This window comes from Myxocyprinus asiaticus, chromosome 3 (genome assembly GCF_019703515.2).
Source record: "Myxocyprinus asiaticus isolate MX2 ecotype Aquarium Trade chromosome 3, UBuf_Myxa_2, whole genome shotgun sequence".
NCBI lineage: Eukaryota > Metazoa > Chordata > Actinopteri > Cypriniformes > Catostomidae > Myxocyprinus > Myxocyprinus asiaticus.
This window is the reverse complement of record NC_059346.1, coordinates 32,984,437-33,272,794: the sequence shown is the minus strand read 5'-3', so window position 1 is coordinate 33,272,794 and position 288,358 is coordinate 32,984,437. Positions and strand designations below refer to the sequence as shown.

Sequence of the window (288,358 nt, the reverse complement as noted above, 5' to 3'; positions counted from 1 at the left end):
TGCTCTAGAGTCCAGTGGCGGCGTGCGTTACACCACTGCATCCTACGCTTTGCATTGCACTTGGTGATGTATGGCTTGGATGCAGTTGCTCGGCCATGGAAACCCATTCCATGAAGCGCTCTACGCACTGTTCTTGAGCTAATCTGAAGGCCACATGAACTTTGGAGGTCTGTAGCGATTGACTCTGCAGAAAGTTGGTGACCTCTGCGCATTATGCGCCTCAGCATCCGCTGACCTCGCTCTGTCATTTTACGTAGCCTACCACTTCGTGGCTGAATTGCTGTCATTCCCAATTGCTTCCACTTTGTTATAATACCACTGACAGTTGACTGTGGAATATTTAGTAGCGAGGAAATTTCACGACTGGACTTGTTGCACAGGTGGCATCCTATCACAGTACCACGCTGGAATTCACTGAGCCCCTGAGAGCGGCCCATTCTTTCACAAATGTTTGTAGAAGCAGTCTGCATGCCTAGGTGCTTCATTTTATACACCTGTGGCCATGGAAGTGACTGGAACACTTGAATTAAATTATTTGGATGGGTGAGCGAATACTTTTGGCAATATAGTGTATATATATATATATATATATATATATATATATATATATTACATGTATATATGTATATATGATAAGAAAGAAAGAAAGAAAGAAAAAAAGAAATGCCCAAAAATAATTTTGCCCAAAATTATACTTTAAGAGAAAAATAAAAATAAATAATCACAGTAGACAGAAAGTATTTAGATTAAATTATACAGGAGGCTAAAAATTCCTTAACGTTTTCTGATTGCTTTTTTCTTTCTTTCCAGGGGTGAAACAATGAATTTGGAAAAAGGAAATAAAAATAAAAAATAAAATAAAAATGAGTAATGTAATGTAATAAGTAGTGAAAATATGAATGAATGAATGTAAGATTTTGCTCAGAGACAGATGAGCTGGTTTGGTTAAACCTGACAGTAAAAAGACGTTACATGCAGCATTCACAGTTTGGCATGTGCTTTACACTACTCTCATTATTACGGTCAGTGACACTGACCCTGCCACTCCAATAACATATTGCATGTGTGCATAATTCAGTACAGACAAACAGAGGAATTTTGGGGTTGTCAATAACCAAGACACACAGGTTTCCCCATTTTGGTTACCTGGTTGGAGTGAGATTCTGATGACATGGGGTGAATTAATCATGCACACACACATATATACACTACCGGTCAAAAGTTTTGAAACACTTGACTGAAATGTTTCTCATGATCTTAAAAATCTTTTGATCTGAAGGCGTATGCTTAAATGTTTGAAATTAGTTTTGTAGACAAAAATATAATTGTTGCACCATATTAATTTATTTCATTATAAAAAATAAATGTAATAAAAATAAAAAATAAAAGTTTTTGAAATTGATGACTTGGACCAAATAATAATGAAAAGCAGCCACTAAGTGTCCAACATAGATGGGAACTCCTTCAATACTGTTTAAAAATCATCCCAGGGTGATACCTCAAGAAGTTGGTTGAGAAAATGTCAAGAGTACATGTCTGCAAATTCTAGGCACAGGGTGACTACTTTGAAGATGCTAAAATATAACACAGTTTTGATTTATTTTGGATTTTGTTTAGTCACAACATAATTCCCATAGTTCCATTTATGTTATTCCATAGTTTTGATGACTTTACTATTATTCTAAAATGTGAAGAAAAAAACGTATAATAAAGAATGAGTAAGTGTTTCAAAACTTTTGACCGGTAGTGTATATAGTGTTTAGTATGTTTTTAAACCTGTTTGAATTACAGGGACACTAGGGGTGTCCTCATAAACCACATTTATAGCATAATACCCTCATAATTACTACTGTGTAACCTAAAACCACAAAAACCAACACACGCACACACACACACACATACACACATGCACACACATGTATTTGATACTAGTACTATCTTCAATGTGTAACACAAATTAAACATGACCTAATCAACCCCTTCATTGCAAACAATCAGTTTTTTTGTACTCGTACGTGGCACTTACAATTTCAAAACAGACACAACCAGGATTTTTCCTGGGTCATTATTTTTAAATTAACATAACCACGGCACATTATTTGCATTTCATGTTTACACTGGGTACATTGTTGTAATTTTTGATCACTTAAGCATCTGGAACCTTTTGAATTTGACAGTTATTTACTTCAAGGCATACTATGGGAAATCAAACTTAAAGGAATGTTCTGTGTTCAATACAAGTTAAGGTAAATCAACAACATTTGTTGCATAATATTGAGTACCACAAAAATTCATTTCGACTAATTCTTCCTTTTCTTAAAAAAAAATAAAATAAATCGAGGTTACAGTGAGTGGGGACAATGAAAGTGAACGTGGACAATTTTTGGAAGGTTAATAAGAGCACTTGCACTAATTCTTCTGTTAAAACTTGTGTACTATTTGAGCTGTAAAGTTGTTTAAATTGTCATTTTTATAGTTCATCAATCATCTCCACCATTTTGATTGTTTTCAGCGGCAGGTTGTTTTGACTACACCAGTGAGCCAGCCGTTCAACCTCCCTTGTGTATACAGACTCATCGCCATCTTGGATGAGGTCAATGACAGTGGTGTCATCTGCAAACTTCAGGAGCTTGACAGAGGGGTCCTTAGCAGTGCAGTCATTTGTATACAGGGAGAAGAGTAGTGGGGAGAGCACACATCCCTGGGGGGCACCAGTGCTGACTGTACAGGTGCTGGAAGTGATCCTGTCTCACTAGCTGCTGCATGTCCATCAGAAAGCTGGTAATCCACTAACAGATAGACATGGGAACAGAGAGTTGGTGTAATTTATTCTGGAGTATAGCTGGGATGATGGTGTTGAAAGCTGAACTGAAGTCCACAAAGAGGATCCTTGCATATGTCCCTGGTCTGTCCAGATGTTGCAGTGTACCACACAGTGAGGTATTATTATTGTAATACAAAGTCAGTCAAGTGTCATTTCTATATATCTATAATTTAATATTGTTTAATCTCGTGGTCCATCTTGGTGACATTTTTAACCGTCATTTTAGCCTTGTCTTAAGAAACTGCATTGTCCTTTTGTTCTTTGGATCATTTTTTACCTTTACTGAAAACCATTAAAAAAGCATGATTTCTTGATTAGTATACAATAGCACTAAAGGCCCCCCTCAATGAAAATCGGTTTTCTTGTGGTAACAAAGTGTATAATGACAGAGAAAAAAATTATATATACTGAACATTAATGGAGTAATATCATTTTTTAAAAAGTAATAAAAAAAAAGTTCAAAAACTTGGCAAACATTGGCCACGGATGTCTCAGTTTACATTATTTCAATCACTTTTGGCATTTTATAACGTATCCACTATATTACAACAATTTCTGATTTATTTAGAGTTACAATTTTAGTACATACCTATTTCACAAATGAATCTCTATCACCTTTTCCAGCAATCAAAATTGTCCCACTTTCCACGTCCATTGCAACAAATCCATTCCCACTAGACATGTTATAAAATATCAATATATCGATTATTTTATCGATATGTTTTTGAGGCATAGATATATTAACATTAGCCTTATTTAAATAAGAAGCCTAATTTGTCTGCTTTCTAATTCACTGTTGGCTGGCATTCCGTTTAATGTAGTCTGGTGTAATAGCATTGGGAGACCAAAAGAGGGTGATATAACATTTACTGAAACCAATCGCACACTGGAAGAGAAGTGGACAAGGCACAGGTATCACAACACAGGACAGGTTGATGTGGTGCAGATGGCAGTTCAAACTAAGTTGTGGATCTAGTCACCATACACACAAAAGTTACGAAGGTTTATTTACTTCTTCCAGAATGAACAGTGACATTGATGAGTTTGCAGGTTAGAGTATGAAACTGTGTAACAGTGCTGACTGATTAATTAGAAATGGCTGTTTATTATTCAGTTTCTCTGTATGTAGCCTTGAATAGGTTTCATTCAATCTGTTAAACCACAAAAAGACATATTTGTAATTGAAAATACATTGTGGATGCTATATGAAAGATAAACAATATGTAATCCAATGGTGACTAGAGTAAAATATCTTTGTCCTTTGATAATGATTTGGGTCAAATTAAATTGAAAACTATGTGAATTGTGCTTCACTGCATAATTTTGAGCAGCCTCCGGAGTCGTAGCAGGGATGTGTGTACCTACACCAGGGACTAAAAATGAAATGTTTTTCATTTAGGTTCATTCTGAGCAAAAACAGTATCTGTTTTGTTCCGGTTCGGAAGATCCGCACCCTCCTTTCCAAATGGTAACCGGTTAGAACAAAATAAAAGAACGGTTAATAACGTTCTTTTTAAAATGACAGTACTTTAAGCTAAGGGTGGGTGAAATACCAGTTGCGGGGTTGCCAGATCAAGCAAGAGAAACAAGCAACCTGGTAAATCAAGCCCAAAATAAGCCTCTTGCCACACCAAAATAAGTGAAAATAAGCCATTAAATGTTTCTGGTGTGGTGAATTTATCAGAATAGAAATCATAACAAGCATACAGTAATTTCAAATATAATTTTTATTACAGATCTGCTTCTCAGTCAAAACCCGGCAGCATCAAATCTGTATAAATGCATCACATCTAACATTAATTTAGTGAACTGCACAACCACTGAACTGCACAACCAAAGTTGTGTTGAGAAATATTTTTGAAGAAACAAAGACTATTGTGCAACGAGCAGCCATATTTATATCTGAAAAAATGCTGATATATCTTGATAATAAGGCATCGATCCCAAACCTACTTCCCACTAATGTTAAACAATTTGTTGCAGTGTTACGGGGTTTAGAAAGGTGCCATAATAGTTCCCTTTCAAGATGGTCATTTCGACGCTGTGTCAGCTGACGCTATATGGTTATCTCCACAGGTGTAACCGATCTCTGAAACTCTTTAAAATCACGGTAAATTTAATCGGCAGATAGCGATTTGTGTTTCACCTCCTTCGCGCACTTCATCTGGCGTATATACGGCAGCATGCAGCGTTGTCTGGTTAGAATTTTCTCCTTTGGGGTAGCAATATCTCTCTTTGTACTCTGCACGCCTTTGGATTTTCAAGCTTGGATTCACCATCAAGGTTTGCACATCTTCACAGCAGGTGGATTGTTTAGTCTACTCCCTGTGGTGCTCCGGTGAAGACCGCTTATTGACGCTTCGCCGTTGTGCCTGCGCATCAACAGCTCATGGATTGATTTCTCCTCCTGTGTGTTTTAGGAGACGGATTTTTGTCTACTGCATGTTGCTCATCAACGGTAGTGTATCCTTTGAGTTAATGAAGAGTATTCATAAACGCTACTGCATTTACTGTGTTTGTGTGTGTGTAACTACTGTACACAGGCTGGGGAGACCTGTGCGATGGACATCCAGCCTTTGGCACCTGGACAGATGAGCAAACGACCTAGCACATAAATTGTCTGGAACTATTTGCTGTATTTCTAGCACTGATGGCTTTCCGGCCAGTCGTCAAGTGTTTTCATGTCCTGATCTGAACCGACAACACAGCGGTTGTGGCATACATAAATTGTCAAGGGGAAGTTCAATAGCAGCCAATGATGAACTTGGCAATTTAGCTGCACCACCGGTGCGAGAAATATCTCCTACTGATATGTGCAACCCATGTTCCGGGCTACCTGAACCACGGCACAGATTTGCTCTCACGACAAGGCGTTATACAAAGAGAATGGAGACTTTGCCCACAGACAGTTCTGTGGATATGGGATCGGTTCGGGAAAGCCGAAATAGAAGACAATGCATTGTCGCCTATGGTACGAGGAAACTGTACTGCTAGTTGCACCGGAATGGCCCAACCACTTTTGGTTTCCAGAGTTAACAGAGCTCATGGATACCATCAGCCTATACTTCACTTTCTGCAAGAGCGCTTGGACTCTGGTCTTACCCCCTCTCAGCTTAAAGTGAGAGCATTGGGCGGTTATCAGTAGGCAGACATCCTTTGATTGTGAAATTCTTAAGTGGTACAAGGCGGTTGAGACCATCTCGCCCCAATACTGTTCCGATTTGGGACTTAGCGCTTATATTAAAAGCACTTACAGGCCCGCATCGAGCCATTAGATACAGTGAGTTTATGCATACTCTCATTAAAGACTGCGCTGCTTCTCGCTTTGGCTTCAATGAAACGTGCCAGGGACCTTCAAGTGCTGATTGCCGATGACTCTTGCTTCAATTTTGGACTGGGCTTGTCAAAAGCCGTACTCAAACCCAAAAAGGGCTACATGCCAAAAAAATTTACCACTCCTTTCAGGTTGCAGGTTATTACACTTCAGACTTTCTCCCCTCCTCCGTTTGCTTCAGACGAGCTTATTTACACATGGTCATCCCATAAGCCATAATCAGCAGCCTCTTTATCTCAAGTTTTACTACCCATCAGGCTAATGGCCTTATATCCATATTCACACACGTTAGTGATTTAAAGCATCCTGCGATGTTGCGCTACCCAAACCGGTTAGCGCCATCGCTATATATATGGATAGTTGACAAATATACAGTAAAAAAAAAAACTATTTTTTTGTAAAGCACAATTTTTGAAAAAAATAAATTAATAAATACATCTATTTATGTAAAGTCTGATATTTAAGAAAATATAAGGGGTCACTAACTTTGTCAATTCTTTCACTGTTTTTTGAACATTTTCACTGAACTGCACTGTAAATGTGTCCTATTGTGTGACATAACAAAAATGAAGAAAAAGTTAAGTAATATACAAAGAGCATGAGAGAGATTTATTTTCATTGTTAGACACTTATTTTCATATGGAGTTTTTATTTATTATGAAATTATGAATAACACCCCCCACCCCCATTACCTGTTGAACTTGTTGGACTTTTTCATTAAATGCTAGTCAAACTTTGCTGTCATCCTTTCAAAAATGTTGAAAATTATACCAGTTTATGATGAGTGATGATTATATCTACCCTAATGCAATATTCAACAGTTTTTTTAAACATATTTTGAGTTAAAAAATACATTTCTGGTTCTTTTATGTGTCACACCAGAGGACATTGTCACACTAAAGGACAGAAATGGTAGTTGTGGGATTAAAAAGAAAGTAAGAGGTATTGCATTCAAGCAATTTCATTTAACTGAATGAAAGATGAATGAAATTTTTTAATATAATTGTTGCATTTTTCAAAGCAACATTTAAACTATTTACTTTTTTCGTCGTTCTCTTAGGATCTCCTTCCTTCTGTGTGGATCCCTGTTAATTTTCTCTCTATACTTTCGTGTTCTCTCTCTCCCAGTCATTTTTCTCCCTCAATTCTTTCTGTCCAAAAATGAAAGAATCCAAAGAATGAAGGACCACATTTTATACTTAAGTAGTTTGCATGTAAATGTAATCTTCAATAGAGTAAAGTTTATTTGGCCTGCTGTCCGATATTGGAGGGATCAGAGCTCGAGACTCAACTTGAGTCCTGATTCCACCAATCCCCCCTGAAAACGCAAACTTTTGAAAACGGGTTTCAAAGTGCAAGTTTTTGAAAACGATGCTGTTATCGTCTCCGTGTAAACATACAAAAGCGCGAATTTGTGAAAACAAGGACGTCATGCGCACGCGTATTATGTGTTCAGTCTATAGGCATGGGTGCGAGTACTTCAAAACAATGCGCGAGACATTCAAAACTACAATGGCGGACTACAGGACTCTGTGTTTGTGCTGCTCAAGATTTTGAGTTTATTGACACTTCTCCAGCAAAGTGTAGATTTACTGCATCACTACTATGACCAGCGATCACCATCTTCATTGTTTGTATTCACGCTCTGTGGAAGAGTGCTCATGTGCGCAGGTGCGTAGTGTTTCTTTACAAAGTGACATCGCCAACAACTGGCCTGTCATGCATAATACAGCAGTCGTTTTCACGGATCCATGTGAACGGAGATCGTTTTGACAACGTTGTCGTCTGTATGCAAAACTTTTCAAAAATGCAAAGGAAAAACGTTTCCGTTTTTAGTATATCGTTGTCGTGTAAACGTACCCTTAGATGAATAGTGAATATTTGAAAATAGATGGAGATGGGGAGGAGGCGGGATGCCAAGAAAATCTGTCATGGGAAGCAGGTAAACTGCGGCTTATATACTCCTGCTCGTGGGCTGTGATTTGTCAGATTAAAATTGGCATGCTCCTCCCAAACCTCTGTTAATTAACTTTTATAACTATTTATTTTCATGACACTGAATAGCAGTATCATCATACATCATATCATCACTATAACAGTACAAATGTTCAACAAAAACAGCAGAAAGTAGTTTAATTATTGCAATTAAAACACTGAAAATGGTCAAAAAAAAATAAAAAAAAAATAATAAAAATTAAACAAATTTTATTTAATTAATTAATGATAATGATAAATGATTCTTTAATAGACGTTGTCCTCTTGTGTGACATGTTTGTCCTCTGGTGTGACAGATGAGGTGGTGTCACACCAGAGGACATTTTCATCTAAAGGATGTTTCAGCCTTTTGTGTGAGTTAATGACCTTGCTATTCTTAGCTAACATGTCATTAGCAGTTAGCAAGACACATTTGCACAATTTTCCATAATTATGCAGTTTAACATAGTTTTTAGTAAAAAAATATATATATATAATTTAGGGGTGTCACACCAAAGGACAATAAAACGTAAACACTTTTAGAGCTTTGAAACAAGTTAAATATTTGAACAATTTAGAGACAAAAACTTACCATGTGCACATGTCCTGGCCTTCACAGGGGGCTTCAGAAACATGACCTTGAATGGGGTTATAGAAACTAAATAAAGTCATACGTGGAATTGCCCGATTTAAAATGAGGATATGGTGTCACAACAGAGGACGTGGTTTTCAGTGACAAAATGTATCAACTTCCTACGCTTTTAGAATATATGGATGAAAAAAACTAATTGCCATTTACTAAAATAGACAAAAATATGCCAGTGGTATTTATCAACATTTTTATGCTTTTCTTTTTAATTTATAAATGTTAGAATTTATTGAACCTTGCTTGAGACAGTCACACCATAGGACAATTTTGAGATTTGGCTCAAAAAATTAAAAGAAACTAATGACAATGCAGTTTGTATAATAACAGGTCGATGTAAAGCAAAGAAATGTTTAATCATTTAATGCATTTTTAAATGATGACAATACTATTTATTAATTTTTATCTTGTGTGACAGCGAAAATGCCATGTCATGTCAACAACCCATATATCTATCCATTCATTATTTTGCTCCACACTTCTTATTCTGTTACGAATAGGACACTCTTTCGGTGTCTTTAACTACCCTATTGGCTAGTAGGCATCATTGCACATGCAAATCAGTAGCACGGCGTGATGTTATACATTCCCTATAGCATCAGCTATGACGCAGTGTCGAAATGACTGACTTGAAAGGGAACGATAAGGTTCCCTTTCAAGGAGGCGCCAGTATGAGAAAGAGAGAGACACACGGCCACTTTGCATGTGTGTCTGTGTTCATTTATGTTTATGTTGTTTTAAGTTAATTTATACCATTAAACTTTACGTTGACTGTTCAGCCGGTTCCCACCTCCTCCTTGCCCATCCTGAACCCGTTACATTCTCTTATCTTTCTATGGGTAATTTAAAGGACTGTATCCCTGGTTTCCTGAAAGGAGGGGATGAGAAATGGTAACCAGTCGTAACCTTATAGATTTTCTGCCTTCTAATTAAATGCAATAGGTCTTTTACCACTGGGGAGCCTTTAGCCCCTGTGTACCCTATCGTATACTGTAAAATCAGAGTGTTTGTGTGTGTGGATATGTGCATCTGTGCACAAACCCCATTTGAGAGGATAGTATGCAATTTGTGGAAAAGATGCTGTACCTAGTGAAGCAGGTGGGGAAGCTAGAGAACAGTATAGGGCTAGAGGAAAGTTTAACATTATTTTCTAGTAAATTGACTCCATTTTTAGATGTTTGTCAAAAAATCTCAGTACCAGTCAGAATCTGAGCACAGTCTAAATCTCAGGAGAATTCATATGGTACTGAACTAATTTGATTTGTTCCTGTTTATCTTATGGTTCTTAACATGTCAAATAATTTGTCCATTGTTTTCCCACTTAAATGGCTACAATTTTTATATTGCTTATTTTCATTCACTTTCCATGCTGCAATAATGAATAAAGATATTAGACAGATACCTAAAACATGTTCTGTGTTCATTTGATAACATTTTATTTTCTCAGAAAAGCACAAATCAAGAGCGTTAAAGCTGATACCAATCTGTAAACAGGCGGTGTCTTTGGCAGTTGTCATTAGAAATGTGCAGGTTCTTTAGCAGTAATTCTTCAGTTCAGTGTATGTGCATGTGTTGAAGCAACACTGCTCCACAATGCCTCTCTTCCTTATCAGCTCAGCATGATCTTTAAATGCAAAGTCAGACACCTCATTTTCCTGGCCAGATTGAGGAGGAATGAAACCTGGAAAAGAATACAACAATACTTTGATATTAGTCTAGTAGTTTAATATAAGTGTGAAACTGAACCAAAACTAGTTGTGGCATTTCTTTGTAACTGCCCCTATTCAGTAAAGAAAAACTGCAGATGATCAGGTCATTGCCACAACTTGGGTAAAAACAAAATCTGATTTTCCTCAAAATGAAAGGAGGTTTAGCCTTGTTGACATACTGTAAACCCTGTTTTACTATTTTACCTTATATTTGTTTTTGGGAGTCTTTTGCATTATTTGTCTTCCTGACTTTCACTACTATGCACAATTATTCTCTTACCTTTCTGTGGGTAAATTAAATATCTAAAACTTGAATAATGAAAACCTGCTTTTACCAATATTTTTGTTTTTCTATCCTCTTTATGCTCTGTTTGTATTTCAAGAACGTATAAATTAGAAACGTTACTATTTATCAAATACATTATTTAAAGTATAGGGCCAGTATCTGACCAGTACACCACAGTTCCTCTACTTGAAATATATTCGTTTATACCCAGGAGGAGGTCAACATCTCTCTTGGAGCTGCCACAGACCCGCATAAATGCTCCAACAAGGTCAGATCCACACAGACGATGCTGGGTTTCTCCATTTGTGTTGACAATAGAGACAGCCAAGAGGAACAGCAAAGCACCAGCCTGGAGCCACACTGCCATAATCACACTGAAAGAGACACAAAGTTGCATCGTTTATAAAATTGTGTGTATACATCCAAGTGCACAAAGTGTCATGAACAGTGATCACCTCATCTCTTTAGAAATGAAAAACAATTGTAAGCATTTATTGTTTGTTTACCATTCTGTCAGTCTCTTACCTGTTCTTGAAACAGAGGACAACAAATACACAGGATATAGCAGAGGAGCTGAGAGAGGTGAGATGGTTTGGGTCAAACAACGTGCCCTTCTCACTTTTATATTTAAACTGGTGATGCTGTTTTCAACCAGGTTTTGCTGTATTTGTCTGAATCATTGGAAAATGAGTCTTGTTTGCGCAAACACACTCCTTTTAAGCGACTGTCCAATCAGACATGCTACATTAGCTGCCTTTACCCAGCCAATTCAAATTAATGACTGAGCAGTATTACACTCAAAATATACAAACACATTCTGGTGCTTATTTGTGTAATTAGTCAGTGAAACACGTCAGGGACCTTCAAGTGCTGATGGTCGATGACTCTTGCTTCGATTTTGGACCGGGCTTGTCAAAAGCCGTACTCAAACCCAAAAAGGGCTACATGCCAAAAAAATTTACTACTCCCCTCCGGGCGCAGGTTATTACACTTCATGCTTTCTCCCCTCCACCGTTTGCTTCAGACCAGGTGGAGAGACTGCACACACTTTGGGCCGTAAGGGCGCTACATGCATATGATGATTGTGCAAGGAAAATGAAGCTGTAAAATCAGCTCTTTGTCTGCGTTGCAAGTCATTTAATGGTTTAGCCATTTCCAAACAAAGGCTTTCACATTGGATCGTAGATGCCATTGTGCTCGCATATGACTCGCAAGGCATACAGTGCCCTATTAGCGATAAATCTCACTCCACTAGAGGCATGGCCTCTTCCTGAGCATGGTCTAATGGTGTTTCCCTAGAGGACATCTGCTAGCAGGAGGGTTGGGCTTCCCATAGTACTTTTACTAGGTTTTTCAACCTGGATGTCAACTCTCTCTCTTCCCAAGTGCTTACTGTGAAGGAGAGTTAATCTATGTATTTCATTGCTTACTACCAGCTTATTTACACATGGTCATCCCGTAAGCCACAATCAGCAACCTCTTTATCTCAAGTTTTACTACTCATCAGGCTAATGGCCTTAAATCCATATTTACACACGTTAGTGATTTAAAGCATCCTGCGATGTTGCGCTACCCAAACCAGTTAGTGTCATCGCTATATATATATATATATATATATATATATATATATATATATATTTATATATATATATATATATATATATATATATATATATATATATATCCATTCATTATTTTGCTCCACCCTTCTTATTCTGTTAGGAAGAGGAGACTCTGTTGGTGTCTTTAACTACCCTATTGGCTAGTAGGCATTGTTGCATATGCAAATCAGTAGCACGGCGTGATGCTATACATTTCCCATAGCGTCAGCTATGGCGCAGTGTCGAATTGACTGACTTGAAAGGGAGCGATAAGGTTACGACTGTATCCCTGGTTTTCTGAAAGGAGGGAATGAGAAATGGTAACCAGTCATAACCGTATAGTTTTATCTGCCATCTAATTATATGCAATAGGCCTTTTACTATTTGGGAGCTTTTAGCCCCCATGTACCCTATCGTATACTGTAAAATCAGAGTGTTTGTGTGTGTGGATATGTGCATCTGTGCACAAACCCCATTTGAGAGGATAGTATGCAATTTGTGGAAAAGATGCTGTACCTAGTGAAGTAGGTGGGGAAGCTAGAGAACAGTATAGGGCTAGAGGAAAGTTTAACATTATTTTCTAGTAAATTGACTCCATTTTTAGATGTTTGTCAAAAAATCTCAGTACCAGTCAGAATCTGAGCACAGTCTAAATCTCAGGAGAATTCATATGGTACTGAACTAATTTGATTTGTTCCTGTTTATCTTATGGTTCTTAACATGTCAAATAATTTGTCCATTGTTTTCCCACTTAAATGGCTACAATTTTTATATTGCTTATTTTCATTCACTTTCCATGCTGCAATAATGAATAAAGATATTAGACAGATACCTAAAACATGTTCTGTGTTCATTTGATAACATTTTATTTTCTCAGAAAAGCACAAATCAAGAGCGTTAAAGCTGATACCAATCTGTAAACAGGCGGTGTCTTTGGCAGTTGTCATTAGAAATGTGCAGGTTCTTTAGCAGTAATTCTTCAGTTCAGTGTATGTGCATGTGTTGAAGCAACACTGCTCCACAATGCCTCTCTTCCTTATCAGCTCAGCATGATCTTTAAATGCAAAGTCAGACACCTCATTTTCCTGGCCAGATTGAGGAGGAATGAAACCTGGAAAAGAATACAACAATACTTTGATACTAGTCTAGTAGTTTAATATAAGTGTGAAATTGAACCAAAACTAGTTGTGGCATTTCTTTGTAACTGCCCCTATTCAGTAAAGAAAAACTGCAGATGATCAGGTCATTGCCACAACTTGAGTAAAAACAAAATCTGATTTTCCTCAAAATGAAAGGAAAACCCTGTTTTACTATTTTACCTTATATTTGTTTTTGGGAGTCTTTTGCATTATTTGTCTTCCTGCCTTTCACTATTATGCACAATTATTCTCTGTGACAAGGAGGAGGGCTGAATCAGATGATCAGCAGGAGAGCGAGATAAAGGGGAGCCGGAGGCACCAGTTCGAGATAGAGATGCACGTGGCAGTGTTGGATGTGTGTCTGTGTTCGTTTATTTTTTATGTTGTTTTAAGTTCATTTATACCATTAAACTTTACGTTGACTATTCAGCCGGTTCCCGCCTCCTCTTTGCCCATTCTGAACCCGTTACAGTGGTGCCGAAACCCGGGAGGGAGGAGGGAGGAGGGATGCGCTGTCGCAGAGTCCTGAGGGCCAGGGGAGCAGCCGCAGCCATCCGCTAGGGGCCAGAGGACTCTCTGCTGTCCGCCGGGGGAGAAGCGAGCTGTCGTCCGCCAGAGGGCGGAGGAGTGGTTGAGGACCGAGCGACAGCCTGTCCGGGAGCTGGCAAGAAAGTTCTTCTCTCTCTCCCCACGCCTCCCCTCGTCTCTCCCCCATGTTCACAGGAGGCGGGGTGGACCACCGGCTGACGGAATGGCCGGAAGGGCAGTGTCTCCCCTCCAGAGGTGGGAGGGTTGTAAATCAGTCCGGTGGCGCCTTGGCCTGAATCGGGCAGGGGAGGAGTGTGAAGAGGAGGAGGGCGTGGCTGGGCCGTGCAAGGCCGGCGCTGAATCAGATGATCGGGGGAGAGCGAGATAAAGGGGAGCCGGAGGCGCCAGTATGAGAGAGAGAGAGAGAGACACACGGCCTTGTTGCATGTGTGTCTGTGTTCATTTATGTTTATGATGTTTTAAGTTAATTTATACCATTAAACTTTACGTTGACTGTTCAGCCGGTTCCCACCTCCTCCTTGCCCATCCTGAACCCGTTACATTCTCTTATCTTTCTGTGGGTAATTTCAATATCTAAAACTTGAATAATCAACACCTGCTTTAACCAATATTTTTGTTTTTCTTTATGCTCTATTTCAGAACATATAAATTAGAAACGTTACTATTTATCAAATACATTATTTAAAGTATAGGGCCAGTATCTGACCAGTACACCACAGTTCTTCTACTTGAAATATATTCGTTTATACCCAGGAGGAGGTCAGCATCTCTCTTGGAGCTGCCACAGACCCGCATAAATGCTCCAACAAGGTCAGATCCACACAGACGATGCTGGGTTTCTCCATTTGTGTTGACAATAGAGACAGCCAAGAGGAACAGCAAACCACCAGCCTGGAGCCACACTGCCATAATCACACTGAAAGAGACACAAAGTTGCATCGTTTATAAAATTGTGTGTATACATCCAAGTGCACAAAGTGTCATGAACAGTGATCACCTCATCTCTTTAGAAATGAAAAACAATTGTAAGCATTTATTGTTTGTTTACCATTCTGTCAGTCTCTTACCTGTTCTTGAAACAGAGGACAACAAATACACAGGATATAGCAGAGGAGCTGAGAGAGGTGAGATGGTTTGGGTCAAACAACGTGCCCTTCTCACTTTTATATTTAAACTGGTGATGTTGTTTTCAGCCAGGTTTTGCTGTATTTGTCTGAATCATTGGAAAATGAGTTTTGTTTGCGCAAACACACTCCTTTTTAGCTCCTTTAAGTGACTGTCCAATCAGACATGCTACATTAGCTGCCTTTACCCAGCCAATTCAAATTAATGACTGAGCAGTATTACGCTCAAAAAAGACAAACACATTCTGGTGCTTATTTGTGTGACTGGTCGTAATTTAATTTCCCACGTTTTTAAAGATTTAATAGCAAACTACAGTACTACATACTGTACTTTAACAATTTTCTACAACGTTCCAGGATATTCATGTTAGAAGATATAGATAATGCGTTTAGGTCCAAAGCACAAAAAAGGAAAAAAAATAAAAATCTGATATTATTCATATTTTGTGAAAATACCTCCTTGTAAACTTTGTAGCCCCTCAGCCCTTTATGAGAATCTACAATCAATGTAATGTATGCCTGCTTGTTAGTTAAATGTGCAAGTAAGTTTCTCATAAAACTATATATAAAAAAATGATATTAAATATTTTTCTCTCTCAATTAGAGATACATATTTAGCTGAGAGGCAGAGCAAAGCTCATTTAGTGCTAATATATCTGAATATTTGATATGTTAAATATATAATTAATTGAACCTTATGATTTAAAGAAATCTGGTAACAGAGAAAAAAAATATATTTTTTTATGGAGAGAATGGAGAACAGTGAAGCCTTTTTTTTAAATTTTTTTATTACATTCTGTTTCATGACTGCAGTCCATTTTAAATCATTTTAAGAGTTACAGCTATAAACAAACACCACACTTTTCATGTACAGAGATTTATTCATTTCAATTTGTCTAGCAGTGTTCTAGAAGTGTTCATTTCCATAAGACATGCAACTAATTTTAATATCTCTGATGGATTCCAGGTAAGAATGTAAGGAAGTATGAAACTACATTAAAAAAAATAAAACAAAATAAATAAATTAATATAAAAAAAATAGCTACATAATTGAAAAGCATTTCTTAAACAATATAAAACAATAGGTCTATTTAGAATAAATGTATACAAATTTAATTAGCAAAATATTTAACTTATTACAAAAACTGTAGCTCCCCTAAACACAAGAGTCAGTGACATATAATTTACAATATATTACATCTATTGTACATTACAACCTGTATATTTGATTATTGCTTTTAGGCAGTGCATTGTTACATTATAAAGCAATATAATCCTTCTTCCTATGTTAACATTTCATTTGATCTTATGCATCAATAATAATCATTCACCCCATTCTTATTGATGTAAGGTATACACAAACATGCAGCTCAGTTATGCAGGTACATGTCTTTAGTTGCATTTGGCCACCTACCAGATAACTTTTTATTTATCAAGATAACTTTACCGGAAAACTAAGATTTGTAGTGTAAATTTAAACATTAAATATCTCACTGTTAGTTTCAGGCATTGCATAATGTTAGATTTTATTCATGTTCCCTTTACAATTTAAGGGAATCTTCAAAAATTAAACAACTCACATGTTACCAGTTTTTTTTTTAAATCAGTACAGCTAAAGTATATTGAACTTCAACATTTTAGTGATTTGATTGACTGGCTTTCACAGTTTGTGTAAACATTAGAGCTTTTGAATATATACAGTCTATATATATATATATATATTATATCTGAATATATTTCAGACCACCCTGTGTCTTACATCTTTCACACAGCTGCAGCTTTTTGCTGTCAGTACTCCATTATCCAGCAGAACAGAAACATCTAGAGAGAAAACAAATATTCATATGAGCTGCTATACCAACAGTTCCTGTAACAAGACTGACATGTTTTATTATTGTGCTTTGTTGCTTTTTTGTACTTGTATTCTGACATATCAAATGATGTGTTCATTCCCTTCATATCAAAGAATGCAAAAAACATAAATAAAAATAATTTTTAAAAAAAATAATAAAATATATAAATATATATTTATTTTAGTAAACCAACATCATACTGTCAAAAAATTCGACTTCACGTGGTGTTCTAATCTTCACATACTGATGTCACACTTACCCTTTAGTTCAGAAGATACTTCTGTCTTAGTTGACTGAGTCTTCCCATCGACAGTTTGGTATTGTTTCCTGTCCACCATGTCAGTTCTCACTTGTCCCAGAGTCCTGAGGAGACACATGGTGTCAAAAGCTGCATCCCCACACTCTGACAGCAGCTCTAATACCTGCATACACACACCACAAATATTTCGCTTTCCCTCACTGATAACAGTATCCAGATCTGGGAATTAATGCACTTTCAAACACCATGTATAAAAAACTGTCGAAGAGATAAAACAGTTGCATAAAATGACATATACAGATGTACAGTATACACACACCTGCAAACATTTGTAGCCCTTGAACTCACTTAAGTTCTCCTCCAAGAACAGCAGGTAGATACCGAGGTCATCATAGTGCCGCACAGTCGGCTGCAAATCCAGGGAGTGACCGAAAGCAGGCAGTAGGCGATACAGATGGAGGAACTGAGCACGCTGGTGCTGGTGGGCAGGTTGGAGGGCAGCGTAAAGTACAGCAGGTACTAACAGTACATACACTGCCAGATTAATGCAACTTAGAATGTGAAACACACCCACTGTTACTAGCTTACATTGCACTGCATCTGATACCCCACTCTCATTTACTAATATACCTGGAGACAACACAAAAAACACAATTCAGTACACAAACAATAGCAAATCATTAGTACACCAGCACAGATTAAGAGACACACACTGGTGCATCAGATGCATGCAAACACACACAGAGACAGACACAGTGGTGCTATCTATGTAACACACCTGTGCGCAGGTTACAGTAGAACTGGTCACTGGGTGACACCCAAAAGATGTAGTAGGTCAGATAAAAGCAAGCCAGCAGTAAAGTGAGGGGTGTTAAAACCTGACAAAGGAGATATTTTTGCAGCCAAAGCCCATGAAGCATGTTTTGTCTTTAGGAACTGCTCTACCAGAGGGTACTTAAAACAACCACTGAGAGACAGAGATAGAGACAGGGGAGATAGATTAGAGATTAAATTAATAAGGATATTTTGGGTTAGGACAGAGCTTCAAGATATAAAGGAGATACAAAGATAGTTTAGAATAGCAAAGTAGTCAATTTATCCCAAGCATTCAGGCAAGAAACAACTTGCAAGGAAGAGTGACACTCTTTTGTTGACAAAACAAACTTAATATTGTTTAACCCTTTAAGCTTTAAGATAATGATGAATTCTGAGACTCTCAGCCTAAGAAAAAAACTTGAGCCAATTTTTTTTTTTTTTTTTTTTTTTGGCATTATATATCTCAGATTGTACATAAGGTAGCTCTGAAAATAATTTGCTTTGTCCCCAATTATGTCTCATGTAAATGAGTAATTTTTGTGTCGATACAGCAAAGCAATCAAAAACTATAGCATTACAAAAATAATTTATCCTAGTGTCCAAAAATGTCTCCAAGTGTCCAAAAGCCTCTCCCAAAAATAAAACATAATAATTGTACATAATAACTTACATACAAACACAATAAAGACTAAAGGTTTGCATAGCATGCAGACATGATTTTAGTAATGAGTTTCATTCTATGCCATTTACCATATGCCACCGTTAGTTCCGGTGGGCAGGGTTTTGTGTTCGGTTAACCAACCAGAGGAACAACATCAGAACTCAGTCGTCTTAATAAATGTGTGAAATCTTCTGTCATCTGTAAAAAGCAAGAAAATCTAATGGAAGATGCAAGGAATATCTCATCACACATTGTGACTTTATTTTAACTACTGCTATTGTAACTGACTTGATGAGACAAAGAATATGATATTAAATTGAGACAGCAGTAAAGCTGGAAAAATATTTGATCAAGCTAAGTATAAACATTGTTTTAATTTTTCCAAATAAAATAAGTCAAATCAGGGGCGTAGATTCCAGGGGGATGGGGGTAAGGTAACCTCCCCAGTAATAAAAACAAGCAAGTACAAAAAAATCAAACAATGCTTTCAGATCATACACACAGTGTTGTGTATTGATGTGATGCCTGACGTAGGGTAGAAGAATAAAGATGGATGACGAGTTCAATCTGGTGTCTGTGTGGTTCGACCTGAGATAAAGAGTGAGGTTACAACAATGGCGACGAGGATATAACAAAGACTCATTCGTTAGTTAAATCTGACAGTGAGTTAGGCGTGCGTCACTCTGACGTGTTTATTTCAGCTAATTGAAAAGTTTAGCCTTGAGATAGACAGCGCGCGTTAAAGATGGACAGAGCCGTTCCCAAGTTTGACTGCTACAACGATCCAGTCACGTTAGGTCCGCGATAGACAAGATGGCTAAATGCTTTTGAACTGTTTGCCGATGGGAAAGGTTTGATCCTGACTGACAATGCATCCATCGCTACAAAACAAAGACGGAGAGCCTTGCTTTTACATCATGCAGGGACAGACATGCAGGATATTTTCTCCACACTCACTGACACAGGAGGGCCAGCGGATTATGCGCAGGCAGTAACAGTACTGAACGCATACTTTGTGCCTCAGGTAAACACGACATTTGCAAGACAGACATTTTATCAGCTAAAGCAGAAAACGTGACAGACTGTGCAACAGTTTGTCATGTTTAAGGCAAGTGGCCAAGGATTGTGATTTTAGAGCTGATAAAGACAACCAAATAAGAGATACTGTTTTGAGTCGATCCAACTCTGAATATGTGCGCAGAAAATTGCTGGAGGAAGGCACATATTTGATACTTGCTCGCACTTTAGAAATTGCAGCGCAGTGCGAACGTGTTGAACTGCAGTGGCGCCGTTGCACATCTCTCCAGAAACTGAGGTAAAAAAGACGGCGAGTCTTGTGTCCAAAAAAAGGAGTGAGAGATCAGAAAAATGAATGCAATATAGCAAAGGAAGAGCAGATTCGGATAAAACTTGTTACAGATGCGGACAGACAGGTCATCTTGCAAAAGATTATAAACGCCCCGCACGTGGAAAATCATGCAGAAAGTGCAATGGAAGAGATAATTTCGCAAAAATGTGTAAAATAAAAGAAAGCTCAAAACAGACAATAAAAAGAGCTGAATCAGATGAGAAGAATCAGGAGTTTGCATTTGTTGTAAGAGAAGAGAGCAACATGGACAAAATAACATTCTCAGTAGGGGGCGTCAGACTACCAATGTTAGTTGACTCAGGAACAACAAGCAACATAGTGGATGAAAGAACATGGGAAATACTGAAAGAAAAGAAGATCAAATGTGTTTCAGCCAAATCAGATAAAAAAACTGTACGCATACTCATTGAGTGAACCCTTGCCAGTGAAAGGAATTTTCTGTTGCAAGGTAGGAATTGGAAAATGCAGCACAAAAGCTGATTTTACAGTTATTCGTGGGCGTGGGGAGCAAAGACACAGCAGTTAAATTAGGAGTGCTGAGGATTGGAGTTAATGTTGCGGTGGTGAGTGATGTGAAGTCAATGATACGACAGCAATACCCCAAATTGTTCTACGGAGTAGGCAAATTAAACACAAAACAAATCAGCCTGCATATAGACAGCATGGTGACGCCAGTTGCACAGCCCCTTAGGCGTGTTCCGTTCCACCTCAGAAAGGCTGTTGAAAAAAACTGACCACCAAGGAAGACGAGCAGATCTCGGCAAATTATGTGGAATTACAGAGACTGAGAACTGCCATTCAAACAGGTTGTTTTGATGATTGCCCTGCATACAGACATATTGCGGGTGAGTTAAGTGTCATTGGCCAAATAATACTCAGAGGAACAAGAATTGTGGTGCCACAGTTGCTGCGAGGAAGTGCGTTACAGTTGGCTCATGAGGGTCATCTTGGTGTAGTAGGAACAAAACAACACCTGAGAACAAAGGTTTGGTGGCTTAGAATGGACAGAGCCGCAGAAAGGTTTGTGAGGACATGTCACGGTTGTCAGCTGGTAGCGAAACCAGATGTTCCCGAACCACTGTCACCCACAGTGATGCCTGAAAGGCCATGGCAAAACGTAGCCACAGACCTACTTGGTCCATTACCTGATGGATATTCGATTCTGGTTGTTGTTGACTATTACAGTAGGTACTATGAATATGCAATCCTCAGATCCACAATTGCAGAAAAATGTTTGACAGTTTGGAGGACATTTTCAGTCGGCACGGACTTCCCTTAACAATCAGGTCAGATTGTGGACTGCAATTCAAGTCTAGTCAGTTTCAGACGTTTTGTCAGGAGAATGGAATCCACCACATCAAAACAACTCCAAAGTGGGCACAAGCAAATGGAGAAGTGGAAAGACAAAACGCATCATTGATGAAACGAGTACGGATTGCCCAAGCTGAAGGCCAGGAGTGGAAAAGAGAGCTACGCAAGTATGTGACTGTCTACAGGTCCATACAACACGCCACAATGGGCAAAAGCCCAGCGGAACTTCTTTTTCAGAGGAAGATAAGAGGAAAGTTACCAGACATCACAACTCCACACAGTGATCTTAAAGCTCGAGACAGAGATGCAGAGCAGAAAGGAAAACCCAAGATATACACAGACCCTAGACGAGGCACTAAGACATTAGACATAGAGGTTGGAGATCAAGTGCATGTGAAGCAGGATAAAACAGACAAATTCACAACAACATTTCACAGTATGCCTCACAAAGTCATACACAGAGAAGGTAAAAGTGTTATCGTTCAGTCACCCACCGGAGCAAAATATGCCTGGAACACAACATTTGTCAAGAAGTTTCATGGAGTGGAAACACCGACAGTGAATGGTGATATGAAATGCGCTCAAGAGCTAAGTTGTGATGAAGAACAAAAAGGAATTGCAGAGGAATGCAAAATGAACTGTGAAACAATTCAGAGAGAGGAACAAACTCCTAAGACATACAGGCCTCAATGACATGAGTGACTAATGAAATTAAAAAGGATTGACGGGGGAGAAATGAGATGGAGCTGAGAAAAAAAAGAGGAAATTTTAGGTTCAATGAGTTCCATAGACATGAAAGGTTATATGAGTAAAAAAAAAAAAAAAAAAAAAAAAATGTATTATGCCATGGTTCATTACATCTGTGTTGAAAGCACTGGTGATGTTCTATGAAGGTGTATGAGCTGATAAGAAAAAAAAAAACAGAGGTTGTTACATGTGTCCTGGGTGTTCTGAACTGTGTAAGTTGTAAGAAAATGTGAATGAGAACTTGTTAGATGGGGTGAGTTCATATTCAAGTAGAGGGGGGATGTTGTGTATTGATGTGACATCATGACGTAGGGGTAGAAGAATAAAGATGGATGACAAGTTCAATCTGGTGTCTGTGTGGTTCAACCTTAGATAAAGAGTGAGGTTACAATACATAGCAAGTCAATATATAAACACTACAGAGCATTCATTAGACACTACATCGGAAAATGGAGAATATAGCATCCAGGGCATGTAGTTACAGACAAAAATAGTTATTGTATATAGTAAGCGCATATTGTGATTTCTGTCAAAAAAATGAATGTTGAATGTATATAGTGCTTTTCAGACACTACACTCAAAGCACTTTACACAGTGAACAGGGGACTCTCCTCAACCACCACCAGTGTGCAGCATCCACCTGGATGATGCAACAGCAGCTATAGTGCACCAGTACACTCACCACACACTAGCTAATAGTGGTGAGGAGAGAGTAGAGTTATAGAGCCAATTTACAGATGGGGATTATTAGGAGGCCATGACTGAGAAGGGCCAATGGGCAGAATTTGGCCAGGACACCAGGGTTACTACTCTTTTATAAGAAGTGTCCTGGGATTTTTAATGACCACAGAGAGTCAGGACCTCATTTTAACATCTCATCCAAAGGACAGTGCATTTTTGCAGTATAGTGTACCCATTACTATACTGGTGCATTAGGACCCACACAGACTGCAGGGTGAGCACACCCTGCTGGCTTCCCTTACACCTCGTCCAACAGCAACCTTAAGTTTCCCCAGGAGGTCTCCCATCCAGGTACTGGCCAGGCTCAACCCTGCTTAGCTTCAGTGGGAAATCAGTCTTGAGCTACAGGGTGATATGGCTGCTGGTAAGTATAGTAATCACAATTTACAGTAGAACAGTGAATATATTGTATACTGTAAGTCCTGCAAGTAATACAGTATTGAATATCTGTATATTCAGCACTTGCATACTGTAAAAATACAGTAGTCCAACTGCAAAAGCCCAAAGAACAAAGAAAACTCTAAATGAAAAGCACATTACAGTACATTCAAAAATGTTTTGCACCTGCAAAATCAAAGTTAATGAAAGATTCATTCTGCCTCAGCATCACGTCTTCCTGCTTTGTGTATTTTGTACAATTGGTTTGATCACATCATTAGAAAAAAGTGTGAAAATGTTGAGTCATTGTGCACAAGTTTTGCAAAAAGAGTGGATGAGATTTGCAAATGGTGTCTAACTACCTGAACTTGTTTAAGGTTTTGCCAAAAGAGTAATTGATTCGACAAATGGGTTTAGGCCACTGAGCATTTGGTTCAGAGAATGGGGTTTAGTGTTTTAGCAATTCAGAAAAACTAAAAGAAAAATAAGCACAAATAATTACACAACCACAGGAAGAGTATTTAGAGGAAAGCTAGACTATAAATTCCTTTACAATTTTTATCTCTCTGTCCAGGAGTGCGTATGAAACTACATATGTGAAATGGGGAAAAAATTAGGAATGTAATGTAAACGTCACAAAATAAGAAGTGAAAATATGAACGAATTAAAGAGGCTCTAACAATTGAAGTTGGGAAATTTCCTTCATTTTGCACAGAGAGACGGATGTGCTGGTTAGGTATCCCTCTGTAAAAATACGTAAGCAGTTTTGGAATGTGCTTCCCACAACTCTCATTATTGCTGTCAGTGACATTGACCTTGCAACCTCAAATACATATTGCATGCACATAATTCAATACAGATAAACAAAGGAACTTTTGAGTATTCAATATTTCTGATTAAAAAACAAACAAAAGCCATTGTAGCACAAAATAAGCTTAAAGAAACGGTTAATTTGCCATTCATCCTGCTAAAATCAATGTCATCACAACATGTGTGCAGCATTTAACGTATTCATTCCTCTTATAATTTTAATAGCATGAAACAGCTGTTCATAAACACGGCAAGAACCAATGACGTTTTGCTTTACTGCAGACTGTGTTTTACAATTCTCGAAAATTCAGAGCTAAAAATTAAGGGTGGGCAAAAGTAAGGTGTGGGACACAAAATCTACACAAATGATAAAACAAAATACAGTACAAAGCCAAGTTTGAGAGCCACACAGCGTGTTTCATCTGTATAAAACACAGATGGTATATAATATATGAATGACCTTTTATGAAACTCGTGTCACTGCATTGTGCATATTTTCAAACACTTAAAACTTTTAGATTTTAATTATAGTTCACTTTTATCTGGCTAATTTTAACTTGTTTTTTAAATTTAGTGTTAGTAGCTTTTGCCATCTTTGTGTAAGGATCAATTCTAGATTACTGCAGAATTACTGCACTTACTACTTTTCTTAGTACCTCTATTACCTCTACTAGGTGGTTTTGGCCATATGCAGTAGTGAGACGGACACTTATTGTGTTGATATTTTTTGTGTTCACTTATTTTTATCATATTTATACTGTACTGTAAGTGACAACTTTAAAAAAGTATTATTTCTGCATTAATTGCTCTATGATTATTTTCTCCATCCTACAATATTTTATAAAAATAGACATTGAAATGGATTTCAGTGAAAGCTTAGCTTTATTGACTTCATTAGAGTGAAGAAACAAAGTTGCAAAAGACATAAAATTAGTGTCGTAGAAGCTACAGATTTGAAGAAAGACAGATGGATGCAGGACATATTTTTATTTAAATGCTCTTTTTATTATTGTATATAGCCATCTTTGGCAGTTTGTGTGTCATCTTCTGTTTTTCAGTCATGGAACAGGTCGAAGAAGCTGTGGTCGTCTGGAGACTCTTCGAATGCCACACCATCACAGTAGGGCGGGGGCACAAAGACTTGTTGGTCATCAACTTCCGTTTCAACACCATAGAAACTAAGGTATGATTGATATGTTCAACAAAATGACAGGATCCATTAAAACATAGACATCCATAGACAAAAAAAAAAAAAAAACTAAAATCTTACGATAGGCTATTTAATAACACTCTTTTTAGTGTTTTTTAGACATTCAGTCTGTGCTACAGATTTTTTTCTTCATTTACCTGAAAAGAAGGTCCTTCTTATCACCAAAGTAGGAGCTGCAAACCGGCAAACAGCCGCATGAAGTGGTTGACAGGGAGTAGTGAGCTGAAAAGAATCCCAAAAATAATAATAATGCTTGTTTTAATTGTTGAAAAAATAGTTATTACCCTTATTATTTAGGCAAACAAATGTGAGGTTAACTTCCTTTTCAGATTTGATCTTAATTACATTTAAAGTAAAGAGCCTCAAAACAAAAAGAGACCAAGCACGAAAGTAAAAAGGTAATGACCATGAAGTTCAGGCAACTTTCCGGTCCACACCCGGACTCTAAGTCCCTGTTCTGTGATGGAGGGGCTGCCCATGTAGATCTCAGATTCATGAGTGGCATCAGTTGGAATCTCCATGATATGCTTACGGAACTGCAGAGTCTCCTTCTTGCAACTCTCGTTTTTGCTGTCTATCTCATAAAGTACACCCTGTGTGTTTGTATGAGTAAGAGTGAGAAAGAAAGAAAAAGTGTTTTATTATATATATTAAAAAAAAGTTAACAAGAATTAGTGAAAGCAATCACGAACTGAAAGAGGAAGAGAAATAGAGAGAGAGAAAATTGGTAATCAGGCCTACCTCTTCAAAATGTAAGAGCACATCCAGATAAGACGTTTTGTTTGCGTGAGTAGTGTCCTCCACAAAGCGAAATTTATTTGTTTTGGAGTCATAACTGAATTCTCCAGATGCAAGATCATGACCCCCCGTTGACACCTGAATGTGTGTTTTGAGACAAAAGAAAAAAAATAGTAAAAATAGCTTTTAAAGAGTACAAATTATTTGTTTTTAGCTTTCATTAGATCAACCAGATTTTTATATTAGTTGGGTACAACAGGGCTAAAGGCACCACAGGGTAAAATTCACTTTTGATTTTATTTTCTCCCAAAACACTAAACTACCCCAGTACTTTCCTTTACACCTGTTTGTCACTATGCACTGCAAAATATTCCTGATCCATGAGATCATTGTGTGCAGTGTCTAAAGTTTGATTGTGAGGTCATTTTATCTAATATTTAATCATTTATAAAATGTTGCAAATTTATGTAGCTAATGAGAATCCCTGAAATTATCCCATTTATTTTTTTTGACAAAATGCTTATTTATCATTTTCAGTTTTGTTCAAGGTGATTAAATAAAAAGTTTTTTTTTTTTTTTAATAACTGTCCAATAAGTAAAAGGATAGTATTTGGGATTAAAAAAAAAGACCCCCTGTTGTAGGGGCTTAAGGCCCCCATAAAACAAATAGTATTTTTTAAATTGGGCGATAGTTTTGTTATGAAAAATGCTGAAAAAGGGTTCACATCGATTGATACAATCACAATGCAGATATAATATTTGAGATGTTATGAAATGTGACTGAAATTAACAGAGAATGTTTAACCCTTTTCTGAAGTGGTTATTTTGAATAAGTATCTAAATTTGTTACTCAAAAAGCATCTTGCCATCTCATTTGTTAAGACCCCAGCTCACACACAGAGAATTCGTAATGGAATTATCTCACTCAATTCACCACCTCGCATGTTGCTTCCGATTTCTGCTCCTGGTTAAAACAGCCCATAACTGCTGGTCTAGGATCATTTTCCCAAAGCCAAATCCAAACCTTAACTGTTGGTGGAACATGAAAACTGACTCTAGATTAGTGGTTGTGGATAACATCTTCTGACATCACTTGCTACATTCATGCGCAGAGAAAACTAAAGCTATAATTGATTGCATATTGATAAGGCAGTTATTATATAAAAATAAGGCAGTGTAATTTGTGGATTAAATATTAAGTTGTTTTGGTTGCATTAAACATGATTTCATCTATCAAAAAACATTTAAATACATTCGGTCTCCACTTTATACTGAGCACCCCCACTATTTTTAAAAGCACCCTCAGTGATTTTTATCTGGCCTGTGAGTGCCAAAGGGACCATTTCTAATAATTGTAGGCCTGTACACATTACTGCATTAGATTATTTCATAAAAGGTGCAAATAAGATCTCTATCTAACATTTAGAAAAGGCAATGTCTCACATTACTGAAATTCTATGTTTGACTCTTGAGCAATGCTACACTTAAAAAGTGGCTACATGCAGTTATTATTTGTACTTGATCTAACTCTTAAAAATTAATTTTGTTGGTGTAATCTAATACATTCAGGTTGGTTTGGTCTGACTTCATAACATTTTTTACTTAAATAAAACCAGTTAATTTAGATGTTAGCACATGAAAAAATTTCATACACTCACCACTTTCATTGTTCCACTTGTCAATGGTGGTGCATCTGAGAAAGAAATAGAAAAAGTAACATTTACAGTACAACATAATCTGAAGCTTGGGAGAAGATTATCAAAATGCTAGTGCCTCCACAACTTCTCATATTAATTTTAGAAAGTTTAAGGGGGGAGTGGGAGAACATTACAGATACGTATTACTCTTTTACAAAAAAGAGAAAGAATGTATAAAGCTCTTACGACATGGCTGGCGATTAGACGAAGCCCAGGCAATAGCACAGAGGCACGAAAACACCACACAGAGCAGCTTGACTGGATGCATCATTGCTTTCTCACTTTCCTCAGGTCCAGACACATACACCCTCATTCAGACTGTGCTTTATATATATATATCCCCTGCACCCAAAAAAAAAATCCCCCCTCCCTTCTGTCTCAGGACATCCAGCAATAGAATAAACAAAAGATGTTTCGAAATCACCTTCTGCTGTAAGTGCAAATGATGAAGCTGGACATCAGAACTTCAAAATTGGCACAAATAACCATTTACAAGGAGACAAATTTAATTTAAACAAACAATCCACTGTCTGACGTCTGATCAGCACTCAGGGGTGCTGGCTCCATTCTGGTGGACCACAAGTCCAGAGACAGTTGGTGTCGCTTCACATAAGGACATTGGTTCATGTAAGGTGATGATTACACTATGGAAGCCCTGAGTAAACTTCTTAATCAAGAGATAGACAGAGAGAGAGAAAAAACATAACAAAAACAAAACTTGGTTACACAGGTGTTAAAACAAAAGCCCATCTGGCACTTTTCCTGGTCATGGAAAAGTACTAGAGGACTCCATTTACAATTCTTAGATGTGTCTGCTTATAATGATACAATGGATATCTTCAGTATGTCAATCACATTGTAATGCAGTACAACTGGGAATAAAGTTATTTTTGTCTTTGTTAATTAATGTATTAATTAATGTGGAGGACTCTTTATTAGTGGTGTTTGCAAATTGTCGATTTGAATAAACTCCTAAACAAAAGTATTAAAAATCAAAGCATAACTCGTTTTGCACCATTTGTGCTATAAAGAGATGATGCCTCAAATTATGTGGCTTGTTGAGGAGAGGCTATTACTTTTCTAAGCTGACTTTTTTAGACAAATTTTGCCTGGCAGACAATATAATGGGCAAAAAGTCACATACTGTACATTTACATCCATGGAGGGACCTGAGCCATACACTATTTGGCCACACCCCCTTTTAATTAACATGTTTGGCAAATCTTAAAGTTACACCACACAGTGGCATTCTAAAGAATTGTGTGCTTCCAACTTTGTGGAAAAAGTTTGGGAAGGGCCTCTTTCTGTTCCAGCATGACAGTGCCCTTGTGCGAGGTCCATAAAGAAATAATGTACTGTCTGTATGGAAGAATTTGACTGACCTGCACAAAGCCCAGACCTGAACCGCACTGAACATCACTGGCGTGAATTGGAAGCCGACTGCGTGCCAAGGTCCATCACCCAGCGTCAGTGTCTGACCTCACCGATGTCTGAATGGGAGCAAATTCCCAATGCAACTATATTCCAACATCAAGTAGAAAGCCTTTCCAGAAGAGTGGAAGATATTATAGTAGCAAAGAGTGGGACTGATTGCTAACACACTATAAATGATTCTGTTGGCCCTATTATCCTAACCATTACTTCAACTCTGTCAGACAGAGCAGAAGAGGAATGGGCAGAAGAACAGTTGTCCCTAATGATATTTGCTCAACAGTATTCTGGTTGACTGTATTTGTGCATGGTACAACAATACTGGGCAACAAGTCCAGCTAAATCTGAGTGGTTTTATGGTTACATCTATCATTTACGTAAACCTTCAGACAAGAAAACAGGTATTAATATTAGACAAGTAGTTGACCTACATGGCTTCTATACTACATACTGCAGTTTAGAGGCCATGTACTGTACTGTGTAGTCCATGTACTGTATCACATGTTCATGACATTTGCTTTGCTAATTTGTCAAAGTGAATTTCTACTTTGTCTAATCCGCAAAATTCTAATGTAATGTATCATATTCCTGCAGAACTGAGGAGCATCTTACAATGTAGAGTTGTACGATATTTTTGTGCCAACTCTTACTTACATTTTTACAGTATTCTTAAGTTAGGCCGATTTCTTTGTACTTTGAGACAATTTGTTACAATAGAGTCAGTGAATTTTCTTTTTGACAGTGATTTTCACCCAGCATAAATTTACAGTACTGTAATGTAGGCTTAGTCTCAAATAAACCCTTTGAACACTTCCATATTTTCTATAATATTATGTGCTTTAACTGCAAAATATATAGAGATTGACCTGCAAAATTCTCTCTGGTTGATAGAAGTTTTTGTATCAGTGATCCCAATGTGTTGTGAGCAGTGGAATAGTTTGATAGGTTTGTGTGTCATATGAAGTCAATGTTTAATTTTGACAGAAGATAATAGGTTTGTGAGGGAAATATTTGATGTTGACAGGGAAGTTTGAGGTTTGTTAAAATTTGAGTGTAGTTTTGATATTGTGTTATAGTTTCGAGGAAATGGTGAATTGTTCAATGAAATGTGTCTTAGCAATCAGGAAAACTGTAAATGTTCAACAAGCACAAATTAAAGTAGGTGTTCAGGTGTCCACAAATTTTTGGCCATATGGTGTATCTAGGGACCAGAATACCATAGAGACTAAGGCTGTTATTACTTGGTCCATTAAGCAGAAATGTTAAAAATCAAGTTTCTTTTTTTTTTTTTTTTTTCTTCTTCTTCTTCTTCTTTTTTAAATAATACCAATCACAGCTATTACTGAGGCTTGGGAGTATAGTTTTAATATGGTTTGCAGGGGCCAATCCATTTGGCTACATCATAATCCAGAAAGAATTCTCTGAATTATATTTTGACAGCCAACTGCAGCCAATGTAGAGACCTTAGCCAAGGCATTATATGACAGAATTTCCAGAGGTTAAATTTGAGTAGTGCCACAATAATGTATTGCAGACCTAGATCAAGATCCAGACTGATCAGGGGACATCTTGGCCAAGACCAAGGGGAACTTAATATTTTCAAGTTTGAGCTTTTTGTTGATTAATATTCATCAAGATGCAATTTTTAAGAGTAGATGTGTTTTTGTAAAGTTTTAGCACTTTAACAGGATTGCCACAGTGATCTTTTGAAATAAGAGAATAGCACTTATGCACATTCCATCAAAACATGCACAGTAATCTATATGTAATTATTGCAAAATCACTGAAGAATCGTTAGGATATTTTGAAGTGAAGAACTTTAGAAGTGAAGAAATGAAGATATTTACTGAAGTACTGTAGTTATTGTCACCAACGTTGGATGACTATGACATATATGACTACTTAAGTGTACCCAGAATTCCACACAGCTGCACTGTCAGTGGTGATTCTTCATTGAAAATTCCTTTTAGTCTAGGTCTAGGGTTTCTATTTTTAATTAAATGGTTCGGTCAGTTGATTTTCACCCATCCAAGTTGATTTAGTTATCATCTGCTGTCAGTCACACAAGAGGCAATCAGGTGTAGATAAGCAAGCTCGAAAAGCTGAATTCCACTGTTGTGTTTGTGGTGTCTTGTGTATCCTTGGAATTGTAAATAATAATAGCTGTTTTTTATTCTCAAAGACATGCACAAGTTCAACTGAATAGCAAGAAACTTTAAAGAGATTTGAATGCAGTAATTCACTGATTATATTTCTGGGAAAGAGGACACAAGAAAACCACCTAAATGTTTGTTTAGTAACTTTCATTATTGCTGTTTCACAAAATGTGCTTTTAGATGTTACAGTAAATATCTGGGTGTAGAAAACTGACAGATCAGTTTTACAGAAAAGCATCTAATTGATGCACATTACAAAATTAGGAGAAACAGTATGCTTTCTCACTCATATGGTATACTATATTGCGGGTGTCAGAAAAAAAAAATTCCACTTCTTGTGATGTGGAAAGGTTTGGTACTGTACAGAGATTCACTGTCTGTGTAACTGATTAGTGATTATACATACTGTATGCTCAGCAAACATATTGTTTTCTTAAGCTGACTTGCTGACAAGGGGTATAGAGCAAAATAAGCCTTTCATTGTTGATGTGCACAGGTAACATCAGTTAAACTAAAAGGTTGGGGTAAAATACAGTACATACACAGAGAGAAGGCAACCATCCTTGTGTGGTTGATGCAGAGGAGTACATTGACTATATCAGAGCGCAGATGTTGAACTGAAGTCAACTTTGGGGTTTTTGTTGGAGACAATGCGGGATGCTTGTGACTGGTGATCCTTAGTTTATTTGCTTTCCCTGCTTGATGTCTGTCTTGTTTTCTAGGCAAAAGGGAACATCAAACCAGAGGGAAAAGAGAAAATCACAATCACATTTTTAAAAACAAATCTAAATTACTGTTAATTAGGTAGGGCTACAGAATTAAACATTGCGTTTGCCCAGGTAGCTGATATCAGCAGTCAGAAAATTATTCTACAATATTTATCTTGCATCATGTAGAAGAATATTGGGAAGAATTTGAGATACTCAGAGTGCTAGATCTAAGTATTAGAAATTATTGGTCGGGGTCGGTGATCAACTAACTTCTAGAGCAGAGAAAGAATGAAGTCTTGGTATTGTAATCTTCAAACCAATTATTTTCCTTTAATTTGGTGATGTCTCTATTTTAGAACTCTATATGAAATAAAAATGCAAGCAGCATTTATGGGGCCAAATGCAGCCTACATTTCACAATGTAAAGAGTCAAAGGTCGACAAAGGTACAACTTAAGATGATGAAACATAACCTTTATGGTACTAACCCAGAGTTTTACGCACTGTACCACACAACCTACAGCCATGTGTGTTGCCAAAGAGACACACCAAGTTGAGAGTCAGCCCACAAAGGCATTGCTGAGAAAATTCTGATACTCCTACAACCATACAGTTTTGAATACAAACAGATCCATGCCGAGTCAGCCTAAAAATATATTCACAATCACTAATGCTTCTACATCTTGCTAGAAAAGACCTTGTCATATTATTAGTGACCGCTCTGGATTATCATTGCCATCTTGGCTGCTGGCGCTTAGCTCGAGCCTGTGTTTGTAGCCTGCTAGCTTTTTTAGCATCGCTTATCTATATTTTCAGCTTTTAATCTTTAATCTCGGCCATTTTTCAGCATGCATCTGTTTTCTTCCCCCTGCATTATTCTCTTATCGCGATTCAACTGCATGCATTTTTCCGCTTGTATCCACGTTCTATTTTTATTGTGATTAAGCTGTGTGCATTTTACCGTGCACCCATTTTCTCCTCTGTGTTACATGGATTATTGCATCGATCTCAAAGCACCACTTATCAAGAACAACCATAACAACAAACAATTGCATGAGGGATTCACATCGATCTCAAACCCTCGCTGCTTGGGAACAACCAGCAACAATAAAGAGTAGAGGTAAGTCATGGCATCCGCTCATGTTACTGCTTCCTGCATTACATGCCACATGTTTACCATAGCTTCTTCCATCAGCAGTGAGGGATTTACATGTGCTAAATGTAAGGAATTAGTCAGACTGACGGAGAAGATTAATGAGTTAGAGACATACATCCAAACGCTAATGGAGATCAGCGAGAAAGAGAAGCCGGTAGATACTGTTTCGGATGCAGGTAGTACAGTGAGCAACACACACTTTGGTTCCAGCTGTAGAGCCCCTGCAGCAGGGCTTTTGGGTGATGTCTCAGCGGCATACTCGTAGGGCAAAGCAACACCACTCTCCCATTCCTGTTAAGGTTTCCAATCGATTCTCTCGATTCAGTGATACACCCACTGAGAATCATGTTGAAAGAGCCTTAGTAATAGGTGATTCTATTGTAAGGAATGTGGAAATAGAGACTCAAGTCACTATTGTTAAATGCATTTCAGGAGCTCAGGCATCTGACATCAGATAAAATTTACAAGAGCTGGCTAATATTAAATGTAGATTTTCTAAAATTGTTATTCATGTTGGCACTAACGATGTCTGGCTTCGCCAGTCAGAGATCACTAGAGATAATGTTAAAGAAGTGTGTGAACTTGCAAAAACTATGTCAAACACTGTAATATTCTCTGGCCCTCTCACTGCTTGTCGTGGTGACAAGGTTTATAGTAGATTAGTGTCACCGAATAGCTGGATGTCTGAGTGGTGTTCGGAGAATAGCATAGGATTTATAGACAATAGGAAGAGTTTTTGGGGTAGACCTGATTTGCTAAAGAGAGACGGACTTCATCCCTCCAGGGAAGGTGCCGCTCTCCTCTCTAGTAATTTGGCTCATAGACTTAATAGTGATAGTATCTGACTAACTGGGGCCCAGGTCAGGAAGCAGACAAACTGGCTAATCCGAACGTCTGGTAGCTGCCTTGAGACATTACACAGGTCACATAAACTACAACACATAGAAACTGTATCAACTAGATATCATATAGAGACTGTGTCTGTTTCCCGGACTACCAAACACAAAACTCTCTCTAAATTATTTAGAAAAAAATTTGATTAAGGTAAAACTTGAAAATATAAACAATTTGAAGATAAACATCATATAAAGGTAGGGTTACTAAGCATTAGATCTCTTTCTACCAAAGTTCTAATTGTAAATTAAATTATTACAGTTCATAGTTTGGATGTGCTCTGACTGAAACCGGATGAATATATTAGTTTAAATTAATCTACTCCCCCATGTTATTGTTATAAACATGAGCCTCGTCATAAGGGTCGAGGAGGAGGTGTTGCTACAATTTACAGTTACAATTTTGGTGTTACTCAGAGAACAGGATATAAAAATCTCTGTCATCTTTTGCCCTTGCTACAGTATATACAGTAATGTGCAAAAGTTTTAGGCACTTGTGAAAAACTTTCAAAGTGAGGATTTCTTAAAAAAAAGAATGACATAAATAGTTTTCATTAATCAATTAACATCATACAAAGCCCAGTAAACAGAAAAAGAGCTAAATCAATATTTGGTGTGAACACTTTTGCCTTCAAAACAGCACCAATTCTCCTACTTACACCTGGACACAGTTTTTCTTGGTTGTTGGCAGACAGGATGTTCCGAGCTTCTTGGAGATTTTGCCACAGTTCTTTTATTTATTTAGGCTGTCTCAATTACTTCTGTCTCTTCATGTAATCCCAGACTGACCCGATGTTCAGTGGGTGGCTCTGTGATGACCATGCCATCTGTTGCAGGGCTCCCTGTTCTTCTATTCTATTCTATTTGCAAAAGGAATGTTTGGGAGTATAAAATGTATATTTCTTATTGACACACTAAAGTAGCAGATATAAATAACCATCTTAAGACAAATGTTTTTGTGAAACATCTTATGTGCCTAAGACTTTTGCACAGTACTGTAGATCACCCGGGCCATATTCTAATTTCCTTGGTGAATTTGCACATTTTCTATCAGATCTAGTAGTTACTGTGGATAGAGATTTAATTGTAGGTGACTTCAACATTCACATAGATAATGAAAATGACACATTGGGATTAGCATTTATCAATATTCTCAACTCTCTTGGAGTCAGACAAAATGTGACAGGACAAACTCATCGCCATAATCTTACCTAGATTTTATTCTGTCATATGGATTTGATGTTGATACTATAGAAATTCTACCACAGAGCGATGACATCTCAGATCATTACCTCATCTCTTGTATGCTGCGATCAGCTAATGTTCTACACCATGCTATCGTTCAGGTAGAACTATTCTTTTGACCACTAAAGATAGCTTCACTAATAATCATCCAGTCTAGAAGAACTTGATGTAATAACAGAAAATTTTAAAACAGTCTTCTCTAGCACTCTTGATAGTGTCGCCCCCCCTTCGTTTAAAAAAGCCCCGCACCATGGTACAATGATCACACTCATGCTCTCAAGAGAGCAGCTCAGAAATTGGAGCACAAGTCGAAGAATACAAAATTAGAGGTGCATGGAAGGATAGTGTCTGTAGCTATAGACAGGCACTAAAAGCTGCTAGGTCAGCATATTTTAGCAAACTCATAGAAAATAACTACAACAGTCCTAGGTGTGTATTCAGTACTGTTGCTAAAATAGTTAGGAATAAAGCCTCAACTGAACGCAGCACAATAGTAATGACTTCATGAATTTCTTTACCGATAAAATTGAAATAATCATAAATAAAATTGGAATTATGGAATCATCTGTCACAGTACCTCAGAAAATATTGTCTCATAATTTTCTTCACGTGCAACTTCAATCCTTCACTGTCATAGGTCATGAAGAGCTAACAAAACTTATGGAAACATCAAAAACCACAACATGTATGTTAGATCCAATACCAACTAAGCTCTTAAAAGAGGTATTCCCTGTAATCTCAGAACCTCTTCTTATGTCCTTAGAAGCTTTAAAATGGCAGTTATCAAACCGGCCTGGGTAGCTCAATGGTAAAATACACTGGCTACCACCCCTGGAGTTCGCTAGCTCGCTAGTTCGAATCCCAGGGCGTGCTGAGTGACTCCAGCCAGGTCTCCTAAGCAACCAAATTGGCCTGGTTGCTAGGGAGGGTAGAGTCACATGGGGTAAACTCCTCGTGGTTGCTATAATGTGGTTTGTTCTTGGTGGGGTGCATGGTGAGTTGAGCTTGGGTGCAGTGGGTGGTGTGAAGCCTCCTCACGTGCTATGTCTCCATGGCAATGCGCTCAACAAGCCATGTGATAAGATGCGCGGGTTGATGGTCTCAGACGCCGAGGCAACTGGGATTCGTCTTCCTCCACCCGGACTGAGGCGAATCACTATGCAACCATGAGGACTTAAAAGCACATTGGGAATTGGGCATTCCAAATTGGGAGAAAAAGCGGAAAAAAAAGAAAGAAAGAAAAAAAAAGAAGCTACAGCTTGATCCTGGAGAATTGGCTAATTATAGACCGATTTCAAATCTCTCATTTATGTCAAAAATACTATAAAAGGTAGTGTCCTATGTTCATTTCTACAGAGAAATAGCCTATATGAAAATTTCAGTCAGGATTTAGGCCTCACCACAGTACAGAGACTGCACTTATCAAAGTTACAAATGACTTGCTCCTATCATCTGATCGCTGCTGCATTTCTCTTCTAGTGCTTCTAGATCTTAATGCTGCCTTCAACACCATAGATCATGACATTATCTTGAATAGGCTTGAGAATTATGTTGGCATTTGTAGAATGGTTTAGGTCCTATTTAGCAGACCGCTACCACTTTGTCTATGTACACAAGGAATTTTGTTAACTACGTATAAAGCTTTGAATGGTCTAGCTCCACAGTACTTAAGTGACCTTCTATCACGCTATATTCCATCACGTTCATGACGATTGCAAAATTCTGGCCTGTTAATTGTTACTAGAATATCAAAATCCACAAAAGGAGGTAGAACCTTTTCCTATTTGGCTCCTAAACTTTGGAATAGTCTCCCTAACACTGTTTAGGACGCAGACACACTCACTGAGTTTAAGTCTAGACTAAAGACTCGTCTATTTAGCCAGGCATACACCTAATTTATCCATCAACTCACAATTAGGCTGCTTTAGTTAGGTCTGCCGGAACCAGAAACATTTATCATGATCTATAACTCTGCAAAAAATTGAATGACATCTACGCTAATATTATTCTATTTATATCCCTGTCTCAACATCGGGATTCCTATCCCGAGGTCACCAGAACCAGCCAGATCCAGCTCCGTTCCTGCTTGGTGTCGGACTCCACTGCTATGTGTCTCTGAGTGATGATGACTAAATGCAGCTGGTGCCAGCCAGAAATCACTTCAGTTTATTACGATGGACTTCAGGGGATGAACTGATGCCAACTCCAACCATAAAACTTGGGATACTTAATATGCCACTGCCTGAACCTTGGACTTAGGATAGACCTCACTGAAATGACCGGCCGGTTGAACTGCGATGCACCTCACTCATCTCTGCCTGCATCACCTTGGTCTAATGATGGACTACACTCCTGAAATGGAATACATAGACTATCAATTAACTGCCAACAAAAGCCTTCATCAGCCAACTAACAAAGGACAATGCATCTATTGGCACTTTTCCACTGCACGTTACGGTTCGACTCGACTCTGCTTGCTTTACTTTTCTGAGCTTGCTTTTCCACTGCAGTTTAGTGCCGCCTCAGTATGGGTGAGATTATAGGCTGATCGTCATAGTTGCGCCGCCTCTACTGCCGTGATATCATCTTAAACGCGACACAAACATTACTGACCATAAACAATAACAAGACCGCTAGCTGTTAGCTACTAGCTCATTGTGCTGCATAAAGCAGTTGTTGCATGGTGATTTTACACAAGTGTAAGAGTTAAATTGGCCTGGTTGTTTTAGAAGCAAGCTTTCCAGTAGCTGGTCAAATAAATAAAGTGAAGCTTTCAAGCAGAATATAGAGTTAACGTAACAAAACGTACCACCCTCCATCGTGGACAGTCCAGGGCACTCTCCCTCCCATTGCTCGCCGGTATATTGCCATAGATTGCGTCAATTTGGTTGAACCACTTCCACTTTCTTCTGTTTGAACCACTCCAGCTGTTGTGGTCCTTGATGGTTCTGTAGTCACTTTTAAGTTTTTTTTAACTTTTCCCTACACTGTTGGTAGGTCCGGTGGTAGCCATGTGCAGCCAACAGCTGAGACACTTCCTGAAAGACTTTTTCGTTTCACGTCATTTCATTCGTCACTAACGAGAGGAACGTCTGCACCTCGTTTATTGACCACGGCGTGGTTTTACGCACAGCCATTTCTTTTTACAATTCGAAAGTCACGTGAACAAATGATACTGCTATCACTGTTGCTAACCTTAAAACTAGCGGGTTGATGTCCTGTGTCGCAAATCTAGTGACGCTGGTAGTGACGATTCTCTCTGACCAATCAGTGATCTGCAGGGTTTTGACGTCACATTTAGTATCGGCTCGGCTTGCTTGGAACCTCGACCAAGGTGGTACTAAAAAAAGTACCAGGTACCAGGTACTATCCACAGTGGAAAACCCCCAAAAAGCGAGCAGAGTCGAGTCGAGTCGAGCTGTACCATGCAGTGGAAAAGCCCCATATGTACACTTCTGCAGTTAATCCAGAATGGACTTCAAAGACATTAGTCATTAATCTTCCAGTTCATACAAAATCTTTGTTTAAACACTGGCCCTTTACACTTACTTAGTTTTCTCATTTTAAACCACGACTTGCACTGCACACAGATAATTAATACTGGCATTATACTCATGCTGTTAGCCAGAGGGGAACTGGCCTCCACAGTGAGCCTGGTTTCTCCCAAGGTTATTTTTCTCCATTAACCAACATCTTATGGAGTTTTGTGTCCCTTGCCACAGTCGCCTTCGGCATGCTTACTGGGGTTCTAAATACAATTATTATTTATTTATTTACACAATTTACAATTACACAATGATGATTCTAAGACTTTATAGATATTACAGTTTCATTTTCTGTTAATGCATGATTTTCTGTAAAGCTGCTTTGAAACGATGTGTTGTGAAAAGCGAAATACAAATAAAAATTATGACTTGACTTGTGGATAATTTGAAGGCAACAGCCCTTTTCCCCAGATCGCCTTCTGAACTAAATATGCACATATTGGAGTAAGGAGCACGGCTTAGAGCCCCTTGAGTTAGGGCCTCGTCAGCCTGTCAGGAATCAAGTGGTGTAATTTTTTTTCCCAGTGGGCCTGAAGGTGCTCACCAATATCCCATCATAGATGTTAAGGTTAATTATCTGTGTGTAGACATTCACTTATATCCTTCTAAGCTGCTTCTTTAATCTTTAGGATTCCAGTATGGGATCAAGAATCATCCAGGATCAAGTATTGTTCTGTGCTTTCTCTCTCTCTCTCTCTCCCTCTCTCTCTCTCTATCTCAGTTCAATTTCAATTTAAAGTACTTTATTGGCATGACTGTGTTTACATACAATATTGCCAAAGCATTAATACACAAAACAGATAATGACAAAACAAATAATTATAATAAAACAGTAACAAATAACAATAAAAACAGAATTCAAATAAGGTGCCAAGTAATGAATAAAATAAAATAACAACTATAATAACAATATACACTATACAATATAAAATAAAATAAGCATTTAACAAGACATTATGAACATAATTTAAAAAAAAAAAAAATTTCTTTTTAATACTGTGACTGAAGTAAATTAAGGCAGTGATTGGTTTCTGAGGGTGTGCAGCTCAAAAATGAATTTGGCTGCAACTGATGCATGATTGTCCTCTCCCAGTAACACTTGCATTTGATCTGTTTCTGCTGAACTGGAAAACTGTGGCATGAGGTTTGAGAGTTTGTCAAAGTATTTCTCTCTCACCTCTGTAAATTTCTCACAGTGAAGGAGAAACTGTGTCTCTGTCTCGACCTCACCAGTGTCACAGTGAGCACAGACTCGTTCTTCCTTTGGAAGCCGTGTTTGTCTGTGTCTGCCTTTTTCTATGGCCAGACTGTGATCACTGTGCCTGTATTTGGTTTTGGATCTCTTACAGTGTGGAGATATTCTGCTAGATTATACGTTTTGTTTAGGGCCCAATAACATTCCAATTTGCTTTGGTTTTTACTTTCATTTTCCCAATGGTCCAAATATGAATTTTTGCTTTCTTTTATGATTTGGTTTATTCTGATTTGGTTTTGTTCAGCAGTGCTGGTCTGAAACTAGTGTTTGTTAGTTGTTAGTAGGTTTGTGAGTTTCAGAGCCAGCTGACAAAGGGGACTGGTTTTAGGCTTCAACTCTTGGGTTTTAAGGGCTTCATGTTGCAGTGTGTTGGGGGAACTTGAATTTAGGTGTTTCCAAAATTTGAGGGATCATTTTTCAATATGTATAATTAGGGGGTACCTGCCTAGTTTGGCCCGGCATGCATTAGTAGGTGTTCTTCTCTGAACTCTTAGAATGTTTCTACAGAATTCTGCATGCAGGGATTCTATGGGGTGTTTGTCCCATCTAGAGTAATCTGCCAGACAGAGTGGACCCCAAACCTCACATCTGTACAGAGCAATAGGCATAATAATACTATCAAAGATTTTACACCAAATTGTTACAGGAATGTCTATTTGGGTAAATTTGCCCTTAATAGCATAGAATGCTCTTCTAGCTTTCTCATTTAGTGCATTCACTGCCAGACCAAAACCCCCTGAAGCACTGATTTTTAGACCGAGGTAGTCGTAGTGTAGGGTGTGTTCTATTGCAGTGTTTCCCAGAGTGAATGTGTATCTGGTTTCCTGTAATCTGGCTTTTTTCTGGAAGATCATAATTTTATTATTTTATTTATTTTTTTTTCAAATTGACTGTCAGGTCCCAGTTCTGACAGTAGTTCTCCAGCAGGTCCAGGTGCTGCTGTAGCCCTAGTGCAGTAGCTGACAGAAGCACCAGATCATCTGCATCTTTCTCTCTGTAGCTGTGGAGTTGTGTACGTTTTCTTAATAAACCCCGCCAAGCATTGATTTGATGTTATGGTAAATATAAATTCAGACAAATTATTCAGATTGAGAATTTAAGTTAATACACTGATTCAGTGGTGTAACTACAGGCAAGGATGTAATCACATATACAGGATTGGGGGGACCAAATGTAATAATGGGACAACCCCATATCAGTTGACAACTTCTATGAATATTAGGAGGTGCATGTCCCCCTCAATGTCTATGTTACGGCCCTGACTACAGGCAGTGCAGGGTGTGCAGCTGCACAGGGCACCCTTTTTTGGGGAAAAATATGTTTTTGGGAAAAATACCCTCATAAATGTAAAAGATTCCCCTGAAAATCAGGGGCAATTATTGCCCATTTATTGAAAGGTTTATTTCTGACATTGGTTTTCACAGTGCTGCAAAGTGCTGAATCATAAATCCTCTCTATAAGGAAAGTTAGAGAGCACGAGAGAGAAAGAGACAGAGAGGAAGTGTACCCAAAACTACTGGGTAGAAGAAAAAAAAGAAGTGACACATTCATGTGGTGCAACCGTGGTTTTGCATCACTAAATATACCCGAGCATTTCCATTCACACAATTACTAATCTACCAGTGTCATCTAAAATAACAGATGTGCTATACATGTGTGCCATCCTTTTTACATTATGGTCATATGATTACCTCAACAGGTATTATTGTTTCATATATTTAAGTGTTTGCACAAACCAAAGAATTCTGTGTAAAGTGAGGATTTGATTGTACTTAATGTCCTTAATCGTCCTGCTTTTTGTGAACTCTGCTCAGCACAGACATGCAGATCAGAAATTTTTTTGGAATAGCTGCAAGTATTAAGTATACTTACAGTATATTATCAGACCTCTTTTAACATCCACAGTACTTCAAACATCTCTCATACGCCACTTTTCAGGAGCAGCAACACCATAAAATGCATATGAAACCAAGGGTGTGTTTCAGACTTATCCAATATACTGTACAGAAGAAAAATAATTGTCTGTGCATAACATTCTGATATCTGACAGATAAATGACAACAACAGACTATTTTATTTAATTAATGCACTAAAATGCAAAAAGGAAACATATAGCAATCCTCCTTCATTGAGATGTGCAACTCCAGTTGTAATAATTCACCAAATTCTAAATTTTGCTAAAATACTTGCAAACATAGATCTTGAGTTGCTACTGATGATGTAGTGCAATGATGCATTAAAAGTTGGAAGCCAATTGTGTGTGTGTGTGTGTGTGTGTGTGTGTGTGTGTGTGTGTGTGTGTGTGTGTGTGTGTGCATGTGCGTGTCAGACATTAGTCTCATTATTTGAGGAGGTACTTTTTATGAAAGTATGCCCCGTCTTGTCATGCATTTCATGGGACAATACAGAAATTACATTTTCTTGTAGAAAACAGCTGTTGAGAAAGACAGAGAATACACCACATAAGGAAGCGTAGGAGGTCTTCCCCAAAAGGAACTGTCGTATGAGAGTTTCCATCTAACGGTCTTCATGGGGCTGAGTTAGAGCAAGGCAGACCCAGTAACATCTAAAACTACAATTGATACCTAAATATTAAACTATTTCATGCAAAGTTTATGATTGTTAAATAAGTGAAAAATATTCATTGTCATGCCTACATTTTTAGATGTTTAAAAACATGTATCTGCCTCTTGTGTATTGAGGTTTTTATTTTTCAGCTGTTCATTTACAACATAAGAAATGCCTAGGCCATAGAGTGAGCAAACTATATTTTTGAGAATGAAAATAAATACACTGGTGGCCAAATGTTTGGTATAATGTACATATTTTGCTCTTATGGAATACTTATGGTATCTTATGGTACTTTTATTCACCAAAGTGGCATTCAACTGATCACACTGTATAGTCAGGACATTAATAATGTGAAAAATTACAATTTGAATTTTTTTCTACTTCAACTTAAACTACTTTAAAGAGTTTTCATCCAAAAATCCTCCATGTGCAGCAATGACAGCTTTGCAGATCCTTGGCATTCTAGCTGTCAGTTTGTCCAGATACTCAGGTGACATTTCACCCCACGCTTCCTGTAGCACTTGCCATAGATGTGGCTGTCTTGTCGGGCACTTCTCACGCACCTTACAGTCTAGTTGAAGCCAATATTTGAGAGTTAGAGAGTGCTGGTGTTATCACCTTTGAAATTATTATTATTATTATTGTAGAGTTACTTTCTAATCTTTCTAAGTTTTTTTTTTTTTCTTTTTCTTTTTCTTTTTCTGGCCAAGGACTGAAATGCATTTGGTCTATTATTTTCTCATTTCAATTCTATTATCCCTCAGAGACCCACCATAGCAGAATTGCAATGTTTGTTTACAGCAATTAAACAATACCTCTCTCTCTCTCTCTCTCTCAATATATATATATATATATATATATATATATATATATATATATATATATATATATATATATATATATTTTTTTTTTTTTTTTTTTTTTTTTAATTACAAACTGTAAAAAGTGGAAAAAAGAGAAAATAAACAAATAAAATACACATACCAGTAGGTGACACTCTGAACTGTATCACAACATACTTCTATATTTAGATGTTCTCTTTTTTCCCTTTATAGTAAAAGTTAGATATTTTCCTGATATTTAATTCCTCATACCACTGATTTTCCAATATCTTCCAAAAATTTGGAATAATGTACAGATTTTGCTGTTTTGGAAGGAAATTGGTACTTTAATCACCAAAGTGGCATTCAACTGATCACAAAGTATAGTCAGGACATTACTGATGTAAAAAACAGCACCATCACATAAAAAAGTCATTTTTGATCAAATCTAGACAGGCCCCATTTCCAGCAGCCATCACTCCAACATATTATCTTTGAGTAATCATGCTAAATTGATCATTTGGTACTAGAAAATCACTTGCCATTATATCAAACACAGTTGAAAGCTATTTGGTTCGTTAAATGAAGCTTAACATTGTCTTTGTGTTTGTTTTTGAGTTGCCACAGTATGCAATAGACTGGAATGTCTTAAGGTCAATATTAGATCAAAAATGGCAAAAAAAGAAACAGCTTTCTCTAGAAACTCATCAGTCAATCATTGTTTTGAGGAATGAAGGCTATACAATGCTTGAAATTGCCATAAAACTGAAGATTTCTTACAAAGGTGTTCACTACAGTCTTCAAAGACAAAGGACAACTGGCTCTAACAAGGACAGAAAGAGATGTGGAAGGCCAGATGTACAACTAAACAAGAGGATAAGTACATCAGAGTCTCTAGTTTGAGAAATAGACACCTCACATGTCCTCAGCTGACAGATTCATTGAATGTTACTCGCTGAACATGTACAACAGTAAAGAGAAGACTCAGGGATGCAGGACTTATGGGAAGAATTGCAAAGAAAAAGCCACTTTTGAAACTGAAAAACAAAAAGAAAAGGTTAGAGTGGACAAAGAAACAGACACTGGACAACAGATAATTGGAAAAGAGTGTTATGGATCTTAACCCCATTGAGCTTTTGTGGGATCAGCTAGACTGTAAGGTGAGTGAGAAGTGCCCGACAAGACAGCCACATCTATGGCAAGTGCTACAGGAAGCGTGGGGTGAAATGTCACCTGAGTATCTGGACACTGACAGCTAGAATGCCAAGGATTTGCAAAGCTGTCATTGCTGCACGTGGAGAATTTTTTGATGAGAACGCTTTGAAGTAGTTTAAGTTCAAATTTTAATAGTAGTTTTTCACGTTATTAATGTCCTGACTGTACAGTGTGATCAGCTGAATGCCACTTTGGTGAATAAAAGTATCAATTTCTTTCCATAAGAGCAAAATCTGTACATTATTCCAACTTTTGGCCACCAGTGTATATTAATTAAAAACACGAATGAAACCAAATTTATTTATGCTGCCTAATATGCTATAACCTATTATGAAAATCCCTTTAAAAAAATGTATGGCCTATGTGTAGTTCTAAACTGTCATGTGTTTTTATAACCATTCATATAAAATTCCATTTAAAAATCAGACTGTCTGTCATTGTGGACATTACAGTATAGGTACAAATCTAAAAGATTACTGTACTTATTGAAACATCATGAAACAAAAAAGGAGAACAAAACAAACAAAAAAATCGGTATTCCCTTGCAGAACGAAACTGAAACGATGTGTCAGAGAAAGAAACCTAGACCTATATAAAGATGTTATCTCATGCACCATCACCTCAAATCACTGCTGACGACTGAAAGATCAAGTGCTGATATTTTGAGATTTCTTATCCATCAACCTAAACAGAAACCACAAGACAGGAGATTTGATCACTGTTCAATAAAATCGTTATTGTAAGTAGCCAATTTAATGTTAAATATGGGTTCATTCAAATAAGTGTTATAATGTATTCGACTAATTGACATTAGTATAATATTACAGGAATCAATACTTTGAATGATCTGACCTTTAATATACAGTACATCTTTCTCCCAGATGTCTTGTCTGTATCGGACTGTTGTATGCATCCTCCTGATGTGTATGGTGTGTAAGAGCTGCTCTTCTTCTCTTGGCCACAGAGGGCCCTTCTCCAATTCACTGCGACTAACCCGCACTATTCGCGCCCGTGTGCAACAACTGCTGTCTCGATACGTAAGATACAAATACACATTCTTTAGACGTACAAACCAAAACAAATGATTGGTCATTATGGTTAAACGCCCTAATGATGATTTGTATTTTTACATTATATTGGGATATTCTTCGTTTTGATTGAAAACTATAAGATACTTTTTATTTATTTATAAACAGAAACAGCAGCTTTTTGGTGACGAGCTCTTTGAAAACAGAGAACTGATGGTGCGCACAATACCTGCTGTCACTGTCAATTATCAGACCTGGATACACATGAAGGTTTGTCTGCAATCACCTTTTTGTTTTTGTTGTTGCTTGCTTGATTGTTGTAGAAATAAATATGCTAAATAAATTCTACATTAAAGGAATATTCCGGGTTCAATACAAGTTAAGATCAATCAACAACATATGTGGCATAATGCTGATTACCACAAAAATGTATTTAGACTTTTTTAGAAACAAAAAGTTCAAATCAATGTTGCAGTGAGGCACTTACAATGGAAGTGAATGGGGCCAATTTTTGGAGGGTTTAAAAGCAGAAATGTGAAGCTTATAATTTTAGGAAAGCACTTACATTAATTCTTCTGTTAAACTCATGTATTATTTGAGCTGTAAAGCTGTTTTAGGATTTGTTGACATTACAACGTCATGGCAACGAAGTTGTAAAATTGGATATAACTTTACACAGAAAAGGTTACCAAGTGATTTTATAACACTAAACTCATGTTAACATGCTTATTGTTTATGTCTTGTGGCAATACTTTTGAAATAGTGAGTATTTTAATGTTTATAGATTGGCCCCATTCACTTTCATTGTAAGTGCCTCACTGGAACCCCGATTTTTTTAATGTATTTATTTATTTTTAATTAATTAATATTATACCACAAATGCTGTCGATTTAGCTAAACTTGTATTGAACCCAGAATATTCCTTTGGTTTTTTTTTTTTTTTTTTTTTTTGCATTGTGCATTATTTTCATAACACTTAAGCACATTTTATTTGTACGATTCCTATTGTTTTCAAGTATGATTCTCATTATCCTAACAGACATTTTTAAACTATTAAATTAATAAAAATACTAGCTACTATGATGTATAAATAGGCCTACTTTACAATTTAAATAATAGGTTATGTCATTTTTTCCCCACGTTATTGTGGAGTAAAACGTGCGTAACTGTCATGTAAATAATGCACAAGGGTAGGTTTTAACAGTATGTGTTTGGGTTAGGACATTGAGCGTTTGCGTTTGGCCTCTTGCCATCTCCAAACCTTCTGGACTCATCTGGAATATCAGCGGCAGCAACTTGAGAGAGAGAGGGACGAGATGAAAGACAGAAGAGAGCAGAAAAGAGGCAAGCGAGGAAGGCCCCAGCCCACCTTATGTCAAAGTTTTATGGGTCTACAAATAGATCTGCGGGATCTAATGAGACAAGTCAACTCTCAGGTAAAAGTACACGCTTTACTCGACAAATATGTCATTTATAACGTACATGACGTAGCCTATGCACTGTATAAGCCAATATACAGTAGTAGCGCCAAGCACAGTGTTTTCGCACAGAGAAACATTATATATGCTGTTACAAATATTATTCACAGTATTGCACAACTCTGATGACCAAATCATCATTCATAGTTTGAGTTGCCATTTCAAAACCAAGGGGCTCTCGCCAGAATATCTACAAAAATCCCAAGGGGGGTTTTAGGGCATATAGAAACTGATTATTTATTAATTTAAATGTAAGAATAGTAACATTAATGGTAAAGACATAAACATGTAATGTTTTTTAGTGTGAACTGAAGTGATCATAATCTCTGTGCATGATTGTAACTGGTAGACTATACAGAGACCACTTATTTAAATCTACATGACTTTGATACTTGATTATAATGTAATATTCTACAGTAGGTCCCCCTTTTTCAAATATAAAGGCAGCCATATATATATGGTTCCCAGACCCCAGTGTGAAAATCCCTGTTCCTAAGCAATAGAACAAAGCAACCGAGACAAAAGTAACTGAAAGACTAAAACTCATGCTTCTCTTTCTTTATCTGCAGTTGATCAGTCTAAGTATTACACAGGACCCTGAGTCTACATCCACAAAATCCCCAATTCTACGTCTCCTGCACTCCACTCCAACTCCGAATGCCAGCATCCGTCATCCCACAGTACGCTCCACTCCAACCAGCAGCAGGAAGCTCCAGACTTCATTTCACACTGATACTCCCTGCAGTTCCACACACTTCACCACAGAATCAACCTCAACATCCTCCAACATGAAGCTTCCATACAGCGGACTGTCAACAAAGCCTGAAAAGACCTCTGTGGGTGTCACAGTGACCCCTAGACCCCCAAAACCCACCCAGACATCAACAGTCTCTGATTCCAGAGGAAGCCTGTTGTCTGTGGACAACCAGCAGACAACAGCTCTATCTTCAGGGTTATCCCGTTGGGTTCAGCATCTGAGAGGGTATGTTATACTGAGAGATCTAGAACAGTACTTGAGCAGATTGGCACGAGATTACACAGTGCTCCAAGCTAAATACTGACAAACACACATAAGTTGTTTAACAATTAATGAAACAACAACAAAAAATCAAAAGACCTTGGAGGAAAATGAAAAACAAGTATTACACTGAAACATTAATTTATAAAACAAAACAAAGAAAATATCCAAGTATATAACAAACATGATTAGTGTATGTGTGTGTATAAACATGAAGTATATATTCAACATAATTGAATACACGAACATTCATATCCATAAACAACTTCACAGTGTCACAGTTGTTTACCTTGTTTCTTAACTGTTTTATTTATTAGAATGATATTTTATTACCTTTTTGTTTACTTAATCAAGGCCAGTGACAATACAAATACATACCTTGAGAAGAGTTAGAATATTTTACCTGTAGATGTGTGAGATTGTATTTTGTATTTTATATTTTATAGGTATATTGATGGATTGCATATGTCTCAGTGTTTGAGAGTATGAACAGGCAGCTAGAGTTTTTGTTTCAGATACCAGGAACAAATTAATAGAATTTCTAGAATTTGTATTCAGTATTTTTCTATAGAAACAATCAACTGAAATGTGAAGGACTGATTCTTGGAATTGTTTTTTTTTTTTTTTTTTATTAACTGCAAGTTATCTTTATTGCCAAAGCACTATTACTTGACCAATAATTTATTATATGTCATAATATTATTATATATTTTTTTTCATTAATGGGACTGTATTTGAAAATTATGAGCACTTTAAACAGTAGTCATTATTATTATTATTTTTTTACAAAAATAACAACAAAAGAAGTTAGTCAGCCATTCTCGAATATTAAAATTCCCCAAACACCCCACTTCCCTCCGCCACTGATAGCCAATCAGATGACAGAATTTTTTGTTGTCTTTCCCCTGTACTTTCCACCTCTTATTATTTATTAAAATATTTATTTTATTTATGTGATATGTGTGCCAAGTTGTTTCATGCAATATTTATTTTTCATAAAGAATTAAAGGCAGTGCAAATGTGAAATATTATGTTTTGTATAATCTGAATCATGAGCAATGAATAAAAGTATTGAGAAGCAATTGCAGTGTGTGTGGGTGTGTGTGCATAAAGTTATTTAAGACAACAGACAAAATGAAATCATGAACGCACTTAATGCAACCTGGATTAAGACATGTTGTAATCGATCTCTGTTTCAAAACACTTCTTGAAACAGTAGTTTTTTGGCGTATGTCCAACATTTTAGAGAGAATATGAAGCAAATCACTATCCTCTCTGCATAACAGGCTTTCATACTGCTTATTGGCCATTGGATTCAATACTAAAAATCAAAATCCTTTTTTCAAATTACTCAAAAATACTTTGAAAATTTGAGTGTTTCAATTTTTTTAATACAGTAGAATGTAGAGCACTGTGTCAGCTATTGTTATTGTAAATCTTGCAAGATTAACTAAATAATTCATTAATAAAAAACAATTATGACATAAAATAAAACAAATTAATTTGATTATTAATTTGAATTAATTGCTCACAAAGTCATTAAAATGTTACCAAAATCTTATTAAAAGTTCAGTATTAAAATTTAGTGTTTTAAAATGCATTTTAATACACTGCCTGGCCAAAAAAAAAAAAAAAAAATCGCCATTTGGATTTAAATAAGCAGATACTTAAGAGCCTATGACTGGATCATTATTGCAGTGACTCATATGTTTCAGCTGGCAACAATTCTATTAACCCTAACTGATGCAGTGTGTAGCTTCTCATTTCTTAAACAACCATGTCGGAAGACGTATCCTGTGATTGTGGAAAAGATGTTACTGTATTTCAGAAGGGACAAAATATTGGCCTGCATCAAGCAAAGAAAACAACTAAGGAGACTGCTGAAATCAATGGAATTGGGTTAAGAACTGTCCAACGCATTATTAAAACCTGGAAGGATAGTGGTGAACCATCAGCTTCGCGGAAGAAATGTGGTCGGGAAAAAATCTTGAATGATCGTGATTGGAGATCACTAAAACGCAAAACAAATCGACAGTAAATCACAGCTATGTTTAATAGTGGAAGTAAGAGCATTTCCACACGCACAATGCGACAAGAAATTACAGGATTGGGACTAAACAGCTGTGTAACCACACAATAGCCACTTTTTAGTGAGGCTAATTGGAAAAAACTACTTCAATTTGCTAGAGAGCATAAAGATTGGACTGTGGAGCAATGGAAAAAGGTCTGATGAGTCCAGATTTATCGTCTTCCAAAGCAATGGGCAAGAAGGGAGAGAAGGGAAGGGTAAGAAGGGAAGCGCATGAAGCGATGCACCCATCATGCATAGTGCCCACTGTATAAGCCTCTGGAGGCAGTGTTATGATCTGGGGTTGCTTCAATTGGTCAGGTCTAGGCTCAACAAAGTTATGTGGCAATAAAATGAATTCAGCTGAGTACCTGAATGTACTAAATGACCAGGTTATCCCATCAATGGATTTTTTCCTCCCTTATGACACAGGCATATTTCAGGATGACAATGCCAAGATTCATCGGGCACAAATTGTGAAAGAGTGGTTCAGGGAGCATGAGGAATCATTTTCACACATGAATTGGCCACCACAGATTCCTGACCTTAACTCCATTGAAAGTCTTTGAGATGGTCTGGAGAAGACTTTACAGAGTGGTTTGACTCTCCCATCATCATTACAAGATTTCAGCCAAAAATAAATGCAACTCTGGACAGAAATAAATGTTGTGACCTCGAATAAGGTCATCGAAACAATGCCACGACGAATGTGCACCGTAATCAAAGCTAAAGGCAGTCCAACAAAATATAAGAGCATGCAACTTTTTGGCCAGGCAGTGTATCTACTTACTGATATGTGGCTTTGGATTTAACCTATGCATAAAAAGTGTAATCTGGCTGTGTAGTGTGTGGCTCTGTGTAGTGATTGGCTAAAGCACTCCTGTGAAATTATAGTCCACTGCTACAGACCCCTCCTGCAGGTGAGCTCTCATTGACTGATCATGAGATTCGTGGGCTAGTCTGGAAAAGAGGGACCACAGTTTTAATGTTTATATGCATCCTGTTAAACTAGTCAACCAGTTAAACTAGTCAAATTATAAATGTTCACCTCTCTGAACCCTCTTCCTCCTCCTGAAACCACCCTTTTTCTTTTTTCTCTGCTCCCTAACTCTTTACTTTCCTAACCAAACCTATACACTTCTTCAGCCTTCTTCATTATTTCCTCAACAATGTGAGTGTGTGTGCAGGTCTCACCACAGACAGGTGTCCATTCTTGGTCTTGATCACACGCAGATCTGAACCACTGGTGAAATCTATCACTCCCTCCTTTCCCCTGGCGATGGCAAACCTGATACTGGAAAGCATTAAGTGTATTGAGTTTGAAATGTATAAAAATTAAACAAGCAACCCTTTGGTTGCAGTACTAACTATACTGTTCATATATCTGAAAAAAATAAATAAAATAATAATCAATTGAAAAATACAGTAAGAGTCAAAGTCACAGAAATAGCACCCATAAATTAAACAACAAATAATAAAATCATCATAGTTGCCACAAGGTTTCTTGGTCCAGAGGTATAATACTTGATTTGAGAGTGAGGAATCCTGGGTTTAAAACTCAGTGAGTATGCATTATTTTAAATAAACCAAGCAAATCTGCAAGCGTAGGTCAGTAGATGTACAATATATTATAATTGGGAGAGCATTTGGCTACATTTTATTTGGTGATTTCACTGCAATGGAGAGCCTGGATGAGTGATAGAAAAGTGGAGTGCAAGTCTGAAAGCTGTGTGCGGAAACAACACCCGTATCCTATACATGGCTGCCACTGGCGCATGCATTTGTTGTCTATGCCAGAATCTGCCACTGCACAAACTGCGCAAACACACACCTGTCCTGACTGATGTTGACTATGTGTATCTTGTCCGTCATGATAGCCAGCTTAGTGACGGTCTCAATCACATGATCACATTGTAGCACCAGGTCACCCTGGAGGTCAGAAGGCCAATGGTCAAAGTTAAACAACAGAGACCTACACAACAAAGACAATCACAAGACAGGACTCAGACAGGACAATACTTCTCTCTCTCACCTTCTGTTTACTGTCAGCTGTGGGAATATGCAAAACAAAGAACCCGTCGCTGAGGGAACTAACAGAGATACCTACAAAAAGAAAGAAAATAAGAATTAAACTCCCTCAAAATGTTTATGTATTGTAGAGTATTTCCCAATAGGATGTTAATGGTGCACTGGTAGTCTGATACTGATGAGAATTAGGAAATATGATTACCGAACAATTAGATGTGGTGTAGCACAGGTGTATTTAATATTTATAAGCTTCGTTGTAGTATTTTTCAACAATGGGTAGAGCTGTACTACAGCAGTGGCATGCAGTCAGCCCCTTCAAACCCTTCAGAGAAGGGGTGACATAAACGGAGATGGAAAATGTATTTAAATTATGAAAAATTCTTTCCCCCATTAAAAAATGTATATGCATTTAAGAAATAAATGCATTAAAATATAATAATATACAACTTTCAAAACAACTTAAAATAACTAAACTACCACAAATATCTTCACATTGTTTCTCCTGTTTGACGGAGTAAGCGGTGCATGTCAGCCAACCAAAACTACTTATTATCGCGCTGTAGCTCTACGTTACTGCGTCCCCCTTCACAGGAGATTTTGAAGGGTTCTGTAATTAATTTGTATTAGCATAGTGACAGAAAATCTTACCAAACAAATGTGTTATTTTCACCTTGTGGGTTGGCCGTTAGCAGTCTGCACCTTCACAACTCCAAGGGGAAGGGCTTACGCACTGAACGTAAATGGGGAAAGTTTTCCTTCCTGCAGCTGCGTTTGCATCTCTATGAGGCTAAAGGCAGAGCAAGCGGTCTTAAAATCCATTATTATCTTCGAACTATGGACTAGTTGACAGCTTTCCTGCACTATGTGTAATCGTAATATTGGCCAGTCAACGAGGCTCGGTTCTTACGATCGCCGTAAGTGTCGTTTCCAAATAAAAAGTTATGCAAGAAACACAACAGTATAACTGAGACTGAAAATAGGCCTAAAAGGAATGTGAGGTCATTTTACTATCATGTGTGTCCGGAGGGGGTGATGGGGTTGAAAGGGTAACGGGTTCATACTCTGCACGCCACTGTATTACAGTAACATTACCCAGCAATGCACTGTAGTCGATGCGTTGTTTGATTTTTGCATCCTGGACCAGCACAGCAGCTGAGGTGGTCAACAGCAGCTGACGCACACGTGCCCGGAAACCATGACGATCATACTTAGTGACTGCTACACCATACTGACAAAAAGAGAAAGGGAATCTGAATCAAAGCAATCAATACAATTAAATACATATCAAATACAATTATATGAAATACATACAGAAATAGAAATGTTTCCAAGCTTAAGCTTAAACAGACATCTACCTTCACCTTGTCATTCCCAAGAGTTTGCAGTACTTTGAGGTTTATCTCTTCAGTCTCTGCAGTAGTAAAGGTTGTCAGTGAATCTCGTATTTGTGCATTTCAATGTAAAGGACTTTTTATTTGTGTGTGAATATTACCTAGCCTAGTGGCTACGAAAAGTTTGGGAACACTTTGAGGGTAGCAGTCTTTCTGACCCCTAAAGATCGCACTGGAAACAACCTTCTGTTCCAACTGCAGATAGAAAGATGACAGGTAAGTATTTATCTGTATATGTGTAAGTTTGTTCTCTTATATCAATGTGGTACCTGATTCTTCCACTCTGGCTGGATTTTCCTGCAGTAGTCCTTGACTAGATTGTGCATGCAGATTCTGTGAAGGTGCTCAGACGCCTGCAGGGAGAAACAGAGAGACATGCATGGTTCTCAAAACATCTATTTTGTTCAATCACCACTCAGTCTGAACAACTGGAGCTTGGTGGTTAAAAAGATTATGTGGAAATCAACTTTTGAATACATTAGATCAGTGAGAACATCCTAAAATCTTAAAATTAAACTTGAATGTGCTTACTACACTGCAAACCTCAGATTAACAAATACACCTCACCCTAAGCAGATCAACAATTACAGGGCGTGTAACTGTTCAGCAGTTAAATCAGAAATTGAACTGCATGCTGTTAAAGATGTGGCCTAGCGTTTATCTCTCCATTTTGATATCAATAAAAAAGACAAGTCCAAAAAATGGAATGGAATGGAATAAAAGACATGAACTGCATGCTCATTGTTCCTTCCCCCTCAAACTCAGTACTCACTATCCTAGCACATTCCAAAAACATTTAAACACATCCTTTCTCAAGACAGCATCACCTACCAAGACATAAATTATGCAACTGACTGACTGAACCAACAATTAATCATTGCGTGATTTCCCACGGAATTCAGAATTTGAGTAATCATGTGTCTGCAAAGAACCAGTTACAGAATATTTAAATCCATTAGCACATTGCATCTGTACTGAGGGCTCGATTGTGTCATCCATCTTCATCCACAAGTAAGTGAGAGTGGAAGCTACACTAAATGTTCCACATGACACTTTAAGGAAAACGTTTGTACACCTCAGTGATTGAAGGAGGTGGTCTTGGCCAGCTCTTGTCGAGCACACTCTTTGGCAGATTCCGTTTCACTTTCATCAAGAAAGAGAAGCGCACGTGGTCCAGGAAGTACTCGTTGTCAGGGCAACGCGGTTCATTACGCAGGATGAAGCCTTTGATGAACCTTTGAAAGGGAGAAAGAAAAAAACAAAAATATTATGATGAATTAAAGAGTGCACCAAATCAATTACATCGTGCAACTCATTCACCTACTGTGCATACTCAAACACACTCGTACTTGCGAATAGTGTCGGCTGCTTGTCTACGACGCTGGGCTTTCCTGCGTCCTTTGACCCCTCTCCACCATGACTGGATAACAATTACTGCAAGTTAAATAAGACAAACACATAGGCTGCAACACACGTAAACCATAAGGACTGCATACCTACTTATAACCGATTGTCTTTCTGTCTCTGCATTCTGTCTTATTGTAAAGGTTACCTGCTTGTCGAATGAGGTGGTACTTGGCTCGCTCCCTGTAGCCCCGCCAAGAAGTTTGCAGAGTTACGGCTAAAAAACAACCCATTCCCAAAGATTTAATAATATCTTTCATAAAGGCAAATATTATCACTTAGACCACATGTAAAAGGTCAAAATGTGAGCCAATTAAGTTTAAAAAACAAGTAAATTGCCAAAAAACTTGTTTATGCATTGCCAACAATTGGTTGTAGTGAAGGAACAGTATTTATCCTCCTACTCTTCACCATCATCAACGCTGTCCACCTCTGTCTTACCGATTGTTTGTTTCTGGGCCTCAAGTGCATCCTCAGTCACAAACAGAGTCCGTGGGAAGCGGATAAAGATTTTGGACCTGAGCAGAAAGACAAATTAAGATTAATTAAAAAAATCGAATCATCAACATCGGTCCATCTGAAGTTAATAGTGTCTGTTCACCACTAGCTCTCCTCGGGTTTCTCCCCTTATCATGCACTGTTGTTGAGGTCCAGGACTGCTTGCCTGCGCCACTATAACTCCTGCCTCCCTGCACATCCCTTTCACTTTAATAACATGATAATAACATGAAAGGTTTCACCTTTCCTTATTTACACAAATCGTCTTTCTTATTTTGTACATTACATTTAAAATAAAAGCCTCTCCCAAGCATCATGACCAATTCCTCTCTTTTTTCACCTTCACATACTCTACTCCCTACCATCCATCTATCCGTATGTTCTTTCTTTTCTTTGCCCTCTCACCTGCCCAGTTTGAATTCCTCAGGTTTGTAGTTGAGGTGTTTTACCAGAGTGGTGACTCCCTCTGACAGTTTTCCATGCCAGTTTGGCCAAGTGTCTGGACACAGAGACTTATACCTGCACAAGTATAAGTACATGCCAAAACTAACTGAAACAGTGTGTTGCAAAGGACAGTTACAGAACATGGCCATCTGTTATTGAAAAGACTGTCAGCATGAGAATCTCTGAGTGAGATACTAACCTCTCTAAGAATGCCTCATAGTTTCTCCTGTATGCAAATCCAGCTCTCCTCACTCTCAGATTCTCCATCAAACCCAAATACTTCACCTGATGCCTGACCAAAACCTCATCAAACCTACCTGGAGAGACAGAGAGGGACAGATGGAGGGTAGAGAACAGAATGCACAAGAAAATTTACTAAAAACACATACGAAAGAGACAATTTCTTCCTTTTTTTCCTCAATGTTTTTTCTTTATTTAATATAAAAAAGGAGAAGGAGAAGGAGACAGGACAGGAAAGAAAAGAGGAGGAGAAGAATATTTATTGGATTTGGTATTGGACAGGAAAACCACCACTAAGTCTAATTTCTCTCACTCTGGCCAGAGTGAGTGAGTACGGGCTAGCTCTCCTATTCATAGCCCCCCATTGGCCGGGGAGGTTATGGTTAGTGGAGATTGTTCAACTCCTGCAAGAGGATCCCTGTCACCTTCATTAAGCAGGGATCTCCCATTATAAGCAAATGGGCAAATATTTCATCCTCACCCAGAACGAGTATCTCTTTAGGTTTGACCCATGAGAGGTACCATTTAAATGCAATCAGGTTCCAGATGGAGGTGACTGCTACTATTCAGAGCAAAAGGGCACCATCTACTTGCTCCTTATATGATAGTAAGTGGCGTGCATTTGAGAACTGGTGTGCACGAAAGGAAGTTGTTCCTTTTCGGTGCTCGGTGGCTGATTTATGAAGGGTGTGTGTGTTTGCGGCTGACTATTAAGCCTTTGATCCCATCATGGCACCTGCTTATGGTGCTTAATGCACTTTCACAAACACCATTTGAGCCCCTGGAGAGTGTTCATGTTAAGCTCCTAATTCTGAAGACAGTTTTGCTTCTCGCTTTGGTATCCACAAAGCGAGTAAGTGATCTTCATTGTTCGTGCTTATATTTTAGCCTTTGTGGCAGTAAGGTTACGCTGTTGCCTAACCCTGCTTTTGTTCCTAAGGTCTATGACTTGTCTTACAACTCTACTGCGTTGGAGCTTTGTGCATTCCATCCCCCTCCCTTTTCATCAGAAGATGAAAGGAGGCTGCATTGCCTCCGTAAGGTTCGTGCTTTGCACTTTTATACGGCCAGGACAGCATCGTTTAGAATTAGTGATCAGCTCTTTGCATCTTGGGCTACTCCACATAGAGGGAAGCCCATCTCTTCTCAACCCTTGTCTCATTGGATGGTGGAAGCGATTGAGTTGGCTTATGAAGCTAAGCGGTTGACACCCCTTAGAGGACTAAGAACTCATTCCACTATGGGCATGGCCACTTTGTGGGCTTTATTTAAGAGCGGGTCTCTAAGGGATATTTGAGCTGTGGCCAGCTGGGCTTCCCCGCAAACATTTATTAGGTTTTATTGGCTGGATGTTACTGTGGCATAACATGCAGCTACTTCTTTAGAGAATTAAGTGGTTATATTTCACTTCTCTCTATCACAGTTCGGAAGGGGTGGCTTCGGAATGCATGTAATACAGGAGTTGGCCACATCTTTCCAATCGTGAGATACCAAATGAATGTTTGAAAGAAAACGTTGTTACTTGCGTAACCCAGGTTCTCTGGTAACAGAGTAAGGTATCTCACCAGACTTCCCTGCTTGCTTACGCACGGGTAGAGTGTGCTTAGAATGTAATTTCATAGAATTACAGTGGTTAATGTAGGGAGAAGGCAGGCTCCTTTAACAAGCTGTGATTGGTCTGGCTTCAGACAGACATGGTGTCATTGGTGCTTCTATTGTCTGTCACACCTGAAGCGTTTCCCATAGTGAGATACTTCACGAAGAGAACCGGGGCTACACACGTAATCTCAAGATTTTAGCAGTAGAGAGATAATTCTTCCTGTAGCCCAACTGGTAAGGCATGGAGTTAGCCATGCCAAAATCAAGAGTTTGGTTCCCAGGGAACGCACATACAGGTACAAATGTATACCTTGAATGCACTGTATCTTTTGTAGCTGCCAAATGCATACATTTTAAATGTAACACATCTGTTACAACAATAATTAGCAAAGAAAGCACACTTATCTGCCAATACCAATAATATTAAGATAATCCAAATATTGGCAGATTGATTAGCCTGTTTGATTTATAAGTCTGTCAATACAACATATATATGCGCCTACCTGGCTGTTTGGCATCATTGGGCTTTATACAGCGGACATATGCTGGTTCCTTAGACATCAGAATCTCCATCAGTTTAGCCAAACTGAGCTTAAACTGTGTGGCAGCCTGAGCAGAAAAACAGGCTTAATAAGTGAGTGTTAATAAATGTGTTAAGAACCAGTGTGTTACTACTTGTATATGTGTTTCTGTGTGTACGTGTGTACGTGTGTGTGTGTGTGAGTATCTCACCGTCTCTGGTCTTCTCTGATCTATCAATTCATTCACATGGAAACACTGACTCATGATGTGATTTCCCGACCGACACATGACCTGCAATCAGACATGCAGGTTTACTGTCAAACATAAATTTTTCAAAGTCATAACATCACACCTACACACCACCATTTACTGTAAAAGCACTGTACCTCCTTCAGGTGTCTGTACAGCAGGTCACTATTTTTGTCGAGAAACCCTGAAAAATATATTTTTTTTTAAATCTGTTATAACTGCAGCAATTAGCACAATGAAGTATGGATGGATAAAAAGACAGAATGATGGCTGGATAAATGGATGCATGGATGATCTCTCCTCACCACTAACATTGTAGTTGACCTCTCCAGCATAGTGAACCAGCCTAAATTCCTCACGCCCAATTGCCTTGCGAATCTTCCCATTGGCCACTTTATGACTGGAACATGAAAATTTACCAATCAGATACCAAAAACATCCCCATTACATTTTATTCAGAGCCTTGCTGCCCCAGCAATGGAAACACAGATTTCTGTGGGAGCTTCTCAATACTCAAACCGATGCTTTTTTGCATCCAGTCCGTGACCCAAAAATTCAGTTAAGTCCGGCATCATGAAGGACATATTAATTGCCTTAATGCACTGTGAAGAATATTTTATTAAATCAGATCAAGGAAAAAGGAGAGAGGAAGCTAGGATTAAAGGCATCACTTGCTTGAGCAAGCAAGGATATCCTATTTTACAAACACATCTTGCTGTGACGTGAGAAAAGGAAACGCAGATGCACAATTAAAGAAATGAGAAGCACCCTGTGTGTTTGTGTGTGTGTGTGTGAGTTGGTTTTTGTGGTTTATGAGGACTTTTTTTAGGTTACGCACCAGTAATTACGAGGGTATTATGCTATAAATGTGGTTTATGAGGACACCCCTAGTGTCCCTGTAATTCAAATGGCTTAAAAAGCGTATTAAACAATGTTTGTTTTTTGAAAATATAAAAATCCCAAAAGGTTACTGTGATGGTAAGGATTAGGGGTAGGTGTAGGGTTAGGTCAGTGTTTCCCAACCTTTTTTCTGCCATCACACACTTTTTACCAGTGGCGATTTCTCAGGGCCAGCAAAACCTTCTCTGCTGGCGTAACATGCCTATTAAATAAATATTTTTTCATCTATTCATTCTCATTGACCTTTTTGCCTGTGTATTTTCAATCGCTTTCCACTCCTAATTAATCTACAAATGCATAGCAAAAAAACTAAAAATGTATCCAATCAGAATTTATTCCTCAATGCTTACAAGCAAAGTGTGACAACTGTTTCACAATTCGCATGCCCGAAGCATGCTCCTTAGCCGAAGCGGCGCACGAGTCTGAGCTCCACCCCGTCAGGCCTTCAGAATTTCCACAGAATCCCTCAACAGTGCAGTGAATAGGCATCTAAAGACAGATTGTCAGATTCATCAGCCAATCAGATTGATTTATTTGTTCTTGGTGGGTGTGGTCTTTAGGATATGTCCCAGTCCAGGCCTTCTAAGCTGGCCTTGAGTGATGCAATCACGCTTTAAGTGATGTACGTAATTTGAAAGCGAACAGCGCAAGATCTTGCTGACGAGTCGGCTGTCATCACTGCTGGTATTGCCGTTGAGAAAGATCCTTATAGATTTAAAAACCTAAAATGTTCTGCATGATCGTGCGATTGATTAATTAAACAGGAAAGGAGGACTAATTTTCACTTTAAGCAAATTGGTAAGTGCTTTTTGCATTTTTATAGCAACATCAGGAGTTTTCGAAGTGTAAATTTGGCTGCTTGAGCATTCAGTGTCGGATCAAGTTTTGAAAAGTAACCGTGTACCCTAATGAAACAATTTATTGCAAGCAAAATTTTAATCGCAAATATTATTAGAGAGCTTTTTCTTGGTATTAGACCTCCTTGGTTCTGGATTTCGTGAGTGGTCGTGTTTTTAAAATGTCAATTGGTATTATTAGTTGACTGCCACGTAATGTGTCTTATTCATTGTGAAACTGTGTTTTCTGAATGGCATGAATTGCACTGAAGGCCAAGACTTAGAATGTACGGGCTGCGGCTGCTTTTTAAGAATAAAAAATACCAATAATAGTTTTCCTTTTGAAGAACTTACCCATGTTTTTTGTCTGACTTAGTAGTGTGTTTACTTGTAATGTTTGAAATTCAAAAGTAGGTACAGTATGCTGTCACGTAGGTATGCTATATAATGAGGTCACAGGTGGCAAGAGTGCTAACTGGGTGATGAAACAAATTTGCTTCTTTTCTAATTTGTAGACTTGTTCTTGCAAATTAATTTTTGCAATGCCACAGCAAATTACAGGGATGCAAACTCATGAGGGTCGAAAAAGGCGAGACAATCACTGGTCCACGAAATCTCTTCAGGGGATATTCGTTTTTCAAATAAGCTAAAAGCACCAATTCTAGCGATTTTTGTGATTCAAGGATAGCAAATTAACTGCACAATTGTGCAGAATTAGCTGCAAAAATACATTTTTATCAGAAAAGACAACAATAATAGCCTAATAATAATCATTTTGAGTTTCACTAATGTTCTTTCATCATTGTAAAGTGCATTTCACATGACTTGAGTCAAGGCGTCAACGCTCCTTTCAACGCCAGCGTCAGGCGCTGCATTGCCCTCCACATGACAAACATTGTAGAAAGCATCACGGAGGGGTGATTTTACGAGTTGGCCATGCAAAAAAGTGGGAGATGTACACAATAAACATTGAAAACATGTATTTGAAAGAGAGAGAAACAAACTGGCAGCTGCTTTGATAGCAGAAAGTAATAAAAGGACTTTTCTTGGTGAATTTACATGAGTTCAATAACTGGGGTCTCTGACTCTCTGATACTCGGAAATTATGAGACATTCAAAATCTCTTCACAAATTTGGACAGTTTCTTTTTACACTCAAAGACATCATTTGTGAAGCAAAAATGTGTGTGAGAAACACTGGTGTAAAGTGGCACCACTTCATAGACTTCAGTGTATTCTGCAGCGTTGACACGAGTCATGTGAAAGACCCTTAATGTGTACAAATATCAGTTACAAAAGTGACCGATTATGGTTTCAATACAGCGAATTTTGCTGAAAGGCGAAGAGCATCCCTGAAATTATTATTTTTTTATGGCTTTATTTATTTTGTGAAATTTTAATAATTTTCCATGGCACACCTGACAATCTTTCACACAGTGGTGGGGAAACACTGGGTTAGGGGATAGAATAAATAGTTTGTACAATATAAAACTCATTATGTCTGTGGAGAGTCCTCGTAATGATTGGAGTACCAACGTGTGTGTGGGTGTATGTGGGCGGGTTTGGGTGGTTTATGAGGTAAATAACTGGTAATTAACTGGTAATTACAAGGGTATTATGCTATAAATGCGGTTTGAGGACATTTCTAGCGTCCCCATAATTCAAATCGCTTAAAAAAAAAACATACTAAACGATGTTTTATTGAAAATGTAAAATGCAGGAAGTTTTCTGTGAGGGTTAGGTTTAGGGGTAGGGTTAGGGGATAGAATCTATAGTTTGTACAGTATAAAAATCATTATGTCTATGGAAAGTCCTCATAAGGATAGCCACACCAACGTGTGTGTGTGTGTGTGTGTGTGTGTGTGTGTGTGTGTAAGCTCCTACGTGACAAAATGGGCATGGGCCCCCAGTGTGTCCTCCAGCTTCTCCAGAAAGGTGATGTCACTGGCATCTCCTGGTCTTAAGCACTCCTCATCCTTATTAAAATTAATGATTTACTTAATTTACTTCAGCTTAGTTTGAGTTCAACTTTGATGAACAGAAAAACTGAATATTCATGATGAAAACACACAGACCAGAATGGCAATGATGCCTTTATGTTTCTCCTCCACCAGGTCACAGATGATTTTGTTGTTGAAATATTCCACTTTCTCCCACTGGACAGAAAACAAATACTGGTTTTACACAAACGTAACAGTTGTTTTATTTATTTGTTTATATATTATGTAAATGTTTAATTGATTTCATTGATCTATTATTTTTTATTAGGTTTACAGAAATATAATATATGATTGAGTCTTTAAGAGGAATAGGATATTGTAATTTTTGAATTCTTCACTGGTGCCTGAGTTTGCAGCTCCCCCTCCAGTTGCCCAGAGCCCTCACCACTACTTAAAAATGAATTATTACAAGAAATGTTAGAAATATTGTAAAACAAGTTGGAGTTGGGGTGGCGGAGGGATTCCAGAAGTGTCACAGGTGAGGTACAGTAAGCAGCTGCTTATATATTTTGGGTTGTAGCTATCCACATTTTTATTTGAACTCCATATAATGTTGTTAGCAATGTGATCACAATATAGATGTGAAAACATTTTCATTTACAAAAACTCTCTCACACATATACAACATATAAACAATTTTGCATTATTTTCCTCCCACAAACTCACCACAATGCCTTCAGCCTCGTACTCCTCCTGTTCACTTTTCAGTGTGAGCTCAATAAACAGTTGCTGCAGTTTCTCATTGCAGTAATTAATACAAAACTGCTCAAAACTACAGACACAAAGAGAAAGAGATGAATGTCCTCAGTACCTTTTCCTTTCTTCCATGTCTTAATGTAATTTTCATTAATATGGTATATTTTTATGGTCTATATAACTAATTAAAACCCATGAAAACATAGAATAGTTTCTATGTTGTATTATTCCTGTGGCAAAGTTGAATATACTTTATCAAAGAAAGAGAGAGTGTGCCAGACACACCTGTTGTGTTGAAAGACCTCAAATCCATATATGTCCAACAAACCAATAACAGAAGAACATTTGCTGGAGTAGTAGACCTCATCCTGTTAAAAACACACAACAATAACAACAACTTCTACAATCACTCCACTAGAGGGCACAGGAAAATCAGAAAAAAAACACAAGATCTTGTTTATAGATGATGATATTCATAACAACAAGTCCATTTAAGTAAAGCAAGGGCATGATTCTCACCAAAGGAAAGCAGGAACAAACCTTAAAGGCCAATGATTGGTTTAACTTCTGGACAAGCCAGGTAAAGGCACGACCATATATGGCTTTGGCCAATGAGTCCCGGGCAGAGAGAGCCTGTTCCAAAGTAAAGGGACTGATCATCTGAAATAAACACACATATACAGAAAGAATGAAGTGCATAAATCTTTCTTTTCTGCCATTTGTGAACCATCAATATATCTGCTAATGGTCTGAATGCATGCAGAATGAGTAAGCCATGAGATTACCAAACAAAGTATGCTTAAGTTGAAATTGAGAGAGATGTTGTGATCTTACCTCCTCCCCTTTGGCAACTATTTTCTTGTGTGTAAGAGCTTCTTTCAGAATTGACCCATCCACACCCAGCAGCTGTTGATTAAAAAAAAAAAAACACACACATTCCATGTGTCTATGTATCTGTGTGCGCGGGGGGGGGGGGGGGGGGGTAAGCAGATACAACAAGGATACAACAAATCTGAACTGAATATTTTACCTGACATAGGTACCTGAGATGGAGGACTAACACAATAACATGTTACCCACCTGAGATCATATTTAACCAAGCTATGAAAATTATACATACTACTAAATCAGAGAACAGTATCAGAACGGCTTGTTACTCATACAAGAATAGTTTAGAACAAACCTGACATGCAACTAATGACCCTGGTATCTAATTCCCAAACAGTATAAAGCTCAGACAGATATTGACTTGAGACAGGACATTAGTAATATACATTAAAAATTTTACCCAATCAGATGAGACTCCAGTCATATCATAAAAGCTGCTTGCTTTTACATGGAGCCAGAGATGTTCATGAGTCTTTCATCTGATGTCCGAGTCAAGTCTGAAGTCTTTAAGCTGGAGTCCGAGTAAAGTCTAGATTCTTTAACACTGGAGTCCGAGTCAAGTCTCGAGTCTTTCGTCACGAGTCTGAGTCGAGTCTCAAGTCACTAAATGTTACAAAAAGTTACATCTTTTATAGGGGATATATATACACTCACCGGCCACTTTATTAGGTACACCTGTACACCTACTTATTCATGCGATTATCTAATCAGCCAATTGTGTAGTAGCAGTGTAATGTATAAAATCAGCAGATATGGGTCAGGAGCTTCAGTTAATGTTCACATCAACCATCAGAATGGGGAAAAAATTTTAACTCAGTGATTTAGACCATGGCATGTTTGTTGGTGCCAGACAGGCTGGTTTGAGTATTTCTGTAACTGCTGATCTCCTGGGATTTTCACACACAACAATCTCTAGAGTGTAAAGAAAATGGTGCCAAAAACAAAAAAACATCCAGCGAGTGGCAGTTCTGTGGTGAAAACAGCTTGTTAATGACAGAGGTCAGAGGAGAATGGCCAGACTGGTCCAAGCTGACAGGAAGGTGACAGTAACCCAAATAATCAAATGTTACAACAGTGCTATGCAGAAAAGCATTTCTGAACATACAACATGTCGAAGGCGAATGGGCTACAGCAGCAGAAGACCCCTCTGTGTACCACTACTGTCAGCTTAGTACAGGAAACTGAGGCTGCAGTGGGGCACAGGCTCACCAAAACTTGGCAGTAGATGATTGGAAAAACATCGCCTGGTCTGACAAATCTGGATTTTTGCTGAGGTACACAAATGGTAAGCCCACTGCTGCCTCAGTTTTCTGTTCTTGGCTGACAGTAGTATGACACCTCTGAAGCCAACATGGTCTCCTGCTGTTGTAGCCCATCTGCCTCAAGGTTCGACATGTTGTGCTATTCTGCTCACTACAATTGTACAGAGGGGTTATCTGAGTTACTGTAGCCTTTCTGTCAGCTTGAACCAGTCTGGCCATTCTCCTCTGACCTCTAATAAGGCATTTCCGTCCACAGAACTGTCGCTCACTGTATGTTTTTTGTTTTTCACACCAGTCTCTTTACACTCTAGAGACTGTTGCATGTGAAAATACCTGGTGATCAGCAGTTACAGAAATAGTCAAACCAGCCATTCTGGAACCAACAATCATGCCACAGTCTAAATCACTGAGATTAAATTTTCTCCCCCATTCTGATGGTTGATGTGAACATTAACTGAAGCTCCTGACCCATATCTGCAAGACACTGCTCGCTGTGGCAAACGATTGGCTGATTAGATAATCGCATGAATAAGCAGATGTACAGGTGTACCTAATAAAGTGGCCGGTGAGTGTGTATATATATATATATATATATATATATATATATATATATATATAGATATATTTTTATTCTCTATTTAAAAATTATAAATGTATGATCTTTGAAAAATCTGGGATACTAATAGGATTCTACCTAAACTTGTAAAAAATTATTTTATTTTATTTTATTTCATTTTATTTTTATTTCGCAGACTTAACTTATCCTGTACTGTTTTTTTTTAATAAAGATGCCACAGTTTCTCTCACAGTCAGTTCAACAAGGCTCAGAACATTCACACAAGCAATACAATATGACATATGCCATGCAATGTAATGCGATATAATTAGGTATAATTTTGACAAAAACTTGCCAGCTGTTTTAAGTCCACAAAAAAACTGTATGCATGCTGATTGCAAGATGCCAAAATACGGGACAAATCTCTCTCTCTTTCTCTCTCTCTCTCTCTCACACACACACACACACACACACACACAGGCAGAGAATTCAATTGTTTGACTATTCTAAACTTTTTCTATATTGTTTTAATGCTTTGGCAATACAAAATGTACTTTTGTCATGTCAATAAAGCAACTTGAATTTAATTTAATTTAATTGAGAGAGAGAGAGAGAGAAAGAGAGCGATAGAGAGAGAGAGAGAGAGAGAGAGAGAGAGAGAGAGAGAGAGAGAGAGGCATATATACTATGAAAACATTGAAAATGAAGCATTGGGTTTAAATTTACGCAACCTCTGGTTGGCGATCATAATGAGCCATGTACATTTTTTCACAATTCCTGACATTTAATCGTAGAAAACATTTCCTGTCTTTGGTCAGTTAGGATCTCTACTTTATTTTAAGAATGTGAAATGTCAGAATAATAGTAGAGAGAATTATTTATTTCAGCGTTTATTTCTTTCATCACTTTCCCAGTGGGTCAGCAATGTACATACACTTTGTTAGTATTTGGTAGCATTGTCTTTAAATTGTATAACTTGGGTCAAACATTTTGGGTAACGTTCCACAAGCTTCTCACAATAAGTTGCTGGAATTTTGGCCCATTCCTCCAGACAGAATTGGTGTAACTGAGTCAGGTTTGTAGGCCTCCTTGATCGCACACGCTTTTCCAGTTCTTCCCACAAATTTTCTATCAGATTGAGGTCAGGGCTTTGTGAAAGCCACTCCAGTACCTTGACTTTGTTGTCCTTAAGCCATTTTGCCACAACTTTGGAGGTATGCTAGTGGTCATTGTCCATTTGGAAGACCCATTTGTGACCAAGCTTTAACTTCTTGGCTGATGTCTTGAGATGTTGCTTCAATATATCCACATAATTTTCCTTCCTCATGATGCTACCTATTTTGTGAAGTGCACCAGTCCCTCCTGCAGCAAAGCACCCCCACATCATGATGCTGCCACCCCCATACTTCACGGTTGGAATGGTGTTCTTCGGCTTGTAAGCCTCACCCTTTTTCCTCCAAATATAATGATGGTCATTATGGTCAAATAGACCAGAGGACATTTCTCCAAAAAGTAAGACTTTTGTCCCAATGTGCACTTGCAAACTGTAGTCTGGCTTTTTTATGGTGGTTTTGGAGCAGTGGCTTCTTCCTTGCTGAGCAGCCTTACAGGTTACAGTATGTCGATATAGGACTAGTTTTAATGTGGATATAGATACTTGTCTACCTGTTTCCTCCAGCATCTTCACAAGGTTCTTTGTTGTTATTCTGGGATTGATTTGCACTTTTCGCACCAAACTACGTTCATCTCTAGGAGACAGAATGCGTCTCCTGCGTGGTCCCATGGTGTTTATACTTCTGTACTATTGTTTGTACAGATGAACATGGTACTTTCAGGCATTTGGAAATTGCTCCCAAGGATGAACCAGACTTGTGGATGTCCACAATTTTTTTCTGAGGTCTTGGCTAATTTCTTTAGGTTATGATGTCAAGCAAAGAGGCACTGAGTTTGAAGGTAGGCCTTAAAATACATCCACAGGCACACCTCTAACTGACTCCAATTAGCCAATTATCCTATCAGAAGCTAATTGGCTAATTGCCTAAAGGCCTGACATCATTTTCCTGAATTTTCCAAGCTGCTTAAAGTCACAGTTAACTTAATGTGTGTAAACTTCTGACGCACTGGAATTGTGATGTGGTCAATTAAAAGTGAAACAATCTGTCTGTAAACAATTATTAGAAAAATTACTCTTGTCATGCACAAAGTAGATGTCCTAAACGACTTGCCAAAACTATAGTTTGCTAAAATGAAATCTGTGAAGTGGTTAAAAAAATGAGTTTTAATGACTTCAACGCAAGTGTACAGTATGTAAACTTCTGACTTCAACTGTAGCTACAATGGCCAATGTTTGCGACAGTACAATATTAGCTAGCTTTGTGTGTTAGTTAATGTGATTAACCTTTGAGAATGTGTTCTTCCTGAAGTTTCTGCTACTGAGGGCACAGCCAAATGTGAGTGTGCACAAATGGCATAGCAGGTGACATCATGTTTCATAGGACACTTATCACATTTCGGGGGTGTACGTGGAAATACATAATCGAATTCTATGATAAGGGTCCAATCGATCACGACACATGGGGAAATGTGAAGCAACACGAGTCCCCATCTCTGCATAGAGCAGTTCGCCTCATGCAGGTCACCACATCAAGACTGCATGCCCAGCCAAATGCTACTCATTTTATCTTGGTAAGACCCCTTTTATCAGACATTTTTGCTAGTGGAATAAATTAATCACAGCTGAGTGTGAATAGTGGATTTCTACAATGGCACTACTGAATAAAATCTACTCCTGTCACATGATGCTGGATGCATGCCGCTAGGTGACAGTCTAAGTCAATTCCCATATTGGTCAGTGCAACATAAACTAAATATTAGAGAACTGAGTTAAGCATGAGTGCTTTACACACCTGGGACAGATATTTAAGTTGAGGCTCAGTGGTGACATGTGTCTCTCCCACCTCATCCTCACCAAATTGTGTGTTACCCAGATGTAGAACACTGGCCACAATCTCCATCAGTTCCTACAGAACAAAGGGATTTTGTGAGTGTGTACTGATTTTAATATAAGATCTATAGCCATGAATGTCCAAGGTGTGTTTTTACATGCATCACCTGTATCTCATCCTCATAAAAGCCAATGATGGTAAGAGCATTTCTAACAACTTTCCAACCATTCTTGTCATTGATAGCACTCACCCGTGGACAGTTACCCTGAAAAAGAGAGAAAATATATGTTACAAAAACATACACACACTGACATACAATGTCTTCACAAACTGCAAACACCTGAACAATAGTAGACAATTATACTGTATGTATAGAACAGTATCAGGATGATGGGAAATAGTGATGGAGAAGAAGGGGGTAATGGGAAATAACGTGAGCTGGATTTGAACTCTTACTCCTTGCATGAGCAATTAATAGGATGGAGCATACCAACAAGCCATGGCCCTGGTAATGATAGACAAATCTGCTCTCTTTCATGGACACACATTTCACATAAACACATACCTTAACTAGGTAATGATAGTGTTGTGGGTTAGTTTCCTCCAAACCAAGTCTCTTTAAAAGAGGGTCCTCTCCACCCTCCAGTAGCTGATAGAAGATGTGGAAGTTTCTCTCGCCGTGGTTCTGATGGGCCACTCGGGATTTCTCTAGCAGGTAGCTAAGAATGTGACCTCCAATTGGAGCACCCTGAACAAGTAAGATCATTTTATTTGGAGGGCTACGAGCACGAACACTAAGATCTGAGGGACCTGTCAACAGTTAGTGCCATGGGCTACATTCACACAGCAGCAGAATATGGTTGTCAGTCCTGTTTGTAATAATTAATACAGTTAAGTTTATATACAGTTCAGTAATGAAACACATTATGTAATACAGCTGTCAGTCCCAAACAGACTGTGTGAATGTAGCCAAACTGTTGACGTCATTTTCAATTAGAATGTCAAAAATCTAAATGTCAGATATTAATTTCAGCAAAGGGGTGTAGTCCTCACAGAAGTGGGTTTCATTTACCTTATAGTCAAACTGAATGTCCATGTATTTCCCAAAACGACTAGAGTTGTCATTCCGAAGAGTTTTGGCATTCCCAAAAGCCTGGTGTAACAAAGTGATAGTGATTAGTATGCTTAGCACCCTTGCTGTGTTTTTTTGAGAGGGTGCTCGTGTGTGCATACCTCCAGTACTGGGTTGGACTGCAAAAGTCTCTCTCTAATAGTGTTTGAGTTGTTGCGGGTGGGACAGATGTGTGTGAAGTACTGCAGAATTTTTTTGGAGGCCTCAGTTTTTCCAGCACCACTCTCTCCTGAAATCAGAATACACTGATCTCTTCTCTCAGTCCGCAGCGCACGGTATGAATTATCCGCCAGGGCAAAACTGAATTCACACAGACACAAAAACAAACGTGTAGACTGCGCAATAACAGATGGCCCAATAAAACTAGAGTAGCACTGTTACAATGGCAGAACACTCAACAGATAAAACTGTAAACACTAAGGGACGAATTCACCACTTTTTCATGCCACTTTTGGGTGTGATGTTACAGTGCAAATGCCTGTGTCTTATTCACTAACCAATCACTTTCCATTTTTATTTATTTAAATACAAGTCATTGACATTCTTTTCAGTGCAATCACACCTACATTCACAAAGATCAGTGGTATTTGCCTGGTGTAATTAACATTGCTCAATTATCGGCCATGGAAAGCAGGTGGTAAACAATTTTATTAGAAAAAGATCTGTGTACATTTTATAGTAGTAATTAATCAAATGATAATCCAATGATAAAAAAACAGCATTATAAACAGGCATATTTTCAGACACAGTGTAGTCGAGGGCACATTCGGCATTTTAAAAAGCTGGTTCAGGTGTCTGGATCGCCGTGGTGGAGCGATGCTGTACAGTCCCAGTAAAATAAAATCACAGTCTGCTACATCCTCCAAAATCAAGCACTTAACCTGCGTGATCAGGAATTGCACCAACATTGCATGCACATAAATGCTGCTATTAGTGGACTTGATTCTTAGTGAATTCACCCCTAAAGGTTTCAGTGCCATCATGAACTACTCTTTATGTGTAAAAACCTCGTGTAGAGGTGTAATATCTGTAGAGGTTTGAATAAAATTCTTAAATCACTTCATGAGGACACCTCAAATAGTGATATCAAACTGTCAGCCATGTATGGCTCCAGTAACTAGTAAACTCTAAATTTACCAAAAAGCTTAGAATAGCCTGGGTGTGAGGAAGGATTTCACATTTTAAATGAATGTGTAAGTGTGTGTGAATATCTGTAAGTGGAAAATTGTGTGCATGTTCCAACTCCGGAATCTCCAGGAAAGTGAGTCATACCAAGAGAATTGGAGGAATGTTTACAGGGTTTCTCACGGCTCGACACACAAACACACACTTAACACTCACATATGAGGTGAGATCTCATAGAAATTGACTCCTCTGTGGCGCTCCATGTTCTGTTTGGAGTAAATCTTCAATTCTCTGTAAGGATTCACGGACACCAACACTGATCCAATATACGTCTTATTAAGAGAGAGAGAAAGAAAAGGGACAGAAAGAAAGACAGAGAGAGAGAGAGGTGAACACAAGGACTGCTGTGTGATAGCAGCACAATAACCGCATTTCTAATTTCGGGCCAAATGAGGGTGTGCTAACGCGTGCCAGGGCCAGTTGAGTTCACACGGTCATATCCGGGGCTTCATCGTGCCTCCTCGGGGCTTCCTCGGGGCCAACTGCCAATGGATTTTTGCCCGCCAATTACCCTTAGGCCAAAGAATGCCAACTAGGGATTGAGGCGGGGTCATGTCAAAGGCAGAGTTTAGCTGAGTCAGGTCAGATGGTCAGCACCAAGATACTAATTTCACAATTTTTCATATCTAGCTACCAGCTTACCTCAACAGATCAACAGAGAATGGAGAATCGTCAGTACTAGTCAGCAGATTAAATCAGAGCAGTTCTGCCGAAATGAAGATGATATGGTCTGTGAATTTGCCAAGTTGTATATCCAGCACACAACGGTACAGGTTTGGGAAAAAAAAAATTTTAAATTGCGGGCACAGTACAAATCTGTGTTCATTTCAAGAGCTAACTAGTCTCCAGAGTCAGCTACCTCAGTTGAGCTTCCCTCTTCCTTGTGAAATATGTGGGGTGTATGATGTTGGCACCAGGGCGGCATATTAAGGGTGGGTTTTAGGTCAACGCTGCGGGGCTATTGACCCGATGGTGGGAATGTAGATCGATTTTTGAATCCAAAATGGATTCATTTTCCTCAAAATTCTACAAACAATACCCCATAATGACAACGTGAAAGAAGCTTGTTTGAAATCTTTGCAAATTTATTAAAAATAAAAACCGAAAAAACATGTACATAAGTATTCACAGCCTTTGCCATGACACTCAAAATTGAGCTCAGGTGCATCCTGTTTCCACTGATCATCCTTGAGATGTTTCTACAACTTGATTGGAGTCCACCTGTGGTAAATTCAGTTGATTGGACATGATTTGGAAAGGCACACACCTGTCTATATAAGGTCCCACAGTTAACAGTGCATGTCAGAGCACAAACCAAGCCATGAAGTCCAAGGAATTGTCTGTAGACCTCCGAGACAGGATTGTATCGAGGCACAGATCTGGGGAAGGGTACAGAAATATGTCTGCAGCATTGAAGGTCCCAGTGAGCACAGTGGCCTCCATCATCCGTAAATGGAAGAAGTTTGGAACCACCAGGACTCTTCCTAGAGCTGGCCGCCTGGCCAAACTGAGCGATCGGGAGAAGGGCCTTAGTCAGGGAGGTGACCAAGAACCCGATGGTCACTCTGACAGAGCTCCAGCGTTTCTCTGTGGAGAGGGGAGAAACTTCCAGAAGAACAATCATCTCTGCAGCACTCCACCAATCAGGCCTGTATGATAGAGTGGCCAGACGGAAGCCACTCCTCAGTAAAAGGCACACGACAGCATGCCTGGAGTTTGCCAAAAGGCACCTGAAGGACTCTCAGACCATGAGAAACAAAATTCTCTGGTCTCTTTGGCCTGAATGGCAAGCGTCATGTCTGGAGGAAACCAGGCACCACTCATCACCTGGCCAATACCATCCCTACAGTGAAGCATGGTGGTGGCAGCATCATGCTGTGGGGATGTTTTTCAGCGGCAGGAATTGGGAGACTAGTCAGGATCGAGGGAAAGATGAATGCAGCAATGTACAGAGACATCCTTGATGAAAACCTGCTCCAGAGCGCTCTGGACCTCAGACTGGGGCGAAGGTTCACCTTCCAACAGGACAACAACCCTAAGCACTCAGCCAAGATAACAAAGGAGTGGCTCCGGGACAACTCTGTGAATGTCCTTGAGTGGCCCAGCCAGAGCCCAGACTTGAACCCGATTGAACATCTCTGGAGAGATCTGAAAATGGCTGTGCACCGATGCTCCCCATGCAACCTGATGGAGCTTGAGAGGTCCTGCAAAGAAGAATGGGAGAAACTACCCAAAAATAGGTGTGCCAAGCTTGTAGCATCATACTCAAAAAGACTTGAGGCTGTAATTGGTGCCAAAGGTGCTTCAACAAAGTACTGAGCAAAGGCTGTGAATACTTATGTACATGTGACTATTTTTCGTTTTTTATTTTTAATAAATTTGCAAAGATTTCAAACAAACTTCTTTCACATTGTCATTATGGGGTATTGTTTGTAGAATTTTGAGGAAATGAATGAATTTAATCCATTTTGGAATATGGCTGTAACATAACAAAATGTGGAAAAAGTGAAGCGCTGTGAATACTTTCCAGATGCACTATAATTATAATTTATAATTATAATTATATTTATTTATCACACATTATACATTTTGCACATATACAGTGAAATTCTTTTTTTTTTCACATATCCCAGCTAAGCTGGGGTCAGCCATGATACGGCACCCCTGGAGCAGATAGGGTCAAGGGCCTTGCTCAAGGGCCCAACAGTGGCAACTTGGCAGTGCTGGGGCTTGAACCCCCGACCTTCTGATCAGTAACCCAGAGCCTTAGCCACTGAGCCACCCTGCCCACTGTATTATAGGGGAACTGCATGCATCCCTCTGGAAAGATGTGTGTGTATGTGTCTTACATATATGAGGCCCTCTCTGTACCGTCTCCGCAGGTTTTCAATGAAGGCTGCTTCGCTGTTGTAATTCTCCAAGAACAAGAAGTCTTGTACACCGACCCGATCTCTTGCAGAGAGAGTGCTCTCCATGACTAACCTTACACCACCTTCTCCAAAGTCCTACAGAGAGAGAGAGAGAGAGAGAGAGAGAGAGAGACAGAGAGAGAGAGAAAGATAGAGAAAAGATAGATCACGACAAAGAAAACACTAGTGCAAAAACTTACATAGCAGGGTCATAGTACAGGGACTAAGGGTGTGTACTGTATTTGTAGACAAACAACATGCATGCATGTACACATTCACTAAGAAAGGAAGCTTTGGGACAACTTGGGATAGGTTTCCTGTCACACACACAAACACAGTTGTCTGTTTTTCAGTGTGAATGTTGGTATGGTCAGCAACTGACCTCTGCATATAAATCCAGTGGAAAATCTGACAAGACGCTAAGTGTTGGAGGAAGTGTGTCTTTGTGGGTTCAGTGAGAGAGAGTTTGTGTGTGTGTGTGTGTGTGTGTGTGTACATGTTTATACTACATTGTGGGGACCAAATGTCCCCACAAGGATAGTGAAACCTGAGATCACATACCTTGTGGGGCCCAGCCAGCGGTCCCCATGAGGGAAATGGTCTATTAAACATACTAAACTATGTTTGTTTTTTTTAAATGTAAAAATGCAAAAAGGTTTCTGTGAGGGTTAGGGTGAGGTGATAGAAATTATCGTTAGATCTGTACAAAATTCATAAAATGCACTGAAGTCTATGGAGAGTCTCCACAATGATATAAAAATAAGTTTGTGTGTGTGTGTGTGTTTTAAGGCAGAGAGACAGGAAGGTCACCTGTAGAAGCTAATGCTAGAAGTTAGAACAATAATCTGGTGGGAGTAATACAGTGTGTGCATATATGTGTGTGAGTGGATGTTCACTTTTCTTGGCTTTGCTCCACTGTTGTTTTAAAGATTCTTTTCCAATGAGTTAGCGATAACGCTTGCCTAAAATGCCTAACAAGATTTTAACAACTCACCAGCCCATTCCCCGGACACCTGCATTTTCAGATCTTTCCTTTTCCCATTCTTAATCCATTGTTCTCTCAGCCCTTTGTGTGTAAATGCAGGTTTTGTGTTTTTATGTGGTCTACACACAAGGATGCAGACAAAATGAGCTCCAGCAACAGATATTATTTGTCCCTAAAATGAATTCCCTTCTCATTGTACATCTTTTCTGCACTCATTTAGAAGTGTTACAAATGGCCAAACTTCTTTATGCAAAACAAACCTTCAAGACCTTAAAATTTTAAAAACATCACCTTATTACCTCAAAAGCAACTGCTGTTCACTCAAGATTTGTGAAATTATTTGTGATTACCTAATACATGAATTTGTTATACTGTATTCAAAATATGGCAATACATTTATGTTACTGTATTTATGATGCTGTAATGACCTTGGAAGCTTAATCATGGTCATTGTGTTGTTTATTTTAATGGCTTTGGCAGGTTACTTCAGTTTTTGATCTTGACTGTTGTTAACAATACTTGTTTGAATGAATTTGACAAAATGAATTATTAGCTTAACTACAGCAAAGTTTGGCATAGTCTTCTGTAAGATTTGGGAGCCTAAAAGACCCATGTGCAGAGTTTTTCTTTTATATATATATATATATATATATATATACAGGTGCATCTCAATAAATTAGAATATCGTGGAAAAGTTCATTTATTTCAGTAATTCAACTCAAATTGTGAAACTCGTGTATTAAATAAATTCAATGCACACAGACTGAAGTAGTTTAAGTCTTTGGTTCTTTTAATTGTGATGATTTTGTCTCACATTTAACAAAAACCCACCAATTCACTATCTCAAAAAATTAGAATACATCATAAGACCAATAAAAAAAACATTTTTAGTGAATTGTTGGCCTTCTGGAAAGTATGTTCATTTACTGTATATGTACTCAATACTTGGTAGGGGCTCCTTTTGCTTTAATTACTGCCTCAATTCAGCGTGGCATGGAGGTGATCAGTTTGTGGCACTGCTGAGGTGGTATGGAAGCCCAGGTTTCTTTGACAGTGGCCTTCAGCTCATCTGCATTTTTTGGTCTCTTGTTTCTCATTTTCCTCTTGACAATACCCCATAGATTCTCTATGGGGTTCAGGTCTGGTGAGTTTACTGGCCAGTCAAGCACACCAACACCATGGTCATTTAACCAACTTTTGGTGCTTTTGGCAGTGTGGGCAGGTGCCAAATCCTGCTGGAAAATGAAATCAGCATCTTTAAAAAGCTGGTCAGCAGAAGGAAGCATGAAGTGCTCCAAAATTTCTTGGTAAACGGGTGCAGTGACTTTGGTTTTCAAAAAACACAATGGACCAACACCAGCAGATGACATTGCACCCCAAATCATCACAGACTGTGGAAACTTAACACTGGACTTCAAGCAACTTGGGCTATGAGCTTCTCCACCCTTCCTCCAGACTCTAGGACCTTGGTTTCCAAATGAAATACAAAACTTGCTCTCATCTGAAAAGAGGACTTTGGAACACTGGGAAACAGTCCAGTTCTTCTTCTCCTTAGCCCAGGTAAGACGCCTTTGACGTTGTCTGTGGTTCAGGAGTGGCTTAACAAGAGGAATACGACAACTGTAGCCAAATTCCTTGACACGTCTGTGTGTGGTGGCTCTTGATGCCTTGACCCCAGCCTCAGTCCATTCCTTGTGAAGTTCACCCAAATTCTTGAATCGATTTTGCTTGACAATCATAAGGCTGCGGTTCTCTCAGTTGGTTGTGCATCTTTTTCTTCCACACTTTTTCCTTCCACTCAACTTTCTGTTAACATGCTTGGATACAGCACTCTGTGAACAGCCAGCTTCTTTGGCAATGAATGTTTGTGGCTTACCCTCCTTGTGAAGGGTGTCAATGATTGTCTTCTGGATAACTGTCAGATCAGCAGTCTTCCCCATGATTGTGTAGCCTAGTGAACCAAACTGAGAGACCATTTTGAAGGCTCAGGAAACCTTTGCAGGTGTTTTGAGTTGATTAGCTGATTGGCATGTCACCATATTCTAATTTTTTGAGATAGTGAATTGGTGGGTTTTTGTTAAATGTGAGCTAAAATCATCACAATTAAAAGAACCAAAGACTTAAACTACTTCAGTCTGTGTGCATTGAATTTATTTAATACACGAGTTTCACAATTTGAGTTGAATTACTGAAATAAATGAACTTTTCCACGACATTCTAATTTATTGAGATGCACCTGTATATATATATATATATATATATATATATATATATATATATATTATTTTATTTATTTTTTAAAATCAAATAAGCAATCCATATTTCAGAAATCCATAGCACAGTAGCACTAAACAAGCACTAAATAGCTTAGAACAGCATGGGAATCGCATGCTGGTTAAACTGGTCTTTTTAGCAGGGATGTTTAGCACAAAAAGTCCTTTTCAAAGAGATGTCTTCAGCTTCACTGCTGACTCGATTAAATTAGATAATAATAATCTATTTCAGGCAGAGAAAGTCTTGAGTTTTGGTTTACTAGTTCAGCATAGTTATACTGTATGATACTTGTGTGGGGTTACCTTACTTACTATGGTCAAATAGCTCAAAGCAAAATGATTATGTTCTTCAAAAGTTTTAAGATTCATGTGTAGACATGAATTATAACAACACACAGGCACACTCACACACAAGTTTACATCAACAGATCACCCTCACCTTGACAACAACCTAAACAGGATCTACTGTAGGCTTGAACATTAGAATAACCTGGGTACCTTTCTAAAACCCCACATCACTCAACTCCCATCAACTGAACCCAACAATCAACTAGCTGCCTTTCCCTTCCATCACTGAAGATTAACAAATGGGACATTAACTGACAGAAAACAGTAAGAATACGACAGTAACCCTGGTTCCCTGAAGGAGGGAATGAGATGGTGCGTCAGTAGATGACGCTATGGGGAACTCTATCTCTGAAATTCTTCAAAATTATACCAATCTTATTGGCAGATAGCGCTTTGTGCTCCGCCTCCTTGTGCGTATAAATGCCGGAGCAGAGTGCTATCTGGTTAGAATGTTCGACTGAAAGGTATAGTGCAATACTCAGCCCTAACAGCAAGAATTCCGTAGGTCGGCCAGCGTACACAGTGTCTCGTTCCCTCCTTTCAGGGAATCAGGGCTATAGTCGTTACCTTTTAAGTCGGTCACTCGATGCTGTGTCAGAAGCTAACATTATGGGAAAATGTACACCATCACGTTGTGCTAGTGATTCGCACGTGCAAAACAATGCTTACTAGCCAATAGGGTAGTTAAAAGCACCGACAAAATCTCTACTTCATATCACAATAGGAAGGGAGGGATAAGAGACTGAAAGGATGGATACACATTGTCAGTCCGGGTAGTGAGACACTGTCACTTCTGACAATTTATCGTGGTAGGGCTACATAAGCATTGCACGGTTGCCAATAAGTATGAACATAAGTTCAATAGCTGGGTGGGTAGTGAAAATACACAACGTAACTGCTGCTTGCGGCTCATAAAAACAGTTCTGCTAGTTAGTACAGCAGTTAACCCAGGGTTAACCCTCCTTTACAGGAAGCACTTGGGAAGAGAGGGAAGTGACACCCAGATTATAAAATCTAGCAAAGGTACTAAGGGAAGCCCAGCCAGACTGATGTCCTCTATGGAAAAACCATTATTTTTATTTGGTTTTTTATTTAGTAGTTTACATAACAGTGACAATGGACAGTCGATGACTGCCCCAGAATTAGCTACAGAGCTAATTTTCATCTGTAGTCCCTGGGCAGAAAAAATTTATTACAAAAGCATCATTAAAACATTAGTCAACAGACAGTAGACAAAAACATAACACCCAAAGTAAAAAATACAGTACTAATAACAATAATAAATAACATTACATGATTAAATACATGAGCTACTAAATTAAAAACTGTTCAAAATTATGATTACAAATTACCGGATTACAAATTATTCAATGTTCACAAATTTGGCTTGTCTTTAACCATATTTTCAGATGTAACTTAAATTGTGCAAGAGAAGGACATTGTCTTATGTTAGTTGGTAATGTATTCCAAATATTGACAGCTCTTACAGAGAAAGCTGAACGACCAAAGTCTGAGGCTCTGTATTGCACTTCAGAGTCTCCCCTTAAAGAGCCTCTAGTTTGTCTTGTGTTTTCCAAGCGCAATGACACAAATTATTTCAAAGGTGGTGGAGCAAGGTTGTCAATAATTTTGTACATTAAGCAACAAATTATCAAAATTACAAAAATTATACTTCGCAATTACAGTTGTGCTCAAAAGTTTGCAAACCATGGCAGAAATTGTGAAATTTTGGCATTGATTTTGAAAATATGACTGATCATGCAAAAAAACTGTCTTTTATTTAAGGATAGTGATCATATGAAGCCATTTGTTATCACATAGTTGTTTGACTCCTTTTTAAATCATAATGACAACAGAAGTCACCCAAATGGCCCTGATCAAAAGTTTATATACCCTTGAATGTTTGGCCTTGTTACAGACACACAAGGTGACACACACAGGTTTAAATGGCAATTAAAGTTTAATTTCCCACACCTGTGGCTTTTCAAATTGCAATTAGTGCCTGTGTATAAATAGTCAATGAGTTTGTTAGCTCTCACGTGGATGCACTGAGCAGGCTAGATACTGAGCCATGGGGAGCAGAAAAGAAATGTCAAAAGACCTGCATATCAAGGTAATGGAACTTTATAAAGATGGAAAAGGATATAAAAAGATATCCTAAGACGGTGTGGATGTTTCAAGGAGCACAATACTTGTTGACCACTCTCCAAACATAGCGCTTATGGTTGTGACCATAAAGCTCTATTTTGGTCTCGTCACTCCAAATTACAGCGTGCCAGAATCTGTGAGGCGTGTCAAGGTGTTGTCGGGCATATTGTTACCGGGCTTTTTTGTGGCATTGGCTTCTTTCTGGCAACTTGACCATGCAGCTCATTTTTGTTCAAGTATCGTCGTATTGTGCTCCTTGAAACAACCACACCGTCTTTTTCCAGAGCAGCCTGTATTTCTCCTGAGGTTACCTGTGGGTTTTTCTTTGTATCCCGAACAATTCTTCTGGCAGTTGTGGCTGAAATCTTTCTTGGTCTACCTGACCTTGGCTTGGTATCAAGAGATCCCCAAATTTTCTACTTCTTAATAAGTGATTGAACAGTACTGACTGGCATTTTCAAGGCTTTGGATATCTTTTTATATCCTTTTCCATCTTTATAAAGTTCCATTACCTTGTTATGCAGGTCTTTTGACAGTTCTTTTCTGCTCCCCATGGCTCAGTATCTAGCCTGCTCAGTGCATCCACGTGAGAGCTAACAAACTCATTGACTATTTATACACAGGCACTAATTGCAATTTAAAAAGCCACAGGTGTGGGAAATTAACCTTTAATTGCCATTTAAACCGTGTGTGTCACCTTGTGTGTCTGTAACAAGACCAAACATTCAAAGGTATGTAAACTTTTGATCAGGGCCATTTGGGTGATTTCTGTTACCATTATGATTTAAAAAGGAGCCAAACAACTATGTGATAATAAATGGCTTCATATGATCACTATCCTTAAATAAAAGACAGTTTCTATTGTTTCTATTGTTTTGTTGTTTTTGTTTGTTTGTCCTGTGTTTAGTAATATTTTTTCAGTCAGTTTTACCAGAGACGAACTGCTGAACATTCGACAGCATACACCAGTCAATCTTGGATTTTGAGTATTCTGACGTTTTGTTTGACATTTTAGTTGGAGGCGCGGCTATGTTATTTAAACGCGCTATGAGACGCAGGCGAGGAAGACGAGCCGGTGCACTGGTCAAGCTCCGTCGGCAGGGCTTTCGAACAACGCTGCCGAGCATTCATCTAGCGAATCTCCGCTCTCTCCCTAACAAAACGGACGAACTACATCTCCTCACCTGCACAAACAAGGACTTTTCAACCTCTGCTGCCTTGTGCTTCACAGAAACCTGGCTGAGTGAAGCCAATCCGGACAGCACGTTACATCTGCCGGGCTTTCAGCTGTTCAGAGCGGATTGCATCACGGAGTTAACGGGGAAAACGAGAGGCGGCGGAACATGCTTTTACATCAATGAAAGTTGGTGTTCAGATGTAACAACGTTAAAGAAGATGTGCTGTCCTAATTTGGAAGCGCTCTTTATTAACTGTAAGCCTTTCTACTTGTTGTAGGAGTTTTACTGTTTTACAACAGCTGGCTGATCAAATCACAGACACTGCACAAAAATACCCAGACTCTTTTAGAGTTATTATTATTCTTGGGGATTTTAACAAAGCAAACCTCACACATGAACTGCCCAAATACAAACAGCACATCACATGCCCCACAAGAGACAGGAACATACTGGACCACTGCTACACAACAATAAAGGATGCATATCACTCTGTCCCTATAGCAGCTTTGGGACTATCTGATCACTGTCTGGTTCATCTTCTTCCAACCTACAGACAGAAATTAAAATCTGCTAAGCCTGTATTAAGGACTGTAAAGAGATGGACCAACGAAGCAGAGCTGGAACTACAAGCCTGCTTTGACAGCACTGATTGGAGTGTTTTTGAGACTGCAGACACCAATCTGGATGAGCTCACAGATACTGTTACATCATATATCAGTTTTAGTGAGGATATGTGCATTCCTACTAGGACTTATTTAACATTTAACAATGACAAACCATGGTTTGCAGCAGAACTCAGGCAGCTTCGTCAGGCCAAAGCGGATGCTTACAGAGTTGGGGATAAAGTCTTGAACAATCAGGTCAGGAACACACTGAACAGGGAAATCAGAGTGGCTAAAAGGAGATACTCTGAGAAGCTGAAAAACATGTTTTCAGCTAACGACCCTGCATCAGTGTGGAGTGGCATGAAACAACTCACAAATTACAGGACTCCTACCCCCAACCCTGTGGTGGACCAACAACTGGCTGATGACCTGAATGTGTTCTACTGTAGATTTAAAAGGCCCAATCTCACACCCCACACCCACTCTGACCTTCACTTCACACAAACACCGACACCTCCTGCATCCCCCCTCCTCCCCCCTCCTGCTACTCGACCTGCACTTAAGATCTGTGAAGATGATGTGAGCCACATCTTTTGACAACAAAGGATAAGGAAAGCACGGGGCCCAGATGGCGTTTCACCTACATGTCTTAGATCCTGTGCTAACCAGCTGGCCCCCATCTTCACACAGATCTTCAATAGATCACTGGAGCAGTGTGAAATCCCATGCTGCTTCAAACGTTCCACTATCATCCCCATCCCAAAGAAACCAAAAATCACATGACTTAATGACTACAGACCTGTCGCCCTGACATCTGTGGTCATGAAGTCATTTGAGAGACTGGTGTTGGCCCACCTGAAGAACATCACTGGACCCTTTCTAGATCCCCTTCAATTTGCTTATCGAGCAAACAGGTCTGTGGATGATGCAATCAACATGGGATTGCATCATATCCTGCAACATCTGGACAGACCAGGGACATATACAAGGATCCTTTTTGTGGACTTCAGTTCGGCTTTCAACACCATCATCCCAGCTATACTCCAGAATAAATTACACCAACTCTCTGTTCCCATGTCTATCTGTCGGTGGATTACCAGCTTTCTGACGGACAGGCAGTAGCTTGTGAGACAGGGGAATTAACTTCCAGCACCTGTACAATCAGCACTGGTGCCCCCCAGGGATGTGTGCTCTCCCCATTACTCTTCTCCCTCTACACCAATGACTGCATCGCCAAGGACCCCTCTGTCAAGCTCCTGAAGTTTGCAGATGACATCACTGTCATCGGCCTCATCCGAGATGACAATGAGTCTGCATACAGAAGGGAGGTTGAACAGCTGGCTGTCTGGTGCAGTCAAAACAACCTTGAGCTGAACACGCTCAAAATGGTGGAGATGATTGTGGACTTTAGGAGGAACACCCCAACACTGTCCCCCTTCACCATTCTAAACAGCACTGTGGCAGCAGTGGAGTCATTCAGGTTCCTGGGCACTACCATCTCACAGGACCTGAAGTGGGAGACCCACATTGACTCCATTGTGAAAAAGGCCCAGCAGAGGTTGTACTTCCTTTGCCAGCTGAGGAAATTCAACCTGCCACAGGCGCTGCTGATACAGTTCTACTCTGCAGTCATTGAGTCTGTCCTCTGCACTTCAATAACTGTCTGGTTTGGTTCAGCTAAGAAATCAGACATCAGAAGATTACAAAGGGCAGTTCGGACTGCTGAGAGGATTATTGGTTGCCCCCTGCCCCCCCTTCAAGAACTATACACTTCCAGAGTGAGGAAAAAGGCTGGAAAAATCACTCTGGACCCCACTCACCCTGCCCACTACCTTTTTGAACTGTTGCCTTCTGGCCGATGCTTCAGAGCTCTGAGCACCAGAACTGTCAGACACAGGAACAGTTTCTTCCCTCAGGCTATCCATCTCATGAACAGTTAAATTGCCCCATTGAGCAATAACTATGTGCATTACACAGTTTAGTCTTTCTTATATTTATCCAACACATCCAACCTCTTCTGTCATTTCATTCCTCTGAAAAAAAAAAAACAAAAAAAAATTTGCACTGTACATAACATATTTGTATTTACACTGTACATAACAGATTGTATTAGATTTGCACTACCCATGTGTGTGTATATATGTATGTGTGTGTCTGTACGTATGTGTATAATTATTTTTTATTTTTTTATTATTATCTATGTCTTGCTGCTGTTTTTGTATTGTTTTTGTATTGTTGAACACTGGAAGCTCCTGTCACCAAGACAAATTCCTTGTATGTGTATGCATACTTGGCAATAAAGCTCATTCTGATTCTGATTTTCAAAATCAATGCCAAAATTTCACAATTTCTGCCAGGGTATGCAAACTTTTGAGCACAACTGTATATATAACTTTACCCTTTGGGCATCACAGGAACTGCACTCCAATGATTTTAAGTCCTACCTCGCAGTAGATCATTATTGCTTTTATTTGAATGAGTTGTCACAATAACAACATTGGCCTGTTGTTATATCAGGGTTTTCTTTAATATGCCCATAAACGTCACATAAAAACGTAATGTGTTGTTTAATATGTTGGTCAAATGGCACCTACCTGTCTAACTGGATGATTCTTTGTTAGAAGAAGCTGCAATATGGACCAGACTTCATGCCAAAAGTCAAAAGACTAATTCTGCGATACAAGGTCTTTGGTTGCTTACAGAGTGACTCTGAAGAGTTAATTGACAAATGACTACTAGACTGCTAAAGTTCAAACATGGAACTACAAATTACACTAAAGAAGATTACTTTTCTAGATGCAGTTGTATGATATGTTGAATCCCAGCCAGGAAACTGGGCTTACATTGCCCATATTTACCCACAATCACATTAAGAGCTTAATGAGGGGTTGTGGCATGAAATGCAGGCCAATGTTCATTTTGCTATCCACTGCCCTATGAGGCAAATTGTACAGCAGCAAGTCCAGTAGGTGTTCTCTGATAGTTCTGAAGTGGGTTTGCATGAATCAAATCGAATATCTTCAGAATATATTCATTAACACAGCTCAGAGTCATGGTGGAGACGCTATTAATGGCTGAGATTCTGAAGCAGACTGTAACCTGTTCAATGACTCATTGACAATGTGGGCTGGTTAGTCTGCACAATGCTTCAGGGACCATCAGGAGACAGATTTTGGGCTAGGTGACTCCCTTTCAAGTCAGTCAATGACACTATGGTGAACTCCACAGAATAACCAATAACTGAAATTATTTAAAGTCATGGCAGTTTTATTGGGAGATAGCACTTTGTGCTCTGCCTCCTTGTGCGTCATTGCACATATAAATGGCAGAGCATAGTGCTATCTGGTCAGAATTTCTCCTTCATGGTAGTGATATCTCTCTGCATACTCTGTACACCATCTCTCTGATTTCAGTAGGATTCGTCATCAGACTGCACCGTCAGAGTGAATGGATCGTTTTCGTCTGTTTCCCGTGGTGCTCCAACGAACACCACCATCGACAGCGAAGTGAATTGATCTTTCCTCCAGTGTGTCAGCGGACGGACGAGTCCTGTTTTGCCATTTTTACTGCTTCACCAGCAAACAGATTATTATATGGCCTGTTGTCCTCTGATGGAAGTGTATCCTTTCAATTATTGACTGTACAAAAGCATAAAAGAGCCATTTGCTTAACAACGTCTTTTTCATTATGGCGTTTCACAAATGTTTTCCCCCTGTGTCTGATGGGCACGAGTGCTGTGTTTTCTGCCTGGACCAAGCAGAAGCTGCACTCGGTGGGTCAGATTCACTGTGAACACGAGACTCAGGACACTTGGCTCTCGGGTCACTCTCTTTCTGAGTGACGATGCCGGTCCCCTCCCCACCCACGATGTTTCTTCTGTGGCTCCCGATGGACCACACAAGGAAGACATGCGTGGGTGGGATGATGAACTTGGACAGTTTTAGGAGGAAATTTCACCAATGCAAGCCTCGCAAGCATCCTCACAATTTACTGTTGGTTACGCCAGAATAGACCAACCGCCTCTGGTTTCTGCAGTGAGCTTAAGAGTACTCTCATTAATGACTGTGCTGCTTCATGCCTTGGCTTCAGTAAAACGTGTCAGGGACCTTCAGGCGTTGGTGGGCATGGTCTAATGTATATTTCCATATTGCTGGAAAACAGTGTTCACCCCAGTTTTCAAGGACGGTAAACCAATCAATGTTTTCAACTATATTCCTATTTCAATCCTATCAGCAGTTTCCAAGATAGCAACTCACACATTTTCATAATATACAAACCAATTAATTGTTTCCCATGCAATTCGGGTTTCGCAAACAACATTCAACGGAATCTGCTGTTTGTTATTTTATTGAGCAAGTGAGGTTAAAATTAGACAGGTGGAGATGTAGGTGCCGTGTTCCTTGATCTACGTAAGGCATTTGACACGCTGAACCATAATATATTTTATCTAAACTATCACTCTTTAAACAGTGCACTCGGGTTGAAACATATATATATCCTCCTTAAGAGATTGTTCAACTGGGGTCCCTCAGGGGTCTACACTTGGGCCCCTACTCTTCAGTTTGTACTTAAACGATCTTCCACATGCCTGTCCGGATGTACATACTCAAATGTATGCGGACCATACTGTGATTTATGTACATGCCAAAACTAGTGAAAACAAGTTATCATATGCAATGACTAAATGTTTTGATTGGCTTACACAGTGCTGTCTTACTTTAAACATTCAGAAAACAGCATGTATGTTTTTTACTAACAAAAAAAAGGTAGAATTCCAACCCGATATTTTAGTTAACAGTGAAAAATTACAAATTGTGCCAGATTTTAAATACCTTGGAATTATTTTAGACTCACATTTGACATTTGAAAAGCATATTAAAAAGTAGTTTGTGCAGTTACATTTAACATAAGACATTTTAAATTTATATGGAATCAACTTTCAATAGATGCTGGTACAGTATTTTTACATTCAATTATTTTTTCTAATTTCTCTTACTGTATCACATCGTGGTCACAAGCAGGAAAAACTAACCTTAGACCTTTACACAGTTTATACAAAGGGCATTACAAATATTTGATAAAAACCAAATGCATATCATCGTCATATAATTGCGAAGTATATATTTTTTATTTTTATAATTTGTTGCTTAATGTACAAAATTATTAACAACTTTGCTCCACCACCTTTGATGGCTCTTTTAACTGTAAGGCTTTTACCTTTTCTACACCTGCCATATTTGGCAGTCTAATTTCTCCCTTTAATTTTCTCTGGTGTAAGACCTGTTGGGCAATTTGGCTTCAGTAGCAATATGTAAGTTGATTTTATTGTCCCAGTTTGTCTTGGTTAGTGAGCACTGCTGACATTGTTTATACTACATGCAGTTGATTCTGTGTTTATTTTGTTGACAGCGAGTTCCACCAGTTCTATCTATCTCAGCTTCTCCGCTCTTCTATACTGTATATCTCAGGTTCTTTGAGTTGCTTGCATTGTAGAATTTAAATCATGTGTTATGTTTGTCTTGCACTTTATGACAAAGTATAACTGCACAGTCTACTTAAAAGTCAGTTATTATTAAGCTGGTGTATTCTATATTGCTTTTCTAAATCAGAATCCTGTGTACACTATTCTTAAAGTGGGTACTGTAGCCCCTAAGAGAGTTCTGGCACTGAGCCATTTCTCTAGACTTTTGACTTTATAAGTCTACTGCTCTTCCATATAAGGGCTGTTTCTCTGCTCTGCAGCCCATTTGAGTGCTCTCTGGATAGGACACTCAGATAGGCAGACTGGCCTCCTCAGGAAAGATATATTGTGCAGTGTGTCACCATAGCTATGCCGTGGCTACTGTGGCTTGTCTGACCAAAATAAATAAATGAGTAACAAATCATCAACAGTTATTAAGAATGAACAAAATGTGGAAAAAACCTCTGTACCCACTCACACAACTAGAAAAATATGCCTGCAAACACACACGCATACATACATACAAACACACACAAACACACACACACACACACACACAGAGACACAGACCTAGAATATTAAGAAGGACATTAGATCTCTACCTTAATAACAAAAACTTTACTATTTTAATGCAAGCATACAGACATCCACATACTCACACTCACATAGACAGACGTGACTCAAACAAAAAGTCTTACCCTGCGGCGGTACCTCATCCTTCTCTCTTTCTTTTGTCTCTCTCTCTCTCTCTCTCGCGCTCTCTCTCTTTCACTTTAAGGGAATCCCTTGCTCCTGGTGTTCTTCACTAATAATCTTCAGGGTGTGTCTGACAAATCAGGGAGTGCATGTCTTTGTGTGCATCCAACTCTTCATTCATCTACCCTTTCATACATTGAAACACGCACATCCACATTCATGCACGCTCACTTTTACAATAAGCTTGTCCACAAATACAACTCTCCCTTCTCTCTCTCTCTTACTAACACATACATAATCAGTCTATACTTCTTTCTTGCTCCAGAAGTCTGAGGGGAAAACTTTGATGACAATATCCAACACCAAAAGCCACACCCACAGCTGATCAGTCAAAAGACCTCTTTAAAAACATCACAAATAAAACACTTCTCTCCCTCCCCCTATCTTTCCTGTTATCAAACACTTTGTTTGTTTGTTTTTGTTTTTTACTCTGTATGTCAATCTCTGTCTGACTTTAACTCCCTTTTTCTATCTTCAGTCGATCTTTTAGTATCTATGTCCACAATCTCTCTTTCTTTCTCCCTTTCTTTCCCTCCACAGAGCACACAGAAAAAAAAGCAGGGCTAACTCACCCCTCTAAAATGGAGAAAACAGAAAAAGGTTTGCAGGTTTAACTTTGGCAGAATCTTAATTGTGCAAGCAACAGGCAAATAAAAAGTGTGAGACGAAAAACAGTCAGAAAAAAAAAAGTGCTAACATCTTCTAATCACTCATACAACACAGCAACATGACTTTAGACTATTAAAATGCCCAAACAAAAGTCACGAGTCAACCTCAGAAATTGTTTTCTTTTCCCTCCCTTTTGCTCTCCCTCCCTCTTCAGTCCCTCCCTCTTTTCCTCACTCGCTCATGCACATATGCAACGAACGATCACTGAATAACTGTCAGATGGACAAATATCATATGTCATATGTCAGCAACAGTCAAACTATTACTCTCTCTTTCTTCCCTCGTTATACAGTATATCTGAGAAAAGCTAGGCTAAGCAAAACCAGGTTCTGGAAATTCTCAGTCTTTTTTCCTCTTGACTGTATTTTGAAAATTTATTTTGGGCAAGATTTTGCAGTCTGGCTGCATTACACAAATTATTGTACAATTGAAAACACTTGGCAGGCTTGTGTACAGGGGGCCTGACGTATGACACAATCATTATTCATATTTATAGAGCCCTGTGCAGGCAGGAAGGAGACAAAGATAATTAATCCAGTGTGCCACTCATAATAAGAATACAGAGAGTTATGCACTTTCATAATATCCTTTTCAAATTTAAACAAACACAAAACTACACATGGATACCAATGTGCTGTACATGCATATTGCAAAGTGAGGGGAAGAATTAATTATTTACAGCATCAGACATTACAAACACGGAGCAGTGATGGACGTGGTAACCATGGAGGCAGACAACAAACACGTATAAACACAACCACACATATCTAGTGCATAATTAATCAGGCGATGAACACCTGATAAAGACAACCAACTCATGCAAACCCCCTTAAGGTTCATGAAATGTCCTTTCACACTCAGTCTGTGTGTGTGTGCTTTGAGTTCACCTCAGAGCTGCGGTTTCATTTTTGTTTCAGCATGGTTTCCCCTCTCTAAATGAACAATCAAGTCTTTCACTTACAAGCAAACATGCACACAAACAAGAATACGTGCACACATGGACATGCACAAACATCCTGTACAGACTAGCCTTGTTGCTCTCTTCATCACATCAATGTCTATGTCCATGTCTTGTATCTAGTTGATACCAACATCCGGCTGAAGCCCAACAAAAATTCCCATACTGGTTCAGACTGTTTTATTTTGGACTGGTGCTGGTCTAGCTGGTGGACCAGCATAGGCAAGATGTTGACCTGCAAATAGCTGGTGAAGGTTGACCAACATGGTCTTTCTGATGAAGCTGGCTGTCCATGCTGGTCAAACTAGTTAAGAAGCCTGGTGTGGACACCTGCACACCAGCATCTGAATAACAACTTGCTGAATATGCTTGTCTTTCCAGCAGAGCACACTAACACATGCATGCACAAAGTCACACAAACACACAACACACAAATAACTGTCTAAGCAGTAATACGAACTTAAGTGACACACACAAGTATTCATCATAACTGTAAGCATCTTTGAGCAGAACTGGCAGAATCTTTATATGTTTGGTATGTGTGTCAGTTTAAGAGTAAATGCACAGATGAGTGAAATACAAAGAAAAACAGATGCTAAATTTCAGAACTTTCTTAATTTTTGCAAACTACATGACCACACAGCAGCATGGCTGTAAAGGACTGCAAGTATTCTGCATTTGTAATTGAGTAGTTTTTTTAAAAGAAACATACATTTATTTGAAAAATAGTTTCATCAACAATTGTCCAATATTTCCCAATGCTTTTCAAAGATCTGTTTGCTAAACTCTAATTTTGTTGGATAAAGTCTTTGCGGAGTTTTGAACAGCTTAAAAAGAAGCAGCTTGACAAATTTCTTTCCTCCAAAATTTAATAGGAATTTCATGAGGGTCCTTTTAACTAACTGTCACGTACTAAACCGCTACCTGACTCTGCATGAATGGATAAGGCATTGTATCATTATAATCAAGAATTAGACCATCGCTTTGAGAGTTTCATGGAGCCAATTGTGAAATGTCAATCATTGCATTCCACTCTGTCCCAAAGTGAGACTGCTAAAGATTATTGGACAGAGATATTTTACTGATTTTACTTGACTTTGAATAGGCTAACTTGTGACTGAAAACATGAATGTGGTAATTTCATAGGCCTTGAGTGCAACAGAGCAATGCAGTGATATTCTGTTCCAACACTTGCAAAACCGCTGCATTCCTTAAAATAGCATGCGCATGTTGATGGCAAAACATGCTCTCTTAATATAAAAAAAGAGATTTATAATAATACTTCTGAGGTACTTTCAAATGAAATATTCATATTACAATTTAAAGTGCACATAGGTGTTTTTATTTTACTTAAGTGCTATGCTTCACCTTGATGAACTTCACATTGCTCTGCTTCTGTTAGGCAAATAGCTGCCTGCAGGTGTTACAAAAATGGCAATGAAGAAAACAGACTTGCTCAACAACTATGCAGTTCATTGCATCACAGCACTATTTGAAACAGTTGGAATTAGTCCTAATGTAAGTATTGCTTGGGGTGACATACATTTTGAAATCCCATTCAAAGATGCTTTCAGCAAGTACCAGGATAAGGGTCATACCATACCTACCGTCTCCATTGTCACAATCGTCAGCGCAATCTGAATATTTTGGAAATAATCAAAACTTATGTTATTTGAAAAATCATTGGACCAGCTATGATGGAAATAGAGAAATACAGAAGAGAAGGAGAAAGAAACTGAGACAAGGACGGAGGGGATTAGATACTGTATGTGTAATGTACACTGAAGCTTATTTTGCTTAAGCTGCAAACACATGATGTTCAAGAGGTCAAACTTTAAAAGATGTTTGAAACAGCTACACACATACAGATCAACTAATTATGTTAAGAGACAACTTTCTAAATGTTCTATCTAGTGGTAATAAGGTAAATCAAAATAGGTGGCATGGGAAATAACAAGTTAGACAAGTCTAAGTGAGACAAACAGTGTGTGAATGCTGAAGTTTGGAGGTTTTGACTGTACCTCAGGCCTGCCCTTAAGACAGGTGCTTTAAGCAATGTAAATTGTGTGTAAAACATAAATGATCATAATTTACATATCACTGTGGATTTCTGAACATGTTTTGTAAAAAAAAAACACTTTTTGCTGTACTGCGCAAGAAAAAACATGGCATTTTTTCAACATGAGACACATTTATCTGTCTAGAACTAACAAAATAAATGCCAAAAACCTGCATACACTGTTCCTATTTTCTACAATAAGTGTTTTAAGACAAGAAGCGCTTTTCTTACAACTGTCCCCGTAACCCTGGGACAGTTGTAATGTGCTAAATAAGGCATTATGCCTAACTTAAGTGAAATATATGACACATTTTATCCTCTGTAATTGTTTTCAAATATTTCTAATGATTGCATATGTATCATTTCTAACACATCAGGTGGAAATACTCTTTAAATTTTCCTCACCCTCATACAAGGCATCCTGTGACATACACACCCTAACCCTAACCTAACCCACATGCAAACCAACCAAAATACTCATTTACATTCATATTTTTGGATGAAATATACTTTACAAAATAATTTACAACTGCATCAAATTATCTATCTAAATTCATTCATTTGTTTTGCTTACTTATCTAAGCTTTCTAACTGAATAAAATCTAACAAACCTCTAGAAGGAGCACTGGCAACCATGTTTCTTATGGCACAGGTACAGTTGTAACAGTGTTAAATCTGTCCCCCACTGATCGCCTTGCATTTTTGCCTGATTTTTTCCGTGACCTTCCATCCTAGGATGTCCCAAAATACATTCATTGAAGGTAGACAAAACAATAATTACAACAGGCAAAGTTACCTTTCATGGTAATTCAGAAATAATGATTTATTCACAATGAAAGAGGAGTAAGAAAATAAAATACAAAATTATCCCCCAAAACTGATGTTGTCTAATAATTTCTAATCAGTGTGAACTATGTTCTTCAACTTTTCCACACAGAGAGAGGATGCTAATGTGAAAGTTCAAACTTGCTTTAGAAAGGAGATATTCACAGTGTTTCAACTGTACTCGGCCTATGCTACTGCATACACCATCTAATTGATAGATACCTTTCTGCCTTTGAAAAAAGTATTTGTTTGGTCAGTTATTTAAATTATTAGACTTATCTTTTTTTGCTGTTGTTGGTGTAATATTCTAGAGAGATTTTGAGGCATGTACCCACTACCCACACTGAGTGACATGGTTCTTCTTGTAACTGAGAACAATCAATCTTGAGGTGTGTAATTCACACCACAAAAATGTTTGGGGTCACCTTAACAAATGACTGCTGGTCCACGTCTATCGTGTTGCGTGAAACAGAACCTAACGTGTGCTCTAATTAAATGGGTTAAATAGCTGTAATTACCCTTTATTAATGAATCTTGCCACAAGACGCTTAGCAATGAGAGAAACCAAACAGGCTGTGAGGAGCTAGTGAAACGGTGACGTGATGTTAAACCCGACAGCCTTCAAACCCGTGACAATACCACAAATAAAATGGTTTTATTCAAATTGTGGAATTTGACAATTTTAGAAAGCACAGAAAACAAACGTTATATTTAAAAGACATTTATCTTACCTGTATATGTTTTCCGATCTGGTTTCAGAAGTGATAAAAACACAACAGCCCCGAGTCTGTGAACTTCTCTTGCCCTGCTACGGCGTTTGTTACGGTCCGCTTCACTTCAATGATGCTTCACGGGCATCACATGTCATTCCTGTACACAGGTGTATACAGCACAGCCCACCTGTAGTGGGAGCACAGTTAATGTAGTCCTTAAACGTATCCGAGTAATATGCATGTAAGAAAGAAAACATTAAGCACTGGAACACTAATTTATGAAAAATTTAAATATTCTGCCAACACGTTTTGCATGATAATGTCAGGACATACCTCAAAACCTTAATAGGCAAGCAAGCGTTATGCACTTGAGAGCTATTTTAGAATTCATATCCCTATGACATGCTAAAACAATGGGGAAAAATGCCGAAGGTCGCATACACCCCCCCAAATAATTGTTTTTTCAGATGGTTTCCCTTATCGGCTGGAGCCTCTGAGGCGCGCCTGTATCAGAAAATCCAGATGACTCAAACGACCCTGTTGAAGAGTAGAGAGCTAGATAAACTTTTCATGACAAAACAGACATCTTGGTTACAAGTCTACAGTAGTTAATAGTCTAAGTCGAACGCTGCTGTGGTCGTCAAACATATTAAAACAGACAATTTTGAGGTGTATCAGCTGAGAAACAGTCTGGCGCCCCCTGCTACCTCTGGCCCATCTGTGCAGACAGATTTTTTTTTATTATTTTTATTTTTTTTTAATGGTACCCTCTCAAGGAAAATGAATGTCGCAAAGTGTATCAAGATTGGAAAAAATAAATAAATAAATACATAGCTTTTTACTGAATATTGATGGAGCAGCATAATTTGTGTTAAAGAAATAAAAACAGAAGGCTGTTATGAAAATTATTATTATTTTAAAAGATGATGAGTGGGTGGTGTAGATATATTGGCACTAGTTATAGGGCAAAACTTATGCAAATACTTGTGACAGTAAGATGCTTTTTGAGTAACACATTAAGATTTTACTTATTCAAAAATGACCACTTTAGAAAAGGATGCACAGTTTCCTGTTATTTCAACCAAATATGGCATTTTATAACATCTCAAGTATTCTACAAACAAACAAATCTCCATTGTGATTGGATCAGACAATGTGAGCCCACTTTGAACATCCTTCATAACAAATCTATTCGCCCCACTTAAGAAAAACAGTGTGTTTTATGGGGGGCCTTTAGCCCCTGCTACAAGGGCGCTTTACCCCAGATACTCTCCTTTCACTTATTGGACAGTTGTTTTAAATAACTTTTTATGAAATTACATTGAACAAAACTGAAAATCACTCAAGTATTTTGTCTCAAAATGAATGTGATAATTTCAGAGATTCTCATTAGCTACATAAATCTGTAACATTTTAAAACGTAACTAAATGTTACTTTAAATTACTTCAAAATCAACCATTAGACAATGTGCGTGATGACGTCGTGGATTAGGCAAATTCTGCAGTGCATAGTGACAAACAGGTATTTAGGAAAGCACTTTGGTACTTTTTGCTGCCATCATGAAATTGTTGCCGAATATTGTATTTATGTGTGCTCCACACATGCAGTGAAAACTTGGCTTTTGCCACTTTGCTTGTGGTTTATGCATGGCCAAGTGTGTGTGATGAATCAGAACAGGTAATGAACTGTGGCTGTGCCATTAAAAACACTGAACACATCTGTTTTGACTCCTCACACATTGTGGAGGATTGCTAGTGTGTGCACATTATTGCTCATTCTTGTTTGATTATGATTCATGCAAATAACAGAGTTTTGGAATCTAACGCATATAAACACTTCAGTCTTATTGTTATTACCAATGGCCGTTATAATGTCACAATACAAAAAAATAATGGTTAAAAAAAAAAAAGACTTCATTTAAACTAAATATAATGAATGTTTCTCATTTGAATTGGGGGTGAACTATGACTCCAAGTTCTTGACAGGTCGTTATTTTCACCCTAAAAAAAGAAATAAAAAATAAGTACAGGAAAATTATTTGTAATGGAGCCACCTTTTGGAGATTTTTTTATTATTATTAATTTTACCACAGATGGCTCAACAGTGGATTGGAGACACCCTGAAATGTTATTTGGTGTAATACCGGTCTCATTTCTATTGCCAAGAAGAAAACGCAAGTAGAAAATGCACATCTTGCCCCACTCTCCTAATGTGATGAGTGCGCGTTCTGCTACTAGCACTGGCATATAAAGTGATGTGTTATCCATGGAGAACAATTGGCAGACAGAGCATCCCACAAGAGGGACCCTCTCTAAAACACTCAGAAAGGCAGACCACAGCATCTGCCACCAGCCTAGATCGAAACATCGTATCAAGCCCAAACATTAAGCGCCATCTTGTTGGCTTTCATCCACACATGGACACTATACAACATCGTGTTTTTGGCTTCTATTTCATACCGTGTTCCATAAATGCTCTGGCAGCTCAGATACTGGCAGTGTTATGTAAACATTACAATCAATCCCATGTGCAATGCACTATGTAATGAGTCCTTCCGGGTAACCTTCAAGGCATTGCTGCTTTGTCGACATTGAGATAAACAAAAGTAGGACACAAGGGGCTGGAGTCGCCATGCTTCAATGAGGCTGAATAAGTCTTGTAGTACAGTGTAATCTTTGACTTCTCCATTTATCATTCTACAGTATGTGTCCTCTTGGCAATTACATAGTGCTTGATTTGGTATACAATGGTACAAAATAGGGAACAACGTTTTCATTTTTATATTTAATACAACATAATCTGCTTTTATGCCTATACTTTTGTAACAAATACCCTTTGCACACCAGGGTGGTCGCTGAAAGGTGTATAGGACACATAAATGTCATATAAAAATAGAAAAAGTCACACATATAGCTTGAGAAATTGTATTAGATCAATGTTTTGGTCAAATCCCTTCATCAGGAATTTCTAGACAAAGCTCTCAGGCCGAAACTTTCATAAGTATTTCAAGCTATATGGCAGTGTGTGGGACTTTATTATTTTTGTATGTCTACATTTGTTAAATTATATTTGTATATTTGAGTGTGCCTCTGCATTTACACAGTACACAAGATGCCATTTCACTGTGAAAATTGTATCATTTTGAATTCTGACACAAATGAGAGGAAGTTGATTAGCCTTGTTGTTGGTCTTGCTACTCAAGTAGTGCCATTATGTATTTATGTCTGTATTTTTATAGCAGATTTATGTAGCTCTTCAGTTACTCCAAAAGCTGTAGTTGTACTTTGTTCACATTGATTCAACAAATGTAAAAATTGTGTGCTATTTTGTATTATGCATAGATGGAATGAATAAATAAATAAAAGCATCCAGCAGTCACTTGGCCCACTTTCTATATATGAAACAAAAAGTCTAAATAACTATTGAAAGATTATTCTGTTGCCATATTGGATGTGCTTAATACATAGTACTTTTTTCACAGTTGCAGCAAACATCAATCTGATGCACTGTGAGGGGGAAAATCATGTAACTACTAAATTGACTGCAAATTTTAAGATTAAATATAAAACCATTTCAATCCTTACTCATCTGTTTCCATTTTTCTCCAACAGTCAAACATGTAACCTCTTTGACACAGCAAGCAACAAGAAAATTGGTACTCAACAAGTTAACAAGGAAGTGATGAGCAGTATACTGTAAACACAAAAGTTATGGTTCGTGTCAGTTTTATTTTTTATTTTATCTTATCATATTCCAAAATAGTCTATCCAAATAAATCCCCCCAAAAATCAACCTAACAAATACAATATTTTTTAAAATAAAGCAAACAGAAAAAAAATCAAATTACAAAAAAGAAACAAAAATAATCAATAAATGGCCACTTTCTCTATTTATCAATAGATGGTTGGCTGATATTATGAAGCTAAATTTAAAAATGTCCTGAGAATGCAAAATTATGCTGTATACATGTTATGGGTGCCATGAGCAATAATTAATGTATTGCCTGTCTGTGATATATACCCAACTCTTTATGGATGTCTGCAGTTGTTTTGGAAATGAAGACATACAGAGTAAGGCTGTCAAACTGAAATTCGAAACTCAATTTTAAAGGAATTTAAGACAAAAATGCACATTCGAATGCTATAAAGAGCACATGTATTTTGGATGTGTGCCAAGCACTGATGATGACTTACATTCTTGGGCTAAAACAATCATGTGAATGTTTGTGCAATGAATAAAACAGAATGCGGGTGTCTCGAGATGCATTTTAAAAGTTGACTTTCCTTTTTAATTGACACAGCGTCAAAAAAAATGCATAGTTACTGCACGAGACCCTAAAAAAAAAACGGACACGACGCAAAAGTCAAAGACTTCCGTCTAGCGCATGCTTGCATAGAAAAAGATGTAGGTGTTCAGAGTGAATGGCCCACAGAGGTGTCTTTGGTGGCTGTGTTTTGACTATGCCTTGCTCTCTTATTAGTGTCACTGCATGAGCATTAGATATGTACATTCAACTGTATTTAATGGAAAAACAACACTGCGATACTGCTGTTTTTATGAAGCTTGAGTCAGTGGAAGTACTATGGCACTGGTATAGGCTACTGTGTTACACTAAGTTAACAGAGAACCGTCTTTTGAAGTGTTTCTTTTCTTTTTTTTTTTTTTTTATTTTATTTTTTCTTTTTTTTTTTTGAGAATATGAACTGGCTAAATATTTTGATTATCATTTTAAAAGACAGATATGTTATAATAGCCATGACTGGTTTATATTCATTTGTTGCGCCCTCTTGTGAACGTAGGAGACAACATCGATTTAAAAATGTTGATGTCTTGTAAATTTTCATCTACCTGAAATCATGCCTTTAAACTTTCAATATAACTCAATTCAGATTTTGGCAATATTTCAGTGAAAAACGTTAATTTAGTTTCTTAGCCCCTTTGAGAGAGCACACAATACCAATACAGCACCTATACCGAGCACACAAAATTAATCTTGTTTCAACTTTTTCATTCATATTCATTTACAAAGAACAGGGTTGAAAGAGACATCTGGATGCACTGCAGATTTATTCTTTAAACAAAATGAAATTTTGGCTAGTTCGCTAAGGTTAATAGCAGAGGATGTCGGGAAAGCGGGGAACATTAGGAGAAGGTAATATATTTACCTTAGCTTGCTTTTTTAGGACGTTTTTTTTAAACTATGCTATGCCAAATTTAGCACATACCATACTTGCACATGTGTTGTATTGAGCTTAGCACTGGGTCACTGCACTGAACACCATTGTTCACACAGCTCCAATTTGTCTTCACTGGAGATTATTCTATACTTTCAGTCCTTTAAGGTAAGGGATGACAACATTCTTTTTTGATCATTTAAAATTCAGTTTTCATAAATTAAAAGAAAAAATGAAATCCCACACATCTGATTAAAACACCTGTCCATACCTCAACTTGTAAAACTCAATAGACTCTCAGTTCAACTGTGTTGAATTGAATTTACCAGCTAACTAAGCATGTAACTCTCACAATGTCATTCTACTACCTCTTTTCAAATGTGGTTTAAGTATTACTTAAATATTAATTAAAACTATATGTACCATTATTATTGGATTGTTTATTCATTCCTCTGTGCCTCAGTTTTTGTAATGGATTCAGTAAAATCCAACTATTTTCTACAAATTCGCAATTTAAATAATTTAATTTGGTAAATGAATAAATATGAGTGAAAATATATGGCTGTAGTCACGGAAATTATGTCATCAGTAAACATGAGAAGTATGGCACTGCAGTTGTTTTGTCCACGTAATTCCTAACACTATACCAATTTTTCCTTAATTCTGCACTCCACAACAAATTCAGACATTCAGAAGAGTTTTAACATTCTTGGTAGACTATCTGATTATGAACACTCACAAACTGATTTCAGGAGGGTCTGGGTTGCATTGTTCTACTATGTGGTGTCAGCACAATTAATTGCCAATAATTCTTACAGTTTCTGGCTGTTTATTTTAAACTGGGATCCGTTTGTGAGCCCTCTCTTCCTCGCTGCTTTAACTGACACATCCTAACTTTAACAAACACTATAAGGGTGTCCAAAATTAAAAGAAAAAACCACAAAAATAGATTATTTAGAATCACTATCCTTATCTGCACCATTAACCCATTAGTTACTAAAGAACTCACACTCTGACTGCTAGATTCTGTGCTTCAATGGCATATGCAGATGGAGACTTACACACGCTATCATTAAGAATCCCCAAGCAAATATTGGTATAATTAACCATTTCTATTGTTTAAGATCTTAAATATACAACACACTTTTATAAGCTATACAAATATATAAATATACAAAAACACATTTGTTTATTTTTTTATTTTTTTTTCCTATTTCACTTATTATGAACAAGCATTGGCATGCTAATTGGTTTCAACTATTCCTCTCCGTGAGAAGCACAGTGTCGGTACATTGAGTAATTCGGATATGGCTATAAGCAGTCTTTATTTTGGCTGCTACAAGTTGTGGTTTATAATTAGTTTTCAGGGGCCGGTTGCACCAGCTATACGTACATTAGAACTTAGCCTAGTTGTGGCGTAAATGGGCACTAAGTCACAATTTACGCACTACTAAATATTTGAGAGTTGCACCATTAAACTTAGGTAGGACGTAACCCTAAGTATAAACTAAATATTTACAGAAGCCTCCGACCAGGAGTAACGAATGGAATAAAAAAGCAGACTGATATTTTATGACATCAGTGAGCTCATGTTTTGTGCGTTCGACATACATTATGATGTTGACATTTACGAGAGAGAGAAATTTTTTTTTTTTTTTACTTTTAAGCAGCACTTCAGCATGAAACCGATCTAACGGTGCAGTTTTCAGGATGTGTCGCCCGGTGTCAAGTTTCAACACATTCAAAATATATTTAGGATATTAAAATGAATAAATGTCTATTTTTCCAGCCTGTTGTATTAATATTTATTTATCACCCCTCATTTATTTTAGATACAATTCCTATAATATTGTTATTTACACAGGGCAAATATACTATTTATCAAATCTACTTTTATTACATATTGTATTTTAATTGGGATATAATTTATTACAGCTGACAGTTACATGAACAAACAAGATTTGAACATCAACTGTAACAAGATCAAATTGAAGTTCATGGATTTTTAACACTTCTGTATATAAATATGAAGGCTGTTTATTGGATAAATACAGGTAAACATCATATTATGCGACTACGCGTTACTTTACGGAGAGCTTATGACCTACTAGTTAAGTTTTGCCTTAAGAACAGGTGGTGCAACCAAATTAAGCACTGACTTAGTTACAAACTAACTAATAGTTACTAAGCCCTTAGTGTGAACTTTACATCCTAACTTACGTGAGAACTTACGCACAGCTGGTGCAACCCTACCCTGTTGAACAGTGTCGGCAGAAACTGGTGGAATAATTTAGGTCTAATATGAGCAGGAACTCAAAAACAGAGTCATATATTCTCATAGTGATTCCCTAGAATTATGTACTGCTAAAAAGGTGAAGAGAATTTCTTATTGGCTAACATTTGGGACATATTGGGAGGTATTTTTTATGGGGCAATAGTTGAAAATAAAGAGCGGGGTAGTTTGAAATTTGAAACTGTGTAACAGTCATACTGAGATCAAACCTGCTGAGATGTAAAAGAGGAAAAGGAAAGAGAATAATGCCCTCTTATACTTATTCTCACTCCCTCTCTCTTCCTTTCCCTCCATTTGTCACTACGGTGGAAGGCGAGGTGCTTGTCCCTTTTCCGTTCCACTACAACTTCTGTTCAACCCCTTCAATGTGCTCTATCGAACAACTCTTGGAGGGAAATATGAGTTTTCAGAAGGACCATCACGAAGGGGGTGCATTCTGATTCTGGTATATGGAGGCTTTCTCTTTCAAAAGGACCAAACATAGATGACAACTCCAACTTCCTATGAAGCACAAAAAGACATATTTATACTTTATGTTATTTGTGGTAACTGGATCCCTGCACCAAAACCTACACAACTGTCCAAGTGAATTCTATGTCCTTCGGCATACGGCGGCTCCAAAAAGTATTTTGAAACTTAGGCCACACTTAAAAATATAAGAATGAACTGTGTTATTTCATGCAAAGCCAATCAAAACATTCCACATGCTGGATACCTGCATGTTTTTCTTTTTTCTTTTTTTTTTTTTACCTTCAGGAGGTTCAGACATACGGGGTGAGAGGCAGTACATGTGGTAACCTCGGTCACAGTCATCACAGAACAACAGCTGGTCCTGTGGAAATTACATTCCTCATTAACAAAATAAGATCTCTTAGCTATTCCCACACCTTCCTGTAAATGCTATGCATATTTTACTGTGAGTGTTTAGCAAAGAATTTCTACCAAAACAACAAAAACTGAATTAAGTACACACTTTGATATTAAGGCAGTCAACATGTTTTTAAGGCTAAGCAGTGATGAACAAACTCACATCATTTTCTGAGGTTCCACACATATTACAGCACTTGCATTCAATGCACTGCCAACGATATGTTTTCACTGCAGCCATCATCACCGGAGTGAACTGCAGACATGAGGGGTGACCTGAGAATGGATCAATGATCAGCTGGTCAAGAAGTGAATGTCAGTGTCGGTGAAAGTGAATGTTTGTTTGTGTGTGTGTGTCTCTTGTTTTACCAGAACGTCCACAGTCTGAGCAGGACACAAGCTCCTCTGATTGGCCAGTTTTCTGGTTCATGCTAGAATCTCCCAAACAGAAATCACAGTAGTTGTTCGGCAGAGCCAAACCATCAGGGCCCTTCTTAGGAGCTGACCGAGAAAGAGAGGAGAATAATCAACAAACTTTAAAAGCTTTGATTGAAGAAAAATATGTGTCTTGTAATTTTGGAGTTTTAAGCTCTACACCACTTATAGTTTATTATTGTTATTGATAATGATTAATCAAATTTAGTTTTTTTTCTTCCCCTTTTCTCCCCAATTTGGAATGCTCAATTCCCAATGCGCTCTAAGTCCTCATGGTGGGGTAGTGACTCGCCTCAATCCGGGTGGCGGAGGATGAATCTCATTTGCCTCCGCGTCTGAGACTGTCAATCCGTGCATCTTATCACGTGGCTTGTTGAGCGCGTTACGTGGAGACGTAGCGCGTGTGGAGGCCCACGCCATTCTCCGCGGCATCCACACACAACTCACCACGCGCCCCACCGAGAGCCACACATTATAGTGACCACGAGGAGGTTAACCCAATGTGACTTTACCCTCCCTAGCAACCGGGCCAATTTGGTTGCTTAGGAGAACTGGCTGGAGTCACTCAGAACACCCTGGATTCGAACTCGCGACTCCAGGGGTGGCAGTCAGCGTCAATACTCACTGAGCTACCCAGGCCCCGATCGATTTTTATTTATTAACGTTAATGATTGTCGATTAAGAATTTCTTTTAAAATTTGCAACCTAGATGAAACAGAAACACTTCCTAATATACATTTAACACCCACACACATGTATACATACAGTTTACCAAATCCATCATTTGTATTAACAGAAATATAATAGATAAAATAATTTCATGCCACTCAAACATAAATAAAAAATGGTCTCTGTTCATTTGGCTACTAAACAGTCTATACATCAAAAACAAGCATGATTAATTGCTTACTCTTGGGTTCGTCCGGTTGGGGTGGAGTCGGTTCGCGAATGTCCTCCACTTCTTTGTCCTCCCCCTCCTCCTCAGCCAAGTGAGAGTGGGCGTAATGATAACCGAGTCCAGGCCTGTTCTTATAGCGCTTCCCACAGACTACATACACACAGAGCACAACTAAAGGTTATAAAAGCTTACATTATAAAACAAACATACTTTGATACATTTCCGAATGCCTTGAACTACATATGCACTGAAACTTCATCTGCATTTGAGCACATGGGGCATAATTGCTTCACATCAAAGGCTCTCTCATGCATGCACTTATACTCTCATGCACACATGCTTGCTCCTTGAAAGTTGAGAGGCCTCCAACAAACAAGGAGTCGCTATCCTAATTCTTACTCTTCAATGCCATGTATAACTCAGTTCATTTTTTTGTTGATCTAATGATTCAATAAGTTTCACCAAAAAAACATAAAATAGTCACATATTCAAGAAGAAAGAAAACAGGAGTGATCAATCCTTTGGCAAACTTAAAACTATTCACTCTAATCAGAAGAGGAGGAATGGAAAAAAGAGAGAGGGAGTGTGACCTGGAGGTGAAGAGTGAGTCACCAGGGATGCACGATATATAGGGAACATATCAGTTATTGGCCAATTTTAGTGATGTATGTGTGTATATGTATATATATATATATATATATATATATATATAGAGTATGGACCAATATTGGATATTTAAGTGCAGACTCTGATTTTCACCGATTTTTCATTTAGATTAAATAAGCACTACATGATGGCAAAAGTAAAGGGATTGTCATGGCAGATATATGTCCCTATAAGAGCACTATTTCTTGCAGAGCACTTTCCTTTTAATAGCACTATCCATCAAAGAGCACTTCAAAAATTAGGCCTAGTTGATGCATGCATGTGATGATAACAGTTATGTGCGTTCAGGCATAACATTTTTTTTTTTCATTATTTTAAAAACATTTACACAAGTTACCAGAACTTTGAAATGCATAATAAACATATTTCAGTTCTGTATTAAGCTTATTTACTTATCCGTCTCTTTTATATTACACATGTGCATTTAAAACAATGACTTAAAAATAGTACAGATTTTTAATATTGGTGATAAAATGTAAATAATGATCAGCATTTTGGTAGTGGTCAGAATTGTAATATCAGTGCATCCCTATGAGAAATAATTTAAAGAACTGAGAGACACAGAGTTAGAGAGAGAGGACACAAAGCTTGTAAAGGAGGACAGAGCAAGGTGGACAATGAAGGGAGATAAAGAGACTCAATTTACATTTAAAACATAATGGTCAACAGTATGTAGGTATTAACTCTTATTTATATAAGGCACGAGTTAAATTTGTGACTAGCAGAAACTAGCAGAGTTGTAAGTTTAAAATGCTTTTCAAACAGCTCATGCTGTGAGCTCCTCACACTGGGAAGTTATATTGAGTCATGCTAACACAAACAACTCGCCTGAACATTGCAAATGGCTCAAAGGCATTAAAAATGTATTAATTCTATGGAAAAATGTCTTAATCTTCCTCTGAAGTGCAGATGCTGCTGTCAAACTACTGTTCAGTTTCCCCTGTCACTGATTCTCACAAAACACATCCAATATGGCTATCAATAACCCCTCATTTCGAATAAAATTTCAGTACAATTCTTGTCAAGCACCAATCCTGTTTGCATTAAGGCCCAATATACTTCCGTAGAAGTTCTCATTCATTCTTCTTTCAGGGGTAAAAAGAAGTTCTAAACAGTCGAGCAACGGTATACTGTTTGCGAACATTCAGACACCCGCCACACCGCTGTGGGAAGCGTTTAGAAGTACATTTATATATGAGGACGCTCAGTAAAACCTTAACTAACGTGACATTCAAATGAGATATCAATTAATTATGCCTCATTCTATGAGTAGAATTCACATAAGGTCAGAAAAAGATGTTGTTTTAACCAATTGATGATAATTTAAAGTAATATATATGCAGTAGAAAATGTTTAATTCATCTTGTTTACATGCTAACATGCCATATGCGGCTAAAATATGCGCAGGTTACTCTGTTATTTTAATTTATGATGACACTGATACTATTGCAAAGATGAGTGTATAAAAGTGTTAATGTACAGAATAAAGACAAAAGAATGATGATAAGAGAGGCATACCTTACTTTGGGCAGATGTGTGAATGGCTTTCAGCTGCAGATGGCACATGAGTGAATGGGCACTTGGGAGTATTTGAGTAGATTTTGATTCCTTTTGTAGGCTAATTAAACAGAACAAAACAAATCGCATGACATGGTCTTGGTAAAATTTCTGTACATGAACGATCGTACTGATGTAGTTAAATTTGCACCAGCGCGCTAATAACTCCAAGCAGGTGTGTTCTTGTTGACTGATTTTCACTGACTATACAACATAAACAGAATGAGCTGTCTGCCTCAAAGTAGGTGGAGCTCTAAGTCACACCTACCGATGACGTGGACCAATTGCAGTTAGAAGGTGTTTAGCAGTCGGTTAAAAGTTTTCCTAAAAGTTCGCCCAGGTGAGCTGTTACTAACCACCGAAACGAACGCAAAATCACTGTCTTTTTGGCCAGATTTTGTTCTAAATGACATCACACCTGTTCGTTCTTCGATTTCGTATGAAGTATATTTGGGCCTTTACACACACAAAATAAACAGAAAGGAAAACTAAAAATTAGTGTCTGGGGAAGGAGAACAAAAAGACAAAGAGAATGAGGGAGGGAGGGAGAACTTGATAGAGAGAAATATACCTCTTTCGGAAGATTTTGAAATGTGCTTTTGTTTGAGAGTGTCTGAAAGAGAGAAAAAGAGAAAGAAAATGGAGAGAAAAAAAAGAGACAGAAAGACCCACAGACTCACAACAAGAATGAGGAAATCAGGAGAAATAAACTCATGAAAAACATCTGCATTACAGCATCATAACACATTTAAGGGCAGAGACACATATGCATAGAATAGAGATCCAGAACTATGAAAGAAGAACATGAAATGGACCATTTCAGTAAGCACAGATAGTCCACTGGTGGCAGGTGGTTCAAAACTGATTTTCTAAAAAACTGATTTTCTGTGAGAAAAATTATGCTAAATTGAGTGTGCTGGACATGGAGTGGCCTGGAAAGACAGTAATGAACTTTGGTACTGATTTGCAAGTTTTCTTGTGGTGAAGCTTATCGTGGCAGGCAGCTAGACTGAGAGGACATGACACACAGATCTTTGGTTGTCATGACTGGATGTATTACAGTTTGGTTTAGTCTTTTTATAGCAAAGAGAAGTAGATCTCCAGATGAGATCACTGAGAGGTCAGCTGGCTGAGTCATGTAGTTTCCTTGAATGTGATATCTGACTAACTGTCACAAGAGTATGGTTTATCCCGATCCTCCAACGCAGCTGCTGCCTCCAACTTCTTCCGAGCACTGCTGACACCACGACCCTGTGATGTGAAAATCATCAAATGTAACACTTTAAAGGAGTTTTGTTTAACACAGATTGTGTATACTTTGTTCACTTACTTGAATGAACTAATGTAACAATTCTTGAACATATATTATCACAACATAATTTCATTATATGAAATGAATTTACATTTGTAAAACGTAGTTTACTTAATCCATTCGCATTAGACTACATGAACACTTTTCATTTGCCATAACTATATATACGGAAATGTTGATCAAGACCAGATTTTTTTAATTTAACATCATCCGATCACATAGTTTAGTTTAGTACTCCAGCTCAGCTAATTTATTAGTTCAACTCAGTCCTTTTTATTGCATCTAGTAGGCATGACAAAATAAATGTAAATTAATTCAACAATAATTCAAGTCGGCACAAACTAATTATTTTTGTTGAAAAGGCTGAATTTAAATGCATGGAAACATTTTACTCAATGTTTAGATAATTGAATGTTTTTATTTTTTGAGTGTCCTCTTGGGTGATTCAGCACATGCAGTCCAGGAATAATCCTCATGCTTTCAACTGTCTTCATTATCAACACACAAAATTAATCTAAGATCTGGATCACTCCCTGCCTTACCTTGCCCTTGCCTTTTCCCCGCCTCTTCGGAGTATCTTCCTCATAATCTTCATCATCCAGATCATCTAAAAAATCATCTGGTTCCAAAATTCTCTACACAGACACAAAAGATGGAGAACATGGATCATACATGACATATACTGTAGAAGAACTGTACTGGGGCTGTGGAGAGCAGCAAACATTAAGGGGATAGTTCACCAAAAATAACAATTCTCTCATCATTTACCCTCATGCTATCCGCTATTTTAGATGAATATCTCAGCTCTGTAGGTCCACACAATGTAAGTGAATGGTGACCAGATCTTTGAAGGTTGTTATGATAGGTGTGGGTGAGAAAAAGATCAATCCTTTCTTAAAGGTGGAGTGTGTAATTTCTGCGCTACTAGTGGCACCAAATGAACTTACAAATATAAAGTATGTTTTCAAACAACCTTTGCCAACACCCCTCAGACTCATCATGCCCTTTCACACTCTCTGATTCCCTATGAACAAATAGGCCATTCTAAATAAAAGATGATAAACATATAACGTCGTAATAAACAAGACCACTATAATATAACCACACCGGACAGAAAGCGTTGCAGAGGAATCGGCTTGTCCGATAACATTGCCGGTGTTCCAGTTCAACTGGATTTCATGTTAAAGGTGGATTAATCGATTCCTGAGAAAGACTGTTGATATTTGAACTCAACAGCCAAACAAACACACCCCTCTCATCAGTGCTCCTTCAGAAGCTCCGCCCTCCAAATTCATGCACGCCCACTGCCAATGCTGTGTGATCGCAACAGTGTTGTGTGAATTGGTCTGACCCACTTTGTTTATTTTCCCATTTACAGAGCCAGGGCAGTGTACAAACACCAGATTTTTTTTTCAGCGCACACATAGAACGGACAGCTAGCGGACTGTGAAGAGATATTCACGGAATTTGGCAAAAAGTGTATTGGATTAAAATGTCACACTCTACCTTTAACGTAAATCTCCACTTTCACATTCAGCCACCTAATGGTTGGCGCTGGTCAAAGGTGGAGATCTATAGTAAAAAAAAAAAAAAAAAAAAGGACTTAAATATTGATCTGTTTCTCACCCAAACCTATCATATAAATTCTGAAGATATAGATTTAACCACTGGAGTCGTATGGATTAATTTTATGCTGCCTTTTTGAACCTTCAAAGTTCTGGTCACCACTCACTTGCATTGTATGGACCAACAGAGCTGAGATATTCTTCTAAAAATCTTTGTTTTTGTTCGGCAGAAGAAAGAAAGTTATACACATCTGGGATCGCATGAGGGTGAGTAAATGATGAGAGAATTGTCATTTTTGGGTGAACTATTCCTTCAAGGACAATTCTCTCAGAACTGTGTGCGTTTTCTCAGTACCTTGCGGACCCTGGCATTGAGGTTTAGTCCCCCAGTAGAGTATTCTGTTGAACTGGGCTCCTCTTCCCCCGTGCGGAGCTCCAATCCCAATCTCTTTTCCAATGGCTCTCCCTTCAGAAGAGCCTCTAAGCTGCTACCATCACTGGAGAAAACGTCCTTCTTTAGCCCCAGATCCAGCTCTGAAACAGACACATTCACATCCATAGGCAACTGCACAGAGATGGATAAAAATGTCATCACAACATAATTCTGAAAGTTCAACACATGATTTGATACACTAAATAGACTACACAGAACGATTGAGAGGTTGCGTACCGGCTTTTAGAGAGGGGAAGGCCAACTGAGGGTCCTCTGGAGGGTGAGCTCTTCTCTTTTTTCTCCAGCGTCGTGCTGGATATGTGTACAACTGACCTGGAGCCATACCTAGAGATATGGAAGACTTTGTTAGAATTTGGAATTCTGTTTTTAAAACTGACCACTGCGAGTGTGATTGCATCCCACCTGGTCCTCGGTGTCTTTTTTCCATCCAGAAGTAGCAGTTGCTCTGGGCAACACCTGTCTGAGAGTCGAGAAAGGGCATCCTCACACTCCTCTCTGCACATAGACGGGCATTATAGTTATGACACTGCTCCATAGCATCCTTGTAATACTGCTCACCCAGCCTAAAGACAGAGAGACAGAAACTCTCATTTATATCCACATTAAATGCAACAATACTTCAAATTTGACAGACTTTTAAAAGCACCTCAAATCGAAACTAGGTTTAACTAAATAATATGCATTCAAGACCTCCCACTGAGACTAGTCCAGTCATCATCTGACTGGAACAAGTGATAGTGTCTCACACCCCTGAGACCAGCTCAACCCGTTTGGCTTTTTGTGTTTGTATGCAGCAGAAGGTCTTGCAGGCATGCAGCCCAGTCATTGTAACTCTCTCGCTCCAGCCACTTAGCAGGTGCCGCTACTGCTCGTCTCCCCGGTAACTGCTAAGAGCCCAAGCGAGAGAGCAAAGGCTTGGTAAAGGCCATGAGATTAGAGCACACACAGACTGTTAATGTCACAAACAAAAGCTTAAAGCTTTGCTGTGTTAGAACCAAGAGCTATGAGGGTTTTACAGCCCCAGGACAAAACAGCATGAGTTACAGTTCTAGGATGGACATCTGCCTTCAAGGCACCAAAACACTGAGCTTCAGCTTAGGACACTAGTCAAAAGGTCCTTACAGCAGACATGCACATTCCACAATGAGCAACTATGGGATAGATTAGGTGTTGATAAACTTGACAAGCGGTCCAAATGTGCAAGACAGCAATCATTTCACTGAAACTGCATTCGAGGTTAAATGGATCGAATACTTTGACAATTCAGGCCATTTCTTTTGGATAAGGCCTGACAATTTATGAGTAACAAGCAAATCCTCATTTCTCTAATCTAAATGTTGTAGATCTGGGTTCAGTGTCCTCAATTCACCAGTCGTGTGCTAAACAGAAAACATTAAGTATAAAGACGCACTCTGTAAGTTATTGTTTATGCCTTGCTGGCTCTTATTCCAGTGATTTTGGACTTTATACTGACATCTATCATCGTGGATGCGCAAAGTTTATTAAATGCTGCCATTTCACACGGCATTGCATGGCAAAAAAAAAAAAAAAAAAAACACATTGAAAGTGAATGGTGGCAGAGTAACATCCTGCCTAACACCTTTTGTTTTCCACAGAACTAAGGGTTTGGAACAACATGACAGTTAGTGAATGGTGACAGAATTATCATTTTTGGATGAACTATCCATTTAACTTAAAGAGGAACTGTGTTAGTGAAGAGAAATAAAGGGTCTTGCAGCAACTGGGCTTCTCAAACTGAACTCAGGTCAGAAACGGTTTTTGATTAATGATATCACTATTTCTGTCTGTCACCTAAAAACTCCTTATTGAATAGCTCGATTCTTTTAAAATTTAAATAAAAAGCCATATACATTCATCAGCCTAAACTGTACTTCCTGTTTTAAATTGAGTATTTGGCAAAGTCGTACAGAGATCTATGCAAGCTAATAAAGTTAGATCATAGCAGCAACTGGAAATCACATTCAAGGAACAGAGTAAACTATTTGGTAAATAACAGAGCATGTACCATTATCTACATGACTTTATCAGTTGTATCAAGTTAATGTGATCTTCTTCAAAACGATAAGTGACAGAAGCTCTATAGATCAGCCTGTTTTAGAGTTCCCAATGAATTGACAGCTGGTGTTTTCACAACTAAATAAGAAAATAATCAACCCATTTCCCCCTCTCTCCCCCTCTCCCCCTCTCTCTCTCTCTCTCTCTCTCTCTCTCACACACACACACACACACACACACACACACACACACACACACTCACACTCACTCACACACACACACACACACACACACACACACACACACTCACACACACACTCACACACACACTCACACACACTCACACACACACAGTGTGCAATCAAATTAGTCGACAGCACTAACAAACAACTGAAACAGACATATGAACACATTAACAGTAGAATCCCGCAATGATCTATGTCAGCACTGATATAAACCCACTCGTCAGAGAAACAGAAAGTCCCCCACATACTTTAATCTCTGCTCATGTTAAATACGGAACTGAAGCAGCGTATTAGCACCAGCAGGACACAGCAGCTATTAGTACAGCTAACTTAGCCAAAGCTCGGATAACCCTCTCAAACGCGTTTGTTTGGCCTTTCTGAAGTAAACAACACCAAAGTCCACAAGGTTTTATTATTAATTCAAAGTTATGGGTCAAATGTCAACATAGAAATCTCATTAGCACTCAAAAAACTAAGAAATACTCACAGTTTCACAACATTCTCCACCACCGCCGCCATCTTGGCTCTACTGCTCCTCGCAGCGGGTGTTCTGCGCATGCGCCAAAAGAAGGCTACTAGCTTAAGGTTGCAGGTCAGGGGCGTCAAGGAGACGGGAGCCAAATGGAGAACCTTCAGAAACTATTAAAACAGTGAATGTGTGCACTGTTTTAAATATAAGTATTAATAGTAAGGTCTTATGTTTTTTTAAACCCCTGGCTACTGTATGTTGTGTTGTTCTGAACATAAAAAACTCATGCCATCTCACTGCTCAACGCTACTGGGCAGGGCTAGAGAAGTGGTAAGGTAAAGTAGGCGTTACCTTAAACTAAAGACTTGCAATATTTTCAGATAGATCTGTATCATGTTCCCCATAGTGCATAAATATTGAATGACATTCGTGTTTTTTTTTTTTATTTTTTTTTTTTATGTATTTGTTAAATATGTGATATTGATATGTAAGCTTAGTAAAAAATATTGTATAATAACAACGCATATACAGATTTTTAACTACTTGCTCAAACACACTATTATTATTGTCATAGGCCTACACATAATTTGGTGACTATATAACGTTCTTTCAAAAATATGTAATATTTCATGTTTATAACTCATGCTCGACAAAAGAGACTGTCAAAATCAAATCCTAGTGTTGTAGTGTTTACGCATGGACACTGGGAGGCATCAGTGGCCCATCTGATGATTCGATGTGTCAGCATCTCTTGGTCAGGGTCTTGGGATCAGGGGATGATGCATTGAAAGGAAAGTCTACGTCTTCAGTTTCCCTCTGTAAATACATGTTTTAATTGTGAGACTAAACGAGAACTGCATGAATTCTCCAGCTCTATCTGGTTCTGGGATCATGGGACTTGCTGGTCTGGGACCTTCGCCTCCTGGTTTCAATCTTATTGAGTGATGAGAGGTTTGATAATAAAAACTGAAAATGCAAATATAAAAGACTATCATGAGTACAGTCAGATTCCTGATGGTTTAATGCCATCCTAAACAGCTGTGGAAAATGTATCTGATTTGTATCCCCTTTGAAAACAGGCCTAAAGGGATAGTTCACCCAAAAATGAAAATTCTCTAATCATTTATTCACCCTCATGCCATCCCAGATGTATGACTTTATTTCTTCTGCTGAACTTAAGTTAAGATTTTTAGAAGAATATCTCAGCTCTGTAGGTCCATACAATGCAAGTGAATAGTGACCAGAACTCCAAAAATCACATAAAGGCAGCATGAAAGTAATTTATACGACTAATCAGTGTCTTCTGAAGCAATCCAGATGGTTTTGGGTGACAACAGACCAATATAGCTCCTTTTTCACTGTACACCTTGTCATTGCAGTCTCTAGACACAATCATGATTTCAAGCTCATTTACACTTCCTAGTGCTTGGTGCATGTGCAGAGCGCTAGTTGGCGCTATAGGAAGGGTAATCAAGCTTGAAATCATGATCGCCAAGGAGACTGCTGATGTCAAGGTTTATAGTGAAAAAGGAGTTATATTTTGGTCTGTTCTCACCCAAAACTGATTGGATCACTTCAAAAGACATTGATTAAACCACTGGAGTTGAATGGATTAATTTTATGCTGCCTTTATCTCCTGTTTGGAGTTCTGATCACCATTCACTTGCATTGTATGGACCTACAGAGCTGAGATATTCTTCTAAAAATCTTCGTTTGTGTTCAGCAGAAGATTGAAAGTCATACACATCTGGATTAGCATGAGGGTGAGTAAATGATGAGAGAATTTTCATTTTTGGGTGAATTAACCCTTTAAGCACTATTTTTAATGTAAATAAATTAATATATTTTGTTTGTTTATGTTGTGCATGATTCATTTTTATATTTACTTTACCAAAAGAGGTGAATATATACACAACACAAGTCTCCTAACCTCTTTATCTGTGCTCTCCCTTTTACTTTGTTTTCTCTCTTTGTCATTTCTATTTCTCGATAATAACTGACGGGTTGTGAATGATACCCACACACAGAGCAAAGCCTTTTACACACTCACAAAAGCTTCACTGAAGTAATCAAGCACATGGTGAATACATGTCAGTATCCTCCCTTCATTACAGTACTTTCACAATATTCCATGGAAATGTTAGTTTGTGTGTGTGTGTGTGTGTGTGTGTGTGTGTGTGTGTGTGTGTGTGTGTGTGTGTTTGCAGAATAGTCGCCTAGGGTGGTTATCTGTTACATTCTGTCAGTATTTGTGTCAGGAGAGAGGGATACTTCAGAGACAGTTATTTACTTAAATCTTGCATTTCTCACAAGAAAGAAATGATCTTGCACAAAGATGCATATATGCACACACACGGTCTGTTGTGTTTTCAATGATTTCATAATTAAACCCTGAACATTGAGCCAGCTTAATTTGTGCTTAAATTTTAATAATAATACAACTTAAATTCTCATTAAGATAAAACACTTTTAGATAAATGCAGATAAACTGGTTATGATCATATATTTTTGTCTGAGATGCTGTGATTGATTTGATTCTTTGAATCTCAATCTCTTTTTCTATCATTTCATGTGTATAAAAGTGTGTTTTGTCCATAAAGTCCTGCATGCATCCACAATGAGCATTGTGATCTGGGGTCTCCACTCTTCTCAATAACATCTTTATATCTGATACAGATATATCTGCTCTCCTGCAATTCTCTCTCCCCTTTTCCTTCATCCTGGCCATCATTCACCTTCCTTCAACCCTTTTCCTTCCTTACTCCCTTCCTCCTTCTCTCAAATGGCTCCCACCTCTCTCTCACTGGTGTTCCCATGGTATTGTGATTGTAAGGTCAGTGGCTTGGGCTGCTCTGTGTTAATAAAGCCAGTTGGAGAGATTCCCAGAGCCTGTGCGGAAACTAGAGGAGTTACTGCAAATAAGCAGAGTGTACAGACACACCCTCAAACTCTTAAAAACACACAGACAACTACAATGTTGGCTGAAATTAGCATAAAACGCACTCAAAACAGACACATGCTTCTAAGTAACAGAACCATTCATGCTCAGACTTGTGAAGACAAGTGTCAAAGATCCATGCAATTTCATCAGAGCCATTCTTGCATTGACATGCAGTTTTGCTCTGTCTTACACCCACACTACAATCAGCATTAGATAAAGAGTTCTGTTGCAGTAAAACAGGAAAGCGTTCATACACTTCTCTGTTAACTGTTTGGAAGATTATTTCAAGATAAAACGTGTTGTTACATTAAAAACACACCTTTTCTGGTTCTATATATACATAACAGGCCAAAACAGGTATACATGTTAAGTCATGGATGCATGCAAAAACATATTTACTTTTTCTAGTTACGAAAAGTCTCCATTACTCATGTTCTCTTCATGTTGAAAAGTTGTTGTCTGAGATGACAAGATATAAAAAGTGTGAACTTCAGAGCACTACACTTCACAATAAATTTAACTCTCAGCTGGAGTTTTCTTTTTCTGTCATTGACTGATTTTGGGATTACCTATATAAACAAAGATTTCACAGCCAGACTACTGGATCAAAAAACAGCATTTATTTGTCTGTCTCTATTTCTTAGGCTGCCAATTGTACTGTATATAGCAGCAGCAAAGCAGGAGTTGTTAACATCCAGTACAAAATAAGACAAAATAAAGCCCAAATAAAAACTAACATAAAAGTAAAAATGTCCTCTGATACAGATCTGAACAGGTGTTAAGGAGCCACATTACTGGGTTAAGATGGGTAGCCACAGTGTTTATGATTATCTTTTTTTGATAAGGCAGCAACACTATAATATTCCTAACCCCTTAGTCTTTTTATTTATTTTTTTAATTTTTTTATCGTAAACAGGCAGCAGAAGACTTTGTCAGAAATATGTACTGTAAATGGTGTGTTTATGAAATACTTCCAGTAAATAATGCAAAAATTTACAAACTTGATTGAAATTAAAATGACAAACATCCAAGTAAGTAAAAAAATTTGTCCAAGTCTACATTTTTTTCAATATTAAAGAGTGTATGGATTATAGTTAACATGGTTGATCACAGTAATTGCTGTGACCTTTTAAGTAGGAAAAAAAAAAAAAAGAGAAAACCATAATCGAAAATCCTGCAAAACTCTGAGAATGACTATAACTAAAACTATTTAAAGTCAGAATGTTTACAAATAAAAAAGAAAAAGGGAGTGAAGCTGACTGCTCCCCCTCCAAGTGGGGACTATGTCTTGAACTTTTCTCTGTTTTTTGGTGTTTGGGAGTGATAAAATACAGGCAATGAGATGGTGGGTAAAAGTGATGTATGTCAGAAATGCTCATTAAGTAAACTTGTTAAGGCATGTAGAATTTGAGCAATGCATCTACCTATTTCTGTTTAAAATTACCTACTTTAGTTGCTTGTTAAGTGGGCTGACATTTCATATTGTATTTGTATTGCTTGATTATACAGTTACAGGATCAAAGCTTAATTTATTGCAAGCTTGACTGTTTTAATTTTGATTCAGTGATACAACATCATCCAAAATAATCAAGTCACACTGATAGATACGGTTGCTTATTTGAGCTGTACATGTTGGCATAAACTCACAAAAGTTGATGAAATCAAGCAAAATGATATATGAGAAGACATATTCCACATGTACTTTTGTACCATTTAGGCTATGTGAAGTTTTCAGGTCACAATTTTTGGTAAACATACATTTATAAGGGTTAGAAATAGTAATACTAGGAATAGAATTAATAGCTTTTAGTTATGTATCTATTTCTAACATTAAGGTCTCTGAAGTCTATAAAGTACACACTATACAGTATGACACTTTTTCATGTAAAGATGAAATTAGTCCTTTTGCTTACAAAATAAAGGTATTTGGCCAAACAGAAAATTATTACAAAGTATATAGGTTTCAACCTGTTTTAACCTGTGCGCACAAGTTTAATCTGTCTATATATCACATATCAATAAAGTTAAGTGCACAGAACCACTGGTTCTGTATATAGATTCAGCTTTGGAAATACAATTCACAATGTAAGGATAAAAAAAAAAAATCACATTGTTAGAGAATTCACTAAATTGAAGGAACAAAAATAAATAAGAAATCTACAAGCAGGAATTCCAAGAATCTTGAGAAAACAACCACTCAATACTGTTAGAAACCTTGAATACTTAGAACAAAGCTTTTCAGAAGAGAAGAAAACTTGAATTAAATAAAAGATGTATCAAATCGTAGTGATTTAAATAACCAGAGAACCCAAAAAGAGCTGGTGAGTTTAAATTTGTGTAAAAAAAAAAAAAAAAATACAAATGAAATTAATACAGTACAGGTTTTTTTTATGGTTGTTACAGTACAAAGGTAGAAGGCTATAAAGAAAATCTGATTGCAATGACAGTGTAATTCTGTTAATATTTGCTAGCATATTGTTCTCTCAAGCCCTCCTCTTGCTGATGACAGTTTGTTGCACTGTGTAGTAAACTAAAATTTACTTCAAAATCATTTTAAATTGTAGATTGGTATTAAAAAAAAGAATGCTGAAGTCTACAACTGTGAACTGAAAACAGAGCATTATAACCAATGCGGCATAGGTTACTTGGAGGTTTCCAAGGTAACACAAACCCCTTCTTTAGGCCCCACTCTTCAGTCAGAAAAGGAAGGACTGCTGCCTGTCAAAGCCTGGGGAGTGCATACAACCAAACGAAGTGAAAAACTTTTTTATAAACTATTTTATAAACTGGAAAACATAGTTGTATATAAAATACTCATGAGTTTGTTGTTCCTACCATCAACTTTCTTTCTCTGAAGAAAGCAAACTACTCTAAACAAAAAGAGGTTGAAATCCCAGGGTGTAGACAGGCCTCCTGGTGTGTGCGTCCAGATCATTAGGGAGGAGCTGCACATTTTTACCCGCTTACACAAATTGCAACAACACCGAGGAGAGAGATGATGTCATTGCTGAGGGAAAAATGTCATTTTTCTTTTTTCTTTTCCTGTAGTGAATTTGTTGACTAGGAAGCCTGTAGGTTGTTATACTGTAGTAGTACGTCCAAACATCAGATGATCATGGTAAAATAGAATATTGTTTAAAAATGTATCTAAAAGTAGCTATAACGCCAGAATTGGCCTACTCCTTGTAGCTCCAAAATGACAAAGCGATTAATTAAAATGTTCCTTTCGAACACAGAAAAATCCAAGAAATGATAAAGTGGATTCATTTGTCGTTGGATCAAGTCCTTTAACTTGATAATGAGCTGAAAAAATGTCAAAATATCCTGAAAATGCCACTGTACAGCAGGTAACAAGAGTTCTCTCAGAGGGCAAAATGTTTGAAACAAGAAGAAAAATTTGATTAACCCAGTTATATACCATCAAGCTTTCACTCTTACTGTAACTCCTTTTTCAAAAAGATATAAAAAAATAAAAATAAAAATCAGAACCAGTCCTCCCTCTCTTTCTGTCACTCTCAGATATATATCTCTTGTCGTCCACTGGGTGTAAGTCCCCCATTAAGTGTCCCTTTTCTCTGGTTGTCCATTATCTGAAGCACATCCTCTAGGATGGATGGCCCCAGGTCCAGATGGAGGGAAAGGAGAGAACCAGCATTGGAGAGATATGGCCTTTCCTCCCCGTCTCCATCCCTAACACACTTCTCATCTTCCTCAGTATCTGGCCGTGGCTCATACCTGTGCAAATTATAAGGAGAGCGGTTTGAAGAAGCAGGAAGTGATGCATGCCTTGACACACCCAAGTTCCTCTCCTCCAGGTGCAGTCTGGGAGGTTTGGGAGGTGGCGCGAGAGACGGAGATGTTGGGGGAGACTGGGTCGTTGTCCGGGCATCCGTACGATGAGATTGGGCTGTCTGCACTTCAGCAGTTGGCATCGCTGCAGAAGTCACAGGAATTTGTACAGGAAGGGTGAGTGCTTGCACTCCTCCAATGATAGGAAGTGATAGGGCATTTTTCAACAGGGGTGAGCTTTCATTGGTTGGTGGGTGACTACTTACACTTGCTGTGCGACTTAATTGGAGTGTCCCCTGGTGACCTTGTTGCCCCGGTAACAGGTGAAATTTACCTTGTAAGAAAGACAAGTCACCAAAAAGATCGTCAGCCCCTCCTCCGCTGCCAATGTGGATGGTGTGTCGAAAGTCTCCCAGTGGGGGGCTGATCATGTCAGAGGAAAGAAGGTCACGCAGCTTTTCCTTCTTTCCTTTACGGCTTCGTCTTTTAAGGTATATGGGAGCCTTGGCAGACATCTCTGACCCACCACGTCCTCCCGCACAACAGAGAGACAGACCTCGCAGCAGGGTGAACAAATGGACAAGACTGTACACAAGAAGAGCCACAGCACCCTAACCATGCAAAGTCAGGACACTTAAATGTTTGACTCCTTCTTGTGATAAAAATCCTAATTGAAATTTAGAACGTATCTTCATAAACAAAGGCCAGATACTTCCAGAATTCCCATGTGCTGTCCACATTCAGAAGGACAGGTTTCCCATGAGGACGAAAACCCTAGCATCCTTGTACACACTTCATTTTGCCTGCAATTTGTGAGAGAAAGAAAGAGAGTATTTAGAACATACACTGTAGCACACCAAAGCCACGTCCACACGAATACATTTTTTTTTTAAAAACGCATCTTTTTCTCTACATTTTGGCCTTCCGTCCACACTGAGACTGCTTTTTTGACAGAAAAAACTGAGCTCTTCGAAAACGCTCTCCTAAGTGGATAAATGTGAAAATGCTGTCTTTGCATTGTAAAGTGGACAGGGAAAATAGAGATATCTGAAAACGATGACATATTTGTTGTCATGTGATGCAGTCATGTGATCCATTCAACCCATAACAATCAAGATGGCAGACCATATTGTAAAGGCATTGTTGTGCCTGCTATTTTGATAATGTTGTGAAAAATAAATGTTACATTGTACAACCTTCTTCATTGCATTCGTTCAAAGGCGACGGATAGTTTACTCATAATTGCTGTCCGAAGACGGAACATGAGGACAATTGCATTTCAGACCATACATGGAACGATGCGATTTTTCGCATGTGCAGTAAGGGGAATTAAGAGTTTTTAATATGTTTCAGTGTGGACTTGCAACTTTTGGGAAATGCTTGAAAACAACAGTGTACACAGAGAGCGTTTCTAAAACGCAGTTTTCAAATGTATTAGGATTAATGTGGACGTAGCCTAATTCTACAGTCATTTTGTATGTTTGATACTCTAATTCATCAATAAAACAGTAGGTGATGCTTTTCTGATTCTCTTTTTGTTTGCTTGATTTTTTTTATATTCAACTAAACTCATGGAACCAATCTAGTAAAGTAAAGAACAACTATATCACATTAACAAAAATGATGAAACACGTCCAAAAAATAAACCAAACTGAAAAATCAGAGCTTATATAACAAAAGTCCTTTAGAGAGAGGGATTCACTTACAACAGAAAACAAAATGTCACAAAATTTAATAAGATGATAGGGAGATGATAAACCATAATTTGGACATGAATCTAAGCAAATAATCAGGGTTTGTTAGTCTTGGCACACTTGACATGCACACAATAAGAGAGATGACTATATCATGTCTTCTGCTGATTTTCCAAGAGCTGGTGCTCTTTGAGCATACAGTTACACATTGGCGGCCAAAAGTTTGGATTAATGTACAGATTTTGCTGTTTCGGAAGGAAATTGGTACTTTAATTCACCAAAGTGGCATTCAACTGATTACAAAGTATAGTCAGGACATTACTGATGTAAAAAACAGCACCATCACTATTTGAAAAAAGTCATTTTTGATCAAACCTAGACAGGCCCCATTTCCAGCAGCCATCACTCCAACACATTATCTTTGAGTAATCATGCTAAATTGATCATTTGGTACTAGAAAATCACTTGCCATTATATCAAACACAGTTGAAAGCTATTTGGTTCTTTAAATGAAGCTTAACATTGTCTTTGTGTTTGTTTTTGAGTTGCCACAGTATGCAATAGACTGGCATGTCTTAAGGTCAATATTAGGTCAAAAATGGCAAAAAAGAAACAGCTTTCTCTAGAAACTCATCAGTCAATCATTGTTCTGAGGAATGAAGGCTATACAATGCTTGAAATTGCCAAAAAACTGAAGATTTCATACAAAGGTGTACACTACAGTCTTCAAAGACAAAGGACAACTGGCTCTAACTAGGACAGAAAGAGATGTGGAAGCCCAGATATACAACTAAACAAGAGGATAAGTACATCAGAGTCTCTAGTATGAGTAATAGATGCCTCACATGTCCTCAGCTGACAGTTTCATTGAATTCTACCCACTCAACACCAGTTTCATGTACAACAGTAAAGAGAAGACTCAGGGGTGCAGGCCTTATGGAAAAATTGCAAAGAAAAAGCCACTTTTGAAACAGAAAAACAAAAAGAAAAGGTTAGAGTGGGCAAAGAAACAGACATTGGACAACAGATAATTGGAAAAGAGTGTTATGGATCTTAACCCCATTGAGCATTTGTGGGATCAGCTAGACTGTAAGGTGAGTGAGAAGTGCCCAACAAGACAGCCACATCTATGGCAAGTGCTACAGGAAGCGTGGGGTGAAATGTCACCTGAGTATCTGGACAAACTGACAGCTAGAATGCCAAGGATTTGCAAAGCTGTCATTGCTGCATGTGGAGGATTTTTTGATGTGAACTCTTTGAAGTAGTTTAAGTTCAAATTTTAATAGTAGTTTTTCACGTTATTAATGTCCTGACTATACATTGTGATAAGCTGAATGCCGCTTTGGTGAATAAAAGTACCAATTTCTTTCCATAAGAGCAAAATCTGTACATTATTCCAAACATGTGGCCGCCAGTGTATGACTGTGTATGAAAAATAGGGGGAGTATTTTGTATTTGTGTTGTGTGCGTGAAGTACAGGTAATGTGTATTTGTGGTGTATGTGTGTGTTTTTGAGCGTTTGTATAACAGTAGAGTAGAAGTCTAATGTGAACATTTGAGTAACATGTAAATGTATACATAACAAAAGGAGTTTGTGTGCTGAAAGGTTTAACAGAGCTTGCAGTGTGTAGGTGTGTGCATGTTGTAGGTACAATATATCAGTGGTTCTAGTCAGAGCATAACTGGTATTGCATACCTTCAGCATTAAATCATACCTCTGGAATTACATCAGTTAACTATATCCTGGTGTGTGCGTGCTTCCTTTAACCTTGACTACATTTCAAAGTGAGCTTAACTAGCGGACACACTGACCAAAGACAAAGGCCAGTGTTTCTATCTGAAGTGTGGGAAAAGCCACCTCAGTGTTATATAAGTGACCCAGCAAAAGTCAGAGAGGCTCTGAAATGTTCCAGAGCAAATACTCTTCAAACTCCGGAGGAAACACAAAACACACAAGGCTCAATTCAAGCTCCAATTCAAGTTCAAGAGAAAAATGCACATGCACAAACACACTTTTTCCAGACAAACATCTGATTATTTGGAAGCTTGATCTCAGCCTCCTGTATAGATCTGAACCTAACTAACACTCAACTAAATGCTGATCCTAAATTTGTCACAGAATGTCATTTCTTTAGACAGAAGCTGATGTGCTGACTCACTCAAATGAGCAAGAAAATTATGAACCACAGTTAAACAGAAAGTCAGAGAGCAATTAGCACATACTACATTCCAGCCCTAACTGAACCAACACAGAGTCAGAGTAATTCATTAGATTACATTGCAACCTGCAAGTATTTTTGTGCTTTTGTGTGGTTTACTAAATAACTTTTTAGGTGAGATCATTTACAATGTAATTTATTTCACCAAAGTGGCATGCAAAGTAAAACGTGTGATTAAAAAAGAAATAAGAAAAGAATTTAGTCAGGATCTTGTATTACATCTCAGGGGCCGTTTACACGACAACGTTTTCAACTAAAAACGGAAAACTTTTTATGCGTTTTGGCTGTTCGTTTACACGACAACGGCGTTTTGGGGCCTGAAAATGCAAACTTTTGAAAACAGGCTTCAAAGTGCAAGTTTTCTCCGTGTAAACATATAAAAACGCGAATCTGTGAAAACGATGACGTCATGCGCACGCGCATTATGCGTTCAGTCTATAGGCATGCGCGCGAGTACTTCAAAACAACACGCGAGACATTCAAAACTACAATGGCGGACTACAGGACTGTGTTCGTGCTGCTCAAGATTTTGAGTTTATTGATGCTTCTCCAGCAAAGTGTAGATTTACTGCATCACTACTACAACCAGCGATCGCCATCTTCATTGTTTGTATTCACGCTCTGTGGAAGAGTGCTCATGTGCGCAGGTGCGTAGTGTTTCTTTACAAAGTGACATCGCCAACTACTGGCCTGTCATGAATAATACAGCATTTTTAGTCGTTTTCATGGATCCTTTGGATTCTTGGATTAAAAAAAAAAAAAATTGGATCTCAGAAAGGCTCTAATCAAACCACAGCTTTTCCAGAGAATAATCAGGAATTAGTCCTGTACAGGCCTGCAGAGTGTCAGGGATAACTAATGACTTTTCATTTATGGTATTCCGATATCTCTGTGTTTAATAGTCTTATCCTAGATAATAAACAATTCAGTTGTACACTGAGTCTGGTGAATATGATGTGTACCTTCATTTAACCCAATTAAAGCAATGTTAAACATGGAAATTTTCATTATGTGGAAAACCAACTATGCAGAAAGTTCTGAAGGCCGAAAGTTTATTGGTTTGGGAACAGAAGTAAACAATGTTGCTGCAAGCGTAAATGGGGCGTTGTGGTGGGGACAAGCCCACAACAGTCTGCTCTGTTTGTTAGAAAATGCGGAGAACAAACTGACACAAAAACACAATGGATTTTGGTTTGACAAAGAGAGAGAGAGAGCCTCTGTTTTGTTCTCCCTATATACGTCAATGAACTGGCGAGGGCTCTAGAACAGTGTCCAGCACCTGGTCTCACTCTACTAGACACTGAAGTCAAATGCCTCCTGTTTACAGATGATATGGTGCTGCTGTCGCCCACAAAAGAGGGTCAACAGCTACATCTGGACCTCCTACACAACTTCTGTCAGACATGGGCCCAGTCAGTTAACCCCAAAAAGACTGAGTCGCCAAGACTAACACCATAACTTGATATTAGACAACATGCCTGAAAAGGCAAGATGAGCTTTTTACGCTATTAAAAAAAATATCAAAATTGACATCCCAATCAGAATCTGGAACCCATCTGTGATGAGGAGGAGGGAGGGGGCGGGCCGTGAGTGTGCACGGCCGGCCCCCAATCGGGCTAATCAGCCGAGGAGAGGGATAGAGCCGAGCTGGATACGGCAGTTCAGGAGAGAGAGAGCTACACGCAGCTGCCGTGTGTGTTAGTGTTTTGTGTCTTTTTGTTTACGTTTTCATTAAAATATTACTTTGATGCTTCGTCTGGTCCCCGCCTCCTCCTTGCCCATCCTTTATATTGTTACACCATCGTGCACTATGGATGTGAGGTCTGAGTCCCACTCACAAACCAAGAGTTCACTAAATGGGACAAACACCCAATTGAGCGCAACAGTCTGATTCCGGAAGTAAACATCCCATAATTTTTTTTTCATAGACTAATTGATTTTCAATGATAACTTATAAACCTACCTTGAGTTCCGAGGTTGTTCATAGATTTTATATGCTTCTATTGAAGCCATCCGTCTGCGTTATTTCAACTTAATTGTTTAAAAATTGTGGTAAGCAACTAAAATACCCATGGTCCAGCAAAGAAAGCTTCACCAATCAGAGAACCGTGGCCAACCAAGCCCACAAAACGTGCCTCGGAGCGACCACGCGCTCCCATGACGCACTGTGAATGACGTAATCAAATCAAATCTCTTCACACTTAAACTACTTATATTTTTACATATTGCATTGTTTTCCATAAATAACCTAGACTGTGGTGGCCCACCAAAGTTTCATAATGAACCGAAAATATTTTTACACTTCTCATAATAACATAAAAGATCTCTAACGTTGTGTAACGTCATATCTAGCTAGCTAACGTTAGCTAGTTATCTAACGTTAACATTATTACCAGTGGCTCTGACAACGTAACTATTAAAAGAAATAAATAAACCAGTTCAACACAGGTAACCACTTTTGCTTCATTTCTTTGATGGCTCAAATGGATGCTCTAGTCGATTTTGTGTTTTGACCGTTTGTGAACTGCTTTAAACTCCGTCTCGTTTACCATGCTTTGTGGGTGTGACTTTTTTTGCCGTGTCATCACCATTCATATCAATACAACCAATGTGTTTATGATTAAATTACTACTAGAGCACAAAATTGTTTACAAGAGCACAAAGTTCTTCATAGATCTAGCCTCTTAATTTTGCTCTCAAAGAGCACCAGATTGATGCATTTAACTTTAAAATGTAAAAAAAAATTTTATGGGGGAGCATGCCCCCAGAATCCCTAGAGGGTCCAAGGTCCACCCACCACAGTCTCACAAATTCCTGTGGGAAACACTGTATTGGAATATTTTGCAATAAACTTAAAATATACTGTTTCTATACTTATAATCAACAAACTAAGATCAATAATTTTATATATTTTCATAGCTTTATATTCGATTACATAATTCACAGTGCTTCATGGTATTGTACAGTAAGTACAACAGTAAGTACACAGTCTTGTACCTTTGTCTTTTTATCCGATTTTCAAATATTTTTTGCCTCAAAACCAAGTCTGTGATGATGTGATATACCTTGGAGTTGGTTGGTTTGGTTCATGGCTTACAACTCTTTTATGAAGGAATTTATGAAAAGTCTAAGGGACAAATTAATGGGAAAAATACTTCCGGAACTCAGATGGCTGAAAACGTGGGCGGGCACTTTTGTGCTCTATAGAGACTCTGCAGGCAGAATTATGCAAACATATACTACAAGTACAACAACAACAACAACAACAACAACAAAAACACCTAATAATACATGCACAGCAGAATTAGGACTGTACAAACTAATAATACAATTTTTAAAAAGCCATTAAATTCCATGTCCACTTAAAAAATAGTGATACGCAGACCCTCCATCACAAAGCCCTAAGCTACCAAGAGCTGACCCTAGAGAGAAGCCCCCTCAGCCAGTTAGAGCTTAGAGCCTTGGAGCTGACTTTACAACCCAAAACATGTCCAGCTGAACCCCAGAACAAACCTCAGCTAGACCAAAATCAAATGATTAAAACACACACACACAAAAAATAACTAAACCACTGGAAAGAAGCAACAGCTCAACAAAGTAAACTGGAAAGCTATCTGTCCCTTAACAGAGAATATAAATTGCCCAAATACCTGAGCACAGTGACCAACCCTAAACTCAGACTCAGTGAATATAACCTTGCCATAGAGACGGGCAGACACATATGATCTGGCTACCAAATGAAGACCGGCTATGCCCCCACTGCACATAAAATGAAGTGGAAACAGAACTGCACTTTTTAACAGCATGCACTAATTATGCACAAATTAGGAAAACAATTTTCTCCACTTCGCAACTCACCACAAAGACTTTAATCAGATACAAAACAAGTACAAACTTTCATACCTACTTGGGCTGCGGGGTAAAGCCATGTTCAAACCTGGCAGGACTTGTATGTCAAGTAAAAGGACAACCAGTGGAACAGGATTGCTCCAAGACTATAACATATATAATCTGAACACGTTTCAAACTGCATCATACTTTCTTTAAACATGCTACATATTTAATATGCCAGTCTTTTAAATAGATCATTTTAAACGTAAAGTAGACTTGTGCGATTAAAGCAAAAACGCGCAATCCCACAAAACAGCCTGTGCCAATGACTTCGCAGTTTGCGCTCACTACTCTGCGCTCTTTTGGCCGTAACAGGGACATTCCACGTGACATCTGTCATAGGCTCATAGGCGGACACACTAGGTAATTTTCTACATTTCTGACAAAGCATTTCAGTGTCTAGCAACAAATACATCACATCATGGACGTTTCAATTAACAATGTGATCAATCGCCACTTCGCCTGACCGAATGCTGTCATGTTGCACTAATAAAACAGATGTGAAGAGACAACTGTGCGTAAACTTGTGTGAAAGAAAGCCGATAAAGCAATTACAGCGCAGCTGTGTGGTTCACTAATACATTTTCCTGCATGAAACTTATGTAAACTAGCCTACTCACGCAAAACCTGCATTTTTGCCTACCGTAGAGAGATAGGTGCGTTTGCTGTCCGTATGGTCTCTTCCTCTCCAAATTCAGTTTTTGCGCAGGTCAAAATCTATTCCCTACCATCCGACCTTCTCAATCCTGCACAGTCAAATATTCTTCTTTCAGCGCAAAACCTGCAGAATTGACAGATGTACAAAAATAACCCTTCCACTTGATACCGCGGGTATGTGCTGATACAGTAAAACCAGAGCCGTGCTATAGAGAACTGTAATCTCCCCACCTCACATCTCCACTGCTGGAACAGAGCGCCACATTTCGTCAGTTGCACAGGACTGGAATCAATGGATCTGGATCGGCGTTTGTATTTCCAATTATGTTATCCATGCCGTTCTTTGGCGTTTACCACTGATCTTGTCACGCTTCTTCCTTGTTGCTGAAAATTCCAGCACTGAACACCACTTTACAAGAGATTTATTACACTAACCGAAATTGACCCCTGACTGGCCCTGAGCACCACTAACCTTTAGCTATCACAGCAAGCAATAGCTTGCCCACACACATCAGTCGTTAACATAACCAAGACCATATCCTGGGACTACACATTTCAACTTTATTTTCTCAGATGATGACCCTCATTTGCTAAAGGAGATTTTAAAAAATTCAACTTCCATTTTGTCAGATAATTTGATTGAACTATCTAATGTAGAAAAAGTTCAGACACCTTAAAAAATAATAAAGTCAAATGTTATGCCATTAAAGTCAGAGCAACTTTAATTTTTTTAACAGTGAGCATATACAATGTCAAGTTTAATGGTGAAGGTAGAACTTACAGGCTGTTGAGCATGCTGAGTTTGATCACTGATGCTCAGTCATAAGGAGACCATGGCAGAAAAATTTCAGGGAATTTAAAAACTAAATATCAGTGAATTTCAAAAACTCATGTCTTTAAGGTTGTTATCCAGTAGTCATAAACATCTGTCAAAGTCTTGGAAAGGTCTTTAACATTCATGGGTCAAAACCTGTGGGAACCTTGTAAGGCTAAGGACTATGTACTTCATATTGTCACTTGACAAGCATGCCGACTGAAGCAATGTGTCTGAAGGCAATACCCACAATCCCTTGCGTTTGAATTTCTTTAAGTGTGTTTGTTCAATGCGATTTGTACATAATCTGTTTTGAATGAAGAGATGTTTAGCTCCATGTGTTTTTAATGATGTTTTGCTGTAAAAGGTTGTGTTTTGTTTAAAGTCACCATCAGGTGTTCGCTTTGATGAAGTTTCTTTAGTTGTTAAGTTGATTTAACATCTAAAATTTTGAAGTACTTTTTACTTACACCACCTTTTAAATTGGACCAACTATTTGGTATCTTGGTGAATCTGACACATGATATTAAGAAATGTAGATCTGCTTATAAAAATATATATTTTATATTATTGTCAAGAATATTGAAAATTATGGACAGCTGTACTTAAAAATGTAAGTTTACTTTTCTTAATAATCACTGATATTTTTGAGTTTGTTGAACTTATTGTATTGCGTTCATGAAACGTATAATCCGACTTGAATTGTTAAATTGGTAATACTAATTTGCCTGAAGATGAGTTAACTAAAAAATGCTTTGCAGCTGGTTGCCTTTTTTAAGTTTTTTCTTTTTTAAAGTGGATGGGGCTGTAAAATAACAAACAAACACACTGATAGAAAGAACTCAACTTTGATCAAAATTAGGCTTTTGCAGTTGTATTCTGGGTGTTTCTTGTTTTTGCAAATGAATGTTATTCTCTGTGTGCACAAAATGTTTGCTTGATTTGTGAGATATTTTTTCAGGACATTTTAAAGCCAACTGACAAAAATGACCTGACCAAACCACATTTCTGTAGGGGTTCTTGTAGTTTAACTGGTAGAGCATGGCACTAGCAACATCAGGATCATGGGTTCAATTCCCAGGGAACACATAAACTGATACAATGTATACCTTGAATGTACTGTAACTTTGGATAAAAGCATCTGCTAAATGCATACATGTAAATGTAAATTTCTCCAAAGTAAATCTTAGTCATCACCACAAAATGTGATATCTTCCATTCGTGATATCTGTTATTCTTAAAGCTGATCATAACAATTGGCCTCAATTCTGTTCATATCTGTTAAGATGCTGATAATCAGTTATGAACTTGTCTTTTTGGATTCTGGCAATTTTTACATATATATGCTTATTGTTACCTAAAACACTAGTCTGGCTAGACCAGACTAAAGGGACATTTCACCCAAAAATGATCATTCTCTCATCATTTACTCACTCTTATGCTGTCTCAAACTCATATGACTTTCTCTCTTTTGAAGAACATGAACAAATATATCTAAAAGGATGTGTGATGTGTTTTTATCCTTACAATGTAAGTATTTCTAGATTGACAGTGAAAAAGTGAATATTTTGGTCTGTATTTCACCAAAAATGATTATACCACTTTGGGGGACACTCGAGTCATACGAATTACTTTTTTGCTGCCTTTATGTCCTTTTTGCAACTTGAAAGTTTTGGACCCTATTGACTCATATTAAATTATATGGATAAAAACACACCATACATCCTTCAAAATATATTTGTTTGTGTTACACAGAAAAAATAAAGTCATATGAGTTTGAGATGGCATAAGGGTGAGTAAATGATAAGAAAATGATCATTTGTGGGTGAACTATCCCTTAAACATTAAACCTACCTCAAGGCCTCAGTCTTTGTGTCTTTCTCCCTTCTTCATGATTTACTAATTACAGCATTGTTTGAAAGGTTTTGCCCAACATATGGGGACCAGAATGTAGCTACATCATCTCGCTTTTCTCACTTCCTCCCAGACTCGCTGCAACTCCTCACGCTCTTTACCTTTTTCATGTCTATCTGCCTATCTGACCTCATGACCTTATCTGCTCTCATGATGAACCACAAGCCCTCAGCGTCACATATTTGCCTGCAGAACAATGTGGAGTCATAATCTTGAGTGTGTGTCTGTAGTCAGCTTTGATTGGGAATCAGGGCCAGCTATTATTCATCTTTCTCTGTTCTCCAAATTCACTCCAGATGTGATGTGCATTTTATAGAGCAGACCTGAACACACACTTCCATAAACACACACACACAAGCAAAGAAGTTATGCATGCCACCATCTGTCAGATACTGCCTTTAGAACCCTAAAGTATGTCTATCTTTCATACATTAGAAGACACAAATAATACATTTAAACACAAATAACCCTTTCTTATAGAAACATTAGCGCGCACACACACACAAAATTCCATCACTCTAATGCTCTTTCTCACACACATCATAAACAATTCGCTCTGTTGATGTCAATGAAAATGTGTGTGTGAGTGCATGCATGAGGATTGCTGTAAGTGGGACTAATTGGATAACTGAACTAGAATCACAATGTCTAGCCCCCTGAAACAAAATGTATTAGCAAATAGTCCTTTTCACATGAAAGAGACAAATTATATTATATTAGTTTTGCTTCTATCTTGCCTTTGACATGTCTAAATAGCCTACAAAGGACAGCATACATTTTGAATCAGTGGAATAGAGAGAATTAACATTTTGCTTAATTAATGTAGAGTGACAATCAATACATTTTCACATAGATCATTTTTAATTAGAGCTTCAAAAAACATTTGTTAAGGTAAAAACTTGCCAGGTCATGCCGTCATAAGCTGTTCATCTAAACAGTTTAAAACTTACATGCAACTCTGGGAGCTATTACATTTAAAAATAAAAAAATTCTCTCATCATTTACTCACTCTCATGCCATCCCAGATGTGTATGACTTTCTTTCTTCTGCAGAACACAAATGAAGATTTTTAGAAGAAAATTTCCACTCTATATGTCCATACAATGCAAGTGAATGGAGACCAGAAACTTGAAGCTCCAAAAATTCACATAAAGGCAGCAAAAAGTAATCCATAAGACTGCAGTTGTAAAATGTATATCTTTAGAAGCAATATCATAGGTGTGCTTGAGAAACAGAACAATATTTAAGTCTTTTTTTTACTATAAATCTCCTCTTTCAATTTCACATTCTGAAAATAAAAGTGGATATTTATAGTATAAAAGGATTGAAATATTGATCTGTTTCTCACCCAAAGTGATTGTGTCGCTTCAGAAGACGTATATCAAACCACTGGAGTCGTATGGATTACTTTTCTGCTGCCTTTATGTGATTTTTGGAGCTTATAAGGTCTGGTCACTATCCACTTGCATTGAAAGGACTTACAGTGCTGAAATGTTTTCTAAAAATCTTTGTTTGTGTTCAGCAGAAGAAAGAAAGTCATACACATCTGGGATGGCATGAGGGAGAGTAAATGATGAGAGAATTTTCATTTTAGAAAGTTAACTATCCCTTTAATGATCAAACAAACACGTGAAAGCTATTCCCTGTGGAGCTGAGTGCGCGCTCTCACTCACTGCATTTGCCGACTCTACATTCTCTGTAACTCCACTGCACTGAGTTCTGCGTAGGGATGTTCGATTCCGACTTTTTTGGAGTATCCGATTCCCCAATCGATGGAATCGACTCCTCGACTTATTTTTTTTTTTTTTTTTTTTTTTAGTAAGGACAGGGTCGAGATTCAAGGCCGTCGCCAAGGGTGGCCATTAGGGGGCAGTGCCTTCCACAGTGACACAGGCTCTCTCTCGTTTGTAAGGCTGCGTCCTCCGGGTGTCGCATTTGTCGGCCGCATACGTCACCGAGGCTGTCTCGTTTCAGAAAAGCGAGTAGGACACTTCAAATGCGACCTTCTTTCACGGGAATTCAGAAGATACATGAGGTGTATCCTTCGTGGGCACTCACAACCCACAATTCTTTGCTTCAACGGAAATGTCTAAAAAATTAACGCCAATTTGCCCGTAAATATGATGTTCAAACGCAAGTAATGTCAATTCCCAAGTTGAAGTACCTCAGTAGATGGGTGCAGAGTATATAATATGTATAATTATATTAATATATAATTAAAAACGTATTAGACTTAAAAATACACCTGTAAAATCTATTTTCTTTTCTCTCATCATTATAACTCCTAAGATGTACCTCATGCATTCCCTTCTAAAGAGACTTTATTCCCTTCTCACTCGAAGCGCTTGTTAAAGAGTGGCGTGCTGTCATAGCAACCATGTTATGTTCCGTATCCGTTTGTCGTAAAGGCCCTCGATATTTGTTTAAAGGAGGACACTCGGTATACTGCAGCCCTCAAAGGACACGTCCTACCTAGCATGCAGCATATTTATTAAATTATGGTAGCAGTTAAACGAGTTCATCCCTGTTTACACAGCGACCGTTATAATCAACTCAAGCTAACCTACACTGAGATGACTCCAGAAAAATATGAATTCACAAGATATATCCCTTGAACACGTGAAGCATTGCCTACTGGATTTTATTCCAACTCCCAAACCGCAAGATGCCAGGTGCAAGTGTGATTTCGCTGCATTCAGTGGTTAGGCCTGTATATTTTTCATGCTGGCTTACCATGCCAATGGAAAACAAATCATGCATATGTTCTTGCTCGATTCACTTAATTATCAGTAAGGTCTGTTTGTTATCATGAACAAATAACAAAATTCATTTTGGCTGTTGTTTTGAATGGTACATGTTTAATGATGTTTTAATGACGGCAGTTTTTGTCCTTGATCACAATGTATTAAACAGCAGAGGGGTTAATTCACATATGTTGGTGTGTTTATTGCGTTTAAAATATCGTTGCTCTCAGATCATAAAGTGTTCCCTATTCAACAGCATGTTCTGGCGATGGATCTTAAGTTTACAGTCATTATCACACACTCAATGTATTTTTTTAAATGTGCTCCCCGAAGACATAAACTACATAAAATATAACAGCGCACTAGTATAACTGTTCAAATTAATCCAGTTTAGAGACATTTCACATTTTACCTTGAAATGCCTGTTGAAAACGTCAATCCCTGGTTTCTGCCAATAACCACGTTTAAAGTGGGAAATTAAGAAGACACAGGCTCGGCCGAAAATTATTTCATTTCATTATTTCAAACAGAAACTAGACAAATTGAGAAACAGGGGCGGGGTACGAAAGTCATGAATCAAAGAACAAATCGTCAGCAAAAAATGACAAACTGATAAAACCAGCATCAATGTACTTCCCAACCACTTCCTCATGCGTTGATGTAATGCAAGAAAGTTTCGTCTTTTGAAATCGGTCACGCACCCCCTCTCTCTCAGGACGTATGTAATATCTCTCACTCAAAAGTACACGATGAATGAGTGTCCCACCTGCATGTGTGTGTAAGGTATGTGATTGGTTCTTAAGAAAGCCAATCACAACGTCCTGTTCGAAAAGATACGGAGTCGATAGAAGAAAAGAGTCGATTCCTGTCTAGAGTCGACTCCGATTCAATGGCTTGTCGAGGAATCGACTCTTAAACAAGAGCCGCAATACACTCCACACTTTAAAATGAAATGTGCGCCGTTGCCTGCAACGAAAACGCGTTTCAACACATTTGCAACTCCGAGTGTTTGACTGACAGCACAGACATGCGCCAGAATACCGAACATTCACGTCTTTCTTAGAAACTATTGCGCAAACAACATAAATTAACCTGGATAAATGAGGCCAGTCCCTAAAATACTTTTGTTTAATCTGACTAAAACAAGCCCTCTGCTCTCGGACAGAAAACGCTGTCATAGAAAAATAGAAACCTTACAACATTTTAACATGGTAGCAAAAATACCATTGTTTCTACAGTTGTTATTACCACTGTAAAGTCACAAATTAAATTGGATCTCCTTGAAATAGTGCAGGAAGGATAGTGCAAGAAGCTTTCAGAAGATAAGTTTCTTACCTGACCTCCAACAATAACTGTAGTACTTGCTATTTTGGCAAACACTGTGATTACCATGGTACATTTTTGAAAGGGGTACATTTTATCTCGTCTGTACAACTGCAGATATAAATGGGCAAAAATAGTTTTGGCTCAGGTATTTAAAAAAATTAAAACAATTTACCTCCAATGCTTCCGTTGACGGATGCCGAATGTCAGATTGTGTGATTAACTGACGATACGTTTTTCATCTTACATAAGAGCGTTGGGACTCAAAGACCATTTGCAACAGTTTGTGACACTGGAGTGAGGGTCCGGCCCCTCACGCTGCGATCAAGCAGTTTTAACGGTCGCTGGGTAACGCGCCATTGTGACTGAACACAAAGAGGGGGCCCGAGGGGCCTGGAGGTGAGGGTGCCGTCGCAATTTAGTTCAAAGCTGTCTTGGGAGAGTTTCAAGACCAGATTCAGAACAATTACCATGTTGTTCTCTGCATGGCTCAGACAAAAAAGTGAAAATGTATCTCATCCTTTTTTCGGGTGACTTTAAAGGAATAGTTCACCCCCCCCCCAAAAAGGAAAATTCTCTCATCATTTACTCACTTTCATGCCATCCCAGATGTGACTTTTTTCCCCTGCTGAACACTAACGAATATTTTTAGAAGAATATCTCATCTCTGTGGGTCCTTACAATGCAAGTGAATGGTGGCCAGAACTTTGAAGCTCCAAAAATCACATAAGGACAGAAAAAAGTAATCCATACGACTTCAGTGGTTTAATATATCTCTTTTGAAACAATGCAATCACTTTGGGTGAGAAACAGATTAATATTTTAATCCTTTTTTACTATAAATCTCCACTTTCAGAATGTGAACAGGAAAGTGGAGATTTATAGTAAAAAAGGACTTAAATATTGATCTGTTTCCCACCCACACTTATATCACTTTTGAAGACATGGATTTGTCCACTGGAGTTGTATGGATTACTTTTATGCTGCCTTTATATGCTTTTTGGAGCCTGAAAGGTCTGGTGACCATTCACTTGTATTGTAAGGACCAACAGGAGCTGAAATATTCTTCTAAAAATCTTAATTTGTGTTCAGCAGAAAAAAGAAAGTCAAACACATCTGGAATGGCATGAGGGTGAATAAATGATGAATTTTCATTTTTGGGTGAACTATCCCTTTAAAACCACAAAGACATTTCCAGAAAAGGTATGACATTTATAAAGTGCTTTGCCATCATTTGCAATTGACTGATTGTTGCAGAAAATAACGGTTCATAGTTGACAGCTGTGAGCACAACGAACTGAGGTCAGTTACTGTTGTTTCAAGTGGAGGGACAGGTGGGAAGGAGAAAGAAAGAGAGAGAAGGATCAGATTAACATTTGATGCAAGTTGGTTATTCTTTAGACATTTGGTAAATTGAATAGATGTGCATGAGTTAAGGTCAAAGTTAATGACCCGTAGACAGAAAAAAAAAGAATTGCTTTGACATGGGAAAGGAAGCTATTTAAAAGGCATGGCTAAGCATACTGATGATGATCAAATAATGGACAACGGCAGTCTCTGACATGTATTTAGTAAATATTCTTGCTGTGAAATAGTCTATCTCTTGTAGCAGCTAACAGCTATTCTGGATTTATACAATAAGAATGCCACACATTTCTTTTCAAACCATGTTTTTATTCCTAATATTAGATGTAGATACACAAGTCAACAAACAAGTATTTCTTGTTTATATCAGTAACGAAAAATGCTCCACAGCACACTTGCCCCCAAGTGGTGGGGTTTGGTATTACAGACGAGAAACTCAGCAGGAATAGGCTGCAGTTTTACACGAGGTGCAACAGTAGTAGTAGTATTAATAATAGTAATATTAATAATGAGTTTTATTATAATAACAACAACAATAATAATAATAACAGATAATAGTAGTGATATTAACAACTCAAAGTCAAAGTAATGGAATCTGCTTTCTTTAATAAATGTTCCTTAAATGAATTTGGTGGGATTATTTTTGAAGACGCATTAAAATGTTCCAAAATATACCATTACTTGATGAGGGGGAAATGATGCTTAAAAACAGATTTGATCTAATCTAACACTCAGCTCTCTGAGGCCACACTTCTACTGAGAGATGAGTTTCCCCTTAAAACTGACTGTATTAATGTATTGTTAATAAATGATCTTTCATTCTCCATTTACATTAACATTTCCCTAACCAGTCCATTGAAAGTCACATAAACCTACTCATTTATCTAGATTCACTCATATGCCACAATGTAACTGAAAATCTAACCAAACTGGGGTAAAACCATCCCCACTGGACAGTGTTTTATAAAGTTGAGGGTGAAGAAAGAAAGACTAGAGCTTTGTGACAAAGAGAAATGTAATGGGGGAAAAAAAAAAATATATATATATATATCAACAGCATCAATAAGAGAGGTATGAACTTTAACCTAATGCATTTTGGAACTGATCTCAGGAAACAAAGAGTAGCAGTTACTAATTTCAACAGCACACAGTCTCAAACTTATCTGTATGTAGGCTCCAGCTTAACGAATCCTACAACTGAGTTCCACGAGCAAAATCACTAGTCTACAACTTGCGCTTTTATCCTTTATGCTGGAGAACATCAGATCTGATAAGATGCCTTTCTGATCTTATCAGAATCACATTTAACTTCACTGGACAGAACAGCAAATTTGTTTTGGTACATTCTCCAATCACTGAAAACTGGAAAGATGGTAATCGGCTGTTTCAGTGGGCTGGACCAGGTTTAATAGGGAGTCTGTATCATTTTGCTTCACATCAAATGTAACAGCAAAAAAAATAAAAATAAATAAGTCTCCATAGAGAGAGAGAGAGAGAGAGAGAGAGAAAAAAAAAGATGATTAAAATGGATCATGACATAAGAATGTACATTGCTTAATACCCTACTCATCTCAGAGGAAGGGGCTTAATTGTATGACGTCAAAATACCTCACCCTAACACATTAACACACAAAGGCAAGCTTTCTTACAATCATGGGCAGAAAAATCTTTATCCTACAAAAATACCGATTTCATGCCACAGTTGGTACATTTGTAACCAACACGCCATGCTCTTGTATAACTGCAGATTGTATATTTGAAATCATGTCCGGTAGATTGCCATGGATCCTGCCTAGTTACTTACAGTTACCAGGAGATAATTCCCACCTGCCCCTCAAGTATAAAACCAGCAGTTTATACATGTATGCTGTAAAAATGTCAAATTCCATTTGGGGGGGGTATCGATTTGGTCCACATTTAGAACATCCAAGTAATGTTGTTTCTCATTCAGAGTTTTTGAGCACATTCACAACCAATAAACATGAAAGCGACCGTTTTCTTTGTGTGTGTGTGTGTGTGTGTGTGTGTATGTATATACACACACATACATACACACACACACACACACCTACATACACACCTAAAAATGCAGCATCAACCTCAAGAGCATCACTGACACTAATCCCAATTTCAGCTATCAGAAAAGAGGCTAATCCCTGCAAAATTTTGTCAAGTGTAGGGTTAAGAGGGAGAAAAGCATGTGCGTGTACACCTGTGTGTGAATGGTAAAACCGACGCCTGAGAATCAATCCCAAGAAACCTTTAATATGAAACTTGGTCAACTACATATTCAAATCAAACCAACAAAAAAAGAGGGGGAAAAAATATATGCCCCTTCTCACAATTCTTTGTAATTGTAATGTTGGCTTGTTCAAGTGATTCTTGTGTTGTGTCTGTTTGTTTTAGTGCAAGAGTAAAACCAAAGTCCAAACCACAGCATCACACATCAAATTCCAGTTTTCACCACAAACACTGTCTTTTCAACAAGAGATGAGGTTAAGGGAAAATATGAAACAGTCACACAATGAGAAAGTATACATCTCCAAGTATCAATCGAAATGAGTGAGAACAGAGAAACTGAGCTCTAAGATAAAATAAAACTAAAACCATTATAAATAGTGAATTTTTTTTTTGTTTTTTTTGTTTTTTTTACTCTTAAACTTGCAAGCCAAAAAGAACTATTATAAAAATAAAAAAAGCATTCAGCACAGTCATGTCTAGAAAAATTAACACCACCAAAAATTGTCAGTTAGAAGAGCATGTAGTTGAAAGGAAAAAGACCAGCACAAACCTTTGACTCGTGGCATTTTTTGCTTTGTCCTCTCTGAACATGACTCATACCAACTATACTTACAATTTTTTTTCATTATTTGATTTTAAATGGGCTCAAACGCAACAGCCAAACATTTTTTTTTTAGCAATAACAATTAAATCTTTCGTTATAACAATACCAAAAAAAGGATTGTGGTCCTTCACAAAGAAAGTGAGAAGACAAAAAAAGGAAATAATCAGGGGAAAACAACAAAATAGCACTCTTGATCTTTCAAACATTACAGTAGCTATCTAGCTCACAGCTAAAATTATTGTGAAAAAATGTGAAAAGGAAACTAATAAAATTAAAAGGTATGAACTGAACTTTCACAAAACTTCTACTGCATTGGCTCTTGGTCTGGGAGTGGTCTTAGTCAGAAATGTCACTTCCTCTTCTCCAGAGAAGCCCAATTAACAGGGCTCACTCTGTGGATTTACAACACCTCGGGCCAAAAGTGTCACGAAAGCTAGGAGGCGAGATTGAACAAGATCCTTGTGTGAAATGAGAAGAATTTAAAAAATGTAGTTGAAGAAAAAGAACATAAAATGTATCACATTGTGACATGCAAGTTTGCTTCCCCTTTTCTAACATTTTCAGTTTCTTTTGAGTGTTGACAAACTTCCATCTCTTGTTTCGCTCGTTGTGGAGATCTGTGGCATATTTGGGTGCTTATTTCTTCTTGCCAAAGAAACTAAAGCGTTTCTCACGGTCTCTCTCTTTGCCATCTTTGTTGCGCATGGTCACTTCTCCTGCCTCGCCTGAGCTGGGAGAGATGGGTGGCATAGTCATTGCCCGACTCAGACCCCGTGTGCCACCCGGTGAACGTTCGCCGGATGACATGGATGACTGGATTGATCGAATCCATGAACTCATTTCAGCCTGAGGGTGAGAACGATTGTATCACAATGTGAAAGTATGCCAGGAACATGTTTTACTAAAACTTTTTATAAAAAAAATTATACAGAAACTGGTGAGGAATCTTGTTTTTTCCATTTAAAACTTACCTCATCCTTTGCTTGAAACAAGAACTCTTTTCCATCTCCAAGCCTGTAAAAATTAAAATACTGGTCACATGCTAGATTTTTAAAGAACTTTGTTATTTAGGATATTTGCAGTTTTTTAAAATACTGATGAAACTATTATTTCCCCCATCTCTTTCTCACCGAAGTTTAAATACATGTTTCCTCTTCTTGTAGTCATGGGCAACCTCACAGACAGCCTCAGTGAGACTGATGGGAACTTCTCCATGGTAGGGGATTCCATTAGAGGCACTCTTGTTGTCCTTATAGAAGCCCATACTGCCTTTACGTAATACACAATACACATTCTGCCACGATCTTAAAATGCACAGAAAGAGAACACCATAAGTCTATAACATCTTAGTAATGCCTTTTTAATTACACACTGTCTCAGTAACACTCCAGTGGACTTTATTCACATTCGCCATTTTTAATTTGTGACCGGAATGACAACGAGGCTGTGAGGAATAAACTTTGGTCTCTTCAATAGGTTGTACTGTTGTTAAAAGTTTTTGGATTATTCTTCTGATGAAACAAAAAAAAAGATAGTTTATCTACTTCCTGTCTCACCTGGTGGCTGCTTTTTTGCTGTGCGATTCCATTTCCTGTTTCCTGCAGAGCATGCCCTCCATTGCTTCTGTGCCTGCCTCTGCCCCTCCTCGCCCTGGCAGTGTTGCTGAAGGGTCTTGCCGTGATGCCGAGTCCAGACCACTGTCACGACCAGGACCGTTTACAGACTCGGATTCTGATCCCTGGTTGACCAAAACATGCTACAATTAGAGTTTTAAACAGGACACTTAATTAGGAGACTTCTAAAATAGTGCTTATGTCACTAAGGTCTCTTCTGTGCTGTTAAATACTACAGTTATTCATTAAAGGCCTATTTGATCAGTGCCTGTGTAACTTGTTTACTACGTTACATTCAATAAACATTCTGAATGTTATATATTAATTGACAGGTGATAATATATTTTTTAATAATATACGTGTATATTCTATCTCTCAAAATAACTTGTTACCTTATTTTGTGAAAGGAAAGATAAGAAAAAAGACAGACAAAACAGAAAGAAAGAGAAAAGAAAGAGAAAGAAAATATAAAAATATAGAAAGAAAAAAGAAAACAGAAAGAGGACAAAAGACAGAAAGAAAAAGAAAAGAAAGACAAGACAGAAAGATAGAAAGAGAAAATATAGAAATAAATAAATTTAGAAAGAAAAAAGAGAAAGAAGAGGAAGAAAGAAAAAAAGAAAAGAGGACAAAAGAAAGACAAGACAGAAAGAGAAAAGAGATAGAAATACATTTAGAAAGAAAGAAAAGAGGATGAAAGAAAGAGAAGAAAAAGAAAAGAGGACAAAAGAAAGACAAGACAGAAAGAAAGAGAAGAAAGAAAAAGAAAAGGACAAAAGAAAGACAAGACAGAAAGAACAAAAGAGAAAAGAAAGAAAAAACAGAAAAAAGAACGAAAGAAAGATATAAAGAAATATAGAAAGAAAGAAAAAGAAAAAGAAAAAGAGAAGAGAAAAAGAACGAAAGAGAAAAAGAAAAAATAGAAAGAAAAGAAAGATATAAAGAAATATAGAAAGAAAGAAAAAGAGAAAAGAGAGAAAGAAAGAGAAAATAGAAAGAAAGAAAAGAAAGGAAGGGCTTTTTGTGACAAACTGAATTTTGATATATAAACCGTGACTGAAATACAAACAATACATTCTTCCCTCTTTTTTGTCATCTCAAATAATGAGCCTATCTAAATGAAAATCCAAACTCAATAAGCACAATATGTACATGCATACAAAGCAAAGCAAAAGCACACTCATAGACAAACATCATAAAAAAAAAAAAAAATGCATCATCAACACATGTTGAGGACAAACTGGGGGCAGTATGGAGAAAAAAAGAACTAAGGTAATGTGGGTGTAATAATGAAATAACACTGCCACAAGACACTGGGACACATCTGCCTACAGGTTCCCAACCTATTTGTATTCTAAGACAAGCACGTTCATACAACATTAGAAAAAAAAAACAGTTGTTTGAAACAAAAAGCTACTAGCCTTAGAAAAATGTAAAATCCGATAAGACTGAAGGGGGGAAAGAAAGAAATGAAATTCTGTATGTGAGAGTTGGATTAGTAGGGAATATTAGTTCAGTTGTAGTGATGCACCCCAACAATCCTGACAGACTCACACTTGCTACAATACAAAGACATGTCCGCTGGCTACAAACAACAAAACAATTTTACTACAGAGAAAACGTTGCTAATTAACAACAGCACTTAGAAATTTGATTGGAATTTGGAAACTGTGATAAAGTGCATCCCAAACACTGATGTTGAAGCTCAGGCATAAGCAAAAAAATATTTTCCAAGTTAAAAAATGTACAGTAGCCAAATAGAAGAAAAACATACAGAGCAAGCACAAAACCATCCATTGACAGCAATAGAAAGCAACACAGCTGAGATCTGGTCCTCTAGCAGGTGTGGTATAGCTGCCGCCATGCTGCCAAGCAGTTGGGTTGTTAAGCACAAGCAGCGATGGGGCAGCGATGCTACACTACGGCTAAAGGCTGGTGCTATGGGGTTAGTACTCACACGCTCCTGTGCCTTGTGTGGTTTAGGCACAGGCTTAGAAACTGGGTTAGACCGAGGTTTAGTCTCTGGTTTAGGTTCAGGTTTCTTGAGTTCAGATACTGAGACCAATAATGACTGCAGATAAGAGATGTCACAAGAATATGTGTTAACACGTGAGTGTGTATGCTAGAATTAGTACTTGTGTGAGTTGAAAGATTTTTCTGACATTTAAAAAGACATCCACACAATTAGACTACGAAAACATACTGCTCACTTTGTTTGTTGCAACATTCTCCCCACAGACATACTCCGAGTTTATTCACGGACTGACAAGTTAGATTAATCTTACGTCAGGACATTTATATCAACAGAAAAAACTGAGAGGAACAAGGAAAGGACACTGAACATACAAGAACTTACTGACAAGACAGCACACTTGAGAACGGACTTTGATTTGTGTTGTAATGTGAATTGTAAAACCATGTCTGCATACTAACATCTAAATGTAAAATGTCTTTATGAAAGGCAGAACTGGATCAATTGTGAATACAGAATTCAAAGAAAACTGAGAGTGGATCATGTCTGACCTGTGATGTGTCCTGGTCACTGTTGATACCATTGACAGATACTGACTGGTTCAATGTCGTTTGGTCCAGACTCGTCCTTAAAGAGAAGCAATTGGGAAACATAAACATGTAAACGCAGAGTAAGAACAGAGAGTTACAAGGTTAAACAAAGAGAAGGTGAGATAAACTAACAAGTATAAAAGGTTAGAGGTAGACGTGAATGGGGAAAAAAAAAAAAATGACCATTCCCTGGTTAAGTTCAGTAATTCCTTTTTTATTAAAAATTCTAAATATTTCCATTTAATTTGAAAAGTGCTTTTCACAATACACATAATTTCAAAGCAGATTCTGACTTAAATTCTGACTTAGGCCTAACTAAACATGATTAATCGCAATTAAAAGTTCAATTCAAATGTCCCATCTGGATTTCAATTGAAATAAATTCACTGTTATATCTTCAGGGCTGGAGGGTGTGGTTATTATTAAATTGCAAATGGAGTCAAAACTATTAACATTGCATATTTTGGTCACATCGAATGTACATTTGACAGTAAAGCATTGATTCTGAGTTGGGATACAGATGTAAATTGACTGATATTAACAACAGTAATATCTCTATCTAATTTATCTAGGGCTCTGTTCAAACATTCTAACAGTTGGACTTCTTTACTTACATTGATCTTTCATCCAGCTCTTTATTATTAAATTGACCTTTTCCTCGATTAGAACTGAACATACTGTATTAACAGAGGAGAAAAACAGTATCCTAAACACATTTAGAAATTATAAAAACAATTTCCATATGTGACTTATGTTCCCTAAATATATAATATTTCATTTAATTATAATAATAATTTATTATTAACAAAGTATTATAAATATGTACAGCATTTATGCCAAAACACCACAGTTTCTACAGGTTCCCATTTCATACGGGTGTATAACAGAATTCAAATGGGAAACGCGACTCGACGAATTCAAATGAGTCACGTGACTCGTGCTGTGTTTATCACTGGACAACAAGCTGCGAGCACAGAACGGGTTCATCAGCGCTGTGTGGGTTAGAGAGACAGGTCCCGCTCTGTTCTCACGCTGCGGCCGGCAGACACGCTGTGCAGTATAATCAGGTAGTGCCGTTTCGTCACACTGTGAGTATTTGTCTTGTGGTGTTTCACACTTAAAAAATAAGAGTGGGGCAAGCGTCTCACTCTTGATCGTTTCGCGGTGCGATGGGAGGATGGGTTATGAGGACGGTTAGATTGTTACTTTGTGCACGAACCTTCGCGAACAAGCGGCTGCATCGAGTATAATGTCCGCGGTGTGGCTGACCAATGCCCAGAGTTCAACTGAATGACACACAACATGCCGTTGATGGCATTCATATATTTGCTTAAAATTCCCTTATTTGGGCATTGGAATTTGAAGTGCACAATAATCGCAGTTCTCTCAAATAACCATGATCAGACAATTATTTAATAATCACGACAGGCCTACATATGGATTACTTTTATGCTGCTTTTTGGACCTTCAATGTTCTGGCCACCATTCACTTGCATTGTATTGACCTATAGAGCTGAGATATTAGTACTACTCGACTCGGAAAAGTCCCGTTGGTTCCGATGGCCAGTCTATTCCTGCATGTCTTTCTCAGAGAAGGATTCTCCATGAAAGCCCCTAGAACAGTCAAAACTGAAAGGCAAACAAGCTCAGGTGTAAAGGGAAAGGAAGCTACTTGTGAGTCTTTCTGTAAACTTTCTGCAAGTTTTTCCATTTGCAGTATCAACTGTTTTAATTTTAAAAGTGAATCATCGTAATAATGGACACTTTAATAATTTTAATGCTAATATAATGCTACATTATGTCTGGTTTGTAGTCGATGAAGTGGAAAATCAGAGCCTTACTGATGTGGCTTTGAGGGTACATCTAAAAAAACAAACAAAAAAAAAGGGTTGGGAAATACTGCTCTAGTTGAATAGATATTTGTATACCTTGCAGCAGAATCATTCCACTCTGACTGTACCACTTCCTCTACAGGGGGAGGTGTGGGTGGTCGCCGGGCTCTCTCTTCTTCTTCCCTTCTTCTTTGAATCTCCTGTTCCTCCAGCTGACAGAGAAAATAAAATGAAAGAGCAAGAAAATTAAAAGACGAATGATGCTATGAATGCATTTTTATATGTGTGGGTGTGTATTTAACAAACCGTGGTGAGCTTTTCTAGAAGTGTGAAGCGTTCTTCCCAGCCTGCTGCCAGTTTTTCAAAGGCTTCGTGGCGTTTGATAAGACTCTCAACCTCGTCTACATTAGAGCCCAGTTCTGCTGCCCTGACCAAGGGCTCCTGCCCAGCCAGCCATGACTCAGCCATGGATGCATCCCTGCTAAACTGTAACACCTCCATAACTAACACACAGGTTGGATAGAGTATGAGGATTCACATATAGAAAGGATACGACACACAGTCAAACAATTTAATCAAATATGCATTTTTTCTACATCTGAAACTACTAGCTTTGATGTATACCTCCTTAGTATGCCACTAGAAACAGAAATAAGCTTACTCCCACATACTCACCGATCTGTAAGTGGTCCATTTTTTCTTGCCACTTCTGATTAATTTCAGTGTGTCTGGCCTGAAGCTGATCCAATTTCTCTTGAATCTAGAAAATTACAGACATCCAACATAAGACATTACCTCAGTGTGTGTGTGTACGTACATTAGGGCTGGGCGATATGCAAGAAATATTTAAACGATATTTAAAAATTTTTTATATTGCGATATCCATCAGTCCCAATGCCCCAACTGCCGAGCCCGTTACTTAAACGTATTACCTACCCGACACATGAAATAAGTGAAATAAATTATAAAAAAATAAAAATTAAAACATTACAAATTGATTAAAACCTGCACCAAGCAGAATTGGCATCATATTCTTTGCTTTCCCCTCATTTCTCGCAATCCGAAAGTTCTTGTGTGTGTCTGTGAACATGTAGTGACTACTGTTTAAATACATACAGTATATTATAAGTGTTTGTACATTTCATATGTACAACTCCATGCAGGATAACAGTTGCATGCATGTGTTTTCCTGCATGGAGCATAGAAAATGTGCATGTGTAACTCTTCCGAAGTACAGTGATTTGTAATGATATGCAAGTGTGAATCAGTGGTTCTTAATTTGTGTATTTTCAAAAAAAAGGAGACCTCATCTGAAGCATAGTGGTTGTTGTTGATGAGGGTGCGTCCCATTTCATCGCAAGCAGTGAAGCTGTCTGCTCTAGTCTCTATCTCTGACTTAATGTCCTGATGGTTGGCGATGACCAGACCAGCTGAAGAGACGTCCCTACAACACACAAAGCAGATACTCATGATTAATAAAACAACTCATCAATTGTTCACATACAGTGCTGTGAAAAGTATTTGCCCCTTCCTGAGTTTTTTTTATTTTTGTGTTTTTCATACAAATTTTTTTTTTTAGGTCTTCAGATAAGATATCACATAAAACAAAAGGCAACCTGAGTAAGCACAAAATACAGTTTTCAAATATGTATATATATATATATTATTGAAGCGAAAAAGTTATCCAACACCTATATTGCCCATGTGAAAAACTAATAGCCCCCTTAAATTTAATAGCTGGTTGTGCCACCTTTAGCAGCAACAACTGCAACCAAACGCTTCCAATAACTGGAGATCAGTCTTTCACAATGCTGTGGCGGAATTTTGGCCCACACTTTAGTTCAGTCACACTGGAAGGTTTGAGCATGAACTGCCCGTTTAAGGTCCTGCCACAGCATCTCAATCGGGTTCAAGTCGGACTTTGACTAGGCCACTCTAGAACTTTAATTTTGCTTCTTTTGAACCATTCAGAGGTGGACTTACTCCTATGCTTTGGATCACTGTCTTGCTGCATAATCCAGTTGCGCTTGAGCTTCAACTCACGGACTAATAACTGGATGTTCTCCTTTAGGATTTTCTGGTAGAGAGCAGAATTCATGTTTCTCTCAATTATTGCAAGTCGCCCTGGCCCTGAAGCAGCAAAGCATCCCCACACCATCACACTACCACCACCATGCTTGACCGTAGATATGATGTTCTTTTTGTGGAATTCTGTGTTTGATTTACGCTAGATGTAACGGGACCTCTGTCTTGCAAATAGTTCCACTTTTGACTCATCAGTCCACAGAACATTCTCCCAAAAGGTTTGAGGATCATCAAGGTGTGTGTTGGCAAAATTCAGACGAGAGTTAATGCTCTTCTGGGTTAGCAGTGGTTTTCGCCTCGCCACTCTTCCATGGATGGCTTTTTTGGCCAGTGTCTTTCTGATAGTGGAGTCATGAACAGTGAACCTTATTGATGCGAGAGAGGCCCGCAGTTCCTTGGATGTTGTCCTTGGCTTTTTTGTGACTTCCTGGATAAGTCGTCGCTGTGCTCTTGGAGGAATTTTGGAAGGTTGGCCACTTCTGGGAAGATTCACTACTGAGCCAAGTTTTCTACATTTGGAGATAATGGCTCACTGTGGTTCTTTGGAGTCCCAGAGCCTTTGAAATAGCTTTGTAACCCTTCCCAGACTGATGTATTTCAATCACCTTTTTCCTCATAATCTCTGGAATTTCTTTCAACCTTGGCATAATGTGCTACTGAGTGAGAACTTTTAGCCAACTTCATGCTGCTGAAAAAGCTCTATTTAGGTGCTGATTTGATTAAACAGGGCTGGCAGTAATCAGGCCTGGTTGTGTCTAGTCCAGTTGAACCCCACTATGAATGCAGTTTCATGGAGTTGGGGATTTAGTAACTAAGGGGCAAATACTTTTTCACACAGGCCCAGCTGGTATTGGATAACTTCTTTGCTTCAATTAATAACACTATCATTTAAAAACTGTATTTTGTGTATACTCAGATTGCCTTTGTTTTATGATAGATTTTGTTAGAATTTTGTAACAATTTAGTATGAGATATATACAAAAACAGAAGAAATCAGGATGGGGGCAAATAATTTTTCACAGCACTGTACTTATAAACTGTTCACCTAGTCATATTACATAAAGTTTCATGGAGTTGGGGATTTAGTAACTAAGTGGCAAATACTATTTCACACAGGCCCAGTTGGTATTGGATAACTTTTTTGCTTCAATTAATAACACTATCATTTAAAAACTGTATTTTGTGTACACTCAGATTGCCTTTGTTTTATGATAGATTTTGTTAGAATTTTGTAACAATTTATCATGAGATACATACAAAAACAGAAGAAATCAGGATGGGGGCAAATAGTTTTTCACAGCACTGTACTTATAAACTGTTCACCTAGTCATATTACATAACTCATTCTTTATTAAACATAATAATAATTGCAGTTTTGTGTACTATATACAACACATAATACTTCAATCTTTGTACAGTGTGGTCCAAAGTATTGGGCCATTTGTGAAAATGCTTTATTTACAATTTTTCTAATGTAATACAAAACTTAAATTATATTATGTGCATAACAATAAGTAAAAAGTTGAGAGAGAGAAAATAAGCATGAGTTTCCATATTTCATAGTATTTAATCTTTACAAAGGAGTCAACATGGTCAACAAAACATTTGATTACTGACCTAGAAATAGTTCAGAATCTTTCTTTTTATATATTATATTAAGAATATTTCTTCTTCATTTTATGTCAAAGCTTTTCTGATTAAAATTGTTCAAAACCCTCATTCCTGATCATTAAAAAACATGATTAATTGCAGGTTTGAGAGAAGAAAAAAAATCCCATATTCTCAAACTGGCCTTAAGACTTTTGGACCTCACTGTCTGTACTGCAGTTGTCTGTATTGTTCTGTAGTTGACTACTGTACATATTCATGCAGACCTCACAGTATGTATCACTGTGTGTGTTTGATTTAGACTTCAAAATGCATTTGTGTGTGCACATGAACCTCGGACTGTCATGTGACTGGATCTGTAAGTTTATTCCCTCCATCCACAGCATGAGATCTCTGACCATGTTTAAGAACCGGAACTTCTCAACTGTGTCCAATAGGAGCAGCCTCCTGGCTTGAGTGGCAGACTGAAGTCCCTCCCAGGCCACTGTGACCGCATGCTCATGGTGATGGATATCCTCAGCTTTCTCTCCTGCATATGCTTTTTGCAGACGTGCTGCATCATCCTGCACCTGTGTGACCTGCAGTGAAGGGGCAAAGAATAATGGTTAAAAGAGGGAGAAGAGAGAAGGAAAATAAGCCGTTCAAACAGCATGCGTTTTTGCACACAGAGCAGCAGAAAGGAATAGAACATAGAAGTCTTGAGACGTGCTTTTAAAAGTTGTGAGGAGCATTACAATGCATTACAAATTACATCAAACTAGTGCATATTTAAATAGATAAACTATTCAAAACCAGTGCAAATTGATGTGAGAATGCATCCGGTGTGAACAGCCCCTTAGAAACACACACAAACACTCACTCTCACCTGCCCACTGAGTGCCTGCACATCATGTTCATAGGCTGTATGCTGTCTAAACAAGTGCTGGACAGTGTTCAGGTCCCGTCCAAGTTCGGCCCCCGCTAGCGTCTCATTCTTCTCCCGTATGAGCCCCAGAGCTTCCCGGGCGTCCTGATGGAAGCGGTGCAGCTCGTACGAGGCAGCCAGCATCTGTGTTCGTGTGTCGATGAGCTCCAGCAGGTCGGCCCAGGCCTCATTGAGCCCATCCTTCCACTCGGCCACGCTGGCATTTTCTGGATGACCTGACTCTATAAGTTCATCTGCCTGAGCATTCACTGCATCCACACGCTCCTGACCAATTGTGCTGGTGTCCCGTGCAAATTCCCGGAACTTATCACGCAACATCTGCAAGAGAAAACAGACAGAATTTAAGATTACAACTGCATGGAACAATTTGAGAGTCAGAAAAAAACTTTGTAGTAAAATTCTATTTTTTTTTAATCTGTTACCTTACATTTGATACATTTCATAATATTCTATACTAGGGCTATCTAGTTATGGGTTTAGACAACGTAGTGACCATTTTAAGGAAGTGATTTAACTTAAGTTTTTGACAAAAATGGACAACATGCTGTGTATATCTTTGAAAAAAATATATAACCTCATGAAGGTAAAAATATGTCCTTAAAGGGACATTTTACATTTACATTTATTCATTTAGCAGACGCTTTTATCCAAAGCGACTTACAAAATGAAGGAGGATACAACATGGAGACAGTAACATGAAAAGTGCTGCAATACAAATTTTCAATTGTACAATGGACAGGGACAATTCACCCAAAATGGCTCAGTCACCATTTACTTTAATAGCATATTTTTCCATACAATGATAGTGAATGTTGACTAAGACTAACATTCTGCCTAATCTCCTTTTGAGTTCCACAGAACAAAGAACGACATACAGAATTTGAATGTATCCCTTTGAAATTAATTCCAAGGGGGCTAATATCTCCCCTTCATTTAAGTAAATTTTCGAGACTGGTAGAATTTTAAAAATGTAAAGTTGCATTAACATACGTAAATATAAACAATGAATGTAGGTGCTCTGTTCATACAGCCAACAATTCCTTTATTGTGGTGAAGATTATAGACTAGGGTATTTCATACCGTTACATGTTCATAGTCTTGTCCGAGTTCATGAGATCCTGCGACAATTTCCCTCTCTGCGATCCACTGCTCTAAATCATCCACCTCTCTCTTCAGCTGGGTCAGTCTCAGTCTCTCCTGCAGTTTGCCTCTCCTTTCTTCTGCCAGATCCTTCAACCCTGCATACAGTTTATCCACCTGGGCCTGCCTCAAAGTGATTCTTTCACTACAAGAGGCAGACAAAGGAAATTGAATAAATCAATACTTCGTTTCACTTTCAGCACTTATTGACATGGGCAACTTTGTATCTGACAGTCCTGAGATATCCCATCAAGCCCCTCACCTCTCTGGGTGTTCGCTGTCCACCATAAGTCTGCTGCTGTTGGCCATCTGGTGGATGGTCTGGGCATAGTCTTCCAGATCCTGCTCCAGAATCTGGTGTTTCTTCACCATCACCAAAGCACTCTGCTCATCCTACAAAAATTGTTCAGATATGTCAGCAAAGCGCTTCAAAAATATAATATTTTCTGCTCTTACAACCACCCAGAATTGTTCCCCAGTATCACCAATTACTCTTACACTACCAGTCAAAATGACAAATAATTATAACAAAATGGAAGTATTGGAATTATGTAGTGACCACAAAAGTGTTAACCAATTTAAAACTATCTTATATTTCAGCTTCTTCAAAATAGCCACCCTTTGCCTAGATAGATTACAGCTCTGCAGACTCTGCATTTTATCTCAACCAACCAGGTGGCATATGGAATGCATTTTAAACAATATTGAAAGGAAATCCCATGTATGTTGGCCACTTGTTGGCTGCTTTTCCTTTTCCATCCAGTTCAACTCTTCCATTTAAGAAATTTCAAATTTTATTTTGTAAAGACATTCATACTTGTGCACTAATTTCAAGCATTTATATATAAGCATTTAGATCAAAAGGTTTTTAAGATTTTAAGAAACAAATACTGTCAAGTGTGCTGAAACCTTTGACTGTAGTGTACATGTTCATCAAACTCCAAATGATCCTCTTGTGAAAACTTTTATAACGCACCCTTTAGCAAACATTTTTGAATGAATTGTAATCATCTACAACATCCAATTTACTCTAAAGTATACTTTGGTCAGATGTGTGACGTAAATTTTGTCAGCAGAGTGCTCGAGCACTGAATGCACGCAGCCCGATTTTTCTAACCACATGCGCATAGAATTATTTGTTATTGCTCTCATGAAGAAGCACTAGAAGATGTAATCGCTGCTAATCAACAAGAGATGAAGGTAAAGACAACAACAGTGAATGTGCACGTCAAGAACGCATGTGTGAGTTTATATAACTTGAGTCTGAAGGAACATAAAGACATATTTATGGGTCTAAACTCCTGAAGAAAAATAGTTTCTCCCAGTATCTCATAGCAGTCGTATCGCGCATGCATCAGCCACCTGTGTATGCGCACAGTCAAATTAAGTATACTTTGACAAGCTTGCATTCGACAAGACACTAAGCGTTTGCATCAAAACAGAAGTATACTTTGGGCTTTACTGACCTTTGCCTTTTCCTCTGACATCATATGAAGCTCTTGTTCTCCCATCCAGGCCTCGGCCTCCGCAGCATCTGCGTAAAACTGCTGTGCTTTGTTCGCCTCTGTTAGCCTTGCGTGTCTCTGCTCTGTCTCAGAAATCAGAAGGGCCCACGATTCCCTCAGCTCCACCAGACGATCATCTAGAGTAGCTCTCCTCTCCTTGTCCACCTCTGACTCCTTTCCTGGAGACATGCTCTTACCATGAGCCTGGATGTCATCGATACGTGGCTGATGACCCTGAATCTCCTTCTGCAGAGTCTGGAGGAAGAATGTAAAAATGGTCAAAGAACAAAAAAGAAAAAAGTCTTTAAGGCGATAAAAACCCCCAAAAAAAACAGTTTTCATAACTTCAAAAACACATTGATCGAGTGATGGAATTACCTGGTTCTTCTTGATGAGCAGCTGGACACTGGGAAGGTCTTTGCCGTGGTCTGTGGAGGTGGCGAGGGGCATCCTCTCCTTCACCCATAACTTTAGACAAAAAACATAAAACTTTACTGTAAGTTTATTTCATAATTTTTCCAAGCCAAGCCAAACAAATCTTGTGAGTGTGTATGTGTAGCTGCTCTTGCTTGTTACTCACTATCTCATCTTCAAGGTCTCTGTTGAACTGATGAGCCTCTTTTGAAGCGAGGAGATGCTGTCTCCGCTGTTTTAGAGGGTCCTGCAGCTGAGAGAAGCTGTCTGTCACCCTTTTCTGCTGTCCATCAACCTCCATTATACCAGAATCCTCTTGAGCCAGAGCCAGGGCCTGCGACTCTAGAGACTGGACCTCTTTTTCACGCACCTCCATCTGATGCTCCAGCATCTATAGGTGGAAGTACACATAAGGTGTCATTAGTTTTAAAACATCTAACAAAATAAATACTGTGGTTAATGCCAATCATCATTCTCCTATGTAAATATAATTCTACAAATTTTCTTCAGGAACTTTCACAGTTGGATCTGGCAAATTGGGAGAATTACTGCACATTCAAAATGTTTTTGAGATTTCCATGCATTGTAGGACATTTTGATTGCACACAAGTGATGTGTATTTCTTGAGTAACATACATTCTACTTGGCCTTGGATTTACCTGGTGTTTCTTGAGCAAAATGTTGACGCTGGTGAGATCTTTTCCAAAGTCATCGCTCTGGAGTTGAGAGGAGATGTTCTGAAGCCAAGAGTCCAGGGCCGAGCAGCTCTGCGTGAAGAGCTCAGCACGGTTAGCGTCAAACAGACACTGAGCTTTGGCTTGAGTGGTGCTCTCCAGCTCATCCCACTGCTTCTGCAGACCACTGAGAGTCTCAGATACCGTCTGCTCCAACTCAGGCTTCTCTTTCACTATCGCCTGACCCTCCTAAAAGAGAGAGAAACAGTCACTGCAGATGCCAAGACTAAAAAGTTATATCTTCTAATTTAATTTCCCATTATAAACAATGTCCCAGTAGCTGCACTGGTTTAGTGGTACATCAGTAAATATAAAAGCACTGGGAGATGTGCACGTTAATACCTTGTCAATCTTGTCCAACCAGTCTTTATTGGAAGCAAGCTCAGCCATGAAAGCCTGATGCTTCTGCCACTTGCTGTGAAGGTTTCTGGCCTCATCATATGACATGTCCTGAGCTGTCAACATCTTCTCATTTATCCACAGAGTCAGCTATGTAGACAGGGTAGAAAGAAAACTGAATTTTCAATTCAAATGCTCTAAATTTGGCATCACTGGCTTCATCCAGTAGGATGTGTCGTTTTTATGCTGAAGCTTATTTACGGAAAATAAATAGACAAAACTGCTATGGTACAGTATCTCAGAGGCGCCGCCCCCCTTGTTGGCGACTCTGCCACCTGTGTGTCTGTGCGTTTGTGATTCACGTTTGTTATGTGTTTTTAATACTTTAATTACTTTTGATTTATGATTATCAGCGGGATCGAACCTTGATGACGTGATTATGGCCGCATTCAATAATCGCACTTTGGTTTGCATTCTGTGGCTTTGGGTAATAATTGTTTGGAGAGCCACTCAAACACTAGGCCTACAAGCCGGGAATGAACCAGGCCCAACTTTCATCACCTATAGTCGGGAGAAGCTTCTTCAGCTATGGCCTTTTGCATCAGGCGGATTGGGTCTTGAAGTTGACTTTCCGGAAAACAAGCTCAAGACTAGAAAGAGAGGCTGCAGAGGAGGGGTCCGGGTCAGCAACAGTCGGCGGAGGTACAAACCTGTGCTACCCTCAGTTATCATGGGGAATGTCCGCTCTTTGGTTAATAAAGTGGATGAAATGACAGCTTATTTGCAGTATGATCGCTTATACTGACAGAGCAGTCTACTGTGTCTTACAGAGACTTGGCTGTCAGACAGGACACCAGAGTCCCATGTGAAGATGAAAGGTTTTTCACTACACAGGATGGATAGAGATCCGGTGAGGACTGGCAAAAAACAGGCTGGAGGTGTCTGTCTTTATGTGAATGATCAGTGGTGTCATCCTGGTCATGTTATGGTGAAGAAGATAGTTTGAGACCTGAACATTGAGATGCTCGTTGTAAGTTGCCGACCTTAATATTTGCCAAGAGAGTTCTCTCATGTGATTGTACAGGTGGTTTATATTCCTCCATCGGGTAATGGGAAGTTGGCCACAGAGACAATTTCGAGAGTCACCCATGCCTTGCAATGCTTCTCTCCAGACGCGTTGGTAATTATTAACAGGGATTTTAATCATTGCTCTCTCTCTCTGCTACCCTACCCTCATTTAAACAAATGGTGTTATGTCCTACGAGGGGTAATAAAACTATCAATCTCTTCTATATGCACATTAAGGAGAGTTTTGTTGCAAAGTTGCTTCCCCCTCTTGGGCAATTGGATCATAATTTGATATCTCTGACATCCAGATATTTTCCTGTGGCTCAGAAGCAGCCAATTACATCCAAGACTGTGCGTGTGTGGTCAGAGGATGCTTGTGAAAAGTTAAGAGGGTGCTTTGATTGCACAGACTGGACTGTGTTTTTAGATGATGGCAATGATCTGGACAGTATCTCTTACAAAGTCACCTGTTATATTAATTACTGTGTCAAGTCTGTCATTCCCTATAAACGAATTAAAAATTTCCCTAATAATAAACCGTGGTTGACAAGGGAGGTTAAAGCTGCTATTAATATGAAAAAAACTGCATTCTTTAGTGGTGATAAAGATACGATTAAGATTGCTCAAAAGGAGCTGAAAGCAATAATCAAACATGGTAAGCATAAATATAAGGAAAGGGTTGAAGGACAGATGTCCAATTGTAACATAAGGGGTCTTTGGAATGGCATGAAATCTATTACAGGTTATGGTACTAGAAATCCCAGTTTTCTTGGTTCTGGGATAAATGTAAATGAGGCATATCAGTTCTTTGCTAGGTTTGATGAATTTGACTTTTCTGCTTCTCACGAGAGCATTTTCGCATCTCTTGCACAGAGCAGTCCTGAGGACTGTAGCCCAGCTATTGTTATGAATGTTGATGAGGTTTGACAGCAGTTAAAACACCTTAAGGCTAACAAGGCAGCAGGCCCTGATGGTGTCCATCCATGCACCCTGAAAGTCTGTGCTGATCAGTTGTGCTCAGCCCTTCAATCAATTTTTTCTGTGTCTCTGTCCTTATCAAAAATTCAAAAAAGTAATGTGGAAAACATCTTGTCTAGTTCCAATTCCTAAAAAAAACTAATGTGAGTTGTAATCTTAATAATCTTAGACCCCATAGCCCTGATGTCACACATAATGAAATGTTTTGAATGGATTATCCTTGGTCATCTGAGTAGACAGGTATCAAGTCTTTCAAGACCCCTTGCAATTTGCATATAGGAAGGGTGTGGGAGTAGATGATGCACTACTTATTATGCTTCACAGCATTTACAGCCACCTGGAAACAACAGCAAGCTCTGTAAGGATTGTGTTTTTTGATTTTTCTAGTGCTTTTAATTCAATTCAACCACATCTTTTGCTAATAAATTAACTGTATTTTTAAACTGCATAATACAACTATTGCTTGGGTCCTAGATTATCTGTTATCTCGTCCTCAGTTTGTCAGACTTGATAATAAATCATGAATAGACATGATCTTAACTAAAACAGGAGCCCCACAGGGCACGGTTTTATCCCCTTTTTTATTTACACCGCTGATTACAGGCATAGTCAGGTGTCTTGTCAAATCCAAAAGTTTTTGGACGATACTGCCCTAGTGGGTCTACTTAATCATGGCAATGACCTGGCCTACAAAAGAGAGGTTGATGTATTTGTCAGCTGGTGTGATGCAATTTTTTAAAAATATAAATGTTGGGAAGACTAAGGAGCTAACTATTGATTTTATAAGAAAGAAAGAGAAGGTCTTCCCAGTGATACTTAAGGGTCATCAGATAGAGATCGTCAAGTCTTATAAATATCTTGGTGTCTATCTGGTCAGTAAATTAAACTGGAAAAAGAACAGTGAGGTTGTATTCAAGAAGGTGCAATCAAGACTTTTCTTTTTAAAATAAGCTTATATCCTTTGATATTAGCAAGAAGCTTCTTCATGTTTTTTTATCAGGGAATATTAGCTAGTGTCCTCTTCTATGCTGTGCTCTGTTGGGGGGGGGGGGGGGTATGGTAGCATCACTGCAAATGATAAAAATAGGATTAATAAAATGATTAGGAAGGCTGGCTCGGTGATTGGCCTTACCCCAGATTCACTTGAGGTCAATGTAGAAAAGAGAACAAGGGCCAAATTAAAAGTGGTTTTGTATTTTTAAAGTCATCCAATACACAGTTTTTAAATGGACTTAGAAGCTCATTTAGTGAGCAACTAGTGATGCCTCAGTGTACTACTGAACGACTTAGGTCTTTTCTCCCAGCAGCGGTCAGATTTTTGAATGAACACTGGTAGATATGGTATAGATCTATAGCACCTTCAGCTGATAATCATGTCTCAATTGTCATTTTTTAAAAATGTATTTATTTGTTGATATCTGTGAATGCAATGTCTATATTGTTTGCTGTTTGTATATATATATATATATATATATATATATATATATATATATATATATATATATATATATATATATATATATATATATATGAGTTGAACTGGTGGCAAATTAGTTTCCCCCACAGGGATTAATAAAGCTGTCAATCAATCAATCAGTGCAAAAGCTTCATCATTTTCCCACAACCACAGCTCCTTTGTATGCACATTTTTAAAGAGCTGATCCGGATGCCTGCCTTACACTCAGCACATCACATTTCTCCTTCACAATGACTTATTACGAGGCCATAATTTGTGTATTCTAAATAAATATTATATATTAGAAATAAACATAACCCTATACTTAAAAGTAATTAACTGAAAGTCAGTAACTGTAATCTGATTACAAGAATTTAAAATGGAATGCATTACAATACTTTTTTTTTTTTTTACTTAAATTAGATTACAGTAACTAATTACTTTGTAAGTGGATTACACCAAACACTGATTATTACCTCTTGTCCATCCTGTAGGAAGTGCTGCAGCTCTCTGTTATCCTTCAGTTTGGTCAGCAGCTCATTGGCAGCTTCCTTGTTCTTCTGGTGTCTAAAAGAAATTGAAAGAGAACAAGAGATAACAAAAAGACTGGACCTTTATTTTAAATATCAACAGTGCTATTTCAAACATAGTGCAGCTTCTGAGTATGTCTTCTTTTCATCTGTTCGGTTCCTGCCCACCTCTCCTGAATGGAGTCTGTCTTCTCTTGAATTTTGTCTGCATAGATGTTGTCATCAGATACGAGTCTCCGCCCTGATTCGACCACACTGTTGATCTTCTCCTCACTGGCCTCCATGGTGGTGAGGAAGTCCTCATGTTTCTTGATGGCCTCAACTGCGCCCTGCAGGCTGGAGGGCATCTCTGTGTGTGACAGGACATACTCCTACGGGCAGAGAGAAATGTGAATGGGTTTTTTCTCTCATCAAGACTTCATCTTCCAATGATGAGTATTATTGGTAACATATGCAACTTTTAAAAATGGATTCCTCCTCAAAAAGGTGGTATGTTACAGTATTTAGCTAGTAACAAACACAAACAAAAACACAAACGTATCACAAGTACTCACTTGGCTGTTTAGAAAGCCTTCTGCTTGTTTTGCATCTCGTAGCAAGGTTTGGAAGTCGAAGGCCTGAGCAAGAACACAGTGGCGGCTCTCCCACATCCTCCTCAGCTCATGCCAGCCTGTGTCCAATGCTTGCAGCCGCTGGGCTAAGAACATGTACTGTGCATCCGTCTGACCCTGTGTCACCTAATCACAGATAGAGCCAACTCAATTTACATCATCTACTTCAATTCTCATAATAACAACAAGAATCCAGTCTTAAGCTGTTTTGTTTTACATGGATTCGGGCTCCTCATGGGGGCCGCCATGATGAGATCACATGAACAGCAGAGAACTACTCATTTCATCTCAGTAACCCCCCATTTTCAGATATGTTCGTTTACAGAACAATTAATTAATTTGCGACTGCGAAAAGCTCATCTCTACAATTGCATCAATAATGAAAACTATTGCTTGTGGATGATGCTGCACTGTGCCGTTAGATTACATTAGCAGTCCAAGAGTTTTGCCTTACAGGCCAGCCTGACATAAACAAAAAATACTGAGTGTACTTACTAAGTGTATACTAACTGACCTCGGCTCCAGTAGCTCTCATCTTCTCATAATCTTCCTTATAATTGTCCACTTCATTCTTTATGGCCTCATGTTGACCCAGCAGACGTTCTGCTTCTGCTAGAGAAGTGGGCGTGTCTTCAGAAGCCACATTGGTCTGTGTACGAGATAGCCAGGCCTGGAAGTCATCAAGGTCTCTGAGGAAGCCCTGGAGCTTGGAGGCTTCACCCAATGACTCTTCGCGCCGCTTCATGGTGGCTCGAAGCTCCTCCCATACCTCCTGGATTTCAGCCAGACAACCCATGATCTCCTCTTCCTGCTCAGGATGCTCAGAAGTCAATTTCTCAGCCTCAGAACGCAAGTCATCCAGCTTTCCCTTTGGAAGAGTGCAAAAGAGAATGTGTTAGAAAAAAAAAACACCTGAATAAGATGGTTGGCTGATTTTAGCTGGTTTATCTAGAATCCCAATCTGGCTAAGATGCTTTTCAGTTAGTATAGCTGGTTTCCCAGATTGACCGACTGAGAAGTGACCAATACCCCTCTAAAACAGACTAGTCTAACCAGATTGTGAGACCATCTAAGACCAGCAAACCAATTTAAGCTGGGTTTTTTTCCCAGCATGGTTTTATTGTGGTTGCAATGCATTCATAACTATGCATGATTTATTTTTACCTGTATAGCCTCCAGGTCTCTCTCCATACCAGTAAGCTTGCGTTGCAGGGCCATGACTCCAGCCAGGTCATTTCCAAGGCTCTGTGTAGACTCAATGACTTTGGTCTTTTCCTTCATCCAGCTCTTGATCTCATTACATTCTAGGTGATAATTCTGGATATTCAATGCGGATTCTAGAGCTTGTTTACGTTGGTTGGCCAAACTCTGGAAATCAGACCACCTGCAGAGGGGGAAAATGAAGAGGGAGGAGAAGTATGAGGCCATTTAATGCGCTTGCTGTGTTTTTCATGATTGCACTTGCATGGCTCAATACATGACTTCATTATGTATTTCATCTGACTTAATGGATCCTTTTTTGTGTGTGTATTTAAGTTGATTCTGTAAATTGTTAATCTCTCCTTTGTTGAGGTTTAGTATGTGTTAAGGAATATTTGTGTATGTGTGTGATAGCTCTGGGTGTGGTTATTCTACTTTTTTTGTTTCGGTGAGTGTACCTGTTGTTGAGTTGGTCATGTGTCTGGTTAATCTGCTCTTTGTTGCGGTTGTCTGATCCAAGCAGCTGTTGGGCCACTTGATTAACATCAGAAACGCGCGCGCCCAATGTGTTCATCTCTGGCTCTAGAGTTTCAAACCTTCAATCAAACAAAACAACATTATTACAATACCTCTACAACAAAACAAATCCTATTATAGCAACAAATTACATAAATGTTTTCTGAATGCAAAATAAAATACATGTCATATTGATTAAAGCACTGTAACAATTTTAATCAAACAGGCATCATTTTTTTTTTATTTTTTTGCTCTCACCTCTGCTGAACCACCTCCAGGTCCTCTAGTTTGGAGGGGATCTCCATTTTGTGAAGCCACTGTTCTTTTTCTCCAACCCACAGCTGACAGGCGCTCGCTTCACTGAACATACGGTACAATGCAAGCGCTCCATCCAAGGCCTGTCTCCATGATGATGACAACCCCTCTAACTCCTCATAACGCTGCTCTATTGCTGGGAGACGGCCCTCAACCTGTCGAAGAATGGGTGAGACTTTTGAATACATATTCTGGGTAATTTACATGCATTTAGTTTTATTCAGACTGTTAATTCATTTTTTTTTTTTTTCTGATGTGCGTGTGTACCTGTGGTGACTGTACATAAGCTGCAGGTAGTGTTGAGGCCTGTTCATGCAGTGAGTCTATGAGTGATCGGTGACTCTGAATCTCCTCCTCCACTTCCCTCTGTTTTCTGGCTAGAGTCTGTGTGGAAAACTCATCATGGCCCACCTCTTGACTTGACACCTACAACATTAGGAACAGAGAATAACAAAAAGGATTCAGTCTAATGAAAGAACACTGAAATCTGAAAATAATTTTGTTAAAAAAATTAAAAATGATCAAAAAGATCAAACAGCAATTTCCTAGAAACTAGGCAAAGTCATGGAAATTTCTTATGGTAAATACATTCTTAAGACTTTAAAAATTTCCACAACTTTTAGAGGCTTGAAAATGACAATTTTAAAATTATCTGATATTTCCAGGTTTTCCATGATGGTGGGAAGCCTAACAAAAGAGCAGAATAGAGCAAAAAACAAGGCCATCTCATCTCAAAAGGTGTACTTAGGGTTTTGTGAGACTTAATCGGTGTCATTTAATGTCTGTACAAAGATGAATTCACAATCCAGTAGTAGCAAACAGTCAATAAAACATAAGAGTATACTCTTTCTGGAGAGTACATTGACACAGAGTTTGTTAAAATAACATACTTTGTTCTGTTCTTTAAACAAAAATTGAAGTTAGAAGTCAGACACCAATGGTAGTAAAGTTACAAAGATGAGTGTAAAGCCAAGTATCATGCAATTAAGTTGAAATGAGCAGAGTTTAGCAGAGGAGAGTAAAGTCGTATAGTAGAGTACACACATAATGAAAGACAACTGAGTTACCAGTCTTAGTGTATCCAGTATCCAGGCCTCCATGTCACTGGCATCTGTCTGGAACTGATGGAAAGCTACAGACTCTTGTAGCCCCTGCTCACGCAACTTAGAGACCTTCAGAAGGAGAGTTTGAAATGTGACTACGTATCTGTATAATACTGCAGTTTAATCATTGAGTTCAAGTCTTCCTCTGGTTCTTTACCTCCTCCAAGTGTTCCCACTGTGCTCTCACGTCCATAATTCGCTCAGTCACCTCAGGTGCTCCAAAGTGCCCTTCCTTCACCAAAGCCTCTCCCCCGGCAATGCTGTTCCCCAGAGGACCATACCGGGCTGCCATCTCATCTCGAAAGGCCTCGTGTTTAGAGAGGAAGTGAAGAGCGGAGCTCAGGTCTTTTCCGTAATCTCCTCCGGACAGGATCTGCTCCTGCTCTCTAATCCAGGCTGCCTCCTCTCCCAGCTCCCAAAGGAACTGCCACAGCCTTCGCGAGTCATCCAGGCGAGCTCTTCGTTCCGCTGCCAGTTGGCCCAATTCTCCATACGCTTGGCCCAGTAGATCCACCTTCTCCTCAACCAGCGCCGGGTCACATGGCTTATAGCCTACAGTAAGGAGAACACAAAAAAAATAAATAAATAAAAAATATAATTTAAGGATCAATTTTGATAGTGTTGATCTCATGACAAGCATGTGTTTGGGGGGGGGGGTATATACTCACTCTGTTCGTTTGAAGCAAATCTCTTGGCTGCAGCCTGCACTGCTTTTACTCTCTCGGCCTGTGCTGATATATCAGCTTCCACAAGAGTATGTTTTTGCAATAAGTCCTCAACATCATGAAGGTGTTTCCCACTGTCCTGAGATTGCAGACGACTCTAAATACACACACACACACACAATTAAGCCTGTATGCAAAAATGTCTAAACACAAAGTGATCTCAAAAGACGTTTCCATTACCCACTTTTTACATTGCTTGCAAGGCAGCATTGTATTGACATTCCTCAAAAATTCTGGTTAGGGTTTTCTTCTGTTTAACTGCTTACCGTTCAACCTTTGTTTTGTAGGCAATTTCATCCTTGTGTGTGCTATTTTTTTTGTAAAGTTTGTACCTTTTAAGAAGTTTAAGATTTAAGCGTGAAAATCTCATATCGACTTAAATTGATAGAATGTGCAGCATTCAAAATGTAACCAACAGTGATGGCATCTACGTTATATTTGCCTACTGAAATGTGACTAGTCTTCTTTCTTAGATATATTTGCATATTGAATTTTGATTGGTCTTTTCTTCTTTGCAACCATTTCTAGGCACATTTAAACTACACAGTGACTATAAGCTGATTCTCGTATCCAGTTGGAACATGTGTTATGTGACTTAATGGCAAAGCAGCTCTGATGCAGCATTTACAAAACCAAAAAATGTTGCTGCATTGAAAACCCTGGTACTTCTTTCAGGAAATGCAAATATAGTTTTTAACTGTGACATAGAATCTGCAGTAAGTACACATGCCTCAAGAACCAAACAAATCCGTGAGTCAGTACCTTCATATCTTCCATCCAGTCCATGATGTATCTCATCTCCTGTAGGAGGCGCTGCATATCTCTGTGTGCTATCAACCTCTCTCGTCGTGCTGCAAGTAGTTCCTTCAGATACTCCCACAGCCTGAGCACATTATCCCTTCGTGCCAGTATGCGCCTCACTTCATGATATCCCTCTGCCTCTAGTTCACGAGCAACAGCTTCTACGGCAGCCACACGCTCGCCGTATGCCTGGATGTCAGTCTCGATGGCCTCGTGCTTCCGGGTGGCTGCCTCCACAGCGCCCAGGTCAACACCAAAATTGTCCTACAGGGGGCAATAAAGGCACGTTATGCTAAAACAATGATATTACTACATTTCTTCTACGTTTCTTCCATTCTTTCTCTCACCTGTGAAACTAGCCGTTGGTTTTCGCTGAGCCAGGTCTCTCTCATGGCTGCTTTGCGGTCAAAGCGTGCGGCCAACATCTCCAACTTCTCCTGACGAATCAGCTCATTTCTCAGTGCCAACTCCCTCTCATGTTCTGCCTTCTCCAACCTCTCCCATGCCTGCTCAGCCAAGCAAAAACACAAAACACCCATCAATATCACCAGAAAAAAAATTACTTTGGTTGGTGCAGTTTCATATCTTGGAGCGTTTCTTGGGTATATACCTTGTTGATGTCAGAGATCAGTTTTCCCTCTCTTGGTATGTAGACTTTCTGATTGTTTGCTCTCATTTTACTTTGAATGGTGAAGAGCAAAACCTCCAAATTTCCCTTTTCAGTGAACCTGCCATAAACACACAGGAGTGAAGTGAGGGGTCTATCCTCAGTACTCAGTTCTTTAAGTAACCTTTAAAATACACTTTTACAGGGTTCCCACACTTTTTGACCAATGGACTTCCAAGACAATTTCAAAACCTTTCCAGTATTCGAGATTTCTGGATAAGGACTTTTTAAAATCATTGTAATTCAGAACAATCCGCTAATTCAAAGTCATTCAGACTGATCTGTGAACCTGGTTGGCCGACTCAATGAACAGAACGGTCTCTGACAAATTAGACATCACTATAGTTTGCAAGTTTTAGTCTATACAAGATCTATTTCTAGCAAATAAAACATTTTAGACAGAGCATACCTAGAAATTTCTATATTCACTATAGAAATTTCCATGACTTTTAGGATTGTTTTATTTTTTACAACTTTTCCAGACCTGGAAAAACAATTGAAAAAATTCCCTGATATTTCCAGGTTTTTCTTGACCATGGAAACCCTGCCTTTACAGTTGAGGATTTTTGGACTTTAGCATGTGTGGACATGTGCTCACTTAGGTGGTTTCTCTACGGTACGGTAGGTGTTGAAGGCCTGTAACTGGTTCTGAACCCCACTGAGAGAGTTAGCGAGCTGCCGGTCATTCAGGGTAACAATGGTCTGTTCAATCCACTGCAGCAACTCTGAAGCCAGAGACTCATATTTATCTATCAGCTGATCAGCTTCAATAGCATAGTCCAGCACCTAAAGAAACAGAAATGGTCAAATATAGTTCCATTCACTTTAAAGAACGATTGCCCACATTTATAGTTACTGTCACTTTTTGAAATGGCAACACATCAGGAAATGGCTTTGACTTTGTAAACATAAGGGTGGATTCACTTCAGAAATACATAGAGGGGTTGTTATTGAATGTGAATTAAGTTGTTTTATCCCTCTCTCCACCTACCTTGCCAATTCTCTTCCCCTCTACGGCAAGTGCCTTCATTTTGCTGAAGTAGTGGTAGTATGTGGCCACATATGTGATGATAGATTTCTCATCAGGCTGGTCAACATTTACATCTTGAAAGACAGAGATTTTTATGATTGTTGTGTGGTTATGATAGATCAGTGTCAGTGAGCTAAATAATGGCTTTATCTTTTATTCAATCTCTTCATAAGGCATATCATCTTTCTTGATCTGTGGCCTTGTAATCCAGAGATTTCTGAACTTTCCCACTGTTTCATGCACTGCTAATCAGCGGTGATGCACACAAAAACATACATAATGCATGACCAGTGTAGTCCAATTCACAAATTTAAGACTCTTATGGGCTGGTTCTTTAAATTATTCTGCCAAAAAGACCATCTATCTGAATAATTCTAACAAATTACTCACTGAATCTGTCAGAACAGTTACTGAATTCACTTTTGACTGACATACTGAACGTTAAATCATCATAACTAACATTCTTGTCCCACTCAAAATTAACTGAGAACTGTTGCCGTGCCATGGGTACTTAAGGTACTTGAGACTTAGTGTCATTTAATTACCAGTTGTTCTTTTAAAGGTGCTGCAAGTGATTTTAGCCGTTCTGGAATTTCCACCAGACTAACCGTTGATTTACCACGCCCCTTCTCCAAAACCCCGCACTCCAAAGACACACACACACACAGACAGACTAGAGACTGTTGTGTTGGAGCAGATGGAGGGCGATGGGTCCCTCTGAGCATTTCTACATCCAACCCTGTGCATTTCGCGGGAGCAGGACATCGTACTGGCACTTATACAAGCATACATGGGCTGCCCTGTGAATGCGCACAATAACTGACAGGCAGAAAGTCTTCTGATTGGCTAAACAAACAATCTGACTGGGACCGGTGGAGATCTTTTATCCCGCTGCTTACCCAGCCTAGGACTGTTTCAGAGACAGGTGTGATATTTCATGGCACCTATTTCAGTGATATGTGACAGGTAATAGGGACGTTTTCTGCATTTCATTTCATTAAAAAAAATTATTACAGCACCTTTAACAAGTTAAAACAACGCAAAAACAGAATTCTGCTCCACCCAAAGATTTTGTGTATTATTTTGTAGTGTGTACTAACCTTCTGGTGGCAGATCTCTTTATTTATTTCAGTGAATGCAGAGGCAGTGAGGTATTCTTGTGTGTGTAGTACATGTGCAATTGTATGTATTTTCGATTGATGCAAAAGTCTGTATCTCACCCTCGGGGTCAAGTAGCTTGGTAAGACCCAGCTCCTTCTCGGCCACGTTAAAGGCATTCTGCAGGTTATAGTGGGCATTAGACCGCTTGAGATTATCAAAGTCAATCAAGTCTGACCTAAGAGAGACAAAGAGAGAGAAGAGAGAGAAACAGGGAACAGATTAAATGTATGTCTTTGTCATTTGGATGCCGTAAAACACTTTCTCATGTTTAGTTTATCATTTTAGTTTGCCATCATAAGATTACATAACACTGCAGTGCACTTCTTCAACAACAGAGGGAAGCACTCAAACAATCCATTAGGAAAGAGATAAAAAAAAAAAAAAAGGCTTGAGAGAGATTTATTTTCCTATTTAGGAAAACATAATTCAACTTTTCTTTTTCTTCTCCTCTGAAGAAATTTGCAGTGAACAGAAAGAACAAAGTTGCTAGAAGACAGCTTAAAGGGAAACGAGAAAACATAAGAGGCTGGTGGGACAGATGAGGGGAACAGCAGGCAATCTTACAGTGCCCAACTAGTTCATAATGCAATGATTTAATCCACAGAAGAAAACAACCTCACCTCAAATGTAAAAATCATGCAATACAGAAGATAAAACACTTTTACATCAGTCATGTGTGTTACAGATGTAGAGAGTTAGTGTTGCTGCTAGATTAATTGAAATGATTGCACCAAGTCTGGTGTGACTAAACAAAAAAAGATGTAATATTTACACCGAATCCAAATTTTTGTTGTCTGAAACTCTGGATAACTGTCTGAAAAATGAAAAAAGCAACCTTGCCTCCGATTGATCATCACAATACAAAATTTCGATTCTGTGTGAAGGAGTTCATAACAATGTGTCACGCAAGTTTTTCGTGCCGCAAATCTGGACTTGGAGTAAATGTGCTTTTACACTTTACATGTCACCTTTACAGGACAAGGCTGCCTAAAGTTCCAGAATGCAGCTGGTGGATGAAGCCCCTGCAGGCCTCTCTCTATGTGTGGGAACATGCTGAAGAATGGAAGGGGTGGGAAGTGTGTGTGTGGGAATGCTACTCTGAGATAATTGTAGTCATACTAAAGCCTGATGTGTTTGAGAACAAAGGCCTTGTACCGGTGTACTTGTGTGTTATGTGTGCATATGTGCTCAAATCAATACCTGTGTTTGTGCACAATGGCGCTGAACGCTAGACCATCTCTCCAGCTGGTGGTGAAGTTGTGGACGTTGACATTTGGGTATCTGCAGAGAGAGAGCAGAGTTCATTAGTACAGAACCGAAACTAGTGAGAGCGTTCACTAAAGCACTAGTAGAACAGAGATGTTATACTCATTTCATATTCTCATTCATTTCTACTCTCTGGTCCACTCTCTTTCTTTATCCTCCTCTCTTACCCTGCAGTCTTCATCTGACACCACAGCAGCAGAGCGTCTTTGGCTGATTTCTTCTCCTTGTTGTCCTCCGTCTCAACGCTAATGTCTTGGATCTTCAATCAAGCAAAACATAAAACAACTGTGTAAACTGATGTGGATGTCGACAACCCAAATCTTTACCTTGTACAAAAAGTTGGGATGATTTGGGAGTCTATAAGTGATTTAAACCAAACAATGTCAACTACTTGATCAATGAAACTTTTCACTGCCAAACACATCATCTTTCACTGGTCTTGAACAAGCATTTCCATATTGTGTATCAGATTGTTTGTTTGTTTATTTATTTAGTTTTAACGCCATGTCAGCAACTAGGCTATTCACATGGCAAACAATGGTTTGTCAATACATATTTGCAATATTAGATAAGACACTAAGTTTATACAAGATAAAAACTGTAAAATCTGTTCAGATAGCACTTTTAAAACAATGTTTATTAAGGAAGGCTCTGTATAGAAGCGTTGTCTGATAGTTCCAAATGTTTTACAGTTCAATAGAATGTGCTTGATGGTCATAGGGGTTTGGCAAGGTATACATATGGGAGGATCTTCACCAGTCAGTAAAAATGCATGTGTTAGTCTTGAATGGCCCAGTCGGCATCTGGTAAACACTATTTGGTCATGCCTAGGTTTAAAATTTTGAGAGTAGTTGCTTTGGACCCTGGGGTTTATTTTGTATAATTTATTGCTGTCACACTCATTCCACTCTGATTGCCACTTATTGGTGATATATGTTTATTAATGGTCAGAGAGTGGTATCAGACATTCTGAGATCTCCAAGTTTAATGCCTCTCTTGCAGCTGTATCTGCTTTTTCATTTCCTGCCAGACTAATATGTCCCGGCACCAACAGAAGGTAACGTTGAAATCCTTCTACTGTAATCGATGTATTTTAGTTGAAATGTTTATGATTTGGGGTGATGGATTCATGTGCTTAAAGGAAAGACTTTGAGTCTGTAGCGATTAAAAAGTTTCATCCTCGGCCCTGCTCAATGTTTTCCAGTGCCAGTAGCAGCGCTCGGGCCTCAGCTGTGAAGATAGAGCTCTGTTCTGGAATACGTATGCCATATTGTTGATCTCCAATCACTACTGCTGCTGACACACTTATCTGTTTTGGATCCATCCGTGAATACTGTACTATGCAGTGGGAGACTACATTTCAGTACCAAGAATTCTTGTTGATACACGTTGGGGAGAGTTTCTGCCTTTTTTTAGTTGTGCCAATGCCATAGAAATAGGTGGTTTTTTCAAGATCCAGTGGGGGACAGGCCAAAAATTATACTGTTTTATGTTGTCCAGATTGGTGTTCAAGTACTCCAAGTATGGTTTAATCCATATTCCAAAAGGTTTGATCACTTTAGGTCTAGCTTCATACAGATGAGAACATTCTGGTTGGAATACTGGTATAGAGGCCGGATTACTTAGATTTGCTTCGAGTTTGACTGCGTATTGTAAGGCCAGTTTCAGACACCTATTCTGGAGGGAAGGTTCACCGGCTTCTGTTATTGTGTATCAGATTTACTACATATAAAATGAAACATTTTACTACATGCAAAATATAATATAGCAAAAAAAAAAAAAAAAAAAAAAAAAAAAAGAGTAGCTAAGCTTCCTTGCTGCAAATATTAACAGGCTCCTGTTTACTCATGTAAAGCTAGACACACAGCTGTCTACAACCTATAAATCTATGGTACAATACAGGAGACCTCTTGCAGAGAGAAATCTTAAACCAGACGTCCCATGACCTGAATAACCCCAATCATGCGCACTTGCACAGAGAAAAAAAAAAAAAAACACTGGCATGCTCTATTAAGTCTATTAATGAAGTAATCTTGATCCATTCCAGAGTATATCAGTACAATCATTTGTAATCTGTCTGGATTCATTCAGTAAAGAATGCAAAATGGTTCAATTTCATATCATCTGTAATTCTGTAGTTTCAGTGACATAATAAAACACAAATCCCAAACATCTTTACAAACTAATTGGAAGCACTCATGAAAAGCAGCCTGGATCATTGGGATTTGATAATTAGCATGTTTCAATTGAGTGAATTTTGAGCCGAAATTTTTTTTGCAATAAAGCCACACACAATAACATGCTAATTAGAAATATCATGAATAGTGAAGACAGACTGAGCTGCCTGGAAGACAAACAAAAATAACAGAACTAGGCTGAGGGACGAGACAAAAGATCTCAACAAGCTCTGAAGCAGATAAACTCTGACTAAAAAGACCCTTTATGGCTATACATGTATGTTCATGTAGATCTGAGGCCTCTTCCACATTAATACAATAATAAGAATGTGCATCTTTTTCTCTACGTTTTGGCCTTCTGTCCACAGAGACGCCATTTGACAGTGAAAGCGGTTTTTGAAAACGGTCTCTCAAGTGGTTAATTTGGAAACGCTGTCTTCACCTTGTAGAGTGGACAGGGTAAACGATGACGTATTTGTGGTCAGGTGATGCAGTCATGTGATCTATTCAACCCAAAAAATTCAAGATGGCGACCCATGTTGTAGCACCGTTATTGTGCCTGCTTTTCACTTTGATAGCATTGTTAAAGATAAATGTTACTTTGTACAACCTTCACATTGCATACCTTCAAAAGCCGACGGCTACGGAAAATGAGGACAATTGCGTTTCAGATCGTACATGGAACAGCGATTTTTCACATGCACAGTAAGGGGATTTAAGAGTTTTCATGTGCTTCAGTGTGGACGAGCAACTTTTGGGTAATGCTTGAAAAGTGTGGACGTGTGGCACGTGTGGCAGTGCAGACAGAGAGCATTTGGAAAATGAAAATGCCATTTTCAAATGTATCTGGATTAATGTGGACATAGCCTGAGTCCAAAAACAGTAATTCAGCAGTCATTTCTATGATCACGGTTTCTTTGCACAGCCTTATAGAATCTTCACAACAGAATCACTATTTCTACCTGTTACTCTCTCCATATCTAACACCTCTAGCAGGAACCACACCCTTTTTACAACCTACCTGGAAACGAAGTATTATGGTCCAGATGAGACCGAGTGTGAGACGGTGGTTTCCGTCAACAATGTCATGAGAACCCATGTTCTCCAGATGAACCTTCTGTTCTTTCAGGAACTGCAAAGCCTTGTCAACATTCTCCAGACAGTGGATGCGCATACGGCCCTTGGTGGGCTTTGGCTGAGAGAGAGAGAGAGAGAGAGAGAGAGAGAAGAATTAAACAAGTGCAAGGGTAATTAAAAGGAAGTCAGCATTTGATTTATAAATGGACAAATGAATAGAACAACAAAGGGCCAGAAAATAGATTTATAAAAAATTAATTGGATGGATGGATGCTGACCAGTTGTTCCCCAGAGAGAACCTCCAGCAGCCGGATGAGCATGCGTCCATCGCGGAGGTCAGTGTACAGGTCACCGATCCTGCAGGTCACACGGCCCAGGTGAGAGTTCACCCATTTAGTAAAGGTCTTCTTCTGCACTGCCTCTCTTTCATCTGGTCAAAAAACAAAAAAACTCTACTTTCAAACGCGCACACACTTTTTAAATATTTATTTATATTGACTCATTATAGAAGGTTTCAAAATATGACAAATTCTGATGCATATGTTTACAGAAACCTTGCAGGTCATAATGCCTTCACACACTACGACTACCAATAAAGACATATACACACACACGGCACAAAATTCATAAGCAGCAAAGACTGCAACTGCATTTTAGAAATAAAAACACAACCACATAAACAAACAACAAAATAAATATTAAGAAAAATGTACATCCCTATTTTAAAGATGGAACAACAAGATTTAACTGCTAAATCCAAAGTCAGGCCAATATTTTACAATTTGTCATAAAATTAACATTCATAAAAGACGATTTGTGCAGTGGCCGAGGACTGACTGTAACTCTAAACTTTATTAAAGCAACTCAATTACCGCAGAGCACTGACATCATTGACTGATGACTGCTTGCATTAATTCGAGCAGACTTCACTCACACCAACCAATTATTTGAGAGGAGGGGCGGGACTTTACGGCAGAGCGGAGCTAGAGAGCTGTGTGAAGTGATAAAGCATCCCCTTAAAAAAAAAAAAAAAGGTTTCTCTAAAACAATTAATGATACAGAGAGACAGACAAAAAGAGAATTACTAAAATGACAGGATTGTGAACAGGAAAAGAACACGAGAAATGGAATAACGGCAGGAATGCTTGATATGAATGCGGACAGATGAGTATCTAATGAGCAAACAAGATAGTGTTTACTTGAACACAGTATTAGTGTTGCAGACCTCTGAAAGCATATGGGGCTGGTCAGTAAGAGGCTCAGCCCACTGATTGACCTTTACAGAGGAACAGCAAGCTGTTTATTACAAACACCATTACATTCTCCACCTCACTACCAATACAGAAAGTCTGAGTGGGACAAAGAGAGAACATGGCATGTTGTGTAGCATAAGTTAATACGACAAGATAATTCCTGTAACAGGTCTAAATGAAGCATGTAATTTAATTGCTGATAAGAAAAATGTTGAGCTCAAAACGCCTCAGCCATAAAGCAAACACCACACTGAAACACACACAATATAACACAAGAGCACAACAGCAGTGCGAGGCAACACAAGGTCAGCATTATAGCCATCTGGTCGCAGATCTTATCAAACACAAACACACACTGTTCTCCATTAGGACAAAGCTTGTTATTTCACATGGAATTGGATCAAAGTCAACATATGTAAACACACAGATAAATGCACACCTGTGTATGTACGACTGAATACAAGCCAATGATTGACAATTAGACCACTACAGGTAAAAGAAACAAAATCTGAAATGTGTGTGTGTCGGTAATGGCCTGATCCTGGTTAGACCGGACAGATTAGAAACATATTACTGAAAGAAGCACATCCAAACACACACACACACACACACAGTAAAACCTCCCTGACTAAATTCTCTCCAGTTTCATCTCACCTCAACTTTCTCTCTCTCTCTCCCAATTTCTTCCCTAAAACAATTTTTCTGTCTCACTGAAAGGATTCTCCAACAGAGAGACAGTAGCTCGGTTTCCATCCAACTATTTTTATGCGCACTTTGAAATGACACATAAGACATCCTGAATGGAAACGCTTGACATGCGAATAAACTCAAAATTCGCTTACATTTTATGCGCTAGGCAGAGGTGGATTTTCTAGAGTTTCACATTAGTTAAAATGTGCATTTAAGTTGATGGAAACAATGGCATGTTTTGACCACTCGTGCACATGTTAGGAGTGTGCGATAGCTTGATGTGACTGACCCCACAAAATGTCCGACCTTGGCACAAATAGCCCTTGACATTCGGAAGTGTCTAACCAACAGCAGGTCGTTAAAGTGGGTCTTCACAATCTGGCAGAACAGTTTTGAGAGTTGGGGCTGGCGGCGTATGGGCACCGCAGCCATTTCAGCCCTCATTATATCAGATATTACACTTATTCTGTGGCGTCTCCTGGCAGCATTTAATAAAACAAGGTACATCTGCTCCATCAAGACAAGCTGGCACCTCAAGAAAATGTGCATGACGTAGTGAATGGAAACGTGCAACAATTTGCATTTTCTTTAGTTAGTTGAATTTTTAAGAAATGCGCTTAAAAAATGCTAAACATTTAGATGGATACACAGACACATACACACACAGTGACAAAAATCTTGGACAACACGAGGACAAGGGTGATTCTCACTAAACCTGTCAAGAAAATAACCTGGTCATATTTAACCACAAATCAAAAAATAAATAAATATTGGGATACTTTAAAGGTAGATCAGGTGTAGAACAAGCAATAGAACTGAACCTGTCCTAAAAAAGTATGTGAAAGTGTATATTTTACTTTTTAATATATTACATATATATATATATATATATATTTGTCATCATTATTATAATCACGTTTTAACTTTTAAAAAATAGAGATATTCTACATCCTATCAGTTTATATTACACTCACAATAACAACAAAACCTTGTGCTTTTGTAAAATAAAGAAAATAAACTGGGTGCGCTTTCAGCCGTCTGTCTCCGTGAGCATCTTTCTGAAACACATCACAAAAATGAAGTGAAACTTCGCGAATATTTATCACACAAACATGAAACATGTCTAAAGAAAGCTTAAAATGTCTACATTTAAATAAAACAATTCAACTTTAAAACAAATATTCTCCTGCAATGTAATCTGTATGAAACAAAGCGATGTACAGTTTCTCCTGGCTCAGCTCATTATCCCTAATGTGATCACACCCACCAGCAGAGCGCGCTATTCATACGGTATTGTGCTGAGGCGCTCAATGCAAACGGTAAATGCCCCCAACAGTGCCTTAAAAAACATCAAGTTCATTCACTTTTCTGCGCGTTTAGAGGATGGCACGCTACACAGGTGAGGAAGCTCTACAGATGGTCCTGGATAGTGAGGAAGAGTTCACAATTTCCTCAGAAGAAGAGCGGGACTTCGACGATGAATGTTTACATTTTGAAGAGCGACTTGATCCAGCCGAGGATACAATTCCGGATGAGTAAGTCATTTAGTTTTACTTACATACACTATATTGCCAAAAGTATTCGCTCACCCATCCAAATAATTGAATTCAGGTGTTCCAATCACTTCCATGGCCACAGGTGTATAAAATGAAGCACCTAGGCATGCAGACTGCTTCTACAAACATTTGTGAAAGAATGGGCCGCTCTCAGGAGCTCAGTGAATTCCAGCGTGGTACTGTGATAGGATGCCACCTGTGCAACAAGTCCAGTCGTGAAATTTCCTCGCTACTAAATATTCCACAGTCAACTGTCAGTGGTATTATAACAAAGTGGAAGCGATTGGGAATGACAGCAACTCAGCCACGAAGTGGTAGGCCACGTAAAATGACAGAGCGGGGTCAGCGGATGCCGAGGCGCATAGTGCGCAGAGGTCGGCAACTTTCTGCAGAGTCAATCGCTACAGACCTCCAAAGTTCACGTGGCCTTCAGATTAGCTCAAGAACAATGCATAGAGAGCTTCATGGAATGGGTTTCCATGGCCGAGCAGCTGCATCCAAGCCATACATCACCAAGTGCAATGCAAAGCGTCGGATGCAGTGGTGTAAAGCACGCCACCACTGGACTCTAGAGCAGTGGAGACGCGTTCTCTGAAGTGACAAATCACGCTTCTCCATCTGGCAATCTGATGGACGAGTCTGGGTTTGGTGGTTGCCAGGAGAACGGTACTTGTCTGACTGCATTGTGCCAACTGTGAAGTTTGGTGGAGGGGGATTATGGTGTGGGGTTGTTTTTCAGGAGCTGGGCTTGGCCCCTTAGTTCCAGTGAAAGGAACTCTGAATGCTTCAGCATACCAAGAGATTTTGGACAATTCCATGCTCCCAACTTTGTGGGAACAGTTTGGGGATGGCCCCTTCCTGTTCCAACATGACTGCACACCAGTGCACAAAGCAAGGTCCATAAAGACATGGCTGAGCGAGTTTGGTGTGGAAGAATTTGACTGGCCTGCACAGAGTCCTGACCTCAACCCGATAGAGCACCTTTGGGATGAATTAGAGCGAAGACTGCGAGCCAGGCCTTCTCGTCCAACATCAGTGTCTGACCTCACAAATGCGCTTCTGGAAGAATGGTCAAAAATTCCCATAAACACACTCCTAAACCTTGTGGAAAGCCTTCCCGGAAAGTTGAAGCTGTTATAGCTGCAAAGGGTGGGCCGACGTCATATTAAACCCTATGGATTAAGAATGGGATGTCACTTAAGTTCATATGCGTCTAAAGGCAGTTAAGCGAATACTTTTGCCAATATAGTGTATTAGTTGACATGCTATTTTATATAAACAAGGACATATTTTACTTGCTGGACTATTTCCAGACTTGCCAGCCAGGATTCAAAGTATTGAAATTTGAAATATGTCCTAATAGGCAAGTTTGAGTTACATTTAAATGTTGTTTCGGCTAAAGCAGGTATTTAAATTGTATGCTGTATGATATCAATATGATATGTAATATGATTTAAAATAATATGAATGTTCAGATTATATTTTAACTAGTGTTTATGCTGCCTCATTATCATCAACGAAGCTTGTGCTTGCAAATATCTATTTGGGTGTAAATGTGTCAAATGTGCTGAAAATATGCCCATATTAGAAAATCAACATATTAGAATGATTTCTGAAGGATCATGTGACACTGAAGACTGCAGTAATGATGCTGAAAATTCAGCTTTGATCACAGGAATAAATTGCATTTGACAATATATTCAAATAGAAAAGTTATTTTAAATTGTAAAAATATTTCACAATATCACTGTTTTTGCTGTATTTTGGATCAAATAAATGCAGCTTTGGTGAGCAGAAGAGACTTCTTTTAAAAACATTAAAAAAATCTTACAGATCTAAAACTTTTAAATGGTAGTGTAGGTCTAAAGTAAAGTCTTTATGTAAAGAAAATGTATAGTCAGATTTCTTTAAACTTAAACTTGATTTTGTGAATAAGCTACAAACAATACATTCAATCTTTAAGTCTCCTCACATTCATTCTCTCTCAGGGGAGGGGTCTTTGTCTCCTCAGGTGTGAATCACATCAATATTCATGATCATCCACGCCTCCTCGCATATGACTTTTCTAACACTAAAAGTGTCTTACAAAAGTTAAATGATTATATTGTTTTGTATGAATGAGAGATCAGGATGGGTTTCACATCATTTTATAGCAAAAACTCTAGGCTACAAGATCCAGTCCTCAAAAGTCTTGTGAACAAATGTTTAGTATGTGTTATCCAGGGCCCAAAACACCCTCAGACCCCAGAGGGTTAATTTCAAGCACATTCAAAAACAATACAGGGATTTTCTAGGTATTCCAGTACTTAAATGTCTAAAAGCTACATTCAAGCACTTTTAACACTTCAAGGACCTTGTGCAAACCCTGTAAACAGTGTAAAATAATAAAGCACAGTAGGGGTTAAATCAAGCGATAGAGAGATTAAGATGTTGCACACTCAATATAGTCTAAATTTGCATCGATATGGTTCGTAATTTTCTTGGTTCGCGAAAATGTCACAATGAAAAATAAATCTAAATTTTTCCCCCAGAAAAACAGACTTCATTTTTTTAAGCAAAATATAATTTATTTAAAATTTTTAAGTGAAATATAACCTGTTTAATTTATTCAACTGAAAGCAAGCATCATTGCATACAGTATGTGTATGTTTCTATGCAAGTCTTTGTGTCAAGGGCATGAGCAGAGAGCACACATAGCACATCCAGTGAGAGGTCTGAGCGCAGGTTAGCATGATAACAGTACTGTAGTACACTTGATCTAAATCCACAGTCCGACAGATTATTGCAAAAGAACTGTACCCTACTGTCTATAATAGAGCTTGGTCCTTTTACCATCACAGATATGATCAAACTCTCACTCACACACAAGCATGTTCAGGGAAATTCTCCACACACCACCAGTCGAGGAAACCTGTTCTGCCACTTTCAAGCACACTCACATGCACACAGTGTCAAAAAAAGCTCCCTTAGATTCTCAGCTTAACTGACTTGAAAGCACAGATGCAAAGACCTGAACTAGCAGAGTAAGCCTGGCCTACATTACATGCCTAGATAATTTCTCCATCTGGCCAGTTTGTTCAAACTTCTATTACTCTGCAATAAAATGGGAGATTTGTTCCATAATTTTGGTGTCTTCTTTAAACAGGAAGCACTGTCCTTTTTTCACTTCCTCCAAATATTGTTAGTATTGTATGTTTGTGTGCACAGGCTTAAGAAAGTCATTTTGTCTTTCAATTGAAAATCTCCATACCGTCTGCTCACTGTGTTTTATTATTCACCTCTAATCTTGAACTGGGTGGGTAAATTATATCCAAAATAAATGTAAGAGATTTTGATTTGGCAATGCTTGATTCTTCTTTGAGGTTCATGGTGCAGCATGTTTGGAGCTTTTCCTTGATAGGAATTGCTGGCTGCTCAAAAGGGACAAAACCACACATTTTACACACACGGAGGCAGGGTGCAGCATTGGAAGGTGATGTTTTAATTACATATGAAAATACATTCAAATATGAACAATTTCTGCAATCAAATATTTGAATGGAACTATGGAATATAAAAGTCCTTACACACCCACACACTATATGAGGCATCCAAGGGCATTGTGCTTTGGATAAATATTTAGCTTTTACCAAATACAAGGAATTTCTGATATGACGAAACAAGGCCTATATGCTGTAATAAAGGATTCACCAGGGCTATCTGACCATGGGTCAGCATGTGTGTTCGAGTTGTGGAGTTCTGTTGCTTTAGCCTTGATCTGTTTAAAAATGAGGAGACCTTGAGCATTCCAGACTGAGGAGGAGGAGGGAGGGAGGAGACACACACACACACACACACACACACACGTGCAGCTAAAGGGTGTCTGAGGACTATGACCTGTTTTACAATGCAAATAGGAATGAGGGGGTAGAGAAGTCATTTAATCATTAAGATGGATGGCCAATATAAATATGAACAGATAATCAGTACATGCCTGCCCGCTATTCAAATCAATTTATGCACACACCTATCTGCCTGCTGCCGCCTCTGAACACACACAGCTATTCTTACTCCAGCTTGCTCTAATAGTTACAGCACAGGCCAGTATACACTTACTCTGTACAATAGACAATGTACAATCTCTGACTTGAATTAGGAGGTAAAGAAAAGTGCTCCAATGGCCCAGTTCTCTTCTCAAAACACCACTACCTTCTGGATGGCTTTTCTATCCTGTGTGGTCACATCTGTAAACCTTATACTGATGCAGCAGGTCAGGACCATTTCTATTTAAATGTTCAGTGTCTCACACACAATAAAAGGTATATTTTCCATGTTAAACAGTTTTTGTCCTAACCAGCCAAGACAGCGTCACACGACGAGCGACGGCATTCTGTTTTTGAAATGGTTTCTATTTCTGCCAGACAACAATTGAGTCTACAATTATGCTTATAACAGCATATTAAAGCCGGTATCTCACTAGCCGGTTCAGAACATGGTGTCTCAAACCTACCAAATATTTTGGTTTAGGTCACGTTTTCTTCAGTCAGAGGTCTCTTACACACACACACACACACACACACACCAGTTCAGAATGACAGAGGGGTGACATACTGGCTCATTCTGACTTTCTCTCCACTTCCTTGTCACGTGGAGATCGGCGAAATATAAAACAGGAGTACCGCGTGAACATAAACAATGGTAATAGACAGAATTTGGACATGATTCATAAAATAACTGTGCCCTGTGTATGTGTGTGATTGTGTTTTAATTAGTTGTGTTTAATAAACAGACTGTCCCATCTGTGATTGCTCTGATATCTACATTTTATTGTCAAGTATCATCATTTTAGTGTATGAATATCGCAGTGCTGCGTCGCGTCTAGTGTGGACAGACTGCTTGTCGCTGGAATCTTATGTCGCGTCTGGTTAGGACAAGATCTAAGGCAAGTCTTTGATGATCTGTGTCCCCTGTCTGGCTCACAGTTTTCACATCTCATCATTGATAATCACAATGCATTTCACTCCACATCACCTGAGGACTAGACAGAGATCTTTGACCTTTGAGAATTTAAGAGATAGGATGATGTAGTTGAAGATTTAATCAAGTTCCCACATGTCAATCTGTGCTAATGTGTTGCTCCAATTAAAGGTGAAGTGTGTAATTTAAAAAAAAAAATTGTTAAAATAGTTTCTCCTATCGCAGTTTAATAAGCAAAGTCAACTCTAAGCCATTTGTAGATTGATTTCCCCAAAAAATGCGTACACACTGTGACTTTCCTATCCCAGGTTAACAAGCAGAGACAACCATAAGTAAGCCAACCGTAGGTTGATCTTTACTGAAATGTGTAAACATGGTTACTTTGTTGAGTTATCAAACATTATGCTGTTTGTTTGGCCCCAACCAGCCCCACACAGCAACACTGATTCAACCAATGACATGAGCGTAGGATGGAAGAGTCTTAAAGAAAGCTTTTTATTTTTATTAAAAAAATTCCATGTTTTCCGATTTAATTCTTCTGGATAACATGCAATAAGTTTTAATTTTATAATGAAATGAGTTGTTTAATCAAATACATTTATACAATTTTATCAAACAAAAGTATAATTAACAAAACTTTGCAGTAAAAGTTGTGATTGATGAAAATACATCCGAATCACAGTCAAGCTGCTATTCAGTGGGCACAGCACTCCTGCGTGTGCAGTATTGCGGAAGAAGAAGAGGAAGAAAAAGAGGAAGAAGAAATATTTATTATTAATATTAATTATTATTATTTGTATTATTCATAAAAAATTTGTTTAAATTTGTCAAATTATCATTCATTTCATCCCAATTTTGTCCAGTTCTGTAAAACGCCACATTTTCCTCTTAATTCCATTTTTATGACTCAAATCTGTGATTCCGCCCGTGTTTTCCGTATCGTGGAAATCATAGGGCCTTAGGGTGAGTATCTGTTTGTCCTAACCATGGAGGATTAGGGAAGAGTTCAGGAAATCTGTTTGAAATAGTCATTTTTGCATTTCTTTTAAGTGAGGCTAGTTGCCCAGAAATAACATACTTCAGCTGTAATCTTTATATTCTGAAATGGTAACATAGAATTTTTTTTTTTTTAAATATTATATTTGTGTTTAAAGCAGGCAAAATATTGTTTCTTAAAGTCCAGTCAAGGGTGTTTTCAGTGTAAATGTTTCTTGGATTAGTCAGTAGTGACGATCAGCTGTTGACATTTACATCAATTGCAGATTAACCTGGAAACACACACACACACACACACACACACACACACAGGACTAGGATCTTTAAAGCTAAATTTGTATGGGCTTCTAGATGACAAATGAAAAACAAAAATGCTCAAATCAGCTGATTGGCAGACTGCAAACCCATCGACCAATCAACAGACTCACTCTGCACAAGCCTTGCACATCTGCCAACCCTTCCGAATAAATACACACACACTTTCAAGGGCTAGTGTCAAGAAAAAGCAAAGGTGTTTGCCACACCCATGAAGACATCCAATGAACAAATAAATTCAGAGGAGATGTGTTTCACAAGCATGTGTGTGGTTGTTTGTGGTGAGCAGATGACATCTATGTGAATCGACAGCACGTGCTCATCACCGCTTCTCGAAATATAGCAATGAGTATATTGAGATGTGAACCACATCTATCAATTGAACACCTTTTAACCAGATAAAAGCAAAAACATATGTACTGACAAACCAAAAATGACAAACACATCCTGATCATTAGGGCTGGGCGATATGTAACAGTTATTTTATCAATAATCGACTTATTGCGATATACAATTGCATCGTCAACCCCCCTGCCAAGGGTCAGTGAATGTTTTTGCTTTATTGATATTGCTTTAAAATTTTAATTTATTGAAACACAAAAAGCACAGACATTTCTAAATTCAAATTGCACTTTAAACTAAATGAAAAAAAGCAATAAAATAAAGTGATTAAAAAATATATATTTTTTACCACCTTATTTAAACATTTTCAGTCTCCAACGGCTCCATTTGCCATCACGCAAGCATCTGTCAACGACACCAGATGGAAAATTACTAATATGAATGAATGAACGTTACATTTATATAGCACTTTTCTGACGCTACACTCAAAGCGCTTTACACAGTGAACAGTGGACTCTCCTCAACCACCACCAGTGTGCAGCATCCACCTGGATGATGCGTCGGCAGCCATAGAGCGCCAGTACGCTCACCACACACCAGCTATTGGTGGAGAGGAGAGAGAGTCGATTACTGGATGGGGATTATTAGGAGGCCATGACTGAGAAGGGCCAATGGGGGTAATTTAGCCAGGACACCAGGGTTACGGTAATGACCACAGAGAGTCACGACCTCGGTTTAACATCTCATCCAAAGGACAGTGCCCTTTTTACAGTATAGTGTCCCTGTCACTATACTGGGGCATTAGGTCCCACACAGAGCACAGGGTGAGCAACCCCTGCTGGACTCCCTAATATCTCTTCCAGCAGCAACCTTAGTTTCCCCCTCCCATCCAGGTACTGACCAGGCTCAACCCTGCTTAGCTTCAGTGGGCAACCGGTCTTGAGCTACAGGGTGATATGGCTGCTGGCCATAATAGCCTACAGATTAAGAACTAAAGACAATGGGGCCTGGGAAGCTCAGCGAGTATTGACGCTGACTACCACCCCTGGAGTCGCGAGTTCGAATCCAGGGTGTGCTGAATGACTCCAGCCAGGTCTCCTAATCAACCAAATTGGCCCGGTTGCTAGGGAGGGTAAAGTCATATGGGGTAACCTCCTCGTGGTCGCGATTAGTGGTTCTCGCTCTCAGTGGGGCGCATGGTAAGTTGTGCGTGGAGCGCGGAGAGTAGCATGAGCCTCCACATGCTGGGAGTCTCCGTGGTGTCATGCACAACGAGCCACGTGATAAGATGCACGGATTGACTGTCTCAGAAGCAGAGGCAACTGAGACTTGTCCTCCACCACCCAGACTGAGGTGAGTAACTGTGCCACCACGAGGACCTACTAAGTAGTGGGAATTGGGCATTCCAAATAAATAAATAACTAAAAGACAATTATAAATGTTAAGACAATAATAATCATAGTAAATGACCCTAATAAATTCCCTTGTGTTCCCAAAATAATGCTGCCAAATGTATGTTCTTATCGAATTTGTGTTTGTATTGTGTCTTGGTAATACAGTTAATGCTGCCAAAATAAAATAAAACGAAACTCAATTTTAGGTTCAAGGTGAATGTGTCTTGTATTACTTTATGATTTAATCACTTTCGCCTTAGTCTCTTTAATACAAAGATATATATTACTGAACCCGCAGAGCTGCATTCACAATGCATGCCAACCACGTGGAAATAAAGGGAACTAAACTCACAGCACCTCCTCAGATGATTGGAGATAGTTTGCAGCATTCTCATAGATGACATTATTCTTTCTAAACAGTTTTCAGATGAACAAAACAGAGAAAAAGTGTGAACTCTTTACATGCACTTGTTCCACGAAACAGGCTTGCACTGCACGCCTCAGAACAAACAGTGAATCAGACACATGCACTGATGGCTTTTGTCTTTTCTTAAAAATATAATAAAGTGTGTTTCTTCAAGTGCGTGTTTTTGTGACTAACAGCATTTTTTGTCACATGTCACTCCGAGACGTCTTACAGGTCGCCCGACTGTTGCGGGTATGTAAGCAAAATTACCTGCGCATGAAATACATTTGGACGAGGAGCTTGCGGACTGGACTGCATTTTGTGGGTAGCAGGTGCTAGTTTCACACCCTGGGCTACTGTTTAATATATTTGGCGAATTCCCAGATCCATTGTTCTGCCATTCCCCGATATTGTCGATCAGCGTCTGTCAATAAGTGTCGCAATCAGCATCGGGATCTTTGTAAGACATCGTCGATATCCGATAACATCGTCCTATCGCCCAGCCCTACTGATCACTGCATTGATGTCACTGATGATGATGTTATTCTTTCAAAAGGTCAGTCCCAGACAAACCTTCAGAGAACAGAATGTCACATAATTCTGTACTTACATTTCATCACTAATAAACACAATTAGCTCACAGTCATTAACTTCAATGGCAATATTCCCGGTATTGGTAAAGAGTTACCATAGAAACATAAAGGTCACTTTGTTATGGAAACAAAAGCCTGGGGACTTTAACAGTCTCCTTTGAAGGTTAATATCTACCTAGTTATCATTTACACACACGAGAGAGAGAGGAAATGTTAGTAACTGCTGCTACTCAGATGTCACCTCAATATCAAGACATTTCCTCTATAAAAGTTGAGGAAACATTGGCAAATATATAATGAAAGATTAGAGGTGAATAATAAAACACAGTGAGCAGACAGTATGGAGATTTTCAATTGAAAGACAAAATTACTTTAAGTCTGTGCGCACACACATACAATACTAACAATATTTGGAGGAAGTGAAAAAAGGACAGTGCTTCCTGTTTAAAGAAGACACCAAAATTATGGAACAAACTCTGATAATTTCTGTAAGTGTTTAAGATTTTATATTACTGGCTCTTCCACTATAAAAGACAAATACATGCATCAACTCTCTCTGGCTTGAACCACACATTGACACACACTGGAAGTAACTGGAAGTAAAGGTAGGGGAATTGGCACAGGAGTCCAAAAGATCCAGTTATCTCTTCAGGATATGCCTCTATGTAGGTGGGATGTTTGCAGTCTTGGGGGACACCTGAGAGATAGTACATGTGTGAATCTATATCCGTGTGTGTAAGTGTGTGCAAACTCCACAGTAGGCTGGTCGTGTTGTTACAGGGCTGCTTCCCTAAGTAACGTTCACAAAAAACAGTAAGACGGGGTGAGAGACAGACAGTATGGTCATATGCCATATGTCACAATTCTCAGATGGCGGGTTTATGTCTGTGTGTGTGTGTTTCTAGTCACCTGGACAAGTATTCGATCAAAGTTAACTGCCCTAATCCTCCTCTTGCATTTTTTAATTATCACATGAATATGTCCCGAGTCTCGACAATTTCTTCACTTGTGAAACAACGGTCTTGTGATCTACAGTTGTGATACTGATGTCTTGTGGTAGCTGACTTTTGTTTGTTTTGTCTTTTTAAATATATCTGTGTTCTAGGAACATTTGGCCAGCGCAAACTGTTCTGCACTGCATGACTTTAAAGCAGCTCATATCTGAACACTGATCAACATGGTGTACATGAGAATGGTGTTGTTGATAGCACACTGACAGAGGTATTAAACTATGTACACAACATTATTTATCTGCACACAAACACACACAGACACATCTCTGCACTTTACTTGGTAATACAGTCATGTTTTGAGAAAACAATAACAGGGATCTCATAAGATCACTGTATAAACAACACTAACTGGAATGCATGAGCTGTGATGTACAAAATAAAACTTTTTAACACAAATACATGCATGTTTTCATGCTGAGCTGTAGCCTCACACCATTCAAATAATCTGTAAGCTCAAGAACAGACCTCAAAAACAGTAAAATGAAAACAAATTCCTACTTTATTTTCAACAAAATTACATTAGTATAAAATTTTTTACTTTGCATGGATTTCAGAAAATTGAAATAATTTTACATATAATGTTACTATTGTTTCAGCTGCAATGATTTAAATTAGAAAGCCAGAGACTACATCACAAGATGTCTTTGAGGTAACAGACAGAAGTTATTTAAAAAAAAAATTAAACGACAAACAAAACACATGTAATTAGTAAATCAATTTACAGAAGGGGAAAATAAAGTGGGCGCTGTAGCTCTGCAGCATGTCGTCAACTGACATGTCGCAATGGATGCTTCCAGTGTAGAGACAGCTCCACTGATTACAATGGGAGTGATTTAGTTTTGTAGACCGTGTCAGACAACATCTTGTGTTTAGCACTAATGAGTAAAGCTGTGATTTAGTGACCAGGGTAGGGTTGCACCAGCTGTGCGTTAGGTCTCACTTAAGTTGAGACGTAAAGTTCACACTAAGGGCTTACTAACTACTAGTTAGTTTGTAACTAAGTCAGAGCTTAATTTGGTTGCACCACCTGCTCTTAAGGCAACACTTAACTATTAGGTCGTAAGCTCTCTGTAAAGTAATGCGTAGTCGCATAATATGACGTTTACCTGTATTTATCCAATAAACAGCCTTCATATTTGTACACAGAAGTGTTAAACAGCCATGAATTTCAGTTTGATCTTGTTCAAACCTTGTTTGCTCACGTAATAAATCAGCTGTCAGCTGTAATAAAATATATCCCCATTGAAATACGATACGTAATAAAACAAGATTTCATTAATGATATATTTAGCCTATGTAAATAACAATATTCAATAACTATCTAAAATGAATAAGGGACAGTAAATAAATACTAATACAACAGGCTGGAAAAATAGACATTTATTCATTTTAATATCTATTTCGTACGTTGAAACGTCACACCGGGCGGAGTACACAGGAATGTACACCGTTAGATCGGGTTCATGCTGAAGATGTACGTTTTTTACATTATGTTTTCTCCCGTAAACGTAAACGAGTGTAAATGCTAACATCATCATATGTGTCGAAATGACTGAAGCCTGTCAACCAAAACATGAGCTCATTGATGTCATTGAGTCTGCTTTTTTATTCCATCCGTTACAAACCTGGTCGGATTCTTCCGTAAATATTTAGTTTATACATAGGGTTACGTTCTACCTAAGTTTAATGGTGCAACGCTCAAATATTTATTAGTGCATAAATTGTGACTTAGTGCCCATTTACGCCACACCTAGGCTAAGTTGTAACGTACGTATAGCTGGTGCAACTGGCCCCTGAATCTGACCCACAACCAGAGTAACTCCATCTGGAGCAAGAACATTTGAGCCCATTAATAAAACAAACACAATAAACACTCACACAGAAACAGAGAAGAGGAGGATCAGGGGAATTTGTAGAACACCACATTTATTTTTAAAAATAACTCACTTGGTGAGCATTAACAACCTAGCTTGTTACACACACACACACACCTGGTAGCAGTCGTGTAATTGCTGCTGTCTAGCTGCTGTTCGAGCGTGCTTATGGGAGCCATACAATTAACCCTTAAATCCCTCTCTCTCCTGTCTTTATTTTTTTGTCATTTTTAACCCCTACGTTTCTTTTCTCTGCTTGCGTTCCTGCCCACATTTCCATCACTGATCACTAATCACTACAGTAGAAACCATTTTTGTTGCCATGGTTATGGCCCATAGAGTGGAAACAATCTTCACTTTGTCATTGGGGGAATATGGGTAATTGAGTCCTGTGACAGTTTGACAGCCCATTAGTATTGCTGGGGTAAACTATAAAGAAGCTACAAAAACATTCACCTTACGCTTGTTTGTGAGGCTAATTAAAATGAATAATGAATGAGTCTGTATGTGTAATTTTAAGTTCCTGTACAGCCTTTTAAATGACAATGTGATGTAAAAGTAGTTATTAATGGCTAGTTACCCTGAATAAGCGCACGACCTGCCCGGATCTGGAATGGTTACATTAGGGGGGCAGCAACATATAATGGACTGCTATCGATGTAAACATCGATGGGGTGCATTTGTATTCCGTCGACGGGGGGTAGGATTGATGGGGGTTGCGTGTGTCTTTAGTTCCAGCACATTTCATCAGGGTTAAGGTTAGCGCCACGACGAAACAATTCGCAAAGCCCACCCCAGCATCCCCCTAGATCTGGCCCTAGCACACAACATAACTTCTTGAACTTATGCAAATCCTGAGTAGCTCAACATATTTGTATCATAAAGGAGATAGAAAGCTGTGGCAATAAATTTAGAAAATTGTTATGGTGTTTTTTAAATTCAGCTTTGGCTAAAAATCTCTGCAGACATCTGAACTTGTCAAGAGTCATCTGGGGGGAAAAAAATCCTAGAAAAACTGCATGAAAAGCTGAAACATTTAAGTGACTGGTTTAAGGAAACGGTCACAGCAGGAAGATATTTCTGTCACATCACTACACCCTTATGCCCTCCAGGTGATTATAAGTTCGATGTTAAAGGAGTACTTTATCAAAATGAAAATTGTCATTATTTTCTCATCCTCGTGTAGTTCCAAAACCATATGACTCTGTAACTAATGGCTTAAATTTCTGTCTATTCCTCACACAACGCTATTACATGGTTTCAGTACATTAGGGATGTGGTGCAAAAGTTGTATAGCCTATGTTTATGGTGCATTTTTGTCCTTTATGCTGCTTGACAGCACCTGGTCACTAGCTGGACTTCCATCCAAATATTTGTTATGCAACTCTTGGGATATTGCATAAAAAAAATGCTGGATGGAAAGGCTACAAGCTCCCTTGAGGTGGATACATTTTGCGCCAAAGACCCCAGAAGTGACTAATTTGTTCTCTTAAACACATGAGATGGAAACACTGCTTCATTTGCATGAATTAAATTCGTAACTTGAATGGAAATATAGTTATGTGCATTCAGAGATCAATTATAGCCAAAGAACACACCTGTTTGCAACAGCCTGTTACAGCAAAGAGAACCAAGTACTTAAAGCACACACTATAGTTACTGAATGACAGAGCAAGAATGAAGACACACCTCTAATTGTAGTAACTAAGAGGGATTTTCCATTTGTGAAAGAATCTTAAACAGAAACCTTCCGCCTTCATGTTTCCTCCCTGACGTCAGCCTTGCTGCAACGCTTTTATGCAGCAACGTTAACAAGATGTTTTCTAAATGTTGATGTCCAGGCTCTTGAGGAATTAAGATTATTACATGCCCATACCGAGGGAAAAAACATCTTGCACATCCCCATTCTCACTCCCACAGAGGGCTAAGGTCAAAATGAGTGGGTTCAGAGTTATTTCACTGTGATGTCTGGAGGATAGTGACACTGGAGGATGGAGAACAGAACAGTGACTGTAGGCTGCTTGTTCTAAACCTGTGTCCTGTCAAGACACCCCCAAAACATATGATATTTAACCAAAAGTTTAACTGTTTCTGTAACTTCATCTACACATTCTTCATACTATCATCTCAGTTTCAAAGAGCTTGCATCTCCTGGCATAGACAAATATGCTGCTGCTCAACAGACTGTATGTCAATGTCATAATTTGATATTTTGACACACTGAAAAATACTTTTAAGAATGTTTAAAGCCTGGATTCAGTTTTTATAGAGCAGTTGTGTATGGAGGAGGGCATGTCTCTGTTCCGTCGATTCAGAAGTGATCTTCACTCGAGAGTCAGCTCTTTGAAAACTCCAGGTTCGAGATGATATTGAATTTTTAAAATTTTCAAGTTCAGACATAAGGTTGCCAAGCTTGATGCAAATCCTAAAGCCATATAGCTTAATTTCACTGATTTGCCTGAAAAAAACAATTTTGGTGTACACTTTAAAAAAAAAAAAAAATTTATTTATTTTTTACCAATGTTCCAATTTTAGGAGATTATGAAACCACATGGCAGCAACTGGCTCACTGTATAAAAAGCTAACTAATGCAATGGAATTTACTTTGGACAAAGGAAAATGCTGAATGCACAATCTAGATAACATTTCTCATAATGACCATGTTTACAAGAAAACTGTTTTTTTTCCAGGGTTTTTGCAGAAAGCGGCATTCTGAAACATCATGCAAACGAGAACGGTGATTTCCTTACACCATTTAAGGGATAAAGAAAAAGCAGTTTAACACATTGGTTTCTCCTGGAGAACACATCTAACGTGGCCATGTAAACAAAAAAGCGGCTTTCTTACAGTTTTTTTTTTTTTTTTTTTTTTTTTTAAAGAGTATGTATGTGCGTGGAACAGACTGGAGAAACAAACATTATAGGATGGATCCCAACAACAAATCAACACAGCGGAAAGAACTCAACATTTCTGGGAGTACAGCAGGAAAAGCACACACACTAAACTATACCCATTTATACACACCAATTTAAAATATTGACTGTCCCTCACGTTTGCTTATACTGTATGCGCTGGAACATTGGGGTAATCCCGGAGTTTTCATAAGAGGGGAACCCCGGGGACCTGGGTAGCTCAGTGGTAAAGACGCTGGCTACCACCCCTGGAGTTCGCTAGTTCGAATCCCAGGGCGTGCTGAGTGACTCCAGCCAGGTCTCCTAAGCAACCAAACTGGCCCGGTTGCTAGGGAGGGTAGAGTCACATGGGGTAACCCCCTCGTGATCGCTATAATGTGGTTCGTTCTCGGTGGGCGCGTGGATGCTGCGGTGGGTGGCGAAGCCTCCACACGCGCTATGTCTCCATGGCAATGCGCTCAACAAGCCACGCGATAAGATGCGCGGGTTGATGATCTCAGATGCGGAGGCAACTGGGATTCGGCCTCCACCACCCGGACTGAGGCGAATCACTACGTGACCACAAAGACTTAAAAGCACATTGGGAATTGGCCATTCCAAATTGGGAGAAATAGGGGAAATAATCCCCAAAAAATAAAAATAAAAAATAAAATAAGAGATAGAAAGTTAAGGAAACAAACTCAGCAACAACTCTGGAGTATCTGGAAAAATAAAGTGAAGCAACAGAATAACAGAAGTCTTCCTCGGATGCCATGTTTGTTATTTACACAAGCGTCACTGGAAAATTAAGTTGCTGTGGAGAAAGCTGCTTACTGACTGAGCCACATTTATACTGGAGTGAAGAGTATGGCGCTTATACAGTGCATGTGAACGGGAACGCCATAAGCTGCTTTTTTGGGGTCAATGTAAACGTAGTTCATGACTAAAGCCAGTGCAGCTAATTCATGTATTTGTTAGGTCATCAGGGAAACTGATCATCTAGCAGTCAGAACACAGTTTGCTGACTAACCTCAGTGACATAATTTGACACATCTGAAACTAAAAGGGTTTTTTTCTGGCCCCAACAAAATTTTGTGCATTGCTTTGGATAAAAGCATCTGCTAAATGAATAAATGTAAATGTAAACCATTGTAGAGAGGGAGACAGTAATTTTGGTTGACCAAGAAGCCTCTACAGGTCAACAGAGGACATCTTAGTTTGGAGATGGAGGGTCAATTTTGTGCATGCATAAAAATGACACTTTAACACAAACACTTCAGAAAGAGGAAGTCAAGATATGTGATTGTGTACTCTTCTGGACACAAACCAGAATGTGTGTTTGTTTCTCTGTGTTTCAGAGTATCAGAGCTGCAAGATTTAAAATTTATGCTGACGTCTTGTGCATTACATCTTGCTCTGTTAAACAGAACTTGCATGAACTGGCCCAAAACACCTTGGTAGCATTTTTGACAAAACAGTTGAAGTATCATCAGTTTGCCAAGTGCCATCTCCTGCTGCAGGCAAGAACACTTAACCCCTGGGTATACTCCCATTCAGACTGGAGTTATAAAAGTGCAGGTATCTGCAGACCTCCTCACACACACACTCTTGACTTGCATATCCACTGTTATTGTTTTTACCTTCATCTCCTGATGATTAGCAGCGTTTACATCATCTAGTGCTTCTTTGTGACAGCAACGGCTCAAAATGTAAGTGTTGCCACTTTGTGGACCCACTAATAAGTGCAAATAACTCCAGGCACATGCACATTCTGCACGTTTAAAGACACGCAGTTAGAAAAATAGGGCTGCACGCGTTCAGTGCTCGCACACTCTGCTGATGACGATGCTCTGTACACGGACGATCAGCGTTTGCATTTGACTGAAGTATACTTTGGGCTTTACTCCACTGAAGTGCAGATGTACTTGCCTGAAGCTAGGGCTAAACGATTTGGACAAAAAAATTGAAAGCGATTACTTTGAAAAACATGGGACTGCAACAGCAATATGATTATTAACATTAAAAAAGACAAAACAAAAAACAAGTAAGTGATGGAGCAAAATTAAGTCATAGGCAAACATGATCTACTGTCATTAGAAATACTGTTTAAGAAAGGGTGTTCACACTTAAGCCCTCTTAAAAAAACAGTGAAACATAGAGGGGGGACAAAAAAACAATTTAAATCATTGTATCTATTGTGTACCTGTTTATGTAAACTTTCTGATAGAGTTTTAGCTCATTTGGAACCCAATAATAAGTTAAGAAATTATGGAAATATTTTTGTATCATTTTAACAATAACTTTTTATTATTATAACTATTTTTTTATAAAACAATACCATATTTATGAAATATTTCCTTAACCTGTATGCGGCATAGCTATGCAGGCCTATACTGTGGCCGGTACACTGAAGGAAGACATGATGGAAGAGAAATGCTCTCATCCACTCTTCTGTCCATACAAACCCAGTGTTATGAGGTTACTTTAGATTTGGATAGTAACTTTTAGTGGCTAAGCAAATTTGGAATAACACACACATGCAATTAGTGAGTCTAGAGCGTAGTAATTTAACAGGCTTAGCTCGTTAGCCTCACACATGCTTTGAGTAACACTACAGAAAACAGAGCTGCACACATACAGTAAGAGCAGTTCAAGTGTAACACATGAACAGTATGATATGACTAGTGTCATTTCTAAATGTTGATGTCCAGGCTCTTGAGGAACTACTGAAATTATGTAAGTTGTCCATCTATTTAGACTCAATGAGTAAAAATATACTTGTGTAATAATTGTGTAATTTATGAGCAGATTATGTGTGTATCTCAATATGTGTTTGACAGCCAGATTGCATCTCAAGAAATTTAAGTGTGAAAGTAATGAATCCTGTTCTAGATATTTTGCATTTTCTTTTTGATATATTTTGATGTTTTATTTTATAAAACTAGTTGTCTTGAGAATATTTGGAAAATTTCTTACTATCTGGGCATTTTGTAGATCCATTTTTGATAGTTATACATGCCAGGTCTCTAAAGACCCGAATATGTAAGAGTGTTTGGTGAAATTCCCATGCATTTAAGGGTTAATTCAATTGCAGCCTTTGCGGTTTGATAATCGCCTGACATCATAACTCTATTTCGATTTTATTTTGATTAATTGTTAAGCCCTAACTGAAACCAAACATTCTTCAGAGGGTGTGCTACTATACTGCACTACCAGACCCATTCCATTCCCTGCCATCTCTGCCAAACTAAATAGAATGCAAGCAATGCTCTATGAAATACTCTTGACTTGACATTTACAACTTGTGGTTAAGATGTTTGTTTAAACACTAACCTAGATCCTGAAAAAAAAAACCACTTACAGCACTAACAAAAAAGACTGTCATACTGTTGACAGTTTTTTGCTGGAAAAGTAATTCAATTTGTTCTTAGCAAGCTCTGGGAGCATCCTATCAGTTCTGAATTCATCTGATGCATTGTCACCTTTCACATATTTAAGATCAAACCACATTACACATTGCAAGAAAGTTCTGCATGAAAGTTCTTCCTGCAGGTGAAAATGTTATTAATTTAGCTCTTCTAAACATAGTTCCCAAGCAAATGTCAATTATATTTATTGGGCCTTTTGTCCTTCTTTGTTGATTTCACTGTATAGGCTCATTTGTCTTTTTGTTTTAATTCATGTACATTGTTTTGCACTGTTTTCAATATTGACCTATTTAAGTGATGCTACTTTTTCATCACAGTGGCCATATTTGTGACCATCAGCAGGATGAAGCAATGGTGGTGAATGGAAAAACACCATTGAAACGATATCAAAAACTGCTTTTGATCCATGCCTAGACCTGGGCAAATTTGACTTTAGCGTACATTTTAATATATGTTTTATCCATGATTCATCACCATACACAGGCAAGTCTGATGTGTGATCTGTGAGAACATACGCCTACCGATACATCAATGTAAACATCTCTCATTCGGAAGTTACAAATGTTTTCTGGTCCAATTTAATCACAATATTGAGATGATCCCATCTGTCTGAATGTAAGAGCTGCTTTTAACCCATGAATGATACACAAAGCAACCAAGGCATATTAGTGTATATGACTAATATGTTTACATTGTAGTCTGTTGATGTGAATGAAGTCTGTGCTTCATAATCTTATGATGTGTTGTTGATTAACATTAGTATATACACATCAAATATAAAGGGCATGATATTGATATTAGTTCTTTTCATTTATTTCAGTGTGGTACAATTATGATAGGCCAACCTTTATACAGTCATAATTATATCTGACTCGATTTTGCTATAAATATAATTGACAATTGTACAGATAAATGACATGACTGAATAAATGAGCAAAAACCAACAAGTGTTTTATCCGATGCTTGACTCTGGCAAAATTAAGCTGCATCACTTGAAATATATAACTTAATTGAAAGAAAAAACAACATGTTGCTCTGGTAAGTTAACAGTTGTATCCCTTTTTCAAGATTTATAAATAGAAAAAAAAGAAAAAAATTCACCAGCTTTTGAAGCGTCGTGGAGTTTTGGTCACAAACATGCCGAAGCGGTCATACAGTAACGTCACATGAAACAGGCTGATATGTAGCTAAGCTGTAAATGCTTGGCAATACGATTTTACAAATATTTGTCCTGCCAATAAAGCACCATAAAAACAAAAAACTAACACTATGAATTAAAAATTGTGCTTTTAAGTTGTTTTTAAAATATCATTACACAACAAATGAACCAATTTATTGGCCATAATATCAAATACTCTGAGCATTTACACACACATACAGACACACCAGAGTAGGGCTGCAACTAACGATCATTTTGACAATCGACTAATCTAACAATTATTAGAAAGATTATTCGACTATTCAGGCGATTATTGCAACGATTAATCAGTAGCTCTTAACCAACTATTCAGCTTGTACTTTGACTTAAAAGGTTGTAATAAACGTGCTTACTAATAATAAAGAGGACAAAATCATCTTTTAAAAATACCTCTAAATGACATTCATTGAACTAAAGGAAAACAAATTACTTTGTTTAATTCAGTAAAAAAAAAAAATCATATTGTAATTAAGCCTTGTTTTGTTTTCCATTTAAACAATCTAAAAATCCTTAAAACAAGATACATTTACCTGAGAAACAACATATAATATATTTAGATTTCTTTCAGAGAATGTATCTTGAATATAAGTTTTTTTGGATATACGTGTATTTTTTCACTTGTTCATTCATCTGCCAGTGCAGTAAAATCAAAATATACTGATATTCAAGATCTATTGTCTAAAAGAAAGTCTAAATGTATTATAAGTTGCTTCAGGAAAATTTATCTTGTTTTAAGGATTTTTAGATATTTTAAAATATTTAAATATTTATTATTATATATTCAACATTCTCAGACAACAAATTTGTCTTCTGCAGTATAGCTCCTAAAGTAAATGTACTTTATTTTAAAGGAGTTTTAGAAATTTATATTGGAAAACAAGCCAAAACAACAACAAAAAGTATTAAGTTGCAGTGTAGATAATGGGGCGAAGACTATCCTCTCTCACCTTTTTGCTCACACTGATCCATCTTTAACTCAAAAAACTCTCTCTTCTTAATAGAGCTGCATATCACCGATTTCCTTCACAATAAGATACACACCACAACACATATGTATTATGATTCACTTTGTGGCGAGCCATCACGTTGCCCGCCCCAGAGTGTACATCAGTTTCAATCTCTTCCCCCTTAGATCGGGTCGCTTCACATGACTCATAGAAGCACCGCTGACCGCACAGAGATATGCCAGTTTCGGAGTTTATACTTATTTACATAACCTGCTTCCTTATTATTTGAACTTTAATAAAGGATGCATTAAAGATATAACGGCGAGGTGTTTCTTTAAAGATGCTCTGACATGCAAGTTTTGCTTCAGTGAAACGGCATCTCCGGTTCCATTTCCACAACGAGAGTGCTTCTGTATTTAGTTATTTTGTATTTTTGCATTATAATTCCCTCATCCTTTGCGATCTACATCACCTGAAGCTGTTTGAAAGTTTAGTGTGCATCTGGACTGTAAGCGGTGTCTTCTTCCTCTCCTCAGTCAGGCGTGAACTGCAGTGCTGCTCTCGCGCGTCGTCATTAAGGCCGCAACACACCATGCTGAAGGTCGGCCGTCAGCCAATGTCAGGCTGTCGTTGAGCGTCTGTCGGCCTAGTTTTTGCGGTGTGTTCCGCACCGTTGGCACTAGTCAGACCCCGTAGGCAGCTTTTCGACTGACTGAGCATGTTGAATCGGCAGCGGAGCCCGCCAGTGAGACAGATCAGTCTGATTGGCTGTTCAGCTTAGCAAACCAGTGCACGAGAAGAAAAACGGAAGTGACGAAAGCAAGCAAACGAAGAAATCTAGAGGGCACACACACAGAAGGCTCTTCTCATTTTTCATCTTCATCTCATCTGAGCATTCGTCTGTGGTGAGTGAGATTGGTGTGAAAATGGTAAGCAAGCGCTGCTTTGTTTATGGTTTACCCGCAGTCCTAGCTCTTCCGGTTTCCCTTTTTGAATGCCGAAAACAAACTACTGCCACCTGCTGGTATGGAGAGTTATTTCACTCAAGCACAGAACGTACTTGCTAGTTGGCCACTGGGTGCAGTCTTTGCGGTGTGTTCAAGAGCAACTTTTTGGCCCAGACACAGGTGACGTGAGGCGACACCACAGTCGGCTTAAGTCGCCGCTAGTTCTTTGATGTCGGTTTGGTGTGTCTGGGCCTTTAAAGTCTCATATGATCTCATGTTACGTTAAATGAGATAAAACAACTATTTGACAATGAAAATGTTTGACGATTGTTGTCGATAATGTCAACTAATTATTTCAGCCCTAATTAACACTTGCTATATTTGTGCAAACTGGGTGGAGAGAGAACAAAAAATGTCAACTGCCAATGAAGTGAGTGTGAAAGTATGCATGAGATTGTGTTTCTGTGGTGTGGTGGTGCAGTTTTTTTACTTTCTACCTTCTCCATATATAACGTTTTTCCATCTGCTCTCACACTCAAACAAATCACCCTACATCTCAGATGTTGGATAACCTCCTGAGCCTGTCTAATAGTCCCTTATATGGTCTCAGTTGCTGGGTTTACATCCAAATGTTAACAATTTTAAACGCATTTCTAAACTTTGACTAAAGAAAATGCAAATCATTGCAGATTTCAATCCACTACATCATGCACAATATCTTGAGGGAGCCTGCCTTGTAATAATGGAATAGCTGAATTATCTCCTTTGTTTGGGGAGAGTTCTAAACTGTTTTGGCAGATTGTGGGGACCCACTTTAACGTCCAACTGTGGTTTAAACTCTTCCGAATGTCGAGGGCTATGTTCGAAGAATTTCTTTGTTGCGAGAAGGAATGGAAACACATGCACAAATGGTCAAAACACAATGTTTTTCAAATAAAGTGTTTATCACCTTAATGTGCATTTTGACCTATGCAAAACTCTACAAAATGCACCTCTACCAAGGGCATAAACTTTGTGCGCATATTAAGCATTTCCATTCAGGTTAAGCCCAAATTTTAAATTCACATAACATTTGTTGGATGGAAACCCAGCAAGTGTGTTTGTTTGTGTGAGATATGGGAGAAATTCTGAGCATATCTGTGTAATGTTAGAAAGAGAGATAGATGGGATGGAAGCATGTGTTTACCTCTTTGGGTTGACTGACACTGGGGTAGAGAACCCTTTAAACTTAAGCTCACTCAAAAACACACACACCGCTTATCAGCAGAATTTGACTGGTCATACTGAGATCAGAGAGAAATTTCTTTCTTTGACTGATTTTCTCCAGCTCTTGTCAGCTCATATTCTTAAAGTTCACCATCACCATCTTCTAAAATTCCCTATGTTCTCAATAGAGTGCAACAGAGCCCATAAACTTTTTCAGCAGTCCTGGTTCCGGATGTTTATTTCCCATTTTATTATTCCATAAGGATTTCATAAAATTCTTAATAAAAGAGTTCCAAGTCTTGAACCAAACCAGCCAGCTCAGACGTGACTCACATTACAAAAGTTTGGGATTTTCCCCTAAGGATCATGGGTAGTGTAGTTCTTCAGCAGAAATTCCGCTATTAAACATGATTTATTTTTTTAAATAAAGATGAAATAACACTGATTGATGGCTTCAGCAGAAACATTTACTATCGATTAATAACCTCTGAGCTCATGTTAGGTCAATCTAACATTAAAAATAAATTGCCCTGACCAAAACATATTTCTATTGGGCAGACCCTTCTGCCTCCTGAGCAGAAAGAAAATGTTTGGAAACTTGTGCTGTGCTTGTGTTTGAAAAATGTTTTCAGTTTTCTGTTCTTGAAATTGCTGTACTGTTCTAGGTTGTAGGTCTTGATTAATCAGTGCACGTATTTCTGCACATTTTTCTCACAGCTACAGTTTCTTCCTGAAAATCAATGGACATGCAAAAACAATGGCCATTAGTTTGCCATGAAATTTCTAGCTTTTTTCTTATATTTCTCAGTCTGCCTTGTGCATCAATTTTTCTTCAGACTGTACGAGAACAACATCAGAAGTGTGCAGCTGTGCATGTGACCATGGTATGAAAGTAGCACCTGCCACCAGCCAAATGCAGGTATTTTTCGCATAGGGGCGGTGTCTTTATATTAGAGCATGTTAATGAGAGAGGACTCTCTATCTCATCCATGCTATGCATAATTAGAATTACATTTTTATTTTTTGCTGTTTTTGATCAACAACTGACTTTAAAAAAAACAAAGGGTATTAAGAGACATTATTCATTGACAAATGGGTTGTGTGGATCTCGTCTTTAGACACACCCACATTACACGGAACAACTTTTGCTCTCAACATGCAGTGAAAGGATCTCACTGCTGAATATTCCACCACTATACTACACAATCCCTGGTAAGAGAAACGCAAACATATACCAGCCGAACATATACATTTAAGTCGCACAGCATGAAATTTGGTTGTAAATGCAAGATTTCCTTTCATTGTAGTGGAGGGTAGCGCAAAAGATCAATCTTGGGATTTAAGAATCGATATCGAGATAGTTAAAATGAAGATTGGGATGCATCGGGAAATTAATATTTTTACCCACCCCCAAGATAGACAGATAGAAAGACAGACAGACAGACAGACGAGATAAAGACAGAGAATGAAAAACAGAATGTTTGTAACTGAGAAATAAATCACAGATTTTAAAACAAATTGTTGCAATGACAATGACATTAAGTTCTTCGGAAGCAACGACACAACTGTAAATGAACTCTATTCAGTCCACGCCATCACACACATAAATACAAAACACTTGCATGCACACACACTTGCACAATGACCATGTTGCATTTAGTTAAATTAAGATAATTACAACCACAACTGAGGAACTTGTGTTCCATCAACACTTGCACACTGAGTACCACCTGATCGAGCATGAAGACCTTGTTTGAGCAAGCACCCTGATACAAGGCACCTGTACTTCTATAAAATGTCTTTTTGTTTTTTTTAAAAAAGTCAGCCTAAAAGGGTAACCTGACCGGAATAACCAGTGTGTGTATGTGTAGGGGTGAGAGGAGGGGAGGATCAGCGGGTGCTAATGCAGAAAGGATACATGAGACACTTTGAATGTGTCTGTATGTGTGAATGTATGTCAAAACCTTGCTAAAGGCATGAGCAAAATTTTAAGCAGGTACACTGACACAGAAATCATTAACAAAGATCTGTATTCTAAAATGTCCTTGCAAGCAGCTCACCTCCCCTCTCTCAAATCTCCATATCTTTAGTCTCTTTTCGCAGTGATGCCTGATTGTTGATGGTTCCTGTGTCATGAGTTTGTCTGGAGCTTTCCTGAGAACTGCACTGACTACACCAAGGTTACCATAACCTAACACTGCACTATTTGTGTTATGTCACACTATGTGTTATCAGTCACATATTACCTGGTATTCCACTAAAAACGCAAGCTAAAAGTTGAATAATTTTTAAAATAGGCTGGATGGCCCACTAGCAACTCTTCTTCTAGAATCCAGGGTTTATTTGGCCTATTGTACTTGGATTGGGTCCCTTGAGGTGTGTGTGTTCATAGTTCAAGGACCTGTTTTGGAGATGCCACTCTTTCTGTACAATAGATAATAAGCATGAAAAGTACAATGCTTGAGTACTTATCTCCCTGATAACTGAGAAACACTCCCCATGACCTCAAGCGCACACACAAACACCAGATCAGATCTTGTGTCATGGGGGGGGGGGGATTAGCAGAGTGCACACATGCTACGCCTCTCTCTAAAGTGTGGTTTTAAAGAGAAAGAAATATTGCAAGAATGATAAACCCAGGGAAACACAAAAACTAAGAAGGTGTGAATGTGTAACCTTTTCTTCAGACTGAACTCTACATTAATAATGCACATGATTCGAGTTTCTGCATCTCTTTCCACTCTTGTTATCCTCAACACTTCCCTTCTTATCCTCTTCACTTCCCATCTGTTCCTCTCCACTCCTTACCCATCCTGTTATCCTCTTCTGTCTTACACTGCCTCTCCTACACCTTTCTGCTATCTACTCCCCTCTTGTCCTTTCACTCCCATTTTAACACAGTGTAATTTGGATCTGGGGCAAAAGCCCTGCGGTACCTGAAATAAGGCCACTCTCCAGGAGACCAGCACAGGTCTCGGTGTCTCACTTTCTCTCATGCACAGGAATAAAAATAAATCATTGTAGGCCTATTTTCGCATCTGCACCATCAGTGGTGCATAGAGAGAGAAAACTTTATTCATCAGAGTCAGAAAAGTCAGGTTTGAAGTTGAGGATGGGGTTTGTTGGAGCATCTGTAACAGCACGCATTACTTTTGATACTAGCGTTTATGCTTTAGAAGTTAAATCCAGGGTTAGAAATTAATAGGGGCTCAGAGGAAAAATGTCACAGAAATTAACAAAAATGCCTCGAAATTCTAAATATGGGAGCAAACAAATTCCCCATAATGAGTTTATTTTTTATTTATAACATCTGATATTTTGCAAAAGTTTTAGGCAATTGTGAAAAATGTTGCATAGTGAGTACGTCTTCAAAAATAATGCCATAAATAGTTTTCATTTTTCAATTAACAACGTCAGACATAACCCAGCAAACATGAAAAAGCTAAATCAATATTTGGTGTGACCATCTTTGTCTTCAAAACAGCACCAATTCTCCTAGGGACACCTGGACACAGTTTTTCTTGGTTGTTGGCATATAGGATGTTCCAAGCTTCTTGGAGAATTTGCCAAAGTTCTTCTATCTATTTAGGCTGTTTCAAATGCTTCTGTCTCTTCATAGAACCCCTGAATGGCTCAGTGTTCACTGGGGTCTCTGTGGAGGCCATGCCATCTGTTGCAGGGCTCCTTGTTCTTCTACTCTATTCCATTCTATTTGCAAAAAGTGCCTAAAACTTTGCACAGTACTGTAGTTCTTAATATTCTTTTTTTTTTTACTTAGTTATATCATTGTATTAATAAAATAATATCTATACAGAACATTAACATTAAAACATGCCTGTTGACACTGTAACTAAAATATTCCCAAATGAATCGATATTGTATCAAATTGAAATTGGAATCTAACTTAAAATCAAATTCAGAAATCAGTGCCAACAGCCAGCACTACAAATATTAGTTGTTTTTGGTTTAATATTAACGGTAATGTCCAACAGTATCTCATTTTTCAGAATGAATTGATTAAATTGAAGTATGTGTCATTTCATAAAGGTTAGAAAAACAATTGTCCTTATGAAGGTAAAAAAAAATGCCCCTTAAAAGTTAATTTCTGACCCTTGCTAGATCTTGATGATGTCATCTTTTTGAAAGTGACAGTCAAGATTGTGGTCTTTCTCAGGGGATTTATAATGCCAGAAGTGTTTGAGGCTCCATAGACAAAGATTTGATACAGTACGACTTGTTCTCAAAGTTAGCAGAGAGGCTGAGCCACTCTTAGAAAAGTGTAGTGGTTCATCTACACTCAAAAAAAAAAAAAAAAAAGCAAAAATGTCTATGAGAACTTCGAGACTTACCTTGCAGCTGTTTAAAACGGCCCTCCAGGATGTTGGAATATTGCACCTGGTTTACAAATGCAGCAGCCGAGAGACATGGCTCAGGTTCCCGTGGATCAAAATCCATGCCTCCTCTCTTTTGATGTAACAAATGCTAGCTTTCACTATGAACCTCACAGTCAGCTTTCATCCAAAACAAATGAGCAAAGCACCTCTGCCTCTGTTAGCCAGGATTCATAAGCATGGCACAAATGTTTTTTTTTTTTTTTTTTTTTTTCTCAAATGTAAGGTTGAAAAACAAGAAGAAAATAAGAGCCAAAAATTTTAACTTTCCCAATGTTGCAAAAAAGTTTGCTTCAAAAACAAACTCTCCAAGTGTGTGAGTGCATCTAATTGTTTCATCAGTGAGCGCTAACCCACGCCATGCTGTTTCGTCCGTTTAAAAAAAAAAAATGTATCCTTTAATTGATTCCCTTTCCTTATTCTCTGGCAAAATGGAAGAATCACAAGTACAGATGAAGGGGGGAAAAAAGGTACAGTAAGGACAAAATGTTCTCCCCTCTTTCACCTCTTTCCCTCTTCACGGCTGCAGACAGTTCAAAGCTCTTTCCTCACTCTTACACACTCACTGCGCACATATACACCTTGTTTGAGCAAGGCTGCAAAACTAGCTGCACTCGGCTTCCTAAGTAAACAAAGCCTCCTACTCTCTCTCTCTCTCTCTCTCTCTCTCTCTCTCTCTCTCTCTCTCGGTTTCTGAGCTTTGGCATTTGCATAAGGTGTGTGTGGGAGGAGCGAAGTTCAGGCACAGCCTGAGGTAGAGACAGACAAGGGGGGGCATGGAGGTGTGGGATGAACCATTTCTGAAGGTGGCATGGGGTGGAGCAGAAGTCAGGAGATGGATGGTTTCACTGGATAAATGGGCGTGGGGGATCAGATCTTTGAGGTGACAAGATAGCTAGTATAATCGAGGAAAAATAAGTTGACAGCTTTCATAAAAAAATTTTATGAGTTGTAACATTAAGCTTAAGTGGTTTAGATTTAGAAGACCACTGCCTTTATTTCATCTCAAACTCTTGCTTTCCTGCACACATTCATAGATAAAATAGGACGTTGAGGCAGGAAGGAAGTACTTGAGAAAGACTCAACAAGCCAATGCAGTCTTTCTTCCTGTGCAAGTGTGTGTGCGCCACCTCAGCAGCTATGAACATGGCTGGCAACGCCTGCAGTGACAGAGAGCTTAGCATGAACTCTCATCTCAGGATGTAATGACTTGTTATAAATCAGTAAACAGAATTAATTTTATATTAGCAAAACAAAAAAAACTAGTCAGAAAAGCCCTGAGCAGGGAATTTCTTTCTTTGTTTCTCTCACACACATTTGCATAAGGAATTCTGGCACACACTCATTTCTCCTTGTGTGCTCGTGTGTGAAAAGATTTTACAAGAGGAAGTGGTTTAATGAAGACCATTCCAGTTGCAGATTGCGCTGCTTAGCAAGTGACACCAACAGTGACCATCAAAGAGAAGAGAGCAAAGGTCAAATCATAGCCAGAGGGGCCTGGGTAGCTCAGCGAGTAAAGACGCTGACTACCACCCCTGGAGTTGTGAGTTCGAATCCAGGGTGTGCCGAGTCACTCCAGCCAGGTCTCCTAAGCAACCAAACTGGCCCAAATTGAGTCACATGGGGTAACCTCCTTGTGGTCGCTATAATGTGTGGTTCTCGCTCTTGGTGGGGCGCGTGGCGAGTTGTGCTTGGATGCCGCGGATTATAGAAAATAAAAAATCATAGCCAGAAGCACTAGTAAATTAAAGTACACTTTATTGTCCCCGAAGGGAAATTTGTTGTGGAATTCATGTTGTTGCATAGACAAAATAAGAAAAAACACATCACAAAAACATAAAACAATACCACACAGACACACAAATAGTACACATAATATAATACAAATAATAACATATCATCAAGCTAAACTATTTTAACTACTAAACAAGCTATTAAACATTCGCACAGATACAGATAAAAAGGAATTGTTGTATCTATTTAATTTGCAAAATGGAACTCTATATCTTCTCCCGGAGGGAAGCAATTCATACTGTGAATAAAAAAAAATGAGTTTGATCACATAAGATCTTCTGCACCTGATTAAGAATACATTGCTCATATAAACCCTAAAGATTAAGATGTTCTTCCTGCCCAACAATTTTCATTTGTTGTCATTACCAGGTGCACCAATTTAGATTTGAGCTGTATAGTTAGGTTCCCAAACCATACCATAATACCATACCTGACAATACTTTCTAAAACAGCTTTGTAAAACAATAACATAATATCCTTGTTAACTCCATAAAGACGTAGTCTGCGTAAAAAGTACAATCTCTGGTTCAGACGGGTGCAAACCCATTCAGTGTGTTTTTCAAGTAAATGAACTATCTATAAAAATGCCCAAATACTTATAAGTCTGCGTTTGAATAATGTGTTGGTCATGTATAACCACTTGACGATGGTCACCTATACATTTTGGATCAAAGACAATCTCCTCAGTTTTCTTTGCGTTTATTATTAACTTATCACACCAGTCAACAAACCAGCTTATTTCTGACTGGTAGATAGTGCTAATATTGTCCTGCACATAAAGTAAACTTAAAATAGCTGTGTCATTCGAATATTTAAAAATGTAGTTGTGTGAATGCTTACTTGAGCACTCATTTGTAAAAAAGTGTAAAAAGAATTGGTGAACTAACACAGCCTTGCGGAACCCCTGTACGAATATTTTTTTGTTGTGAGAGACAGTTATTTACTTTCACACATGGAGATCTATCAGTTAAAGAAAAATACCATTTAATAATAGATGGGTTTACACTCAACTGCTCCATCTTTTTAATTAACAAGTGGGGTTGAATAGTGTTAAAAGCAGAGCTAAAATCGATAAAAAGTAAAGGAGCATAAGCTCTATGATCCTCTAAATGTTTCAAAATCAAGTGCATGATGCTGTTAATAGCATCCTCAGTTCCCCCTCCCTTGTTTATAGACAAACTGTAAAGGATCTAATTTGCTAGCAACCTCTGCTTTAAACCTAGACATAATGCACTTTTCAAAACATTTCATAACAACAGACGTTAACACGACCGGTCTAAAATCATTATTGTCTAATGGCTTAGCTATCTTTGGAACCAGTATGATCACAGCACTTTTTCAAAGACTGGGAACAATACCGGTATCCAAAGACTGTTGAAATATGGGGCACCACGCTGGAGTCAATTCATCTGCACAACTTTTAAAAATAAAGGCAGAAATTCCATCAGGGCCTGCTGATTTCTTAGGGCAAATGTGTTTAAAATTGTAGTTGATCTGGTTCGCAATCAACAACTTATCTTTAATAATACCTAAAGTGGACCCTAATTCAATAGTGCTATTCTCAGAAGTATGACCACAATTCTCAAATCTTAGATAAAAGTTGTTTAAATCATTGGCTTTCTGTAAGTCATCAAGAGTAGATACAACGTTCCTTGAAGACTGCATATTAGTTATAGATTTCATAAAATCCCAAAGCTGTTCAGGGTTGGACATATAAAACTTCTTCTCCAAGAATTACTTATGTTTCTTCCTAGCATCTCTTAATAGCTGATTCAATTCCTTCTGAACAAATTTTAATGTGAGACGATCGTGATTTCGAAAAGCCAGTTTCTTTCTATTAATACAATCTTTTATCTCCTTCGTTATATAAGGTTTGTTGTTGGGGTAAGTGATCACCTCCTTTTTGGATACCACATTATCCGTGCAAAATTTAATGTAGTCCATCGTTACCACTGTAGTTTCATCAATGTCCTTGCTATGGAGAACTTCCCAATCGCTGCAGATGAAACAACCTTTCACAGATTCAACACTGTTCTTCGGCCACACATTTACAACTTTGATCTCAGGTTTCTGTCTCTTCAACAGAGTCTTGTATGTTGGAATTAAATACATAGTATTATGATCAGAGTTCGATAAGGGAGGCCTTGATCTGGACGTGTATGCTTCTTTTATGTTCCCATAGCATTTGTCCAAAACCTTATCTCTTGCAATGCATTTAACATACTTTTCATAACCAGAGAGAGCAATCTCTAATTTACAATGATTAAAATCACAGAGAATAAAAACCGGCACTCCTGGTGTATGTTGAAGCTGGAGTTGAATACAGTCTCTTATGAGGCTCGCGGCATTTGCCGCTTTGCCCGATGGAGGGACATAAGCAACACAGATCAGAATTTTCCCAAACTCTCTTCGGGAGATAAAAAGGTCTCAAACTTAAACATAAAACTTAAATGTCTGGATTGCAAACACGTGGCTACACCATCGGTCATTTACAAACACGCAGATGCCACCGCCTCTGCTTTTCCCCGAGGTGACAGACCTATCTGCCCGAATAAGAGAGAAGCCTTGTACCTCAATTTGCGAGCTGGGCATTTCTGGACAAAGCCAAGTTTCAGTAAGCACCATAAGACCTGCATCTCGATACTCAAAACAGGCTCTAGCCTTGATGCATAGTTCTTCAATCTTTTGTTGTAACGATCTGACATTGCTCAGGATTATTGCAGGTAATGGAGGTCTATATTCACGTCGAAGATGCCGTCTGACGCCGCCTCTATGCCCTCTTTTTCGCCGGCATCTACTTTCAGCCGTCTGTGTTCTCAAACAGTCCGGTAGATCCACAGGTATGTCGTAGTCAGCAGAATGGAGCAGAAGCAGATCCTCTCTTGTGTATGTCAGTATTGGGTCTTTGCTCTTAGGCGCCATTGAGTATAAGTAACAGACTGACGCCAGGTGCACGATAATCAATAACCCAATAAAGAGCCGTGTGTATGTCGCCATTTCAACGTCTTCGCTTTATCAAACTTATCCGAAGAACGAGCATGCACCGCTAAATTAACTGGACGAGTTAACACGACATACACAAAAACAATAAAAACCATCAAGAACATCAGTCACAGCATGAGTCCGCATCACCAGCAGTGCAGCGCCAACGGAAAGGCCAAATCTGAGTCAGCGTGTCAGTGTGCATGTGTTCGAAATTATGCAGAGAGCATTTTAACATGAACACACCAAGTATTGTTTGGAGAACTGTATGATACAGTATGATTTATTACCTTTATCTTATCTTTTTTGTTATATGACTGTGGTAAGTACAACATTTATATGACACCAGGTTGCTTTGATAGAAATGAGCAGACTAGAAACATAAATGAAAATGAAAGGCAAAAAATGTTTAAATTGTGCCAACATTTTTATATCACTACTTCCAAATGAGAGAAGAAATAGTTCACTGTGCCAACATTTTTATATCACTACTTCCAAATGAGAGAAGAAATAGTTCACTGTGCGATCACACAGACTTGGATTTGAAGCAACGCCAGCAATGCATTTTGCTCTAATAAAACCAAACTGTGCATGGGTGTGAGAGTCAAAGCTCTCCAGTACAGCAGTGTGGGAAATGAGCTTTAGTCCCTCTGTCCATCAAGTTTGTCACTCAGTATGTTTACATGTGTTATAATGAAGCTACAGCGGTGGATTGCATAGTAGAGCTTCAGTCTTCATCTAAGTATATATGCAAAATGTGTAACTGAATATTCGAAAGAAGGACGTGAGCTGAGGAAGGGCCAAATACACATCGTGCACTGCCTCTTTTGAAGGTTTCTCTAAGCATGCGTACAACGCCAAGGCCAGTTGTGGTTCAATTAATGTATATAAACCCTGAATGAAGCCAAGCTTCAATCGTATTATCTAGGTCTGTTAGTCTGACTTCTCAAAAATCTGACTAGTATGACCAAGAAAGACGGGGCATGGTTAATTCAATGGCTCAGCTTGTGGAAATTCCAGAATGGCAAAATAGCTTCGAGAACTTTTAATACACTGAAAACTAATTATTAGATTTTCAAAACATACAATTCAAATACTCCAAAAGTAATCAGATTTGATTACCTAAAAGTGTCAAATAAAACATTGTATTACTTATTAAAATTTTTGCCATGTAATTTGTAATGGATTAAATTTCAGAAGTAATCTACCCAACACTGTTTTAAGATCAGTATTCTCAGCTTCTCTAACAACAATAGGGTTTTTATTTTTCCTGATGTTTATTGAGATTGGTATGGTTAATTCACCATGCAGGGTTTGAAGCATGCTGTTTCTAAAGGCAACAGAGTAAATTAAACTCCTCTCAAATTCAATTCAATTATACAGACTGTGCTCTTAGAAGCTAGACTCTAAGCTATCAGTTCTGTTAAACCTCACGTGTCGCTCAGTCTTTTCCAGTCATTGAGCTCTATTACTTCAGACAGACTAGTAAACGAGCAGACCGAACAGAAAGGTGAGGGTCCTTATTTTCAGAGTTCTACTAGTCTTGAATGGCGACTGTGTTCCACAAATTCTGATTGTTAATCATATATGCATACACACTACATTATCTAAATGAGAATAATTATATTATATAATTATATTGTTTTATAAACAGCTACTTAAATTTTTTTTTATAGATAATTGTTAACACTTTACAATAAGCTTCCATTTGATAACATTAGTTAACAACATTAGTTAACATGAACTAACAATGAACAATACTTTTTAGGCATTTATTAGTCTTAGTTGATGTTAATTTCAACATATACTAATACATTTTTAAAATCAAGTTATTAGTTAACATTAGTTAATGCACCATGAACTAACATGGACTAGCAATGAACAATTGTTTTTTTTGTTAACTAATTTTAACAAAGATTAATCAATTATGTAACAAATATATTGATAATTGTTAGTTCATGATACCTAATGCATTAATTAATGCTAACAAATGGAACCTTATTGTAAAGTATTACCATATAATTTTTACCTTCGAGAACTTCGCCATATATCCCCTTGGCGTTTACTACATTTTCTACAATAATAAAAAAAAAAAAAAAAAAAGATTGTCATAAAATTATCATCACATTAACAGTGATTTTTTGAGCCGGGACTGACAAGTTCTCTACGTGTAATGGAGAAGTGAGTTTGTGTTGTTTTCTTATTCAGCTGACTGTCGCAGAACGGAGATGGCCACCCAGATGGGTGGAAATGTTTGTAGCAGTGTATGCTACCCATTGGACACATTCTGAAAGCTGTCTCTAATCTTTCATTCTACCATTCATTAGCCAACATGTAATTTATAAGTGAGCCAAATGCCTAATTCATCACATTCCTCAAATCAAGAGCCACATATCGAGTGGTTTACAAAAGATAACTCCTGGCTTTAACATGTCCAATGATGACAGAGAGAAATCAAGAGATACAGCTAGACATATAGACAGTGTTGGGGAGTAATGGAATACATGTAACGGGATTACATATTTAAAATACAAAATATAAGTAACTGTATTCCACTACAGTTACAATTTAAATCATTGGTATTTAGAATACAGTTACATTCAAAAAGTGTTTTGATTACTGAAGAGATTACTTTGCATTTTATTGTCATTTGTTTCATTTAATATTTAGTCCTTTCAGATGGAAAAATGTATACATAGAAATGATGACTTTCTTTATGATGTTACATTCATACGAGTAGATAGAGAAGTAAGTTTGAAGTAAGTTTGGAGCAGAAGAAATAGAAATAAACCTTGTGATATAAACCTTTGTCAGCTTTATGCTAAGCTAAAATACTATTTCTAGTCATTTTACATGCACGTTACCAGGCACGATCATATTTTTTTTTATCAAGAAAATTCACGTTGGATCATAATTTCTTTTTTTCTAGTAAGACCTTTGACATTAGGGCAAAAAAATCTTGATAATTTTTGTATTGTTTTCCTGTAAAAATATCTAAAAATCCTTAAAACAAGATCAATTTGATTTATCTTGTTTTAGAAACAACACTGCATAATATATTTAGGTTTTTCAGAGAATGTATTTTTAACGTGTATTTTGTCTTATTGTACTGGCAGAGTTTTTATAGTCAAACCAAGTGAAAAAATCTACCAGTGCTGAAGAAGTAATCCAAAGTATTTAGAAAACGTTACTGACCTTGAGTAATCTAACGGAATACGTTACAAATTACATTTTACAGCATGTATTCTGTAATCTTTAGAGGAATACATTTCAGAAGTAACCCTCCCAACCCTGCATATAGATACGCCATAAGAAAATGCCCTGGGGGGCGAGATGAGAGAGAAAGCACCGCAGGAATAACAGCTTTAGAAGAATGTGGATATCAAGTCTCTGCTTGTTAAGAGAAGATGTTATCTTACTGGACTCCAACACCTCTCTTATTCACGCACACACACATACTGATGTGTTACGCATTGACGTCCATGTTATGTTATGCTTAGTCAACAATGTTGAACCATACTGCACACAAACTCATACGCTGGTATTACTATCATTACAAGGACATTTTTATTGACTTCTATTTTTTTCATATTGATCCAACAATATTTTCCTTACCCTAACCCCTCCAGAAACTTTTTTTTTCTTCTCATTTTTAGATTTTAATTTTAAATATTTTTTTGGAATGTTAATAAAGATGAATTTTCACTTGGACTAATCTGTTTGTTGCAGGCTGGTCCCTTTATTTTAATATGGTAGCTTTACTGCTGTGCATAGAGTTCTCTTTCTCTCAGTGCACTGTAAAGTGTTCGAGTTTGTGGTTTGTGTGAGTTTTTTTTTAATGTGCAGCTTTTTGCCTCCCCCTACAGGACACAATCACACAATACAACCGGTTGAAACCTTGACTAGCTGATAAGGTAGACATACTGAATATACACACACAGACACTTGCCGCTTAACACACAGAAAGCACATGGGTGCAAAGACCGATCCCCCACTCTCACACCCAGGCATAATGCAATGCACAAACAGAGGTAAAAGTGCATTAATCTGACCTGCAAGAGCTTTGATGCGGGAACGCTCAAACAGGCGTGCAGAACTGTTCTCATTATCCCACTCTGTTTCTGTGGTAATGTCCCAGCGGTTGTTGATGTCATTGTACTGCTGCTGGATCTCAACGCTGTCGAAATCTGTCGGTGAGAGTGTGCTCATGGTTGCCGCTGGAAACTCTACAGCTGCCCTGGAAATCAGAGAAGTACAGAGTAAGACAATGAAACATGGACTCATTATATTATTCTTTATTAGATGTCTCGATGAATCAGATCTTATCCGCATCACCTTTGCCACACCTAATCCAGCACAAAAAATATCCATGAATTATGCTGATAAAGTGTGCCCAAACATGACAACATTCAATCAATGTGAGCCAGTGTGACAGAGTTTTGGGTCAAATGACGGAACTGTCATATGCCCTATTGCAGTGGTTCCCAAACATTTTTCAGTGGCGTACCCCTCCAAACATTCAACATCCTTTTGTGTACCCTCTCTCTAATGCATAGATAACATTCACACAAGGGTTTTGAAAATACATATATTTAACACAATTATCTTTGAAAAACAACTCCCTTATATTAAACTTGTTATATTTGTACATGTTTTGTACATGTAATATTAATCATACATATTGAATAAATGGCTTGCCGATTGAGATGGGTATGCTAGATATGATATAACTCAGGGCCATAACCACAATATACTTTGAGGGGGACTTAAATACAAATTACGTTTTAAAATGCGAAAAAAAAAAAAAAAAAAAAGTCCAACTAAAATCGTGGATGACTGACATGTCAATTTTAAGTATCAATTTCACTTGCTATCACTAAGCTACGTCACCTAGTAGTGTGCTGGGCTGGTGAAAAAAAGATACATGTGTGATGCATGATGCATGAGTAGATGCATTTTTTTAACTGCAAAAGATAAGTTTATTTCATTAAATATTTATCTGACCTTTATGACACAACAATTTTGGTGTTTCTACACTAGAGGGCACACAAAATTATTTTTGCCACTGAGAAATACATGAACTGGGTTTGAAAGTTATTTTAGACTGTGATGAAAAGAACAGTAAATCTCAGAATTGTATTTAAGTACCCCCATTGTCACCTCACATACCCCAGTTTGGGAAACACTGCCCTATCAGGTCAGTGCTGCTTTGTCACTATGTTATACATTTGTTGACAATGTACATGTGTTTTTAAGCCTTGTGAATTTAAACATTTAGTATTGTGTGATGAATTGAACATTGGCAGATTATATGCCACCAAGCAGGGCTCAACTATAAAGATGGCCCGCTGGCCCGGTGTCAGTTTGAAAGAGTTTTTGGCCAGTTGACAGAACAGTCACTTGCCCAATTGGTCCAGTGCTGCGTTGTCACTACATCTTGAGTTCACTGATCATGAATGTGTTTTCATACCTTGCCAACTCAAACATTTGGTTTTCTGTGATGTATTAAACATAACTGTTGCAAATTTTCTGATATTGCTAAGGTAACAAACAAACAATCTAACTGGCTAACACAGATAAGATATTTGTCTTGGAAGACGTATCCCATTGTTTACCCACAAAAATGTATTTATAAATATAACTGTTTTAGAGTTACATTATAGCTGTTTAATGTCTAGCTATTATTGCAAAATAAAAACATTAATGTTTACTGTTTTTACAAAAAAAAAAAAAAAAAAAAAATTGTTGGCAGGGCAAGTTCAAATCTACTGGTCCAACCACTGTGGCGAGTATACAGTGGAATGCAGACGCTGATCGGCGTCACCTGCGAACAATCAGCTGGAGGGGATTTAAACGCTGGAGGAAGAGGAAGACGGGGAGCACGATCTCCAAGGCATGACACTAATCCTCCCCTCTCTCTCTCTCCCTCTCTCTCTCTCTCTCTCTCTCTCTCTCTCTCTCAGAATCCAGCAACGCATGAGCGCCGATTACTGCACACATTCCGCGGAAACTTTGCGAAACACCGGATTCACGAACACAGACACCTGACACCACCCTTGCACCAAAGACACTACGCCCCATCAAGTTCTCCTTTTACTAGTCAAATTAAAACACCCCCTTTGTGGGACTGTGCACTTGAGAATAATTGTCTGTGCCTCGTTCATCCTGCCACAACGCACAAGCAAAAAAATAAATAAAAATAACTTTTTATTGAACACTGCCACCAAGGTAGGGGTGGCCGTCTCTCGCTATCAGTCTCATGTGCAGCCAGGTCGAGCATCGCACACACAGATATTTACATACAGCGATATAGACGATATAGAAAAATCTTTACTGGTTGACATTTTATTCCATCCCCACGATATATATAGCCATACCGCCCAGCCCTAAACCAGGGTGAGTTTTTGAGAAAGTGACTGGTGATAATCTTGGAAGCATCAAACAAATCAGTAATTTTTTTTCACTGCTTGTCATAATTTTCTATCAAAAGGGTGTATATGAATTTACAGCTTGAGTCGAGTGACTTTACAGTTTTATAACTTCCAGCAGATTAAAAACATAAATCATGAAGTTATTAACAAGGCAACAATGAAATAAACTTTTTTTTTTATCGAGGGAAAAAGCACTAAAGAAATATCAGCAAAGGCAACACTTTTTGAATACATCTGCATGTGTTAACTACAATAAATTCAAGTCTAAACTAAAATACAGATTAGGCTAAACTAAATCAACTAGTCCCTCCCTAAAACTGCACAATCCCTGGTGCTAATCCCACCCATAATGATCACTTCTGAGTATCTTCAGATTCCAGAATGAAAAAAGAGAATTGCCTTGTAGAAGAAAGTTTATCCCATAAATATTTCAGTGCTCTGAGCATTACAATCCCCCAGGACCAAAAGAGAAATCGAGGGTTTAGGTAAAATGTGCACCCCTCAAACACAGTTTTTCTTTCTTTCCGTCTCTCAAGGACTCAAGGAGTGTACAATGATAGCATCACACACTGAGACACACAGAGACATCAGTTCATGGGGACCATCATTAAACCCTCACTCACAACCAGAGTCTAGCCAGTCTGTCCTAATCAGCAGAATATTTCTAAAGCCTAGTTTTTGTTGTTTTGAAGGGAACAGAAACAAAAACACATAGGTTGATGTTCAAAGGGGGACTGATCGCCTTTAAGATCAATACTCTTCATCTGGTCTCAATTGAATGTGTACAACTCCCCTGAACGTGTGTGTTTGTTTGTGTGTGTGTTTGCACATTTAAGATGTGATACATAATTGTTATAAAGGAAAGAGACAAGAAGATTTATATTTAAATGTCACGTTTAATTCATAAGGTTTGAGTAAATGTATAACAAGTAGATATACTTGGCAATAAGATACAATCAGTATTGTTCCAATTGACAACATTTGTTTTAACAGTCATTATGAAGTGCATTACGCATTGATTTTTAACGAATGTACATAGCACCAATATATACAGCATGCATGGCAGTTGCATATAATCAGTTTTGTTCCAACTGATAACGTTTTTAATTGTTAATATAATGTTTTACACTAATTTCTTTCTAATCGCCTCTCAGACTATGTATACATGATAATACAAAATGTTGCAAATCAGTCACTTATACGGATAATACAAAATGTTCCAAATCAGTCACTTATACGGATCCATTTCAGTTAGGATACTTCCCATGTAGGCAGTGGACAGCAAGGCAGCTAGGTTTTAAAACAGAGCCAGAGTGTGTGCATCCTTTAATGTTAATGGAGTAAATTGTGCCCTTGAGGTCTGTGAAACCCCTCTGTGTGATTATTTGAATGCTTAAATGGTGATATCTGTGGTGGCCTAAGTCAGTGTAGCCATACAAGTGTGTATTGAAATGTATGTGATAGAGCTTGTGTAGTATGTGTATCAGTGTGTCCTGTCTCTTTCAGCAGGGTCCAGCTTTAATCCACTCGCCTCACCCTGACAGCATCTCGCCGACAGCTCCATTAGTCATGAGGAAATCAGGAAGGGTGAGGGACTGGACTCTAGATGATAAAGATGGTCTTCCAGGGACACAAATAAAGGAACCCCAGGTGCTCATAATGGTGATATTCTGATTCAGTGATGGCCTTATGAGGGACAGAAATTTACAGTGCATCACACTTATTTAAATCACATGGAACAATAGACACCGTTTCATCCATTTACTTTTTTGTTGTGTCGCAAAACAGTTAGAAACTTCACAACAAAGCAAATAATAGTTATTTGACGTCAAATGATAAGCTCTTCGACTCTTTGGCACTCTAATTGCTTTCAATGAACTGTTTGATTAAGGATGTACAGTATTTTTTTTATAGTAATTACAGATATTACAGTATTTGGGACTTCAAAGGAAACTTCATAATGTGTACAAAAACAACATCTGCAAAAGCCAGCATGATAAATCAAGCATCGAGAAAATCTCACACAGTTCTAAAACTCCAGCCTGGCCTTACAAAATGTGCAGTGGTGGTACCATAGTACCAGGCAAGTAGATAGCCTTGGGCATTCTCTAGCCCCAAACTCTCTCTCCGTCGTCGCCACCATACTGTTTGTCTAATATTTTCCTATTGTTGCTAGGAGCTGTGGCATCGCCCCTCCCGCACTTTAATACAGGCAGAAAGTTGCCAGCGCATGGACTCAGTGGCTGTGTTCACAATAGCATACAACCATACTACTATTACTAGCTGGCCGTATCTATATATTGCAGAAACAGTAAAAGTAGTATGCAAGTATACTATTCCAAACAGCGAAAGGGACACTGCCACACACATCGCTCTTGCGTATTTCAGTGTGAGAGACTGAAAGCGGAGTGTATTGGAGAAGTGATGCGATGTAAAATGTATATCCGACAGTTTTATATTAAAACACACACCACATAATTCGTCAGATGAGAAAAAGGATGAAGCAGCAGTAAAAAAAAAACTCCTCAGGGTTAGGGCAGCTGCAGCCCCAGCCTGAAGGTTCATCAGACCCAGGAAGACTGTTTGTGCTTGGGCAGGTTAAAGTTGTTCCATTACAGCATTAAGCTGGAGACAGTAAACCAAAGGTATATACAGTATATAAACTGCAGCTGGCCTCCTCGAAGCTTGTTAATGAATGAAGCTATAGCTATTGTTTTTTATGTCTTCTGTTAAAGCAGCTGTTTTAACACACAATATTAGTGGTTATTACCAATATTACTCTGGTCAGTTCCAAATATTTAGATATTTAACCCTTAAAACAAAGAGTAATATACATGTGCTTGAGAAATTTGCAAACTTTAAGTCTAAACTAAGTTAAAAACACCAGAAGAATCAATAATAAGCCATAAAACGGTCAATTGTACAAAATGTGCGTTGAACTATGGAAAGGTAAAAGGGACAAAGCAGTGTATTTTAAAAAGTGGTTTAAAAAAATAGATATGCTGCTCAAAAAAATTGCGAGACAAAAGTTAGTAGGACATTTTATTTTTAGTTAAATTAATATAAATGACACTTCACACATTTAACATTTTAAACTTTTATAATAAAGATTTTTATTTTGATATTTCAAAGGTGGCCGTTCGGACGCATGAATGGTGAGCTCTGTGCACTTTGCTAGTTTTGATACTTTTTGTGTCAAACCGTTGAGATTCGATACACCCTGTTCCATAACTGTTCTAGGAAGACAATATGTCAAAGAATTCAAAATCCTCGGGCTCTGGAAACATTAAAAAGACACTTATGTGCTCAAGCTTATGCCCCTCCGGAGGCCTCGAGCCAAGGAGTCGATTTGGCTGGAGAAGTGAAGGAAATTCAGCGAGAACTGTTGAACATGCCGGCAATGCTGACGAAGGTCGTTGCTGACTTGGAGGATCTTATTGCAATACGTCGATCGATCATGGCCATGAAGACTAAATTCACTGAAGTGGTTACAAGAGTAGGGGATGTTGAGAAACGGATCGATTATCTGGAGTCATCGGAGAGGGAATTAGCTGCTAATCCGCTAGCGACCAAGGTGGATTTGGAGCTCGTCTGGGAGAAATTGGAGGATTTGGAGAATCGTAACCGGCAAAATAACGTCCGAATTGTTGAAATTCCTGAGGACAAAGAAGTGGATATGGTGAAATTCCTGGACGGGCTCTTTCCGAGTCTGCTCAACATAACAGGCCATATGCTGGAAATCAAGTGAGCTCAAAGGGTCCCGGCTCAGCGATCCGCTGAGGGAGACAGGCCCGATCAATTCTGGCCAAATTTCTGAGATCATCCGATAAAGATCTCGTGTTATGCGAGGCGAGTAGTAAAGGAAGGCTTTCTTGGAAGAACCACAACATTTTCTTGTTCATAGACTTTGCGAATTCGACGAGAGAAACGTGATCGATTCAAGGAATGCAAGAAACTCTTTCATCAACGGAAGGTCGCTTTTGCACTGATGTTCCCAGCCAAATTGAGAATAGATACTAAGGATGGAAGTAAAGTATTTACATGTCCCCAGCAAGCAATATCCTTCATAAAGTCAATGGACTAAGTTATCTGCAGACTTTAAAATATTACATTTTGTAAATGCAACGACTGGAATTGTTCAGTTGAAGGGGTACCAAACTGTGAATCCTGAACAAAACAGTTTGGTGAATACATGTTTACAAATTAGCAGATGTTCTCAGGATACAGAGTCAATTGGTCTAAATCCGAAGCTTTGGCTCTGACAGCGTACTGCCCAGTAACGGCTTTTCAGCCAGGCACCTTCCAGTGGCCCAAACAGGGCATTAAGTATTTGGGCATTTTATTCCCAACAAATTTGTCTGATTTATTTAGAGCCAACTGACAAAGTTGGCTAGGCCTACCCAAGATTTTGTTTTATTATTATGCATTCGGTCTCAGACATTTGGCTCATTGGTCACTTCCACCTGAGAGAGCCCCTCCCTGGTTTTGTATTGAACAGGAAGTTCTTGCCCCTATTTTGCCTATTAAAGCCTATTAAACTAACCGGAGAAGTTAAGTTACACCCAGTTCTCTCGCATTTGCACGCAGTATGGACAAAAGTGTCCAGAGTGTTTAATTCGGACATTTAAATAAATGTTGCCTTGAGCAAATGGCTGAACCCAAAATTATGTATTAATAAGTCCCCTTTCTGCTGGTCAGAGTGGAGTGTGAGGGAGGTTAATACACTCGGTGACCTATATGAGAGTGGAGTGTTGAGATCCTTTGAAAATATGGTTCAACATTTTAGGATTCCCAGCTCTCAGTTCTTTAGGTATTTACAGCAACGCCACCTGCTCTGTATTGTTTTGAGAGTAGCATACACCCCCCTAAAGCAGCAGATACTCTGGGAGAGGTGATTACTGCTTTTGGAAAAGGTCATGAGGCATCAATGTATTACTCCCTGCTTCAACTTTTCTTAAGAGATTATGGGAGGAAGATTTAAACTTGGTCTTGGAGGAGGGAGTGTGAGCTAGGATTCTAAAAAACATCAAGTCTACATCTAGAGATGCAAAGGTGAGTCTGATGCAATTTATGATTTTACATCGAGTCTATTGGACCCCCTCTAGATTGTATAGGCTTGGTCTTAAAGACACACCCACCTGCTGGCGATGCCAATCAGAAGACGGGGACACAACCCATATTTTTTGGGGATGTGTTAAGATCCAAACATTTTGGTTGAGGGTTCAGAGCTTTATATTTTGGGGGAGGGGTTTAATGTATATAATTGATTCCATATTTTATGTTGTGTTTGTTTGTCTTATGAATGGAAATCAATAAAAATTGTAAATAAAAAAAAAAAAAAAGACAAAAAAAAAGGTGGCCTTACGTATACACAGTGGTCTGGGCTTAGCCACAGATATCCACTGACCCTGCACGGTACAGTGATGGTATCAAATCAAAAGGCTTCACGACTCCCACTGCCATTCCAATTGACCAAACATTCTACAAGACAATCTAAATACACACAAAAACATGTCATACCGATGTCATACAACCAAGAATACATTCATACCAAACCAGAAAAAACAATCAATTAAAGAACTGGGGATGGATGATAAAGATGAAAAAAGCTGAATAAAGCACTTCTACCAGTAAATTTACTGCATGCTCAATTAGCCTACATGCCAGAGAAAATGCATTCGTGTGTTATGCATCATCCTATGCTTTGAGAATACTGACTTAAATATGTATAACTCTGCCATATGACAGTGTGTGTGTGTGCTTGGGTGGTTTACAAGGAATTTTTTTTAGGTTACACACTGGTAATTCCAAGGGTAGTATGCTATAAATGTGGTTTGAGGACATTTCTAGTGTCCCCATAATTTAAATTGCTTAAAAAAAAAAAAAAAAAAAACATACTAAATGTTCGTAACTTTTTTAAAGAACGTTTTTCGTGAGGGTTAGGTTTAGGGTAAGGGGATAGAATCTATAGTTCGTACAGTATAAAAATCAGTATGTCTATGGAGAGTCCTCATAAGGATAGTCACATCAACGTGTGTGCTAATTATTGCACATGAGGCACACACACACGAGAGAGAGAGAGAGAGAGAGAGAGAGAGAGAGAGAGAGAGAGAGAGAGAGAGAGAGAGAGAACCATACTTCGGAGGAATTTTAACCCAAAAAGAGAAGGAAGGTGGTTTCCAATCCCATTAGTGTAGATTAAGGAAGTGCTGAAAATAGAGACTGGACATAATGTGGTTATCCTGGATTACACCCACACACTCTACGAGCACCCAGTCACTGACGCAACACACTTCTTCTAGCGTGAACACATTTACACACACACGTCTTCTTTCACACATTAGCACTGGTACACATGTCTTCTGTCACACATTAGCACTACATCAGGCCTGTTCCTATAATTAGCATTTTGATTTGCTCAGCTCTCAGTGGTGGGAGACTCAGTCAAAGCGTAATGCCAGTGAGATATGCACCGTGAAAGGGGTTTTATACATCGTTCTGCTGCAGATTGGACTTTTAGGCAAGGCAAGTTTATTTATATAGCACATTTCATGGCAATTCAAAGTGCTTTACATATAAATTTTAAAGAAAATACAAGATACATAAAAAAAATTAAAACCAATTAAGAACATGAAATAAAGTAATACATTGAGAAAAAGTTATATACAAATCAAATAAAAATAATCAAATAGCATACAACGGAGCACAAATGATTGAGACCATTTGGGGTGAATTTGGAGCATGTGGGGGGGGCTGGTGACGTCATCGCCTATAATTCAATGTCTAATACTTAAAAACCGGAGCAGCACAAATGAAACTTTTACCGACACAAACCAGCACAAACGAAGCACAAACAAACGAGACTATTTGGGGTGAATTTGGAGCATGTGGGGGGCTGAGTGACCTCAGAATGACCTATAAATATTCTTTTAATATCTAAAAAACCGAAGCAGCACAAACGTAAATTTTACCGGCACAAACCAGCACAAACGGAGCACAAACGATTGAGCCTATTTGGGGCGAATTTGGAGCATGTGGGGGGGCTGGTGAGGTCATCGCCTTTAATTCAATGTCTAATATTTAAAAATCCAAAGCAGCACAAACGGAAATTTTAACGGCACAAACCAGCACAAATGAAGCACAAACTATTGAGCCTATTTGGGGTGAATTTGGAGCATGTGACCTCAGAATGACCTATAAATATTATTTTAATATCTAAAAAACCGAAGCAGCACAAATGAAAATTTTTACAGCACAAACCAGCACAAACAGAGCACAAACGATTGAGACTATTTTGCCGACGTTTTGCATTGGGTGGGGGGGCCCAACTTCATGCAGGTTGATCCAAATCATTATTGAATTTCTTTCACTTTAATTTTAGTCTCAAAGGCAGATCTCAGTGTACCCATGATCAACCAATGCCTACACTGTGCATAACACAAGAAAAGAAAAATGAATATCTAATCTGAACTAAAAGAATCTGCTATCTATCTTTTCCAAAACTCGGGGCGCCCCTGTCTGAGTGGAGACACCAAAAGACAAGGTTTTCCCATTCAAGTCTGCAGACTATTATTTGCGTCATCCTTCTGTGGATGTCTCCGATGTCACACATTCTAATCAAGATACCACTTCATCCGGGTGTGGTATCTAGCCACTGCTAGATTCTTAAAAAAGACTCCAAGTGAGGACTAGAACATAAGCGTGGACTGTCAGAACAATTCCCGCCCACTCTCGGTAGAGTGTGGGGTGTCTTAGGCCTCTTTTATTCAGGTACTAACAGCAGCGCCTCACTCAATCTCTCCACCAGACAGTCCCTAACAAAATAAAATCTACCTGTCTTATTTTTGTTGGTTGATCAAGTTTACACCGATAAAATTGCCTGCATTCTTCCACCATAAGCTGTAGGGGGTGACAGCTGGGTCCTCAATATGGATATTGAAGAATAAAAACTAAGAGTCAGATTTTGCAATAATCAAATGATTAGTCAAGATGACAGATGCTACAATCATGAAAGGTAGCAATTTCTGACATAAATGCTACTGAAGAGCAACTTTAACCGACAGATATTTGGGCTTATTTATGCATTTAATCTGATGAAGGGCTGCACAATTAAAAAAATAATTGAGATGACAATTATAGCTGCTGCAATTACCTAATTGTGAAAAGTGTCAATTACATCATTAAATTTAGATCTATTCCTGTAGTGTCAAGAATTTCTATTAACAAAATGTTTGGTCTGTTGTTTGCATGAATGCAACCAGAACATTTGTTTAAATTAGTCTATTAGCATATTAGAAACGACAACCTAGTATTATTGTAATGTTGTGTCATACTTTGTGTATAATTTTTCAAAATGTAAACAAAATTTCAAACACTTGTTTTTTTATAAAGCAATTCAGGAACAATTCTCAGCTTGTTTTTTATATTTAGCCAACATAAAGTATATGGCATGCAGCTGCCCCATAAAAAGTATTTTAATCAAAATGAATAATCACAATTACAATATCAAGTTATCTTAGGGCTGTCGATTTAACACGTTAATTCAGTGCGATTTATTATATAAAAAAATAATGCATTAAATTAACACAATCATGTCCACGGACCGTAATAAGAAATATTCCTTCCATATAAACAATTCAAGCATGGAGTACCACCTGTTTACTCCAGGGGGCAGTAAGCGAAACTCGCTGTAAATGCATCACGCAGCTCAAACAGACAGAGAACAAACTAGCTCACTAGATCAAACCACACTACCGACAGCAGACCACACAAGATGTTTGATGGAGCGCTAATCCGATGGTGGGGATATCAAGACATCTTTTTCTAAGTTTCAAACTTAATTTAACTTGACACAACAACCTAAAAATGGTATGTTATGACACAGCGCAACTGAGACACTCCAAAAGCACCGTACATTAACGGGTCCTTAGAAAAGCCCTTATAATAAATCTACTGTGGCCAATGATAGGCTTATGTTCAGTAATAAGGAAATAAACAATATATTGCATTGTAAAGCCACTTTGTATTGTCATTAGCTTAATTATGTAACGCATTTTAATTTCTGTATTACTTTTCTGTATTAATTTCTGTATTATTATTATTATTATTATATATATATATATATATATACACAGTGGTGTGAAAAAGTGTTTGCCCCCTTCCTGATTTCTTATTTTTTTGCATGTTTGTCACACTTAAATATTTCAGATCATCAAACAAGTTTAAATATTAGTCAAAGATAACACAAGTAAACACAAAATGCAGTTTTTAAATGAAGGTTGTTATTATTAAGGGAAAACAAAATCCAAACCTACATGGCCCTGTGTGAAAAAATGTTTGCCCCACCTGTTAAAAAATAACTGTGGTTTATCACACCTGAGTTCAATTTCTCTAGCCACACCCAGGCCTGATTACTGCCACACCTGTTCTCAATCAAGAAATCACTTAAATAGGACCTGCCTGACAAAGTGAAGTAGACCAAAAGATCTTCAAAAGCTAATCATCATGCCGAGATCCAAAGAAATTCAGGAACAAATGAGAAAGAAAGTAATTGAGATCTATCAGTCTGAAAAAGGTTATAAAGCCATTTCTAAAGCTTTGGGACTCCAGAGAACCACAGTGAGAGCCATTATCCACAAATGGTGAAAACATGGAACAGTGGTGAACCTTCCCAGGAGTGGCCGGCCGACCAAAATTACCCCAAGAGCGCAGCGACGACCCATCCAAGAGGTCACAAAAGACCCCACAACAACATCCAAAGAACTGCAGGCCTCACTTGCCTCAGTTAAGGTCAGTGTTCATGACTCCACCATAAGAAAGAGACTGGGCAAAAATGGCCTGCATGGCAGAGTTCCAAGACGAAAACCACTGCTGAGCAAAAAGAACATTAAGGCTCGTCTCATTTTTGCCAGAAAACATCTTGATGATCCCCAAGACTTTTGGGAAAATACTCTGTGGACTGACGAGACAAAAGTTTAACTTTTTGGAAGGTGTGTGTCCCATTACATCTGGCGTAAAGTAACACCGCATTTCAGAAAAAGAACATCATACCAACAGTAAAATATGGTGGTGGTAGTGTGATGGTCTGGGGCTGTTTTGCTGCTTCAGGACCTGGAAGACTTGCTGTGATAAATGGAACCATGAATTCTGCTGTCTACCAAAAAATCCTGAAGGAGAATGTCCGGCCATCTGTTCGTGACCTCAAGCTGAAGCGAACTTGGGTTCTGCAGCAGGACAATGATCCAAAACACACCAGCAAGTCCACCTCTGAATGGCTGAAGAAAAACAAAATGAAGACTTTGGAGTGGCCTAGTCAAAGTCCTGACCTGAATCCTATTGAGATGCTGTGGCATGACCTTAAAAAGGCAGTTCATGCTCGAAAACCCTCCAATGTGGCTGAATTACAACAATTCTGCAAAGATGAGTGGGCCAAAATTCCTCCACAGTGCTGTAAAAGACTCATTGCAAGTTATTGCAAACGCTTGATTGCAGTTGTTGCTGCTAAGGGTGGCCCAGCCAGTTATTAGGTTTAGGGGGCAATCACTTTTTCACACAGGGTCATGTAGGTTTGGATTTTGTTTTCCCTTAATAATAACAACATTCATTTAAAAACTGCATTTTGTGTTTACTTGTGTTATCTTTGATTAATATTTAAACTTGTTTGATGATCTGAAACATTTAAGTGTGACAAACATGCAAAAAAATAAGAAGTCAGGAAGGGGGCAAACACTTTTTCACACCACTGTATATATATATATATATATATATATATATATATATATATATATATATATATATATATATAAAAAACTATTTATAATTATTTAATCTTTATACTGTATATTGAATTATTGTTATTTGAGGGCAAATATTCATGTATGCCATTACCTACGATTAATTCTACTAATTAATTGGCATACCATGTAATTAATTTGATAATTTTAATCGATTGACAGCCTTACAATTATTATTTTCGTCATAATCATGCAGCCCTAGTCTGATGTGTGGTCACGTCTGTAACAGATATTTGTGTCCAACAGAAGAATAACCAGCTTAAGAGTGCAAAACTTTACATGTCTACGATGATCATTAAAATAATTTTGCTTTCTTTACTTTTCTCTATTCTGATCCAAAAATTATCAGCTACTTCTAACAGACATACTTTCTTCAGACAAAATTCATGCGGCTCTCTCAGTTATCATCAGCATATGAAACATTCTTGCCTGTACCACAATGAACAGCAGCAACAAAGGGGTCTTAACCATAAGGTGACCATAGCGACAGTCCCTTGTACGAGGGTGGCAAAGGTGAGTCAGTCAACCATGTGTTTGCCTATGTGTGAACATTATCCCTTTATGACCGTATTCTGTGCATGCATTCACCCAAACACACACACACACACACACACACACACACACACACACACAGAAAACTCCCCTGAGCAGAGGGACTCAGGTATGACCCTTTCAGACACAATGTGGTTCCCTCCCTCCAAATCTTTTTAACCTTCCCCCTCCAGTATGTATCTTCAGAAAAAAATGACTGAAGGGTATAAAGGAGTGTTAAAAAATCACTCAAAATAACAGTAATCCCAATCACTGATCTGGTTGGGTAGTGCTGGGGTGGGGGCGCTGTAACGCTGCAGTTTAGAAAAGCAGCAACACACCCATTTAATGTAAGACAACCCATATTTAAAGATCAGCCTACAGACAAGACCCTCTTGAATAAAGGAGTAAGGAGAAAAATAGGTCTAAAGTAGTGAAAAAGAACAAATGAGAAAGAGAGGAAAAGACACAAACAGAGCCCTAAAAACCCAATGAACCACCCCAGTCCTGCTTCTCATAATCTTGTACACATCATAATACATGCATGCAATTTTTGCAACTAAATCTGGTTGGATGGGAAGTAGGCCCATATCAAATCTGCACAACAGATTTCTGCAGAATTTGAACACTTCTCAAACATAAAGTTTTATTTATTGCTAATTTGATATTGCATTCACTTTCCAATATTAAATTAGCCAAAATAATATTTTGTGAATGAGGGTTGTTCAGCAAAATGTAGTTGGAAAAATTGTGTGCATGTGTATTAAGGTTGCAAGGTATACCGGTAATAGATACATACCGATATATTTTCAAACGAGATATAGGATGAGACAATACCGTTTATATCGATATAGTTTTATGTTGCATTACATAACCCGTTTCTTCCGTACAGCCGTGCCAGTGTTTGCATCTCTCCACTCTCACACTCTCCGCGCAAGCCCGCCCCTACTCTCCCTCTGCATCTGCGTGCAAACCCGGCCCCACTCACAAGTTCTCCTGCAACATGGGAGACATAGTGCCAGTCCACACTGCCGAAGAAACCTCACCCTGTGTCTCAATGAGCTATCCCTATGTCGTGAATCAGATATATCATGAACATTAATTCAGGCACTGGTAAGGGTACTGATCCACTGAACATTGGGACACTTATGACTCAATCACCCGCGACACATTAACGAGCTTGTGCACTGTAGCGCATTTGTTCTCAGTCAGCACCATCACTGTATAAATGACACTATCATTCATTTTCATTGAAGATATTCAAATGTACAGTGTTATAGACCTTTTTCACACTCTGGGTTTTGGAACACGGAGTAAACGTTTGCAGGGTAAACTTCAACAGCGGTGAATGGGTGATCACTGCAAATATTATTTTCACTTACCAAAAGAAAAAAATCCACTATTACGTAAAAAAATAGAGAGCTGTGGATTAAGACAGTAAACTGGGAGAAGATGCCAAATTTACTGTCACTCAGCAGCTGTGGTAATTTGTTTTCTAAAACTAAATCCAGGGTAATATAACACAAAGCATAATGTTATAAATTTACACTGAATATGTAAAACATTTATAATATAAATAAAATTGCGAGATTTACGCTGATAAATAAGGTGGAAACATGTCATTACAGTCTGTGAAAAAGGTTTATTATAACAGATAAATGGCATAAAGAAATTAAAATATAAAGGAGTGTATTTTAAACCTTTTAAACCTTTTAACTTAGATATTGAAAAGATTGTTTTACTTTCATGGTAATAATGAATGAAAGACATTACTAACAACATCACTTTTTAAGAGAAAATAATGCTTAGACTTCATAGTTTTACACTTGTGATCGTCATCTAATGACTTGAGAGAAGACACGAGGACGTTTACGATAAGGGAACGTAGTGAGCAACGATGCTCCCTGGTTTTTACAGTGCATTGTGGGATTTTTTTAGGGAGCAAACAAACTGCAGTACGAAGAGTGTGTTAAACTTCGTGCTGCTGCTGCAACCCCGGCCACGAAGCCTTCGCAGCCTGAAAAGTCTTCTGCCCCGAAACGAAGCGTGTTGCAAGCTACATTTGCCATCTCACATGTGGCTTTGACTTACAACTGGACATTTAGCCCACTTCGTAGAAAGTACAGAGATATATATTGTGTATCGCCATTCAGCCTAAAAATACAGAGATATGATTTTTGGTTCGTATCGCCCAGCCCCAACCGGTATTAACGAGACATCATGATTCGTGATACCAAAAAATTTAAAACGGCATGATATCATCTTGTTGCTAATTTCAGTACCATACTACAGTGTAGTGCTATTACCAACATTTTACGGGATGTGAAATTTTTTAGATGAAATCAATGACAATGACAATTAATCAAATTCAAATCTTGATATGGACAAGTGTGATCACTAAACAGCGGGAGGATGTAATTTAATTAAATAATATACAGTCTTCATGTGCTGCACGCTTCAGAATGAACGAGAGGTGCCACTCTTCTCTCAGTCATTTACTTCACACACACACATACACAAACAGATCGCACATGATGCACATAATGCATTGTGCTTAGTGTATGAGCTAGGGGTGGGGGAAAATAGTTTCAGCGATGCATCGCGATTCATATGCAAACGATGCTGAATTGATTCTCAAAATAATCCGAATCGATTCTGAGTTCAGTTTAAATCAAGGCAGAGCAGTGGTGTGCGCCAAAGACAGATGTAGAAACAAAGACGTGAGTTAAGTGCATACACTAAAGTCAAGTGCACAAACATGACTGTTTGCAGACCAGCTATATCAAACACACGACCATTTGTGCCCGAATGAAACTACGATCCCGAAATTATTTCACAAACCCACGCACTTAACAATGGGAGAGTTTATTCGTGATAAGAAGCCAACAAACAACATGAAAGATGAGCTCGCACCCATTATTGCACTGATTTGCACACAACGGGGGAAACACAGAAGAAAATAATGACAAGGCAACGGTTCGGGAGATGTTGGTGATGTTTTCATTTAATACTTTTTTTTTGTTTTGTTTTTTATGCCTTTCTCTATTCTTGCACGCTCTCCATTTCATTGGCTTTTGCTTTATTGCTGGTCATTGCCAGTCACTCGCTTGTCAGAACAGTGTGCACACCTGATTATAAAGGTTTGAAATTCATCGTAGCTTTTGCAACAGGGTCGTGCGATCTTCTACTCGCAGAGCAAACAGATGGAACAGAGCATACGAGACACTTGATAAATTTCTGAAGCAACAACTGCACTATTTAAACCACTTTACCATCACCTGTGCAGGTGAGGAGAGGAGAAGCTGACAGCTGCTCTCTCATAGAAGCAGATATCTCTCTCATCCTGGACCAGCAACTTCCAGTTGTGGTTAAAAATTAAAATGAATAGCATGGCATAGATTAATTTTAATCTGAGTGGAGTTAGTAATAATAATGATAATTAAATACTTTAAAAAAATAATAATAATAATAATAATAATATAATCAGTTGAAGTAATAGTATTCAGTGTGTTCTGATGGAGAACCAATATTTTTTTCTTGTGCTTTTAAGAGATTTTTTATAAGGTTCTAAAGAAAGAAACTGAAAAACTGAGGTATTCTTTTAAACTATAGAACCATTTATTTAATCTTGTGGATGTTCCATGTTTTGTTCACAGCTCATACTGAATGTAAGAGGCCAGTTTATGTAATGTGACTCGTTCTGATTTTTGAAAACAGCTGTTAAATAAAAAGCTGAAAAGAAAAAAAAAAAAAGTAAAAAAAAAATTTTTGGAAGAAACTGAAAAAAGAAACTGAAGGACAAGATGCATCATGATAGATCGAGAATTGCTTTATAATCGAATCGTTACCCTTTGAATCGTAATCTAATCGTGAGGCCAGTGAAGATTCCCACCTCAAGTATGAGCAGCTGTGCACACTCACACGAACTCCTCCGGTGCTGCATTGAGATCTCAAGCCCAGAGTATCTGAGCATTTCAACTACCAAACAGGAGGAACTCAAAGGTCTGTCAAAATAAAAGCTCTGTTTAACTGGATGCGTGAAATTGAAGACATTATGACTAAAATTTTTAGATTCAAATTAATACCAATAATACTACTAAAAACAAAAATTTAATAATAAATGGTTTTATTATTATTTATAATTATTATTATTATTATTACTACTACATTTAATATTACATAAGCAATAATACAAAAACAAGTGTAATGAATATCAGCACACTGTGATTCAGCTATAGCAGCCTTAGCAGTTTTTTCATTAATGTTTTCATTTATACTGTGAAGCTCTGTTGTGCAGCATTTTATTAATGACATTTGTTGAAAATTAATTCTATATATTTAATTGATTAAAGCTTTATGTATTAATTTGATTAAAAACTGTTTTGATGATAACATTTATTTAAAACATAAAACATGGAATCCAGAAAAATTCAAATGGAAAATGAAAAATTTGCAACTGCAAGACTTTATGCGGTTCTTTTAATCAGGTCATTTTCTGTGTGATTTAATCAGTAATTGGAGGCTATTTATTTGTTGCTGAAGTATTGATTTAGTATCTATACAGAGATACCAGGACTGGTATCGTACCGAAGCCTAAATTTTGGTATCAGAGCAACTCTAATGTGTATATTTTTTGTACAGTACAGTATGCATATGGGCCTAGTGATGGGAACAAAACTTTATACATTTATAATAAGAAAGACATTTACTGTCTGTTGCATCAAACAATGGTATTTCAGTTCAAGATACTTTTCATAGGTATTAAGTGTATTTAACTAAAGGTATCTGCAAAATGTTCCATAAAACCAATTTCATTTTTAAGGTAATTTCTCTTCTGTGCACACATGAAATCATACAAGGCATATGCAATACAAAGAGACAGGCACACAGATGCTCAGGCTTTGTCATTTCTAATTGGCTGTGTGACTCCTGCTACTACAGACAAGAAGACAAAGAAAGAAAGGAAAGTTTTAGGGGCAAGTTTGTGCGTGGAAGTGTGACCGCTCATTATGTCTAAAAGTGTGCCTGCAGGGTCCAGACTCCAGACTGCAAGAGACACACACGCTAAGGCCTTTGTTTGGTCATCTATTCAGATGGGTATCCACTGCTAAGACAGCCATTCACAGCCAACAGACCAATGGTATGGCTACAACTGTCTATTAGTAGCATCATGGCTAAGAAGAAATAAAGAACAAACCCATTCATCTGTGCTGCCCTTACACTGTGGCTGACTGTCTGCCAACAGATTCAAATCCGAATCAAAAACAGTAACAGATTCTAATCAACAAATCTTGAGTTTGAGACTGAATTGTGAATATGTTCAACTGATTGAGAGTCAAGAGTCATTTGATAACGAATCAGACATCACTGATCATGCAGTATGTCCGTTGTTGCATGCAGAGAAGACAGCACATTAGAAAGCTGCTCAACAGAGGCGGAGAAAACACTGGCATGCAGTTTAAAGATATAATACACCAACACCTCCACACCAGATGAAATCTGATGTAGTTTTCCTGTCTGTCGCTAATGGCTACAAGATGCTAAATTACTGATGTCACAAATTCTTCATTTTGTTGCATTTGCGACCATTTAAGTCACAAATTGCAGTCTAGAGCCCTGATGATGAAATTATTTATAGTGTTGGATCATAACACCTTGTAATGATGTTAAAACATTCCAATAAAAGTATGTCACATCTGTTTACATCATCTGCACTCACAAACTCACCTATGAGTACCATGTAAAACATACACAAAAACACAAGGCCACCAAAGAGGCCTGTATTGCTCATTGGAAAAATAATTCCTTCATAATCCTCCCCTCATTTTTCTTTCTGTGTGTCTCAGCTGGCCGATCTGTTTTTGGATGCATCCTTTTAATAAAAGAGATTGAATAAGAGACCCAAATGCCTCCTGGGCTTTGTGTGTGTCTCTGTTGTTTTCCCCTTACATATTGGCACCCAACCGCCACAACAATGGCCTCTATTTAATCCCTGTTTACCACCTCCCCCACCTAAATCACTTATTTTGATTAGAATAAGCTAATGTTTGCTATGCTGTCTGGATGTATGCTGGGAGGACCAAAGAAAAGAAAACAATTATTTGTTTTACTCCAACTAGCATGAGCACCTCCAATCTCCTTATTCACCCACCCACACTCCAAAACACACTGTGCATGTATGTAACAGAAGAACAATCACATACATGCACACAATTTGTGAGGTTTAAGAAAAAACTTAGCACAAAAACACTTTCTAACTTGCCTTTAATTGACAAAATCATACACACATATACAAACACACACACACACACACACACAATGTAAGACATCATGAAAGTGCATAGCAGTTCCTGTTATGTTTTAGTGGATCAATGGAGTGATCCAAGTAGATCAATAAAACTGATCAGTAAACACCCCATTTCCACAATCCCCACAATAGCTGGGCTTTTCCATCCTAATATTTTTATACGCATTTTGGGATATCGCTTAAAAACTGCTGGATGGAAAACGAAAATCTCCAAAATCTGCATTAAAAAAAAAAAAACGTATACGCTTGCTTGAGGTGGATACATTTTTTATTCGATAAGAAGAAATGCGCATAAACTATGATGGAAACACATTTACAGAATAAACTGAATTTATTAGGAATACTAGATGCGGAGAGCCACGTGACAGCATGCGAAGGGCAGACGTGTGAGACAGCTCTGCGCAATTAACTAATTTTTTTTTATTATTTTCATGATATAATCCGGTGAAATGCGATACACCCAGTTACACATTTACTGTTTGAGGTAAACATGGCAAAGAAGTCAAAATCCTCGGGCTCTGGAGACATTAAAAGACACTTATGTGTTCAAGATGAAAGCCCAGACAGGCCTGTGGATCGGGGACTTGATTTGGATGGCGCGGCGGGAGAAGGAATCCAGCGTCAACTGTCCAACATGTCGGTGATGTTGACGAGGGTACTTGCGGACTTGGGGGATCTCGCTGTAATACGTCGATCGATTACTGCGATGGAAAAAAAATTCTCTGAGCTAGTCACAAGAGTGACAGATGTTGAAAAACGAATCTATTATTTGGAGGCATCAGTGACAGAATTAGCCGCTAATCCACCTGTGACCAAAGTTGATTTGGAACATGTTATTGAAAAGCTTGAAGATCTTGAGAATAGAAGCCGCAGGAATAACATTCGTATTGTTGGAATTCCTGAGCATGAGGAGGGCAGAGATATGGTGAAATTCCTAGACAAGCTTTTCCGAGTCTGCTCGACATAACAGGCCACAAGCTGGAAATCGAGCGAGCTCACAGAGTCCCTGCTCAGAGATCTGCTGAGGGAGAAAGGCCCTGATCGATTCTTGCTGAGGGAGAAAAGGCCCTGATCGAAATTTTTGAGATCATCCGATAAAGATCTTGTGTTGCGCCAGGCGAGGAGCATAGGAAAGTTTTCTTGGAAGAATTACAATATTGTTTTGTTCCCGGACTTTGTGAACTCGACAAGAGAGAAAAGCGATCGGTTTAAGGAATGCAAGAAATTCTTACATCAGCGGAAGATCACTTTTGCTCTGATGTTTCCGGCCAGACTGAGAATAAACACCAAGGATGGCAGCAAAGTATTTACATGTCCCAATCAGGCAATGTCTTTTATTGAAACAATGGGTGAGTAACCATTGGGTGTTTTTTCTTGTGAGTGAATTGACTCACTGTACATACTCTAGCTTTCGGAGGAAGCTGGGCACCATTTTTGTTTCTTTTTGCGTTGGCTCCGCCGATTGGTTAAGTTTTTTTGTTTTGTGGATTAACACTTTCCCTTAAAGAAACTTTTGCATTGATGGAAGTTCACTTTTACAATGAAGTTCCTGGGCAGATTTTGAAAATAGACACTACAGATGACCGCAAAATATCTATATGCCCACACAAAGGATGTCTTTTATAAAGTTGGTGGACTGTGTAAATCATGGGATATACTTTTATGCGACCTCTGAGTGAATTGACACTTGACCATCAGAGGAACCGGGATGCGTGTTTCGTTTCATTTTGTGCTGGTCCCGCCTAGCGGTTGGAGCTTGTTTTGTTAAATAACACTTCTTCGGGACAGTTATGGATGAATCTGTCAGTTCCTTGTGCTTATGCCTCCTGTTGGCTTAAGTATGATTTGTGGAGTATTTTCATGGGACATTGGAAATGATTACGTCATCTGCTGCACTCATCAGCTGGCTCACTGAAGATTTGTTTGTCTGACCGAGGAAACTGAATGGCTTTATATCGGCTGGAATTTGTTTTGTGAAGGAACACACTTTTGAGACAGTTCTGTGAATGAGTCTACACTTTCTTTGTGTTTATTCTGCCTATTGGCTGGGGTTTGTTTTACAAAATATTTGATGATTTATAATTTTGCCTTACAAATTTGTGAGGCAAAATTGAGCAATCCGATGGCAAAGTTGTCATGGGGGCTCTCGTAGGCGTACATGGACTCTTTGAGGTTAAAGGGATTGACGCCGGTTGGCGCTGTCGTGCGCAGGGTTAATGCACATGTTTTTCTTTTTTCTGTTTTGTTCGGGGGGGGGGGGGGATTCGGGGTTTTATTGTTGCATTAATGTTGAAATGTGGTCTTCATAATTTTGTCTTTGGCACACAATTAATTTTTTCTATTATATCAAAATGTCAAATGTTAATATGAGTGTACTATCTCTCTCCACATGGAATGTGAATGGGTTGGGGAACCACATAAAAAGAAGGAAGGTTATTTCTTTCCTTAAATGTAAGAAATATGATAGTGTTTCTTCAAGAAACGCATCTTTCCCCGCAGGAAGCTGAAAAATTTGGGAAGATATGGAGTGGACATGTTTTCTTTAGTGTTGGCTCAAGTAAGAGCAGGGGAGTCATTATATTGGTAAATAAACATTTACAATTCAAATGTCTCAAAGAGTTTAATGATAAATTAGGAAGAGTCATTATTGTTTTAGCAGAAATTCAGGGGCAAAGTCTGATTTTAGCTAATTTACGCACCTAACGCTGATGATCAGGGCTTTTTTATAGATCTTGAAGGGATGCTGCAAGCCGCTGGCACCCCTCATGATATAATATTGGGAGGAGACTTTAATCTTTTGATGGACTCAGTCCTTGATCATAGTGAAGTAAAAGTGTGTAAGCCCCCTAGAGCAACACTGACGCCTCAGAGGATGTGTAAAAATCTTGGTCTTACAGATATTTGGAGACTTTTGAACCCATCTGGTAGAGACTATACATTTTTTTTCATCCATCCATAAGATTTATTCTAGAATAGATTTTTTTTTTTTTTTTGATATCCAAATCCCTCATTTCATCTGTTGTTGATTGCTCAATTGAAAACATTTAAGTCTCGGATCACGCCCTGGTGAGTTTAGGGGTGTTGACACATATAGAGAAAATGAAATCATATAGTTGGCGCCTTAATGTATCCCTTTTGCAAAATCCTGATTTCCAACAAATGTTAAAGACTGAAATCAAAATTTATATGGAGACCACCTGGTCCTTGGTATCCTCTGTGGGCGTGGCTTGGAAGGCACTTAAGGCGGTTCTTAGGGGTCAAATCATACAGTATGCCTCATTCATCAAAAAATCCAAAGCATGAGAACTCGTGGAGTTGGAAGGAAATATTAAAAGTGCAGAGGCAGAGCTGAACCGCCATTTGTCATTTGATGGCCTCAGAGAATTGACCCGATTGAAATACAGATATAATACTATTTTGTCGCAGAAAGTGGAGTTTTGGTTATTCAGGGTAAGACAGTCATACTTTGAGTCGAGGAACAAAGCAGGGAAGCTTTTTCTAGATATATAAAGCAGAGAGTGTCTTTTTCTACCATTCCCTCAGTGAAATCTGTTGGTGGTGAAATTTTTACCTCAGCCATTGATATTAATAATGCCTTTAAAGAGTTCTATCTTGATCTTTATAGTTCCACGTCTTCGTCTACTGATGAAGATATTAGAAACTTTGTGGAACCATTAGATCTTCCTAAACTGAAGACTAAGCAAAAAATGCTCTTGATTCTAAGATAACCTTGGAGGAGCTTGAAGAGGTAATAAAGTCCCTACCTACTGGCAAGGCTCCGGGGCCAGATGGTTTTGCCGCAGAATTGTTTAGATCCTATGCTACAGAACTGGCTCCACTTTTGTTAGAAGTTTATACTGAATCATTAAAGAATGGAAAGCTTCCTCCAACCATGACACAAGCCCGGATCAGTCTGATTCTTAAAAAGGACAAAGATCCAAGCGAGTGTAAAAGTTACCATCCAATTTCCCTGATCCAACTAGATGTAAAAATTGTCAAAAATTTTGGCTAACAGATTAAGTAAGGTACATATAGATCAGGTGGGGTTTATTCAGGGCCGCAGCTCTTCTGATAACATCAGACATCTCATCAATATCATGGCAAATGATCAGTCTCCGGTCGCTGCCATCTCGCTTGACGCTGAAAAGGCGTTTGATATGGTAGAATGGGATTACCTTTTTAGGATTTTGGAAACGTATGGGTTCGGGAGTACGTTTATTGGTTGGATTAAGTTACTTTATAGACACCCTGTAGCAGCGGTACAAACAAATGGATTATTTTCAGATTATTTTACTCTTGACAGGGGCACTCGGCAGGGTTGCCCTCTTTCCCCATTATTGTTCTGTCTTGCCCTGGAACCATTAGCAGCCGCGATAAGAAAGGAGGATGATTTTCCAGGGGTGGTTGCGGGAGGTGTGGCGCATAAGCTTCTGCTTTACGCAGATGATATTTGTCTCTGAACCTACTAGATCTATGCCTTGCCTCCACAGAATTAATTCCTTTTCCAAGTTCTCAGGATACAAAGTCAGTTGGTCTAAATCCGAAGCTTTGGCTCTGACAGCATACCGTCCAGTAACGGGTTTCCAGCCAGGCGCCTTCCAGTGGCCCAAACAGGGCATTAAGTATTTGGGGATTTTACTCCCAGCAAATTTGTCCGATTTAGTTAGTGTTAATTTTGACCCTTTAATAAAAAGGTTTGAGCGATGTGGGCAGGTGGGCTTCATTACATTTATTGATGATTGGGAAGGTTAATGTTATTAAAATGAATTGTATTCCAAAATTTAACTACCTGCTACAATCTCTCCCAGTAGATGGGATATTTCTTATTTCAAGCAATTTGATGGCATAGCGAAGTCCTTCATTCGGAATGGTAAACATCCCAGATTGCATTTTAATAAGTTACATAGGCCGATAGACAAAGGGTGGCTAGGCCTACCCAAGATTTTGTTTTATTATTATGCGTTCAGTCTCAGACATTTGGCTCATTGGTCACTTCCACCTGAAAGAGCCCCTCCCTGGTTTGTTATTGAACAGGCAGTTCTTGCCCCTATTTCGCCATTACAAAGCATCTCTATAAAACTAATCGGAAAAGTTAAGTTATACCCCGTTATTTCGCATTTACACTCTGTATGGACTAAAGTGTCCAGATTGTTTAAATTGGACACTTATTTAAATGTTGCCTCGAGCATATGGCAGAACCCAAGATTGTGTATAGGCAATCCCCTTTCTGCTGGCCAGAGTGGATTGTGAGGGGGGTTGCTACACTCAGTGACCTATATGAAAGTGGAGTGTTGAGATTGTTTGAAAACTTGGTACAACATTTTGGGATCCCCAGACCTCAGTTTTATAGGTATTTACAACTGCGCCACCTGCTTTGTACTATTTTTGGGAGTAGCACACACCCCCTGAGGAGGCAGATCCTTTGGGAGAGGTGATTGCGGCTTTTGGAAAAGGTCATGAGGAGTCAGTGTATTACTCCCTGTTAATTCATAGTCTGGGGGACGGAGCCTTAACTTCTCTCAAGAGAGTTTGGGAGAAAGATTTCAACTTCACATTGGAAGGAAGAGTGTGGGCTAAGATTCTTAAAAACATTAAGTCTGCATCTAGAGGTGCAAGGGTGTGTCTTATACAATTAAAAATTTTGCATAGATTTTATTGGACCCCCTCTAGACTGTATAGGCTTGGTCTTAAAGACACACCCACCTGCTGGAGATGCCAGTCGGAGGATGGAGACATGGCCCATGTTTTTTGGTGGTGTGTCGAGATCCAGAAATTCTGGTCGAAGATAATTGTGTGTGCGACGTGGTTGGCACTCAGGTTTAGTTTTGCCCCAGACTTTGTGTTCTGGGAGATGGGGCGGTCATCGATGTGGGGGATGGACATATAGAGAACTGGGTTCTGACCTGTGTGATGATCGCCAGGCAGGTTATTTTGAGGGGTTGGAGGTCAGCTGGTGCGCCCCCATAACTGGAGCGGTACACGGAGACGGGGAGGGTGGCAGCTTATGAGGAGGTATCATCGGGAAGACGGGGTGGCTTGGATATGTTTATACGGAAATGGGACAGGTATTTGGAGTTTTTGGAGGGCTCTCGGGTGGGGTGTGGAGAGAGTAGTGTAATATAGTTAGTATGATTATTATGTGTGTGTATGTATGTTTGTATGTGTATATATGTATGTATGTATATATACTGTATGTATATGTATGTGCGTGTGTGTCTGTTTGATTTTTATTTCTATATATTTACTTATGTTTGACCACAGGGTTGTTTTTGGGGGGGGCGGGGTTGTGGGGTTTAAATGTTGATATATATATATATATATATATATATATATATATATATATATATATATATATATATATAATATGTTTTGCATTTCATTGTTATTGTATGATTTAATTAAAAAAAATTGTTAAAGGAATACTAGATGCGCATAAAAAGTCATGTGATTGAATAACTCGTTCATAACTGGACTAATCAGAGGACCAATCATCCATTGCATCTGAAATGTTGCTCTGGTCATTCTGAAATAATGGTGTCTAGAAAATTCAAAGCCTTAATTTGCAGGGCAAATAAGTTGAATATAAACTTTAACTTTGCTGAAGAGCAGGTTTATGACACTTTTAAAAAAGATATTATAGATCCGCACGTCAAAGACATAAGGAAAAAGGAACACACACACATAGTGCTCCCAGTACTGTGTGACGCGCTGTTACTCCCAAACAATTTTCTTTCAATTGTTTTGTCTGCGTGCTATAAAACGAGTCAAGAGTGGCTACAGTTTCTGCGGAAGTGATGATTTTGTTCTTTTGAACACATGGGATGGAAACGCATTTTAATTAAATTAGTAGCTTGGATGAAAACATAGCTATTGACACCACACAAGACCCAGCATCCAGGCATGATTCCAAAACAAATGGGCAAAACTCATTTGTCTCCTTTCAAAAGCAACTAACCCCTGTGTTGGGGCAAGGATATTTTTTCCAACAAGTCAAAGTAAATACGGAATGTTCTAGATAATATGTCAGAATGCTCTGCTTGTCAGCATGTGAGCTCTATCCACAGTTTTCCTGATCAAGCGCCATTATGATTCTAATTGCCTGTTTTCCATTTTCTGGTTGAGAAATACTGTCAAACTAACCGAAATGAGCGATCCAGACAGAGAACAAGAGCCATTAAGTGATATTTGGAGTAAAAATTATTGCAGTTGTTGGTTCTGCAACTATTGCAGTTGTTGGCTCTCATAACAACTCAAAGTAGTTAATGATATCAACGTAACTTACCTTGGACCATCGCTTCCTGTCATCTACATACTCTCAGGTGAGGCACTGTAATACATTTTTTTTTTTTTTTTTTTTTAAAACAGCTCTCTCATGAAGTATAGGCACAAAAGAGCCAAATGTTTTTTGACAATTTCTAAAGATGTAATGCATAACCAGCTAAGAATAAACACTGACCAGCCACAACATTATAACCACCTGCCTAAATACTGTGTAGGTCCCCCTCGTGCTGCCAAAACAGCACCAACCCGCATCTCAAAATAGCATTCCGAGATGCTATTCTTCATACCACAAATGTATAGAGCGGTTATCTGAGTTACAGTAGACTTTGTCAGTTTGAACAATCTGGCCATTCTCTGTTGACCTCTCTCATCAACAAGGCATTTCCATCCACAGAAATGCTGCTCACTGGATGTTTTTTGTTTTTGGCACCATTCCAAGTAAATTCTAGAGACTGTTGTGTGTGAAAATCCCAGAAGATCAGCAATTACAGAAATACTCAAACCAACCCATCTGGCTCCAACAATCATGCCACAGTCCAAATCAGTGAGATCAAATTTTTTCCCCATTCTGATGGTTGATGTGAACATCAACTGAAGCTCATGACCCGTATCTGCATGATTTTATGCAATGCAGCCAAATGATTGGCTGATTAGATAAGCACATGGATGATTGTTGGCACCAGACGGGCTGGTTTGAGTATTTCTGTAACTGCTGATCTGCTGGGATTTTCACACACAACAGTCTCTAGAATTACTCCAAATGGTGCCCAAAAAAACAAAAAACAACCACTCTTTACAATTGTGGGGAGAAGAATAGCGTCTCAGAATGATATTCTGAAATGCAGGTTAGCACTGTTTTGGCGGCACGAGGGGGACCTACACAATATTAGGCAGGTGGTTTTAATGTTGTGGCTGATCGGTGTATGCTGATGCTGGTGAAAACCACTGGAAACAGAAAACAGGTGAATCATGGAACACTTCCGCATTCAGGAAAAATTTGGATAATACATGTGCTTCTACACTACTAAAAGACTGGCGCTCTTCCCCTACTACAATGATAAGAGATCACTCCCACCTCTTTCTCGATTATGCACCAATGAAAAGTCAGAGTCGGCTGGTATAACACGAAACACACACTCAGATGTACAGTAATAAGATTAGTCTGCTTCTAACAGAAACACATACACTGACCCTGTTAGGCAAGAGCATAAACACACAGCTCAGTAGAAACAGACAAATTCCTCCTGTTGCCCGAGCAGGTAAATCAAGAGCAGATGAGATGTTTTCCTCCGACTGATATCTGCCAACATCTGACCTAAGGGCTGTGCTGAATCTCACATACTATGAACAACAATTCTGCCTTTTGGACATTAGTGGTCATTTTCAGACCAACTTAAATTGGTAACAGTTTGAAATGTGAGAGCCATTACAAATGACCTTTTGCTTAAATGAGATGGATCAGAAGCACAACAGTAGGGCTAAGCAACTGTTGCCGTTCGCCATTTCTCTGACAAGCGTTTGCTGTTTTCTAATGAGTGTATGGGAGTCATATGTGTTTGAGTAGTTTTAAGCGGAATTTTATAGAAATTCATTTAAAAAAAAAAAAAACTTTAAAAAGTTGTTGCAGAATCACTTATAATAGTGACTCAAGGTACACAGAAAGAATACACGCTGTATTTTTTTCAGAATTTTTGTCTAATACGTTTTGAGGTGGTCAAAGATCGCTAAAATGCACGATACCAGTAAGGCAGCATGTCAGCTTCTTTGTCTAACTCAACATGATGAGCAAAAGCTCAATATAAAAAAATCCCGGTTATGTGTTCCAAAAAATACATAAACAAAAATAATTTTGCATTTCTTGCAGCTTTTATGATCTCTCACACGCATGATACATTTCCCTTAGTTACTGATACCTTCAAGCTTTCCTGTCACAATATGTTTTACCCAACGCAGTCACATCTAAGTCGTATTAATGTATACGAATCAACTAAGTGGCTAAATCGTACGATACAATCTGGGTCATACGAAAACGGACGATTGTTACTCGCATTCAAGAAGCGTGACTCAACTCTCGTATAGATACAGAATACATCATGAAATTTGGCAACAGTTTACCGGTGTCCTTTCTTGGCAAGTAGTCGTTCCCACCAGCGCTGTCTTTACATTTTATATTAAACCCTTTATTTACTTTATTATTCAGTTTTTCACATTTATATTAAAGCAATGCATTATATCTGTCCACTCTTTTTAGGCTGTCTTTGTATTCTATTGCTTTTTATCGAACACATTGCTAGCCAGCTAGGAAGATCTAACGCTAATATCACGTTGATATATCGATATTCGATCAATTTATCGTTTTCATATCAGTAACTGATAATAGTTCAGTGTTTAGCAATTACGGTTTAAGTGTTGTTGATGCTGGTATGTGTTTTAAAAACACAGTAATCACAGAATTTACCATGCTTTTACCACAGTAACTGTAGGACCACGCTTTTTTGTAGTAAAAACATAGTAATCACAGTAGGGCTGAAACCATTAGTCGACATTATTGACAATGTCAACAATAAAAAAATTGACGACAAAAATTGTTGTCGAATAGTCGTTTGATCTAGTTTTATGTAACATGATATCATATGAAACTAATGATGTGAGAGCATCACTGCAGTTCGCACCTGAATGACTGAGGAGAAAGAATTACACAGCTCACAGTTCAGATGCTCTCTAAACTTTCCAAACAGCTTCAGGTGATGTAGATCACAAAGTATGACAAAGAAGCGCACTCGGTATGGAATAAGTGGAGCTGGAGCAAAACTTGCATGTCGAGCGTATTTAAAAGGAAACAACCCGGCGTTACCTCTAAAATGTTTATTTTTAGTTATATTTAATGCGTTATAGCTTTATTAAAGTTCAAATAATACAGAAGCAGATCATGTAAATAACTACAAACTCCGAAACTAGCATTCCTCTGTGCAGTCAGCACATCTTCTATGAGTTCGTGAATATCCTAAGGGGATAGATTGAAACTGCATCCAGCTGAGACAAACTCTGTCACGGGGATGCTCATCCCAAGAGCGCGCACGCTTAATGCAGCTAGATTATAACGTGATGGCTCACGACTTCTTGAATCATATGTCACTGTGTAGAAAATTGGCAATATGCAGCTTTATTAATAAGAGAGAGTTTGTTTTATTGTGAGTTAAAGATGAATTGAAGTGAACAAAGGTGAGAGAGGATAGTCTTCGCCCCATTATACACTGAAACAAAATACGTTTTTGATTTGTTTTTGTTTTGGCTTGTTTACAGATATAAATATCTAAAACTCCTTTAAAACAACATACATTAATTTAAGCAGTTATACTGCAGAAGAAAAAATTGTCATCTGAGAATGTTGATTATAATATTAAAAATACAAATATTTTAAAATATCAAAAAATCCTTTAAAAAAAATATGTAGTCACCTAAGACTTGCTTTTAGAGAATAGATCTTGAATATAAGTGTATTTTGTCTTTACTGCACTCGCAGAATTATAACCAATTGAAAAAAATACACTTATATACAAAATACACTTATATTCAAGATACATTCTCTTAAAGCAAGTCTAAATATCTTATATATAGCTTCTCAAGTAAATGTATCTTGTTTTATGGATTAGACCATTATAAATGGAAAACAAGACAAAAACACTTGATAATAGGATTTTTTGCAGTGAATTTCTTTACTGAATTAATTTCCCTTTAATTCAGTGAATGTCATTTAGAGGTATTTTTAAAAGATGATTTAGTCCTCTTTATTGTTAGTAAGCACGTTTAATACAACCTTTTAAGTCGGGGCACAAGCTGAATAGTCGGTTAAGAGCTAATGATTAATCACTGCAATAATCGCCGAATAATCATTATAATAATTGTTAGCGTAATCGATTATCAAAATAATCGTTAGTTGTAACCCTAAATCACAACATTTACCATGCTTTTACCACAGTAACTGTAGGACCACGCTGTTATGTGTGGTAAATACACAGCAATCAAACAGAATTTATCATGCTTTTACCACAGTTACTGTAAGACCATGCTGTTATGTGTAGTAAAAACACAGCAATAAAAGCATTTACCATGCTTTTAACCGCTGGTAAGTGTCATTCAATATTTTTTTATTATTATTATTATTATTATTATTACCAAATTAACAATATTATTGTAGGAGCATTAACCCTGTACTCATGATACATAAATGTAGAGCTGTTAACGTGATCTTTTCTATCTGGTGCTACTTATCTATCAGTCCTCCTAGCTTAGGGTTAGACACCTAACTCTAACAAATTTTACAATTCCCTTAACAGAAATAAAATATAACCAACAAAGTATACAAAGAGGTTCACCCATTTCACGTGTGTGTGTGTGTGTGTGTGTGTGTGTGTGTGTGTGTGTAACTTCATCGGGAGACACACTGAGTGTTCATCGTATCTGTACTGTTTGTACTGTAAATATACAGAAAATAAAGTGATTTCTGGATTACTACATCAAACTTTTCCTGGAATTATATAAATAATCAGATGTTTATCAAGAGTGGGTAATTCAACTCTATTATACACTAAACCATCATGAAATCTAGTTTACATAAGTACAGTAATTTATGTTGAGTCATAAAAGCCTTTATTGTAGAAGACTGTGTTGATAAATAGGTTTATAGTACTTTCAACATGTTGCCCACTAAATTCAGCACGTGCTGCGTGGTAGTCTGATCTCATCTCTCACTCTGGCTGCAGCACGAACAGCTCTTGCACCCAGTTTGAACTGTAACATGAAGACAAAGACTGCGTCAAAGAAAATGCTTCCTTCAGGGGGCTATAAGGAGGTAGGATGAAATAAGGTGCTTTTTAAACTGTTCAGTGACCAGTTTCTTTAAGAGTTCCATTCACCCAAAAACGCTGTCGTTTAAACCATAAACTGATTAGGCAGCTGCCTATGTTTTCAGGTGCAGCCAAAGCTTGTGTAAAACAGCCCTAACAAAAGTGTAGCTCCGATCCCGGAGTCCTCCGTTGGTGTTGTTGATTTCGGTGTTGTTTTTATTGAATCACTCGTTCCAACCTTGTCAGAAGAAAAATGGTCGATACTAGATTATGTCACTACGGTGGTAACTATGTGAATGCGAATGCAACAGGGGAAAAGTCTCCTCGGGTGTTTCGTTCCTCGTACGAGTTCTCATCTAGAAAGTTACTAAAGGATAAGTACAGGACTGTAGGTGGGAAAGGGCCTAAAGATTTACAGAAAAAAAAAAAAAGAAACCTTTTTGCACAAAAGAGTACTTTGGGTTGACAATTGCTTAATGTATGTATGCATGTGTATGCATCAATTACATTATTGAAAGTATTGTTTATAAATATTTTTGAACACTACACTACTTTTGCATTTGCATTTCATACTGCAGAAAAATAAAAACTTTTACAATGTACTTCTACAGCTTTGGGTTTGATTAGAAAAGGATAAATGGCAGATGATCAGATCCAATGTCCTTTCTCTTATAGATGACAGGTTTATCTTAGTATTAATATACAGTCAATGGTTTAGTCTATTCTTGACTCATGATCCAAAAAAGATGCAAAAAACTGTGTTTATCATAAACAGCAAACAACTTGAGCATGTAGCGCTTTTCCCCCCTCCTATCTACATAGCGCAAAGGTGCATTTAAGCTGCACGCATGCAGACGCTTAACTCGTGCGAGTGATCGAAACACATTAGCATTCAAATTTTAACGGTCACGGAAAGTCGTTTGAGCTGAAAGACTGAGGGCAACGTTACCCTGGTATGTAAGAAATATAACTTTGTATTTTTATTCATTTTATGTTATTTTGGCCTAAATCTTGTCATTTATGACTTACACATTTTGTTCAGCAGACACAAAGAATAAATGTCGGCAAAACGGTTTCGTCCAGGCCTGCAATATTTTCCACCAGGAGGTTGGTCAATTCAAACTTGAATCACTAAAATCTCTTGTGTTTGGACTAGTAGTTCTGATACCAGATTGTTATAATTTAATTTTCTTTGCATCTAGAATATATGGGAAAAACTTAAGTTTCAAGGACCACACCACAGCATTGAATTAAGCCAACTGCACTGATACAAAGAGATTAATCAAACTCTATTCAAGAGAGTGAAAATGTTAAATGTCCAAAATCAAAGACAGGAAATTAAGGAAATGTTTCAATTTCTCAACTTGTGAGTATTTGGTGTTTGTAGATTGTTTGTCATGTAGCCTACAAAAAAATTATAATTATGTATTTTGTTTTTATTGAAGATACCATATTAATTTAACATTTTAGCAAAGGCCTTCACCTAACTCAGAGCACTTCTGGAGTTCTGGATATCAACATTTTCAGAGCCATGACGAGTGGAAGTCAAAGGGGACATTTGACTTAAAAACAATGACAAACAATGTCAAATGGTACAAATGTTCTATTATTTCTCATTTTGTATTGCATCAAGGTTTTAATGATACTAAATAATGGTTAATTTCTGTTTGCAGTGGTTCTTGAGTGCAGCATTACTAGTTTGATCATCTTCATACAGATAGAACACAACACTTATTCATGTAAGTTAAGAAAGTTATGTAATTTAGAGAGATACCAATTTCTTTGTTTTTAATTACTCTGCATACTAACAGTAGGTCTATTAAATGTTTCACTTACAGGGATCAGCACATACATCCTCAACCTGATCTTTCACATCAGAGAGTGCAGATTTAGCATCAAACTGTTGACATGGAGATGGCTGAAGTGAAGTTTTCTTTAATTTGTTGTATCCAAAAGATCTCACTCAGTTTGTCAGACCAGTAAAACAAAATGATTCTGTATCTGCCCCAATGCTAAAATTGTTTAACAGCTTTTCATAGGTCATTTGTTTTTATTTATTTAGGGGCCAAGCATCTAAGGTGCAGTGGCACTTATTTTTTTCATTAGCATTATTATTATTCCTCCCCAATGGGAGTATATGGCAGCCCATAGAACCGCACATAGGACAATTATGATGTTTGGCACACTTATGGGGTGGTCATGAACAGCCCTGGTCGCATGGTGCAAAGTGAGGTTCGTACGTGTGAATGGCGAGCTCTGCGCACTTTGCTAGTTTTAATACTTTTTGTGTCATAAACCAGTGAGATTCGATACACCCTATTCCATAACTGTTCTATGAAGACAATATGTCAAAGAATTCAAAATCCTCGGGCTCTGGAGACATTAAAAGATACTTATGTGCTCAAGCTGAAGCCCCTGAGCAACAGGCCTCGGACCAGGGACTCAATTTGGACGGTGCAGTGAAAGAGATTCAGCGTCAACTGTCAAACATGTCAGTAATGCTGACGAAGGTCATTGCTGCCTTGGAGGATCTTGCTGTAATTCGTCGATCGATCACTCCCATGGAGACGAAATTCACTGAGATGGTTACAAGAGTGTCGGATGTTGAGAAACAGATCGATTATCTGGAGTCATAGGAGAGGGAATTAGCTGCTAACCTGCTAGCGACCAAGGCGGACTTGGAATGCATTTGGGAAAAGCTGGAAGACCTTGAGAATCGTAACCGGCGAAACAATGTCTGAATTTTTGGAATTCCTGAGCGAGCAGAGGGTCAGAATATGGTGGAATTTCTGGATGGGCTTTTTCCGAGTCTGCTCGACATAACAGGCCATAAGCTGGAAATCAAGCGAGCTCACAGGGTTCTGGCTCGGCAATCCACTGAGGGAAACAGGCCTCGATTCAAACTTCTGAGATCATCCAATAAAGATCGTGTTACTTGAGGCGAGGAGTAAAGGAAGGCTTTCTTGGAAAAACCACAGCATTTTCTTGTTCCCAGACTTTGCGAATTCGACAAGAGAGAAACGTGATCGATTCAAGGAATGCAAGAAACTCTTACATCAACGGAAGGTGGCTTTTGCACTGATGTTCCCAGCCAAATTGAGAATAGATGCTAAGGAGGCCGCAAAGTATTTACTTGTCCCCAACAAGCATTGTCCTTCATAAAGTCAATAGAATGAGTAAGTCATTGTGTGATTCTCATGTTGCAGCCAAGTGGGCCTGACTCACTAAACATTCACTTGACCGTCCGAGGAAAATGGGCACCTTTTTTGTTTCTTTTTGTGCTGGTTCCACCTAGCGGCTGGAGTTTGTTTTGTGTAGTAACACTCCTTCAAGAAACTCTTGCATCGACGGAGGGTCGCTTTTGCACTGATGTTCCCAGCCAGGTTGAGAATAGATACTAAGGATGGCCACAAGTATTTACATGTCCCCAACAAGCATTGTCCTTCATAACTTCAATGGAATAAGTCTTTGTATGGTGCTCGCATTGCAGCCGAGTGGGCCTGACTCACTGAACGTTCACTTGACTGTTCGAGGAAACTGGGTGCCTTTTTTGTTTCTTTTTATGCCGGTTCCGCCTAGCGGCTGGAGTTTGTATAGTAACACTCCTTCGGGACAGTGTTGTGAATGAATCTGCACGTTCTTTGTGCGTATGCCTCCTGTTGGCTGGAGTTTGTTTTGTGGAGTATTTTTTGCAGGACATTGGAGGGATTAGGTCATCTGCTGCACTCATGTAACAGCCGGCTTACTGAACATTTGTTTGACTGCCCGAGGAAACAATGTTTTTTATTTTTATTTTTTTTGCTGTTTCCTCTAGTGGCTGAAGCTTGCTTTGTGGAGGAACACACCTTCGGGACAGTTATGTGGATGAATCTACACGTTCTTTGTCTTTATTCTGCCTATTTGCTGGAGTTCGTTTTATAGATTTTCTACTGTTATGTAATTCTGTCTCACAAAATTTGTATAGAATTACCGGACTTGAGCATTCCTACGGCAAAGTTGTCGCAGGGGCTCTCGTAGGCGTACATGGACTATTTGAGTTTAGAGGGATGGACGCTGGTTGGCGCTGTCGTGCGGGGGGTTAATGCCCATGTTTTTCTTTTTTCTGTTTGTTTTGTTCTGGGGGAAGTTCAGGGTTTGATTGTTGCACTAATGTTTGAATGTGGTCTTTATAATTTTGTTTTTACACACAATCTATTTAATTATGTCAAAATGTCAAATGTTAACATGAATGGATTGTCTCTCTCCACGTGGAATGTGAATTTATGGGGTGCCCCAACCCAAAGGAGGAAGGTTGTTTCTTTACTTATACGAAAGAAATATGATAGTGTTTCTTCAAGAAACGCATCTTTACCCGCAGGAAGCTGGGGTAGATATGGGGTGGGTATGTTTTCTTTAGTGCTGGCTCAAGTAAAAGCAGGGGAGTCATTACGTTGATAAGTAAACACCTACACTTAAAATGTCTCAAACAGAGTATAAATTATGATAAATTAGTCATTATTGTTTTAGCAGAAATTCATGGGCAAATGTTGATTTTGGCTAATATTTCCACACCTAACGCTGTTTATATGAAGACAAACTGGTCCTCAGTATCCTCTGTGGGCGTGGCTTGGGAGGCACTTAAGGCGGTTCTTAGGGGTATGTCTCATTCATCAAAAAATCCAAAGCATGAGAATTCGTGGAGTTGGAAGGGAATATTAAAAGTGCCGAGGCAGAGCTGAAGCGCCGAATGTCGTCTGATGGCCTCAGAGAATTGACCCGATTGAAATACAGATATAACACTATTTTGTTGCGGAAGGTGGAGTTTTGGCTATTCAGGGCAAGACAGTCATACTTTGAGTCAGGGAACAAAGCAGGGAAGCTTTTGGCTAGATATATAAAGCAGAGAGTGTCTTTTTCTACCATTCCCTCAGTGAAATCTGCTGGTGGTGAAATGTTTACCTCAGCCATTGATATTAATAATGCTTTTAAAGAATTCTATCTTGATCTCTACAGTTCCACGTCTTCATCTACTGATGAAGATATGATCAACTTTGTGGAACCATCAGAACTCCCTAAACTGACAACTGAACAAAAAAAAAAAAAATCTCTTGATTCTGAGATAAACTTGGAGGAGCTTGGCGAGGTAATTAAGGCCTTGCCTACAGGCAAGTCTCCGGGGCCAGATGGCTCTGCCGCTGAGATGTTTAGATCTTATGCTACAGAATTGGCTCCAATTTTGTTAGAAGTTTATATGGAATCATTAAAGAATGGAAAGCTTCCGCCAACCATGATGCAAGCCCGGATCAGTCCGATTCATAAAACGGCCAAAGATCCAAGCGAGTGTAAGAGTTACCGTCCAATTTCCCTGATCCAGCTAGACATTAAAATATTGTCAAAAATTTTGGCTAATCGATTAAGTTATGACATCTCTTATACATACAGATCAGGTGGGATTTATTCAGGGCTGTAGCTCTTCTGATAACATTAGGCATTTCATCAATATCATGTGGTCAGTGGCGAATGATCAGACTCTGGTCGCTACCATGTCACTTGATGCAGAAAAGGCATTTGATATGGTTGAATGGGATTATCTTTAAGATTTTGGAAATGTACGGGTTTGGGAGTACGTTTATTGGATGGATTAAGTTACTTTATAGACACGGTGGTACAAACAAATGGATTAATTTCAGATTATTTTACTCTGGATAGGGGTATCCTGCAGGGTTGCCCTCTTTCCCCATTTTTGTTCTGTCTTGCCCTGGAACCATTAGCAGCCGCGATAAGAAGGGAAGATGATTTTCCAGGGGTGATGGTGGGAGGTGTGGCACATAAGCTTCTGCTTAACGCAGATTATATTTTATTATTCGTCTCCGACCCTTCTAGATCTATGCCTTGCCTCCACAGAATTATTCATTCCTTTTCTAAGTTCTTAGGATATAGAGTCAATTGGTCTAAATCCGAAGCTTTGGCTCTGACAGCATACTGCCCAGTAATGGCTTTTCAGCCGGGCGCCTTCCAGTGGCCCCAATAGGGCATTAAGTATTTGGGCATTTTATTCCCAGCAAATTTGTGTGATTTAATTAGAGTTAATTTTGACCCCTTAATAAAAAGGTTTTCAAACGATGTGGGCAGGTGGGTTTCATTACATTTATATGTGATTGGAAGGTTAATGTTATTAAAATGAATTGTATTCCAAAATTTAACTACCTGCTACAATCTCTCCCTGTAGATGTCCCCCTCTCTTATTTCAAGCAATTTGATTGCATAGCAAAGTCCTTCATTTGGAATGGTAAGTACCTAGATTACATTTCAATAAGTTACATAGGCCAACTGACAAAGTTGGCTAGGCCTACCCAAGATTTTGTTTTATTATTATGCATTCAGTCTCAGACATTTGTCTCACTGGTCGCTTCCACCTGAGAGAGCCCATCCCTGGTTTTGTATTGTACAGGACGTTTTTGCCCCATTTCGCCATTGCAAAGCCTATCAAATTAATCGGAGAAGTTACACCCCGTTATACCGATATATCGGCCGGTCGATATTATCAGCCGATATTAACCTTTCACCGATATATCAGTATCAGTGTATATTTACCGATATGCGCCGATATGAAAACTTTTTCAGAACATATAATGCAGAAAATAATGCTTTAGAATTGGTGTCATAGCGTAGTTTGTCCAGCAGAGTGCGCTCCGACTCCATTGTTTACAGAGCTGACTCTGAGCTGACGGTGGCTCTGCAGACAGGGCGGAGTTAAGCGGTGTCTCTGTAAGTTAATTAGTTTTTGAAATACATACTGGAAACTTAAACAATGACCCCATCATTTTCCCTTTTCAAAATAACTAATATAACATTAACCTTGTCCCTGACAACCATGTCACTCATGTCTGTTTGCTGTTAGCCATCTATAGTTTGTCAGTGCAGTCTGTAATGTAGCAGATTGAAAGGTAAACATCAGAGCATCTATTTGCAGCTCAGCAGACAACAGTGCGGTGGTGGATTGTGTCTGATGAGTGATGATTTCATGCTATGTTGTTACATAGTTGGTGAGACACAATGTTTATTTTACTTTTCTGCAATGTCCATCTTTTACTCTCCGTGACAACGAGCTTATAGCTAACTAGCTAATCACGTAGCTACTTTCAGTAACTACGTTTCCATCAAAGGATTTTTTACGAAAAAAGTTTTAGCGCATCAAAATAAAGCTGATGGAAACGCAAATTATTGCTAAAATTTCATCTAATCTTTCAAATTTCATGTCGACATAATATTTTTCCATTTAACTCTAGCGCATAAACTTACCCCAATTTACCCCAATCGTTAGCCTGTGTTAATCATGACGACAAGGTACAGGATCCTTGAAAGCCAATTTATTGTACGTGATTATGGATTGATCTTAACAGCATAAAGATCCGATCACTGCAAACATGACACTTCCAGGAGTGCCAACACAAGTATCTCATATCAAGACATGCACACTGACAAGGGCACGGAGAACAAATGAATGGCCACTCTTTGCGATTAATTTAATTGCGGTAGACATCCGTTTATTTATTAAAGTTGCTTTTACACACCATTCAAAATAATAGATGGCAGTCACGGAATTAGCCCACAATACAAAAAACCTATAATTTCTGTGCACAAAGAGGTTTTAAATTAAAAATAAATACACAATACTAGAAGAAAAGCTTCAGTGTGCTTTTTTGGAACACTAACATATAGCCCAATTATATTAAATTATTGTTTAGCTTACTTTTGAAAAAATGCTGGCAAAATTCCCTGTATTAAATTAAATAAATTACCAAACAAAAAACGCATTAAATAAAAAAATAAAAAAAATTAACAAATTTTTTTTTTTTTTTTAGACCTATATATGCCTTTTCTTTATACAAACTTAAATTAGCCGTACCCTGTTCTGTAGACGAATAAAGTTGGCTGAATTACATTTTCTACACTCCAAGACTAGAAACTATCAGAACTATTTGTCCAATGCGGAGTTCACTTTCAGAAAACAAGCTTTTGAACCTTTTAAAACTTTTAAATATTTTAAATCTAACCCTCTTTACCTCAGATCGCATTTGCTGAGCTTCTTCACAAAATGTAAATTGCATTATGACGCTAAAATTAATTTTAGATGATAATCAAGTTCAGTTGGTCGTTAAAAGTTGTGGGACAAATATACAGGACATAATGCAGTTGAGATGGCAATGCTTTAGATTAGATGATTGTTCATAGTAGCCTATTGAATATCAGGAATGTATCATGTAAACCCTGATATTACACCGCATCAATTTTTCTTTAATAGCTGTGCACACAGCATATACACGTCGATGGATGGTCCTTATTCTAAGACCGAAATTTTCCCCACTACTTGGTGCAGGTTGCCAGATTGAACAGGGTCATGACGATTCGCTTTCAGGTCAGAACTGGTGGCAACCTGCGATAGGCGCAACATCAGGACCAATAATTATAATTATAATAATTAATAATTAATTTATAATAATAATAATATAATTAATAATAATTAATTTTATTTATTTATCACACATTATACGTTTTGCACATATATAGTGAAATTCTTTATTTTTCCACATATCCCAGCTAAGCTGGGGTCAGAGTCAATATTACAGTCCTATCAGAAGGGAGACTGCTCCCTTTTGATTGCAATTCCTCGTCTTCTGATTGCATTCATTTGTGAAATTAAAATGACAGTTAGCTGGTTAATTTCAATGAATTGTCTCAATACTCTCCCCATTTTACCAAAACTGGTAGGAAAACAATTAGGGACATCTGGGAGGCGAATTAGCGATAAACACACATTTCTGTATGGAAACGGCTTAAGGGCAGATTTCTTTTGCGATAAACCAAAACTTATGCGACAAAGTGTTTTTTTTAGGCATGACGTCATCACGCACACCATTTTTATTGATAAAAGGCCATTTGAATGGAAACAGGCAGAAGACGGCAAATTCCGGAAATTTTTTTTTACACATTTTCATTTTGTCCATAACAAAAAAGTGGATGGAAACTAGGCTATTGTTGTCAGCTGAGTGGGAGCTAATGAGTAAACATGTATTCACCAAACTGTTTTGTTCAGGATTCACAGTTTGGTACCCCCTTCAACCGAACAATTCCAGTCATTGCATTTATAAAATGTAATATTTAAAAGTCTGGTTTTCCACTGTTGAAAGTTTCCCCTGAACTTGTATATCAGAATACAGTGTAACACCACTGCTTATCGGTTTATCTTGACTCAGCAGTATTAAAAGAGTCAGCATTTAACTGATACTAAACAGTAATACTGATGTTTATTTAGCTATTTATTTTATTTTTATTTATACTTTATTTAATGGTCAGCATTTGACTGATACTAAACAGTACTGATGTTTATTTAGCTATTTATTGTATTTTTATTTATTCTTTATTTTCTCAGTGTTCATTTCTAGAATTTGTTGACAATGTATAATAATAATGTCAAATACTCTGATAAAAAATATTTAAGAAATCAGTCTTCTGAGTACCTTTGCATAGTCATATCGGTGCATAATCGTTGAAAAATCCACATAGAAAAGGTGTGTTTTCATTCCAGCACAAAAATTAAATATATCGGCCACCATATCGGTAATCGGTGAATTTTCCCTCTTTAAAATCGGTATCAGTCTCAAAAATCCCATATCGGTCGGGTTCTAATTAAAACATGACGATATTTCTCATTGAGGTAAAAAGCTGTCTCACGATATCAGCATGACAGAGTGTGAGGGTGAAATTAGCATAGAAGATGCCCCCGCCACTTTTAAATCGTTTGTGTGGAAGCATTTTAGGTACCTGGTGGAAACAATAAACGGCGACAGAGTGACAGACAAGACACGAACAAAGGCTGTGTCTCGTTTGGAAGGCTGCGTCCTCTGGAGGTTGCATTTATTGGCCATTTATTCTTTTTTTTTTTATATAAAAATCCATATGCGGCCGACAAATATGACCTTCGGAGGACGCAGCCTTCCAAACGAGACAGAGCCAATATGTAAGCACTGTAAGATAATAGTGCCGTACACCGCGGCTAATACCAGCACTATGCAAAGACACCTACAGAACCACTGCAGCTCTCAACTAAAATCAACCAGGTCTGAAGAGACTCATGTGAAATCATACAGGAGAGAAGCCAGTCAGTTGAGTTTGTGGCAAAACCTTTTACAGTGCTTACATATTGTTCTGTCTTTTACTGCATATGATAATTCATACTCAGATAGTAGAACTGAAGTGACATTCATTACAAGATGATTAGTTAAAACATTTCAAAATGCATCTGCATTGTTTTGCATTTTGTGACTTTCAGTCAAATAAAAGACTATTTTTCCAGTCATATACACTACCGGTCAAAAGTTTTGAAACACTTGACAAATGTTTCCCATGATCTTAAAAATAATTTGATCGGAAGGTGTATGCTTAAATATTTGAAATTAGTTTTGTAGACAAAAATATAATTGTGCCAACATATTAAATTTCATTATAAAACTAAATTTAAAAAAAAAAGAGAGTTTTTGAAATCGATGACTTGGACCAAATAATAAAGAAAAGCAGCCAATAAGTGCCCAACATAGATGGGAACTCCTTCAATACTGTTTAAAAAGCATCCCAGGGTGATACCTCAAGAAGTTGGTTGAGAAAATGTCAAGAGTACATTTCTGAAAATTCTAGGCAAAGGGTGACTACTTTGAAGATGCTAAAATATAACACAGTTTTGATTTATTTTGGATTTTGTTTAGTCACAACATAATTCCCATAGTTCCATTAATGTTATTCCATAGTTTTGATGATTTTACTATTATTCTAAAATGTGAAAAAAAAATTATAATAAAGAATGAGTAACTGTTTCAAAACTTTTGACCGGTAGTGTATATAGTGTTCTCCTTCTCGTGAACCCAGTATCGTGTATCGTCTCGTGAGCCAAGTGTATCATCACACCCCTACAAACTATTAAAAATGCTTTACTTAATGATACTTAAATGTCTTTTATATGGGTTATTTCACTTTCTTAGTGATATAATATAGCAAGTAATCAATTTGCATATCCATTAAACGTTCTTCTGGTAATAAAACAAAAACATTATAAAAACCTAAACAAAAACAAAATGTTACGGTTGCTTTTTCGGAACCCCTAAAAGGTTCTGTATAGAACCTTTCCACCTGGGGTTCTTTTGATAGAACCCTTAAAAAGGGTTCTATTTAGGAGTGGTCAACCGATATGGGTTTTTTTAATGGCCGATGCCGATATCCAGAGAGCAGAGTGGCCGATAGGCCGATGCAATGCCGATATCACACAATTTAATATAGTAAATAACAAACATAAAATTATAAAATTAAAATAAAAACTTTATTTAGAACTATATTTACTCAATTTCACACAAAACTAAAAAAAAAAATATATTGTATTTTAAATGGTAGATAGCAGTTTCTTCAGATTTCTGTTTAGTCATCAAATTTTAGTAATTTATTTGCACATGAAGAAATTGTTAATATATTAGGAAGAAGGAAATAACAGTACACACAGTAGTCCAGCAACAGTGGATGGCATGTCCACGTTAGCAATCGCATTTACTCAAAAAATATATAATAAAACCAATTGTACATACAGTGCATAGTGAATAAGACATTTACTCATAGCACACGTTAAGCGCTTTTACCTTGGGCTGCATCCGAAAATGTAGGCAGCTGACTTGCTACCTTGCTGCCTAATCAGTTAATGGCTTAACTGACAACTGTTTCGAATGAATGGAACTCTTAAGGAAACTGGACTCAGTTTGAATAGCACCTTATTTTCATAGTACCTCTTTATACAGCCTCTGGAGGCAGCATTTTCCTGGTTTCGGACACAGCTTTGAAGTTGCACTCACACGCTTGTGTGGATCCAGCGCGACCCTCAATCTCCTGACAGTTTAAACGGCCTGGATCGCCTACTTGGATTGTCACAGATGGACCATCATGATTCATCTCCATCTCTCTGATGCTCCGTATACAGGTTTTTTTTCTGCCTTGTGAATCAGTCTACTAATATTTTGGTATCAGAGCAACCCTTGCACATGATGCTCATAAAATGTGATGCTTTGTCAGTCTGTGTTTTCAGCACATGAGCAGCTTCAAACATTCAGTTTGCTGCGATGCAGACTGTATATTTCTTTAAATCACATCCATTTGCGGTTTAATAAGCACACTAGGACATACCATAATTTTAATTGGATTAATTATCCATTTCTGTGTAAAAGGAGTATCAAAACACATGTTCAAATGTATGAAATATTAAATAAATTCTCTCTCAGCTAATGCTCTTAATTACGAAGAAACCTTTTAACCAACCCTTCTAGGTACAAGACTCAAATATCCCTGACACAGACATCAAATCATGTAGCATGCATCACTTAATGTCATTTCCTCCAAGCAAACTGAGCTACTAAAAGACTTGTGGGCAGCTTTCCAGATGATTTTACATTATATAAAAGCCACACCTTCACCCTGCTCTGCGAGAAGGTACCTAGTATGATTTTGGAAATAATAAACAAACATACAGATCTTGAACCTTTAAAATTTTTTTACATTTCATGATTTCCATGAATTTTCCACTACTAAGGTAGTAAACCCAATTCAAGTTCTACAAATGGCTGAGATTCTGGAACTGATTCTGGGCTATTGAGCACTGGCTGAGACTCCAGCCGATCTGAAGCTTCGTAGTCAAACTAACTCTGACCTCGATAAAGATCACATCACCATGCCCAACTTTGCTCTCTGCTGCTTGTGCCCTGGTCCCACATGATAGTGTGGCAATGGGCAGGAATGCAGGGGCGTTAGTGGAAACAAAAGCACCGGCAGTGGTAATGATGACTTGGCTCATAAAAATCACATCAGCCTGTGCATTAGGACAATAGTGGCCTCACTGACAGCAACATACAGAGATGAGAGTATGTGGGGATTTAGATCGTCAGCACTCTGGGGGGCCATGGTCACATTCCTCTCATCTCACCCAATACTGATGAATCCATCCATTTATCTCTTCATCCATTTATCAACCCAGCAAACACATCCTTCCAGCCAATGATTCATCAGTAAATTTGAGCAGATCCGTCTGCCCATCTGTCAGTTATATGAATCCATCCATGCATTGATCCTTTGTTCATCCACCCACCAGATTAGGGCTGGGTATTGATACAGATTTCCTGATTCCATTTGATTCCGAATCACAAGCCCTTGATTTGATATCCATTCATATGGGTACATTTCTGTTACAACGTTCATTTAGCTTACATATTAAATACATTTTCTCTCAGTTAATGCTCTTAATCTTTTTGCATGCGAGTTTCTCCTGTACTGACGGATCTCCCAGCGTGCGTTCTTTCATGCGCACTTTAATTAAAATAAATCTTACACTTCACAGCAGCCATATTTTCAACTGTTTCAACTATTTACAACTGAAATATACCCATATAAATCTATATCGAATCGAAATTGGAATCGAGAGTTGTGAATCGGAATCAAAAAATCTGTATCAGTACTCAGCCCTAGCAAGGCTCCAGATTGCGAATGCAACCAAAAATAATTGATTGCGACAATAATTTAAAATCTAGTCACCACTGGCGACAGTTGGGTTGTGTGCGTTCATATGCGGTTTCATCAGATATCATCTTGTGAGTTACTGAATATATTTTTAGAACGCGCACCAGCGTGTCTCACGCCACTTTTCACCCGTTCTGTTTCTGACGATCTCGCTGCACCGCACACAACAAACCAACAAACATGAACAAATGACTCTTTTGAACCTGATCTTTTTCATGAATCACCCGGAAAGAACTGAGGGTTTGCACTCAGAAGCTCAGGTTAGCAGTTTGAATCAGATTCACTTTCTCAGCAAATCAGCCATCAGTGAGCTCACAACTGGGAGTGCAGACATTTCAAAATAAGAGTCCCATGTGTATTTCGGGCTTCTTTATAATTAAAAGTCCCGTATTGTGTACCACTTTTTTTCTTCTGGTAAGTAGCACAATAAACTGCATCTGGGATTTCATTCAATTTGCACTCTTGTAGTCTCTGTGTCTGGGGCCATCCGGTAATATTTTAAAACAATATATTATATACTATATTGCCAAATGTATTCGCTCACCCATCCAAATAATTGAATTCAGGTGTTCCAATCACATCCATGGCCACAGGTGTATAAAATGAAGCACTTAGGCATGCAGACTGCTTCCACAAACATTTGTGAAAGAATGGGCCGCTCTCAGGAGATCAGTGAATTCCAGCGTGGTACTGTGATAGCATGCCACCTATGCAACAAGTCCAGTCGTGAAATTTCCTCGCTACTAAATATTCCAGTCAACTGTCAGTGGTATTATAACAAATTGGAAGCGATTGGGAATGACAGCAACTCAGCCACGAAGTGGTAGGCCACGTAAAATGACAGAGCGGGGTCAGCGGATGCCGAGGCGCATAGTGCGCAGAGGTCGCCAACTTTCTGCAGAGTCAATCGCTACAGACCTCCAAAGTTCACGTGGCCTTCAGATTAGCTCAAGAACAGTGCGTAGAGCGCTTCATGGAATGGGTTTCCATGGCCGAGCAGCTGCATCCAAGCCATACATCACCAAGTGCAATGCAAAGCGTCGGATGCAGTGGTGTAAAGCACGCCACCACTGGACTCTAGAGCAGTGGAGACGCGTTCTCTGAAGTGACAAATCACGCTTCTCCATCTGGCAATCTGATGGACGAGTCTGGGTTTGGTGGTTGCCAGGAGAACGGTACTTGTCTGACTGCATTGTGCCAACTGTGAAGTTTGGTGGAGGGGGGATTATGGTGTGGGGTTGTTTTTCAGGATCTGGGCTTGGCCCCTTAGTTCCAGTGAAAGGAACTCTGAATGCTTCAGCATACCAAGAGATTTTGGACAATTCCATGTTCCCAACTATGTGGGAACAGTTTGGGGATGGCCCCTTCCTGTTCCAACATGACTGCGCACCAGTGCCTCAACCCGATATGTTGCTGTCAGTGAGGCCACTATTGTCCTCTACCTCAACCCGATAGAGCACCTTTGGGATGAATTAGAGCGAAGACTGCGAGCCAGGCCTTCTCGTCCAACATCAGTGTCTGACCTCACAAATGCGCTTCTGGAAGAATGGTCAAAAATTCCCATAAACACACTCCTAAACCTTGTGGAAAGCCTTCCCAGAAGAGTTGAAGCTGTTATAGCTGCAAAGGGTGGGCCAACGTCATATTAAACCCTATGGATTAAGAATGGGATGTCACTTAAATTCATATGCGTCTAAAGGCAGATGAGCGAATACTTTTGGCAATATAGTGTATATGGGGGCCTGGGTAGCTCAGCGAGTATTGATGCTGACTACCACCCCTTGAGTCACGAGTTCGAATCCTGGGCATGCTGAGTGACTCCAGCCAGGTCTCCTAAGCAACCAAATTGGCCTGATTGCTAGGGAGGGTAGAGTCACATGGGGTAACCTCCTTGTGGTTGCTATAATGTGTGGTTCTCGCTCTCGGTGGGGCGCGTGGCAAGTTGTGCGTGGATGCCACGGAGAATAGCGTGGGCCTTCACACACTCCGCGGTAATGCGCTCAACAAGCCATATGATAAGATGCGCGGATTGACGGTCTCAGACGCAGAGGCAACTGAGATTCGTCCTCTATCACCCGGATTGAGATGAGTCACTACGCCACCACGAGGACTTAGTGTGCATTGGGAATTGGGCATTCCAAATTGGGGAGAAAAAATTATATATATATATATATATATATATATATATATATATATATATATATATATATATATATATATATATACATATATACACACACACACACACACACACACACTACACACACAGTATATAATCAAGCTTTTGACACTTAGGACAATTGAGGGACTTGACCACAACTATTACACAATGTGCAAACATTCATTGATGCTCAAGAAAACAACACTACTATATGCATACTATGCTTTATGTAAATATCTGTAATGTAGATTCTGAAGAGCAGTACTAAATAAAATAAAAAAATAAAAATGTATCTCTTATATTTGTATAAATTATGAAAGGGGTGTGAACATTTGAGACAAAGGGGAATGTAAACATATTCTCAACTATATATACTGTTTATTAAACCTTCGATGAAAGGGTTATCAGCTGACTTCCTTTTCTTTGGCTTTCTATCTAAATTGAGAAAATCTGTTATTTGGCTACTAAAAACAGCCATTTGGCTCCTTAATGTTTCAGTTTAGGAGCCAATGGCTCCCAAGTCGTTTATTTTTTATTTTCTGGAGACCTGCCTAGTAACCAGATCACAGTTTTGCTTAGGGATTATGCTTTTAAAAACGTACAGATGTACAAAAGCTATTTTACTGTTCTAACAATAAATAATATCCATTGAACATGGGTTGGATCTGTTGACAGGCTGACATTTTAAGAAAGCCACAATTAAAGATAAACTCAAGATAAAAAAAATAAATGATTATTATATTATGCATATTTGACATGTTCTACTGTTCTGGATTTCATTTATTTTGGTAGGTGTTTCTATATAGCCTATTACATTAAAAAAATGAATGTAAACTTTCAGAGTTTTTCCATAGTGTTGTCATGCTAATGTCCGATATGCCAACAGTTATAATTTAGTCAATAATTGGCCAATAAATATCGGTGGCCGATACCTCGCTGCATCACTAATATGAAGCTTGGTAAGGTCTGCCCAAACATTTTTCAACAGAACTCCTAAAATGAAAACTGCTTAGACAGCACACACAGTAAACATTGTTTAATCTGGACTTGTTTGGTTTGGAGGAATTAATAACATTCAACTGCCATAAATGCACTAAAAATGTGGGTATATTTTGTCATGTAACCATAAAATTGTCAGAAAGTTTAGTAGAGTGAGTGAAAATAAATAAAATGTGCTCAGATAAAGGGCTCAAGACAGCAGGGAAACTATTAGTGCCTCAAACTCCCCATCCAGACAACATGAGGGCCTGTCCCACTGAATTAGAGGTGCAATAGACACTGATGGTCGACAACACCAGCTCCAGACTGACCACAGATGTGACTGTAATCCCCCTCCATCCATGCTGTGTTAATGTTATCAAATCCTGTTCTCAACCTTTCATTCCATTTATACAGCATGTAATGGAGACACTGCCATGTCCTAGTTGATTCAATCATTAAACGCCCTAATCTGCCAAAGATAGCCGTCCAAAACACTGACGTTAAAGCTGGTTGTTGAGAAGTACAATTAACCAAGGACATTAGGATTGGTAAATCCAATCCTTACACGAGAATTTGACAATATTCTCGTTATGATTTTCCTAGTCTTTCATTCAAACGGTGCAACAGCTAGTGGGGCCATGCATCTGCCTCCCGTCCAGCGCCTCTGACAAATCAAAATAACACAGCAGATGGCATGAATGAAACACAAGTTGCGAGCAAAATCACAATATATTGCATTGCATTTAAAAAAGCCACATACCCTCACCTTGCACAGATATTACTCACATCATTGGTGTGTTGAACCGGAATGTTTGGGTGAAACGCTCACATGATGGTCTGGGCAGGGGTGAATGTGAGCGGTGTGGATTTACGGACACACGCCGAGACAAAAGGCGAGCAACATGGTCATCCACACCAGACCCATGTGAGCTAACTGTACAAACGTGCCACACATTACCACACAGTGTTCACATCCACACGCAATGTGTGGTAGCTGGTCGCCATTATTAAGTCGTGATGACTAAAACGTAATCTTTAAATCATCATCCGTTAGAGATGAGCAGACTTACCGATGGCGTGGCTGTTTTCCAAGTCAAACGAATCGGACCTCTCAACGTTTCTCTTGGACGAAGACAAAGCGGAATGGTTTCGCCCAGATCATATAGGTGTTTCTCTTTTTCTCTCGTTTTAAAATCCCGATAGCTATGTTCTATTCCGTTAAATCCGCATCCTTAAGTGTGTTTTCCTGCCCAAGCAGCGCGGGCGGTTATGAAACATAAAGCCCTCGCGTGACGGTGAGCTCAGGTAACAAATTTCAAACCGTTACTTCAGTTTTCTTCGCCTTTTTGAATAGAACATTGGTGTCCACGCGACCTCCTCCGTGTCTCTCGTCGCACAACGTCCGTCCCTCGTGTCTTTCTTTAGTCCGCCTAACAGACGAAAAAATGAATGATCGAGCTGGGGGTTCTACTCAAGCGCGAGCGTGCACAGTCGCATCATCGCGCGTGCACACATACATCTCGAGCGCCAACACACGAAAGGCGCGAGTGGATATTTTTAAGGCATTTCGCGCCCACATTGGTCCACATGGAGTGAATTAAGTTTGCTGTCCTTATTGCAGTGTTTGCAAAGCCTATGGGTGCTTAAATATAACAAATGCCCCAATGTGCAGCGGAGAAGACAGCCTGTCTGCAGATGGATATTTTCCACCATGAAGCAAATCAGATATAGAAAATGAGTCAGGATGAGACAGCCATTATACCGCTTTTACAGATGGTTAATTCAGTGCTTTTATCAACAGTCTTCTCAGTTACACATACTATGCCTACACATTGGCCTACTGGATGCGTGGTCTATCCAAACCAAGAACATAAACAGTGCATTTTGACATGTTTTTTGCAATTTGTCAGTTCTAAATGCATGGCAGATCTGATGACGAGAGTCTTGTAGATGCAAGACTTATAACTGAGCAGTCACCTTTAAGTTTAAAGAGAGGCTCTAACATGAAACTACAAAACTATGGGAAAAGAACATATGTTCATATCAAAGACATTTATGGGTGGGACGGGTGGGACATGTCCCTACCACTTTTTGCCTTTGCCAGTTTTGTCCCCACCACTTTTTGAAATAGCTTTCGTCAGGTAAAGCCCTGGGTATACTTCAGTTTTGACGCGAATGCTCAGCGTCTACGTATGGACGTACGCGTGCCTGTCAAAGTATACTCCATATAACTGTGTACACATACACAGGAGGTTGGGTTGGCGCAAGCACGCTACTACTGCCATGAGACACCGGACTTTCTCTTCAGGAGTTTAGACCCATAAAAATGTATTTATATTCCCTCAGACTTGAGTTGCAAATGCCCGTATTTCCAGACTTCCTCACACACTCGCTCTTGACTTGCACATCCACTGTTGTTGTTTTTACCTTCATCTCCTGTTGTTTAGTGGCAATTACATCTTCTTTTTATTTTATTATTATTTATTTTTATTATTTATTTATTTTTATCCCCTTTTCTCCCCAATTTTTGGAATGCCCAATTCCCACTACTTAGTAGGTCCTTGTGGTGGCATGGTTTCTCACCTCAATCCCGTTGGCGGAGGACAAGTCTCAGTTGCCTCCGCTTCTGAGACAGTAAATCTGCACATCTTATCACGTGGCTTGCTGTGCATGACACCGCAGCGACTCTCAGCATTTGGAGGCTCATGCTACTCTCCGCAATCCACGCACATCTTATCACGTGCCACATTGAGAGCGAGAACCACTTAATCGTGACCACGAGGAGGTTACCCCATGTGACTCTACCCTCCATAGCAACCGGCCAATTTGGTTGCTTAGGAGACCTGGCTGGAGTCACTCAGCACACCCTGGATTCGAACTCGCAGCTCCAGGGGTGGTAGTCAGCGTTAATACTCGCTGAGCTACCCAAGCCCCACTAACACTTCTTCGTGACAGCAACGGCTCAAAATGTTGCCACCTTGTGGATCCACTATTTAGTGCAAATAAATCCATGTGCATTCTGCACGTTCAAAGACGCATGGTTAGAAAAATCAGGCTGTGCACATTCAGTGCTAACGCACTCTGTTAATGACGAGATTTGCGTCACGCGTCCTATACATGGACGCTCAGTGTTCACGTCTGACCGAAGTATACTTTGGGCTTAAGTGACTAATGCAGAAGAAACATCTCCAGTTCTTGAGCAGGAGTTTCCATTTCCTTTGTGTTATAATAAGTGACGATCCAGGACTGGAGTTTGTTATATGAGTGTTTGTGGCGGCTGTTACCAGTGGCGTCGATTGACAGCAGGCGGTGATGTTCTTTTGTGCATCTAGACACGCGCTATAATTGCACCGCACCTTGTGCTCAATTCCAGTCGCAAAGCAAATTGCAAACATATGTGTCCCCGCTCATGATATACATTCACTGACATTCAGGTGCAATCTTCGTTTAATACATTTAAAAAAATATATATTAGGGCAGATTAGAACTCGGAACTCCTTGTACTGGAGGCAAAGCCTGGTTATTCATTTTGAACTAAAGAATTTGCTGATCCATATTTATCCACTGACTAACAAAATCCCAGTACTGACAGTGTTAGATGTATGGATCAAGTGATCAAATGAATTTCGATATTATCTGCACCTAATCAATATTCAAGTGACTCCCCCCCCCCCCCCCTGTCCCCACCATTTTTTTTAACAAAGTGATGCCCTTGGATCTCCTGATGGAGATTACTGAACAGTAGTCTAGCATGCTCCCTCATAAACAGGTTCTTGCCATTGGAGCATATAATGGACGTTGTCATATGACATTTACATAGCAGCAGATTATTAAAGCAGCAGGTTATTCAAACACATGCTTAAAGTATGACAATTAAATATCTCCATGCCCTTATCCTTTACCATTGTTTCTCATACACATTATTCACTATACATTGACATACATTAGACTGTTTTATCTGTTGATCATTATCTTGTAAATTCTCTCTTTATTGAAAGTTGTCTGGAATGAGCAACAAGATACTGTAGTTTGGTCTGTATTTTGTCAGTGTACTAGAGTGGGTAATGTATAGATGACCTGTTTTGCTGCAAGAATCATCTGAATAACAATTTCCCTCCACAACTCCATGCCTCCCACCTACAATGGTCACCATCCCTACCTGGTCCCCCTTCTTTTGAAAGAGGGCACAATAGTGTGGAAGACAAAGGAAAAGAGCTGAGTGGGCAGTAGTATGTTTATGTGTATGGGGCCTGCTGTAGTTGGGACAGACTGGCTGAAGCTGTGCTTACATAGAACTACTTTCTGCTCACTACAGCACATTCAATCTCTCTCTCTTTCTTTCTCTCTCTCTCTCTCTTTCTCTCTCTTTCTATCTCTCTCTCTCTCTCTCTCTCTCTCTCTCTCTCTCTCTCTCTCTCTCTCTCTCTCTCTCTCTCTCAGTTTTATGTCTGCCCCTCCATCTACGTCACACTGTATTTCTCTTTCTAACTATGTCCTTCTGTCTGTCCATTCCCCATATGGCAGTGGGTGTAGGGTACAACAGGCTAAAGGTCCCCTGGGATAAAAGGCACTTTTGATTTAATTTTCTCCCAAAACACTAAACAGCAACAAAAACTACCACAGTATTTTCCTTAACACCTGTTTTTCACTTTACACTGCAAAAATATTCCTGATCCATGAGATCATCGCATGCTATGTCTAAAGTTTGATTTTGAGGTAATTTGATCTATTTCATAATTTTTTAAAATGTTGCAAATTTATGTAGCTAATGAAAATCCCTGAAATGATCACATTTATTTGAGACGAAAGTCTTATTTGTCATTTTCAGTTTTGTTCAAGGTGGTTAAATCAAAAGTCTTTTTAATAACTGTCCAAGTGAAAGGATAGTATTTGGGGTAAAAAGCCCCCCTGTTTCAGGGGCTAAAGGCCCCACATAAAAAACATTGTTTTTCTTAAGTGGTGCGAATAGATTTGTTCTGAAAAATGTTGAAAGTAAAATTGACTAACATTGACTGATCCAATCACAATGGAGATTGATTTGTTTATAGAATACTTGAGATGTTATGAAATGCCAAATGTGACTGAAATTAAAAGAAAATGGTTCTCTACCATTCCCTCTGTGAAATCTGCCTACTGGCAAGGCTCCGGGGCCTGAAGGCTTTTCCTCTGAGTTTTTTAGATCCTGTGCTACAGAACAGGCTCCACTTTTGTTAGAAGTTTATACAGAATCATTAAAGAATGGAAAGCTTCCTCCAACCATGACGCAAGCCCAGATTAGTCTGATTCTAAAAAAGGACAAAACAAGTGTAAAAGTTACCACCGAATTTCCCCGATCCAGTTAGATGTAAAAATTTTGTTCAAAATTCTGGCTAACCGATTAAATAAAGTTATGACATCACTTATACATATAGATCAGGTGGGGTTTATTCGAGGCCACAGCTCTTCTGATAACATTAGTCATTTCATCAATATCATGTGGTCAATAGCGAATGAACAATCTTTGGTCACTGCCATCTCTCTTGACGCCGAAAAGGCGTTTGATATGGTAGAATGGGATTATCTTTTTAAGATTTTGGAAATATATGGGTTCGGGAGTACATTTATTGGTTGGATTAAGTTACTTTATAGACACCCTTTAGCAGCGGTACAAACAAATGGATTAATTTCAGATTATTTTACTCTGGATAGGGGCACTCGTCAGGGCTGCCTTCTTTCCCGATTATTGTTCTGTCTTGCCCTGGAACCATTAGCAGCCGCGATAAGAAAGGAGGATGATTTTCCAGGGGTGACAGCGGGAGGTGTGGCGCATAAGTTTCTGCTTTACGCAGATGATATTTTATTATTCGTCTCCGACCCCACTAGATCTATGCCTTGCCTCCACAGAATGATTAATTCCTTTTCCAAATTCTCAGGATACAAAGTCAATTGGTCTAAATCCGAAGCTTTGGCTTTGACAGCGTACTGTCCAGTAATGGCATTCCACCCGGGTGCCTTCCAGTGGCCCAAACAGGGCATTAAGTATTTGGGGATTTTATTCCCAGCAAATTTGTCTGATTTAGTCAGAGTTAATTTTGATCCCTTAATAAAAAGGTTTTCGAATGTAGTTGACAGGTGGGCTTCACTACACTTATCTATGATTGGGAAGGTTAATGTTATTAAAATGAATTGTATTCCAAAATTCAATTACTTACTGCAGTCTCTTCCTGTAGATGTCCCCCTCTCTTATTTTAAGCAATTTGATAGCATAGCAAAGTCCTTTATTTGGAATGGTAAACGTCCCAGGTTAAATTTCAATAAGTTACATAGGCTGATTGACAAAGGTGGGTTAGGCCTACCCAAGAATTTGTTTCATTATTATGCATTCAGTCTTAGACATTTGGCTCATTGGTCGCTTCCACCTGAGAGAGCTCTTCCCTGGTTTTGTATTGAAAAGGAAGTTCTTGCCCCTATCTTGCTACTGCAAAGCCTTTCGATTAAACTAGCCGGAGAGATTAAGTCACATCCCGTTATTTTGCATTTGCACTCGATATGGACAAAAGTGTCCAGAGTGTTTAATTCTGACATTTATTTAAATGTAGCCTCGAGCATATGGCTTAACCCTAAAATATGTATTAATAAGTCCCCTTTCTGTGGTCAGATTGGATTGTGAGGGGGGTTAATATTCTTGGTGACCTATATGAGAGTGGAGTATAGAGATCTTTTGAAAATTTGATTCAACATTTTGGGATTCCAAGATCTCAATTTTATAAGTATTTACAGCTGCGCCACCTGCTCTGCTCTGTTTTTGGGAGTAGCATACACCCCCCTAGAGCTGCAGATACTCTGGAAGTGGTGATTGCTGCTTTTGGGAAGGGTCATGAGGCATCAGTGTATTACTCCCTGTTAATTCAGAGTCTGGGGGACAGAGCTTTAAATTCTCTCAAAAGATTATGGGAGGAAGATTTAAATTTGTTATTGGAGGAGGGAAAGTGGGCTAGGATCCTAAAAAGCATCAGGTCTGCATCTAGAGATGCAAGGATCTGTCTGATGCAATTTAAGATTTTGCATCGGTTCTACTGGACCTCCTCTAGATTGTACAGGCTTGGTCTTAAAGACTCACCCACCTGCTGGCGATGCCAGTCAGAAGACGGGGATATAACCCATGTTTTTTGGGGTTGTATTAAGATTCAGGAATTTTGGTTGAGGATCCAGCATTTTGTGTGTGACGTACTGGACACTCAGTTTTCATTTTGCCCCAGACTTTGTATTTTGGGTGATGGAGGGGTCCTGAATATAGCAGATAAATATATGAAAAGCTGGGTCCTAACCAGCGTGATGATTGGCAGACAGCTAATCCTTAGGGGTTGGAAGTCAACTGATGCACCCTCATATCGTGAGTGGTGCACCGAGTTGGGTAAAGTGGCAGCTTTCGAGGAGATGACTTCCAGATGGCTGGGGAACCTGTCGAGTTATGGCAGAAAATGGGGCAGTTATTTGTCTCATTTGGAGAGGTCCTAGTGTGGGGCAGTGGAGGGAGAATTATTATTTTTTTTTTCTATATGTTGAACTTTGTCTTTTTTTTTTATGTACTATTTGTGTGTCTGTTTATATGTGGGTATTTAGTTATTTTATATTGTGTGGGCGGGGGGTGGGGGGGTTATAAAAAGGTTTTAAGTTGATTCCTAATGTATAATTTTGTGGTTAAATTTATTTTTGTCTGTCTTGGAATCAATAAAAAATGTTAATAATGAAAGAAAATGGTTAACCCTTTTCTGAAGAGGTTATTTTGAGTAAGTATTATCTTAATTTGTTACTCAAAAAGCATCTTGCTCTCTCAAATATATTTACGGAAGTAGACAGGGTCGAATTAGGCAGGCCCAGCAGATTTCTGCAGAATTAATACACCCATCATTCACAAAGTTTCCCTTGCATGTTTGTTTAATAAAACAAACTAATTTGATTAAGATTATGGCTAATTTGATCATGCTTTTAGCTATTAATAAGTATGTGCAGTGCTCTCAGCTCTGTTTTACACATTTTTCCATTTTGTTTAATCCATTCCACAGAATTCTACAGATTTTCCATAAAAATCAGTGCAGAAAATGCAAAATAAATAAATAAATAAATCTGCAAATTCCGTCTGGGCCTGATAATGGGGGATTTATATGTTTTAATATTTGTGCTTTTAAAACAACTGCCTCAGTGAACACCAATGGGCTGAATCACTGGAACATGTCTCTCAATTTGTGTATTTGTGTGTGTGTGTGTGTGTGTGTGTGTGTGTGTCGTTGTGTGCAGAAGCCATCATTTTTGCCTCAGGCTCATTGCAGGATTTCCAAATCTGTTGCCCCTGGATGGAGGTGTGTGCATAACACAGCTCGGTTGCTGCATAGATCATGTTGATGACAGTGCTGTTTTTGATAGCTCTTGTTTCTCGATACCATTGGCTGATGCTGTACCCTGATGCTGTGGTCACATTTGCGTCCAAGAGAAACACAAATATAAATGATGCTGTTCGACAATCTGTGTTCCACTTCCTCTCTTCTCCCTTGTTCTTTTCTCCACTCTCTCTCTCTCTCTCTCTCTCTCTACTAAAATATATTTATATTATTTTCAAAGCCTTCTAGTCATCTCACTGGGACAAGCAAACTATTTCTGTTCTCTCTCTATTCTCTCTCACCACCAAGTTCTACTATTCTCCAGAAACAAGTTTTTGAAGGTCACCTCGCTGTTCTAGTTTGGACCAACAAAATTGTTGGCATAAAAATAGGACATGGAGCGAATGCAGGATGGATAGATGCAGGATGAAAGAAAAGGGAATTGGGAAGTAAGAAGAGAAAGAGAGAGAAAGAGAGAGAGACTGCAACATAATTTAGGTGATGAGATTTGAGGTCAGAAAAGGCATTAGTAAAGAAACCAGGCTACTTTCAACTCTAAAACAGCTTCAGCAGCAATTCCTCAGAATTACCCAAAAATAAAGTTTTGTTCCTTGAACTGTTTTTAGTGTGAATGAATGAATGAAGAATGAATAAAGAGAAGATGAAGTAAAGGGGAAAATAAAATAAGGGTGTGACAGCTTAAAATTAGTAAGAGAAAAGAAAGGGAAAAGAGGAACAAAAAGTAAGCAAAGGAGGACATGGAGAGAAAGAGAGGGAGAGAGATGGGAAGATAAGAGCAGGAAGATGACAAATAGGTTACTTCTCTGGTATGTTTATCTCTGGCTTCTTCCCAGAATGCATTGTGTGGACATTGTCAAATGATACAGACCTTACATGCTACAGATGGCCGTGTGTGTGTGTGTGTGTGTGTGTGCATTGCTGCAGTCTTTAGATTGTGGTATCAATCACCAGCATATCTTATAAATATCACTCTGTCTGGGATATCTCATGTGGCAGGATATTGTTTGTCTACATCACTGCAATTGGAAATAGTTGAAAACAAAATGATAAAGAATAACAGATCAGAGGATGAAGTGATAAGAAAATTAACATACATATTCACATTGTGTGGACTGGGGATGTTATTCCCTAAACACACACACGTTGGTGCGGCTATCCTTATGAGGACTTTCCATAGACATAATGATTTTTATACTGTACGAACTATAGATTCTATCCCCTAAACCTAACCCACTAAGAAAACATTCTGCATTTTTACATTCGTATGTTTTTTAAGCGATTTGAATTATGGGGACACTAGAAATGTCCTAATAAACCACATTTATAGCATAATACCCTTGTAATTACCAATTTGTAACCTAAAAAAAATTTCCTCGTAAACTACCCAAATCCTCACACACACACACACACACACACACACACACGCACACACACACACACACACACACACACACTACCAGTTTAGACAAAGTTACATGAAACAACCCAAATATCCCAAAGAAATTGTGCCCTCAAACTTTAGCTAAGAACTATTTTAATCAATCACAGACCAAAAATAGCCATCTGAAACCAGGACACACCAATTCATGCATTAACCCCCCCCCATACGTATTTTTGTAGTATATTGGTAGGGTGACATTGATGCTCTGTTATATTTAACACTTTTAGAGCCTGGAGAGATGTACTGCATGACAAACTGGATAGCTGTGACTTTGATATAAACTCAATCTCTGACCTCATTTGAAAGAGAGAGAGAAAGATAAAGAGAGAATTAAACAACATAGAGAGAGAAAGAATGAGAAACAGACTGAATTTGAGGCTGGGTTGTGACAGATAAGAATCAGGTCAACATAGATTAGGCAAGAAGCAGTTTGAAAGTGAGATGTGAGGTTTGTTCTTTCTATGGGCTAAAACACTCATTAATATGTTCTAAAATAAAACCGCTGAGCTCTGTATCACGGTGACCAAACATCACTTGTCCCAAAGACTCCATTTCATATGTAAAGTCTGTATTTGTGTCAGCAAGCATGCTTAAAGGAATAGTTCACCCAAAAATGAAACTTCTCTCATTATTCACTCATGCCATCCCAGAAGTGTATGACTGTCTTTCTTCAGCAGAATGCAAATGAAGATATTTAGAAGATGATAGAGCTTTGTCAGGTCCTTATAATGGAAGTACACAGGTGCCTGCACTTTGACGGTCCAAAAGTCACATTTAGGCAGCAATAAAGAAATCCACACATGACTAGATCAATGTCTTCTGAAGCAAATTGATACCTTTGTGTAAAAAATAAATCAATAGGGGCCTGGGTAGCTCAGCAAGTATTGATGCTGACTACCACCCCTGGAGTTGCAAGTTCAAATCCAGGGTGTGCTGAGTGACTCCAGCCAGGTCTCCTAAGCAACCAAATTGGCCTGGTTGCTAGGGAGAGTAGAGTCACATGGGGTAACTTCCTTGTGGTCTTGATTAGTGGTTCTCGCTCTCGATGGGGTGCGTGGTAAGTTGTGCGTGGATCGCGGAGAATAGCATGAGCCTCCACGTGCGGAGTCTCCGCGGTGTCATGCACAGTGAGCCACGTGATAAGATGCGTGGATTGACTTTCTCAGAAGCGGAGGCAACTGAGACTTGTCCTCCGCTACCCAGATTGAGGTGAGTAACCGCACCACCACGAGGACCTACTAAGTAGTGGGAATTGGGCATTCCAAATTGGGGAGAAAATAAATAAATAAACAAATGATTCAACAATTAAAACTTTATTAACTTTTAAAAAGTGCTTTCTGCCAGCAGCTGACGCGAACGTGACGTAAGTGCATCGGTGAGTTCACACGAGAATTCAGAAGCGGTGCTTATTTACAACAGAAGAACGAACATCACGTGAGAGTTCAACCATTTCAAACAGCATCAGAGCACTAGATGGAAGCACTGATTTAAAATTAAAAACAAAAAGCTGCCTAAATGTGACTTCTGGACTGTCAAAGAGTTGGCACCTGTGTACTTCTATTATAAGGACCTGACAGAGCTCTATTTTCTAAAAATCTACATTTGTGTTCTGCTGAAGAAAGACAGTTATACACATCTGGTATGGCATCAGGGTAAGTGAATAATGAGAGAATTTTAATTTTTGGGTAAACTATTCCTTTAATACACTAAGAGTGAATGTTGAATATGTGTGTGTCCTATATGTTAGGTACCTCTGGGTTTGGTATTGAGGGACTTGCTGACCTATTCACAAGTGCCTCTCTAATTATGCTAATTAAGACTTAACAGGGCAGAGGCCTGTACAAAGCCAAGCATTACCTCATGAGGATGAGGTGTACACAGTCAGATTATCATGAATGTATTTATATTAATAATGCATTATTAAAATGAATAAAAAAATTACTGAATGCATGAGCAAGAGACCAGGTATATTACATAACAAAGTTACGTCGCTCTGCAAGTTAAAATATTATCTGCCCCCACCTTTCAATCGCTCTGCAAGTGGAATAAGAACAAGCCAAACCTACTAGAACATGAGATTATTCTTGTTGCTATGCAACCAGGATATGGGATGGTGTGTCATTCTGTGCAATGTATTGCATTAAACATTCAAACGCATATCCAGCTGCATCACTGGCACAGTGAGATAATGTATGTGAGATCTTAAAATAAATGTAAGACTTTCTGAAAGGATCGTCATTCAGTGATGCAAGTGTTCCTGAGTGAAACATTATAAATAACACTAATTAGAATAGAAATAGAATTGTAGATAAGATTATAGACATTCTGATCATATATATTTTTTTTTCAGTGCATATACTTTAGTTCAGATGTTAAATTCAAGATTTTCTTTTAAAATTCAGAGAGCCTGTGTATATAGAAGATTAGCAGACATTGTATAGCCTGTCAATTTAATTACTGTATGTCAAGGCCGTAACCATGTCTTGAACATTGGGGTGGGGGTCACAGGTGTTGAGGTCACAAATATAATGGTCCTCTTTGGTCCTTTAATGTAGTAAAGGATATATATAATATATTGCTGAATGCAATAATTTTCTGAATAAAGGCTTGAAATGCGATGATGTTTTAAAGATACATGTACTTAAAAAAACGTTTTGTTTTTTTTTCCCCAATTTGGAATGCCCAATTTCCAATGCGCTCTAAGTCCTCATGGTGGCGTAGTGACTCAATCCCTCAATCCGGGTGGCGGAGGACGAATCTCAGTTGCCTCCGCGTCTGAGACCGTCAATCCATGCATCTTATCACGTGGCTTGTTGACAGCGCGAGTGGAGGCTTCACGCCATCCACCGCGGCATCTACGCACAACTCATTACGTGCCCCACCAAGTGCAAGAACCACATTATGGTGACCACGAGGAGGTTACTCCATGTGACTCTACCCTCCCTATCAACCGGGCCAATTTGGTTGCTTAGGAGACCTGGCTGGAGTCACTCAGCATGCCCCGGATTTGAACTCGCGACTCCAGGTGTGATAGTCAGCGTCAATACTCGCTGAGCTACCCAGGCCCCCAGATACATGTATTTTTAAAGTTCACACAGTTCAAGACAAACACTGTGTCTGCATTGCTAGCAATTTGCCTGTTTCAGTCATCTTATCTCTCTTTTTTGTGCTGTCTCAAAAAAATAAAAAAATAAAAATAAAAGATGAATATAATTAGAATTACTTTTCATCATTGATGTATCTGTAAAATTACATGACTGTGTCAGCTGGCTAGCAAAAAGAAAATACACAATTATTTACTGCCCTCAAGTTGTCACTCATTGTTTTTATCTTCAAGCAGAATCTTAACACAATATTTTCTTCAAGAATCCTAACGCTGCACTCTTCCATACAAAAACAGTTCATATTGACCACTGCTGTCAAGGTCCAAAGAGAAAAAAAATCATTATAAAAATATAATAAAAGTAGTTCATACAACACATAGCTGTTGTAAGGCCCTACAAAGCTTGGAATATAGTGCACTTGTCAAATGGACTATTGTTATGATGTCTTTATGAACTTTTAATAACGATTTATAGTATTTGTCCTTTTTGAAACTTGACAGCTGCTGCTCACTATAAACTGTTATTGTATGGAATAGAGCTGCTTAAAATATATATTTTTATGTTCCAAGAAAAAACCCAGCATATGGGTTTTGAACAACATAAGGGTGAGTAAATGAGTGAGTAAAAATACATTTTCTATTTGTAGGTGAACTACTCCTTTAACTTTTTTGAGCACAGGCCTGACAAGACATACTCAAAATAAAATGGTCTCTTTTAAAATAAGACACTTAGGAGATGCTGTACAAAATTCAGAATTAATTAAAGACAAAGAAATTATTTAGAAAATCTTAAACTGATTTTACATTATTACCTAATAATATTTGCATTAACATTATATGACACTGTCCTTGCCAAAACCTAAAAGCATAATAAAAGCCACAAGTCACAGGTTCTATTTCTGATCTGGGTGACAACGCTCTACTTTTTTTTTTTTTTTTTTAAAGATCATTTTTTTAGACAATGTCAAGAGAGTTTTCTAAATAGCTGCATCAAAAGCTTGCCAGATTACCACATTCATTTAATTACTTTACAATATACGCACATTCGCTCTTTGTCTAAAGCCTGATTTGCTGAAAACTGCTCCGCTGATGTTTTCACATTCACAATTATGAATGACATACGAATCACGTACTGTACATGACATATTTTAAATTCAAAACGGCAAATTTCACCAAATGGAGAATAGTTTGCAACCTTGGAAATTAATGTCGGTTGGTACAATATTTCAATCATAAAACAGTGGTCAAATATTGCCTGATTAATTACATACTCACATCTCACATGACACAAACACTCTTAAATTGAACTACTTACTGATGCGCAGCACTGGAATAATCAAGGTTCCCGCTCAGCTTTTTAAACTTTCATTGATTTGATTGGCTATCTCATATGACATTGACGAGCAGTGTTAGACAACTAAGCACGCTAAAAATTAAAAATGTTAAACCATTATGTTATGCAACAACTTAATGACAATTATACAGCAGTGCATAATGGTCTGCAGCAGAACAGCAACAATGTTCTGCAGCAGAACAGCAACAAGGACATAAATTATTGGGGGCAAAAGTGATTGTCATTATGACAAAGTATATTGTGGTTACGGCCCTGCTGTATGTTCACAGTGAATCTATACAGATGAGTTACGCTCATGATCTTTAAAAATTCACACATTCTTTGAATCAGGATTCCATGTTCAAATACATTGACAGATGATACTGAATTCATTTTCCTAACCCGAAAGCAACATGCCACACATACACACACACACAAAAAAATAAAAAATAAAAATAAAATCTGGTTGGAGTTTACCTGGACCATACATTATGATACTGTTGGTCACACATTTACACATGACTGAAAACATGGGCTGAGTTCGGAATGGCATACTACCCATACTACTCTTACTACTTCTGCCTTGTGTGTCTATGGCAGAAATAGTATAAGTAGTATGGTAGTATGCAATTTCGAACTCAGCCATGCTCTGATGGAATAAAAAAATAAAAATAAATAGGACTGGGGGCCTGGGTAGCTCAGTGAGTAAAGACGCTGACTACCACCCCTGGAGTTGTGAGTTCGAATCCATGGTGTGCTGAGTGACTCCAGCCAGGTTTCCTAAGCAACCAAATTAGCCCGCTTACTAGGGAGGGTAGAGTCACATGGGGTAACCTCCTCGTGGTCACTAGAATGTGGTTCTTGCTCTTGGTGTGGCGTGTAGTGAGTTGTGCGTGGATGCCGTGGAGAATAGCGTGAAGCCTCCACACGCGCTATGTCTCCGTGGTAACGCACTCAACAAACCATGCATAAGATGTGTGGATTGATGGTCTCAGACGCAGAGGCAACTGGGATTCATCCTCCACCATGCAGATTGAGGCAAGTCACTATGCCACCACGAGGACTTAAAGCGCATTGGCAATTGGGCATTCCAAATTGGGGAGAAAATCCCATCCCCCCCAATGTTTTTAAAAATAAATAAATAAATAAGACTATCAAACACATTCACACTTGCTTAGTAGCTCTGAGTACGTTGGTAGTGCAACGGCTGTTGCAGGATATCAGCTGTGGACTGGATCCTGACATCATCCAAGAAAACATCATAATCTGCCGGATTATGACACACTGGAGGATAATTAATTATGACTGCAGTCCCACTGAATGACAGTAAACACCTATTATGACCAGAAGAGTTACAGGTACAGTTAACCTGGGTAGGTAGGTGAACAGATTGTCAAACTGAGACTATTTTCTATAAACATAATGAATGACAGTGAGTCATACTGCATTGTGGAGACAAAGAGAAAGTATTTCTGAGTTGGAGAATGAGTCACGGCAGGTAGCATCTAATCACATGCTATGCTCAGGGATGAGAGAAAAAAGATACAGGTCCAATGACAAAGTGAGATGCAGAGGCTGATTAATGAAAGGATAAATAACAAAGGAAACTGACAACTTGATCAATATATTTTAATAGCATGTTGTATTTGATTCCAACATTTCATTTTTAGTCTTTAACTCTTACCAGACAATTTCGTATCTGTCTCATTTTTCTTTTTCTCTTCTTGGCAGTACACATTCATGATTGGGTTCACCATGTGACACAATAAGGGCTCCCCCTAGTGGCTAAATGATTTAGCGTAGCCAAATGACGTAATGGGCCTTTTGCATTGAACCCAGTCTATGAAATGCATGCTAATCATAGTAATATAAATGCCGATACCCGTTGCATTTTAAATTTCATCCCACACCATGAAATGGAGAAGTATAGAAACCAGAATCTTGCTGTGTCACCACTGTGCCCTTTAGAAAGCCACCAAACCCTAGGTGTTTCCACACGAACTGGCTCTGCAATTAGTCTATAGTGAGTCACTCTGCATTAAAATCATCTGGCTAAAATGTGCCATCTAAATACAAATATGGAATTTGGAATATAAGGATATAGAGACCAGCAATGAAACACACACACACACACACACACACACACACACACACACACACACACACACACACACACACACATACATGAGGATGGATGGGAAGTCTTGATACTTCAGTTTAACATGCAAATCAAGTGAGCTTCACACGTCCTAATGTATTCAGTGTCGCAGGACCTTTGGAGAAAGTGCTGTCATTCTTTCTCATATGAGCCACTGGGTAAATACCAAATATTTATTAATTACTATGTTTTGTTAATGTGCACCATAACTGTACCTTTGAACAACTAAATCTGCAATTTGTGACTGGAGTGGTTAAACTTAAACCTGGTTTGTGATTGAGGGTGTAAACATATGTTACATGGTCTGCAATGAATGAATGAATATTTCTGAAATCAAACAATCTGAGAGTTAAGAATGAATATTACTGTTCACATACAATATGTTATACGATAGTGACAGAATATTATTATGTGCTTTTGGTATGATGTGTAAGTACTGAATTTGCCTTTCAAGGCTTTTGAATATTCTGTATTTAGCTTTAAGTTTCTTTATATTGTATGTTGTACCTTCAACACATATTTACATCACTTAATATCAAACTATGGTTTGGCTACTGGCTAAAAAAAATAAATGATTAAATGAAGAGAAAAAACAAAACACTCAATGAGCACTTTATTAGGAACACTATGGTCCTAATATTGTGCCCAACATGGTCTAATGCTGTTGTAGCCCATCCGCCTCAAGGTTTGACGTGTTGTGCTGTTCTGCTCACTACAATTGTACAGTGGTTACCTGAGTTACCGTGGCCTTTCTATCTGCTCGAACCAGTCTAGGCATTCTCCTCTGACCTCTCTCATCAACAAGGCATTTCTGTCCGCAGAACTGCCGCTCACTGGATGTTTTTTGTTTTTGTCACCATTCTGAGTACATTCTAGAGACTGTTGTGCGTGAAAGATCAGCAGTTAAAGAAATACTCAAGCAAGCCTGTCTGGCACCAACAATCATGCCACGGTTGGAATCGCTGAGATCACATTTTGCTGAATCACATTCTGATGGTTGATGTGAACATAAACTGAAGCTTCTAACCCCTATCTGCATGATTTTATGCATTGCACTGCTGCTACACGATTGGCTGATTACATAAGCGCATGAATAATTAGGTGTACAGGTGTACCTAATAAAGTGCTCAGTGAGTGTAAATTTGCAAGAAAATGAATGAAAGTGTAACAGCACTATCAAATAGACCAGTCCCACTGTTTACAAAAATTTCAGCACATGCGCAGTAAGTGGTGGCAGAAAGCCAGCAATCTGTTTGTTGGTTTTGACAGATTAGACGATTAAACAAAAGTATGACACAAAACCATCATATACACACAAATGTATTAGTTATACAATTATTATAATGATATGAGTTAATAACATACAGTACCTGTAATAATGTTCGCTATAAATGTTTGTTGCAAAGCTGTGAGTTGAAATTATCTCCTCAGTCCAGTCAGCTCTGTTGATGACTTAATGCCACAACCGTCTACGAGAGCCCTCAAAATCATTTTTCAACAATGGAATCTGACAAAAGTTTACTGTTTCTGCACGGTTTCTGCCACCGCTTCTGTGTGTGATGTTAGCGGTGATGTTGCCAAAGGATTAGTCTAGATGAACAAACAAAAAAAAACACACACACTGAAAGTTATGGATGCTGTGTGGTTGTATTTTCATTTTTGTTGTTTGTGTCACTCAGGTCACACAAATACAGAGAGAGAGACAAGATGGTTCCTAAATATGTCTGTGTGCTAGTCATCACTGCAGGTTGGTGGTTTCACATGTGCTCTGCTCATTATAAATTAGAGGATCAAAGCAAAATGTACAGCACAGCAGAACATATATTTTTTTAAATCCTGAATATAAGACATGAAATCAATAAGATCATTTCTGAGCTGATGTGGGGTTTAGTCTTGGCAGTCACTATGCCACTTTGCTATCTTGTCTGAAGCTTTGGGGCAATGAAGCATCTTTGAACTGAGCCACATATCATTGACTGTGATTAAAAATAATAAATATTAACCTAATAGCTGATCTGATATCTGAATATGAATGTTCTAGACCTAAGAGTGAGAACATGATCTAATATCTAGCCATGGCTAGTTAAAAATGAGACAAAATTAAAGGGAAAATTCACCCAAAAAATGAAAATTCTCGCATAATTTACTCACTCTCAATCTATCCCAGAGTGTGTATGACTTTCTTTCTTCTTCTGAACACAAACAAAGATTTTTAGAAGAACATTTCAGCTGTGTAAGTCCATACAATGCAGGTGAATGGTGGCTAGACTTTTATAGCTCCAAAAATCACATAAAGGCTGCATAAAAGTAATCCATAAGACTCCAGTCTTCAGAAGCGATATGATAGGTGTGGGTAAGAAGCAGATACATTTTTAAGTTCTTTTTACTATTAATCTCCATTTCATATTCGCTTTCACATTAATCCAAGAGAGCTGAGATATTTTTTAAAAATATTTGTTTGTGTTAAGTATAAGAAAGAAAGTCATACACATCAGGGATGGCATGAGGGTGAGTAAATGTGAATTTTCATTTTTGGGTGAACTATCCCTTTAATTATGAAAACCGATGGGTTATCAAAGGTTATCAAAGATCAATCACTACCTTGTTCTGCTTACTGGTCCATTTATGTCTCCCATCTTTATGCAGGGGTGATCTGTGTAACTGGTCTGCTGGCATCTTGGATGGACAAGTAAAAATCTAGTCCTTTAAACCTAAACCACACAAAAGAAATGTGATAGTCTATTAAGGGTGTCTATAAGATTGCCAATTTAATTTAATGAGAGAAACACAATCAATAAATTTATTTTTGGTTTTCATATGTAAGGTGTTATTACCCCAATAAACATAATATTTTATTTTTCTAGGTTTGAAAGATCTCCAATTAGAAGGAAGTTTTCAATAATTCCATCAACAGTATGCTCAGATGCAACTCAAACAGAAATGACAACTTTAGCAGGTACATTACCTATGACTAAAGGTGAATTAAACATGCTGAAGGCACAAACATCTGGATCATCTGTGGTATCAAGAGCATCATCTACCATTGCTATAGCTGAACCCTCTTTGCAAACAACAGCTGAGACAGCAGCCGTGAATGCAGCTGGGTCAGTTGAAACTACAGCTGGAGAAACATCCACCTCGTCCGAGACTGCAGAGAAAGAGAAAGTTAAGACACTCATTTTATCTACAACAAAAAAAGCTGAAAGGCTAGAGACACCAGGCACAACCATGGCAATAACAACAGCTACAAAATCAGAAACAACAACATTCAAAACATCAACAATTACAGCTCCTTCCATAGACACAACCACAAGAGCAGTTTCAACAACTGAGACCACAAAGAGAGTACCGGTTACAACAGAAACAACCCCAGGTGAAACAGTAACTTCCTGTACAGAAATAGATCAAATAATCACGGTGGAAACATTAACACATGCAGTTGAAGAAACAACCCCCAAAACTGAGAGAAGTGATATTGATTTTGTACCAACACATAAAAGTGGAACAGATGCGACAATATTTGGAAAACCAACAGAAGTAAGCATCATACAACCAAAACAAGAATCAGGGACATCTAAGGATGGAACTGTAGCGACAAGTGTAAATACAGCAAAAATCAGGGGTGCAACTCCAATAGCAGAACCAATTACTGATGGAGCAACAAAATCAATTACCAATAGAATTACTACATCAATAATAATAGCTGAAAATAAAGCATCAACAAAAGCTGGATCAGAGTCTGCATTGAGGACAACAGCAACTATAACTGAAACCATTACAGCAATTGCAGATTTTGCTAATATAAACACAGAAGGAATAATGGCACCAGGCACAGTCCCAAAAAATCTAAAAACAGTACAAACAGAGCCATCTAACGATGAAACAAGGGAAGCAACCACAGCCAGACCAAAGGAATCTACACAAGCTAAAACAACGTCATACAGTCCAACTACAATCAATGGGGCAACCAATATCAAACATCCAAGTATGACTGCAATTACCACTGGTACAAAAGAAATTACAGATGGAAAACAATTAACTGGTAAAAGCACATTATTTACAAAAACTACAATTAAATCAAATAGATTTACATCTTTCAGGTCCCCAAGTCTTTTGACCACCACCTTAAATGGTTTAAGCACAAACACCATTTCACCAGAGAGATTGTCTACTAAAGCATTTCACAAGTTGACAATGCAGTCACACAAGTCATTATCACCTTGTACAGGCAAATGTCAAACCAAATCTACCACAATGAACCCTGCAGGCAAACATGGCCAAGGAAAGGTACCCATGACCACTGATAAGACTTTCTATTCTGCCATAACTATGGGTACCATCCTAGTTTTATGTGCCCTCCTAGCTCTTATTGTGTTTATAAAGGACTTAGTTAGGAACTGAGAAGATATTCAGAATGTTATTGTTAATTGTTCAATGCTAAACCGGTTAATCATTTAATGTGTAAAAGTTTAAGAAAAAACGGATATACTGTAAATAAAGATCATTGAAATTTTACAGAAATTGGCATAACAACATTCCTGAATTAAGGCTTAAAGCTTAAGGGGTAATGCATATTTGATGACTTTGTGTTTGTTTCTAATAATGATGTAATTGTAATATGCATGTTTTCCATATTTATTTAATAAAATTATGTAAATTTGACCAGACTCAAACAGCTCAAGTGAGAGCAAAAATGTTCTCAGTAAATTTAGGCAAAAACCAATTATGATGTTGTTACATATTTATAAATTATATAACGTGTTTCCATACATGTATCATGGCAGTATTGCAACTGTGGTGCTAAATGCAAGTTAAAAGTTCTTCAAAACAGAAGAGGTTTTTGAGGTTAGTTCTCTATCGAGTTTTAAATGAACAAAACTGACCTCCCTTCCCTAAACCTAAACCTAACCGATAGTGTCGTTAAAAGCAAATGTGTAACATTTATGCCATGTGTATACCATGTGCTTTTGGTGCACTGGCATAAAAAATGTCACAACATTAAAACATTTATTGAAAATTAACATTTTTCACCTTTAGTTTATGTTTTTGCTAAATGCTTAGAAATGTTTTGTTTATGTTGTTTCGGACTTGTACTTACACTGACACCTAGAGGCATGGATGAAGCATCATTTTAACGCAATAGTTTTTAGTTACCAGTGCCATTGTAAAAATTTACTTTTCACAGTCAGCTATAGCTAATTTAATCCAGGAGTGAAAGTGTCCAATTACAAAATCGTTACTGACATTAAGTGAGTAGTATCTGGCTGTTCTTGTGATCCTAACATGGCAGCCCCCATGAGGGGACCCTCTTCATGTAGGATAAAACAGCTTTTATTTGGCTGCTGATATGGTGTCTTCATTTTTTCATCTCTTTATTGTAAAAATAACAGATTGTTATAACATTGTTTTGATTAAAATTCATTGATTAAAATTCAAATTCATTGATTAAAATTCAATTAAAAGGTGGCAAGGGAGCATTTTACCCCACATATGAGGTAAAAGGCCCACAGGGGGTTTAAAGTGATTGTGACGAGGAGGAGGGCGTGGCCAGCCTGTGAGGGTGGACGACTGGTGCTGAGACAACTAATCAACGGGAGACAGAGATAAAGGGGAGCCGGAAATGCCAGTTCGGGAGAGAGAGAGACACACACGCGGCCGCTGTGTGTGTGCGTGCGTGTGCATGTCTGTTTGTTTTAAGTTCAGTTATGTTATTAATGTTCTGTTGACTGTTCTGCCGGTTCCCGCCTCCTTGCCCATCCTGAACCCGTTACAGTGATACTGTGTAAATATAGGGACAATAGTTATAGGGCAAAATTTGTCAACTTAGGCAAATACTTTTGAGACAGCAAGATGCTTTTTTGAGTAACAAATTAAGATAATAGTTATTTAAAATAACCACTTCAGAAAAGGGTTAACCATTTTTCACATTTGGCATTTCATAACATCTCAAGTATTATATAAACAAATTAATTTCCATTGTGATTGGATCAGTCAATGTGATTTATAACAAATCTATTCGCCCCACTTAAGAAAACCTATGTGCTTTATGGGGGCATTTAGCCCCTGCAACAGGGGGAGCTTTTTATCCCAAATAATATCCTTTCACTTATTGGACAGTTATTAAAATTGTCATGATAATGTCACGGTCCTGTCAGACAAAAACTCAGACTGACAGAGTGACAGGACCGTGGCATTATCGTCCCATGTCTGTCTTGTGTTTTGTTGTCTGTCTTTGTGTGAGCACGCAGTTTCGGTTGTATTCCCTACCATGTGCTCTTCGGGGTCCGTCTTATTTCATGACGGGAGCAAGGTGTCTGGATCCTGACTTCCTGTCTGGATCGGTTTGGGTCTGTGTCGGGATCCAGACACTTGTGCTCTATGTCTGTCTGTTATTGACGTGGGTGCATCACGCTTATCCTTCCTTCTGAATGTGACAAAATACTGTTGATTTAATGACCTTGAACAAAACTGAAAATTAAAGTATTTTGTCAAAAAATAAATGTAATAATTTCAGGAATTCTCATTAGGTTCATACATTTGCAACATTTAAAAAAGTAAATATTAGATAAAATTACCTCAATCAATCTTTAGACAGTGCACACAATGATCTCCTGAATCAGGAATATTTTGCTGTGCATAGTAACAAACAGGTGTTAAGGAAAGTACTGTGCTGTTTTTTTGCTGCTGTTTAGTGTTTTGGTATAAAATAAAAAGTGCCTTTTACCCTGCGGGGCCTTTAGCTTCATTGTACCCTAAAATGACAGAGACTATTTGCACTGTGTAAATTGCAACAAAAAGCATCTTCTTTGCACTAAGCGGAGCCGCAGGAGGAAGAGTCTCAGGAGAAGGAGTGGGCGGAGCCGTGGAAGAGGAGAAGCGGGCGGAGCTGCTGGAGGAGGAGCGGGAAGCAAAAGCGCCTCCGTCTAGGGATTCTCCAGAACCAACGGAGCTAGGAGCAGAGGGGCCTCTGTCAAGGGGGTCTCCAGAACCACTGGAGCTATAAGAAGAAGGGCCTCCATCGAGGGCGTCTCCAGGACCACTGGAGCTAGGAGCAGTCACAATCCAAAGGGACCAACTTCCTCACACGGCCACTGAGTCCAAACCATAAAATAGCTCTGAGGGATCTCTCATTCCAGTTCAGTTGGGCATCCAGATTCCAAAATTTGAGGCAGTACTCCCCCGCAGGAGTGGACCCTTGGGAAAGTCTCTCAATTAGATCTGCTGGATCCATTTTCTTTGGTCGGTTCTTTTGTCAGGGTTTCTGAAGGGAAGATACTTTACTTTAATAATAAACAAAAGAAGAGAATACAACTATGAAGGTAGATATTCAAGGAAGAAGGAAACACAAACACTACAGCAATATGCTGGCTAATAATGCACTAACATACAAACAAGAACTGACACAAAAGCAAAGAACAAGAGGGTATACATACACATGGAATAACAAGGAGATGAGGAACACCTGGGATACAATTAGGGCACAGAACAGGAAGACAGAAATGAGAGGAAAATACAAAACTTAAAACTTTTCAAGACTTGAGACTTTTCAAAATAAGAGTCCTTGGGGAAAACATAAGAATGACATGATGTGACAGTATTAAAGGAAATATTAAGAGTGGAGACAGGAGGAGTCGCGTGGCACCATGCGAGGGTCGGACGTGTGAACTGCGAGCTCTGCGCACTTTGCTCGTTTTTAATACTTTTTGTGTCATAAACCAGTGAGATTCAATAAACCCTGGTCCATAACTGTACTATGAAGACAATATATCAATTAATTCAAAATCCTTGGGCTCTGGAGACATTAAAAGACACTTACGTGCTCAAGCTGACACCCCTGACACGGCCGCAGACCAGGGACTCAGTTTGGTTGGTGCGGCGGGAGAGATTCAGAGTCAACTGTCGAGCATGTCGGCAATGCTGGTGAAGGTCGTTGCTGACTTGGAGGATCTTGCTGTAATACGTCGATCGATCACTGCCATGGAGACGAAATTCTCTAAGTTGGTTACAAGAGTGTCAGATGTTGAGAAACGGATTATCTGAAGTCATCGGAGAGAAAATTAGCTGCTAATTTGCTAGCGACCAAGGTGGACTTGGAACGCATTTGGGAAAAGTTGGAAGACCTTGAGAATCGTAACCGGTGAAACAATGTCTGAATTGTTGGAATTCCTGAGAACGAAGAAGGCAGAGATATGGTGAAACTGCGAGACGGGCTCTTCCCGAGTATGCTCAACATAACAGGCCATAAGCTGGAAATCGAGCGAACTCACAGAGCTCCGGTTCAGAGATCCGTGGAGGGAGACAGGCCCCGATCAATTCTGGCCAAATTTCTGAGATCATCCAATAAAGATCTTGTGTTACGCGAGGTGAGGAGTAAAGGAAGGCTTTCTTGGAAGAACCACAGCATTTTCTTGCTCCTAGAATTTGCGAATTCGACAAGAGAGAAACGTGATCAATTCAAGGAATGCAAGAAACTCTTACATCAATGGAAGGTCGCTTTTGCACTGATGTTCCCGGCCAAATTGAGAATAGCTACTAAGGATGGCCGCAAAATATTTACATGCCCACAGCAAGCGATGTCTTTATAAAGTCAATGGAATGAGTAAGTTATTGTGTGATGCTCTCGATACAGCCGAGTGGACCTGACTCTCTGAACATTCACTTGATCATCTGAGGAAACTGGACGCCTTCTTTGTGTTGATTCCGTCTAGCGGCTGGAGTTTGTTTTGTGGAATAACACTCCTTCGGGACAGTTTGTGGATGTATATGCACGTTCTTTGTGCTTATGCCTCCTATTGGATGGAGTTTGTTTTGTGGAATATTTCTTGCAACTCATTAGAGTGATTAGGGCATGAGTTACACTCATGTAACAGCCGGCTCACTGAACATTTGTTTGACTGCCCGAGGAAACTGACAGCCTTTTTTGTTGTTTGTTTTTTGTGCTGGTTCTGCTAGCGGCTGGAGTTTGTTTTGTGGAGGAACACACCTTCGGGACAGTTATGTGGATGAATCTACACGTTCTTTGTGCTTATGCCTCATATTGGCTGGAGTTTGTTTTATAGATTATTTTCTGTTGTGTAATTCTGTCTCACAAAATTTTTATAGAAACACTGGACCCGAGCAATCCAACGGCACAGTTGTCACGGGGGCTCTCGTAGGCATACATGGACTGTTTGAGTTTAGAGGGATGGATGCCAATTGGTGCTGTTAATGCGCATGTTTTTCTTTTTTCTGTTTTTTTTTTTTTTCTGGTGAAAGTTCAGGGTTTGTTTGTTGCTCTAATGTTGGAATGTGGTCTTTATGATTTTGTTTTTGACACACAATCTATTTTTTCTAATATGTCAAAATGTCAAATGTTAATATGAGTGGGTTGTCTCTCTCCATGTGGAATATGAATGGGTTGGGGCACCCCATAAAAAGAAGGAAGGTTATATCTTTTCTTAAACATAAGAAATATTATATAGTGTTTCTTCAAGAAATGCATCTTTCCCCGAAGGAAGCTGAAAAATTTAGGATGATATGGGGTGGGCATGTTTTCTTTAGTGCTGGCTCAAGTAAGAGCAGGGGAGTCAATACACTGATGATTAAACATCTAAATTCAAATGTCTCAAACAGAGTAAAAATAAATTAGGATGAGTCATTATTGTTTTAGCAGAAATTCAGATGCAAAGGTTAATTTTGGCTAATATTTACACACCTAACGCTGATGATCAGGGCTTTTTATAGATCTTGAAGGGATGTTGCAAGCCATTGGCACCCCTCATTATATAATACTGGGAGGAAACTTTAATCTTTTGATGGACTCAGTCCTTGATCATAATGAAGCAAAAGCATGTAAGCCCCCTAGAGCAACACTGAGGCTTCACAGGATGTATAAAAATCTTGGTCTTACAGATATTTGGAGACTATTCAACCCATCTGGTAGGGACTATACATTTAGAATAAATTTTTTTTGTAATTTTTTTTTTTTTTTTTATATCTAAGTCCCTCATTTCATCTGTTGTTGATTGCTCAGTTGGAAACATTTTAGTCTCAGATCACACCCTGGTGAGTTTAGAGGTGTTGCCACATATGAAGAAAAGGAAATCATATAGTTGGCGCTTTGATGTATCCCTTTTGCAAAATCCTGAATTCCAACAAATGCTAAAGGCTGAAATCAGTGTCTATATGGAGACCAACTGGACCTCAGTATCCTCTGTGGGCGTGGCTTGGAAGGCACTTAAGGTGGTTCTTAGGGGTCGGATCATACAGTATGTCTCATTCATCAAAAAATACAAAGCACGGGAACTCATGGAGTTGGAAGGGAATATTAAAAGTGCAGAGGCAGAGCTGAAGTGCTGAATTTCATCTGATGGCCTCAGAGAATTGACCCTATTGAAATACAGATATAATAATATTTTGTCATGGAAGGTGGAGTTTTGGCTATTCAGGGCAAGACTATAGACATATTTTGAGTCGGGGGACAAAGCAGGGAAGCCTTTGGCTAGATATATAAAGCAGAGAGAGTCTTTTTCTACCATTCCCTCAGTGAAATCTGCTGGTGGTAAGATATTTACCTCAGCCATTGACATTAATAATGATATTAATATTCGTCTACTGATGAAGACATTAGAAACTTTGTGGAACCATTATAACTCCCTAAATTGACGAATGAGCAAAAAAATTATCTTGATTCTGAGATAAACTTGGAGGAGATTGGCGAGGTAATCAAGGCCTTACTTACAGGCAAGGCTCCGGGGCCAGATGGTTTTGCCACTGAATTTTTTAGATCTTATGCTACAGAATTGGCTCCATTTTTGTTAGAAGTTTATATGGAATCATTAAAGAATGGAAAGCTTCCGCCAACCATTACACAAGCCCGGATCAGTCTGATTCTTAAAAAGGACAAAGATCCAAGCGAGTGTAAGAGTTACCATCCAATTTCCCTGATCCAGCTAGATGTAAAAATATTGTCAAAACTTCTGGCTAACCGAATAAGTAAAGTTATGACATCTCTTATACATATAAATCAGATGGGGTTTATTCAGGGCCGCAGCTCTTCTGATAAAATTAGGCATTTCATCAATATTATGTGGTCAGTGGCGAATGATCAGACTCCGGTCGCGGCCATCTCACTTGACGCCAAAAAGGCGTTCAATATGGTAGAATGGGATTATCTTTTTAAGATTTTGGAAATATACAGGTTCAGGAATACTTTTATTGGATGGATTAAGTTACTTTATAGACACCCGGTAATGGCGGTACAAACAAATGGATTAATTTCAGATTATTTTACTCTGGATAAAGGCACCCAGCAGGGTTGCGCATAAAATTTTGTTTTACGTAGATTATATTTTATTATTTGTCTCTGACCCCATTATATCTATGCCTTGCCGCTATAGAATTATTAAGTTCTCGGGATACAGAGTCAATTGGTCTAAATCGAAGCTTTGGCTCTGACAGTGTACTGCCCAGTAACGGCTTTCCAGCTGGGTGCCTTCCAGTATCCCAAACAAGGCATTAAGTATTTGGGGATTTTATTCCCAAAAAATTTGTCTGATTTAGTTAGAGTTCATTTTGAACCCTTAATAAAAAAGGTTTTCGAGCGATGTGGGCAGGTGGGCTTCATTACATTTGTCTATGATTGGGAAGGTTAATGTTATTAAAATGAATTGTTTTCCAAAATTAATTTACCTGTTACAATCTCTCCCTGTAGATGTCTCCCTCTCTTATTTCAAGCAATTTGATGGCATAGTGAAGTCCTTCATTTGGAATGGTAAACATCCCAGATTACATTTTAATAAGTTACATAAGCCAATTGACAAAAGTTGTGCTAGGCCTACCCAAGATTTTTTTTTTATTATTATGCATTCGGTCTCAGACATTTGCCTCACTGGTCGCTTCCACTTGAAAGAGCCCCTCCCTGGTTTTGTATTGAACAGGAAGTTCTTGCCCCTATTTTGCCATTGCAAAGCCTTTTTTATCAAACTAATCGTAGAAGTTAAGTTACACCCCGTTATCTCGCATTTGCACTCGGTATGGACAAAAGTGTCCAGAGTGTTTAATTCTGACATTTATTTAAATATTGCCTCAAGCATATGGCTTAACCCTAAATTATGTGTTAATAAGTCCCCTTTCTGCTGGTCAGAGTGGATTGTGTGGGGGGTTACTACACCCGGTGACCTATATGAGAGTGGAGTGTTGAGATCCTTTGAAAATTTGGTTCAATGTTTTGGGATTCCCAGCTCTCAGTTCTTTAGGTATTTACACTGCACCACCTGCTCTGTATTGTTTTTGGGAGTAGCACACCCTCCCCTAAAGCAGCAGATACTCTGGGAGAGGTGATTACTGCTTTTGGAAAAGGTCATGAGGCATCAGTGTATTACTCCCTGCTAATTCAGAGTCTGGGGGACGGAGCTTCAACTTCTCTCAAGAGATTATGGGAGAAAGATTTAAATTTGGGATTGGAGGAGGGAGTGTGAGCTAGGAAAAATGTCAAATCTGCATCTAGAGATGCAATGGTTCGCCTTATGCAATTCAAGATTTTACATAGATTCTATTGGACCCCCTCTACATTGTATAGGCTGGGTCTGCTGGCATGCCAATCAGAAGATGGAGACACAACCCATGTCTTTTGGGGGTGTGTTAAGATCCAAGAATTTTGGTTGAAAGTTCAGAGTTGTATGTGTGATGTTTTGGGCACTCAAATTTTACTTTGCCCCAGACTCTATATTTTGGGTGTTGGGGCGGTCATAAATTTGGGGGATAAACTTATAAAAAATTGGGTTCTGGTCAGTATCATGATTGGCAGACAAATTATTTTAAGGGGTTGGAAGTCGGACGGAGCGCCATCATTTCCGGAGTGGTGTGCGGAGATGGGGAGGGTAGCAGCTTTCGAGGAGGTGGCAAGTAGAAGGCTGGGGTTTGGGGACTTGTTTGTTAGGAAATGGGGTAATTATTTATCATTTTTAGGGGACTCTCGGGGAGGGGATGGGGAGTGAGAAATTTAGTTTAATTATGTATGTTTGTTATATATTTTTTTCTTTTTCTTTTTTTTTTCTTTTGTGTGTGTGTGTGTGTGTGTGTGTGTGTGTGTGTGTGTGTATTATTATATGTGACCACAGGGGTGTTCGTTGGGGGTCAGGGTGGGGTTGATGATTGGGGAGGGATATTAGTGGGGGTTAAATGTTGATTCGATGTGTATGTGTTGTGTTTTTCTCTGTTGTGCATTTTTGAATCAATAAAAAAATGTAATTTAAAAAGAAAAAAAAAAAGAGTGGAGACAGGAAACAGGATGGGAAAAACTGGGAATTGAACCCAGGTTGTGCGCACGGAAGAAACGCCACACTACTGTGTGCATGCATAGAACAGCTTAAGCTGCCTGTGGGTGATTTTTTTTTTAAAGATGCCTGTTGTGTAATTTGGAATTAAATGATTAGATAATTAAATAACCTACAACACAACACATTTCTGATAATCATTTAGGGGACAGGGGCAGAATTTTCACTTGCTCATGATGCAATTGGTCCTCAGATCTGGGGTCCCAGTGCACAGTCAATTATGCTGATTACAGTAAAGTCATAAATTCCATAGAGGACCTCGTGTGTGGAAATGTCTTGGAAAGCATACAATCAACAACAAATGTCAGAGAAGATTTACTCATTGAGCTGTACCACAGTTTATTTAGACTTCATAGAGGTGGTACTGATGTTCAGTTTTGTTGGGTACCAGCTAATGAGGGACTGAAAGGAAATGAGTGTGCTGATAAACTAGCTAAAAGGGCATTGCAAAAGGAAGTAACATTACTAGTTCCAGTTGGAAAAGAAGGAAAAGCTCGAATTAAGAAGAAAGGAATGGAGATATGGCAGAAAAAGTGGGAGGAAGACCAGAAAGGAAGGGAATATCATAAAATACAAAAGACGGTCATAATAAAAAAAAAAATATAAAGAAAGGAACAGAATGGAGGAAATCATCATAACAAGACTCAGATTGGATAACACAGGACTAAATGGCACTCTGTTTATACTAGGGAAAAGGAACAGTGTTAAGTGTGTGAAATGTGGAGTTATAGTAAATGTTGAACATATCATACTGCATTGTACCTTGTATGGAGTGGAAAGAGAAAGGCTACGTGTTAAGTCTAAGAGGTGGGACGGGAGTGGGATCTGATGGGGATACTGGGAACAGAAGGAGAGGGAGAGGGGGTAAGATTCACCAGGAAGGCATTGTTTACTTCTTAAATTTTGGGTAGAATTTAAGAAATTGGGTAAAATGACATTACACATTCTTGTACAGTAGTTGGCGGTATGCACCATAAAGTTGTTTGCGATCCGCCAGTAAACCGAGAGAAGAAGAAGAAGAGTTGGAACGACATGTTGCTTTTTTCTCATGATGTAAAAAGTATTTTTTTATTTATTTATTTATTTATTTTTTTTAAGACTAATTGTTACTAAAAAGGCGTCTCCACTGCATGTCCGTCGGGACGCAAGACGTGAAGTTTTATCAAGACGACTGGTCACACTGGTTTGACCTTTTGTTGAAATCATTAATTTCAACTGAAATTAAATCAGTTTGTGAACGGAGATCTTAAGACAGTTTCCTTAATGCACCCCTGTAAACGTGTTAAATGTAGGCATACAAAATCATTTTGGTCTCAAATCTCTTTATTCACTATATTATCACAAAATTATTCAAATAACTGATTCAATGGTCTTTTTTGTTTTGTTTTTTGGAATGTGATTTATTGGAGTTTATTGGAGATTGACAACACAATTAAAGTTTTTTCTTTGTTTGGGAAATATCACATACACAAAGCAAAGTGTATGTCAAATGTACCAAATATTAGACTTTTCTACAATGACCTTAAGATTTTTTGTTATTCTTTACTTTCTTTAAAGAACAATAGAAAAGCTGATAAGACATCTTTGCTGTTGAAAAAGATTATTGATAGAGATTCATAATTGTATTTTGGTGCTATAACTCAGAAGTATATTGTATTATGTATATGTATATTAAGATGCTCATGATTTATGTATTTGTATTCCCATTATATGTTCCAATAAAATACACCCACCCCTCCCCCATAAATGTGACTGAATGCATCATCACATGACTAAACATGACGTACCCCCAATACAGAGACAAGGCATGGCCTTGTATTTGTCCTCACATTATTTATATTATTAAGATATATTTGCACTATACCCAGTTATTAGTATATTATTATTATATACCTTTGCACTCACATTATTGTTAATAAGATTACTTAAATT

The 288,358-nt window shown here is 38.4% G+C and overlaps 8 protein-coding genes and 1 pseudogene across 22 annotated transcripts; 2 read left to right on the top strand and 7 right to left on the bottom strand.

Moving 5' to 3' along the window:
* Positions 1-10,190: 10,190 nt before the first annotated feature.
* Positions 10,191-15,241, bottom strand: LOC127427992 (insulin-like). Of its 3 annotated transcripts, none has more exons than XM_051676028.1 (3): positions 15,130-15,238; positions 10,981-11,147; positions 10,191-10,459 (listed from the first exon to the last, which is right to left on the bottom strand). In XM_051676028.1, exons 2-3 carry the CDS (start codon positions 11,138-11,140, stop codon positions 10,314-10,316), a joined length of 306 nt encoding a protein of 101 aa, XP_051531988.1. In that variant the 5' UTR covers positions 11,141-11,147; positions 15,130-15,238; the 3' UTR covers positions 10,191-10,313. The 3 variants fall into 3 exon arrangements, with proteins under 3 accessions (XP_051531988.1, XP_051531978.1, XP_051531995.1); XM_051676018.1 differs by lacking the exon at positions 15,130-15,238 and adding an exon at positions 11,299-11,447; XM_051676035.1 differs by lacking the exons at positions 10,191-10,459; positions 10,981-11,147 and adding exons at positions 13,217-13,485; positions 14,812-14,978 and having other exon boundaries at positions 15,130-15,241.
* Positions 15,242-16,896: 1,655 nt separating this feature from the next.
* LOC127420599 (pannexin-1-like) lies at positions 16,897-21,286 on the bottom strand (annotated as a pseudogene).
* Positions 21,287-24,994: 3,708 nt separating this feature from the next.
* epd (ependymin) lies at positions 24,995-28,104 on the bottom strand. Its single transcript, XM_051675995.1, has 6 exons — positions 27,963-28,104; positions 27,738-27,772; positions 26,083-26,217; positions 25,748-25,934; positions 25,479-25,563; positions 24,995-25,309 (listed from the first exon to the last, which is right to left on the bottom strand). The coding sequence occupies exons 1-6, from the start codon at positions 28,087-28,089 to the stop codon at positions 25,186-25,188; spliced, it is 693 nt and encodes a 230-aa protein (XP_051531955.1). The 5' UTR covers positions 28,090-28,104; the 3' UTR covers positions 24,995-25,185.
* A 17,550-nt stretch (positions 28,105-45,654) lies between these two features.
* LOC127427950 (uncharacterized) lies at positions 45,655-48,770 on the top strand. The gene is made up of 4 exons (XM_051675922.1): positions 45,655-45,810; positions 45,970-46,071; positions 47,022-47,237; positions 47,849-48,770. Exons 1-4 carry the CDS (start codon positions 45,655-45,657, stop codon positions 48,338-48,340), a joined length of 966 nt encoding a protein of 321 aa, XP_051531882.1. The 3' UTR covers positions 48,341-48,770.
* Positions 48,771-48,906: 136 nt separating this feature from the next.
* On the bottom strand, positions 48,907-88,533 carry myo1ca (myosin Ic, paralog a). 4 transcript variants are annotated; one of them, XM_051675659.1, is made up of 32 exons: positions 88,375-88,533; positions 73,989-74,144; positions 71,296-71,411; positions 70,056-70,254; positions 69,895-69,975; positions 69,388-69,570; positions 68,989-69,087; positions 68,784-68,897; positions 64,006-64,077; positions 63,712-63,831; positions 63,457-63,539; positions 63,142-63,247; positions 62,551-62,631; positions 62,360-62,451; positions 59,046-59,140; positions 58,878-58,924; positions 58,702-58,782; positions 58,473-58,578; positions 56,330-56,447; positions 56,092-56,205; positions 55,630-55,706; positions 55,337-55,405; positions 55,134-55,218; positions 54,860-55,019; positions 54,054-54,137; positions 53,886-53,979; positions 53,749-53,804; positions 53,486-53,621; positions 52,398-52,468; positions 52,197-52,294; positions 51,560-51,659; positions 48,907-51,325 (listed from the first exon to the last, which is right to left on the bottom strand). In XM_051675659.1, the coding sequence occupies exons 2-32, from the start codon at positions 74,112-74,114 to the stop codon at positions 51,305-51,307; spliced, it is 3,084 nt and encodes a 1,027-aa protein (XP_051531619.1). In that variant the 5' UTR covers positions 74,115-74,144; positions 88,375-88,533; the 3' UTR covers positions 48,907-51,304. The 4 variants fall into 4 exon arrangements, 3 of the variants coding, with proteins under 3 accessions (XP_051531619.1, XP_051531611.1, XP_051531603.1); XM_051675651.1 differs by lacking the exon at positions 88,375-88,533 and adding an exon at positions 87,745-88,306 and having other exon boundaries at positions 53,755-53,804; XM_051675643.1 differs by lacking the exon at positions 88,375-88,533 and adding an exon at positions 87,745-88,301.
* A 4,528-nt stretch (positions 88,534-93,061) lies between these two features.
* Positions 93,062-277,756, top strand: LOC127427940 (mucin-5AC-like). The gene is made up of 2 exons (XM_051675895.1): positions 93,062-93,065; positions 276,142-277,756. Exon 2 carries the CDS (start codon positions 276,339-276,341, stop codon positions 277,509-277,511), a length of 1,173 nt encoding a protein of 390 aa, XP_051531855.1. The 5' UTR covers positions 93,062-93,065; positions 276,142-276,338; the 3' UTR covers positions 277,512-277,756.
* LOC127427925 (zinc finger protein ubi-d4-like) lies at positions 97,670-111,262 on the bottom strand. Of its 3 annotated transcripts, none has more exons than XM_051675874.1 (12): positions 110,997-111,262; positions 108,651-108,811; positions 108,465-108,572; positions 108,150-108,328; positions 106,772-106,864; positions 106,087-106,168; positions 105,489-105,530; positions 102,707-102,844; positions 101,731-101,862; positions 101,525-101,637; positions 101,245-101,326; positions 97,670-100,995 (listed from the first exon to the last, which is right to left on the bottom strand). In XM_051675874.1, the coding sequence occupies exons 1-12, from the start codon at positions 111,065-111,067 to the stop codon at positions 100,913-100,915; spliced, it is 1,284 nt and encodes a 427-aa protein (XP_051531834.1). In that variant the 5' UTR covers positions 111,068-111,262; the 3' UTR covers positions 97,670-100,912. The 3 variants fall into 3 exon arrangements, with proteins under 3 accessions (XP_051531834.1, XP_051531846.1, XP_051531839.1); XM_051675886.1 differs by having other exon boundaries at positions 108,651-108,743; positions 110,997-111,046; XM_051675879.1 differs by lacking the exon at positions 105,489-105,530 and having other exon boundaries at positions 110,997-111,259.
* Positions 114,525-133,157, bottom strand: LOC127427955 (cdc42 effector protein 2-like). Of its 5 annotated transcripts, XR_007895008.1 has the most exons (3): positions 126,156-126,428; positions 116,755-118,511; positions 114,525-116,647 (listed from the first exon to the last, which is right to left on the bottom strand). XR_007895008.1 is itself a non-coding variant. In XM_051675963.1 (2 exons), exon 2 carries the CDS (start codon positions 118,221-118,223, stop codon positions 117,435-117,437), a length of 789 nt encoding a protein of 262 aa, XP_051531923.1. In that variant the 5' UTR covers positions 118,224-118,511; positions 133,140-133,157; the 3' UTR covers positions 114,525-117,434. The 5 variants fall into 5 exon arrangements, 4 of the variants coding, with proteins under 4 accessions (XP_051531923.1, XP_051531893.1, XP_051531904.1 ...); XM_051675963.1 differs by lacking the exon at positions 126,156-126,428 and adding an exon at positions 133,140-133,157 and having other exon boundaries at positions 114,525-118,511; XM_051675933.1 differs by lacking the exon at positions 126,156-126,428 and adding an exon at positions 132,054-132,344 and having other exon boundaries at positions 114,525-118,511.
* Positions 134,618-258,149, bottom strand: LOC127427795 (spectrin beta chain, non-erythrocytic 1-like). Of its 4 annotated transcripts, XM_051675577.1 has the most exons (42): positions 257,768-258,149; positions 207,837-208,021; positions 168,891-169,042; positions 168,557-168,730; positions 165,526-165,617; positions 165,293-165,373; positions 164,152-164,267; positions 162,893-163,005; positions 162,500-162,687; positions 161,845-161,962; positions 161,582-161,740; positions 161,196-161,498; positions 160,377-160,530; positions 159,866-160,260; positions 159,673-159,777; positions 158,873-159,031; positions 158,549-158,760; positions 158,233-158,370; positions 157,739-157,958; positions 157,089-157,442; positions 156,518-156,700; positions 156,132-156,334; positions 155,910-156,000; positions 151,935-152,081; positions 151,518-151,781; positions 151,025-151,249; positions 150,823-150,912; positions 150,406-150,699; positions 149,202-149,332; positions 148,880-149,084; positions 147,740-148,117; positions 147,208-147,452; positions 144,487-144,625; positions 143,857-143,941; positions 143,488-143,684; positions 143,278-143,393; positions 141,311-141,386; positions 140,745-140,858; positions 138,731-138,912; positions 138,305-138,478; positions 138,146-138,188; positions 134,618-138,020 (listed from the first exon to the last, which is right to left on the bottom strand). In XM_051675577.1, the coding sequence occupies exons 2-42, from the start codon at positions 207,991-207,993 to the stop codon at positions 137,811-137,813; spliced, it is 7,182 nt and encodes a 2,393-aa protein (XP_051531537.1). In that variant the 5' UTR covers positions 207,994-208,021; positions 257,768-258,149; the 3' UTR covers positions 134,618-137,810. The 4 variants fall into 4 exon arrangements, with proteins under 4 accessions (XP_051531537.1, XP_051531547.1, XP_051531543.1 ...); XM_051675587.1 differs by lacking the exon at positions 140,745-140,858; XM_051675583.1 differs by lacking the exons at positions 207,837-208,021; positions 257,768-258,149 and adding an exon at positions 198,967-199,658.
* Positions 277,757-288,358: the final 10,602 nt, after the last annotated feature.

Bases quoted from the DNA above. Each gene is read 5' to 3' on its own strand.
- LOC127427992 (XM_051676035.1), bottom strand. From the start codon at position 14,971: ATGGCAGTGTGGCTCCAGGCTGGTGGTTTGCTGTTCCTCTTGGCTGTC. The intron at 13,486-14,811 runs GTATAAACGAAT...ATTCTTTTCCAG, and splicing joins AGATGCTGACCTCCTCCTGG to GTTTCATTCCTCCTCAATCT.
- epd (XM_051675995.1), bottom strand. From the start codon at position 28,089: ATGAGGGTGTATGTGTCTGGACCTGAGGAAAGTGAGAAAGCAATGATG. The intron at 25,935-26,082 runs GTAGGCCTGATT...ACAAACACACAG, and splicing joins TGCTCTTACATTTTGAAGAG to GGTGTACTTTATGAGATAGA. The intron at 25,310-25,478 runs GTAAATGAAGAA...ATCATACCTTAG, and splicing joins AAGAAGGACCTTCTTTTCAG to TTTCTATGGTGTTGAAACGG.
- LOC127427950 (XM_051675922.1), top strand. From the start codon at position 45,655: ATGTCTTGTCTGTATCGGACTGTTGTATGCATCCTCCTGATGTGTATG. The intron at 45,811-45,969 runs GTAAGATACAAA...ATTTATAAACAG, and splicing joins AACAACTGCTGTCTCGATAC to AAACAGCAGCTTTTTGGTGA. The intron at 46,072-47,021 runs GTTTGTCTGCAA...TGTTTGGGTTAG, and splicing joins AGACCTGGATACACATGAAG to GACATTGAGCGTTTGCGTTT.
- myo1ca (XM_051675643.1), bottom strand. The intron at 53,805-53,885 runs GTAATATTCACA...TTACTACTGCAG, and splicing joins TTTCGTAGCCACTAGGCTAG to AGACTGAAGAGATAAACCTC. The intron at 51,326-51,559 runs GTGAGACCTGCA...CCTCTTTTCCAG, and splicing joins AGAATGGACACCTGTCTGTG to ACTAGCCCACGAATCTCATG.
- LOC127427925 (XM_051675874.1), bottom strand. From the start codon at position 111,067: ATGCGCAGAACACCCGCTGCGAGGAGCAGTAGAGCCAAGATGGCGGCG. The intron at 108,329-108,464 runs GTACGCAACCTC...TGTCTGTTTCAG, and splicing joins CTTCCCCTCTCTAAAAGCCG to AGCTGGATCTGGGGCTAAAG. The intron at 105,531-106,086 runs GTTAGTCAGATA...TCTCTCTTTCAG, and splicing joins TAAACCATACTCTTGTGACA to ACACTCTCAAACAAAAGCAC.
- LOC127427955 (XM_051675963.1), bottom strand. From the start codon at position 118,223: ATGTCTGCCAAGGCTCCCATATACCTTAAAAGACGAAGCCGTAAAGGA.
- LOC127427795 (XM_051675577.1), bottom strand. From the start codon at position 207,993: ATGAGCACACTCTCACCGACAGATTTCGACAGCGTTGAGATCCAGCAG. The intron at 169,043-207,836 runs GTCAGATTAATG...TTTTTTGACCAG, and splicing joins CCGCATCAAAGCTCTTGCAG to ATGAAAGAGAGGCAGTGCAG. The intron at 138,189-138,304 runs GTGAGAAAGAGA...TAATTTTTACAG, and splicing joins AAACATGTATTTAAACTTCG to GCTTGGAGATGGAAAAGAGT.
- LOC127427940 (XM_051675895.1), top strand. From the start codon at position 276,339: ATGGCAATAACAACAGCTACAAAATCAGAAACAACAACATTCAAAACA.